Source organism: Drosophila obscura, unplaced genomic scaffold, assembly GCF_018151105.1.
Source record: "Drosophila obscura isolate BZ-5 IFL unplaced genomic scaffold, ASM1815110v1 contig_73, whole genome shotgun sequence".
NCBI lineage: Eukaryota > Metazoa > Arthropoda > Insecta > Diptera > Drosophilidae > Drosophila > Drosophila obscura.
Window position 1 is genome coordinate 5199447 of NW_024542865.1, and position 207228 is coordinate 5406674.

General features: G+C 46.3%; 29 protein-coding genes and 7 non-coding genes across 39 annotated transcripts; 24 read left to right on the forward strand and 12 right to left on the reverse strand.

Annotated features, from left to right (window-relative positions):
• The first annotated feature begins 10813 nt into the window (after nt 1-10813).
• On the forward strand, nt 10814-10895 carry Trnas-aga. The gene has a single exon. It is a non-coding gene; the product is annotated as a tRNA-Ser (tRNA).
• Nucleotides 10896-12460: 1565 nt separating this feature from the next.
• On the forward strand, nt 12461-12874 carry LOC111065397 (sperm flagellar protein 1-like). The gene has a single exon (XM_022353541.2). It carries the CDS (start codon nt 12461-12463, stop codon nt 12872-12874), a length of 414 nt encoding a protein of 137 aa, XP_022209233.1.
• Nucleotides 12875-26241: 13367 nt separating this feature from the next.
• LOC111065395 lies at nt 26242-26664 on the reverse strand. The gene has a single exon (XM_022353540.2). It carries the CDS (start codon nt 26662-26664, stop codon nt 26242-26244), a length of 423 nt encoding a protein of 140 aa, XP_022209232.2.
• An 11232-nt stretch (nt 26665-37896) lies between these two features.
• Nucleotides 37897-37978, forward strand: Trnas-aga. Its single transcript has one exon. It is a non-coding gene; the product is annotated as a tRNA-Ser (tRNA).
• Nucleotides 37979-51776: 13798 nt separating this feature from the next.
• Nucleotides 51777-51858, reverse strand: Trnas-cga. Its single transcript has one exon. It is a non-coding gene; the product is annotated as a tRNA-Ser (tRNA).
• Nucleotides 51859-52445: 587 nt separating this feature from the next.
• Trnas-cga lies at nt 52446-52527 on the reverse strand. The gene has a single exon. It is a non-coding gene; the product is annotated as a tRNA-Ser (tRNA).
• A 388-nt stretch (nt 52528-52915) lies between these two features.
• On the reverse strand, nt 52916-52988 carry Trnar-ucg. The gene has a single exon. It is a non-coding gene; the product is annotated as a tRNA-Arg (tRNA).
• Nucleotides 52989-53996: 1008 nt separating this feature from the next.
• On the forward strand, nt 53997-54078 carry Trnas-aga. Its single transcript has one exon. It is a non-coding gene; the product is annotated as a tRNA-Ser (tRNA).
• A 5054-nt stretch (nt 54079-59132) lies between these two features.
• On the reverse strand, nt 59133-59214 carry Trnas-aga. The gene has a single exon. It is a non-coding gene; the product is annotated as a tRNA-Ser (tRNA).
• Nucleotides 59215-66964: 7750 nt separating this feature from the next.
• Nucleotides 66965-67972, reverse strand: LOC111065337. Its single transcript, XM_022353455.2, has 2 exons — nt 67455-67972; nt 66965-67380 (listed from the first exon to the last, which is right to left on the reverse strand). Exon 1 carries the CDS (start codon nt 67864-67866, stop codon nt 67468-67470), a length of 399 nt encoding a protein of 132 aa, XP_022209147.1. The 5' UTR covers nt 67867-67972; the 3' UTR covers nt 66965-67380; nt 67455-67467.
• Nucleotides 67973-88152: 20180 nt separating this feature from the next.
• LOC111065327 lies at nt 88153-88967 on the forward strand. Its single transcript, XM_022353437.2, has 2 exons — nt 88153-88783; nt 88832-88967. The coding sequence occupies exon 1, from the start codon at nt 88292-88294 to the stop codon at nt 88703-88705; it is 414 nt and encodes a 137-aa protein (XP_022209129.2). The 5' UTR covers nt 88153-88291; the 3' UTR covers nt 88706-88783; nt 88832-88967.
• Nucleotides 88968-91061: 2094 nt separating this feature from the next.
• LOC111065336 (transcription elongation factor A protein 1-like) lies at nt 91062-92535 on the forward strand. Of its 2 annotated transcripts, none has more exons than XM_022353454.2 (4): nt 91062-91341; nt 91438-91561; nt 91626-91783; nt 91850-92535. In XM_022353454.2, exons 1-4 carry the CDS (start codon nt 91213-91215, stop codon nt 92315-92317), a joined length of 879 nt encoding a protein of 292 aa, XP_022209146.2. In that variant the 5' UTR covers nt 91062-91212; the 3' UTR covers nt 92318-92535. The 2 variants fall into 2 exon arrangements, with proteins under 2 accessions (XP_022209146.2, XP_022209145.2); XM_022353453.2 differs by having other exon boundaries at nt 91063-91341; nt 91414-91561.
• Nucleotides 92536-106016: 13481 nt separating this feature from the next.
• On the reverse strand, nt 106017-106556 carry LOC111065381 (MICOS complex subunit Mic10). Its single transcript, XM_022353516.2, has one exon. The coding sequence runs from the start codon at nt 106449-106451 to the stop codon at nt 106182-106184; it is 270 nt and encodes an 89-aa protein (XP_022209208.1). The 5' UTR covers nt 106452-106556; the 3' UTR covers nt 106017-106181.
• A 12514-nt stretch (nt 106557-119070) lies between these two features.
• Nucleotides 119071-122297, forward strand: LOC111065349 (fibrous sheath CABYR-binding protein). The gene is made up of 3 exons (XM_041595502.1): nt 119071-119136; nt 119725-121404; nt 122271-122297. The coding sequence occupies exons 1-3, from the start codon at nt 119071-119073 to the stop codon at nt 122295-122297; spliced, it is 1773 nt and encodes a 590-aa protein (XP_041451436.1).
• Nucleotides 122298-123487: 1190 nt separating this feature from the next.
• Nucleotides 123488-124389, forward strand: LOC111065320 (cuticle protein 16.5). The gene is made up of 2 exons (XM_022353430.2): nt 123488-123553; nt 123698-124389. Exons 1-2 carry the CDS (start codon nt 123551-123553, stop codon nt 124274-124276), a joined length of 582 nt encoding a protein of 193 aa, XP_022209122.2. The 5' UTR covers nt 123488-123550; the 3' UTR covers nt 124277-124389.
• An 809-nt stretch (nt 124390-125198) lies between these two features.
• Nucleotides 125199-126465, forward strand: LOC111065394 (proline-rich protein 2). The gene is made up of 2 exons (XM_022353539.2): nt 125199-125225; nt 125296-126465. Exons 1-2 carry the CDS (start codon nt 125199-125201, stop codon nt 126463-126465), a joined length of 1197 nt encoding a protein of 398 aa, XP_022209231.2.
• Nucleotides 126466-130821: 4356 nt separating this feature from the next.
• LOC111065346 (skin secretory protein xP2) lies at nt 130822-133079 on the forward strand. The gene is given in 5 exon segments (XM_041595577.1): nt 130822-130865; nt 131002-131952; nt 131990-132027; nt 132029-132464; nt 132507-133079. Coding segments are annotated over 5 exon segments (1863 nt in total). The 5' UTR covers nt 130822-130862; the 3' UTR covers nt 132942-133079.
• Nucleotides 133080-134085: 1006 nt separating this feature from the next.
• On the forward strand, nt 134086-134448 carry LOC111065393. Its single transcript, XM_022353538.2, has one exon. It carries the CDS (start codon nt 134086-134088, stop codon nt 134446-134448), a length of 363 nt encoding a protein of 120 aa, XP_022209230.1.
• Nucleotides 134449-135147: 699 nt separating this feature from the next.
• LOC111065406 (cuticle protein 16.5) lies at nt 135148-136397 on the forward strand. Its single transcript, XM_022353551.2, has 2 exons — nt 135148-135257; nt 135337-136397. The coding sequence occupies exons 1-2, from the start codon at nt 135255-135257 to the stop codon at nt 136318-136320; spliced, it is 987 nt and encodes a 328-aa protein (XP_022209243.1). The 5' UTR covers nt 135148-135254; the 3' UTR covers nt 136321-136397.
• A 1245-nt stretch (nt 136398-137642) lies between these two features.
• Nucleotides 137643-138469, forward strand: LOC111065407. The gene has a single exon (XM_022353552.2). The coding sequence runs from the start codon at nt 137995-137997 to the stop codon at nt 138373-138375; it is 381 nt and encodes a 126-aa protein (XP_022209244.1). The 5' UTR covers nt 137643-137994; the 3' UTR covers nt 138376-138469.
• A 3692-nt stretch (nt 138470-142161) lies between these two features.
• LOC121405004 (cuticle protein 16.5) lies at nt 142162-143892 on the forward strand. The gene is made up of 2 exons (XM_041595504.1): nt 142162-142257; nt 143074-143892. The coding sequence occupies exons 1-2, from the start codon at nt 142162-142164 to the stop codon at nt 143890-143892; spliced, it is 915 nt and encodes a 304-aa protein (XP_041451438.1).
• A 2196-nt stretch (nt 143893-146088) lies between these two features.
• LOC121405005 lies at nt 146089-148189 on the reverse strand. Its single transcript, XM_041595505.1, has 5 exons — nt 147990-148189; nt 147834-147920; nt 147176-147451; nt 146896-147109; nt 146089-146252 (listed from the first exon to the last, which is right to left on the reverse strand). The coding sequence occupies exons 1-5, from the start codon at nt 148182-148184 to the stop codon at nt 146089-146091; spliced, it is 936 nt and encodes a 311-aa protein (XP_041451439.1). The 5' UTR covers nt 148185-148189.
• A 4261-nt stretch (nt 148190-152450) lies between these two features.
• LOC111065329 (transcription elongation factor S-II-like) lies at nt 152451-153609 on the forward strand. The gene has a single exon (XM_022353440.2). The coding sequence runs from the start codon at nt 152591-152593 to the stop codon at nt 153446-153448; it is 858 nt and encodes a 285-aa protein (XP_022209132.2). The 5' UTR covers nt 152451-152590; the 3' UTR covers nt 153449-153609.
• Nucleotides 153610-154242: 633 nt separating this feature from the next.
• On the reverse strand, nt 154243-154811 carry LOC111065362 (prisilkin-39). The gene is made up of 2 exons (XM_022353487.2): nt 154709-154811; nt 154243-154639 (listed from the first exon to the last, which is right to left on the reverse strand). Exons 1-2 carry the CDS (start codon nt 154709-154711, stop codon nt 154253-154255), a joined length of 390 nt encoding a protein of 129 aa, XP_022209179.2. The 5' UTR covers nt 154712-154811; the 3' UTR covers nt 154243-154252.
• An 883-nt stretch (nt 154812-155694) lies between these two features.
• Nucleotides 155695-156740, forward strand: LOC111065345. The gene has a single exon (XM_022353466.2). It carries the CDS (start codon nt 155750-155752, stop codon nt 156719-156721), a length of 972 nt encoding a protein of 323 aa, XP_022209158.2. The 5' UTR covers nt 155695-155749; the 3' UTR covers nt 156722-156740.
• Nucleotides 156741-156895: 155 nt separating this feature from the next.
• Nucleotides 156896-163684, forward strand: LOC111065344 (putative vitellogenin receptor). 3 transcript variants are annotated; one of them, XM_022353464.2, is made up of 6 exons: nt 156896-157469; nt 157584-157997; nt 158090-160720; nt 160786-162922; nt 162981-163223; nt 163284-163684. In XM_022353464.2, the coding sequence occupies exons 1-6, from the start codon at nt 157055-157057 to the stop codon at nt 163456-163458; spliced, it is 6015 nt and encodes a 2004-aa protein (XP_022209156.2). In that variant the 5' UTR covers nt 156896-157054; the 3' UTR covers nt 163459-163684. The 3 variants fall into 3 exon arrangements, with proteins under 3 accessions (XP_022209156.2, XP_022209157.2, XP_022209155.2); XM_022353465.2 differs by having other exon boundaries at nt 160786-162916; XM_022353463.2 differs by having other exon boundaries at nt 156901-157469; nt 160786-163223.
• Nucleotides 163685-164778: 1094 nt separating this feature from the next.
• On the reverse strand, nt 164779-165807 carry LOC111065328 (transcription elongation factor S-II-like). The gene has a single exon (XM_022353438.2). The coding sequence runs from the start codon at nt 165645-165647 to the stop codon at nt 164790-164792; it is 858 nt and encodes a 285-aa protein (XP_022209130.2). The 5' UTR covers nt 165648-165807; the 3' UTR covers nt 164779-164789.
• Nucleotides 165808-166169: 362 nt separating this feature from the next.
• On the reverse strand, nt 166170-166810 carry LOC121405019. Its single transcript, XM_041595548.1, has 3 exons — nt 166678-166810; nt 166435-166613; nt 166170-166371 (listed from the first exon to the last, which is right to left on the reverse strand). The coding sequence occupies exons 1-3, from the start codon at nt 166793-166795 to the stop codon at nt 166261-166263; spliced, it is 408 nt and encodes a 135-aa protein (XP_041451482.1). The 5' UTR covers nt 166796-166810; the 3' UTR covers nt 166170-166260.
• A 1755-nt stretch (nt 166811-168565) lies between these two features.
• LOC111065417 (alanine--glyoxylate aminotransferase 2-like) lies at nt 168566-176802 on the forward strand. The gene is made up of 4 exons (XM_022353596.2): nt 168566-168953; nt 169963-170081; nt 175000-175234; nt 175334-176802. Exons 1-4 carry the CDS (start codon nt 168856-168858, stop codon nt 176376-176378), a joined length of 1497 nt encoding a protein of 498 aa, XP_022209288.1. The 5' UTR covers nt 168566-168855; the 3' UTR covers nt 176379-176802.
• A 960-nt stretch (nt 176803-177762) lies between these two features.
• LOC111065419 (uncharacterized protein C1orf131) lies at nt 177763-178491 on the forward strand. The gene has a single exon (XM_022353597.2). It carries the CDS (start codon nt 177887-177889, stop codon nt 178451-178453), a length of 567 nt encoding a protein of 188 aa, XP_022209289.2. The 5' UTR covers nt 177763-177886; the 3' UTR covers nt 178454-178491.
• A 91-nt stretch (nt 178492-178582) lies between these two features.
• Nucleotides 178583-179077, forward strand: LOC111065420. Its single transcript, XM_022353598.2, has one exon. It carries the CDS (start codon nt 178676-178678, stop codon nt 178973-178975), a length of 300 nt encoding a protein of 99 aa, XP_022209290.1. The 5' UTR covers nt 178583-178675; the 3' UTR covers nt 178976-179077.
• A 175-nt stretch (nt 179078-179252) lies between these two features.
• Nucleotides 179253-184435, forward strand: LOC111065416. Its single transcript, XM_022353595.2, is given in 3 exon segments — nt 179253-179910; nt 180298-180722; nt 180725-184435. Coding segments are annotated over 2 exon segments (3138 nt in total). The 5' UTR covers nt 179253-179910; nt 180298-180311; the 3' UTR covers nt 183452-184435.
• A 1575-nt stretch (nt 184436-186010) lies between these two features.
• LOC111065240 (segment polarity protein dishevelled) lies at nt 186011-188028 on the forward strand. Its single transcript, XM_022353297.2, has one exon. The coding sequence runs from the start codon at nt 186056-186058 to the stop codon at nt 187934-187936; it is 1881 nt and encodes a 626-aa protein (XP_022208989.2). The 5' UTR covers nt 186011-186055; the 3' UTR covers nt 187937-188028.
• A 1044-nt stretch (nt 188029-189072) lies between these two features.
• On the forward strand, nt 189073-190521 carry LOC111065307. Its single transcript, XM_022353414.2, has 2 exons — nt 189073-189722; nt 189785-190521. Exons 1-2 carry the CDS (start codon nt 189517-189519, stop codon nt 189942-189944), a joined length of 366 nt encoding a protein of 121 aa, XP_022209106.1. The 5' UTR covers nt 189073-189516; the 3' UTR covers nt 189945-190521.
• A 734-nt stretch (nt 190522-191255) lies between these two features.
• Nucleotides 191256-200301, reverse strand: LOC111065319 (tyrosine-protein kinase hopscotch). The gene is made up of 9 exons (XM_022353429.2): nt 198952-200301; nt 196837-196997; nt 196543-196749; nt 195406-195725; nt 194862-195327; nt 193660-194009; nt 192962-193568; nt 192710-192871; nt 191256-192169 (listed from the first exon to the last, which is right to left on the reverse strand). The coding sequence occupies exons 1-9, from the start codon at nt 200029-200031 to the stop codon at nt 191989-191991; spliced, it is 3534 nt and encodes a 1177-aa protein (XP_022209121.1). The 5' UTR covers nt 200032-200301; the 3' UTR covers nt 191256-191988.
• A 1345-nt stretch (nt 200302-201646) lies between these two features.
• Nucleotides 201647-202577, forward strand: LOC111065281 (mitochondrial import inner membrane translocase subunit Tim8). Its single transcript, XM_022353384.2, has 2 exons — nt 201647-201884; nt 201948-202577. Exons 1-2 carry the CDS (start codon nt 201792-201794, stop codon nt 202122-202124), a joined length of 270 nt encoding a protein of 89 aa, XP_022209076.1. The 5' UTR covers nt 201647-201791; the 3' UTR covers nt 202125-202577.
• The last annotated feature ends 4651 nt before the right edge of the window (nt 202578-207228 follow it).

Below are 207228 nucleotides of genomic sequence, written 5' to 3' on the forward strand. Positions count from 1 at the left end.
AAAAAAGATGGCGGCGTGGCAAACAAGTAAAAATCGCATGCAATTTGAAGAAAAATATGCGAGAAGTAAACTTTTGAAACGACGCATTTTTTGTATGCCCCCCCGCCCAACTACTACCCAACCCCTACTACCCCCTTGGCCGCGGCTCACTCTGTGGCAATCCATCCCCTGTGAGCCCTGGTGGGAGGGTGGCGACCACCCCCACCCCACCCCCACCCCTCTGCTCATCATAGCCATGAAATGTGCAAGTGCGTTAGCCCCAAAACCAATTTTCAGTAATGACTGCATTTTGCCGTCGTCTCAGCTCTCTGGGCACACACACACACACACACACACATACATACACACAGACAGATCCCGTTGTCGGTTTAAATGCACAAAAGCGCGCCAAAGGACATGCCAAGGACAAACGTTAGTTGAACTGAGACGACGAGCAGCAGAAGGGAGCCAGCACTAGGACCAGGATGTGAAGTACAAGCACGAAGACGACGACGACGACTACGGCGACTACGACGCCTTGCCTTGCGTAATTTGCTGCGGCAATGGCGGCAAAACACATCGCAAAATGGCGACAGATCCAAAGCGAGAGGAGTCCCAACCCTCCACACCCACACCCACACCCACACCCACAGCCAACCCCTCTCTCCAGCACCCACTCTCCTTCTCGCTTTTGCGGGTTTTACAATTTTAAGATTTATTTACGTGCTTCAGGGACGTTTTTCCCCTCGCTTTTGGGCGGATAAATGCATGCGTTTGTTGGCCGAGACGCGCCAAAAAGTTTCCGCCCCCACCACCCACAGCCGCCGCCACCCCCCTTTAGCCGTACGCCAGCTGCATACTAAATGGTTAGGGCAACCCCCTCCTGCCTGCTGCCTGATGCCGCCTGCTTGCTGGCTGCCAGGGTTTGCATGTGCGTGTGTGCATGACTGCAAAAGTCAGCCTGTGACCTGTTTGTCCTCTAAAGTGAAATATTTTGCAGCAGGCGAAATGCAATTTTCTATGCGTTCTCCACACACACACACAAACACACACACACAGAGGGAGAGAGAGAGAGAGAGTTACCAGCTGCAGAGACAGCAGAAAAAATCTTAAAAGGGCAACTCTGGTGCTGCGTGACACGAGAAGTCAAAAACTATCGAATCTGTATCGGATCTGCTATGAAGCAGCTGCAACTCACTCGAAGTGGTAGAAAATAAAGCACAAAAATATTTTATTTTTTTTTAAAGTTAAAAACTGCTTTTTGCTGACCTTGCGTACTTTCTTAGCTTTGCACAGGAAATTTTCAGAATACCAAAAAAGCAAGTTAAATAGAGAATTGTACGATCTTTCACGGGGTTTTTTTATACGCGTTGATGGAATTTATAGCCCTGAAGATAAAGCGCCGCAAAGTGCAAGTTAGCTAAAAGTGTTGCTTAAAACATTTTTGTTTTCTAGTTTTAGCCGTTGGTTTTTTGGTGGAATTAATATTCAATTTGTAGAGCGACTAATCATTAAAATAGTCCCAAGATTGATTTAGTAAATTAATCCACAGAATTAAATAAAACAGAAATTCCTACATTCGCCTGGCATATAAAAATTCCCTCTATATGTGGCTTCTAATCTGCCATCCCTAGTAGTGCTAACTGCTGGAACTATCGGCTATTCGACCATTGCGTAAGATGTCGCTGGGGCGTCATTTAATGCGCCGCCAGTTGTCTTAGCAGGCGGAGCAGCAGAAGGAGCAGGAGCAGGCAGCAGCAGCAGCAAACAGGACGCACATTGGGGGCCAAAAATGTAGAATGGCAATGGGCAATGGGCGATGGAGACGTCGCTGGCATATTTCATTTTCCAGCTACTTTTTTGCCGCTTCATTTGACAGGGAATGCGATGGGGGAGCCAGAGCCGGAGCCGTAGCCGGAGCCGGAGCCGAAGCCGAAGCCAGTGGCAGGCAGTGCAAAGGGATCTCCATCATAATCTTGCCATGTCGCATTGCCTCTGTGTACTGTGTCTGTCTCTGTGTCTCTGTGTCTCTGTGTGTGTGTCCTGGTTGCAGCAGCTCCGCCTGCCTGCCCTGGCTGGTCTCTTCCTGCTCTAAAAACGCAGAATGTATTTGAAATGTTTCAGCATTGATAAATAGTTCTGCGCTGTCCTGCGGGGATGCAGTCAGAGCTCTGTGGCATAACACCCACCACCCCCATTGCCGCACCACCCTGCGCGTGTGTGTGTGGGTGGGTTGGCTTTCGAAATTAGGAAAATTAATGTGGGAAAATGCTTTGCCCCAAAGTGAAGCGAACGAGGCAACAAACGCATTTCATATATCAAACCGAAAAATGGCATTGCTCAAGAGGGGTTCGGGGGGGGGGGGATGGCATGGCAGGGGGGCAGGACGTTGGCCTGTGCAAAAATAGGGAATAGGAATATATATATATCTGGCATTGATTTTCCACTGAAATATTCCTTTCACTGCGGATTGGCGGATGTGGCGGATACACAATAAAATCATAAAGTTTTTTTCCGCATGCCGAATATTTATGGATTTGTTTTGTATTTGCATTTGCATTTACTTCGTTGTCAGTTTGGCATTTAAACAGAATATTGCATGGGGAATTGTCTGTCGCGGAATGTTTACTGCTGGGGCGAAAATTGAGCTGGAAGAATCGGAGAAATAACTGAAGAGAATATCACTTGCCCCCTGAAAATAGTGAGAAATAATCATCTCTAGCTGGGGTAATAATTTGAAGCACTATTCGACCTCCTTGAATATCAATTAAAAAGCTCAAACTGAGAACTTAATTCCAAAGAGCTGACAGCCCCCAACCCAGGGGAGTGGTGCATGGAAATGCTGGAATTTCCTGCATGTTCTGATGCCAGAACGTGCCTCGATCTACGCTCTGAATGTAAATCATTATTCTCTCCCTTAATTATGCAAATAAATATAATATTTTTTTCCTTCAATTTTTTTTTTGTGTACTTCAAAATGATCATCAAAAGGATGCCCCCCCCTCTGTGGTTTTTTTTGACAGGTTCCGGTGCTGTTCTGTTGTGCCTGTCAAATGCAATAATCACTCGCACCTCAACACTTAAAGGCAATACAAAAAAACAGCGCGCCAGTAAGAAATAAAGAAAAAAAGATCTGGCAAAAATGTACAGCAGAAACTTTTTGCAGTTTACTTGTTTTGGGGCGCAAAGAAAAAAAAATTGTAAGCAATTTGCACGCAAGGCGATAAAAATCATCTTAAACGCGCGATTAATGTCAATTTTATCAATAAAATTATAAATAAAGACATGAAAACGAGCCGCAGAGTGGCAGAGTGGCAGAGCGGCAGAGCGGCGCGAGGCAAAGTCGAAGGCGAAGTCGTAGCCGAGATAAGCGGCGAATGCGAGTCACAACAGGGGCTGGGGCAGGGGCAGGGGCAGGGGGTAAGAGGAGATCAGAGAGTAACATTCGCACAGCAAACGAACAAGCAGAGCAGAGCAGCGGGCAAATTATTGAGTGTGGCACACAGCTCACGTTGCATGTGGCAAGGGGCAACAGCAACAGCACAGCAGAAGTTAAAACGCAGCTGGGCCGGCTGCGGCTGCGGCTGCTAGCCTTAATCCTGGGGGGAGGGAGAGAGAGAGGCAGAGAGAGAGAGAGAGATAGAGATTAATCCAATGGATGACGGCAGGCAGTGGAGTGGAGTGGAGTGGAGTCGAGTCGAGTGTGGAGTTGATGCAAATGCGCAGCTGCCACATGCTCTGTCTGCCAGAAGCCGTTGCCATTGTAGCATGTGCGGGTGCTAAGCGTGAGAGAGAGAGAGAGCGAGAGAGAGGTGCTGTGATGGGGCAGGGAGTGGAGAGAGTGCCAAAAGTGGCAATTCGGCTAAAAATGTATTTCATTTCATTCAACATGCTTAGCACGCTGCGCTGCACTGTGGCACCAAAACAGTGCCACGACTGGATTCAGCTTCATTGTGAGTGGCAAGGATTTGGGCATTTTATTTGACAGATTTATGCACACTTTTAGCTATGGAATCTGAGAAAATTTGCGTTCAATAACATGTAAAATAAATAAAAAAAAATAAAATATATTAAAAACAAAACAGAAATTTATAAAAAGAAAATATCAATTTAAGTTAAATACACGCAATTTAATTAAATTATAAATGTATGTAATATAATATAATAATATATGATATGTATGTATGTATATATATAATAGATATGTATATGTATGTATATATAATATATGTATATATATATGTTAAAAAGTTTTTAGTATCATTCTTATTATGTACAGGATTAAAATAATGAAATTTCAATAGAAAAAAATAATACTAAAATAAATAGAAAATAATAATAATAATAAGTAATAAAAAAAAAATAACTATTGCTTGTCGCACTTGGATCGAAGTTTAAATAAATAAATACACAAAAAATAAATAAATAATTGAATAATAAATTCGAACTTTTTGGCACACTTTTGGTTACATTTCTGAATTTTTCTTTCATTTACTTTTATGGCTTTTCAATCAAAGATGTTTTCTTAGCTTTTCTGAAAGTTTTTACTTTTGTCTTTGTTTGTAATTTCTGCAACAATATTTTACGCTGGAGATGTATGGAAAAAATAATAAATAAATAAATAAATAATAAATAATAAAAAAATAAAGTATCTACAAAAATTAAGTATACGCCGCAGAGAAGTAAATGATAATATGTATATTACATATGTATATATGGAGTAACTAGTTATGAATGGTTCCCCAAATTAACTGTATTTATTACATGGCATTTTGATGCCTAGCATCCGCCCACTGTGCCGCGTCTTGGGGTGTTCGCATTTCCCACGCCAACTGTCAAGTGGGCGACGGTTCAAACCGTTTTGTGCCCGCCAACATTTCGCTTCCAATTACACAAAAGATTTGCTGAGAACTCACAAAAAAAAAAGCGAACCAGCGCTAAGGAGGCAGGCCACACCAGCGGCAAGGCAAGGCTGCAAAAAAAAAAACAGAACAGAATCCGAATACGAATCCGAATATTTGAATCTGAGACTCTCTCTCGACAAAGTCGCACCGGACCGGACTATTTTTTTTTTCCAATGAAATGTGCAAACGTTTCAGTTGAATGACAAAAACAAAATAAACATAAAAATTGCAACATAAATGGGAAACAACGAGAAACTTTTGAATATCAGAGCAATGACGTCACTGGCATAAAGCTGGTGGTGGTGGTGGTGGTGGTGGTGCGGTGCCAGGTAGTAGCTCTGCTGCTTGCCTTGCCACTTGTTGCCAATTGAAAATTACACTCGCATGCCAAAATGCCTTTTTCCGATTCGCAATTTTCGCTTTTGCTGATTTGCATAAACTGTGTGCGATTTTGGCCTCAAATTATGCCTACCTGGATAGGCCAGGCCAAGTCATGCCACTCTCCTCTCCTCTCGCGCCTTTGTCGGCATTGGCTTTGGCTCTGGCTCTGGCGTTTGTCGTCGTCGAAGCGCGCAAAATTTTCTTAATGAGCTACAAACAATGCTCGTAAGGAAAAGCTGAGCAGCCGAAAGCCAAGCGCTGCACAGCCAAATTAATCGCCGCCGAGCATGCGATGCTAATTTGTTATTGTTATAGTTATGGGCTGTAACTAGTTTGTCCAGCGATGGGGCTCAGTTTCGGAGTCCCATAGTTCCACTAGGCTTAAGGTACTGCCACTGCCACTGCCACTGGGCTAAAGTGTTGATGGAATTTATAGAGTGGCTCAGATAGGGAATGGATGGATGGATCCTGCATACGATGGTGTGAAATTGATGAGTGACGAGAGAATTTTGGGCAATTTCCGAATAAATAAATACTGAAAATTGCACCCAGGATGTGTTCTTGGCTTCCAGGGTAGCAATTAATTTACGTAGCTAATTATTCCCATTCAAATACAATAAATACTCATCTATTTATCCATAGATATTCCAGCAGACATAGTCCAAGTACTCCCTCCAGCTCTCTTTTCCATTGCACAGTCACGTCGTTCCGTCTGGAAATTGGGTTGCTGGCTGCAGCTTCTCCCTCTCTCGACTGTAATTACAGTTTACTAAATCAAAGCGAGTGGTTGGGTTGGGTTGGGGGGGACGGTAGCCCGAAAAACACCCTCAGATCAAGTTGACAATTGAAAATAAACTAAAAAGAATAAAAAAAGAGGCGGCGTAGAAGGGGCATGATCAATGACGGAAAAGCCGACACAGCGGCAATGGCAGTGGCAGTGGCAGTGGCACAGAGAGGCTGACGATGAGCGAGAGGATGGGATTGGGAATGAGAATGAGGCCTAGGTGCGATCCCCCAAACTAGTGGCAACGTCAACTGCACTCAAGTGAACTGCCACAAGGAAATTGCAACTGGCACTGGCACCATGCAACGTGCAACGTGCAACTGGGGACAGACGAGACGTGTGCGGCTAAAGCGCAGCAGCAAATTAAAAGCGGAGCAGGCAGGCAGGCAGGCAGGCAGGCAGGAGTCCTGCAATTGGCAGAAGCTCAGAGACAGAAGCCAGAAGGAGGCTGGCATATTGAAATAAGATCAATATCGGCTGGCTGGCTGGCTGGCTGGCTGGCTGTGTGCAGCGCGTAGTTGCGTTTAAAAATATAACTACGATTGTTCATGCCACAAGGCAAACTGCCACCACACCAACAGGAGCCACACATCCGTAAGCCAAGCCAAGCCAAGCCAAGTCGAGCAACAACAACTGTCAAACAAGCAACAAGACATATTACGGGCGCGGGCAGAACTCCGCTCCGCTCCGCTCCGCTCCGCTCCAGCCAGACGACTACGACGACGACCCTTGAGACTCATTTACAACTGACCGAATGAAAGCCTCTCCGTCCCCGTACCCATTCCCGTACCCATCACCATCCTGAGAGTATCTCTGAGTTGGCCACTACGAGAGTATCTAAGTATCTGCACATCTATCTGCTGGCCGTGTATCTGTGTGCCTGTGTGTGTGTGTGTGTCCAACACTTTGCGCCAAATCGATTGTCCTGCCCTAAACAGATGTTGAGCATGGGATCTTCTGAAGGTGTTCCTTCCGCCCAATTGCCAATGATGCGGCCACTCCACACTCCACACTTTTGGCTGCAAAAAGGCTAAATAAGCGTAGAAGCAACTGGCAATAAATCGGGTAAGTATAAAAATAATACGGCGTAGCCCGAAGAAGAATAAAGTTAAGGTTTACTATTGAAATAAATTATTAAATATAAGTTGATCAATTTCATGCCCAGTCTTCTTCACAGTTGCTGTAAATGTAAGCTCAAAAGATAAAACATTTGTTTTATTTTATTGTTTTTATTGAGTATAAACTATAAATGTACATAGCTGGATGCCTTTTTACTTCACTAAATATATTAAATTAAATAAAAATATAAATTAAATATATTATATTAATAATATACAATATAATAATAATATAGTATATTAATAATATATAATATAAAAATAATATAATATATTAAATGAAATACAAATATAATTTAAATATAGTATATTAATAATATATAATATAATATAATAATAATAAAATATAGTAAGTTGAATATAAATTTAAATTAATTATAATATATTAAATGAAATATAAATATAAATTAAATATAATATATTAAATTAAATATAAATTAAATATATTAAATGAAATATAAATTAAATATTATATATTAAATATGTATATTAAATATTAGCTTGTCCTGCATCTATTAGATTGTCTTTATTGGCATGCATTTGTATTTTCTGCATGTATTTATAAAGCAACTGAAACCCGCCAGATGCTCAATCCACTCCGCACTTTCTTTCAGCGGTTTTCTTCGCTTTTGGCTCGGCTCTGACTTGGCTACGGTTTGCTGTTCCTTTTGGGTTCCTGTATATATATATTTTTTGTTTTGTTTTGTTTTTTTTTTTTTTATATCTGTTGTTGGGTTTGTGTTCTGCTGCCGCTTCAGAGGCACCGCCGCCAACGCTGGCTGCTTGCTGCCTACCATAAAAACAATTGTTGTTGCCACGGCCCTGTACTTGATGTTGTTGTTGTTATTGTTGCTGTAGTTTTTTTTTTCCTCCTTTAGTTGTTGTTGCTGTTGTTGTTGTACGCAATTTAAATGGAATTTCTGCTACTGGGCCCACGAACATTGATCGCCATAAATAATCGCACAGTTGCTGCCGCTGCTGCTGCTGCTGTTGCTGCTGTTCCTGCCCCAGCTCCATCTCCATCTCCGTTTGCAGCTCTGGCTGTGGCTGTGGCTCCATCTGCAGCGGCCCAGCCGAGTGCTGCTGCTGCTGCTGCTGCATCAATGGTGGCGGTGTCGGCGGCGACAACAACTGCAACAACCACATGAACAACGAGAAACTGCAACGGCGACCGCATCTCAGATCGGCGCGATAAGGTAATTGGACTATTATGTCAAAAAGTATTTGGCGTTTAAGAAATATGGCCTGGCATTTGACATTTCGGCAGCCAGTAGTCGTTGTACCTCTGTACACCCCATTCCCTGCTCCCTGTGCCCCCCCACCCGCAGCACACCATATGCCTCCCTGCTCCTCTTGGTACAATTCGAGTTGCAAGTTTTCAGTTGCAATTGCCACAGAACAAAAGGTGCACATTAAAAACTGCAGCAGCAGCAGCAGCAGCAGCTTTGGGGCTGGGGAGCTCGGTTATCGATATCGCGATTGCATTGATCGGAGTGGGCAAAGGTGCAGGGTGGCAGGGGGCAGTGTGGCAGGGCCCAGGGGGTGGGCTATCTGCAACGCATTGTCACCAAAGTCGGCTCTGGTTGAAAGTGTTTTTGTTTATATTTTTTTTTCTTCTGTTTTTTTTTTTTCTGATATTTTTTTTTTCGAATAACCAAATGATCAAAGCCAATGTGCGTGGTCATGTAATTGATTACGCTCTGATCGGAGTTCGTTGTTCGGCTTGAATGGGAATTGGCCATCGGAATGGGATAATGGATATGGGCAGTGGACAGTGGACAGTGGGCATGGACCGGGGCACTGGTTAGCTGCTGGCTGGCTGGCTGCTGGCTGCTGGCTGCTTGCCGCTGTTGCGATCAGATCTACCCAGAGATTAATCATTGAATCTATAAAATGGTTAAGATGATGAATGGCGTTCGATCAGTGCGAATTGTTGCAGGCTTAATGGCTGCCTGGAGAGAGTGTTGATTGCGGATAAGACGTGCAAACAATGTAGATAAGTGCATGGATGAATGCATAGACATAAAGCTAATTAATTGCCTAGACTTGCACCAAATAGACTTATTTGTGGGCAAGCAGATCAATGGAAAGACACAGAAAGCAGTGCAGCTTAAGCGCTGAAGCGCGCCCTACGCTAAAGCTCCGCAAAAGCTCTGCCTCGGCCTCGGCCTCGGCCACTGCCTGTGCAGAGCGAAGCAGCGGCAGCCAGCAATAAGTCGATCCAAATGCGTATCGATATCCAGTTGACTTTTGCTGATTCCAACTCTCTCTGTGTGTGGCAGTTGAGTATTCAAAAGTAAACAAGAAGAAGGCCACAAATTGCTGAATCTTCCACAGATCGTCACCATCCAAAGCAAAAAAAAAAAAATAGCCCTGCGATCGTTTCAGCTTTGATTGGCTTTACTTCAATTAAAAAACGCACAACATGTATGTAAGGTATATATGTATGTATGTATGCATGTATGCATGTGCTGTGTGTTTGTATATATGCATTTGAGCTTTTATAATAAGTATTTTGCAGCCATTAGAGCGAATTGTTCAGTGCTGCTGACATAATTGGACATGCCACACGCTGGATTCGCTGGACCTCTTGCATCCTCCCAAAGCCTTGAATAAACCAATTAAATATCAACCAAAAACCCAGCCATAATTTAAACATATGTACACACATATGTACGCTGTAATTATGTGTGTGTTGCATCCATGGAATAAAGGATAATTTTGGCCACGACTTGTGAGTACATAAATCGATTTATATATGCATTAACTAATATGTGTAGGTATGGGAGGGATTTGCCTTAGTTCGAAATGTTCGATTATAGTTAATTAGCCCTGTGAATATTCCTTGGAGCATTGCATTTGTCGGAGTCTATTGGATGCATCCAATTTTCGTTTTATTTTTTTTGATAGTTTGCTTAGCCAGCTGCTCTTTTTTTTTTACTTTTGTATGCCCTGCCTTAGGCGATCCTTTAAGGAAGAACTGCTGGGATCTCAGCTTTCACATAGAAGTATTCCGAATTGCAATTTTATTTGGGGATTTTCAGTCAACGCAACAGCTTGGTACAGCTTGGTACAGCTTGGCACAGTTTGGTACAGCTTGGTACAGCTTGGCACAGTTTGGCACAGTTTGGCACAGCTTGATACTGCTTGGTACACAACAATGTGGCGCACAGAGTGCGTTGTTGAGGCGGCAATTCTCAGTAGCTAGGAGCGAATATTATCTAAACAGGTACGAGATATATACCAATAAAAGCAGGCTTTATTTGTTTACACAATTTGATATGTACAGAAGTTTTCTATGAGAAAAATTACTGTCAATAAAAGCAAAGAAGTTCTGGAACTGCAAATGCTAGTCGCTGGGGGAATTATGGTGCTTGGCACAGGCCGGAGAACAGATATATCTGTGAGCTGCGATTATGGAGAATTCTTTCGCTTATCAATAATACTTTAACTGAAACCGAAACCAAAATTCCTGCACTCGAACTTATCTTTAAGTGGAAGATTGCTCAGAGACAATCGTCTATGCAGTCTGCCATGACTATTGAGAACATTTGCCTAAATTATTAATGATCTATTTATAGACGGATCGTGTAACTAGAGGCAGGCATTTGCCCATCGATGGGTTGGGGGAGTGGAGTGTCAGCGCAGCAGTCGTGGCCGAGCGGTTAAGGCGTCTGACTAGAAATCAGATTCCCTCTGGGAGCGTAGGTTCGAATCCTACCGACTGCGTTGTCTGCTCCTCTTTTTGCTTGAAATATTTATATGAAAATATCAAAAGCATTAAAATGCCTCAGCGCTGGCCATTTAATTAGCCGCAGGCCACCGGCTCGCTCGCTCGCTCGGAAACTGAACACCGCCAAGGGGTGGTGGGCGGGGATGGCAGTGGGGATGGGGTTCGGCAAAGCGGCACTGGGGAACTGCGACTGCGAGAGACTGGGAGAGACAGCGAACTGTGGTACCCCCCCCTTTGGAGGGTCCAGGCCATCATGCCACACATGGCTTTCAACACGTTTTTGGCCATTTCTTGCAGCCTTTAGCTGCAGTTTGCTGCGTGACGACTGCGACTGCGACTGGGACGAATGATGGCTTAATTCATTTGCTCGCCCAAAATGCATTTTTAATTTAATTTCATTTTCGAACACAGAGAACCAAACTCCGCAGAAGTAAAATAAATTGAATTATTTACTCTGCGAGGGGAGGTGAGCATTAAAACGATGTTCAGGGCCTCGACAACGAAACCATTAAAATTACTTTCAATATGGCTGGATGGATGGATGGATGGATGGATGGATGGATGGATGGATGGAGGCTTTCGATTTGGATTAAGTGTGGGACGGGGTTCGGGGATCGGTGTATCAGTTCCCGCTCTGCCGCTCCACAGATCCAGCCACTACTACCTGGCACATCCCCTACACTCCATTTTAATTGCCACCTCAATTATGATAAATAAAAGTTGGTTCTTCTGGGGGAAAGACTAGACTCCATCTCTCCCCCCTCTCTCTCACACTTTTTGCATAATTTGCCAGCGCGGATTATTCTACGCAAATCGTCATTGTTGGGGGCCACAGCTAATTTTCATATTTTTTTTGTTTTGTTTCCTCCCCCCCCACCCTTTACCATCGGGTGTTTTGTATTTTTTCGTTCGCTTCTCGTTTTCATGCATTTAATTGGAGTCTGCACGGAGTTGGAGTCTTTTAACCGACTGCGATTACATTCTAATTATGAAAAATTCTTAATAGCCAAATGATACAAGGCGGAATGAACAAGAAGAATGCAAGAGGGAAATGGCCAGGGATAGGGCTTGGGACAGGGAGAGGGCTAGGGATAGGAGATAGGGACAGGGACAGGGCCAGGGACAGGGACAGGGCCAGGTCTAGGGACAGGGCCGGGGCTAGGGACAGGGACAGGGCTGGAGACAGGGACAGGGCTAGGGCCAGGGACAGGGCCAGGCATGGCTGGTAAATTCTTTCTCTGATGAGCCGCAAATTATGGTGGCAGGGTTCTTGGTCGTGGGCCAACTAACAGAAAAACCAGAAAAATCAACTGCTCAAAAATCTTTCAATCTAATGGAAACCTTTTTTTTCCCCAGGACAAGAAAAACAACAACAACAATTCCTGGATCATTGCATGAACATCGAGAATAAATCAAAGATTATTTCAAGTGTTCGTTTGCTCAAATGTCACAAGTCTGCCCTGTCTGACACTTCTCGACACACATTTGAAACCGAAACTCATTTGCCTTTGTAGCTTGTAGAAATTTTGTGTATAATTTCAAATAATTTTTTGGTAGCAAAATGGATGAAGCGAACCTGTCACGCCTCTCAAAATTGAACGATATGGAGCATGTGATGCTGAACCATTGGCTGGAGACGCACGACATCAAGCTGGATCGTCACACACGAAATCAGTTTCGCGATGCCCTGGCCATTGCCCGGGTCTTTGAGAAGATCCATCCCGAAGTGGTTGATCTGCACAGCTACACGCCACGCAGCAGCGTGGCCCGAATGGTCGAGAACTGGAAGATATTCAATGTACGTGTGCTGAACAAACTCAATATGGACATCACACAGACGGATATGCAGCAGCTGGCAACGGGCGCCGAGGGTGCCGTTGAGTCGCTGCTCTACGATCTAATGGTCGCCGACTACAGCCTTCTGATGCGTGGGGATGCGCAGAAGCAGTTCAATCAGCCCCACAGTGTCGATTAGTGTCGATTTCGTACAGCATTAATATTTATGTGTGAATTAGCTCGATTTAAAAACTAAAAATTACATTTGTAAACACATAATAAATGTGCAAAAGATGCGCTAACTCTTTTGTGTGCCACAGCAGCAGCAAAAGTATCAGGCTGCCATGACATAGATCCTATAAACAATTATTTGCGGGTTGCTGCTGGAGTTAATAAGCTAATTTAAAATATATTTATGGCACAATAAATACGCAGGAAACGCCTGGCAGTTCTTCTACGCACAAAACTTGCAGTTTGACTTTGATTTAAGTGTCCGTGAGACCCATGCTAAATATGTTAAATATGTATGCATATATTTATTAAATATATTTATTAAATATGTATGCATATATTTATGTATGCCAACAATTGTTTGACATCTCCTGCTAATTGTGTAATTTTTGTTGTGCACATTTTTTGGCTTTGCTGCAGAAACCATCCACAATCGACGAGTAGTCCAGTCAGTCAGTCAGCCAGTCAGTCAGTCAGTCAGTCAGTCAGTCGTTGTGCTTGTTTGCATACGCCAAGAAATTGTTTTGGCCATTTATGAACTCAACCACATTTCTATATATATACTTTACTTTTTGTTTGTTTGTTTTTTTTTTGGTCAGGTTGACGTGTTGTTGCCCAAATGCGCATATCAACCATCAAAATGCGCAACATTTCAACGTCTTCAACTTGGGTTTTAGCCACAGTTGAGAGCCAGTTGAGAGCCGCAGATGCAGCAGCCTGCCTCGTGCTTGTCGTTTGGGGCAGTGTGTCAGTTTGGGGCTGCCAAGGATTTGAATATCGCCGCTGCATTTGTGTCATAGAGAATGAAATGATTTTTTTTTTTTTTTTGCTGCTTTTTTTTTTTCCTTTCTGCCTGCCCCTGCGAATGGTGCAACTGAATGTTGCGGCAACATGTTGCCGAACGGCGATCGCTTGTCAAATGTTTTGTCAGCCGCTCGGCCTGGCTCAGGCCACAAGGCAACATTTTAGTTTCACTCCAAACGCTGAAATCTGAATACTCTAGCGTGAAGTGCAGAGTGCCAAGTGGGTAACATTAATGCAGCATTTTTTGTGCATAAACCACCAAAAATAGTTCTTCTAGATTTATCACATATTTTTGGAGCTGCTTTTGGGAGCATTTGCGGTGCCGGAACACGCATACCCACGCGCTTTCCCTCGAGCATAGGGTATGCACGACTATTGGCCAATTGCACCATTTGACAGGCAGACAAAAAACTGGAGAATTTGGACAATGGGGAGACGGCAGCGGCAGACATTGGCAGCAGTGGACAACGCTGTGCGTGCAACCTCCTCCTGGCCAGCAAAGACTCCACGAAAACAAACTGCTCGCTCAACGAATACGTATGCTGTGCTGTGCTGGGACTTAATTGAATGAATGTCAATTTGAAAACGCACAAAGTGCGTTGCACAATCGCAACAATCGCAACAACAGCAGCAACAGAAAAAAGGAAGCAAACAAATACTGCAGTAACAATTATGATAAACTGCAGAGGGAATAGCTAGAAAATAACAATAAAATATATTAAATTTATAACAAATAAAAATACTGAAGAGCTGAAGAACTGGAAATATATAATATATAAAAATAATATATATGTACATATATAAAAATTAATATAAAAATAAAATATTGAAAATAAATAAATAAATTGAATGAAAATTAAAACATTAAATTACATTTAATATTAAAAATATTGGTTACACTTTTATCCACAACATCGCCATAATTGCAATGAAATTTCAACAAAAATCTTGAGCAACAAAAAAACATTCTACAACACAACAAAAAAGTTATGCAGCGACTTCTTTAAATATTTACTACAAAAATAAAAATACAAAACCAACAACTGCCTGAAAAAAGCAAATTACAACGACAAAAACTACTACAATAATATTTTGACAAATTTCTAAAAAATCAACTGCAGATGCACAAAACATAAATAAAATAATAATGTATTCATTTTATGTACACAAGAATTATGTATTTATTTTGTATGTATATTTAATTAATTTATTTATTTACGACAAGTAACGCCAACACCAACAATAACTATAAAATGTTCAACAACACAACTTCAACAACAACTACAACAACAACAGAACAGCAACAACAAACGAGGCGACGAAACGTTCGGCGGTCTCCAAATAAATTTCAACCAAATTGCGAACGTCAGCAACGCTATCAGCGGCATTTATCAGTGGGTCTGCTGCCTGCCCCCACTCTGTGTGCCCCATTCTGTGTGCCTCACCTGTGCATGCGTGTGCTGCTGCACTGTGGAGAGGCTGTATATAGGCTGCATGCTTTATCGCAATATTTAATTGGCAAAATATGCGTCTAAACGCACATAAATTGCATTGCTAACGCGTTTGTTGCGTCTCCCTGAGACTCACCTCACCGTGCCTCAGCGCTCACCGCTCACCGCTCAGCGCTCTCTTTGCATCTCTCTGCTTGTCAGACATCATCTTCTTCCTCTGCTTCTCCTGTGGCCACCGCACGCCAATTACCCTCAGCAGCAACAGCAGCAACAGCAGCAGCAGCAGAGGCAAGATCCACACACGCAATGTCAAGGCATTTCACTCAACTGTTGTTGCTGTTTCACGTACCCTGTAATCGTGGCGAGAACAAGAATATATGACACAATAATTCCTGATTTTTTTAACATTTGTTTCTCATAGAAGAGCCTTAAATGCTCGCATTTAATTCTCGTATAAATAAGGAAAAAAACATTTATTTAAGCAGCGTTCCGTTGACTAACTTCATGGCTGGCCTCTGTACGTTTCATATGATTAAATTTAGAATTAATAGAGGTCAGGCACACAATTTGCAGCCATCAAATCGGAAGGCGGCTGGGGGTATCCTCTACTTCGTATATCGAACAGTTTGCTTGTACTTTTTATTGCTGCTGCTGCTGTTATTTGCTGCATCTGCTGCTGCCGCTGCGGCAATTGCTGTGCGGTTTGTACATGGACATCACATCGGTTTGTATTGCCCCGAAGATGGAGATGGAGAATCCAATGGTGGCGGTGGCGTTCAGACTGGAGAATTGCTAACTTGCCGCAATATCTGCGCTCAGACACAGTTCCAAGCGACGTTTACACTGTCAGAAGCAGCGACAAACGCAGGCAGCATCTGCGGGAATGAGCCACATCGAAGAGCATCCGTGCTAGTGTTGGCTAATGCCCTGAACTCCAGCGCAGCAGTGTTGCAATTCACCTGCTTAAATTTGGAGAGATTTTAAAATTATAGAAAGTACTTTTCAGAGGGCAAAGGAACCAACTGGCGGTCTCGCCTCAGGACAACTCCTCTTGTGGTACAGTGTAAACGTGGCTTAAGCCGTTTACCATTTGAAGCCGATTGGCAGTGTCTTCTTCTTCGTTTGGCTCTGGCTCTGGCTCTGGCTCTAGCTTTGGCTTTGGCCTTTGCGGCTTTTGGGGGCTTGTTAAATTGTCGCAAAGTTATGACTCGAAGAGGAAACGACTTTTGTGGTCAATTCCAATCGATGGTGCCCCCCTCCTCGTTGCCGCTCTCTGGGGGACGAATCGGATTGACAAGTGCCTGCGAGTGCCTGGTTAAATATGTATGCATGTGTTGGCCAGCTAGAAGCGCACTTTAAGTTGACTTTAACCGTTGCATAACCTTGAAAATGTTGCAAATATTCTTTTGTTAAGCATGAGAGGGTGTGAGAGATGTGAGGCAGTGGCAGCCCCGCTCAAAAGTCTCTGGCATAATAATTGAACTTGTCCCGAAAAACTTTTACTAGCACAACGACCTTCGGTTAAAGTTGTCGAAAAACCTTTCTACCAACCAGCTCACTCTCTCATTCCATCTCACTTTTGCTCTTTCTGTGTGTGTATGTGTGTGTGTGTGTGGGGGAAAACTTTGTCTTAAAGTTCAAACTGGAGCAAAAACTATTTGCCCCAAATGCGGTGGCCACAATGCATTCCAAGCTGCTCTTTGCACACAGCACACAACACACACACACACACATCTCTCTCTCTCTCCCTCTCTGCACGAGTATGTGTATCTAGATATTATATATATATATATATATGTATATATATAGTGGCATATGATACATATATACACCCGTAAAGCATGCTCTTGTGAGTGCGCGTCTCCAGTCTACCAGTCTGAGTGTGTATATAACTCTTTTTTATTTGAATGCCAGCGCATTGCCAGACATTGCACAGTGCTGCGGCAGCACATTGTAAGGCAAATGAAAATGTTTAGCATAAATATTGAATATAAAACATACATATAAGTGCACTGCCGCAAGAGGTGGCTGCGATCTGTTGAAGAGCTGGCTAAAGATCTCCGCTCTGAGCAAACTGATGACAGTGGCCAGGGTCTGGGAACCTTGCTACAAATGTGCGTAAGTAAAAGCTTAAACACAGGCACATATTTAATACCCCTAACAGTCTTTAAATAAATTATATTCCATTTGTGGTTTTACTTTTCTAACAGTATTCAAATTTAAACCTTTTCGGTGGCCATTTCGATGGCTTATAAATTCTACTAAATAATTTGCTTGAAAATCAAATATTCTCTTTGAGTTTAGAATTAATTTATTTAATTTAATTTATTTATTTATTTAATTTAATTTATTTATTAATTTATTAACTATAAAAATATTCGCTGCATATTTGTTGCACTCAAAGAAATGTCAATTGAAATTCCCCAATTAATCAAGAAATTCGTAAAATATAAAAATTAAATTTGTTCTGCATTGCTGCTCAATGGACTTGGCACCACTGTGCCAGCAACGACGTCGCAGCTGTTTTCGCGAGCAACTTGAGCAACGTCCTTGGCCATTCTCCTGCTCGCACTTAAGCCTTTCTCCAGCAGCAGCTCAACCTACATTCCCGCCCGCATCCCTGACCCCCTGCCAGCCCATCCCTGTACCCCTTTCCATCAGCAAAGACCTCCTGCTGCTGGTGCTGCTGGTGCTGGCGATGCTGCTGCTGCAGTTGTTGTTGCTTTTGTTGGTGGCGTTGGTTGTCTGGCGTTGTCTGCAAAGTTTTCCATATTTTTAGTGCCAGCGGGAAGGAGGATGAGCGAGTGGGTGGGTGGATGGGCGGTGGGGTATGGGTGGCTGGGTTCAGTGAGAGAAAGAGACAGACATTTAGAGTTTTCCAGTTTCCCACTTTGCAATAAGTTTCAAACTTAAATAAGGATAATAAAATGCTGTCGACTGCAGTTGTACCCCCCCATCCCATCCCATCCTCCCTCTCTTTCTCTCTCTCGCTCGTAGCATCCTGGGATGCTTTCTCTCTCTCTGTGTGTGTGTGTCTCATTTGTTCGCTCAGAACCCAGACTTAGGTACCTATACCCCCACCGCTCACCCCTTTTTGCTCCCGTCTGACGTCCTTGGGTTCTGTCTGCTCGCTGTCTGCTGCTGCTGCAACAACAACTGAAAGAAGAACAACGACTTTGCCTGCAACCTTGCCATGCCATACCCTACCCCCACCCCTACCCCTACCCCACCCCCCTTCTTCTGAAGCATGATTCACTCTTGAACAACTTTTTAACATAATGAAATCAAATAAAATGTAGGTAGCTGCTGCAAGCGGATGGGATGCAGCTTAAGCTCGCTCCTCGGCGACACCCTCTACATACAGACATGTGTACATGTGTATCTGTGTGTGTGTGTGTGTGAAGGAATAATAAAATATATATATATATATATGTATGTATGCCACTTGTCTGCGGTTTCGCTGCCCCACCACAACCACCACCACCACCACCACCACCACCACTCCACTGGAACACTTTCGCTTTCGCTTTCAGCCAAGAGCTGCGAAAGAATGCAGCCGCAGTTACTGCACAGTGCACAGATTGAGATACTTTCCGAGCAGCTAATGTGCCGCATGAATGTAGATTATTGTTCCGTGGATACATCTATGCAACAGACTGATTTCTGACTGATTTCCATTGGACATTTACCAAGTTTTCGCTTGCTTTAAGTTACTTCTATTGACTCGTTTTAGATCAGCAATAGTTGGGAGTCCAAAGTAGTCACTTCTACTTCAGCCACGTTGCATGCCAGTTGTGGCTTTTGTTTCTGTTTTTTATTTGGGCATAAAATATATTTTTAGCAGCAAAAATCTCCCATTATAATTTCCTTTTATTTAGCATTCAATATTATTTTTATTTCCACAAATTCATATTTGGTTTTCTTTGTATCCTCTGATTCAAAGAAATTCCATACCTGTGGGACTTTACCTTACCTTAATTGTATGTTTTTTTATCTCTTTTATTTTAATTTTTTAGCTACTAAATTCTCTAATTCTCTACAAAATATAGTACACAATTTTTCTCATAAAATGTTTATATTTTTATTTATATAATTTTCCAAGTTACATATTTGAGTGGGCAATGATTTTATTTGACTGGAATTAGCGATACTTTTCTTAGCTCAAAGCTATGCTAATTGGTTATCTTGAGTGTCTGCAAATATCTGCAAAAATAATAAGTCCTGCAACCGTTTTAAAGCAGAAAGCAGAACACTTTTTGTAGCTTGTATTATTTTTATTTAGAAGTAAAGTAAAGTAAAGAACTATTCCCCATTTGACCTGCATTTGCTTTACCTATAAAATGAAGTGCAGAATAAATTCTGCAGCCATTGCCTGAATTAAATGGTTGCTTGTTGCCTGAAAAGGCCATCAGCATTGTAGCATTTATTTTTGTACAAAAATATATATACTTATTCTGCCCAGCATGGCTTATGCATAGTCAAAAGCATTTAGATATCGACTTACACCGTAGCATCACATCTTTTTGTGCATCTTTGTGAGGTTAAACTTGGGAAAATATTTGTCAGATGCTTGAGGATTTTTTCTTTTCTTTTGAAGCTGCTGCTGCTGCAGCTGCAGCTACTCTTGCAACTGCGCTGGAATATTGCCACAGTTTCTCCATTGTGGATTCTATTTTGTATGCTAGCAGATATTTTCCCCAGTAAATGTTTTCTTATTCTAATAATGGCTATAAATGCACATACTGGTCTGTGTATTGCCTTAGCCATACACTCTTTATTCGATTTTGTATGGTTTCCTTTGGCTTTTGCTTTAGCTTTAGCTGGGAAATTATTTTTAAAATACTTTCAGCTCTTTTGCCTTGAACCTTAACATATTTGTGCTCTTTGGGTGCCCAGCATTGTTCAGCCACAGTACAAATTAGAGCCCTGCTCCAAGTGATTAGCAAAATCACAAGGACGCAGACAAAATGAGAATCGATGCACGAAAATCTTTGTTATTCGAACACAAAAGTTGGCTGCTGTCCATCAGGGGAGTAGTGGCATTTATATCTGCATATATATCCCCCCCTTACATACTTTTGGCCAGCGCTTGTCCTGCTGCCTGACTCCAATTGAGCCCCAGAAAACAAAAGGGACGCTGCTCGGGGCCAGACCGATTACTTCCTTATTTTTCCTCCTCTTTTTTTGGTTTTTCTTTCGTTCAGACAACAATTTAAATATTTTCTAACCAAACTGCAAGTCGGTAGACGGTTGTGTGGGTGGGGAGGGGAGGAAGGCTGCTCATTTTGGCAGACGGCACACTGCAAACTGCACCCCTTTGGTGATGACTGCTGTCATCATTTGGGGCTGTGGATGGGATGCGACAGCAAGACAATTGCAGTGCAACTGCTACAGCTCCACAGACAACATGCCACCATGCCACCATGCCACCATGCCACCAATGTGCGCCTCCGTTGACAGCCTCATTTGTGGGCTGCATCTCCTAATGAACTCGTTCGCGTACCAAAATTCAAACCAAATTTAAGGCTGGCAAATCATTTGCAAGCTGCGCACTGTGTGTGTGGCAATTGACTTGGCTGCAAGCTCTCCAATTCCCCTGCACCGAGGGCTGGGGCTGCCAGTGTCTGCGGTCTTTGCTGCCACAAGATATCCTCAAGTTTCGCCGTTACCAAAGTGATTCCGGCAAGTCTTAGCTTTCTCCTATCTCTCAATACTTCAATGCAATACGCAAACTGCAGCACAGGGTACTGATTAAGTGTTGCATTTTAAACGGCTAAAAGTACTTGCAACGAATGGCAACAGCAACAAATTCCCTTGCTAAAATATCACACAATTGCTCGGCTATTCATTTAATAAAATTTAAAACTATTTTTAAATATTTGCAAGCATTTTGAGTCTGCTGAGCAATGTCCAAATATTTATTGTACGCAGAGGCAAGCGAGACGCTGGACAATTGACTCCAGAAGTGGCACATCAAACTGGACTAGCGCAGCTGCGGGATGCACTGCTCGTGGACAAGTAATACGAGTATTTGGTGGATGCTGAACTGCTGAAAACTATTCCAAAATTCACGTATGGAATGCTAATGGGGCTATGCGATATGCGGCAGGGATCTGAAACTGGAACATTTGCATGTGGGCGCCCATGGAGCAATTGTACAGCCAGAGTTAATGCCCGGCGTTGAGGGTTTTGTTGATGCCCAATAACAATTTATTTAAAGCAAAATTACTAGCAGGAATTTTTGGAGGGGAATTTTATTTGACAGACTTTTTGGTATGTTACGTCAAAGCCTGTTCGATGCAACTAGGATTAGCCGCTGGTGCAATCCTGGCAACTGGGGGAATATACATATATTCCCTCTCTTTTTTTCCCCCCTTCCACATCTTCTTTCTTCTTTGTGTGTGTGTGTGTGTGTGTGTGTCGCTGTTTCAGCTTCCGTTTGGGTGCGTCTTGTTTTAAGCTTGACTTCCCTGTGTCCATTCTACTGTGCCAGCATGTCCTTTGGCAGGCCACTCCTACTCCCCTGACCCCTGGGTTTTGCTTTGGCTTTGGCTTCTCCTCCTTCTGTGCGGAGCTCATCCTGCGCTTCATTTCGTGCGCTGTCGTCCATCAGTGAAATAAAAATGTCACTCCCATTGCAATCCATCACGTGACAAATGTCTCTTGCCTGGACCCTGGAACCTGGACCCTGCCACTGGCACTGCTCCTCCTCTAGCTCTTTCTCTCTGACTCTCTCTTTCTCTCACTCTTTCTCTCACTCACTCACTCACTATCTCTTTCTCTCTATGAACTCCTAGTGTGTGTGTGTTTTGGGCGTAAATGTGCCGAAAAAAAAGGAGCTGTAGGACCTGAAGCAGGAGGCGGCCCAAGCCCAAGCCAAAGCCAAGCCCAACGAATGAAGTGACATGGCAAAAACTTTTAGTTTTCCCCACAACACGCAGTGGGCGGAGGCGGGAGGCAGGAGGCGTGCCACATGTGTGTGTCGTGTCGTGTCGTGTGTGCCTGTGTGCAACGCTGCATTGTTTTCTTGTTGTTGCTGTTGCTTTTTTTTCTATATATTTCCCTTCAGTTTTTGGCCATTTTATATATATATATTTTTTGTTGTTGTTTTGTCTGCTATTTTTATGTGCCTTAGTCTGAGTTTGTCTTTCGCTCTCTCTTGCTGGAGATTGCATCCAAAATTTATGCTGTGCGCGGGCGGAGAAAAGTCAGGGGAGGCAGCAGCCAGCAGCAGGGTGGAGAAGGAAGTACGAGCCTTGGCCAAAATGGCCGCTCGAGTCGATTATTTATAAGCACTGACAGCGTCGCGTCAACTTGATGATAAACTATGTTTGCCGCGGCGCCCTAATTGAAAATAATGTTAGTCTGCCCCCCCGCCAAAACCCGCCACCCCCCTGCCGGCACTCCGTTGGCCAGGTTTGGTCCATGCTCCCAAAATGGAAGGGGCTAAAAAGTTTCCAGCAGCCAAAGGAGCCAAAAACTGTAGGCGCACTGGACGTATACGCAATGTCACGTAGCCGAAGGGTGTGCAACCCCCCGGAAAAAAGAAGGAACGGAGACACAGACAGGGCACAGGGCACAGTAGTTGGTTGCTGGATGAGGAGGCTGCTGCAGAGTCGAAAGTGGCTCAGGGCGGGCTGGAAGGTTGAGTGGGTTTTGTGGGGTGGGCGGTAGGCGGTAGGCGGGTGAGCGGTGGGGTGACTCTAAAAAAAATGGCGCAGCCCCCGAAAAATTGCAATCAACTGCAAAATTGCCGACGTAAACGATGGCCAAAAAAAACGAGAACAAAAAAACATTTTATATAGGAGAAAAAGAGTAGAAGAGAGGCGCAGAGGCGCAGGGGGCAGGGGGCAGGCACGGAAAATGGCAGGCAAAGACTGAGGCAAGTAAAACGAAGGGTGGTCGAGAGGGAGCAGAGGGAGAGGGAGAGGGAGAAGTAGGAGTAGATGGTCGCGAAGGAAAACTGCAGCCAGCAGCTGCCAGGACACGTACAACGACGCGTCGGAGACGCTGACGCTGATGGAGTCAGGAGCCAAAAACGATGTTTGCCACTCCACCCCCAAAAACCCAGGGACAAAACCGCCACCGCCACCTCCTCCTCCTACTCCACAGCACTGAGTTTTTACTTCCTTTTCAGCCTTTCCTTTTTCGCCTGTGTATGTGTGTGTGTGTGTGTGTGTGTGTTGTTTTTTGCGCCAACCTCGTCGTAAAAACAAACTGAACTGAAAAGCAGCCCAAGGAAGCAGCAACCGAAAAGAGCCCCAAAAGCAGCTGCAGCTGCAGCAGCAGCAGCAGCGAGGAGCCCGACACATCTCAGGGGAAAATGGATTGGGGCAGAGGTGCACCATATAGATGGCTGGGGGAGGGCGGTAGGGGGTAGCAGGCCCAAGGAGCTCAAGCAAAAGGCCAAGGAAACGAGCAAATCAAGTGGCAGCAATGGAGACTCGCTGTATGCCCTAGAAAAGAGCAAAAGCAGTGGGAAGAAATGATGCAAATGGAAGAACTAACAGCGTAATGGAACTATATAAACAAAGAGAATTCTCAAGGCATAATGGAAATGAAGAAAATTGCAAGGAAAGCATGAAAATGAAGATAATCAAAGCGGATATCATATGAGCAGGAAATGGAACTGGGAAGAACAATTTAAAAGCAAAGGATAAATAAGAATGGAGCCAGAAACGTGCAAGATCGGAGGGAGTAACGGCCAAGGAACTAGGCCTGAATCAAATGGATGAAATAAGTGAATAAAAAAACTTTTTGGTTATTGAAAAATATAACTAACAAAAGCGAAAATAATGCCAAGGGAAGTATAAAAAAATAATGCAATGGAAAACCATTTGTAAATCGAGAAAACTCGCAAAGAAAAGCGAATAAATTGAATGCCTATGGCAGATGCGTTCCTTGCTTCATGCTAAAATTCCAAAAACTGTTTGTAAAAATCTGCCCAGCAATGAACAAACATTTTGTGTACCCAGAGAAACGCGAGACGCTGGACAAGTGGCCAGAGAAGTGGCACTGCCCGTGGCCAGACTCGTGGACAAGACATACGAGCATCTGGTGGATCCCAGCATTTACAAGCCCAGCAGCAGCGTGCTGAAAACTATTCCAAAATTCCCGTGGTGAGTGCACTGAACAGGGGACAGATCCGATATGGATCTGGTGCTGCTGGCCGTGGGCACCCATGGAGCAATTGATCCACTTCGCTTTTGTCTCATGTGCAGGCCATAGATCTTGCATTCCAAACTATTTTATTTTTTTATTTCAAGTCGCTCGTTTTGTGTCGCTGCCAACGTTTGCGGCTGTTCGAGGCTACCCAGCCATTGGTCTGCGTGGATTTTAGGGTACTGCAAAAACAGGCAGAAATTCCATTAATTTTTGTCCTTCTTATCGCTCTCGGTGGCTCAGTGGGTCGGTCGTTGATGGTGGGTGGTGGCTGGTGGCTTGTGGGTGGTGGGTGGTGCGGATGGGGTCGTGGCTGTTGGCTGATGTCTGGGGAGGAGCACTCTATTCCCAATGCCCCGCTTTGCCCACTTCATTCCGCCTGCAATCTTTCGTTTTCAGGGTTCCCTGCGTGCCGTTGTGTGGCAGCTTTGGCTTAGCAGCGTCACGTGCTGCAGCGCAAACTTAACGCATTTCCGTGCCAAAGGAGACCAAGTAGGTGGACCCCTCCCCCACCCCCACCACCAATTCAGCCACCCATCGCTCTTCCAACCACCCAACAACCGAACGTGGGGGAGCTGCGTGCACAAGGACCTTATTGATGGCTGCAGCGACATGGCTACGAAAATTTATTGAAGCGTTAAGTTGCTGCCTTCGGAGACTTGGTTTAGTTTGCACTCGACTCTCCCACCAGCCAACCCCCTAGCAACCCCCTGGCACCAACCCCCTTCCCCCATGCAGCAGCATCCAGCATTTTCCAGCTTTACCCGCAGGTATGCGCTGCTGCTCTTTTGCATGAAGCCCAGACCCAGACCCAGACCAGCGTTCTGACAGTCTGTCTCACTGCATGTCCTGTGCTGTGCTGTGCTGTCCCTACTGGAACCTCTCTCTGTCCCTCCCCAGCGAGTGGTTTTCACTGTATGCTTGTCCAGCTGTTGGTCAATACACGAAAAATGCATTACCACTGTGTAATTTCATTTAATTAGTTGTTTGACAAAGCCATTCAACGGCCAGCAACAGACAACAGACAGCAGACAGCAGCCAGCCCCCAAAGGGGCCGAGCAGAGCATTCTATTCAGATGGGAGGCGCGTCCTGGCGTCCTGCAAGTTGGCAAATAGCTCCTCAACAATGAAAAGCATTTAATTTAAGCAGCAGAAATATATATGCTACGACTCTCACGTGGAGAGGGAACAGTATTTACAGTACAGTATTTATTTGTTCGAATTTTGGAATTTTGAATGCCAAAGCAATTGGGGGACCAAGAGATTCACAGATGGAATTGACTTGACTCGACCGCTGATTGAACATATCCATCCATTAATACTCGTATATATTTATCTGGCACCATCCAACTCGACTGAAAAACAGCAAATACTTTGCATAGACAATTAGTTTGATTATTTAATTTCTTTAACTAATATTTCTGCACAATTTATTTGCTGAATATTTATTTTCCTTTGGTTCAGCCATCTCTTGTAAGATTTATTCTGTAATTAAAATAAATGTTTGCATAAGCGCAATATTCATTCTAAAGTAAGAAATATTTCACCTGTATCCAAGGTATGTGAGCAATTCTTGGCAGGAATAAATATATTTTCCTTCACACTGCCATTTAACCTTTATTGAATTTGCCTTCAAAACTTTCATCCAGCAGCCAGATGTCGGGGGAAAAGAAGAACCTTTGCCAGGCAATTGCAATGTCGTGAATATTTTTTAGGGCTTTCCTTTTTGCTTGGCCACCGTTCCAGCAAATTTACATATTTTGTGATTAAACCGTGTCGCATCGGGAATGGGCAATTCAGCAGCTCTGCTGGCAGCAGCACAAACAACCCACAGCAAGTAAGACGAAATCATCCACTTAACCATAATCTTGTTAGCATCGTGTACTTCCCACAGCAGATTGCCCATTGCCATGCCCATTTATGTTTCACTTTTAATATTCTTTTTGGTTTTGGGCGCAGTGTTGCCGGGGAAGACATCCTCTTGCCCGACCTTCACGCACTCAACAGCAGTCATCATCAGCTGGTAGAGGAGCGCATCCTGGATCCACTCCACGCCCCTGGCCAACTTATCCTCATCGGCTTGCGTCAGGCCCATGTTCATTTTCCTCAGTACTCTGGCATTGAAAATACGCCAGTTGATTGTCTTCAGCGCCACGCTGTTCCTGGACACATATCGGCTCAGGTTCACGCGTCCGGGATGCACCTTATTGAAGAGTCTCGCCACTGGCAGAACGTCACTGAACTCGTGACGTGTCCGATGGTTCAGCAGCACGCCGTAGGTCTGCAGCCACAGATCCAGCGTTTGGCATTGCTGGTAGTTTAATTGCCAAAACGAAGACATATCGCGGTGTATAATATATTTGGGAACTTGTAAATTTTGAACGAACTCGAAATGGGAAATTAGAAATAAAATTTAAAGATTCTGCCTAACCGAGTCTAATAATTCTACTTTCTGACAGCATATGCTGACATTTATTCTTGACTAGAGTAAGGGCTGTAGCAAGTAGCCATAAATAATAGTTCGATCGCTTGCATTCATAATTCCGACTTATATTTGGGGCATTTATTTTGTGTATATTTTGCATAGGTTTTCAGCTATTTGTTTTTTCCTTCTTTCCATTATACGAATACAATGTTTCTGCCCATCTATTATCCAATGTAAACCTATTCAACAAGCATTTAATGAAGGGAGTTCGCTTTATGCAATTGAAGAGTGAAATAATTGGCAAAAATAAATGAATGAATGGGGCGAATAATAGGAGCAATATCCCGCTTGCTGCCCCCCACCCCTCCAGTCACCACCCACCCCCACCCACGTAAGCCGACAACAACAATCGATGTTTGGAATTTTTCCATAAATTATTTATCTAGAATTTGTATATAAATAGTAAGCGGTACTTCATACCCTGCTGCCATTGGATCCGCCACTGCCATTGTATTCCCCCGGTTGTAGAGTGTGTGTTCTGTGTGCAACGTGCCACATGCCAAGAAGGGGGGGGTTTGTGGGGGAGTGGGTAGCCAAAATGTGTTTATTTGCCGACTCTTCATGTCGATTAAGGCAAATTAATAGTTTATTTATTTTTTCGCCGGTCTGACATCAAAATAATTCGACAGTCAACATGGCAGGTGGAGTGGCAGGAGCTGCAGCAGGGATTGGGGTGGCTTGGAGCTTCCTAGGGGCTCGGTGGGGGTGTGTGTGTGTGTGGGGGGGGGGGTGACAGCAATTTGGCAGAGCACAAAAAGTTGGAAAAAAAAAGAAAATACCACTCGAAAGTAAATAAGAAATTTCCCAAATTGTTGTGCCATTAAAAAATGAATTAAAGAAAAGCTTCGTGCACAGTGCACGTTCGGTGGGTGGTTCGGGGGGACCGCTTAAGAGGGGACTAAACTGTTGTTTTTGACTGATGGGCGCCATTTTGTTTTGTTAAAGTGTGACGGTGGGTGGGTGGGTGAAGGGGAGTGGGGGGTTGTATGAGGACTCCTGCATTATCGATGAGGCGCCAAATTGATTCCAAGTGCCGTTACGTGCATGTAATTTGACTGCCACAAGGGTTGCCTCCAGAGGTGGCACTAATGGGAGTAGGGTAGTGGCAGGGGTGGGGGTGGGGGTAGGGTTAGGGGGTGAGAAGTTGTTTCTAGCAACTTGAAAAAAAACGCATAAACACAACAAAGGAGAATGAGACAGCAAGCGAGATAGAGAGAGGACGAATGTGGGCACATGGCAACACTTGCAACATTTCGTGTTGCAGCAGTAGCAGCAGCAGCAGCAGCAAAGAGCAGCAAACTGCAGCAAAAGCTCAAGAGAGCGCGCACTGCCAAAGAGAAGGAGAGATAGAGAGAGAGAGAGAGAGCGCAACTGCTGCAACTGAAGTTTCACTCAAGCCTAGCCGCGCAGTCAGCGTCAGCGCAAGCGGCAGCAGCGGCAGTGGCAGCACAATGCAAAGCCCAAAGAGAGCCCTCAAGCAGCATTCAAATGCACAGGAAGGCGCCCAAAGAGAGTCACGAAAAGGAGCACAACAGCAATCAAGCCCAAAGAGAGTATCACCCAAGCAAGCAGTAGAGGGCGAGAGAGAGAGAGAGAGAGAGAGAGAGTTAGTCGCACCGAACGTGACGTGACGTGAGCGCGTGCAGTTCGAGTCGAGTCGAGTCGAGTCAAGTGCCGTTGCTCGAGCGCAAAAACTTTTTGCAATGCTGACCAGCTGTTAGGCGTAAGAGAGCCAGACCGAATGCGAGAGAGAGAGAGCGACAGTACGACGACGACAGTAAGTGGGCAGGTGGGGAGGGGAGGGGAGGGGAGGATTCGACAACGTTTGACTGCACTGCTTTTGGGGCGCCCTTGCCTCTGCATGCCCTGCACTCTGTCTGACTGTCTTTCACCATGTGTGTGTGTGTGTGTGTGGTGTGTGTGTGTGTGTCCATTCCCTTGCCCTTACACCTTCATTCCAGAGTGCCGCCGCCACAGACCTTCGGCCTGCGCCTCTGCACGCACCGTCGCTGGCGTTGTATGATAGCCGCAGCCGCAGTTGGGCCGACTGGCCACGCCTACGCCTGCAACACACCCACGCAAAAGAGGCGCTAGTTAGGATTGGTTCAAACGGCTGGACACGACATGCATGAAGCCAGGGCTAGGGACACGACACGACACCGACACCGGCACCCGTCCCACCCCCTCACTCGTTGCTCTTCCTCTCTGTGTTGCTCTGTTGCTGTTTTTCTGCTGCTGCTGCTGCTCCTGCTGCTGCTGCTTCTTTGGACTGCTTCTCGTCTCTGCTTCGGACATGCCGCGTAAAAAGCCGCTGCTGCTGCTGCTGCTGCTGCTGCCGACGCCAGCGTCGACCTTTCCTGTAAAAATTTTTGGGGATTATTGATGGGCGGCATTGTGGAGTGTTGGGGCCGTAGGGGGTGGGACTGTGTGTGTGTTAGTGCACCTACTGCACGTCGTCATCCCCTCTAAAGTTTTTGTTTTTGCTTTCCTTTCTTTTTTGTTGTTGTTGTTGTTGTTGTTGCGTTTTTGTGTGCAAAAAGCAAAGGATATTGATGAAGCACATTTGTAAGAGAGAAACAGAGCGAGAGAGAGATAGAGTGCAAGAGAGAGTGAAGGAGAGAAAGCAATAGAGAGTGTGTGTGCGTAAGGGATTACGTATGTGTGTGTGTGTGTGTGTGTTGGATGGGCTGGCGCGGAGGGGGTGGAACATAACTGCATAAATGAGGCTTTAAGCTTGTTAACAGCCAACTGACGCAGCATCGACGTCGACGTCAACGCGAACATAGACGCGACGTCGCTGCCAGAGAGCACTGTCCGGCGCTTCGTTTGGTAAAATGTTTTTCCTTGTTTTTTTTTCCTTGTTTTTTTTTTGGTATTAGAGCTGCGATGAGAGGCTGGCGGCAAACTTATCGTGTGTGTGCGTGTGTGTGTGTGTGTGTGTTTGGGGCCTAGAGCGGTAAGGAGAATGGGGGGGGGGGGGATCCTGGTTAATATGTTTCACGTACTTTTTGTGTGGTGGACACACGGCCACCGCAGTCGCCTCTCTGTCCATATTTTTCGGGTTAATTACGCAGAATTTTGTGCATAAATGTTAGCGGCATTATAGATAAATGGGGATTACCACAGGAGGGCTATATTCTATACTCGTATGTAGAATATATGTATAAAGATTTGGTACCAAAAGCCAAGGAAGTAATTCAAATAGCAGACATAGCCAGTAAGGGGTAATGGAAGTGTAGATCTGTGTAGAGATCAGGGAAGAATGCAAACTGCAGAGCGGAATGGAAATGTACAGAAAAATACAGGATGTGAAAGGAGACACTAGAAAGAGGTTTAGAGGGGGGCATTGGCTGGATACTTACGACATTCAACTTTGATCTATTTGCACGAGTATAAAAATGGCAGATGGGATCATATAGAGAGAGAGAGAGACTGGTGGGGCATTTCCTAGGAATATATGAAACAGCTTTAAATGATACACCAAAATATGCTTTAAGTTCTACACAAACTTCTGATGCCAGAACTTTCTTGGAATTAAATCTAAAATTAGGAATTACGATGATAATTCTGGAAGGAAACTGGAAACATTTTAGCAGTAATTTCAAGCAATAAATTTTGCATTTTGCATTTTGCATTTTTCATTTCGTGATGTTTTCCGCATTAGGGAATCTTCTATCCAAAAAAGAAAGCCCACACAGAGGCCACTTCCATTTCCCTTTCACGCAACTATTGAGAATATGAATCAATATACAAATATGTACATACATAGGTACACATCCAGGCAAGCCACGCGAACGAGTCACAGGATGTGGTACGTAGGTAGGTACAACGTCCAGTGCTAGCCAGCCGATTGCCAAAACTAACCTGAACGGGCACAACTGTACCTTTGCGGTGTGTGTGTGTGTGTGTGTGTGTGTGTTGTCTCGAATCGAATTCATTTGCAAATACATCGCGACATGGCAATCGCTCTAAACAAACACAAAATGCAATAAATTCAGCAGACCCCCGAAACCTGAACCCGCAAAAATCGAATCGAGTGTTGGGAGGGCTTGGGAACGGGAACGGGAACGGGCCATCGATTATGGGCCCAAAAAAACACATAGCCATAGCCATAGCCATAGCCATAGACGACAGTCGACAGTCGACTGTGCGACGAGGGACAAAAGGACCCAAAAAAGCAGAACGCTTTGCATGTGTAGCAGCAACCCCACCTCCAGCCCACTCCCCCCACACCACACCACAAAGTACATAACCAATAGATACGCATTGATATAGTTCTCCTCGGAAGAGGATAACCGGATAACCAGACAGAGAGAGAGAGAGAGAGCAAGAGAGGGAGAGAAAGGACAGTGCCAGCCAGTCATAGACATAAACGAACCGGCAAACGAAAAATCACACACACACACACACACACACACACACAAACACACACAGGAGAAACAAACGGAAAAAAACCGAATCCGTAACTGAACCGAACCGAACCGGTAACGGTGTACCTTGTGTAACGGTGTACCGGGGGTACCCGGGCACTGGTCCTTGTACTGGTCCCCGGGTGCTCCCTCTGACCATTCCCTATACGTTTTTTCCTTTTGTTAATTAAGTTTCGTTTGTTTTGCGAGCGCCCCTCAGACCGCATCGTTGTCGTATTTGAACTCTGGCCAGGACATGCCTGAGCCAGCCAGCCAGCCAGCCAGCCACCCACCACAAGCCAGCCACCCTCACAAGCTCCACGCTCCAAGCTCCACGCTCCAAGCTCCACGCTGGTAGTGGCTGAGAGGCTGAGAGCCAGCCAGGGGACGGATACATGGGACGACAGGTGAATGAGATTTTATTTTATTTTATTTTCAATGCGACATGCGACAAGCGACATGAGACATGCGGGCGGTCACTCCACACAGTTCGGTTCGGTTCGGTTCAAATCAGTTCAGCTCTGTGCTCGCCCCTTTGGCTGGGCTGTTCCGGTTCATTGTGCCTGGTCTGGCACGAGAATAAAATATATTACGAAGCTTTCTGGATCATCTTCCATGCGATCCGCATTGCCTGGCCGCATTGTGGAAGCCCCCTGCGGGCCTTGCCAGCCAGAATGGGAACGCCGAACACCGAACACCGAAATAGATTGATTTTGTGCCGATAAAAAGTCATGGGGTGGGGAAGGGGGTTTGGGGGCGGGACTTATGGCCAACTTACTTTAATTAATAACTTGTCAGTGTGCAAATGACATGGGAAGGAAGCTACCAAGTTAACGCCCTTGGGCAAAGCAATTTTCAGCTAGCTGGCCGCCGTTTTGGCCCAACATCTTCGTGTTTGGCTTTGAGTGGTGGTTGCAAAGTGTGCAAAAAGAGACAGGTGTGGGGCAGCGGTGAGGGGTGAGCGGTGAGCGGTGTTTGGTATACAGTTCAGTTGCGAATTTTATTGTGCAATAATCTAAAGAATATCCTTATGTGGTCGCTTATTTTCCCTGTTTTTTTTTTCTATTTTATTTAGCTTTGTTTTTAATGGCATTTAATTTAAGATCTTTCCACTGCTTGATGGACTCTTTGCTGCTGTCACAAAGCAGCTGTTGAGATCAATAACTTCAGGGCAACGTAACTGTGGCGCAATATCTGGTTTTCGATTAGTTTTAGTAATGAATATTACGCATTGCCACGTGCGAGTGGCGACCCACGTGGCGAATGCTTGCTGCCTGAATTCTAATGAGCAGCTTGCAAGTAGCGGACATATGTAGATCACTGCTTGCCGATACAGCTTTACAGCGACTGCTCCACTGCTTGCATAGGATTGCCATTGCCCCCTGCTTGACTGCACTGCACACACAACACACAACACACCACACACCACTGCAGGGCAACATTGTGGGAACTTCACTCCAAAGGTCAAGCAGTTGAAATGGAATAAAATAGAATAAATAAAAGTTCAAGACATAGACCCCATGCACCACACTCCCTTTACCCTTACCCATTCCCCCTTACCACCCTGCCCCCCTGGTTGACACCCGCACTTGGCCATCAACATCTCCATTTTGGCCAGCATGCAGCCATGTTGACCCAATTTGTTAGCCCCACTGTCGTTTGGCGTTTGCTTGTCTGTTTGTTTGTGCAAAATGGGTTAAAAGTTTTCTATATATGTGTGTGTGTGTGTGTGTGTGTGTTGGGGGGTTGGCTGGCTGACTGGCTGACTGGCTGGCTGGCTGGAGGTTAAGTTAAGTAAGGCAAACTTAAACAGCCACACGACTCCTCTTGCATCTCTGCAGGCTCCTATCCGCTACCCCCCACCCCATGTGGCCACCGCGCGAAATGTCACACAATGACGCAGCGCTTAAATGGCGTTAGCTGGAAATACAAAAAGGGGAGCTAACTGAGCGAGAGAGCGAGAGAGAGAGAGAGAGAGAGGGGGTGCAAAGAGGAAGCTGCAAGAATGTCAGTGTCCTTCAAGGATACTCTGACTTTGCTGCCGTGACAAATGCATTGGGGTCCAGGGTGCAATTTAATAGAAAAAGTTAAATTAAACGCACTGACATGGGTTTTTCGTTGGCCAGGCCAGGCCAGGCCAGGCAGGGGGCTAGCATTGGGGACTGCGGACTGGGGCATTGGGGGCGAGTGCTGCAGCCAAGGCTGGGGTGCAAAAATAGCTTATTAAACGCATATAAATTGACCGTGAATAAGCGCACCACTTGCGATATATCGTAATGGAGAATAAACAGAGCAGGTTTATCTTAAGTATTGCTTATGGTTAGCTTAGTCCTCGATGTTCCATCTCCCACCAGGTCCTACGATATGCTGCAATCCTTGCTGCACCTTCCACTGCCTCGGAGTTCTCTCCATAACTTCTGCGCAGTTTTCTGTGACACTTTTAGCGTGTGCTCTGTCTCAGTTTTGGCAAGCCATTTGTTAGCTGATTGGTTAGATGATCTTGTCCGTTGATTCTTGCGTAGCTTTCATCGCCTCATTGTCGGCTCCATTCAATCTCCAGCCATGGCCATGCACCATGCCCAACCCCATGCCAGAACAGCAGAGTGCCAGCCCTCGCCATACCCTCGCCATACCATCCCACCATCAGCCGCATCATAATCGCGATTAAATTGCAATTTTTCTCACTTAAAGAACGTAATTCGCTTCGAGCCAACAATAATGACGGCCAAGTTAATGTTTTGCTTACCACATTCATTTGAGCTCGCACCGAACTTTGGACACGGACACCGACACGGACACGGACACGGACACGGACATGGACATGGGCTGCAGAAGAAAGGAGAAACGAAATGAAAACAGAAATGAATAGAGAACACACAGAGCACAGAGCACAGAACACCGAACACAGAGCGGGGAGTGGGGAATGGGGAGTGGGGAGTGGGGACCTACCTATTGCTGTTTGTAGCTGTGCCACGCAAAGGGGAGGTTGAGGATTCCAGCAGGCAAAATGTGGCAGAGTACGGAACATAATTAATAACTCAATCCAAGCGGAAACCTTAAGACAGGCATTCAGCTCAGTTCAGTTCAGTTCACTGGAGTTTGTCTTGACTTGAGTGGAGTGGCGAGGAGTGGAGAGGCGAGGAGAGGCGAGGAGTGGCGAGGAGTGGCGAGGAGAGGAGTATTGCAGTTGCAGTTGGGTGTGGGGAGTTGGGATTTGGTTTGTTGGGGTGTTCTGCCATTTGTTAAGACAATTCGCAAATACGCAGCGATTGTTTGCACTCTGCTGATGATGATGATGATGATGACTGCTGATGATGATGATGAAGTGCGTGAAACGATTGACTACATATCCGGATAGGTGTGGCAGCGTGTTGCCATTTTCCCTGCCTTTCGTGCATTGATTTCTCTGCGAGTGTTGAGCCAGCAGTACGGATCATCCATAGAGCTATTTATGTTGCCAAGTGCATTTATAGCTGCGTATATTTATTTGCTGCTTTCCATTTGTGCCCACGCAGCCCAGGCGGCAATTAAAGCTGCGGCTGCGGCTGCGGTTGCGGCTGCGGCCGCGCATGCGCAATGGCAAGGCGGAAGCGTCTCCACTTCTGACGACGCACTGCTGCTTGCTGCAACCGGCGATTAAGTTAATGAATGGACTGCCAGACGCACCTACGTGTGCCGCACTCCATGTGCCGAGCGTCGCTGCTCTGTAATTAGCAGCAGAGTGCGTCTAACGGCCTCGCACTGGCACTGTGGATACTGAGCAGATACTCGTATTATGCATTGTCCGACCTCCTAGTGGGGTGTGGGGCTGAAGCGAGCGGATGGCCCACAGGCCGTGGGCGTATTGGGGAGGTGTGTTTGATTGTTCAATCATAAACGGCAGGACTAATGACAGTGCTACGTGGAATGGAGTGGCATGGCTTGGAGTGGCTTGGAGTGGCTTGGAGTGGCTTGGAGTGGCTTGGAGTCCGCGCTGTTTGCTTTCGCAATTAGTTAGCAGCATTCTACGCGCTCCATTTAGAAGGGGCAGGGCGTTGGGGTGGGGGGTTGCTCTCTCCATTAAGTGGTTCTATTTGGCGGGGGCTGATCTTGATAAACGGCGAACGAATGGTTTTATAATGGATTTCTCCCCAAGCGATTGCATCACAAAGTGCTCTGGCCGAGGGTTTGCATCCAAATGAATGCAAGGAAATGCAACGAAATTATTTATTCAATTTCTGATCGGTTTTTAATCGTTTGCTGCAGATCGAATTGGAAATGGAAGTAAGTAAGCGCCGCCAGCAGGGCAGCAATTCACATCGCAAATTTCACTTTCACGCATTCTCCGCTGGGCAGTAGGCAGGCGTGGGCAGGGGGGGCAGAGGGAGAAGGCAGCAGGCAGCAGGAGAGCCAAGTAGAGCGATGATCCACTCTATTTCAGGCAGCAGCTGCTGTCAGCATGCAATCGGTGCAGCCGAGTCGAGTCGAGTCGAGTCGATTGATTGAGTCGCCAAGAGAGTCGCGCGCAGAGTCGCCTCAAATTATATCGGTATATTTAAATGCCAGCCTGCTGCACTGCACAAAGAAATGCTACATATTTATGTATGTACATATGTACGTTTGTATGTGGTACATTTTTGCATACGCTCGTACGAAGTGTTTTGTAGAGAGGGGCATTTAACGCGCCGCTTGCATGTGAAACGAACAAGTTGCTGCAGTGGGACGGGGAGACCGGACCTACAGGAGGCTACACAGCTACACAGCCACAGCTACAGCTACAGCTGCAGCACCTGCAATGCATTTAATTGCAGTTAGAACTTGGCTTAAAGCCACAGCCATAACGGGGCATATCTTAGCCGCCACAGCAGCAGCAGCAGCAGCAGCAGCTCTCAGCATTCAGCTCTCAGCTCTACTCAGTTCTGCTCTGCTCTGGTCAGCGATGATGATGAATTGCATTTTGCACACTTTAATTGGACGAATGTGTAATTAAGTTGTGTGCCAGTTCATAAATTGAATGCAGCTCCTCCAACTTTCAGCTGCAGCAACAGCAACAGCAACGGCTACCACTTCAGTGCCGCCACCTCCGCCGCTCCACTGCATGTCCGCAACAGTCTGCGCTGGAGTTTGGGTGCTGCCAGAAATTTCCATGAAATCTTCAAATCAAACAAGACACATGCGTTGCGCATGCGCATTGTCCGCTCCATCTGACCATTGCCACGCAAGAGTCCTTCCTTCGACTGCAACAGAAGACAGACAGCAAGACAGCAAGACAGTCAGACAGTCAGACACAGCCAGAGAGTCATCCACCAGCTTTTGGGGGCCACCTTGCTGGCAAGGCCTGGCCCGGCCTGGCCTGGGCTGCTGCTCACTGAGCCGTCGTCATCGTCATCGTCGTTCCACTTCGTGTTCATTAACGCTTTGCCCATTAAACCTGAAAATGAGGACTGGTTCCCGGGTGTAGCCTCTGCCCTGACTTCTGTCTCCTGTCTGCTGTCTCCTTTCTGCTGTCTGCTGCAGCCATCCTTTGGGCCAGGCTGATTTCGGAAAGCGTTTAATCGCATTTACATAGATTAGGCAGAATTTGTGTGAAATTGAAACTGAGAGCAACAAAAAACAACTGAGAAAATCAACAACAAGGAGAGAGAGAGGCGAAAGCCAACGCAAGACGAATTTCGCATACCCTGGCAAATGGATGCAGCATCGAGGATAAACCTCGTAGGTATTTCTGATAGATGTGGAGGATTTATGTGCTGCATAGATTGATAGGTGATTACTTATGGCAACAATTAAAATTAATTATAAATTAAATTCTCTGAAGTTCGCTCAAAATTTGATTAGTTTCCGTGATGTGTGCTTTTCGGCCATTGAATTATTCGCAGCATCTGACATTGGACCTGTGGCTGGAGACCTACGGTGCCACGAATTCAGTAACGATTTGCCAGTGGGGGAAACTCTTTAACAAGATGCAACCAGGACGAGTGAACCAGAGCGGGCTATACATGCCGCAGCAGTGTGACTTTGACAGCCAATAACTGGCGCATTTTCAGTAAGCGTGTGCTGGAAAATATGGAGCATGGCCCTGACCACAAAGCAGCAGCAGGAACAGTTGGCCTCCGGCGAGGATGGGCTGCTCGAGGCGTTGCTCCACGAGCTGATGATCAGGAAACTCTGCTTAAAAAATCACATAATAAAGAGCGCATTAATTATGCTGAAAAAATACATTAAAAATATTAGCTGTATGCTAACAACAAAGCCAAAAGGTGGAACGGGCTCCGATAAATCTTGGGGCATCTTGACCCTGTCTCCCGTTTCAGGAGACAAACAAAAAACTCAGTTAAGTGGCAGGACAGTTGCCATGGCAGGTGACAGCGGATCTACGCGAAAGTCAACCACTCAAAGGTGTTCCATGCCATCGAGAACTGAACATCTCTTGCCTTGAATCATAACAAAATAGTCTGAATAATAATCTTATCTAACTGCAAGTTCTGCCCTGTCATATCTCTTCTGATTAAGGTATATTGATGGGTTTAATTTGAAATAAATTAATCAGCCAATTCGATAATCGAAGTTCACTTTGAGCTCTGCCGGAACCACTTTCATATGTCATATCTCAAGCCCCATTAATCTATAAGTAGTTTGTGCTGTGATTGATTTTATGGCAACGCTATGATTGAAGCTAGACTGACTGACATACCATCAAGCAGTCGTGGCCGAGCGGTTAAGGCGTCTGACTAGAAATCAGATTCCCTCTGGGAGCGTAGGTTCGAATCCTACCGACTGCGATTCGTGTGCACAAGAGCTGAATGAAGAGCATTGAACATGCATTTGTTTTTGCTTAATTTCAGCCAGAATTAGCAGCTAAAGTTTGTCCACTTTTTTTTGCTTGCTTGGCAACGGGCATGTCCCCTGCACTGCCCCCAGCCCAAGTCTTTCCAATCATATCCCAGACATACAGACACATGCACTTACTTACATATAGTTGGTACATATAAAATGTTGTGCCACTTTTCGTTTGTCTAACTACTGAAGCTCTACGAGTATCAGAAGCCATTTGGCTGCCTCAGTCCACTATTGAGGCGCCTCACTCACCCCACGCCCACAGCACACACCCCACACCTCACACCCAGCCCCAACCCAGTCACTGTCTCAGCCAATCTTTAGTGCATATTTTCTCGATGCTCACTTTCTTGTTCATTTCGTTCTGGCATTCTTTTATTTCTGTTTATGGTACCAGGTACCTGCCGCATGCCGCAGGGTATGCTGCTGCAGAGAGAAGCCTTTTCAATGCCATTAAATATATGAATTATAATTATAATTGATTGGCTCTACTATATATTATATATACTATATACTTTGAGGAATCCAGGCGCACATTTTTTGTGGTTAAGTCTTTGAAATAATTCACAGAAATCGAGTGAATACTCGCACAGCCAAAGCCTCTCTATTTACTCTACCTGCCAAAAACTATTTTAATTGTTGATCCACTGCCAATAACTCAACCATTATTTAACGGGTAGTATCGGCGCAGGGGTATGGCCATAGTCGTAAGGTGGCAAACCTTCCATCGTTGCTGCCTTGCTCGTCTGCCATTTTTTATACCAACCCAAATTTCTTCATCAATTAAGAACATCAACTCGTTGTCGTTGCAGCAGACCGGGCAAGGGGGCAGCAGGCCCAGCACAAGAACAAAGACGATGCAGAAGCAGAAGGAGCACAAAAAAAAAACCCACCAAGAAAAGGCTCAGGGAACGAGTGGGCTGGGGTGGGCTAGGGGTGGTCTGGGGTGGGTGGCAAATGGCGTCGACTGCTCCGCTCCGCTCCTCTCCGCTCCGCTCTGACTATGCCTTGTCCATACTTGTTATTATCCTTCGAGTCGAGGACGCTGACACTTTTTCGTCATTACTGTTAAAAGCGTTAAGGGAAAACGGGACGAAGCGGACGAACCAACAAACAACAAAATGAAAAGAGTTTTATCAGCCCGAGAAAATAAAGAACGAAAAAAGAACAGAAAAGTAAAGAAAAAAAACCCAAAGAGCAAAATAAGCACAAAAAAAAAAAAAGAGAGCAGAAAAACTAAAGCAAAGGAAAAGAAAAGAAAACTGCAAGGAGCTGGGCATAAAATCTGTGTAGTAGGATCGACTGGTGTGTGGCAGAGCGGGGGAGGGGTGGCAGGATGTTTGTTGGCCAGGGTGCCAAAAATTGAGGTTATCGCTGAGCAACGGCAACGATGGGGGCTGGCGGCCGAGGGAGAGCTGGTGGCTGGTGGAGGAGCAGTGGCATACAGGACGAAAAATGCCAAGGCGCGTGGGTCGGCATGTCCTTCATCAGGCTCATCAGCACGGACAGAGCGGACAGAACGGACGAAGGCGGAGGCAGCTGCAGCTGCAGCAGGATTCTTGTCGTCGTCTTCATCGTCTTCGTTGTAGTCTTCGTCTTCGTCTACGTCGTCCTCGTCGTAGTCCTGCGTGCTGCACGCGTCGTTGCGCTTAAATGCCAAAATGTATTTCTCTCTCTCCCCCCCCTGCCGTTAGCCCTGCTCTCCGCCACCTTGCCCCCTGATTGCCGTTTTTCCCCCACTACACCCCACTCCTTGGGTTGCCCTCCCCCGCCCCACCAGCCACCCCCTCGACCAGGCACACATCTTATAACCATTCCGAATGACATTACGAGAGGGTACGACCAGAGCATATGCTGTTTATGCTCCCTTCGATGGAGAGTATTTTTTTTTTTTTTTTTTTTTTTTTTTTTTATTAATGGAGTAGATCCTCTAAGACTATGGCTATATGTGCTGAGCGTGGGATGTCTTTTCACTTGTTTTGCTCAGACATTCCATTGAGCAAAGGGCTTTCCCTGATCCCCTGATCCCTGCCTTCATACGCGTACTTATCTCACTCACTATGTCTCGTAGTAAAGAGAACTCATTGCCTTGTGGAGCCAAAAGAACGTCGCAAGTTCTTCATATCGATGCTTGCTACATTTCCAAAATGAAATGGAATGTAATTTTCGGTTGATAAACCATGAGAACGATCGACAGCGAACACAACTATATACCTATGGGATAATGGGATGTGGGATGTGGGATGTGGGGTACCCACAAAGCAGCCTAAAATACTGAAAATATATATGTATAAATGTATAAAATAATATGTATGAATATGCATAAAAGCCATATAAAAGCCATTCCTTTGGGGGCCATAGTTAAAGAGGGATTCAGGAAAGAGGGATACATTTTTACTCCATTTGCAGTCACGTGTAAAATAACAAGGAAGTGTCCTTGCTTCCTATGCTGCCATAAAAGCTGTAGTCTCTATAATATTACGTATTTAATGAATTTTTTTAGTTTATTTTTTTTAATTTTTTTACTTTATAATTTGCACAAGTAAACGGAACAGGGACGCGGACAGCCAATACAACCCAACTTTACAAATCGCAAAAATCGCGAAATCTTTTAACTATTTTTCTCAAGTAATTTTAAAAGCAATTAATAATTAATTTCAACTGATGCTGCCCGTATTAAATCTGCATATTTATGGGGCAGCAGCTAGTTGCGAGCATCCCTTTTTTACGCTTCCTTTGCGTTGCACTTTCCTGCCATGCTTTTTTGTTATGCCTTTTGTTGGTTGGCTAGTGTGAGGGGGGAGGAGGAAGTTTTTCACAAGTTTTTGGCAGAGATTGATGAATTTTGATGATGTTTACGCGCAAAAGGAGAATTTTTCTTCAGCTGCATTTGTAGGTCTTTGCCTGCCCCCGCACCGCCACCCCTCGTTACGCGCTCCCTCTCCCTCTGTTACGCGCTCCCTTTACGGTGTGTGTGTGTGTGTGTGTGTGTGTGTGTGTGTGGGTTGGGAGGAGGGAAATTTGTGGCAACAGCAGCGGCATCCTTGAAATAACCTTAATCCCCCGGCACGAGGGGCGAAATGAATGATGTTCTATGGAGGGAGACGCAGGATGCGGCAAGGCAGCTGCAAGGCTCCTGCTTACCCCAAGTCCTTTTGCGGGGCTTTAGTTCTTGTTCTGGTTCGTGTTGTTGTTGTTGTTGCTGGTGTCAGCGGCCTGCATTCCTTGAGTTTGCACCCACCCCTACCCACCCACTCACCCCTGCTGGCATCCTGGAGCCTGCCTTGGTTTTATGTTTCAAGGATATCGTCTCATTTTTTACCCCACTTTTTTTTTTTGTATTTTTTGTTTGTGGTGCGTCGTCGTCGTCTCCCCCTCGTCGTCGTTAGATTTTCATTTTCATTGCAATTTCATTTGCTTGCCACACGACGAAACGAAACGAAACGCAAAAGTGGCCAGGACCCTTTGCAGTTATGCCCCAAATCCCTCTTTTCCCTGTTCCTGCCGCACCACCCGCCCCACTCGCCCCGCGCTGCCCCTAGTTGCACCCCTGTGTCCTTTGGTGCGTGTGGCAAGCAAGGACGCATATTAATATCCTTACTTAGCTGCATGAAATGTGCTTAGCACGTTTCCACACTTTCCACCCGCCCAACCACATCCCCACCCCTGCCCCCAGACACCAGCCCCAGCCCCCCCCCCACCCACAGCCCAGCCCTCTGAAGCATCTTAGCAGCTGCACAGGAATTTTCCTGCCCCTGTCTTATCTCTCTCTCCTTTCTTTCTTTTTTTTTTTTTTTTGTTTTTTGTGTGCAAAGAGCCTTGGAAGTTTCTGCACTTTAAAATTCTTGCAGCGGATGCCCTTTCAGATTTCAGTGGCACATCCTGCCCCTTAATGGGGCAGTGGGTGGGGAGGGGCACGCAATTAGTTGCATTATAATTTGCTTTGCAGCAGCGCTGCCCCATGCCCACATATGGACGTGGAGCAGCAGGCTGATGGACTGATGGACTGATGGACCGATGCCAATGCCAATCGATGGCGGAGGCTGCACAAAAGGGGGCACGCCACCAAAGGGGGCGGCAACAACACACACACACACACACACACACGGAGGCTGCTCCGCTGCTCCACGTGCAACAAGGACAACACAAAGACTACGTTTATGCAACAGTCATTCGCTGGCAATGACAGGCAATAGCGGGTCCAGAGAGAAAGCGACAACAACAACAAAAATGCTCAAAGGAAATACACAAAAAAGAAAGAAACGAAACGAAACGAAAATGTGCAAATGGAATGAAAATGAAAACCTACCAGGAGGCTGCAACTGGCTGAGTGGCTCAGAGTGTGTGTCTGTGTGTGTGTGTGTGTGCTGCACTTTGATGCTCTTATTGCGTTTGCCACACACACACATACAGAGAGACACAGAGAGAGAGAGACAACAAGGAGAACGCAAATCAAATGAAACACCAAAAAAAAATTCAGAGCAGAGCAGAGCAGAGGGCATGCAGGAGATGGAAGAAATTGAGTGCCGCCCATGCAATTTGCAGTTATTGCCCCAAAAGGCATCGCAATACAGGCAGGCATCGCCACCCACCCACCCATCCACCCATCCACACTAGCCAACCACCCACCCAGCAATCCGCCCCCCCCCCCCCCCACACAGCCGTGTGTCCCTGCCGTTCTGCTGGCAACAGGCCGAGGCTTTCATTTCGTCAGGATGAAAATTTCATTTTTGTTTCGCTTGTTTTCCCATTTTGCCGGGCGCTCTTTGCCTGCCGCGTTGTGTGTGTGGGGGGGGGGGGGGGATGGCAAAAAGCATCTACAGCATTGCCAAAAAATTTCCAACCGGACGCAGTTGGTCAGTTGGCCCTGCCACTGCCACACACACATAGTCATAGCCATAGTCATAGCCATAGCCAGGGCTTCACCTACGCTTCGGACAGAAGTCTGCGCACAAATGTATGCAACGGTCCGGGCAGCAGGCAGCAGGCGGCAGGCGGCAGTGGAAGAGCTCGGGCAAAGTAACAGGGCACAGGAATGCGGAAAAGTGCAAAAGAAAATGTAAATGAAAAGAGCGTGTGCTGCACAGTGAAAGCGCAAAAACAAGAACAAGAAAGAAGCACTGGCACTGGCACTGGCAGAAGGGAAACACACACAAAAAAGAAAAACTAATTCGATTAATCATCAGGCCAAAAGGCAGTAGCAATAGCAGCAGAAAGGGCAGGAGTGGGGTGGTGGGGAGTGGGCTGTGGAGAGTGGGGGGCAGAAGCCGTAGCAGGAGGAAGTGGCAGTGGCAGTGGCAGTGGCAGGCACCGGGAAAAAGGGCATCCTGGCTGGCAGACAGGCAGCACAACAGCAGCAGCAGCAGCAGCGGCAGCGGCAGCTATTGCTACTACAGAGGGCGCAAAACCAAAAGGAAAACTACGCTGAAAAGGACCCGGCACCCATTACACACACACACAACATACACACACACACTTGGACGCATGCAGCATGCTGCAGCTGAAGGATTGTTGCTGTTGTTGCCAACGTTGATGACTGCCCCACACACAAAAAAAAAACAAAGAAAAAAATGAACTATGGGGCAGGGGCGGAGGCGGAGGCGGAGGCAGGGGCAACAGCTTATCGAGGATATCAACTGAGAACTGCGAATACACTTTCAGCGGAGATTTCCTTAGTAGGAATATGCACATAAATGTACATGGTATGTACATAGTGCTTGTGGGCGGGTGGATAGAACTGCAGATGTACATATGTACACAGGATTCGATGCCAACGATGAGTCGATGAAGCATTAAAAGTCGGCCTGCGATCATTATAGTTCAGTGTATATTTTCTCGTTTTTTTTGGGGGGGCGTTTTGGTTGGTATTTAGATTTTCCTACAAGCCTAAGGCTGTCCGCAAGCCGTGTGGATCGTCAGTGCGCTGTCAGAGAGCGCTAACAGTGAGCTGTGCTGTCAACGGAGAGCGGTAGCAGAGCTCTGTTAGTGCAGAGCGGCAGCAGAGCTCTGTTAGTGGAAACCGCTAAAAGTCAGCTGTTAATGGAGAGCATTAACAGAGCTTGAACGGAGAGCGCTAACAGGCTATGCTTTGAATCTGGAGTGTTAACGGCGCTGAACACACACATATGCAAATATGTAAGTATGTAGAAACGAATGAATAAATTGGATAATTATTTAAGAAGAATTTATTTAATAACTTGAATTCCATGTGCTGATTTAAATTGTATTTCCATGTGCACCAATCCCCACACAGTTCTGTTAGATCTTCAAGCAACTTCATTGCTAATTCCCCCATGAAATGGAAACTAAAGATCAAGCAAAGCACAAGCAACAAGCTGCATGTGGGAATCACGTAACCCTGCTTCATGCGAGTAGTTACCCTTTGCCGCTCTCACACTCCCACACTGCCACACGCTCTCACGCCCGAAAAGGAGTGTTTGGGCCCCATTGTGGGTGTGGGTGTGGGTGTCCGGGTTGATGCGAAGGCGTTGCTACTGACGCTGCTGGCCCCTTACCCTTGCCACTGCCACTGCTGTTATTGCTGCTATTGCTGCTGCTGCTGCTGCTGCTACTGGTGTGTTGCACCACTGGGTGGCCTGGCCTAAGCTGCCCCCGTGCCTCAGAGGAGTACTGCGACGACGACAACGACAACGACGATGACGACGCATGCACAGAGCCATCAAGCGAGTGTGGCATGTGGCATGTGGCATGGGAATTGGGTTCGCACAGCGGATGTCAGTTTGAACTGACCAATCTGCAGGCATATATTGCAATAGGCGCATGCTGCAGGGTGCACGGGTGCACAGTGCGTATGCGCAATGCCCGCAATTCAGGTGGAAGCCCCCCCCCCCCCTCGCACCCCACTCACACTACACACACACACGCACACAAAAGCAAGCAGGAAAACAACGGAAATATCAAATGGATGAAACTGGAGCACAAGTGGGAGCTGCTGAAAAAGGAGTTGGAGAGTGGGGAGGGGTAGGTGAGGGGGCAGGGAGGGGTTGGAGACTGGGGACTGGACTGTGGGCTGGGGCCATGCAATTAGTCTAATTGCTAAGCATGCTGGAGGCCATTTCCATTTGCATTTGGCTGCCGTCCACCCAAATCCGAATCTACCGGCAAGCCAGATCGAAGTGGGAGCCAGAGAGTGCCACAGAGAGTGCCACAGAGTGCCACAGAGTGCCAGCCATTGAGAGCAGAGAGGAGCTGCCTCCACTTGGCGCTAATCGTTCAAACGAAATCAGCAACAATTCATTTGCACAACAAGCGCCCAACCCCCAGCTCCAGCTTCAGCTTCAGCTCCAGCTCCAAGTGCAGCTTCGATTCCAAGACCCAGACCCAGAACCAAGACCCAGAACCAACTCCAAGTCCAAGTGCAAGTTGAAGCCGTTGCTGTTGCTGTTGTTGTTGTTGTTGTGCTGCTCCTACTACAGATTATCTTAATTCACGTTGTGGGAGACTAATGAGTGCAAACCAAACCCTGGGCTGCAGCCAAAACCAACCAAAACAAAAATGAAACCTCGCATCGCAACGTGAGGCCTTTCTCTCAACGCTGTTACCATCCAGTGTCCCCGCAGCCAGCAGCCCCACAGCCAGCAGCCCAGCCCCCTTTGGACAGACGCCTCTCATTTGGTTGCCTTCTTGTGCCTCACATTGTGGCAGCGCTTTTCGGACGTTCATCCATCGTGCCATTCAACATGCGTGCGTTGTCTTGGCCTCGTCTTTAATTGAATTAGTGGGACCAGTCAGCCAACAACCCAGGCTCAGGCACAGGCCACAGACACACAGGCCACAGTCACAGTCACAGGCCACCAAACGGAGCCTCAATCTTTGTGCACTGAGCGAATTATCTGATCAAGAAAAAAATAACATTTCGCAGCCCAAATGGCAGTGGCAGAAGGATAGCCATATAGTTGGATGAGCAGATCTTAAATGTGGAAGAAGCAAAAGGCAGATCTATGCAAGTCAGGCTGGCAAATAAGCAGCAGGCAATCACTGGGAATCACTGGGACTAGGGCAGGTTCAATGGGAAGGCCACACAGTAAGTGAGGCAAGTGAAAGGAGTAAGTGAGGCAACAGGCCCACCAGCAGGCAGCTAATTGATAAAGAAATTCCCCAAATATACACAAATAATTCAGAGCATATACTCGAATCATAGAGGCATAAAAACAGAACAAAACTGCCTGTCACCAGTGCCCCTAGCCAACTTTAATAGTTTCCCCATCTGCCTCCTTCGTTGCTTCCTCCTCCCCACACCCATTTCTCACAGTGCAGTGCCTGCGCTCAGTGCTGCTGCGGCGACTGCTCAGTCCCGGTGCGATCTGTGCGTTTCAAAATCGCATTAATTGTGCGCGAGCCCCGAAACCCAAACGAACACTCGAAGACGATGCTCAAAGTCTCGCCTCTGGAGTGCTGCTGCCAGCGATCCCAGCAGCACAGAAAGAGAGAGAGAGAGGCAGAGAGAGAGCGAGCTCTATGGAGAGCCTGCTTGTAGCCTGCTTGCAGCCTGCTTGTAGCCTGCTTGCAGCCTGCTTGCAGCCTGCCTGGAGCCTGCTTGCAGCCTGCTTTATCTGGCTGAACGCGTTGTGCGTTGCTTGTGTCGCCTTGTGTCGCTTTTAATTAAGCATAAATTTCATCACATAAGATACGAGATGGAGCTGAACTGCACGGGGCACGCATCTTCTGTCTGCTGCGACTGTTGCTGTTGCTGTTGCTGTGGCTGCCTCTTATTGATGTTGCAGCAACATGCAGTGTGCAGTGTGCAGTGCAGAGCTAAGCAGAGGCTTTTATTTTGTTTTTATTGTGCTGGGAGGGAGGGAGAGTGGGTGCTGGCAGACTGCATTATGACAGCAGCCTAATTGATTGAGCCATTTCCATTGTTGGCCGGGGTTAGCCGCACTCCAAGACAGAGACTCAACGACGGCGAGCAGCAGCCCCAAAGGGAACTACTTTGCATGTCTGCAGCGTTTCTTTCAGGTCTCTCGTTTGTCACCCTGCTCCCTGGCAACAGCTGCTGATGCTGGCCAAGACAAATGAATTGCCATTAGAAATGGCTAAGCACGCAGCTCGTCGTGGCTCCAAGAAGTTTTGCGGCTTTGGCAAGCTGCTGCCAGTGGGAGTTGTAGCTGAACTTTGAAGCAAATGCCCCCAAGGACCGATTAACAATTGCATCTATCTGTTTGCGATGCAACGTCAAAGAATGGGGCACATAAAGGGGCACAGCCATAGGCATGCCCAGGCTCAGCCTGTGCCCCAGCCTCTTGCATATTCCCATTCCCATTCGCATTCCCATTTAATATTTTTATTACATTTTTAGGGGCCTGTTTATCGGGCAGAGCCAATAGCCGTGTGGCCGGACATCCGTGTCCCTGTGCATCATAAAATTCCATTCAATGGCTAACTCTTTAAGCGCCTCCCCTACCCCCATGCCCCCCGCTCCAGCGCCTAGCCTCATGTCCTTAGCAAGTGGCTAAACTTCGGTCAATGACTTGGCCAAAAGCTTTTGTTTGGTTATTGCTTTTGTTATTACAGAGCCCTCATATGGCCACGGGCCACGGCCCACAGACCATGGGCCATGGGCCACTTTTCCTTCTGCCCAGTCTTATTTTGTTGTCGTTGTTGTTGTTGTTGTGATAAGAGTAGCAGACGAGCCCCGCAACCCACACCACAGACGCTGACAAACACCTGTCTGGCGCTGGCGCTGGCTCTGGCTCTGACTCCTGCCCCTTGGCTCTTTTGCTGGCTCCTGGCTTTGGCTCCTGCGGCTACCTGGCCTGGCTCCGGCTCTGAGTCTGAGCCTGTTCTGTTCTGATTTTTTGTCATCATCGTTTGAAATTGTATCGCATTTTTTTAAAGGATATTGTTTCAAATAATTCAAACTGTAGTCCGGACTGGACTCGACTGGCTGTCCCCCTGTCTCTCCCTCCCCCCCTTTAATGTTTTGCGCCAATATTTTGCGGGCAGGTGGCATTTGGCATGTGGCATGGTGCGGTCTGGGCCTGGGCCTGGGTCTGGTAAACGTCAGGAGGCGCCTCCATCAGGCGTCGCCATCGTCGTTGTCGTCGTCAGTGTGTCCACTGAAGCGTGATGTCGTCTGACATTTACGGATATGTATATGTACATGGACACCCGATTACTCACATAGGGAGACCTCCGTCCGTTCGTCTATCCACCGATCTGGGCAGCATGGGCGGGTGGGAGGCCAGAAGGAGGCGCGAATGCGGACATTTGCTTTGCTTTTGGCCCCTGTCCCCGGCCCTGTCCCCGGCCCTTTCTGCGGCGCTCTCGTTTTATGTATTCCCGTATTTGCGTTTCACTTTTTTTTTTTGCTGTGACTATGCGGCTCCTCCTTGGCTCTGCCGCCCAACCAAAAATATAGAGAAGAAAATAAAACAAAACCAAAAAAACAAAAAAAAAACACTGAAAACTTTGCAAAAATTTTGTTAACGTAAAAAAGTCTCTTTGTTGCGCGACAAGCTGCAGGGGGGATAGGCTGGGGGTAGGCTGTGGGTTGGGTGGCATATATTCCATAAAAATATGCTAGCCGTGTGCTTGCTCTTTTGCCTGCTCCTCAGCTGCCTGACAGAGACTGACAGAGTGGATCGACTATGTGCTGGGGTTCGATGGGGCTACCAGTGCCAAATAAATAATGGCTAAATGTGCGGAGGCAGCTCAGAGGCAGACTCTTCATAGAGCTTTTTCATTCGCCATTAGAGTATTTTGCAGTTCGTTGTGAGCACCGGCTCTGCTGCTGCTGGCTCTGGCGGCCCTTGAGTAGTTCCACACATTTCAGTTTTTTTTTTCCACTCCTTTTCATTCCCCTTTTTTTTTTTGTCGCAGACAAGCAGACGGGGCTGCCGGCTGCCGGCTGCTAACTCCATCTCCGGCTCTTGATCCGTCTCTGATGTATCGTCAATATTTTGTACCTTTATCAAAATTAAATTCCGGCCAAGAACGTGTGTGTGCCTACGTGTACGTGGATGGATGGATGGATGGATGGATGCCGCATTCCTATGCGGGAGATTTTTTTGTTTGTTTTTGTTTTTGTATTTTGAATTTGAATTTTGCATGTCTGATGTCTGGCCTGTGCCCCGTCTGTGCCTCGCTTGTACCTTTAATTGTGTTTCCAAATGGATTCATTAAATGCTCTAAAAATGGTCAGCGTCTCGCTGATTCGACTGCTGTTCGGTTGCACATTTGTTGGGCCTATCCGGAGGCTTCGCAGCTGGCAGGGTGGCAGGGTGGCAGGGTGGCTGCGACACTCTGGGCGCGCTAAGGGTAAAGTGCAGCCCCCATTTTGTGTGCACTGCAGTTTGTGCACAAGGGCGGCGGCTCCCTCAGCGTTTGATGAATGTCGGTTTTTGTGGCACTGCCGCTGTCCCTGTGTCCCTGTGTCCCCTGTGTCCCCTGTGTCCCCTGTGTCCCCTGTGTCGCTGTGCCGCGTCCTGTCGCTGTCGCTTGCATGGGTGTGCTGTTCGCCTGACCCGTTTTGGGGGTGGGCCTCATCGATATGGCCAAAAGCCGCAACCAATCGCAGGGCGAATGCAGTGCTGCAAAAAAACGCAGCAACAGCAGCCACAGCCCACAGCAGCTGGGGCAGCCGTGGCAGCAGGACACGCTGACCAAACGGTGACGCCCATGTGCGCCCTGCGCTGCGATTTGCATGCGTCCGCATCCTGCCACAGCCACCCACCCAAGCCGCGAGGTGGTGGCTGCTGCTGCTGCTGCATGGCACGGAACGGCGGAGGGGGTGGGGCAGTTCGACGGCAGGGGGTTGCTTATGTGCCGCGTGTGCACGTTAATTACTCCGCACTGTTCTCGCTCGCTCTCTCTTCCACGCTACCTTTCTCACTCTATCTGCATGTGTGTGTGTGTGTGTGTGTGTGTGTGTGTGTTGTGTTCATCAATTTGCCATAGATTGCAAAAAAGTGAAGTCTCAATCAGCGGCAACAGCAACAGCAGCAGCAGCACCCAAAGCAGCAGCTAAAAACGAAAATCAACAATGATCGATGTGGGCAATACCCTGGGCAAAAGCAGAGCAATATTCTACATTTATTTGGGAACAAATCAATTAAGGCGAATCTCAGCAGCTGCAAAATAAAACTGCCCACAGTTGCAGGGCATATAAATCTATGCCAATGGAATAAATACTAATAAATAATATTTTTAGCTGGGCCATACCTACAGTGACAGTGGTGTCCATTTGAATATAATATATTCATGTGCAAATATCGACTAGCTGACAGTGAAATGTGCTGTCCCCGTGCCAGCCCATTCACTTTGCCGCTTATGCCCCGCTTGCCCCGATATTCCCTGAGCAAAAAAAACTACACAGAGCAGAACGTGGGGAAGCGCTATACTAGTGGGCGGGGTGGTTACTGGGTTGGCGTAGTGAGAGGGAGAGCCAACCAATATGCTTCACATGCACCCAATGTCGTGGGCATTTATGTACTTCCCATTTTCTTTTTTCATTTCTTTTTTTTATTTTTACGTATCAAACGAACTTAGTCTCCTCCTGACCAGCCCTGCCGCCTCCCACCCCAGCCAATCCCACCATCAACCATTTCTATCCATAATAATTGAATTGGAAAATGGCAGAGCGTGGGGGTTGGGGCTGGAGGCACCGGGGGCGCGGACTGGGACTGGGACTGGGACTGCTGGTACTGGTCCTAGTACTGTGGCTGGTTTTAACGCTACGCGACCACAGGAAAATCGTAATTAAACAGGATATGATGTTGGTAAAGGTCCAAGCCAAGCCATCTATATATGAACAGTGCACACACACACATATGTATGTAAATGGGTGTGGGTGTGAGTGCGGTTGTGTATATACAGCTCCATGTGATGGCTGAATAAACTTGTTGTCTCCTAATTGGGAAACCGCTGGGGAAAAAGCACGAGCAAAAAAAAACAAAAAAGAAACATATGCATAAGCCAAAGAATTACACCACCCACCCCCCCACCGCCTCAGTCCTTTTTTCGCAAAACTGAACTTAAATTTGACTTCAAATTAAATTGGATAAATATGGCAGCTGAAGCAGAATTGAGCACGCCAGAGATGCCCAAGAAAAAGGGCCCACAAGAATCCATGCGGGTGGGCAGGGAAACCCCACCGCCAAGGGAAGGAAGCTAACCTTTTTGTAGCAATTTTAGGTTCGTTTCCATTGCCATATCTCAACAGTTACTTGTTTCAAATTCAGTTCCCAAATCTGCTTAGCCGTTTCAAATATTAAGTATACGACGCAGACATTTCCACAGAAACTGATTCCATAGACGATTAATATAACAATTAATAATATAATATTAATAATAAAACAAATTACAAGTTTGGTGAGCAAACTAGGCATAGAGCACAGAGTTTGATGCCTGCGCAGGATGTTTAGGGATAATTCAATCTTTGCCAATTGTTTTTTATTTCCACGCTGATTTATACGTATGCGGATTAGTTCTATGCAATCATTCGCATATTTTGAGATTTTTAATTTCAGTACAAGTGTTAAGCTCCGTGTGAAACACGCGCCTTTATTTAGACAAATTAATAGCAATAAATATTAAGAAAACTCCAAAAAGTGCACACAAGTTTTTGTTTTAAATTAAAATTTATGGCACTGCGCACAGGTACAGATGAATGTATGAATTTTTCTGCGTAAATTGTCAAAACTTGTATAAACTTTGAAATAAAAAATGGCAAAAAGTAATTGTTGGGAGTCTCTGTCTAACCAAACCCGACTCCAACACGAGCGCAGCCGGTAGGACTCGAACCTACGCTCCCAGAGGGAATCTGATTTCGAGTCAGACGCCTTAACCACTCGGCCACGACTGCTTATGGTAAGCTGCAGTAATAATCTACCATAATCTATGGGCAGGGGTTAAAGGATCAGAAAAGATAAACCCCCATTAAGGATGGGACGGATGCAAAATGTCCAAAAATAGCTACAAATTTACATAATGGCAGGACATGCATACACCTGCTGTATTTTAAACTTTAATTTATATTATTGTCATTCTTAGCATTCATTACAATAATGCAAAACTCATTTCAAAATTGTAAATGAAATGGAAATCCGCCTGAAAGCAAGCAGCAGCAGCAGCATTTCGTGCAGAAACCTTCCATAGGACACAATAATCTCGCGATATGAGATTGAGAACGTATGGAGCTTTTATTTCTATGCATCTTTGATGGAAGTACTAAAATTTATATCTGCTATGTGATACAGACATATCTGATACATGATAAAACACTTTCGACGGGCAGGAAATGTATTTTATATGTTTCACTTATTTATTGAATTTTATCCATAAAAAAATAGCATGAAATTACAAAGATGTTGTAGTCTTCTTCTTAATAATTTTCTTTTAATAAAAATGGAAAAATATGTGACGGAAAAAACTAATTATTTCGTACTGATGCGCAGCCGGTAGGACTCGAACCTACGCTCCCAGAGGGAATCTGATTTCGAGTCAGACGCCTTAACCACTCGGCCACGACTGCCATACAGATCTCGATGTCTCGGGATAGACATTAAAAGCTACGGCAAGGAGAAAATATATGCACTAAAGTGGCCTTTCTTCCTTTGGCGGAAAACAAATCAGTTCAACCCTAGAGAAGGGGCAACCTGGCATATGGTGGCACAAATGAAGGCAATAACAAATATATTCAATGCAGTTTTGTGCGCATTTGTGTTATGGAAGAGGAGGGTGGAGCGTGAGAGAATCACATTCATATCCTTTATCCTGTTCCCTTATCCGATTTCGTTAGCTATAAAATATTGCCAGCCACATGCCATGAATAAACATAAATAAAAAGTAAACAAAACAAAAAAAAAGAACGAGCTGTAATTATGCGAATTCCGTCCTATCCTTTCGCAAAAACGAATCGACGACCGTGACAGGATTCGAACCTGCAATCTTCGGATCCGAAGTCCGACGCCTTATCCGTTAGGCCACACGGTCAGTTGAGCTACTCGGGCTTGGGCCGTCACTTAAGGGATGGGCCTGGATCAGCGCCTTCCAGGAACAAAGCCAGGCTCCAGGAAAACCCAGGCCAGAGGCTCTTCCTGCCAATAAGTTCCTCAAGGTTTCCCAAACTTCGATGGGGCTAAAAGGTTCAACTGCAAAAGCCCTCGCTCTGGAATGATGAACATACGCACACACATGACGCAATGCGTCCCACTCGCACCGAGTGCGTCGCTGCACGAAAAAGAGCGAGAGGAGAATAGTAATCATTGGGAATTAGAGGGGGAGGGCGCCAAAGTTATTTGTGTCATTGCGTACATACGTATGTATGTATGTGTATAGATGCAGAGATCTATGTACGATGGAAACAACAGACTTATTGGGAGTACAAGCCGAAAGACTAATCACGTGTGGATCGCGTTGCAAATAAAGCCAGCGAGTGGAACGTAAGTAAAGAAAGAGTGGGAGAGAGAGAGAGAGCAAGAGGAACCCAAATGGCAGATTACCAATAAATAGTCAATATTTACAGAAGTTGTATTAAATTAAATATGTATTAAATATGTACATACGTACATATGTATGTACTTGTATGTGTGTGTATTTATTACTCGTATCTTAAATACATTCATAGGCTCAGGCCAGGCTTTAAAGCTGATATCCAATTTTATGATATCAAGTATAATACATACAAACATACATATGATGTACGCATACATACATGCACACTTTATCTTCCGACATCAGCTGTCAATGCATGAAAAAGAGCGAGCAGGCTTGAGAGAGCGCTGTGTAGATATCATTTAATTACGTAATCAGCTAAAACACACCTACATATGTACACACACATGCACATATTCCAGCACACATTTGCGTATTTATATTTATTAATCCTAAGACCAGGACTTACAGGGATTACGTATTTGAATCCTTGCCAGTCTATAAATAGATCCAACAAATATCTGCATATATCTGCATTCATATTGGAAAGCCTCCCAAACGCATCAGGCAGTCGTGGCCGAGCGGTTAAGGCGTCTGACTAGAAATCAGATTCCCTCTGGGAGCGTAGGTTCGAATCCTACCGACTGCGTTGCAGCTTAGCTTTTTTGCTGCCATATTTTATTTGAAAGTTCATAAAATTTGCAAAAATTTACGCAGAAACATTGATACATTCATCTGTAGCTGTGCGCAGTGCCATAAATTTATTCTCATATGTAGATATTCTGCCCAAATCAAGATTCCAGCCCGTACTTTCGTTTCGTCTCGTCTCGTCCAGGGCCAAAACATGCCCCAAGCCCTACGGTTAACAGCCACAACGCAGCACAAAGGCTAAATCAAAGACACCCACAAAACGTGGCCCAGCAGAGGTCAGGTGTCGGTGTGGCTGTGGGTGTGGCTGTGGGTGCCAAAGGGGGGCAGACAGCGAGACAGACAGATGGCCAGGGACGTGGACGAGGACGTTGGCGGAGGGAGCGAAACATGAACGTGAATCCACGTGAAAATCCAACGAGAGCGAGCCCCGGAGACAGAGACAGTTTATTTCATATTTGGGCGAATACATATTTCGGGCTTAATAATTAATTTTCGGAGAGCGCCTTCAGCGCCGTGTCCTTTTTGCCGGAGCAAGCCAGGGACATCCGTTTCAGATTTGAATCTCCTTCTACAGTTCCTGCCCTGCCCTGCCCTGCACTCCATCCCGCATTCCCCACCATTGCTACTTGTACTATCTTTTCTTTTTCTTTTTCTTTTCTTTTTGTTTTATTTTTGTTTATTTTTTTTGGTTGTGTTGGCAGTTGATTAGCCGCACTTAGTGGAACGGCATTAGGCCACTTGACGAAATTAATGGTATACGCCAGCGTGGGTGGGGTGGGTCGGGGCGGGACAAAGCGGACTCAAGGGTGCAGAGGTCTCTCCTGGTTGCTGGCTCCTGGCTCCACCAGGGCGGTCGTGTGTAACGGCGACAGCTGCTAAGACGTGCAAATAAACAGAAAATTCCTGCCGAAAATATAATCCGGAAGCAGGCCACATAATGACAAACGCCCGCCCAGCCAGTGCGAGCGAGAGAGCCGGAGAGCGACCCGGAAGAGGTGGTGGTGGACGGGGAATGGGCGAAACAGACAAAATGCCTCCTCCATTCCCGTCGAACCGAAAAGAGGAAAAGGATTATAAAATACGACAGAACCAACAAAATAAATGCTACAGAAAAAAAAAAAATAAGGCAAGTAGGAAATGCCACGCAGTTATTTCGACTAGGGGATGCCCTGCAAATGCTATGGAAAATTATGCAAAAAAGCCTGCAAAATATTAATTAAAATAACAAAAAAATTATAGCTATTCTATTAAAATAAATAATACAAAATATCACTAGCTAGATTTGAATTAAATGATATTTGCTAGATGGGTAAGCTGGTAAGCCTTTTTCCCTTGCCTGGAATGGCCTTTCGCCGTTTACCATATGGAGGATTCCATGGGCTCTACGGGGTATCAAAACTTTGACTCAGTGTCGCGACAACACATCGACAGCGGCGTCATTTGGCGTGCATAGGAACCGTTAGTCCGGGCCCTCGGCAAATACAAGTAAATATATCCCCGAAAAAAAGAGCCCCACCAGAACAGACAAACACAACAAATAACACAAGAGAGGGAGAAGAGGGAGAAGAGGGAGCAGAGGAGCAGAGAGCTTGAGGCGGAGATAGTGGAGCGGAGAGAGAGTGCAGAATGTTTGTACTTTAAATGACATTCCGCAGTAAATTTCACGTTTATAGCCCAACATACAACAAATAAATATCAAGCGTAGAACGTTCCCTGCCGGCTGGGGCCGTCGCTGGCAGGGGCTGGCAGAACAGAACAATTGAAAGTGGACGAAAAACGAAAAAAACAAAAAAAAAACAAAGATATATATGTATATATAAGAACGGATGAAGGAACTGTTGTGTTCGTTAAGGGCCAACGCCAGGATCAACTTGCCCAGCAAAACAATAAAAAATTATTGCACAAAATAATAAAATACTCGTCGTACCTCGGTGCAAGTGCAAGCGGAGATGGGGAGGAGGGAATGGACTGAGGCAGTGGCCAGGGCCAGAGCCAGAGCTAGAGCCCGAGCTAGAGCACTGAGCCCTGAGGCTGCGGAAACGTTTCTTGGTGAGATTCTCTCATAAATCGAAATGAGTGAGAGGCCATCATCAAAGGATGTAAGCAATTCAAAGCTCATGCTCAAAGCGGCCATAAATCCACGAGATGTGCATCTGCTCGTATCCCTGTGCCTGGACGATTATCCAACCAGCTTTTCGGGGGCAGTCAGAGAAGCCAAGGAAGTGTTCGTTCACCTCAAGAAATAGTTATGGCCATAAAATGTAATGGAGTAAATTCAGCAAATACTCGCATATATTTTGGCAACAAAGCAGCGAAAGTTACCCCAAAATTTCCTACAAATTTTCATTTTTCTTTTAAACCAAAAATCACCTGCCACGCAAGACGCAACCAGCAAATCAAATCAGCACTGAGCGAGTGTCCTTAATGTCCGCCCTCACATAGTGGCGACTTCATTTGGCTGAGGATTGACAAATAGCAGCTTCATTTCACAGGGACTTTCATGGGCATATATTGAGCTCTTTCTTCATTTTTATATCTCTTGCGATTTTATTACGAGTTCTGGTTGAGTTGCACAACATTTTTGTGCGCTGTTTTCTGGTGTGATAATTACTCCAAATTAATTGTAAATATTCTGCCCAGAAGGATGTCCCCTGATGGCTGGATGGATGCATCCAACTGCAAGGGCGTGCACAGAGCGCACCGCAAATAATATTCATTGCCATATGCCCCATTCAGCAAAGTATTAAAAGCTATTCGAAAATTCTCGTATTAATTCTGTTTGCTTGGAAATTCTTTTCTTTTCCTTCCTTTTCTTTTCTTTTCTTTTCTTTTCCTTCCTTTTCTTTTCTCACTTGCAGACATCAACTTTGAGGCAACTTTCGCTGCTGGTGCGAGGGCATGGCCCACCAGAGACCAATATTCCCAGGGCAGGGCAATCAGCAGGCCCTCAGACTGAAACGGAGTTCGAAATCGCAGTCGAAGTCGAAGTTGAAGTTGAAGTTGTTGTTGCAGTTGGAGTCTGCGGGCCCGAGATGGACATATCAGCGGCACTTCATCTTGATTGACATGCGCATTCAGAGCGTTGACATAATGATGGACAGACCTTGGTGGCCAGGGCCAAAGCCAGGGCCAAGGCAACGTCAGTGGAGCTGCGTTGCTTGATCTGACCGCTGGGGCGGGCACTGGGCACTGGGGACATGCACTGGGAACCTGGTCGGCGCTTGGAGTTAAAATTGTATTCCATATGCGTAATGAGAGGAGTTGCTTGATAGCGGTGATTGCGGCCTTTAAGATTTCCCTCAATATCAATTTTCATTGTTTCGCGGCCCGGCGAGATCCGCCCTGGTCCTGGATTGGATTCTACATGCCTGCTGAATGGAGTCAGGAGTCAGTACCACTACGGGGGTGTGTGTGTGTCTTGTGTGTGTGTGTGTGTGTGTTGTGTCGTGGCAGCTTTTGGTTTGTCACTCACGATCTCCTGTGGCCGATCGGTGCGATCTGCCGCTATCTGCGATGACATAAATAGACGCCAATTAAATGGCCCTTTGATGGGCCACGTTTTTTTTTTTTGCACTTGCCCGCCGTAGCCCCCTCGCCACAGCTCATCCTTGCCCACACTTCTGCCTCCCTCGGCTTATTTTTTCGGCTGTTTTTTGTTTTTGTTTTGTTTTGTGGCTTTTTGGGCAGGCAACCGGCCACAAAGTAACAGCAAAACGGAAATAATTTTACAATAAATTATATCAAAACGAATCGCGCACACAGGCACACACACAGGCACACACACAGTCACAGACACACACACAAATATGACATAGAAAGTTCTGGCCTCGAGCGAGCAAGAGAGGGCGTGAGTGAGAGAGCGGCTGAGGGAGTGAGAGAGTGTGGGAGAGAGCTGCTGAGGAAGTGAGTGAGTGAGGGAGTGAGCGTGGGTGAGAGGCGGAGCGCGACGGAACCGGTTTCTTGAAACTTTTGCGAGACATAACGGCGGCGCCTGCCAAAAAGGAAACGAAGCAGAGAAGAGCCTCGCGCCTCGAGCAGCAAAAAAACAACAACAGCAACAAAAAGTAACAGAAACAATAACAACAACAACAACTATTGGGGTAACGTACAGCTGATATAGCCGACCATGGGTATACCCTTTTGGGAGGAAGGATACTTGAGGATATTTGTGCCTTTGGCTTGCCTCTTGCTGCCCACTGCTAAAGCAGATCGTTGCTTACCCCATTGGCACGACTAAAATATACCCTGGGGTGCACTGGCCATGGAGCGGCAATAGCCAGAGGCCACTGGTGTGGAAGGAAGGGTGGCAGGAAGACTGCCAGGCAGCAGCAGACCCTCCAGAACTTTTGTGGCGACAATTTCACTGGCTTTTTATGCCACCCATCCGCACACCCACCCACCCAACCACCCAACCACCCAACCACCCATCCACCCACACTGACTGTGGGATGTTGACTGCTGACTGTTGCCTCGGCGGCGGCCTGAAATGCTGAGACCTGTCGAAACTTTTGCATTGACTTTTGGGCGGCGACGGGGGGCTGTGGGAAAAGTTTTGTTGCTTATCGCCCAAGTGGCAGGAAATTTTATTTTATTTATTTACAGCGCGACTTTTGCTTCAGGAAGAATCTGGCGATGGCAAGGAATACAGAAGGGATTCAATCCACGGAGAACACGAGCGAGAAGGAATAAGGGAAGGGAAGGGAATGAGCCAGGAGGAAGTCTCATGGCGCATAATCAGAGTGGGATGCGGAGTGTGCAGGGCTGGTGTCCCCCTCCCTTTTTGAGCTCTTCATTTCTGTGATGAATTAGAAAGAGACATAATCGTATGATCCATAAATAAAACACTGAGATTAGAAACAAAAGCAACAACCAACAGCTGTCGAGACGAAACACTTGGCACGGCTGGAGAGAACTCTGCCACCCAACCCACAGGCGGCCACGGGCAGGGCACAACATCAAATGTTTATCAATAAATTGTGTCACTAAATATTATATTTTACACTGCAACAAAAAAGAGGGGAACTTCGTTGAGTATCCCCGCGTACTTATATGCGCAGTCGGTAGGATTCGAACCTACGCTCCCAGAGGGAATCTGATTTCTAGTCAGACGCCTTAACCGCTCGGCCACGACTGCCTTGTGCTATGATCTTTTTATGATCAGTTTTTCAGCTATCAAAGCTATCAAATGGCTGCGCTCCCTGGCGCTCTTTATAGATATTTTCGGGGGTTTATCTTTGATCTGAATATTTCCCATACAACGCTCTATGTGTGCTCCAGTTGCTGCAGTTCCTAGACAGTTCCCCAGACAGCCAGAGAGTGGGTTTAGTTGTTGTTGCATTTCCTCATGGACCGAATCTATTTAATGATTTTTATAGCCCCATCCTCGTGCCATTTTCATGCCGCTCTGAGGCCTCAGCTCAGCTGGCGTTTTGTCAGATTTTCTTATTGCGTGCACTTAATGACACGGCTCCAATTAAAGCGGCGCACATTGTCAAAACAGCCGCACCGCCAGCGAATTGAAATCAGAAGAGTGGCAGTGGCAGGGGCGTGGGGGGGGGAGGGCATGCAACAAGAGCAACAACAGACAGCAACAAGTTGAAAGCTTCAATTTACCACCCATTGTGCTTTATGGCAACTCTGTGGACAGGAGGGACAGCAGCGCCGACAGCGCGGACTGACTGCAGGAAGGCGCATGCGCCCCGATACCGTACCAATTCCCCCCCACTCCCCCCTTGTACCATATACCGTATCATTCCACCATGCCCGCCAGCCCATTTCCATTTCCATTCCATTCCCGCAGCATTTTTGATATGCAAAGAGCGCGCATGCGGCGTTGTGTGCGCCGCGCCACCTGTTCAGGGCAAATGGAAGGCAGATCGGGGATCGCGGATCGCGGATCGCAGATCGGTTTAGGGTTAGCGCATTGCAAGAGGGTGGTGGGGGGGTGCCCGGGGACCCTCACAGATGATGGCGCGTGGGTTAAGCAAATTTCTTGATTTACGTTTTGTTGTTGCCGGTTGACAGGCAACCGAAACCGAACCGAAACCGAAACCGAACCGAAAACCGCAACTCAAATCGAACCCCAAAAACCGCTACAAAAATTACTCTTTGCGGTGCCCCTTGATCTGGATATGGATATGGGTATGGGTATATTTGGGTATTTCGGCATGGGGTGCCCTCCCTTGTTACACATTTTACAGCTAAGCAAATCGTTGGAATTAATTGCACTGCGATAAGCAGCTGCCCCTTGGTGCCCCAAAGCAACGCCAACAACATTCAATTAAGTTGTTGCCCGACAACTACTCATAAGGAGCTTACACCGATGCCATGTCCATGCCGTACCCATGCCCATGCCTGCTCTGCTCTGCTTGCCCACTGCTTGCAGCTGCTGCTTGCTGGAGAGATGTGGCGTGCCGGTGACCCCGCGCTGAGGTGCGAAATCCTCGGCGCACGGCAGCCAAAAAAATGCCAATCACTTGCGTGGACCGGGACCCCAAAGGAGTGCAAGTATGGGGCAGCACACCACACAGCACACCACACAGCACACACACATCCCCCCCATCAATCGTGAACTGAACCCTTCTGGCTGCTGCTCGTTGCCCCATCTGTGGCACCTGCCACTGAGGTAGCAGCGCCTCGGGGCCACGCAATTTATGGCTAATGGGGGAGTGGGGGAACTTGCTGGAATGCCTTGCATTTGGCTTAATCTATCAGGAGGATGGAGGGCCTATTAGCATTCTTCGAATATGGTCGGGTATATGATACCCCGATACCCCTCGCACCACGCACCGCGCAACTCATTTCACGCGTCTCGTTCATTCCTCAAATAATTTTGGTTGCATGTTTCTGGGTTTCATTTACATGCCTGTGTATTTTGCCTTTATTATATTATTATTAATAAATTAAACACAATTAATTAATTATTTAATATTAATTATATATTATTATATTATATTATTATTAATATATTAAACACAATTAATTAATTATTTAATATTAATTATATATTATTATATTATTCAACTATTATTGACTGTTTTAATATTATTTATTAACCATTATTTACTTTAATATTTGCTGACTATTAAATTATATTTATGGAATATTTTTTAAGTACTTTTTTCTTACATTTTTCCTGCTTGCAGTGCAGTGACATTTCTTTTGTTACATTTTGCATTTATTTCTAGCTGAACATAGCTTATCTTTAATCCCATTTCTTAGCACTCTATTTAGTTAGTCACTTTAGCTAAGCATTTAATTGAGGCACCCGCTGGGGCAGCTCTACCATCTACCATTTCCCATCGCCCATCTTTTATGTGCCAGATCCATTGATGTTTTCCTCATTGTTTTATGCGATTTTTCTGCGCTGCTTTGCGCTTTGTATGAATTCTACAGAATCTCAATCATTTAATTGCTGGACAGGACTTACTGGCAGTCGAATGCCTTCTGTTGATTGCCTGTAAATAATTAAAAACTGCATCTATCGATTGGGAGACTGCCTCCTCTGCTGCCATTCCCCTGCTACTGCTGCTTAATATTCCCAAACATTATCTTATCTCTCTTATCTAATCTTGGAGCACAAATTTGTGCTCCATTTTGATCAGCATTCTGGTGGGGCAGCCAGGGGAAGCAGCCAATCGCCCACAGGCCTCGTCAGCATTTCCATCTTGTAAGCCTACCCACTCCGCTCCGCTCCGCTCCACACTCCGCTCCGCTCCACACTCCACTCCACTCCTGTCCACACGTCTCTCCTAGCGACTCTGCGCTAGTGCCCCATGCTGCATGCTCCATGCTCCATGCCACAATGTCAAATGCACGCAACACCAGCCAAATGCCATTAGCTTCTCGTTCAGCCTCTGCTGCAAGTATTTCGCCCACTTTCCGCTGCTCCAAAGCTCCGTTTGGGGGCCTTTCTCTTTCCCTGTCGCTGTCTCTGTCGCTGTCTCTGTCGCCGTTGCTGTCGCTGTCTCCAGCCAGCTCCTCTCTGTGGCTCCTCATCTCTCTGGCTGCGCTGCATGCCCCATTACGCTGTCCATTTGAGTGGTCATTATAGTAAATTTGATTTGGACTTGCGTTGCGTTGCGTTGCTCAACGCAAGCAGATCGCAAGCAGCCGGAATGGAATGGAACACTTGGGCCTGGTCCCGGTCCCGGGCCCGGGCCACATCATCAATACCAAAGTGACACAGCTGGAGGTGGGCAGCAGAGGAGTGGCAGGGGGGTAGCACAGGAAGAGCAGCGGCTGGGGGTGGGGATGGGGATGGGGGAGCTGAAATATCGAACACGTAGTTAATCAATCCATTGGTGGTCCGAAAACACGACGCGCCAGCAATTACTGTTAACTGGATTGTTGCCGTTCCTCGTGGCCCGTGGCCCGTGGTCCGTGGCCCGTGCCACATGCCACATGCCGCCTCCTCCCCACCCTGCCTGCCTGTACGCACTTTTCGGCTGTGGCAACTGCAACTGCAACTGGAACGCTGCTCAGAGGAGCGGCAACCCTCCAACGTGGGCGGCAACATCCTCTCACAGTTGGCCAACATTCTATTTTGTATTTTCACCATTCCCCCCCCCCCCTACCATTTCGCATCCAGTGTTTCTGCTCCTCTCACGCTCTGAACTGCAATTAAAACGGTTCCTGGGCCACATTTCATTGGGCTGCGCGGCAAAACGTTTTCGCGCAAAGTAATTATGTTGTCATTAGACGGGCCAAAAGGCCTGCGAAACAATTGCTGCTCCCCCCTGTGGGAGGGTGGATATGCGAGCCATGGCCTGGCTTATGGTTAATAAATAAATCTGCACAAAATGTTTAATCAACGCACCAAAAGTTTAGACAGACACCAAAAAGTTAACTCTAAGGTGGGTTAATTTTTTCACAGCATTTTTCAAACATTTTTGGCCGTCTTTCCAGCATCGCTGCAAAGGTTAATCATTTAATTAACTATTATTTATTTATTTTATTTATTTATTATTAATTATTTATTTATTTTATTTATTATTATTTATTTATTATTATTTATTATTATATATTTATTATTATTTATTATTATTATTAATTAATTATTTATTTATTATTAATCTATATTATAATTATTTATTTTAGTATTTGATTTATTTATTATTTTTTATTATTAATTATTTATTTATTTTATTTATTTATTATTATTTAATGTTAATTATTTATTTATTTTACTTTTTTTTATTTATTATTATTTATTTGTTATTAATTATTTATTTATTATTATTTATTATTAATTTTTTATTTATTTAATGAGCCAACAATTAAACTGCTAAATATGCATTTAAATATTTGTACAGCTTCGCATAATTTTGGAAGGGCAAATTAAATGACTTAAATAGCAAACGCAATTAATTAAACACCCAGGCATGAGCCGAAGGCCTCGCTGCTGGCGCGTCGCCTAATCAATTTGAATGCCATGTTCAAGTGACTCAAAGTAACTTTTAATCATACAGAAAAGCACCTAGAAGCACCTATGTAGAGCTGCCTTAATTCCTTGGGTTCCCAGCGGCTCACACACTGCTCGCACTGCCACACGAGAGAGAGAGAGAGAGAGAGAGAGAGTCAGCAATCATTGATTGAGGCACCAGCGGCGATTATATTATATTATGATTATACGACGGGGGCTGGCAGGGGCTTCCTGGGATTAGATTAGTTCCGCTTGCCTGACCCGCCTAACTCCCTCTTAATGCGCAGATTCTGCTGCAGTTCCAGCTGCAAATCCAGCGGCTTGCCGGGCGGCAGCTTGAAAAAGGAAAGTGGGCGTTTTGGCCCAGGGTTCGCGGCTTGCACACCTTAATTGGCCAGGCCAAAGCGGGCAGAGGGGAGCTACTACTCTGGGGGGGGGGAACACTACTTTGCATACACATGCTCCAGCTCCAGCTCCAGCTGCAGCTGAAACTCGCAGCACGGCATTCATTGGATCTTTGGGCGCGGAATCTTTTTGTTGTCGCGTTTCGCATAATTACGCGCAAAACATAATTCTAGTGTTAATTAAAATTATTAATAAATGGTGCATCTGTGGGTGCTGCTGCGGAGGGTAGCGGGGAGGGGGGCTCCATTCCATTCCATTCCATTTCAAACGCAAAATGCGTTCAGGCGGCCGTAACTAATAATCCCGTGCATGCAAAGCAGCAGCGGCAGCAGCGGCAGGCCCTCGAGGGTTTTCGATTCATCCCTTTTGGCTATTGGCCAAGAGGCTACCAGGGCATACCAGCTGATTGCAGGCGATGGCAGCGTGAGCTTCTTGTCTTATTCTTATTCTTCAAGCATCAAATGGGAGTCTTGTGAGTGTCGTGAGTCTTTCGAGGGCTTTGCTGGGCCGCCTCTTGTTCCTATATAGTATATGGAGTGGAATGCTCAAGACTGCTGCTCATCTCTAGGCTGCCTTTAGGCCTTCTTCTGCTGCTGGCTGCTGGCTTCTAGCCACTTGCTGCTGCTGCTGCTGCTGTGGCACTTGCAACCGGCAATCAGCACGCAATTGCGAAATGTTGTGGCCTAATAGAATTTCATGCGCGCATCGCATCGCCTCGACTCCACTCCACTCCACTCGACTCGCATGCAAATCGAGCACAATTATAAAGTAAGCAAGAGCAAAGTGGAAAGAGGAACAGCAGCAGCAGCAAAAAAGAAGGCGCACAGCGGAGCAAAGAGAAATATTTTTATATAGAGAAAATGTTTTTGCAAAATTTTCATATTTGTGCAGGCAGCCCGAACCAACAAAACGCAGAAAAAAAGTTTCCGCTCTTACATTTTTTTTTTTTTGTATATATATTTTTTAATAGAAATAATTGCAGTTGAAGCTGTTGGCAGGGGGGGCTGAGGGGGCTGCCTCTCTCGCAGCGCCTCCTCATCCCCGTGATGATGATGATGATGCCCTCCCCGCACTGGGGGGATGTTCGCACTTCGTAATTTGTTGCAACATCGTTGCAGTGTCGCCCCATAAATTTGATGCCCAATTATTGAAATTGCATTAGAAGTGCGTAATTGCAACAAGGCAACAGCATGTTGCAAGCAGCAACATTCAACATTCACTCGCACCTGGACACATGGAGACCCGGCCACACTGCGCCGTGTGAGTGTGGCATGTTCAATTAACACTTATGTATGTCATCGAAAGGTAGTCGGAGGCAACAGGCTCCCTGCTCGCAGGCTCCCAGGATGAAAGTGGTTCGGCTTGGCGTTTTTTATTTACAGCCCCGTTGATTGCCCCACATGGCAGTGGCTGTGGCTGTGGCTGTGGCTGTGGGCGTGGCCAGCTCGAAATTAAGCCTAAAAAATGTTCAAGAATGGAATGCCAAGGAATGGAATGGTAGCAGCGTTTTGGCTGCCCAAGCTCCATTTTAATGGGCAGCTTCAATGGAAGGAGTCTGGAGGGAGCTACACCCCGCACCATTCGGCAATTTGTTCTTCAATATTACCCAGGGGAAGGGCAAGAACTCTGCCTCAGTCGCTCTCTGCCATAGCCAGAAATATGTGCAGCAGGGCTAATTACTTATTAAGTTTGAATTATTGTAAGCCACAGCCACAGCTCTCAGGGTGTGTGCTCAGAGGCTGCACTTATCAGCACTGACAGTCGCCAGCCAACCCGTAGAGCATCTGCTAGTCGTTGCGCTAGTTCCCACTGTTCGCTCTCATTCATTTGTGGGCTCTCTTGTGGGCTTGTTTATTCATTAGGTTCTGCGGAAAAACGTGTTTAATTTGTGACAAAACGAAACGAAATCTTTGCTCGTCGTCGTCGCCGTCGCCGTCGCCGTCTGCCTGGTGGGGCTGGGCTACTGTCCCGATGGCTCATCTGGCTGCTGCTGCTGCTGCTGTTGCCTACCAACTCATATCAGTGGAATCTCGGCCTGTGCCTCCAACCTCAGCCTCGAGTCGGAGTCGGAGTCTAAGGCTGAGTCTCAGGCTCTGGCAGAGCTGAAGCTGCAGCCTGATTCTCAGTCAAAGTCTTCTCAGTGAGGCAATAAAAATTTATGAAGCCAGCCAAGTCAACAGAGAGAAAGAGCGAGGGAGAGGGAGAGAGAGAGAGGCTACACAGGGTTCAAGCCATGCAGATGGAGAGATCCCCACGAGATGTGCGTACACAGTGGACGATGACTGCGTCAACTGTTCTGCCAAATTAATAAGAATCGGGCACATGCATGTGGCCTGTGGCATGTGGCATGGGGGGGGGGGGAACTCGTTTCTCAACTATGCACCCACTAGGCAGCCCACCCCCTCCCCCTCCCTGGCAACCCCGGCGCACCATTCGCCTGAGCCTGAGCCTCAGCCTGAGCCTTGGCAGATGTCACGACGCGCATTGTCAAACAAGCCCGAAAAAAAATCAAAACAAACAAAAAAAAAACCATAGCGAAACTGCAACAGCCGAATGCTGTGATACCCTTACAAAATGCAGCATTAAATATGGGCAGCTAAATTTAATTTATATATATTTAAATGATAGATCTCCCATGGCTTTGGCTGCGCTAAATAATTCTGTAAAAATTCCAAAAATCATTGCAAAATATTCGACACCCTCTGCAAGGGTATACACAGCATGGCGGGTGCAGGGGGTAGTGGGGGTATGGCAACAACAAAAGCAAAAGCAAACGCAAAGTTGGCAACATTTTTTCGCTTGGCAGCCACCAAATTGTAACATAAATAGACTGGCAAAAGTTAGCTGGAGTACAGAGATGAGGAGGAGAGCCAACGAGGAAGAGCGGAGCGTCAGCAGGATGCCGGGGGGGGGGGAGCTGAGGTGACCAGGAGGTCTGCTACAAATGATGCTGCACATGCGCACTAACAAAGCAACAGCAGCAGCAGCAGCAGAACCGGCAAGAAAAGTTCAACATGGCTTGGAGTCGGTTGGCGGTTGGCGGTTGTCGGTTGTCGGTTGTCGGTCTTGTGGCGACCATGAAAAACGTGACATTTTTATGTTGCAAACTTTAAATCTTTCATATCAGAAAATGAAATGTTGCAATGCAATTGACTGCAACAACAGCCACAGCCACAGCAACAGCAACAACACGCGCACTGATGACATTTTCAGCAGCAGCAGCAACAGCAGCAACATCCATCCACCATTCCCAATCATGTGGCACATGTTCTGCACTCTCCTTGGATTGTCTTTGCTGGGAGACTTGCTGTGCTGCCTTTGCTGCGAATTGAGTTGGCCAAGGGGCCAATCGCGTGTGCACTTTCCATCTCATTTTGCCAGTTTTTCAGATTAAAACGATTTAAATATTTCTATTAATTTTCAAAGCCGAAAGAAACATTTTACCAATGTGAATTAATTTTCGCAGCAATTCTGTAAGCCAAAATGAAGTTAATTTAACATTAAAATAGATTTAAAAATGAGAATTAGAAATGTTTTCCATGTACCTGTCGCTCTCCTTTAGTCGGCTATGTCGCCACTCTGTGCCGCCTCCTGTCCGCCCTCGGCTCGCGTTGCCACATCATCGGTTTTCATCAGCTTGTAGAGCAGCGTCTCGAGGGCCCAGCCATTGCCGCGTGCCAGCCCAAGCAGCTCCCGTTGGCTGAGGCCCATATTCATGGGCTTCAATGTCCGCAAATTGAATATATGCCAATTAAGTTTCTTCAGCGCCAGGCTGCTGCGCGACACATAGCCCCTGAAGTCGATGAGGCCGGGATGCACCTGCTCGAAGAGCTTCGCCACCGCGAAAGCGTCGCTCAGCTGGGTGCGTGTGCGATGGTCCAGCGCCACCTGATATTTCTGCAGCCATTGCTGCAGGGTCTGACGCTGCTCGTAGTTCAATTCGCGAATGGCGGGCATATCCAAATTATAATTTTCTTTAATTTAATTTTATTGTTGTTATTTTTTGTTGCTTTTTGTGTGTGCTGCCAATGAAGCCGAGAGTGTGTTCTGAACTAAACTGAGATTTGTGTGTGCAAATGACAGCAGGCAGGCAGGCAGGCAGGCAGCCAGAGCTTACTTGATTGATTTATTTTTTATTTTTTTTAAATTGATTTCTTTATAGATTTTTGTATGGATTTATTTTGTACCTTTGGCTTCTGCGAATATTTGTTAAATATCTTTGCTGCCTGGCAAAGTTAATCCTTCAATCAGAATAAGATTTAGCAGCTAATTGGCGTGGAAATATGGGCACTAAAAGCGGGGCGTGGCGGTTGGGGGGGGTCTTAGGAATTTTTAACGAGGCAGCGGATCAGGCAGGGCTGCAGAGAAGCTGCCAATGGCTCTGCCCCCGCTGCATTGATTAGCGACTATGCGAGAGGGGGAGAGAGAACGCTCCTCTGTGTAGGGTCAGTGGGTGGCAGGTGGGTGGCAGGTGGGTGGCTTGTGGGTGGTGTGGCTGTGTCGCTGCCTTGGCTTTTGCTTCGTTTCAGTTTTTTGCGTTTCTGTCGCAGACGTTTTTAATTTATGTTCGGATATTTTTTTGTTTATTGCGGTACACATAAGGAAGACTGCACCGCCCTGCCCCCCCTCCCCACTCCGTTGACTTCTATTGCGCCGCTCTTTCCGCTGCATTCTGGGTGCTACATATTTTTTGGGCTATATGGCCAGAGCTCTCGACTCTCGACTCTGTTCGATTTTGGTTGGTCAGCATCGCATCGATAGGCGACTCGCACACACACACACACACACACAGAGAGAGAGAGAGAGAGAGAGAGCAAGAGCCACGCATCCATATCCATATCCATATGCATATGCATTGGGTTCCACCCAGTATCCAGCCATGCACCCTCATACACCTCCCTTCTGGCAGGACATCTGCCTGCTTCTTCTCCATTGCTTCTCCTTTGCTTTTTTTTTTTTCTTTTCTTTCTTTTTTCTTTTTTCTTTTGATATTTTTCTTTTTAATTACAAAGCAAGAAAAGAGGAAGCACTTCTCGTATTTTTTTTGCAACGAGTCTCCATCCATCTCTCTCTCTGCTGCTCCACATGTGTGTGTGTGTGTGTGTGTAAGAAGAGAGGGAGAGAGCGAGCGAGAGAGCAGGACAACTGCAGTGGGTTAGAAGGGGTTGCCATGTGGGTGGTGGGGCGGTCAGTGTGGGGTTAGTGGGTGGCAGGGGGGCACATGGGCTGCAGCTCCTCTGCAGTGGCAATAATTCGATTAGTGTTCGTGTCTATTTTCAGCCTCCTCTTCTGCACAATTTTTTGTTTCCCTATCTTTACTCCTTGCACCCCCACCCCTCTACCCGTGTGCGTGTGTGTGTGTGTGTGTTGCTGCGCCCAACAGTTTTTCCAGTTTTCTGCTTGTTTTGCCATTTTTACCCGGCGAGCGATATTTTCCATTCCTTTTTTCCCTTTCCTTTATTCATTCACTTTTTGCTGCTGCTGTTGCTGCTGCTGTTGTTGCTGCTGTTGTTGCTGCTGTTGCTGTTGTGTGCTGTGAATGTTGCATGCTGCGCTGCGCTGCGGCGCCTTCACGTGGTTGGTGTGGGTGGAGGACTGGGCCGCGCACAGGACTCTATCGGCGTGGACACCCGCGCCTGGACATTGGTCATCATTCATCAAAGTGAAATGTTGATTTAGTGCTGCGAGCTTTGGGGCTGCTTGCCTGCCACCCATCCACCCAACCACCCAACCAGCAGCAGCAGCAACAGCAGCAGCATTGGGTTGCACTTTTTGTTGTCTTGTTGGTGGGGTGGGTGGGGCTGTTGGCTGTTGGCTGTTGGGTGTTTGGTGTGTGCTGCCATCTAAGGATTGGGTGTGCGCTATATATCCACGGCTACGGCTACGGCCACGGCTCCGGCTCCGGCTTGGGCTCTGTCCTCGTTCTGGGCCTGGTGGCGCCATTTTGTTGCTGTTGTTGCATGTGTGATGAATTGATGCTGTTTATTCGACTGCAAACATAACCAGGATGTGGCTGTGGATGTGGCTGTGGCAGTGGCAGTGCAGAGTGCCGCAGGGTGTCTCTGGCACAGATATATGTATATAGCTATTCGCCTGGTGCCACCCCCATATATGGGGGGGGGCCAGCCATCGGGTTGGTGCTGCCTTCTGCCTTCTTCCTGTTATGCTTTTTGATTAGCAACAAAAAGAAGACAAAAAAAAAAAAAAATACAAAAGTGAAGCCGAAGCCGAAGCAGCTGAAGAAAGAAGAATTAAAAAATGTCCATTTCGGTGTGTGATGGAGAGCAAAAAAAAAAAAAAAGAAGAGGAAAAAAGCAAAGTGCAAGCAATATGCAAAAATTGAAGGAATGACAGAGTTAGCACAGTTTTCCACACAACTAGAAAATGCTCTTCATATTTAAATTTATATTTCTATTTATGCATTTATCGATATCGTAAACTGAATCCATAGATGCATTTATGGATCGATAAAGGGGCACATAAATTAATAAATTTAAATTAATGTTTATTATGCATATAATTTCTCCACACACGGGACTCAATTCTTTTCCTTGAAAGTAGCTGCCAGAATGAAGAATAACTTTTGTTTATTTATTTATTTCAATTAATTAACAATTATCTGCTGACTATGAACTATAATAGGAATATATGTACATACTTAAAGAAAAATATAATAGGATAATAATAATAATTATAAAAAATATGAGAAAGGTTTAAAAAATTGGCTAGGTTAAGGTGTTACGTACAACCATATCAAGCGAAATTTCGGGGCATATGTTATTGTATTAGGAATATTGTAATTATTGCAAAGAACACGGAATGTTTCGCCTATGCCAACAAATTCAAACGAAATCTTTGACTTTGTTTTTTTTTATATTTCACACTTCTTCAGTGGAATATTTTGTATAATTTTGTATGCCCAAAAATATTTCCTTCCTGCACTGCATCAGCAATAATTTATAAATTTATATTTTAATTATTTTATTGCTCATTTAGCTGCAGCCTTCCGCTGAATAGTCCATGGACCCAACCCGCTTTTTATAGGGCATACAGCTGGAACTTTTTTTTTGCAGTGCAAAAACGAATAATTGTTTTCCTTCATTTTCTTTTATTTTCTTTATTATTTTTTTGTTATTCCTTTGGTGTTTTTGTTGTTGTTTTTTTTTTCGCTTTTTGTGTGGGCGCTGCTCCGTTGGCCAATCAAATTGGTGGAGGCGTTAACATGCATGGGCGTGGCATGGCCGGGCCGATATGTATGGGCGACAAAAATCGAGCTATAGGTGCAGGATATAGCTATATAGCTGCTGGATATTGGGCACAGTCGGTTGGGTTTTACATATGGGCGATGGCGATGGCGATGCTGGTCACATGCACATAGCCGGAAAAGCAAAAGCAAAAGGGGAGAGGATAGGGTAAAGGAAGCGGACTTTGACAAGCTCTGGATGGATATTGATTGAATGGCAGGCACCCGCATGCAGCTAACACCGCAAAAGGGGGGGGGCGTTGTGTGTGTGCTTGTCCCATCCCCCTCCCCACCCCCCCCATTTTACAGGTGTATTTGCATCGGGTATTTCCTTTGTCCGGTGGTACGTTTTTCGCCATGTTCCTTTTTAATTAACGCTAATTCCAATTATATATTTCGTTGCTTCTGCTGTCAGAGATTGCAGATATCCAACGTCGCGTAGCAGCCACACACACACACACATACACGTGCATACATACATATGTATGTATGTATGTATGTGTGCAGGTATTAATCGTACATTGATTATTGTCGTAGGTCGAGCAGGGCTTAAGAAGTCATGCAATGCGGTTTAATGGCAGTCGATAGTCGGATTAAATGCCACTCAGAGAGCTGCTGCTCGAAGCTGCTTTACTGTTCCGGAAACATATGTCCTTAGGCAGGATTACTCCATTGGGGCACCCTCTGCGAGAATATAATAATACAACAGGCTGCCACATTATTATGACTGATCGAAAGATATTTCTTGAATGGCCAAAAAACATTAAATCCGAATTAAAACACACAAATCCTCATAATTTTGTGCCCACAATTTGCTCCTTATGAGTTTATTTATGGGTAAAAAAAATGTCATTAGCCTTAACGTGAAAACCGTTTTTAACTCAGCATCAAGGTAACTTTTTTTATTTCTCCTTTTTTATTCACCTTTTTTATGGCCATTTTTTGCTTTATTTTTATCAGCTATAAGCAAAATGTTTCTTGCTGCAGGTTTAGCCACAAAAAGTCTCTAATATATTGAACTATTTATTGCACAAAGAAAATACCAGAAAATTGTCCAATATATTAATTTATTTATTATTTATATTCCGGAATCTGGTAACGTACGTCAGATGTGATGCCTACGCGAATTGATAGCAAGAAAACAGAAAAGATATTTACATTTAATAACTTGACAAATGAATGCTAAATATTTCACTAATTACTAATTACTAATTACTCTGACTATGAATCTTTCCGTAGCCTTTGCCGTAACTATTTTCATATGTTTTCCTTTGACTCTAGTACCACTAAGCTCAAATCCTTGTTAACGAATAATCTAATTCAATTTATTCTTAACTTTATACGCTATCGGTTATTTTTCTGACCACAACTTGGCTGTCAGTTGGACCATGGCGGCTGCTTGAGCCATCGGGTCAGGGTAATAGCCATAGTCAATGCTCTCTTATGCATGTAATTTTTGTTCTTTCCTTAGTTTAACTGCCCCTAGTTGAGCCTTAGACAATAAATATATAAAAAATAAATAAATAAATAAAAAATAGATATGCAGCAAAAATTGTGTGTAGATAAGTGCTACCCAATTGGCAGGGTTTTTGTCAATTTTGTAGCCCAACCTCAGGTCATAGAGGTAGCCATCTAATTAAAATTCGAATAGAAAAATTTCCCATTTAAAGCGTAATTTGAGCATGGAATTGCCAGCCATATATGGCTGGATGGATGGATACAAATCGCACTTTTAGATATTAATTTTTGGAAGCTAAATAGAAGCGTAAACATTCATTTGCTGAGGGACTGAGAGTGGTATGTACCTATGTAAGAGTACGCGGAGTACTATGTGCAGTTCTAATGCCATTTGGCACAGCTCTTCTGCTGATTAGCATAACCATAACCATATGATATCATGGTACGAGTAGTAACCCAAAAACCCATTGCATCCTCAGCGAGGTTGGGGATATTGCATTCAATTTTCTGTTTACATTTTTGCCTTCTCCTCCTGCTACTCCTGCTCCTCCTGCTCCTCCTGCTCCACCTTCTTCTTCTTCTGCTTCTTCTTATTTTTCTGTATTTTTTCGCTGCAAGTTGCGGGCGCCATAAACTTGCGATCGTTTGCTGGGGAGATCTGCGAGCGGAAAAGCGAGCATTGCGAATGACATTCGCTGCACTATTTGCCCGCTCCCTCACCCACTCTCCCTCTCTCTCTTTCTCTCTCTCTCTCTCGCGTATATCCCTTTCTATCGCTGGCTGGCTGCTGCTGCTCTTCTTTTTTGCCTCACGTTGCCTCTTGTATTTGTGCTGTGTGTGTGTGTGTTTCTTATGCATTCCAATGGGCAATGTGGATCGTCGAAAAATGCGCAGATTTTCGTAGCGATTCCTCTGCCCTGATGGGCGGTGGGGGTGGGGGGGAGGCAGGAGAGCGCTTAGGCGCAGGGTAGTGGGAGGGCACAGACAAAAAGCGCAGGCGGGTGGGCGCCGTTGGCCCCATCGCGAGAGCCAAGAACGTAAAGCATAATAAAAAGTCGTGCCTTACGTGCAGCAGTACGGGGCCCCAGTCCCAGTCCCAGCTCCAGTCCCTCGCTCTGTGCACCCCCCTCCCACCCAGCACGCCGCACTGCATTACCCTCCCACCACACCCTCCCTCCGCCACGCTCACTGCGCCAATAGCGACCTCAGTTCAAAGCATTTGCTTAGCAGGGTACAATGGGCATGCTCGCATTCGTTTGACAGCAAATCAAATTATCAAAAATAAAATTAAAATAAAAATACTAAGTAAAAAAATAGTGCAAAAATCTTGGAGTAATATCCACCTACTGCCAAACCTTTACGCAGCTCCAAGAAAATAGTTAGGATAGTTGACACATACAGAAATAATTATTAATTAAATAATAATACAAATAAAATAAAATAAATGAATAAAATTAATTATTATTTATTTAAACCTAACTGGAGAACACTTGACGTAATCCTCTGCCCATGGGTGTGCCCTCAGCCTGCATCTTCCTGGCATTCAACTAAGTAAATCCACTTCGATGCTTTTCTTTTTTTTTTCGGTTGCCTAAGCAAAACATTTTTAGTGGTTCTGGGCAGGCTAAGTTCTGCACTCCCCCTCCCGCCCCACGCCCTGCCCCACTGTTCCCACTCTGTTCACCCATTTTGCCATTTGCCATTTCGCCCGTTTGCTGTTTTGCCGTTTTTTATGAGCGTCTTAAGGGCACGCACGATTTTTTGTGATTTTTGCGTGGCGCGTTTCACTTCAGTCGGCAACAGAATTTGCAGAGTTTTGGGTTCGGTGGGGTTTTTGGACTTAGATCTGGGCCTAGGACTAGTACTCCACTCTCAGCACTCAGCTGCAGCCGCTGCAGCCGCCGCTGCTGCTGCCCCACCGCTGAGTGCGTTATGTGGCACTGATTACCGTTGGCTCTGTGTGGCTCTGTGTGGCTCTGTGTAGCAGAGAGGTCAGCACCAGAGTTGAGCCATGAAAATGTTTCCTGGGCATTGGCAGAATGCTTCGAAAATTGAATTTAATTTATTTTGAGCTGGCAGCACTCTGATCATTATTATGGCAGAAGGCCAACAACCTTAATTAACCGAATTGCTTCATAACATACAGCAGTGCCTTTTCCTGTTTTGGGGGCTTTCATTTGGGGTTCTAAAATGTTGCGGCCGGCATGGGACTTATGCGACAATTTGCATGCAAAAATTGGCGTTGCATTGGGTCAGTTTTTAGCCAGTTTTTGGCACTTTTTCTTTGGCTTTTCACAATGCCACTCCCTGTGGAGTCGATGGCGAGGAATGGGCATGGGCATGGGCATGGGCATGGGACGGAGGTGTGTAACATTTGCTTGTTATTTTAAACAAAATCGAGAGCAGCAGCACAAAAGTATAGCCAAAGGAATGGAAACACAAAACACACACACACAATCGCAGACCGATAAAGCAGATGCACTAACGATGAAGAAAACAAATATATTTACATGGAAATAACAGCAATGGATATTGATTGCAGGTGGTATAATATTAATAATAATTATAATATAGTTTTGTGTAATTAAACCCAACTTTAATGCACTTGAAAATAATATTAAAATGAATTAAGCGAACTCCTAGGCATCGAGTGGAATTATTTATTTATTACAAGCCTGAAAAACAAAATGGAAATTTTCGTAAGTAGAAGAATAATTTAAGAGACATTAAATGTACATTTAAGAGATTTAAAATTTAATCTATTGCACAATGTATAAAAAAAAAAAATAAAAATTTTAAAAAAATATAAATTTAAATTAAAGATTAAAAATATAATTTTAAATTAAAAATTTAAAATATAAAATTAAAAACTAAAAAAAAAAAAAAATTCTATTATTTTTGCATAAATACGAGCATGTATGGACGGCTACCAAATGCCACTCAGTGGAAGCAGAAGACCATCAGCTGCGAGGTCTTGCAGCTCTTTCCCGCTGCAAGACTCAGTGGGAACTTGCAGAGGCCTCAGCCATGGCGCTGGGTCGCATATACCCCTCGAATAGGGCAGCAGAGTTGCCCAATGTGTAAAGATGTTGAGAATGTTTGGCTCTTTGTTTTTTCTAGGGTTTTCGGCAAGGTAACAGCTAGGGGGGGCATGTGTGACTGTGTGTATGGATGGGCCGTTCCAGTGCCTGGCAGTATCTATCTGGGGGCTGGCTACACCGACAGTAACAGCAAATGTGAATTTAGTTGCCACCAAAAACTGCAGCAAGCAGCAGCAAGCAGCAGCACGCTGAGAGGGCCCCCCATTGCAGTGTTGCGAGTATTCTGAAGCAAGGATGTGCTTGCCACATCACAGCACCCCCACACCGCCCACTCGCTCTATAAAGCCAGGCATTGTTGGTCCTTCGAGCATTCTTGTAATCCTGTCAGAGAGCCACGTGTGTGTGTGTGTGTGTGTGTGGGAAGGAGAGGGGGGAAGTGAGGGTGGCGAGTCCTTGCATTTTATTTTCGTTTATCATTTATTTACTACTCAATTTTTCTACTACTTTAGTCGCGCTTCCGCTGCCGCCCCTGCCCCCAGCCACACACACACACACAAACACACACACACACATACGCCTGCTCCAGGCTCCACAACGGTAGAGTGGGGCGGGGGGTGGTAGCATGCAACTATAAGGGGGGCCTGGCCTGGCTTGGCTTGGCTTGGTCTGGTGTGGCGTGGCGTGGTGTGGCAGGTTTATTTCGTATGCCAAGTAACGGCAGCTCAGTGCAGCTGCTGCTGCTGCTGTTGCTGCACTGCACGCGACTTTATCCTTCAAATGTCCTTGCGTGCGTTGCAAACGCCGACGACCATTTTACGTGCTGCTACTCCCTCCAGCTCCAGCTCCAGCTCCTGCTCCACCTCCTGCTCCTGCAGCTACTCCTGCCGGTCCTGGCCAAGTGCAGAGGCAGCTGTGGATTTTAATGGCTGCAGCAGCCCTGGGACGAGTCCCCACAGTGTGCCGCCATGTACCCTTATCCTCATCCTCACATTCCCCACAATCTCCACATCCTTGCATTCGTGATGCGGCCTGTCCACCGTTGGGTCTGCCCCTCCTCCTGGTTTGATGCTGCTGCTGCTGCTGCTGCTGCTGCTCCTGACGTGCCTCGTCGCCATTTTAATTTTGCCTGCTGCACAACGTCGAATTTTCTAATCTTGTGCGGACTACGGCTCCCCAGTTGCTGCCTCGTGCTGCCTCCTGCCTCTGTTGCTTGTTTGTTGCTGGTTAGGGGTCGCAGCATTTTGGCGCCAGAGGTCGTTTAAAGGACTTTTGCCGCAGGCCTTCTGCTCTCTCTCTCTCTCTCTCACTCTCTGCCTGTCCCTGCCCCTGCCCCTCCCCCACCCACAACGCTGTGTGCGTTGTGCACTCCTGCCTGCACTTTCCAGCTCCCAGCTCCCAGTTCCCAGGCCCCTGCCCAAGATGGATGACGTGTCAGCGGGAATTGATGATGCCGGGGCTGCTGGCCAGAAAACAAAAATGGCGACTTCCGCAGCAGCACCGCCCCCGCACAGCCACAGCCACAGCACATGGCCCCTCGTCGGGCCACAAGGCGTATGAGTGATGCAAGCCCAACAGACTGCCAGCACTGCTCAGCGCCTTTATTCGTTATCCCTTTATTCCTTTATCCCTTATTGACTGCCCAAAAAGCCTCGCAAAATAAGAGAAACAGTTCAGGGCCAAGTGGCAAGTGGCAACACGTTGTGGCGGCTGCAGCATGAAAAGATGAAAATATCGCCGGAATAAGCCAGCAAAGATTTTCTTTGGGACTGCAGACCAAGTCCGATATGGCTCGAACAGGCGCAAAGAAAATCGTTATGGAATCAAATATATAGCCGCTCTATAGAGCTCTCTCTGCAGCTCTCTCTGCAGCTCTCTCTGCAGCTCTCTCTATCCCTCTTGAGCTCTGAGTGAAGTGCGCACTGGCATCCAAATAGAGTTCCCTTTCGGTAAGCGATGACAGGTCCCAGGTACGTCCAAAACAAAACCAACTTTATGGCCATTCTGTGTCGTATGGCGAAACAATTTGATGATCGTTGCAGGGCTGGGCAGGGCAGGGCAAGGCAGGGCCGGGGTTCTTTTCTCAGTCAACAGTTTGCCACAAAATCCAATCACAAATTGCCAACGTCGCGTCGCGTCGCGTTGCATCGTTCAATGTTGTTCGTGGCTCTCTGTGGCAGCGTTGTCGTGGTCATGGGCAGCAACAACAGCAACAGCGACAACATGCCGCAAGATTTTGCCCAAAAGCTTTTGACCAGCGTCGTCATCTTCATGGTCCGATTTCCTACTCAGACCAGAGCCCGCCTGTTGTTAAGTCCACCACGACGACGACGACGACGACTACGACGACTTTTGTGGCTGTTGTGGCAGTTGTAGCCGCTGTTGTTGCACTCGACATGGTGCCTCTTTTTGTGTGTGTTTGCTCCGGGACAAAACTGTGACTCCCCAACTCTGGCACTGGCACTGGCACTGAGGCTGTAGCTGTAGCTGTGGTTGGGGCTGGGGCTGGGTCGGAGGCTTGGAGGCTTGGAGGCTGAGGCTGACTTTTGGGCTCATGTTGCGCGCGCGTTTCCACTCACCTGGCGAGATTTGTGCCAGCAGACAAGTGCGACATGATGTTATGTGTCAACAGCTTAATTCGCAGCGAGACGAGAGACGACGACGACGACGAGAGGCCAGAACAGAGAACGGAGAACAGAGAACGGAGAACAGAGAACGGAGAACAGAGAACTGAGAACGAGGAAGCGAATTGAATGCGAATCGGGAACGCGCCGCCGTCGTGGTTGTACCATTCCGTTGTCCGATCCCAATCTGTATGCCGTCGCAGAGTACCCTGGAAAAGCGACACAAAACAAGAAAAGAGAAAAAGGAAACCCCAAAGCCAAAGCCACACTCTGCCACACTCTGCCACACTCTGCCACACTCTGCCACATACGAATGTCTCAATGGCAAAGCAAAAACACGCACAACTTTGCTGCACAATTATTTATTATTCAGTGCTGGCACTTCACCTGATCCTGAGCCTGATCCTGCAGAGCTGACGAACTGCAGACCGACTGACCAGCGCGCTGCTCATTGCAGCCTGACACTTTCTACAGCCAGAGAGGAGACAGAGAGAGAGAAGCATTCGAGACAGCGACATGGACATGGACATGGACTGAGTGAACGACTACATGGGGAACTATCTCTCTCTCTCTCTCTCTCTATCTGTCTTTATCGGAGCAGCTGACAGTCAAAGATTGGGCGATTAGTTGGAACTGCAGATATCTGAGGAGTCCCTTTAAATCATTTGGGGAAAACTAAATGAAACCCCAGAAGAGAGAGAGAAAGAGAGAGAGAAATTAGCTGCAGTGCAGGTTCCATCTGCAAATCTTCTTCAACAATTCAAATGAAAGGTTTGCCTTAAGGGAACTTTCATGACCTGCGGCTGCCTATTCTGCACTTTTCTCTCTCTTTCTCCCCTTTTTTAGCTGCTTTAAAGATTGCAAAATCTGCAAAGTATTTTCTATAAATTATTGACGACAGACTTCTGCAATTGTTCAGAGACCACAAACAGAAAGAGCCCACCAAATGCTGCCAAAAACTAACTCAGTATTTGCTGGCTTAATACATAATAATTAATATTAATATTAATAATAATAATAATAAATTATATTATATTAATATATTAATAGTATTATTAAGGCTAAACTTAGCCCATATTTTCATGCTATTCTTTTTACTCCAAGCCCATTGATCATACTCATATTATGGCCACACCTGAGCCCGCAACCTGCCTCAATATATTCGAAATTATGCCCTGCACTTGGCGGCAACACCCAAAGCCACATAAGTCGATTGATACACGGCTGCTGCTTCCCTGTCTCCTGCTGCCTTTTGCTGCCTCCTGCTGCTGTGGCTCCTTGTCAATTGCCTAATTAGTTGGCAACATTTTTCCCACGCCCACGCAACTGAGCCAAGTCGAGTCGCACTTGTCTGCCAGCCGCAGCGATCGAAGGGCTCCCAATGATCTATGGCCAGAGACAGAGACAGACAAGGAGACAGACAGACAGACAGACAGACAGACAGACAGACAGAGAGACGTAGAGGGGGCAGAGAAACATGGAGCTTGGTCAAAGACCAAATTTGGCAGCAGAAGGAAAAAAGGAAAAGCAAAAAGGAGAGAGAAGAAGGAAAGACATCAACATCACGGGGCCAAGTGCATGGGGGAAATCAAAGCACGCTACTTGTGCCCCAAAAATAAAACAAAAACAAAAACGAAAACAAAACCATTGAACAGCGCCAGAGCTGGGGAGGATCAGAGGAGAATCAGTCGCTCAGAGCTGCACCAGAGAGCAGCAGAGAGCACCAGCACCAGCAACAGAGGAGAGTCAACAATAAAACTCATAAATCAAATAAGACAAAAGACTCGGGGCGAACGCAGGACACGAAAAACGAAAGCTGGCGTGCGTTGTTCCCCCCCATGCTGCTGCCCCCTGCACACCAAAAAACCCAAGAACCCACCCAGAGGGTGGGTGACTGAGAGAGGGGGGGGGGGGGGGAAGCCATACGACGACGCAATATTGAGCCACGAACTGCGAACAATGGGAGCAAATAACTGGCAGGCATTTGGAATAAGCCTCAGCTCTCGCAGTCTCCCGTCTCCGTCTGTGTCCAAGTCCAAGTCCAAGTCGGAGACAACATAGACATAGATGGCTGGTCTCTAGATGAGTCTCCCAAGCGATGAAACACGAAGCAGCAGCAGCAGCAGCAGCAGCAGCGACGACCCCAGAAGGAAGTCGCAGCCGGGGCCCAGCGAAAACATCGACCACCGTAGCAGTTTGCTCTCTGAGTAGTCAGCGATTTTCAAGGTAAGACAAAACACTCTGCCAGGCGCAGGCGCAGGCGCAGGCACAGGCACAGGCAAAGGGAGACGAGCCTCGATCAATCGAACATCACGAACTGGGAATACACTTGGAGCAGGGAATATGCCATGGCATGGCATGGCATGGCATGGCATGGAATGGGAAGCTGCGCTGGGCGGCTGCCCCACAAAACCACCAATGAAGAGCATTTATCCTATTTTATGGAACTTCCACGCTAAGCTTTCCACGCAGAAAGTGCCACAAATTTTCCGGGAATTTCATTCAACAAAATAATGCAAATAATGCAATTAAAAATTGTATTATTTATTGGAGTTTTTCAGCAAGTAGAAATTTCAAAATAAATATTTATCTCAATTAATATTGAGTGGGGAATTTACGGGCAGCCAATTCCATTGACCCTGCGTAATTGTTAGAGCAAAAGTCACCAAAATGATGCACAAGTGTCGCCCCAGAAACAGAACAGAACCACAGCAGATCGGAGGGCAGAGAGCGCATCATGGGAATGGCAGTGGAAGAGGCAGAGTGCAGAGGGAAGGAGACACAAACAGAATCTATGTAGGGATTCTGGTTCAGTTCAGTGCACACATCCAAGTGCAAGTCCAAGTCCAGTTCAGGGCATCGGCACTGGCACTGGCACCGGCTATGAATGCGGCACCGGCACCGGCTCTGGCCTGGCACTGGCCTGGCTCTGGCCCGGCTCTGGCCTGGCACTGGCCTGGCACTGGGCAGCAACAAGATGAATTTCCAGCGTATTTTGCTTTGTTATTTTGTTGGTTTCATTTTGGTCATGAGATCCTCGTCCCCCCTCTGCCCTGTCCTACACAGCCTGCCCAAATCTTTAACTATCCAACTAGATATATATATATATATATATATATATAGTAAATATATATAGAAAGATTTTTTTGGGCGCTTCGTTACACAAAATCACGAAGCGAATCGTGCACGACTATTTTGCGTGAGCTGAGAGCATGATCAGCACTCGACTTGAGTCCACTCCAGAGGCCCCCAGAGGCCCCAGAGCAGAGCCTTCTGCCCGACGATGCCACATGCAGCTGCGACCTGTTTTTGCCGCACAGCCCTCTCCTTCTCCACCACCAACCACCAACAGCAACCGGCACCGCCACCGCCACCGCCACCGTCACCGCCTCCTGCTCTTCACACCACGGCTCAGGGGCAGGGAGCTCTGGGCCTGGCACCTCTTGGGATTTTTGTTTTGTTTTTGACAGTTTAAACAGCAGAAAAAAGAAAAACAAACCGAAAACGATAGCGCCCAAATTGGTTTTGTAATATGAACTGTTTTTGGGCAGTTTGGAGGCACGGCACACGTCCCACAAATATTCTGATGCCAGGCCATGGAGTGCCACTGAAGCGGCCCAAATGGAAGTAGAAATATGCGGACTAAACAGGTGGAAACGGCAGCCACAAATTGAATTAATTTCAATTAATTAATCGCAGGTAAATATTACAAATGTGTACAGGAAAGGTACATTAAAAAATATCATTCAGGACTATCTGCCCAACTGAGTTCTGATTTATTTATTGCATCAACACAAGTACCACAGCTGTCTCCTTAGTACTGCACAGAATACAATGATTGTGGCATTGAAATAATTAAAATTAATTGAAATATGGAAGCACACAAGAGTGGCAGAGCAGAGAGCTCTTCTTTATATTTTTATTTCTTTAACGACAAACCAAAACAGCGCCAAGGCAACAAACTGAGTTTCTTCTTCCATTCCAACTGTTGGTGTGATTTTTGTGTCCTTCCTTCTGTCCTTCCTTTTCTCTCCTTCCTTCGCATATCTCTTGGCATAAACTGATTTATAATTTGATTACACATTTGAATGGCACTTGCCACTGGCAGTTTCTTCTGGGCTGGTGTCTGCTTTTGTTTCTGCTTCTATTGCGATTGGCTCTCAGGATTCTCTGCCGCTGCTAATCGAACCAGAAGTGCAGACACTTCAATGATCTTGGCATATGTCTCAAAAGCATTTGCATCCACGCCCTCCAGCTGCGCGTTCAGCATTTCTATTTGATCCATTCGTTTTTTAATGACAATAAAGAACTTCAGCCCGGAACTCTACTCGTAATAACTCCCGTCCAGAATGGTCAATAATACTCCCAAGTTGCGCCAGTTTCAACCTACAAGTGAGCAATTTTTCGTTGTGGTTGTTGTTGTTTTTGTTATGAATTTACTCACCCACTTTGGGCGCTTTGTTTTATTTCTCACGCCTTGAACTTGACTAACAACTTTGACCTTTCGGGTTGGCTGTTGGTTGGCCGCAACAAGCGAGAGCCATGCTGTGTGTCAGGCTAATAAAAATAGCATCATGTTGCTGAAAGTCCGTGGTGCCTGCAGCAGTCCCAGTGCTGGCTGTGCGCCTGGAGCTGGGGCTTGCAACATGTCCAACAACTGCGACTCAATGGCACAAGTGTGTCTCCAGGCGGCAGCGGGCAGCGACGGGGGGGGGGCAGAGAGTTAATGAACAGTGGAAATTCGTTTACATTTTTTTTTATTTGTGCGAATTAGAGACAATGACAATGCAGTCAGTGTACTGCTCTGCTCTGCTCTGCACTTTTATTACTGCAAAGCAAAAAAAAAACAGCGAAAGCAACACAAACTTGGCCAACACATACGCTTGTCAGCGGCATTTCAGTAGCCAAACTTTTTCTTCTCAGCCTTAAGAACTTCTTGAGCCCAGAAATGGCAGATGAGCAAATCGATTAATTGGACTAATGGTTTGCTTTAATATTTAGCCCGTAAAGTCTTATTTTTAGAAGAAAGACACAGCCCAGAAATTATTACATTATTTTTAGCAGCCCTTCCATCATGCAAACCTGCGCCACAAAATAATACACATAATGCTGGAAGCCAACACATTTGCTATATATTAAAAGTCTCTACACAAATGGCAGAAAATAAAAAAAAATGTATTATTGCACAAAATCCCACAAAAATAAAATAAATAAATAATGAAAAAATAAAGAAATAAAGCGGAAAAAGGTGTGTGAACTCTGCTTAGAAAACTATAAAAATCGTAACCGAAAAAGAAACCAATTCAAATAGTTTTCAGTATCAACAATCATTGGGGGAGCCACTCCCCACGAAAACTGGCAATTAATTCGAAGAATAATTCACCACAAATATGGAAACTTCAGCCAAGAACTTCAGCCAGAAACAAGTGCATTTCCGCTTCGGTCCAGGCCCATCAGCATCGAATCAGTTTCAGTTGTTTCCCCCACAACTATATATATATAGATATGCGAGTAAGTAGTAGCAGCCGTACATCGATATATCCATGTACTTGCAACAAGGCAAGTAGAAAACTTTGCGCCTGCCTGCCCGCCCGCCCGCCTGCAAAATGCTGACTGAGGCAGAAGAACAAAGGCGAGAATTTGCCAGGAGATGTCAGCAGGTGCTGCTTGCCTGCCTGCCTGGGCAGGTAGGGGAACGGATGGGAGGACGGAGAGTGCCATGTGAATGGGATATCGTTTGGTCTGTGAGTAGTCTCCTGTGAGAGCCCGAGAGACAGGCGGAGGCAGGCTCTGTGTGCGAGTATGTGCAAGTGTTTTCCAGTTGATGTAACATTACTTTGAAATCTCTTGCCCGGCACAGGGCAGCCAAATGAAAAGCAAAGAGAAGATGCTTTCCCCCATGAAAGGAAAGAAAAACCCCATGGTCGATGGCAGGGGATGGGATGGGATGGGATGGGACGGGCCGGGCCGGGCCGGCAGTTGAGACAACGGATATGGATACTCGGCTTAATTTCTCCAGCGGTCCTCTGTTGGTCAACTGGCCAAACAAAGTTCACTTTTTTTCTTCCACCATTTTTCCCCATTTTATGGTGGGTGGGGGGGGAGGGCAGAGTCTCTGAGTTGCTGCTGGTTTGGGGTGATGCACGCGAAACGCTTCGCTGGACAATGAACAAGCGAAATTAGAGAATGTAAACAGCGGATTTTATCCTGTTCGTTGCCTTGCCAACACCAGAAGCACCAAACACAGGCCCCACCACAGCCAGAGCCCATATAGAAAATGTACATACATATGTATACAAAAGCAATTCCCGACTATGGAAATACTCAGCACCAGAATCTTGCACAAGGATTACGAAATTCTGTGATGGTGGCTGCAGCATCTGCTACGTACTCACCCAGTCATACAGCAGATCCTTGTACTCCACAAATATCCCACAGGGTACACCCCAATAGCAGCAGCAGCAACAACAAAAAGCAAGAAAATCCCCCAATGAAACGTGGACCATTTTTCTTTGTCTTTGGTTCCGTGTCTGGGACCTGTCGCCTCGTAGAGGATACCGGAGATGAGAGCACACAGCACAGCGAGGGAGAGAGTGAGAGCAAGCAGTGGGGAGTGGTGGAGTGGTGGTGCGGGAACACCAAACAGCAACAACGGCGCCAGTTGACACGTCTTTTTCCTTTGACAAACATTTAAACAGGCGCGCTTCGGACAACGTCAGCAGCATCAGCATCAGCAGCAGCATCAGCGTCAGCGCCAAACAAGAACAATTACAAGCAATTCCCAGTTTCCAGTTCCCACCTTAACCTTCGACTTAACCTCACCTCAGCAGAGAGCGCGACACAAACGAAAACACAAACATGCTGCCTGCTTGCTGCTTCTTCTGCTGCTTGCTCCCTGCTTGCTGTCTGCTTGCTGCCTGCTTGCTGCTTGCTTGCCTGCTGATGTCATAACAGTAAATTAGCAGCGACAAGCCAAGCAGTGTGTAGTTCAGTGTGTGGGAGGGAGTTGTAAGCAGTCGAGTGGAGCAGAAAATCACACACATTGCAAATGAAATGGAATTTTTGAATGGACATAGGTACATAGGTACTGATATAGGTACATATGTACATATACAAATGTATGTATGTATAAAGCAATTAATAGCAAAAGAATGTCTATGATTATTGGTTAGCCAGATCCATAGATACCGTACCCCAGCTAGCAGCACACATTGAATTTATTAATGCACTCAAAAAAAAAAAAAAAAAGAGTTCTGTGTGATGTGTTGTTGTTGGCCCATCCTTTGCGTATTGTATCTGCAGGAATAAACTTTAGAAGCTTCAGGATTTGACAAGCCATTTGTGGCATTTAACTTACGAGTAGAAGAGAGTTTATTTAATTTGGATGCCCTCGTGCCGGAGGCCTTGTCAGCATGGATGGCCATGGGGTGTAGCTGCATGCGGCCAAATGTGGTCTCTAGTCATCAACCAGATAGGAGAGCAGCTTCTGCAGATAAGCCTTGATCTGAGCAGCTTCAGCAATGATCTTAACGTAGGTATTGTCATCAGCGTTCTGCAATTGTTCCTCCATTTGTTGGGTTTTAATAGCCACTAGCTTAACAACATCCTCCACCGCCTGATGGCTAATGTTAAGCGCCATTTTGCACAGAAGAACTAACGCGTAAAGTCTCACAAGCAAACTATATTTTACTTATAGCAGATAACCCAGATTACCCTCTCACGTTTACTGTTTGAATAAAGTTTAATATATCGGAGAGACTTTTCCCCAGAAACAATTTCTCGTTGCTTGCTTTGCTCTTTGATTTTTGAATTTGGTACATGATTTTCTGCTACACTGTAATTTGCACGAGACAAGATGTAGGCTGTGGGCCGAGATGAGTAGATCACTTCCTCATGCCTAGAATTTGCAATACACCCTCAAAATCTTTTTTTTTTTGTTAAAAAAAACCTCAATTTGGTGACTGCTTGCACTCTCATATTTTTTACTCCAAACCTGCAGCGCAGATAACCACAAAAAGTAATAGGCTGACAACAAAATTGTATTACCTTTTACAGGAATTTTGATTCGAGGTGATAGCATGAATATATCCGAGGATATAGCGCCTCAAAGTTGGAGCTTGCTAACATTTTTAATGTTGCTTCAACTTTGGCATTTGGCATTTTTTTTGTATGTAATGGTATCAATTTTAGTCATGAACTTTCTAATGTCATCTATTCGTAACAAAATAAGCTACTATTAAATAAAATTTTGTACGATTTTTGCAGTAATTGTAACCCATTTTATATTGCACTAAAACCTTAAAGTTTTGTCTCGTGCAAAGTACATTCAAAAGTCTCTCACTTGTCGCACAGTGCTATCAACTGTCAGCTCTATGTAATAAATGGTCTGCATTCATATCCAGCACTCAATCTGAAATGCTCTTATTTGGCGCCTCAAATACTGCAGTATCGATGACTATGAGGGCGGGGTCCATAGCGAAATTGGAATACTTTTGGCTGCCACTTTGACAAATTCTCGGATTCCATGTACCAGGAAAGCTGGCAAATCATTTAGCAGAGTCCCCCCCAGACGATCATCCCTCTCTCTAATATTATTGCTAACCAAGGCAGAGTTTTTCCTTATTTTATTAACTCATTTATTTATTGCTAGCTCTGACCATTTTCGCTGTGACATTCAGCTTCAGCTTTGTCGCTAAAAAATCTGCTATTATATTATTTTGGGCAATTGCTGAATATATATCTGCCGATTTGATAGTTATTCTGCTGCCTAAAACTTATTTGGAAATTACTTTAAGCTCTAAAGTTGAACCAGCTGAAAATGTAAAACAAAAACTTGGACGCTCGTGTATGAGTGGTTATGGAGGGGTGGGGCTGGGGGGGCAGGCTGCCACTTGACTCTAGACAGACAGGCAGTGTGTACGAGTACATCCCTACGACTATATATGTATAGGGAGATATGTAGATACATATATGGAGATACATATACATATACATATGTACGGGCATATCGGACTGCGTAAATGGGGGCGGGGTGGCATGAGGGGGGCCACACACAAGCTGCAGAGACTGCAGAGCGAGAAGGAGGAGAAGGAGGAGCAGGAGAAGCAGCAGCAGGAGAAGCAGTAGCAGGAGGATGCGAGTGAATATCTATCAATGTGCTTTCGGTTATTCATCAACGAAAATGTCTAAATTATTCAAATGGAAATGTGGAAATGTCGCCCGCGTTCGTCTGCCGCCCGCTGCCATTCCCACAGTTGATGTTTTGTTTCTGTTCGGTTGCTCATGGTCGGACCTGGACCTGGACCTGGATCTGGATCTGCCTGCACTTGGACATGGACATGGACTGAATTGATGAAGCGGCAGCAGACCGACAAACCGTTAGACGTATTACGTACACAAGGACTGAAAGAGAGGAAGGCGGGGCAGGCGGGGAGACAGGAGAGACTGAGACTGAGGCTGAGGCGGAGGCGGAGGCGGAGGCTGTGGAGTGTAACCGCTAACAATGGCCTCGTCCTTCATCCTTCAGCCCCATGTGCCCGAACTGGCTTTGGGTTTATTTTGGCCCTGCCTGTCACTCGCCCTGGCCTTGCCTGGCCTGGCCTGGCCTGGTCTGGCCTGGCTTTGGGCCTTCACTATATAAATGCCACGTTGGATTTATGTCTAGTCAGGGATTTCAATATGTACACACACACACACATACACACACATGCACACATACGTGTGTATATGTATATGAGGAGTTCATTTAACTTCTGGCATTTCGTTTGACACGTTTCCCTGGGATTGTTTGTGGCTAGAGAGGTTCTTCCCACCAGAGCTCCGATGTAAAATTAATTAAAGAATATTCTCCTACACGCAGCTATTTATTTTATATTAAAGCCCGCCCCATTGGCTTTTCATCAGCAGTCACACACGACACACAAATTCCACACAGAAATTAATTTTAATTCCAAAAAAAATTCCAAATTTTCGGCTACAATCTGAATTCGCAGCAATCCAAAACTAAAACCCCAGTGGACATGTCCTGTTTCCGTGTATTGGACGAGGAGGATCGCCTGATGTTAACTTCGTGGCTCAAGGAGCACAACATCCAACTGAATCATCGCACCAGAAACGAGCTGCGCGATGCCTTTCCGGTGGCGAAAATCTTCAAGAAAATCCATCCCGAATTGGTGGATCTGCAGGTGTACACGCCCAGGTGCAGCATGAAGCTAATGCTGAACAATTGGCAGATATTCAACGACAGGGTCCTGCGGAAACTCAATCTCAGTCTGTCCCTGGCGGAGCTCAAGGAGCTGGCAGTGGGGCAGGCGTGCGCCATAGAGGCGGTGCTCTATAAGCTGATGACCACCGAGTTCTCCTTGAAGCGGGGAGGGGGCAGGGGCAGGCTTAATCTCGCCAAGCAAAATCGCCACACAGACATCGAGCCATAGGCAGCTCAATGGGCGATGTGCTCCAAGTAATATATTCCCCTTGGTTCTGGCTAGTGCTGGAGCGATGGTAAATCTCTGGTAAGTGCATCGAACAACTTTATGCACAGAAACTAATTTATATTTTAGTTTTAGGCAGCAAAAGAAGGACTTGAGCATATTCCATGGGGATTGTAACAGAAAGAAATTGACAGGGCAACTTTCCTTTCAAGGCAACAGCCTGAGCAGCAGGCTCGAATTCTATCCACAGAAAATTGCCAACAAAAATTGCTCGTTTTCCTTTTTTTTTGCACTCTAAATTAACTGAAAGCTACCAAATTTAAACACAGAATTTGAGCTTAAATAAATAAATAAATGAATTACATTTGTGGCAAATAAATTCAAACGCGCTTAAAGAAGTGCTTTAAACAATTAAAATTGATTATGCATACATATAATAATATCATATTATATTATTATTATTTTAATTATTATTATTATTATTATTATTATTATTATTATTATTATTAATTATTATTATAAATATAATTATTATATATTATTATTATTATTATTATTATTATTATTATTATTATTATTATTACTATTATTATTATTATTATTTTAATTATTATTATTATTATTATATTACATTATTATTATACAAATTAAGCAAAATTCCTTTTGGGGCTTTATGCTTAAATTTTTGCATCACTTTTGACTTTTTATTTGTTTTTCTGCTGATGAATTTATGAGACATTTAACAGCGGAAAATGTACAATGTACATTGTACATACATATGTATACATAAATGAGTATGTAAGCAGCAGCACTGGAAGGTGTGTGTGTGGTGTGTGGAGTGGTGTGTGGTGTGGTGTGGTGTGGTGTGTCATGATGGAATTAGTTGTGTTGCGGTTGGAGTCAAGTGCTGTGCGCAGGGGCTTGTAATGAGGCAGGGCTAATTAATTTGTATAATGTGCTGACTGAGAGACGACGACTGATAAGTGGCCGTAAACACACAAAGGCATCGTAAACCATATGCCCAGAGCCCAATCCAAGCATAGCTACCCATAGCCATGGCAAACCTCACTCACAGTGGCCGGCGGCCAATCAATTAGAGGACCTAAACACTTGAGAGCGAGCCCCCCTCGAACTGGTGCCCCTCAGCCTGCCTGCCTGGCAGCCTGCCTGCGCAGACTGGTGCGAAGTTTAAAACGTTTATAGTGCGTGTAATCAGCTCTTAACTATAATTTATAAAACAGCGTTTCTTGCAGCCAGCACCGCGGTCTGTGGGTCTCTGTCTGTGCCTGTTGGTTCGCAGCTTAACGCGCTCGCTCTTGGACTCACTTGGGGCCTGGCCTCTGGAGCTGCGGCAAAAGTAACGCATCGGCACGACGGAAGCAATAAACTTCTGTATAATTAAATAAAATAAAATTAAAAATGTTAATGAGCACCAAGAGAGAGAGAGAGAGAGAGAGAGAGAGAGAGAGGTAGAAAGAGTGAGCGGGAGAGAGGAACTCACCTCACTCATCTACTATAATCATGGGTGAGTCTCGAGTCTGGGTGTCTGGAGGCCCTGAGCCCTGAGCCTCCGCCACCGTCAACGCCCCCTGCCCGCCCCAGCCCCATCGGCTTGTAAACAATTTAGCGTGTCTCTTCATATTATATCATTAAAATTAATACGAGTTTAGCGTGCCGCAAGTTATTCACTTTGGAGCAGCCCTCGCCCCACCCCCCACCCCTCCGTTAAAGTGCGTCTACAAATGCAATTTTCCACCTTGCCAGGCGAGGCTTAGGCCTGAGTCCATGCCCAGGCCCAGGCCCATGCCCAGGCCCAGGCCCATGCCCAGGCCCAGGCCCAGGCTTTTCCATTACTTAGAAACCTATCTGCCTTCTCCTCCTCCTACTGCTGCTTCTGCCTGTCGGTTAACTAATGAGACAGACTGTAACTAAATTTGTTGATTGTGTCAGACAAGTTTCAGATTAACGCAGCAATTTTTCCACCAAACCAAATCGTAGAATGGAGTCTCAACTGCAGTCCCTATGGCCGTGTCGAAGCCTTTTAGTTGAGACTTTGAAACAGCAAAGATAAACCAGTTTTATATATTAATAAGCTTACACATTAAACATGATTAAACAAAAGGCAATAATCGAAAAACTACCATACATGCCACATGCCACAAAGCACAAATATTCTTTTCTCTACACAAACTTTAAACTTTAAACATAATTAAGTAAATAAAAGACAGCTGCTTGAACAGTGTTACCTTTGCTTAATGTAAAATGCATCATGTTCGCTGGTCACACTGGCCAAGTAATCAAACGGTTTCCTATCAGATTGATCTGAAACAGTTGCAGCGATCAAGCTTCGTTTTGTTTTGTGTCGTTTCAGTCGATGTAAACAACAATTCTCCAGTAGTATACATTTCTGTACAGCCACAGCAACAGCACTAGCAGCGATAGTTATTTAGCTATCGATAGTTAAGGGCCCAATTGCGGTACTATAATAAATATATTTTTAAATCTTTCAAATGGACTCATCCGACGATGCATCGAATGGCTTACTCGACTCCACTGCCGAACAACAGGACGACACGGAATATGATGCAGAGTCCATGGTCAACATGTTCGATGAGCTGAAATTCTTGGAAGCGATGCAGGTAAGGCCAAGAACTTCCCGGCAATTGGTTAATTCATTTAAACGAGTTACTTGTGTGCCTGGGTGTGCTCAGAAGTATTTATTGCAAAATGCACAGCATCAAGTGTCGTTCGTTAATAACCTGACTGAGGTGTGGGATTTCGATCCGAGAATGCGCCAAGCTTTCGCCTCATTCGAGGCACTCGTCCAGGCAAACCCAACTGTTGACAACTGCTTGAATCGTAAGTCCAATGGCAAATTCTTGTCGGTTTAATTCCATATCCATTCCAATCCTCAATGCTGCAGCGCGCCATGAGGCACTCGTGAAGCTGGCCAACTCCATGGCCAAGGCCGCAGCGACGAGACAGCGTAAATCCAAGCGTAAACTTGCCACAGCGATACGCAACAACCTCATCAAAGCAGTTCTATTCGTTGACCTGAGAGCCGAATATCTCCAGGAGCAGGTACATAGGTGTCCCGTCGGTTTAAAAGCTTCGATATATTCCCCCCATAAAACGTTCCACTTGCAGCTGAGGATGCCCACGCACATGCTGAGTCCGGAGAAGGCTTTGGAGTTGCTCGGCATCTTGCCCAAGGAGAGCTCCGACTCCACAATCTCCAGCTGCTCGAGCTCCCGCAGCAGCTCCTCCAGCTATGAGCTGCTGGATGCTGGCAACAGTAGCAGCTGCCGCAGCTCCATGACGGCTGACATGTCGGATGCCGTGCGCTTCAAGTGCTACAAAATGCTGTGCAACGCCCTGAAGATCGGCGCATTGGCCGATGGTTGTGCCGAGTGCGAGCCAAAGGCCGTCGAGCTGGAGGCAGCCATCTACGCGGAGTTCAACAAAGCGGACAAAAATTACAAGCAGCGCATTCGATCGCGTGTGTCCAGTCTGAAGGATCCGCTGAATCCGGGACTGTGCAGCAGCTTCTTGTGCGGCGCCATCTCGGTCGAGCAGCTGGCCGGCGAGCCCCAGGAGGGACAGCAACTGGGTTGAGACGACAAGCAGCTATCGTTGCAAGTTCACACTGCAACACACACACACACACACACACACACAGTCCCAAACTTCGCACCAGGCGCTGAGTAGGCAAAGAACACACAAAAAAAAAAAAAAAAAACACCCACGTATCCAAATAGCAGCCACACCAACACATAATCCATTATTACATTGTAAAGACTAGACTTGAAGTTTCAATAAAGCAACCAAAAAAATACACAAAAATTACTGCAGTAATTATTAAATATTAAATTATTAAATTATTAATTATTAAATATATCAAATTAAATAAATCTTTAAAGATAAAGGATATTTTTTGTTATTATTTTGTTGCCGTTTTAAGCTTGAAAATCTTTGCTTTCCTGCTCTTCTGCTCCCCTGCTCTCTCCCACTGCTAAGCCGCCGCCTGGGGCTTGCGCAGACTTTGCTCTGACGATGATCGCCAGCCAGATGCAATATGCAAATAAGATGTTGCCGCTTGCAGCTTGCAGCTTGCCGCCTGCCTCTGCCACCGTTCGGATCGACTTCTGCCAGCTGGCGGGCATTGTTGTGTTGGCCTAACACGACACTGACAAATGTTAATCCATTAAGGCCCTGTCAATGGGCAAATCTGTCACAACAGAGCCAGAGCCAGAGCGGCAGGCGACAGGCGGCGGAGCGGCACGTAAGACGTGTAGAGGGTATTAGTTGTGCGACCTTAGAGCGAAACTTAATTGGTGCTGATGCTGATGCTGATGCTGCTGCTGCTGCTGCTGGTGCTGCTGGTGCAAGGTGCATTGCTCTTCGCGAGCAGAGCCGAGCCTGGGATTTACAGAGACAAATGCGAATGCTAAACTTGGCTAACAACAAATTGGCAATCAGGCACAGGCCCTGGCCCAGGTCCGTTCGCTTTGCCCACTGGGCAGGTGTTGGACAACTTAATGCCAAGTGCAGTCCAGCCAGGGCCAGGGCCCAGCAGCCGAAGTCTGCTGGAGCGCTGCGTAGAGCGCGTGCCGTGTAAAATGTTTTAAGTGCCTGCTCATTAATCGTAATCGTCTCTGGCTGTAACTTATGCCGCTCCATCTGCCACAGCCACTGCCACAGCCACTGCCACAGCCACTGCCACAGTTGGCTGCAATACCCTGTGCGACACGTATTCGTTTTTGGCAGCCAGAACGATCCACTGGCATTTTTTTGTATGGTTTTCTCTAGTCCGCCTTTGGCTGTTAGTTGACAGGAGGATCGTTTCGTTTCGTTTCGGTTCGGTTCGGTTCGGGTGGTGGCACTCCTTCGAGCGAGCTTCACTCGTTTGTCTAATTGAGAACTGGATAAACACCAAAACCAAGCGCCTGCCTGCCTCAGCCTGCCTCTGCCTGCCTGTGGGGTTACGACAGCGGCGGCGGCGGCTGCGGCGGCGGCTCAGAGGCCCCAACGCCTCTTTGTCATTTGTCAGAGTTCGTTTTTAGGTGTAAATATGTTAATGAGTGTGAATAGTTTCCCAGAATTTCCCATCTACACTCGCACACACCACTCACCCGATATATGCCGATAGTCTGCGAGCCGGGAGTCGGGGCTGAGTTCTCTCTCTCTGCTCTCCAGTCTTAATTGGAATTGCCAGGGCATGCTCGTCGTACCTGGGCTGGGTGCAGTTGGGGCATGCCGCATGACGTATGCCGACGATTAATTTCGCTCTGTGCGTAATCAAGTCAAAAATTTATTGAAGTTGCAATAAATGCGCCCATGGCAGCAGCCAGGCAGCCAGGCAGCAGCCAGGCAGCAGCAGCATTGGCAGTTTGTGGCGCTCATTAGAAAAGCTTCAAATGCTTTCGCCTGCGTGCGTTTGATTGGAGGCCGTAGACGCTGGGAGTTTCGATAAAGCCGCCTCGGCTGCTGAAAATACACAGCGAGAAAGGAGAACCAAGATTCCCCCTGCAATGCATACATATATTTATGCGTGACACTGTACGTTTATTGGCCACAAAATGCCACATGGCCAATTGGCTTATGATTCAGCAGCAAAAAAATAATAAAAATCAAACGACAAACGGCAAACAGCAAAACGTTTAACGCAGAAAGCAGAAAGCAACAGCTGATGCGTGAACAGCTGTTCCAGTTGGTTGGCTTTAGTAGGGGTATGCCTGAAAACGATTTGGACTTGATTTATATTAAAAAACAGCAACAAGAAGAGCAGATAAAAAAAAATTTAAAAAAAGGCAGATATAAGAGCAAGAAATTTATAATTAATTTAATATTTATTTCAATAATTATTTTTGTATATGTTCCATGCCCCAATCGCTGCTAACACACTTTCGCTGCTCAGTGCATAATGTGAGAGAGAGAGAGAGAGAGAGTTAGTCTCTTAGTCCATGGCATCCTGGACCATTTGGGAGCCTCCATTCACCGCCCCTTGGCTTGCGGTTAGCCTCGTATCAAGCGGTATCAAGCGGCAGCTGCTGGGGTTTGGGTATGGATGCGTTTTGGGTTTCACGTTTCATGCATGAATTGTGGCATAACTTTTGTTGTTCTTGTGCAGCGGAGTCACCAGCGACGCGCAGCTATAATATGCCCACCGACCTCTGCTCTGGGCTTAGGCTGCTCAATCCGAGCCGGCAAAAGGCCGCCCGATACGCACACAATTCCACTTTGAAACCCAGAAACCTCTCTCTTAAAGTTAAGCAATCAATAATTAATATTGCTGCCGCGTGGAAGCTTTAAACTGACATTGAATGAAAGACTTAAAGGTGCAAGTCGCCGGATAAAACAATTAAATAATTAAAATATTCTTCGAGTGCCAAAGATGACAGATAAAAGCTAAAGCACATCCTTGCATAATTCCGCAGCAGAAATTAAGAAAAAAAAAAAACAAAAAGAAAAATGAAGTATTTAAAATCAAAGAAATAAAATAAAATAAATACAAAATAAAATAAAAAGAAATAAAAGAAATAAACGCTAAATTAATTGTTATTTGAAACTTCATTGGGATGGGAAGGAAATAGTTTGAATATTTTTGTGTGATCTGTTTACAAATTGGAACGAAATTTTAAATTTTGTGCCGCGCAACGTTCGGGATCGAGGGGAAAAAAACACAGACTGAAACAAAGAAAGGAACCCACAAAATTCCAGGTTTATCTTTGCCCGCTCTCTTCCAGATCTTTCTTCCAGCTCTCTCCCCCTGCTCTCTCTCCCTGCTCACCCCCTGCTCTCCCCCTGCTCTCTCCCCCTGCTCTCTCTCCCTGCTCTCCCCCTGCTCTCTCTCTCTCTCTCTGGTTCCCTATTACCTTTTCTGCCGCCTCTTACCTGGGTCAGTGAGGCATTGCCAATGGCCTGGGGGCTGGCAGTTCGCCTGGACGTACGGACGGACACCTTCTGCTTCTGCCCGCCCTTTCGCACCCCTAACCACAAAGCGTCCAAGCCAGGCATTAAATTTATTACTTAACAGAAATTAAGGCACTCTGCGCAGGTCGCAACAAGTCATATACTGAAATTTGGAAGACAATTCTAAAGTTTTAGCTTGGATCCATTTTTGGGGAATATTTCACTGGTTGTTCGCCCACTGCCAAACGTTCAAAAAGTGCCAAAGTACCCCTAATGCAGTGAGGGCATGCAAAGGTGACCCACCAGAAAGAAAACCCTTTGTAGGGGGGGGGGGGTTCGGGGTTCGGTTTGCCGTAAAAGAAGTCGAAAAAATTAAAGCAATTGCATGCTTTGCATAATTTCTGTAAACAAAGTGGCGGCTGGCTGTTGGCTGGCTGTTGGCTGGCTGTTGGCCCAAAGTGCTTCTCTTCCAGCTGTCAGGGGTATTCCCGCTGGGCGTGTGGGGGTACTCCAGCGGCAGGGGAAGTGGGTGGGTGCGGGTGCGGGTGCGGTGGCTCTTCTTAAGCTGCCAAGAAACGCGCGAAAATGCGAATTAATCCCATGGCCGCCTGACTTTTGCCGCTTTTTGTTTTTAAGCTTCGCTGATTTGGATTTTGGATTTTGGATTTTCGCCCCGCTCTCTCGCAATATTCCATATGCCACAGTGCCGGAGAGCCGCAGCCGGAGGCTATCGATTTACCAAATCGGAACACCGCTACCCCCCCGCGTGTGCCCAGCCAGCAATGAAACTCCAAGAGACCCTCTCTCTCCCTCTCCCTCTCTCTCTCACTCGCTCCCTTGACTCTGTCAGTTATTCAATTTTTTGCCATTTTATCGCTTCAACATGGAAAACCTTTTAAAATCAGTCAGCGCAGAGGGGGGGCGGGCTTTAGAGAGAGATGGAGAGAGAGGGAGGCTCACATATGGCCTGTCAGTGGGTGGGTGGGCTGCCTGCTTATCAATTCTTATCGGAAAGAAGGCTGCCAAAGGGGAGACCTGAAAACTCATGCGAAATTGTTGCAACAAGAGCTGCCTCCTGCCTCCTGCCTTCTGCCACACACACACTTACACAACACACACACTTACACACACACACACACTATTGAACACATTGACAACTATAATTGGCTATAAAACATTTTGGAGGGCCCTTGACGGACATTTCAATAGACTGAGCGAACACTGGCTGCCACGGGCTACAAAGCCCACCGACAGAATCCAAACAAAAAAAAAAAAAAACAACAAAAAAAAAAACGAAAACAGGCAAAGAAAATAGTTGCACAGCCTGCAGACAGATAAAGCGGCAGATAGATGGCATAGATACGGCGAGAAAGAGACAGCCAAAGGCTGCCAAACAGAGACAGAAACAGAGACAGAGCCTAGTACTTCGCTTTGAAAATAAACGCAAAATAAAAGCAGCAAAAACCCTGCGGAAATCAGCTTAAAGTGCACAAAATTGTACGGATATTATTTGGGTAATTATTCGCTTGGTTTTTAAAAGAAAATATTTGTGGAAAAATCTTTGTGTAGAGAACGGAAGTTCCTGCTAAGTTCCAGCTTCAAAAAATGCCACAGAATGTAGCTTATATTTTTCGGTGATAATTTGAAGCCTTAATAGAGCACCCTCCCCACCCTTAGCTGCCCACAAACTGCTGCTGCCATGTCCTGCCCTGCCCCCTTCCAGCTCCGCCCTCTCAATTCGCTTTGATGCCACCCTTTCCACCCATTCCCTTTCTGCTGTTGTTTAAACTTTTCAATTAAATGTTAATTATGTGAAATTGACATTGAATATTATGACAGGTTTGGGGAAGCAACTGGCCCAGTACCCCTGTGCCCCTGTGCCCCCTCCCCCCCTGTGCCCCCGCCCGCCCGGAGGTACGCTGCACGGCCTGAACTCCGCCTTGGACACTTGCAACTGCAAATTTAATTTAATTGCATTTCATACGCCCATTTGGCTGGCACTTTGTGGCCGTGCTGCCGTTGGTGTTGTCGGTGCAACACTTGACTTATTTAGGCAGAGAGAAGCCACCAGAAAGACAGACAGGGATAGAGGGAGAGGCAGTAAGAGAGAGATGGCATGGCAGCAGAGGAGCAGAAAAGTAGAGGCCGGCCCCTGTTTGGTGCAAAATTTTAATTGCCTTGAAAACGGGCAACTTGCAACGCGTTCGGCCCAAATTTGGGTAGCAAGGCAGGGGCTCTGACGTTGCGCTACGCTACGCTGAGCAGAGAAAAGAAATATACAGAAGAAGAGAGAGAAAGAGAGAGAGAGATAGAGAGAAAGAGAGAGAGAAGATGAAGCAGACCGATGAACGGGGGGGAAGAACCAAGAAAATAATAAGAAAGGCAGCTACAAAGAAAGCAGCAAAGGAATTAGAAGTGCACAGGAAACAGCTGGCGAGGAAACGAATTAAAATAAAAGAAAGCGGCGATAAATAGGCAAAGAAAGTGGAAAAGGAACCAGCAGAATTAAGCAAGAAATGGGTGAGAGTGCCACGAAAAGAATTGAATTTATTTTTGATCCTTTTTGGTGGAAATCACCCAAAGAATTAAAGAGGAAAATGAGCCGAAAAGCAGAGCATGGGAAAAGTTGAATATAATATAATATAATATAATATAATATAATATAATATAATATAATATAATATAATATAATATAATATAATATAATATAATATAATATAATATAATATAATATAATATAATTTAATATAATTAAAGATTGGCCAGATCTAAAGTGCCATATATGTAAATAAATATAAAAAAAATATAAAAAAAAGGAATGAAAAATAACTAAATGAGCGGTGGAAATGGAGAGGCAGAGACAGAAACAGATCAGACATCACTCACCCACTCTCTCTTTGCCGAAACTGCGACAAGTGGAACTGAAACGATGGCAGCTCAAGGACCAGGGGGGTACCGGCACCTCGAGGGGGCGCCACGGCGGCACACGACGAGGCCAGCGGCCCTTGGCCAAAACGAGAGGAGCTGCTGCCCCCCCAATAGGCCTGAAGCCCGAACTGAATTCAAGCCAAAAATAAAATTGCAACGCTGCAAAACGCAACTGAAACGATCGGAAATCGAAACGAATTCAAACACTATAAAAGGGGCGACAATTTGGACGTTATCCGCGTCACTTCCCCTTGGTCCAGTGACCAATTAAAGAGGAGTAAGCCTACTGCCACAGCACTGCCTTTGGCTCCAGCTGATGCGATCCTCCTCTTCCAGTTCGCTGGCTTCTTCTCGTACGTATTGTCCATTCCCCAATTCCATTCCCCATTTCCATTTCCACTGCCAGTTCCAGTCCCAGTCCCAATTCCCATTCACATTCGCCTTTTGCCTTTTGCCTTCGCGTTTTGGGGGCCACACTCCTCGCACCGCACCGCCCCGCCGTTCACATTTAACCCGATTGTCACTTGTTGCAATAAATTGAAATTGACCAACAGCGTGCGGCAATGTGCAGCGTGCAACGTGCAACGTGCGACGCGTATCTTGTTGCAAGTGCTGGGACTGGGGGGGAATTCCGTTTCGGTTTCGGTTTCTGTTTCTTTTTTTGGGGCTTGGCTTGACAATAAATGTCAACACTTTGCGGCCGCTAATTTATTTGCGCGCTTTCAATGCGTTTTTCACCTCTCTCTCTCTCGCTGTCTCTCTCCCCAAAACAAGGAATCGAGTGAGGGATCTCCACAAATAAGATGGGGCCTGCTGGGGCCTGGGAAGGTGCGGTCTACTGGTAGAAATGAATGGACAGAGCTTGAGAAGGGGAATTTGAGTTCGGATATTTCCCGAAAATACTCCACCGAAAATAGGCCACAAAATAAATAAACAGAACTTTGTAAATATTTTAAATATTTTATATATATATTTTTAACTGAAATATTCTACATAAAATAAAAATATAATATTAAAATATTATTAAATTTTGATTAATAATTAATTGATATTATTAATAATAATATATGTTAATAGTTTTAGTATTCTATATCTATATTTTTTAATTGAAATATTCTACATAAAATAAAAATATAATATTAAAATATTATTAAATTTTATTAATAATTAATTGATATTATTAATAATAATATATGTTAATATATTTAATATTCTATATATATATTTTTTAATTGAAATATTCTACATAAAATAAAAATATAATATTAAAATATTATTAAATTTTGATTAATAATTAATTGATATTATTAATAATAATATAGTTAATAGATTTAATATTCTATTCTATATTTTAATTGAAATATCTACATAAAATAAAAATATAATATTAAAATATAAAATAATAATAATAATAAATAATAATATAGTAATATTAATAAAATAATAAAAAAAAAAAAAAAAAAATATTATAAATTGATTAATAATTAATTGATATATAATAATAATATATAATAATTAATATTAATCTATATTTTTAATTGAAATATTCTACATAAAATAAAAATATAATAATTAATGTATTAATATTAATATTTTATTTATAATTAATTATTAATAATAATATATGTTAATATTTTTAATATTTTATATAAATATGTATATATTTTTGTAACTGAAATATTCTACATAAAATAAAAATATAAAAAATATCAATAATTATTGTATGGCGGCTGGTTGCTGTCTGCCCTGTGTAAATTCTCTCCCCTAAGTTTTTGTTTGTTGCTGCTGTTGCTGCTGCTGATTTGTTCAGGAAGTTGCAACCAGCAGCAGCAACCAACCATCTTCGTAGCACACACACACAGAAAGACAGACACGCACTTGAACACACAGACACATACACACACATGTGTCCGACATTATGGCCAAGAGCAGAGCCCAAAATGCTTGAACAAAGTGCCACCCCCTTCGCTTGCTGGCTCTCCCACCGCTCCGCTCTCTCTCTCTCCCTGCTCTGTGGCCTCTTCTTACCTTTATGATGAAGGCCAAACAAGTTGAGGTAGGTTAATTTTATTGGCCAAATAAGTGGGTATCAAATTTAATGGCCAACAGCGCGAAGGCAGACAAAGACGGCAAAAAGAAAGAAGAGACAGCAAAACAGCAAAACAGAAAGCAACACACACACACACAGAGAAGAGGGTCGTTGGGGGGGAATGGGGTGGAATCACCCATCACCAGAGGGCCAAACAGAGGGCAATGTGATGTTAGGTAGGGGCAGGGCGGAGCAGGGCAGGGCAGGGCAGGACGGGTGCCAGTGCATAAAGCGTAAAAATGAGCCAAAATAAATAAGGAAAGCCGCAGACGGGCAGACGGGCTGGGCCGGGCCGGGCCGGGCCAGGCCAGAAGACACTGCAAGTGGAAGTGGAAGACAAAAGACGATGAAGCTGACGGCCCTTTGATTGATTGGCTGGCAGCGGAAGCGTGACGTCACAAACAGCCAACAGCCAGCAGCAGCAGCGGTAAAGCTGCGGCAGCAGCAACTGAAAAAAAAAGATTTCACCGAGGCGGTGTCGAGGCAATACATTTGACAAGATATTTAGCGGAGATCCCATCCAGCGGAGTAAAGCAAAAGATCATCGAAAATCGAATTTCAGAAATTCCCTAAGAAATGCAAGCCAGCAATAAAAACAAATAAAACTTGAAGCAAGAAAAGCAAGAAAAAGAGGAAACTATAAAAAGAGTCAAGATATGCACGAGGTAACACTCTAAAATTAGCACACAAAGTTTACATTTACAGGCCATTAAATTTGATATATAAATATTTATAGAAAAAAATTAAGATAAATATTTATGAATGTTTATAATAAATATTTAAATATAAATTTAAAAAAAAATACAAACTAAATTAAAACAAATAAGTAAAGTCCTTTAAGCTAACACACAAAAAAAAAGTAAGTAAAATATATTGCTAGATTTCACTGGAAACTTTTTCTATTTTTTTTGTCTTAATTTTAATAATAAATATTTAAATAATAATAATTTTATTTTATTATTTAATAATAATAGTTTTAATAAAAAATATATTTAAATTTTTATAAAAACAAAAAAAATAAAAACCCAATTAAAACAAATAAGTGAAGTCCTTTAAGTTAACATACAAAAAAAGTAAGTATAATATATTGCTAGATTTCAGTGGAAACTTTTTCTATTGCTCTTAATTTTAATAATAAATAACTTAATTTTTGCACTGCCTTAAGACAGTTTCTGAATTAAGAGAAAAATTGTAAGTTTCAATATCATTTTCTGGCAAGATTTATAGCACTTACCCAATGCACCTTCCCGCATACAAAAAGACAAAATTATATCGAAATATAAAACAATTTTCAGCAGTTTCTTCTTACATTTAAATATAGTGGAAAAGCGCAGGAAAATTTTTGTGTGTGTTTTGTTTTTAGGGGGGAATTACCCCCTAACCCACTTACCACTTCCCATTGCTCCTATTCGCCCACTCACACCCCCTGCTCTCACGCTCTCAACCCCTCACTGATTGCTGCCCAATTGGCTGTGGCTGCGGCTGCGGCTGTGGCTGTAACTGTGGACTTGGCTCCAATGTTGGTTTACTTTAGTTTAGTCGGGAGTTTGCTTTGCTTTGGTTTGGTTTGGGTTTGGGTTTTCCTTACTTACTTCTTGCACTTCCACTAACAAGCCGCCGCACGAAATTCTTCCGCAATTTTCACATAACTCAGCAATGGGGTGGGTGGGTATCCGGGGCATGGGTAGGTGGCAGGGTTCACTTCACTCTCTGTGGCAGTGGGCAATTTTCACGCTGATTTCTTGCTGGTTTTGGTTTTGGTTTTGCTTTTGGTTCCTCTCTGCGTATCAGCATCGTGTGATCTGCCCCCCACATCCCTCTCTGACCTGACGCATGATCACGTTGGGCTTCTTACGCATCATTTAATGGGTTCGTGAAGCAAGGCTGCAGCTTGCAGCTTGCAACTGGCAACTCCAAAGTTGTTGATGGAAAATGCAACAGGCCATGATCAGAGGAGAGCAGCAGCAGCAGCAGCAGCAGCAGCAGCAGGTTGGCAGCGGAGAAGGCACCCACCAACTGGGCATACGACTTTATCACTTGCCCACAAAATATCTTCAATTGGTTCCATTAAACTTAAGCTGCGATCCATGAGCACGTTTCTCGAGCCTCCACCACAGAGTAGCACTGGAAATAGAAGTAGAAGTAGAAGTAGAAGTGGGGGAGCAGCAGGAGCAGCAGCAGCAAGAGGAATGAGCAGTGAGTACCTTTCTGCCTTCGTGCGTTGCCATCATCATCGTCATCGTCATCCACATGGGCTACATGGGCTGGCTGGTCGTGCCCAAAATTAACCTGACCAGGGCATGATCATGACGAGGCAACGCAGAACGCAGTCAGAAGAGCAAGAGAGAGAGAGCGAGAGCGAGTCGCTATAAATTCTATTGGCGTATCTATCTACACTATTTCTAATTTAGAACTGCACTCCCCACCCCACCACCCATCCGCTGCCCAGCCGTACGGGGCAACTGGTGGCATCTCTGGGTACGAGTAGATCAGCAGCGTAGAGCTCAGCCTCGCAGCCTCTTCTCAGCCTCTTCTCAGCCTCTTCTCAGCTTACCATGTTCCGAATGTTCGGCCGAGAGTCGTCGCTTTGGCCAATTTAAGTTTAAGTGCTTTGGTAACAGTTTCGCGCTTTCGAAACTTGAGTCGTGATTTATTTTTCTTTGCCCACTCTTCCTTCTCCTTCTCCTGCTGCTGCTGCGAGTCTTCTCTTCTGGGTCTGTTTTTTTTGTTTTTTGTTGTAGTATTTTTTGCGGTTAAGGAATTTTTTCGTACCCCCCCACCAACCGTTTTTCAAGTGCCGTTTTTCACGCCACGACACGCAATCGCTGAAGCTCAAGTAAATTAGGAAAATTGATCTAAATTTTCTTGGGAACCTTTCCCATTTCGTGGCTGCTTTTGGCATGCACTCTGTGCGGAGTAAGGGTAAGGGTAAGGGTAAGGGTTGGGGCTGGGGCTTGCCCATCAGGCACATGTTGGCTTAAAGGTTTAAGCTTTTCGTTGGGTTCAAAGTTGACACCCAAGGCAGTGTGAGTCGCAGCTTCGAACTTCGAACACACATCCTTCAACGGCCAATTAAAATTCAATAAAAATTCAAGCAATTCCAACGAAAATGAGCTCTGCGAGAACTGTAGCCTGCAGCCTGTAGCCTGCAGCCTGCAGCCTGTTGCCTGCAGCTGATGCTGCGGAGCTTATCACCAAATTGAAAATCTCCAAATCGGGGGCATGACTAGAAGCAATCAGTACAAGTTCCATGTAAACAGTATCAGCATCGTAGACCCCGCAGACCCCGCAGAGGCCGCAGCGAGCAGCCAGAAAGGCAACAAGTTGAAGTTAAAAATCTTTGCGCGGGTCAGCGACAAAGTCAAGTGCAAGTCCAAGTCCGGTCTCCGCGCCATTCTCTCAGCGCGGTAGCCAAGCGGCAGCCGTGGCATGCAACTAGTTGCAAGCACCCAGCGCACAGTGCGCAGTCCTTTGCCGCTCGTTCGGTCGTCACATAATCTGCTCCAAATCAAAATTGCTTATTAAACGTGGAGACCGAGAGAGCTTCGAGTGGCAATGCCACGGACAGGACGGGACAGGACGGGACGGGCCGGGCCGGGCCGGGTCTAGGCCTCGGTGTCTCTACGAGGGGCACTCGTATGCCTCTGTGTTTGTGTGTGCCTGAAGCCTGAACAATTGGCCATGGCTAGTGCTGGGCAAATGCAGCTTAACTACTGGAACTACTGGAACAGCATTCGTCGAGCAGAAAAGAACAGGCGAACGATAACGAGCGTGTGCGTGTGAGCATGTCGCAATTGCCGAAATCCCAATCACAAGAGGGAGAGACGAATGCAATGAACAGGGATATTTGGCATAATTGACACTCTCAGAGCAACGCCTTAAACTTCTACACTTCCATGCAGCTCCAACATTTTTAAGTGATGTAAAATAAGTTCCAAATTTCAAGTGCACGTTCCACTGACTCCAACAGTTGCGAATCCAATCCGAATGGCAGCTTACTTTTGCTCATCTCTAGCCTGTTGGCTGCGTAGCTGCCCAAAACGAATCTGTCGCCGCATCGGATATCGTGTATGCCTAGGCCCCACTGCTAAAATGGCAAAAAAAAAAAACAAACAAAAACAAAAAAAGTAAAACAAAAACGAAAAGAAGAAAAATTGCTGCCGAATTCTGGGGCCCCAATGGAATGGTAGCCAATGGCTGGAGTTCGAGTCGATCACGATTGCCGTTCGAAACGAGAGGGGGCAGAGCCAGAGCCAGACCAGGGCAGGCTCCATATCTTGATAGGCATGGGTTGCGGCGCTACAGGCTGAGCATTGATCGACGATGACGATGACGACGATGTCGACGATGAAGACGAGGTTGTGGACGAGGACGATGGACAACGTGCAAAGCTGCCAATGAACCAAATCCAGCCTCTAGCTGCACCTCCCTCACGTCTCTCGCTCTCCTTGTCTCTCACTCTGTCCAGATCTATCTCAATTTCTACATTTGACCTGTGAACCGTAATGGATTTTGTATATATTATAATTGCTGACCGTGCTACACAATCTACAGCCGCAGCTTGGACTCTTACTCCGTGGTTGTGGCGGTGGCACTGGCCACTGGCCAATGGCTCCGGCTCGGGCTCGAGCTCTGGCTCTCCTTGCTCAAGAGTCGATGGAGAGAGGCAGATTATGTAGCGTTGCCTCGGAAGCGAACTGAATTCGATGCGATGCGATGCGATGCGCCGCTGCCTTCGACTTCATATCACTGCCAATGCATCGAAATATTCGCTGGCTCTGCCTCTGATGCTGCTGCTGCCTCTGCTGCCTTTCCAAGAAGCTGGTTTTGGGCTTATTTTTTGTGGACTTGTCGCATTAGCACCAGACCTGCCAACGGTATTAGGCGGAGATGGCGATTGCATTTATGCGGCCTCCAGCTCAGGCTCAGGCTCAGACTCAGACTCAGAGCCCTTGAACGGTGCAGCGATTGGCGCGGAGAGTGGAGTGCCGCTCCGATCCGATCCGATCCGATCGGTGAACATAAAAGACCGACTGTGGAAATGAGTTTTGTGTGCAAAATAGGTGTCGATACCAGCGATTCGATTAAATATATTGCTGATTACTGATCGCACTCTGGCACTGGATTTTAAGCGGCGAATACAACAATTTAGGGCTTGGTTTTTTTCTATTTTTTTTTTTTTTGTATATTTACTTAGCTGGATTGCTGCAGCATTTATTGTTAGCAGGCTTAGGCGATCAGCCGCGGAGCACTGCTCTGATTATTTTACATTATGTGGATCATAATTGACTCAATTAATCTGCAATAATTGCAGCCCCTTGACAGCTGATCAATCATCGCTGGCTTCCCCCCGAAAACCATTTAAAAAATCAAAGAAAACTTTGTAATTTGTTGGCTTTATTTGAAGCAGCTTTAGCCGTGTGACGGCACCCCCTTCTCGACCTGCAACCACAGCCAACGCCGCAAGCCTCCTGCAAGGCTTTGCCGAGGTGGACTATGGAATTGGCGGAGCAGAGAGCATTGCAGTCTGGTGGCGGGACTGCTGCTGCTTCACTTCAACTTCAACTTCACTTCCTTCAGGTCCTTCAAGCAGTTACGATAGGCCAGTCCAATGCCATATCCTGCCCCAATCCAGATCGGCCAGCGACGACGCCGCAGGAACAGCAGGGAGACGCTGGCACCAATGGCCATGCCACCGGCTGCCTTAACAAGGCCATCGGAAATGCAACGATTCACATTTTCACGATAGCCAACAATGTCGGTGGAGGCGGAGGGGCAGGCGGAGGTGGATGTGGAGGTGGAGGTGGTGGAAGAAGACATCTTACTGCCAGCACAAAGTAAGTTTATGTTGGATGAATTTTGTCTCAATTTATTTCAATTGTGGAGCAAAGTTGCGAGAGATTTTGAATAGTTTTTCGAATTGAAGAATTCAACATAAACCTAAGGGAATACTTGGATAAATATACGTAGGGTTTTTCGGCTGCAGTTTGCTTCCACTTAGCCTCGAATCGATCACGATCGATTGCTGCCAAAATAGATAATAATCGATACACAAGCAGCCAGCGCTTCAGCCTGCCGCCTACCGCCTGCCGCCTGCCACTCCCACTGCCTCTCCCTCTGTGGCACAATCTTGTGTGCAATCTTATCGATCTATATGGGCATTGAACATGCGAGTAGCTGATCAGACCAGACCAGACCAGATCAGAGACCCAAGCTACCAGCTCGCAGCTCTTTCAGCTCTTGCAGCTACAATCAGCGGAAAACATTCGACAGCGGCAGCTCCACAGCGGCAGCTGGTAAGCTGTGGGTAATCATGTCAGTATAAGGAAAATAGCCCAACATTGTTTTTTATCGATATGCCAGAGCAGAGCCAGAGCCAGAACCAGACACCAGAACTCCAGCAGGCCGCAAGGAACAGCTGAACAGAGGAAGTGTGTGAAGCCTGCCATTGGGATGGGCTTTGGGTTTGGCATTGGCAGAGTGTTAGCTTTTCCTTCTCATTTTTGTTTCTAATATAAAACAATTATATTTGGCATTATTTTTAAATATTTTTAAATAATTTTCTCCATAAAATATTTAAGTTTTCCTTGGGGTTTGATCTGCTCTTTGTGTCTACCTCCTGCATAGAGAGAGAGCAACCCAGCGTCGTTTTTGCCTTAATCAAATCTGCCCCACTACCGCCTCCCCCCCCTTCTGCTGCCCCTGTTTGGCTTTTCCTTTTGGGCTTGGGAAAACAGCGCCAGCGACCGTGTTGACGTGTTAAGTGCTTTAGCCAGGAGATGGCCCCAAAAATACAAAAAAAAAATAATAAAACAAGAAAAAACAAAAAAAAAGAACCTTCGTCTGTCTGTCTGTGTGTCTGTCTGTCTGCCTCTTCCACTTGCTTGAGCTTAGGCTATAATTTCAGCTCACCGCCCACCACATTTTTGTTTGTTGCCCCGACCCGCCCCGCCCTCGCCATCGCCACGTTATGGGGGGCGCAACCGAGGCCTAACTCGAAAATTGCAAATTCGGGTGTTCAATCGAGTCAAATCCTTTTCTATTACCAACTCAAGCCAACGCGGCCCGACTACACCAACCAGCGCCAAAACTCTGTGTTTAAAGAAATTGTCGGCCGCCACATGAGCAATTTAATGCCTGATTTGCCTTCGTCTGCCTCGACTTTCAGCTCATTGTTTTTGGCTCTGGTTCTGGCTCTGTGGCTCTGCCTCTCGTTTGTGCCTTGGTGTCTGCCTGTCTGCCTGTCTATCTGGCTGCCCCTTTGCCCCCTGTACTGTAGGTGTCGAGCCTCCAGTCGGGCCTCCAGTTGGGTGTGTTGGCACAGTTATTTTGCCTGCAGTTGTGGCTGGAGCAGAGCTGCTTGGTGACCCACAGAATGGCCGATTAGATCAGGATCAATTGTGCTGCTGCTCGGGCTAGACAATTCCATGATTATTTCTGACAGTAATCAAGGGATGCCAGCGTGCAAAAAAGCTGCACAAATAATTATGAAATTAATATAGTCAGCTAGGGAGAACTGGAGATACCATAGCTATAGCTGCAGCTCCAGCTTTAGTTCTAGCTGCAGCTCCAGCTTTAGTTCTAGCTCCGGCTATAGCGCTGAGTGATCCATAGCTTCGATTTGCTGGCCCTAGTCCCAGAGCAGCTGTCCCTGCCCTGGCTTTTGTCAGTTGCTTGTCTACAAATTGGCCTAAACTACTCAGGATCATAATAAAGACATTTATGGAGCCGCGACCGGGCCATTGCATTCAATTGTGCGGCATTCAACAATTTTTGCAATCAGTGCAGGGAGTGCGGTGAGGGGAAAGGGTACCAGAGACCAGGGACATGGACTTGGACTCCAACTCCAACTACGACTACGACTAAGAACTGGAATAATGCGATCCACTTGGCTGAGGGCCCTGGGCAATGCGTTCGTGTGTTGGGTGGGTGTCCCTATAGCCTGTTCGTGCCGGGGTCTGGGCCCGTACGGGGGGGAGTGTGGGGGGTGGCAGAAGTACAACTCAATGAGGCACATGCAAGTCAAAACTTTGGCCCGTCCCATCCTGTAGCTGTGCCTGTGCCTGTACCTGAACCTGCGCCCGTTGGCCATATGGTCTTCTGCTCTCATCAATTCCGTCTTGGGGCCTGGCCGCACTGCCTTTGCCTGGGCTTGCCCTGGTCGAGCCTCTGCCTGGGCCTGTCTCTGGCTCATTATAGATGCAGCGCCGATTTGTTTTGTTGTCCCCCCATTTGACTTTGAATTGATAGCATCAGGAGGCAGCGGCCAAGCGGCCAAGCGGCCAAGCGGCATCCAATAGTCCAAGTCCAAGTCGCACTCCGTCTATGCCGTTGGCTGCCGCAGTGCAGCAGCGCCCAGTTTTCTACCCTCTCCCTCTGGGTGCTGCTGCTGCTGCTTTTCCCTGCACTTTTGCCTGCATTTAAGATATATTTTATATATACGAGTATATAAATGTATTTGAACAATTGAGTTTGCTGCGCATGCGCATGCCCAGTGCAAATATTTTAGATTCGCATAAACTTTGCATAGTTTTCGGCCAGGTTTTACACCAGGACCAGTGCCAGTGCCAGTACCACTACCAGACCCAGCCCCCTGCCCACTCACCCACCAAGCCCCTGCCGCACAGTGGGTCAGCATGCAGTCATAAAGCTTGCAAATATTTCAAATAAAAGCATGCAAATTATGAACTGTTTGCTATGCCTGTCGTATATGAATGAACCACAAGGAAAATGCCATTCACGAATATTCTGCTGGCACTCAGTTTTTTCTACTAAATTTAGAACAAATACTTTTAGTTCTGGGAGATAATTTAGGCAAGTTAAAACATTAGTAGAAAAATTGGAATAAAAAATAAATAAATAAATAAATATTAATTATTATTTATTTATAAATAATAAATAATTTAATAATAATTGATTTTTAATAGTAACATATATATATAGATTATAATTATATTATTAATAATCTAATAATAATAATTTAATAATAATTGAATAAATATATTAATAGATATTAATTATTATATATTTATTTTAATAATCTAATAATAATAATTTAATAATAATTGAATAAATATATTAATAGATATTAATTATTATTTATTTATTAATTAAATAATTAATAAAATAAAATGAGTAAAACGTTCCCTGAGGTTTACTGCTCAGAGTTTCAGCTATCTTTATGCTAATAATTACTGGCTTAATTTTCGTAATATCCTTAAGGACTTATAATCAAGAATTCTGTGGTATTTAATTTACAAAAATTGTGGCAATTTGTGGGAGTTTTACAGGAAATCTGTGCATAGAGTAATATGTATATAGTATGATATATATGTATGATTCCATGACAATACATTAGGATGCATAAATTTAATTATTTCTCAGATTATTTCTCACCCCGAAGGTGGCTCCCAAAGTTGCCTCAATTGTGTCCCACTGTTCGTGTGGTGTGTGTGTCCCCCTGCGTGCATCTGTACATGCTCAGTGCTCATGTGGTGTCCACGCACTCGTCGCAGTCACTGTGGTTGCTGGTTCTTCTGCTGCTGCTGCTGCTGTTGCTGCTGCTCTGTTGCTGTTCCTGGTCGGCGGTGCCTTGGGCTGTTTAGCTGCGCATTTTTATTTAACATATCATTTAAAATTCATGTAAAACACATGTAGCTGGGGCTTGGACTGTGCCTTGTGCCGTGGCCGGACTGCTTTGCATACCGTAGGCATAAAGTCCTGGGAGGGGCAGCAAGAGAGAGCAGCAGAGAGCAGCAGACAGTGGGACGGACACATCACACCCAAGCGCCAGGAGCAGCAGGCCCAGGAGGAGCTTGGTGGGACGGGGGAATGGAGTGTGTAGAGTCTCCATCGCATTCATAAGCAGCCGAGCAGCAGAGCAGCCCATCCTGTATCTGTAGTCGCATATCTACCAGCGGACAGCGGACAGCGGAGACAGACAGACAGAGGATGCCCATGGACAGTCTTTGGGTCTCTCTCTGTCTCTCTGCCTCCCTGTCTCCCTGTGCATCTGTGGATGTGGATGAAGATGTCGCTTGTTGCATGCTGCATTTAATTTGTAAACAAAGTCTTTAGTTTATGACTTGGAGTTTTATTTTAGCATATCTAGGCCTGCCATTCCAACTGTGTGTCTCTCTGTTGCTCTGCGCCCCCCTCTCTATCGGTTGCTCCTGGCCCGCCTAGCCGTTTTGTAGGAAATTTGTAAACAATTCCAAATTCCAGAACGCATCGCATCATTTCCAAACACACACAATTTGCATATGCAGCGGGGGGAGCAGCAGCAGCAGCAGCAGCTGGAGCTGGAGCTGGAGCAGGAGGATCCGATCTGATCTGCAACTAGTGGGAGGGGGCAGGGAGGCAGGCAGGGCAGAGGCAGGGGACCATAGACAGAAGCCATTGTTAATGCCTTGAGGTTGACCTTTTGCCTGGAGCCCGTCCGTTACCCTGTGGCAGCCATAACAAATCAGCAATGACGTGCCCCGACACTAAATGCAATTTATAACACTTTTTTTTCTTGGTTCTTGGCTCCCCTGCTGTTGGCTGCTCCCTGGCTGCCTGGGAAGATTGTCAAGCAACTTGACTTAAAGGAAAGTTAACGAGCAGAGCAGCCCATACCCCTAGCCGGGCTCAGGGCCCAGGCCGTAGCTCCTGGTTTCATCATTTGCGATGAACGACAACTTCATCATGACGGGCCGGGCCCCGCACGTCAACGAAGATGTCTCTCTCTCTCTCTCTCTCGTCTTCTGCTGTCATCAGCATCAACACACGACGGACAGGCGGACGTTTGGGCAGGGACCCCAAAAAAGCCATCAAAAGCGTTCAGCCAGCGAACGTAAAATGCAACAAGAATGGTGGTTCAGTGGGTGTGGGGAGGGAGCAAAGAAAGAGGCTTTCACTTGGTGGCTATTACTCAATGGGAGACCTGAGAATACTCTAACAGCTTCAGCAATACGAAGGGAGAGACTTACGAACGAATTTGGAGGAAGATCCTCGCATAGAAACTGCTAGAGAAATTAACAATTAATTCGTTATTTATTTGAAGGTTTTTCTAAACTCTTAAATAGTTACACTTTTAAGTCTCTCCAAGATAAAAGGTAAAATAAAAAAAAAAAAAAAAAAAATAAAATAAATAAAGAAAAAAGTTAAAATAAAAAAATAAAATAAAATAAAAAATAACAATAAATAAATAAAAATAAAAATAAATTAAAATCAAATAAGAACTCAAATTTAGTCATAGCTACTTACATTTATTAATTAACATACATTAATTTAATGCAATTTATATTTATTTATTTATTTTAATTTTTATTTACTACTTAATGTAGAATGGCGTTAAGGCTGCTTACTGGTATTCAGATATTGGATTCTTTACTAACAAAAGATTTGCGATTAAATAGGAATTCCAGAGGCTGTTCATGATGCCAACAAAATTTGTTCTTAGTGGTTGCAACATTTATAAAAATATATAAACATATTTAATATATGTATAATATAATATATAAATTATATGGAAACTGTGATGGAAATTTCCTAAGCGTAAAATGCCCAAAGGCAGTGCCCTTTGTGAGGCGTCTGATCTGTTGTCTGTCACTTGATCATGCTGCAAAGAGTTCCCCTTGCCTTTGGTGGTATATAAAAATATCATTCGAGTGTACGATCCAGACGATCCAATAACCGTAGAAAACTGCAACAAAACAAGCTGCAAACTTGTGTGCTTCCACGAGTGACTTTCCTCACTATGCAGTCAAGCGATATTAACCGATTATTGCTCAATTATAGGGTATAGACCCCCTCCTGCCTCCTGCCACCTACGACGGCAAACTGCACTTGTCTGGGGATTGGTTTTTATGAACGCTTGGGCTTTAAAATAAAACTACCGCGGCGCTCTCGCCCCTGTCCCCTGTGCACATGAATAATGCAAATGCCACCGAGCAGAAGAGTGCAGAAAATCACCCAAAATACAAAAAAAGAAGAGGGAAGAAAGGCGCACACACACACACACACACACACACACACAGAGAGCGACACACACCTACATGTATGTATGTATGTGTGCATGGGCAGCTTTCTCTCTCTCCCAGAGCAGCCGCAGCTGAGCTTAATGTGCCATAACTCACCAACAGCAACACCAACAGCAATACAAACACACCCACACCCACACCCACACACCCCCACCCACACTGACACATCGCATCGTCATCTAATATGACCGCCCGTCACTCATTAAGCCGACGCCGACAACGGCTACGGCGACGCTGTCGTCCGCTCTTTATTGTCCGCTTATATTTTTGCTATATAGAAAATGTTTTCTTTTCTTTCTTTTTTTTTATGTAGCCGGCGGTTATCAGTGGAGCTCAGGAAATTGCGATTTTTCATTTCAGTATTTTGTTTTTCTATTTATTTTTTGTTATTTTTTGTTTTGTTTTTAGGGCGTGCAGAGAGCGGCGTCGGCGGCGGCGGCGGCGGCATCGCATCAAATTTTGTCAAAAATTTTGTCGTTGTTGTTGCATTATTTTAGCAAAATAATTAACACGAACCCATCCATCCAGCCAGCCAGCCAGCCAGCAATCCATCAAGCCATCAATCAGTGAGGCAGTGCTGCTGCTTGCTGCCTGCTGCTGCTGCTGATCCTGGTGCTGGTCCGTGTCCGTGTCCGGATTCTTGTGCCTTGAGGCATTTTATGGTCCCTTGCTAAGCAGCCGCATTATATGCAACATTTTGTCGCCTTGTGATTATTTTTCGGCTTTCTCTAAAAGGTGGGGTGGCTGTGGGGTGTATGGGTAATGCACCTCATTTTACTTGATTGCTTTGGGCTTGAGGCCTTGCCAAGTTGAATACTTTTTTTTATTTGTGGCTGTTTGTCGTTGTTACCGCTGTCCCATCATCATCCTCGTCATCGTCGTCATCTTCATTGCTGTCTTGTCATCGGGTGGGTGGGGGGGTTGGCTTGTGTCACATGTGCACATAATATTTTAGTGTCCTTTTACTTATGCAGCAACCCACAGCCACAACAACCTCATGCTTGCCATTCTGTCAGCCAGCCAGCCAGCAGATAGTTTATTTGTTTGATATTTTCTTAATTTTTAATGGTCCCTCCTGTAAGTAGGCAACAATATTCTTATTTTACTACCTCAGCTACTTGGCCAAATTGGAACGGGGTCCAGGGGCTAGCAGGGCTAGCAGCTAAGAAATGAGAGAACATCCATTTCTCATGGTGCACTAATAGACAGCAGAAACCATGCCTTGCAGACATCGAAAGATGATGCCTACGTTTGGGCTGCAACGGTAAGGTCCGATGCAAGAGGAAAAAACTGTTGCCTGCTTTTGGGGCGAGCTAGAAAATTAAACATTCAAATTAAAATCTAAAATAAATAAATATATTTAAGCAAATTCTTATAATATTTTGAAACTCTATTTTTTTACATTTATTTGTAATTATTTATTTTTGCCCCAGTGGCAGGCTACTCGTAATTCTCCTTCTACGCTGCTCCCAGCAGAAAAACATTTTTCCTAGAATTTCTTTAAAGCTTTGCGCAGGCATAAAAATAATAATACCACAAAATCGATGAACAGCAGACAAAAAGTATTTAATTATAGCCAAAATTATGCTAATCACAGGCAAGAAGATGCACCACGGCGGCTACGTCAATGGGATTCCCCCGCTTCCCAGCGACTGACCAACTCAGGCGCCTCAGCCTCACTTCATAAATCATAATAATAAATACCCAAAACAAAAAACCAGAATAAATCAAAAAAAGAAACTGCTCAAGTGTGTGAACAAAAAGTGTTGGGGCGAAAAAAAACGGCGCACCCAGCGAAGAATGAATACTCTATGGAGCAAATCTGCGCTGAAACAATGCAAAATAATATGCAGAAATATATATAATTTTTGAAACAGGCTAAGTGGAAAAATACAAGTATTTTATTTTAAATTTATTTATTTAATTTCATTAACCAACTACACGTAAATGCTCATATATTATTTCCCCATTAAAAAATAGCATAAATTAAGCAAAAACCAAACTCTTCGAATTTCCAACAACCAACTCAGAACGATGAAAGAATAAAAGATTGTCTCAATTGAAAGTTTAAGCCACCTTAAGCTGCACTTAGTGGCGGTTGGGCGTTGATGTTGTTTGACTACAGCATCGATTGGTCTCACCCAGTTGTGCCCATCATTTTGTGCTGCTCGATCGTAAAATCAATTGACAAATTGTATGACATTTCGCGGCACAATCAGCGATGACAGCCACAAATGCCACTAATTATGCCAATCAGAGTGGGATCCCGCATCGATCTTCATGCCTGCCGCCTGCCAGCCGAACAAGTGTCGTCGCAGTAATCGAAACTACCATCTGTGGCAGGGGAAAAACTTGATTTTGTAATTGCTGAGCAAATTACGCGATCAGCAAAAAAAAAAAAAAAAAAAAAAAGTTGTTTTACCCCGCGTCCATCAGCTACTTGGCTTCGGCTTGGGTTGGGCTGGGCATGGACTGGGCTGAGTTCATCAAACTAGTTTTCGAGCCGAGATTTCCACTCCCCCTTTCCCCACCGCACAAGCGATACAATTTACGGCAGATGTCATTGGAGATGATGGCATTATTATGCGCCAAGTGGACAAAGATTTAGTGCACGGGCTAAAAGAATCTTTCTTTGTTTGTGAAAATCTATTGCACGATATTGTACTAATTTTCAGCAGTTACTTGTAGTTCCATCTAGCAGCTATTAGCCGGCTGAAATGAATTTTTGCAACGCAGCATAAGCCCATGGTGCGACTTCCTTCCATTGGCCTTCACTTTCATGGATAATGCGGCTGTAAAACAATGTTTAAAATTTAATTACATTTCGACCCGCACTTTGGCACGTTTCGCTCTTCATCGCGGAAGGTCAGGGTCCGGTGTGGACTGGATCCATGCCATTTTGCACTCGTGTTGAACGCAAATTTCGAGCATATTGCCGCGTAATCGCATGGTACCCCCAAAAACAGCTCACAGACAGCCGCACACTGAGAGCATCCAGCACTCGTACACAGCAATCCGATCAGTGGACCTTCGCCTAGATTGATTTTCTTGTCGTTTTTGACGAATTAACAATAATGATGGAAACAAAAAAAAAAGAAAAGAAATCCCCGACCCCTGACTTTCGGTTTCAATACGTGTATTTGGCTACAATAATTGAAACACACTGATTTATTGGCCAACACGGAGGGCTCTCTTTAAGGGCTGCATATTCCGGAATAGTTTTTGAATCGGGAAAATTTGGATCGCAGAAAAATGCCTTTCCATGCGCTTCGCCTGATGTTTATCTGAACAATTAAGCCGTGCATTTTTTGTGTTTGCCCTTTGGCAACTCTCAGGCAAAATTTGCATTACCAATATGCATACTCGATACTCGATACGTAGCTGAAGGTAGTTTCGCATTCATGCTGATCTAGCATTGAGAGCCGAGCATATATTTGCCATATGTCAGCGATGATCTTGACTGGGGGCCAGACAAATATCGGGCATTGGGAGCACACAATGATAGAGAATATAAGTAATGTCGATTTTATATTAAAATATTAAAATAAGAAAATATTAAAATAAATATTAAAATAAGTTATTAAAGAACGAAACAAAATTAAAATACTAAAACATTAAAATAAATATTCAAATTAATTATTAAAGAAAGAAACAAAATTCTATAATCGAATGAAGCTGCATTTTGGGTTAAATATCGGATTTTGATTTGAAGTTGAATCAGCCAGGTTTTGTTTTGGGCGAACAGTCAGCACTGATTGTGGTGGCATGGACTTACCAGATGTAAATCTAATATTTATTTTATGAGCTAATCCATTCAATGAAGAAGTGCTTTATGGATGCAATCAATCGCTGTAAACAAGTGTGTAAACCTGCTCGTAGTTCGTTATCCGACTGTCCACACCCAGCAAGGCAAGACAAGGCAAGGCAGCGTCGCAGCCCGGCGGGGCAGTTGCAAAACACAGCCACAACGTCAGCCTGTGTACATCACTTTTGAAATAGTTTGTTTATCTGTTTGTTTGTTTTTTTTTTTTGGTTTGCAAAATGTTAAACACTGCACTACTGCAATTTGACAAATGTTATTTAAGAGCTCATCGCCGGCACTTGTCTTATTTATCTTTTTGAACGTTCGCTGCCGGCTGGGGCACACAATCAGCGGTGGTTCGGTACGGCTTTGGTTTGGTTTCAGGCCAAGACGTGGCAAAAATATTTGGCAAATACTCGTAGCGGTCCATTGCATACCAACATGCACTGTGTGTATACACTGGGGCCCTCCCCCCCGGTGGGGTAGGTAGCCAGCACAAAGCCAGCCTCTAAGACACATCATTTTGCACATGGCTCTGGCGGAGCCAGGCTCTGTAGCCTGTTGTTGGCCCAAACAATTTGTCGCGTTTGTCGCCTTGTTCCGCAATTGTTTTATGGTCACTGCCTGCCTCCGAGGCCCATCTGAGGCGAACTCAAGGCGAACATTTGCACCTGTCAAATAGACAACAAAAAGAGCAAATGTGGATACAGGTACAGAGAATGACAAGCTCTAGAAAGCGAACAGCAGAATGAACGCAGAATTATTCTATTAAAAAAAAAGAGTAAAAGTTTTGTCAAAATATTCAGCCTCTGATGCATTTGTATATAATTTATTTGGCGCATATTTTGTGCCGAATCATCAATGCACAGCCAAAAGAAGTTATCAAAGATTAGCTCAAAATAATTGTAGCAACTATCAAATTATATTCGCACAGTAAGCAAATATAATTGAAAGAATCCCTGCCTAAATTCAGTTCCTGAATTCCGCTGCCAGCAGCAACAAGTTTGACTGACGAATTGTATATTCAATATATGACTATGCGAGTATATAGTATATATATAAACTTGATCTATTGTTTGACAATAACAGCGGACAGGCAAACCCCATACCCACATACCTACCACATATATTTATATATATTTATTACTGATCGCACTATAATTATAAATCTTTTGTGGTCCAACCTGATTTGTTGGCAAAGTCTTAAATTTATTTTACATAAAGCTAATCAATTCGACATATTCCTAAAACACACACACACAGAAACTGGAAGTGGCTTCATGAATTTGTTGCCTGAATTCTATTTGATTGTGTATTCTTTTTTCTTGGCTTTTTTTTTTTTTTAATTACACAACCTAAAGCATAAATTTTCATAATGTAATTAAGGCCTGAGACACGATCACATTAGCACTCTGATATATATTTTGTATGTTGTTGTTTTATTTTTGGAGGCAGACAGGCCCAAAAGTTCATCACTCGGAAACCAGTTTTTGGTTATCCCAAGCCCAAAGCCTCTGAAGAATCGCTGCCACTCACAGTGATTCAGACTGTGACTGAAATCTCTCTGTCCCCACCCAAAAAAAAAAACCACAAAAAAACTGTTTCTAGAACCATGGATTATTTGCATGCGAATGTTGATTGGGGGGTTTAAGCACCGCAAATTGCATATTTATGAGGTAATAGTGGAGCCTGACGTCATGGAGAGAGGATGGATGGAACACTGAGCAAAACATAAACACAAATAATATCATATGAATGGAATAATTACGGAAATATAATCAAAAAGAAATGGGTAACAAAATTACCAGTTGAATAAATGTTGGGTAACTTTTTGATATTTATCTGCAAATATCCGAGAGAATATTGAATTTACATGAATTTAGTTTATGCAAATAAAAATATAGCGAATTTATCTGCTATTATATTTATATTTAATACTAATTAATCAATATTAATAATATTAATAATGCCTCAAATTAATATTATACAAATTTATTTTTACATAATTAAAATATAAAACCCAATTTTAATGATTGAATCTGAAGAGCAAAACAAATCAATAAAAAATATTCAAAACAGTTTTTTGGTGCATAAACGAGTTTTCAACGATGCCGCCGCCGCCCAGTTCAACGATCGTTAATTATGCTAGACAACGAATATCTAGCCGAGAATATTGGATATTAAAACAACTATCAGAATACCCCGTAAGATGGCAGGGTATTAAAAATTGCACTCGTTGAGGGTGCATGCAAAAGGGGGAGAAATATGTAGGAGTCTACTTTTGGTCTACTTATCAGGAGCCTTAAGCTGAGAGCTACTTTTAGCTTTACTTTTTATATATATAATATTATTCTCTACAAATATTCAAACAGGGTAGCACACAAGTTCATTCTGCACGCACCATTAAATGCCCAATAAGAGAGTTAAATAAATACAGAATACAGAAAATATACAGAAATAAATACAGAAATACATACAGAAATAAATGCATACATATGTACATATGTACGTGTATAAATCATATTTTGATTGAGCAGTCGCCTAATAGCCAACATTCAATGTGCGTTTAAGTATCCATCGATTGATGTCTTGGGGCCCAATTAGCGGACAGACAATGGACGGACGTGTGGGGCGAATGCGTGGCGTGGAGTGGAGTGGCGTGGAGTGGAACTGGTTGCCAGTCGATGCAAGCCGATTATGACACCCGGCTGAACTTGCCAGGCGCTAATCAGTGACTCCATTTAGCGACTTATTAGAGAGCTATCAATAGATGGCAACCGAGAGGGGGAGACAGACCAATGTTTAATTGATGGAAAGGCCAAACGCAGCTGGCGAGGTTCTAATCAAGTCGAGTTGAATACGACTGGATCGAACGGATAAGATCACAGCTCTGCTCACATATCTGCTCACACATCTCTGGCTCATCTCATCTCAACTCATCTTTTGTTATGTTAGCTATGCAAATTTAAATTAAAAAACAAAAATTTAATAAAAAATCAAGCAAGAAACTAAAATATGGGAAGACTGAAAGAAGACTGAAAAAATGATTCGTACGGAAACCAAAACAGAAACTCCAATTAGCATAGGCCCTAATCCTCTTTTGTGCGGGGTATAAAAACCTGAAACGCCCCTCTCAACATTAACAGATTCAGACCAAACATGGTAAGTTTCGGTTCTACAATGGGGGAACCACCGGCCGACTCTCCCTTCCACTCCAATTTCAATTCCACTTCCAATTCCTGCTCATTTTCCTCTCGCTTTCTTTCAGCAAATCTCGTACGTCATTGCTCTGGCTTTTGTGGCCCACGTGGCGGCTGATGTCAGTCACCTCAAGCTGGGTCTCGCCGCAGATGGCGGCTATGGACTGACCTCCTCCTCATCATCCTCCTCCACATCGTACTCGGCCGCTTCGGTGGTGCCGGGTGGCGATTCGAGCAGCTATCAGCCTGAAGAGCTGATCCCAGCCCACCTGAAGGTCGCCTCCATTGAGACTCAATCCGCCGAAGTGGTTCCTGGCGGCGACTCCAGCTCCTACCAGCCCGCGGAATATACTCCAGCAAACCTCAGAGTAGCCTCCGTTCAGACCCAATCCGCCGAAGTGGTTCCTGGCGGCGACTCCAGCTCCTACCAGCCCGCGGAATATACTCCAGCAAACCTCAGAGTAGCCTCCGTTCAGACCCAATCCGCCGAAGTGGTTCCTGGCGGCGACTCCAGCTCCTACCAGCCCGCGGAATATACTCCAGCAAACCTCAGAGTAGCCTCCGTTCAGACCCAATCCGCCGAAGTGGTTCCTGGGGGCGACTCCAGCTCCTACCAGCCCGCTCAACAAATCCTTGGCGGCGACTCCAGCAGCTATACCCCCGCTCATTTGCGGTCCGCTGAGCAAGTCGATGCCGAGGCTGTTCCACACAGCATCGGAGCGGACAGCTATACGCCCGAGCAGTTCATTCCAGAGGCTGATCGCGAGGCTCACTACAAGTATGTCCAGGAGCAGCAGCAGCAGCAGCAGGCAGCGGAAGAGCAGACCAGCACCATTCCCGGTGGCGATTCGAGCTCCTACCAGCCTGCCGAATATACGCCCGCACATCTGAAAGTAGCCACCGCTCAGGTGGCATCTTCTAGTGCCGCTGAGGTGGCAGCGCCTGGCAGTGATGAGAGCTCCTACCAGCCTGCTGAGTACACTCCCGCTCAGCTGAAGCTTACTTCAGCTCAGGCGGAGGTGGAGTCCTCTGTGGCCCAGGCTGTGCCCAGCATCGGTGGGGACAGCTATACGCCCGAGCAGTTCATCCCAGAGGCTGTTCGTCAGGCACACTATCAGTATGGCCAGGCCCAGCAGCAGCAGCAGCAGCAGCAGGAGACCATCATTCCAGGTGGAGATTCAAGCTCTTACCAGCCCGCCGAATACACTCCCGCTCAGCTGAAGGTGGCTCTGGTGGCGCCGCTGGCTGCTGAAGCTGCGCCCGGCAGTGATGAGAGCTCCTACACGCCTGCTGAGTACCAGACAGCTGCTGTCCAGTCTGCTCCCGCTGTCCAGTACAGCTACACCCGGACACTGGCAACGGCGGTGCAGGCCCCTGCTGCAGTCGGCTCCTCCGTGGCTGCCACGTCGGCCGGCAGCTATCAGCCAGCCGATCTGATTCCCGCCTACGTTCAAGGTCAGACTGTGATCAGCAAGCAGCTGGTGGCGCCACTTCGTGAGTCCGTCGTGTATGCCAATGCCCAGGGTCAGGCTGTCAGCAGCACGCAGCTGGTGGCTCCGTTCCGGGCGGAGTCCCTCAATGTCTATGGCCAGGCAGCGGCCACTGTCAGCGAGCTAGCACCTGCCCAGCTGTACCAGGAGCCCGAATCGAACGGCATCGAGGAGTTCAATGCCGAGACCCATGTGCCCGTGGCCATTGGTGGCAACACAGTCACGCCCGCTCACCTGCTGGAGGCCAGCTACACATCCGTTGCCCCCTCCTCCTCCTCCTCCTCCTCCTCCTCCTCCTCCTCCTCCTCGTCGTCCTCCTCGTCGTCCTCCTCCTCCTCCTCTTCCTCCTCCTCCTCCTCGTCTGGTTCTGATACTCGGTATGCAACCAACGGCGGTTATGTCTACTAAGTTTTTAATTTTTTTTTCCAAAATAAATATATATAAATAAATAATGGGTATATTTACAAACATACTCGTATATTATTCTCAGTGTATTTCGATCTTTTTGTTACTTGGAATTGTTCTCAGTGTAATTAACACTGTTGGCTTTTTTGCACGTTCTTGCATGTCTCAGCTGCCCGACTTACAGTTGTTCCTGTCGTATGTGTAATGTGTGAGAGCGAGCGAGAGAGCGCGTGTGTAATGAGCGACTCGCTCAGAGAGGATCACAGGAGCGAGATAGTAAGAGCGCACGTCGAGTGTGTGTTCCTCTGCAGTGAGTGAGTGTGTGTGTTAGAAAGAGAAAGCTACAAATGCTAATTGCGTCGCAGCTAATAATTGTGAGAGAGCGAAGCTCTGGCTTGCAATGCTGAGAGCGGGCAGTTACCTTTACGTGTTGAGTGCCCTGCAACGCGGATTAATTACGCAACGCTTAAAGTAAATAGACTAAACGAATCTCTGGTGGAGATTTAATTTACTCGCATAATGTCTCAAGCTGCTTGCAAATGCCAAATGTAAAACACAATCCCTAATCCCTTTCTAGCCAGAAGCTCTCTCACTTGTTCGAGACATTAAAATGATTTGTTCGTGATCGCTAAACAGGATCGCAGCCATGATATTTCTGTTACGAAATCTTTTAATATTTCACATAGAACACAGTTACTCCCCGTATCCCTCTCTCCCAGCCCCCCAGTCCCCTGTGGGCCGTGTGATCTCATCATTAACCTGATCATCGTGATTCTACAGTTACCGCTTAGCAGCAGCTCTCACGCACCAGAAACTCAACATGCAACATGCTGTCATGCCACCCCCCGCACCACATTCATACCATGCCACTGGAGTGCCAGTTCCATTTCAAGTTCATGGGCATCTGCGCTGGCGCTGGCGCTGGCGGTGGCGGTGGCGGTGGCCAAAGTAAAAGTTGATCTGCCCGACTGCCCTGGCTGGGCTGGCTGCCCGACTGCCCCCGACTGGAGTCATACATATGTACATACATACCGGTATTGCTCATGATTATTATGTAAAGCTCGCCATGCCGCTCGTAACTCTAAGGCATTCTCAAGGCCATGCCATCCACGGATCGGTTGGGAGCGTCTTCTTGATGGCTTTTTAGAAAGTGCTCGGCTCCGGCCTCTCGTTCTGGGGATGCAATCAATCTGGCTGTCAGGCAAGGCCATTTGGATGAATCTTTCCGCTGTGGGTTCACGCTGGCTTCGCCGTAGCCCCATTTCTGCGGTCAACCCCAAAGGTTGGGGGCTTTCATATACATATGTACATGTGTGCCCATAAAGTGTTAAATTGAATGTTAATTAGCGGAACCCACAACCGAGACAACACACACACATACAAACAAACAAAACAACAAAACCAAATAAAAAAAAAAAAACCCATGCGCGGGGGGCGGTGGTCGTTCCCGTTCCCTCCTGCTAATCGGCTTGATTGAAGACCCATACCACTGCCCTACCCTATCCAAAAGGTGTCCCAAAGTAGCCCCGTTACCCCATGCTTGATGCCCCGTTGCCTGGTTGCCCTGATGATGCCCCATGCCCATTGCCCGTGCCGAAACCCGTTGCGGAAAAATATTGTAAATGAGTTAAACTTGTTTACGAGTTTGTGATTTTGGTGTTTTTTCTTCTTTTTCTTAATTTGGTTTATGTTAAATTAAATTTATATTTCACTTTTGTTTGTTGCTATTTTTCCTTCATCTCTTTACTGACAGTTGCTGTTCGCCTTTAAAATTTATATGTAGCAGCGCGACTTCTGCTGCTGCCGCTTCGCTTCTTTGGCTGCTGCTGCGACTGCTGCCTCCGCTGCAAGTCTACCACTGGGCTCTGGGGGGGATTTTCTTTGACTCTTCTGCCTATAAATTGGCAGTCAGCTCTAGGGACCGGCATCAGTCTCAGCCTCCAGCTCGTCCAGCACAGTCGCCCCCGTCAGTTCAGTCACTATCAGCCATAATCCCAACATGGTCAGTGCCTGCTCTTAGCCCACCAATAAAAAACTATTTGGGGGAATTTTTTTTTTTTTTACCATTATTTTTAGTATTCTTTTTTGTTTTTGTTTTTGCTCAAGTGCTTTTTGTAATGTGTTTTTTGTGTGCTTTGTGTTGCAGAAATTCCTCATTGTGTTCGCCCTGTTCGCCTGCGCGGCCGCCGATGTGAGCCACCTGAGCCAGTACCTGCCACCCACCAACGAGTATCTGCCACCTGTTCAGAACTCGTACGCGGCGCCATCGGTGAGCTACTCCGCCCCGGCCATCCAGCAGACCTACTCGGCTCCGGCTTACCAACAGCAGACGTACTCCGCGCCAGCCATCCAGCAGCAGACGTACTCCGCGCCAGCCATCCAGCAGAGCTATGTTGCCCCCAGCAATGAGTATCTGCCACCCGTGCAGCAGCAGACCTACTCCGTTCCAGCTGTCCAGAGGACCTACTCGGCTCCGTCCGTGAGCTACTCGGCCCCATCCGTGAGCTACTCGGCTCCGTCTGTCCAGCAGACTTATGCCGCTCCATCGGTCAGCTACTCTGCCCCATCCGTTAGCTACTCCCGTCCGGCTGTCCAGCAGTCGTACTCCGCCCCGGCCTACCAGCAGTCGTACTCCGCCCCGTCTGTGAGCTACTCGGCTCCCTCGGCCAGCGTGGATGTGGGCACCCAGTATGCCTCCAACGGTGGCTATGTCTACAGGAAGTAGGAAGCTGAGCAAAAACTGATCCAATGTAAATAACTCTTTTTCTTTGTGTGCATTTCTGTTTTTACATTTTACATTTTTTTTTTTTTCGTGTAACAAATTAAACGAAAAAGTTTTAAAAACAAAAAGTAAATGATTGAAGAGTTTTGTGTTGGGTTTTGGTTGGGTTACAAACGGCGCTTACACGTGAGCTTTTATGCTGTTAAGCTTTGCAGAGCTTTTGTGCTTTGGCAGGCCAGCTTTCGAGGGTTGTTTGTAAGTCTGGTTGTTCAGCATAAAAGCTTTGCTTGCAAGAAGGGTAAAAAGCGAGCTTTGTGCAAAAAGTTGATTTGGTTTTTTTTATTGGAGGTTCCAAAATAAAAACGAATATGTAATATATTTAGTGTAATATTTGTTGGAGCTTTAGCTAGTTGAAGCGTTCAGCAACTGTACTCGTAAAGCTCTAAAGCTCTCTATTCGTAGCGTTGTTTGTTCCTTAAAGGAGACTTTCGAATGCTTGCATTCTGCTCTCTTCCAGCTGCTCTTAAACAATTTTTAATTGCATTTATCCTTGCTGAAATTAAATTAATATTCCCAGGGAGCTTTTGTCATTCCCTCTGCCACAAAATCCAGCCACCATTTGCCTTTCTTTGAACTCCATAGAAATGATTTCTTTTGCTTGCCAGCGATTTATTCAAAAATTATTTTGGACATTCATTGGCTGCATATTATTTGATTTTCGGTTATTTTTTCGTAAAGTCTGCCTGCCTAATTAATTTTTATGGTTTAGTCCATACCCCGAGCCCCACCCCAGGGGGGGCGAGACTATTTATGGAACCTTTTTTTTTTTTGTATTGTGATGCAAAGCAATTTCCGTTCGCGAAATGGAAAGTGAAATGAACCCAAAACCCAAAGCCAAAGCCAAAGCCATAGCCAAAGCCCGTAGATGAAGTCGGAACGGAGGGCAGTTTATGTAAGCGCCCCAAGCGGCCAGTGGAATAAAAGTCTTATAAGTGGCCACGGCGCGGGCCGAGGCCGCACAGTTCCCGTCGAAGCCCCCGAAGATGCAACTGTGGCCACTAATCCTGGCTCTGCCGCTGCTGCCGCTGCTCGGCAGATGCGATGTCAGCCACCTGCCCAAGGACTACATACCGCCCGCGCCAGAGGAGGAGCTGCCTCCACCGTCCGTCGATCATCAGGAGTTGCCCCTCGAACGCGATGCGGAGGGACATTCGAATGACGCTGCCAATGGCTTCTATCCGAGCGTGGGTCTGCCTCTGCCGCCGGGCTATGCGGTGCCCACGGGCAACAATGTGCCGCCGCCGCCCGCACAGCCGCCCAACTTCCCGCTGCCCATCTATCCGCCGTACTTTGGCTTTGGCGGAGCCCAAAGCGGTCCACCGAATGCGGCCATACAACAGCCGCCACAAGGGGCCGGAGGACCCCCCTTCCCACAGGCTGGTCCGTTCCCTAGTGGCGGTCAGGGTGGCGGCCCATTCCCCTTTCCCGGACAGGGCCCCACGTTCCAACCGCAGGGAGCTCCATTTCTAGGACAGGGCGGTCAATTCCCTCCACAAGGCGGTCCATTTCCAGGACAGGGAGGTCCATTTCCCGGACAGGGAGGACCTTTCCCTGGTCAGGGAGGTGCATTCCCAGGACAGGGAGGACCCTTCCCAGGGCAAGGAGGACCTTTTCCAGGACAGGGAGGACCTTTTCCAGGACAGGGAGGACCTTTCCCAGGACAGGAAGGACCATTCCCCGGGCAAGGAGGCCAGCCCTTCCCAGGACAAGGAGGCTCACCATTCCCCGGACAGGGAGGTCCTTTTCCGACACAAAATGGCCCCTTCCCCGGGCAGGGCGGCCCCTTCCCGCCCGATTACCTGACGAGCCAAGGCCTGCCCATACCTGGCTCGCAGTCGCCCTTCCAGCAAAATTACGCGGGCTTTAATGTGCCCAACGGCTTTGGGGGACCACCGCCACAGGGCGCTAATCCATTTCAGCAGTTCGGACCCGGCTTTGGAGGGCCCGGACCACAGCAGCCATACGCTGACGAGCCGGAGAAAAACATGGATGAGGTGGAGGAGCAGGAGCAGCAGCAGCAAGCAGAGCCGCAGAAGGAGAAGGAGGAGGAGCAGCCAAGCACAGAGACGCCTCAAAGCGGCGACACCATCTACGGCACGAATGGCGGCTATGTCTATCAGCGGGCCAAGTGAGTAACGAGGGTTTTATAGGCCCCCCCATTCGAATGGCCCGAGTAGAGCAGAGACGAGCAGAGACGAGCAGCGACGAGGCTGTCGACGAGGCTGTCGACGAGGCTGTCGACGAGGCAGTCGACAAGTTCATTATAAATTATTAACAATTTTTTGTGTATCAACAGCAACAAGTTTTTGTTTTGTTTTTTTTTTTGTTATTTGGTTTATGGGCATAAACGCGAGACAGACAACATGGTTTGTCTTTATGCTAATGGAGGGCTGACAAAGAGCTGACAGATGTCCATAAACGAGAGAGACACTATGTCGCTGCTTTGCTTGTTTGCAGTCATCAAATAAGTCAATTGAATACATAGTTTATTGGCTCTGGGGCGATAAAAGTTGTGCCAAAAGGAGATTAGTAGGTGGTAGGTAGCAGGTGGCAGGTGCTCGCTTACACGCGTCGCTGTCTGCTTCTAGGATCGCGAAACTATATTTTTTGGCATCAGCATTGACAAAGAGAAGACGAGACCAGACGGCCCATAGCATAGTCTTTTGTGCAAAGAAGTGACGTGAATAGCTGGGAATAGCCATGGCTGGGCTAAACATTTACATATGCTAATTGGTCGGCTATTGGGACATTTCTATAATGATAATTGAAGAAATTTCCAAGACAGAACTTTGCTAGTGGAAATATACTGAACATTGGCGCAGCTTTTTATTTAGTATTTTATATTTTTAATCAAAGACCAGTTTGGGCACCCAACTGCAAAAGAGTCAAATCTAATAATAAATTTGTATGAAATAAATCAACTGAGAAGTGGACAAGTAATTTATTTTATTTTATTTATAGTAAATACATTTTAATATGGAAAGAAATTGTATTTAATTTGAGTGATAAGAGTGAAATAAACATTCAATCTTTAATGGAGAAAGTCGATCAATCTATTGCGGCCTATTGCGGCTGCATTTGTATCATAGATTTCTGTAAGTAAAACAAATACATATAATCATATATTTTTTTAAGCGACTATCTGTGGATCCATAGCGCTATTCAATGTGCTACCCCATGACAATATTTGTTGGGATGTAATGGAATTTATTCAGACTGAAATTTGGTCCCAATTTAGTCGAAATGTTCTGAATCACTGTATCACAGCTTTGTCTGAATTTTTCACTAGTTAAACTCCAAATGATTTATCGCTCTGATTAATAAATTATTAAATTTGCATATTTGATTTTATTTTATTTATTTATCATTTATTTATTATTTATTTATTTTTTATTTATTTATTTTTAATATTTATTTTTTATTTATTTTATAATTTCCTTACAATTTCATTTTTGGAGCAGCTTTCGCACCAGCACCTTTCGCCCGTTCGTTGTACCCTTCTGCAGCTTAAATTACACTCAACGCGATCATTATAGATTTTTAGTTCTTAATAATAATAATCTGCAAGATACCCTTTACTCAAAAATATCCCTTAAAATACCCCAGATAATAAATATAAATTTTCCCGTCTTCTAATTTGTAATTATAATGATTAAAATTAAAAGAATTCATAATTATCATTGTTCTTCTCTTTTACTAATTATTATTGTTGTTTTTAATTTTAATTATTTTCTCTGCCATATTAGTATAAACTTGTTAATTTAAAATAAATAAATTAATAAATAATAAATAAATTGCATAGGTACTTGGGGGTAAAAGGCTTTTTCAATTCGATTCGTGCGAGTATTCAGTACGACTCGTACTGTACGAGTATTTGAAATGTATTCATATTGCCCTTTATGCGCTGGCTATCCCATTCAAAGATCGTATAAATTGTAATCAAAAGATTCGTTTTAGGCACAAACAATGACTTTGTTAATTCGTATTCATCTTTTTTTTCTTTCTTGATGTCCCCACTGAATTATTTATTTATTTGTTGGTTCGATTTTTGGTTTGTTTTTTTTTGTTTGTTTTTGTGCAAGATTTTTACTTAGTTTTATAGCTGCCATTTTTATGGATTTACAAGGGACTATGAAGTAAGGGAGGGGCAAATATGTTTATCTGCGTAGCTGCTTAGAGGCCTTCCCTTCCCACCCACTCCCACTGCCATCTCTGGCGATTCTCCAGTCTGAGTTTTGGGTCTCGTTGATCGTTTTGCAGCTTTAAACCTTTTTTGGCCATTTGTTTTATGCAAATCATTTTGCTTGTTGCCACTTCTCCACAGTTCCATTGTTCAAGTTATTCAATTCAATTCATAAGATTGTTGCAATTTTTTTTTCGTTTCTTCTTGTGCCTCTCCTTTTTGAATATTTATGCAGCTTGATTTTAATTTGTACGCAAAAGAGTTACTATGCCAGCCGGCGTGATGTAGATGTAGATGTGGATGAAGATGGAGCTGCCGTTGAATATGAAGTTGGAGGCTGTTCGCACAACCATTAGTCATAATTAAGACAAACTGTGCCCGGGGTGGGCAGGGGGCCCGGGCCCTTCAACTTGACATTTTCTATTTCTATTTTGGCTTTGTTTCTAATTTTTTTTTAAACTCAATTTTCGTGGCTGATTGTGAGGTGAGGCGCGTGTCTGTCCATCCGCCTCGGATATCTCCTTCGATTATCGCCCAATAGACTATTATCAACACAATGATTCAATTTTTTTGGGCTCTTCGCATTTATAAGCCACCGCATAATCGATGTATTTATCTATGAAACACGCCTGCGAAACGCATGCATAAATTATAATTATCGGTATCAAGATCCACCGTGAACAATCGCAGGGGGCCCCCAAATCATGCGTAACTTATGGGCCGTGGCAAATGTCCGAAGGTTGGGCATGGCACAGGCCTGCCACTGCATGGGGCAACTTTACTGCCATTACTTAAATGTTAATCACTGAAGACAAATGTGGGAAATATTTCAAGCAGTGGAGTAATTCAAATATGCCTACCTATAATTATAATTAATACATTATTATTTAATTCCAATAAATAAATACAGAAAGTCTTTATCCTAATTAAAATACTTCTACTTTTTTAATTCTTCGTCTCATTGTTCTAGTTTTAATGCTAATTGTTCCAATACATATTTACATAAATTTAGTTTACGGATATATACTCTGCTATGCCACCATAAATACCACCATTATCTATGCTAATAATAACTAACTTAATAACTTTTTGTAGTGTTATATGTTTGCTTATTTAATTTTTATCAGTGAGTATTAATTGTGGTAATTATTATTATATTATTATTATTATAATTATTATTATAATTTATTATTATTTTTTTTTTTTATATTAAGTTACTTTCAACCGTGATTAGTTGAAAGATTTATTTGGCCACCAGGACTTTTTCTTAACTTTTTAATCCCATCCTCTGTCCTCAACCTATCACAGCATTGTCATGCCAAAGACAATATAAATAGTAAGATTCCTAAAGCCGAACGATCTTAACAAAAATTTAAGATCCACCCTCAAAAAATCGTGTACCCAAAAAAAATGTATGGGCGATGCTTCGCCTACTATTTAAACCAGCTTCCGCTTATCCCTGCTATATATTTCCCTGTTATACATTTATATATTTATTTAATTTAATTCTGTATTCTATCTATAATCCCATATTTAATTTACACTCAAATACTTTGCTTTGGCTATGCTCGAATTGCATTCTCTTACACTCAATATTTATTTATTTATTTATTTAGATCTTGTAGATCTTTTCTGCATTTTCTAGCCCACTCTCCCGCAATCTACGCAACCCAACAGTCAATCGATGCAACACCCACCAATGCGCTTCTCCCATGCAGTTTCAAGTCAATGCACTTAGCTCGCTACGCATCCAGCCACCCCACCCAGCCACCCATCCAGCCAACCAGCCATCCAACGTAAGTGTCAATTGCCCAGTTGGTCCAGTTAGTGCCCCATGCAACCCATGCCGGCCGAATGACTGATAAATATTTATACAATTTTTGCACAGTTTCTGCCAGTTGTTTTCCGCCTGTTCGCTTTTTGCTCCGGTTGTGTTATCAGGTTGAGATTTAAGGCTCCTCTCTATGGCTGTTAGTTGGGGCTGCTTGGGGCATTGTGCCATTGTTGGCATGGGCCCGAGCATCGTGCGTTTTGGTCATTTATTAATCAGCACCCAAAATGAAATGTGTTTTGCATGATTTTATTATTGGTCGTCTGCATTAGCATGCCGCGTGTGTCCCCCCCTTGACCTTACTGCGATGGCAGCAGCTGTCATCTTCCATCCACCATCCACCATCTGCCATCTGCCACCATTTGCATGAGCGGCGGACCAAGCCAATTAAGCGGCTAAATCTCGCTGTAAACTATAAATGCTCGACGGAGCTCTTAGCTGGGCATCAGTTTATTCGTCTCGTTCGTTTGGTGTAGTACCTCCTCCTCGTCGAGCCTTTTGTGACCTAAGTGAAGATGGTAAGTCGCCATCCAGCAGCCACCATCCACCATCCCCTTCCCACTGTGTTCAAAAAATTTTTTCTTGATTTTTTTTTCTTGTGAAAAGTGTTAATTTTTTTTTTTTGTCTCGTTGGTTTCCTCTCGCTCTCTGTAGAAACCTTTTGCATTTCTCGTTCTGGCTGCCTGCTGCTGCAGTGTGGCCCTCGTTCAGGCCCGTCCGGATGTGAGTCATCTGCTGCAATCGAACCGCAACTACCTGCCCCCGCTGCCACAGAAGGAGCTCTCTGCCAGCCAGAATTACCAGCAGATCGCCCAGAGCCAGATCCAGACCCAATACCAGAATCAGAATCAGATCCAGGTGCAATCATACCCCCAGGTGGAGTCCATTCAGGCATCCATCCCATTGGCCAGCTTCTCCATTCAGTCGGGCGGACAATATCAGTCTGCCGCTCCCGCTCCCGTTCCAGCTCCAGTCCAGGTCTCTATCCCAGCCCCTGCACCCGCTCCTGCTCCAGTTCAAATCTCTCTGCCGGCTCCGGCTCCTGTTCAAGTGCAGGCCCCTGCCCCAGCTCCAGCTCCCCAAGTTATCTATGAGTCACCCAAGCCAATTGTTGCCACCCAAACGGCGGTGCAAAATGCTTATCTGCCACCAGCGACACCTGTCCAGCAGCAGTTCGTGCCCGCTCCCGAACCAATTGTGGAGACAACGGTGCAGCAGCAGCAAACCACATACAATGCCCCAGAGCCTGTAGTTGCTGCTCCTGCTCCTGTGGTTCAGCAAAGCTACTCTGCTCCTGCTCCTGTGGTTCAGCAAAGCTACTCTGCTCCTGCTCCGGCTGTGGTTCAGCAAAGCTACTCTGCTCCTGCGCCTGTGGTGCAGGAACAAGCCTATGCGTATCCCGCTCCTGCTCCTGTGCAGCAACAGACCTTCTCGGCAGCCCCAGTCATCCAACAGACTTACTCTGCCCCCGCTCCCGTGCAGCAACAGACGACGTACAGCGCTCCTGCGCCTGTGGTGCAACAGACTTACACTGCTCCTGCGCCAGTGATTCAGGAACAGACGTACTCTGCTCCTGCTCCTGTCCTGCTGTGGTACAAACCTATCGTATCCCTCCGCTCCTGCGCCTGTGATTCGGCACCAGTCATCCAACTCTGCTCCTGCGCCTGTGGTTCAGGAACAAAGACTATGCGTATCCCTCTCCTGCTCCTTGGTGCAGCAACAGACCTTCTCGCAGCCCCAGTCATCCAGAACAGACTTACTCTGCCCCCGCGCCTGTGCAGCAACAGACGTACTCTGCTCCTGCTCCTGCGCCTGTGGTGCAACAGACTTACTCTGCTCCAGCTCCTGTGATTCAGGAACAGACGTACTCCGCTCCTGCGCCTGTGATTCAGGAACAGACGTACTCTGCTCCTGCGCCTGTGGTGCAACAGACCTACGCTGCTCCTGCTCCTGTGGTGCAGCAGTCTTACTCCGCTCCTGCGCCTGTGATTCAGGAACAAACCTACACTGCTCCTGCTCCTGCTCCTGTTGCCGCGCCTGTTGCCCAGCAAACTTACACCGCTCCCGTTGCCATTGCACAGCCTTCGATCTCGTTGCCAGAGCCAGTTCAGCAGACTGTCAGCATCAGTGCGGCAGCTGCAGCTCCAGCCCCAGTCCAGATACAGCAGCAATACAGTGGCTATAGCTACCAGGCGCCAATTGCTGCACCAGCACCCGCTCCCATTGTACAGCAGACAACTTACTCGGCTCCAGTTGCAGCCGCAGCTCCAGCTCCAGCTCCGGTTCAGTTCCAGCAATCGTTTGTGCCCGCTCCACCAGCTCCAGCGCCTGCACCCATCCAGATTCAGTCACAGGTCCAGGTCCAGGCCCAGGCTCAGCCAATCGTTCAGTATGCGCCACAAGTGTCCACGTACAACAATTACGCTCCTGCCGCTCCCGTGCAGCAGCAACAGCAGCAGCAGCAGGTGTCCTTTGCACCAGCAGCCATCGTTCAACAGGCTGAGACCAGTGTGGCCCAGGTGGCACCACAGATCACGAACCAGATCGGCACTGAATACGCCGCCAATGGCGGCTATGTGTACGAGAAGCACTAAGCACTAAGAGAAGCTGTGTGAACGGGGACCCCAGCAGATGTCCGAACTCGCATCGAGTTGTGGATCGTCGTGGATCCTGTTGGGCGAACGTTGGAACGCTGATCGTTTCATCGCACATCTCACTTACTGTTACTTAGCCAATTTTCTAGCACCAATTAGTTTTATCATACAGTTACCATTTTTTTTACGTACAAACCTGTTTTCCCATAAAAATAAATACAAAAAAACAAAACAAAAGAAAGACTTTTCAAGCGAAATTCCATTTAAAGCACTGCGCTACGCTAATACTTACCAAATAGAGCTCCAAGTTCCAAATTGGTTGCCATAAACTAGTCTCAAATTGGGAATTTGTGCTTAAAAGACAAAACTATCAGCCATGCAAGACCGGTTGCAAATGAGCTGGCGATTTTTACAAATTAATTGCACATTCAAATACCAATTTGTATGAGCGGGAACAAAATATATGTATGTGTACACATATTTGCTGAGTTTTTATTATTTAATTTGTTTAATTGAAACTTTATTTTCGTATATTCACCTCAAATTTTCACCCACAAACAGATCCGAAAATGTTTTGGCCAGCTAAACATGTGCTTGCGGCCGAGTGTGACCAGAGGTGGTGCAGTACATGTCCTACGGTTACACTGCGCAGACAGCTGCGTTTGTTTTGTTTACTTTGTGTTTACTTTCAAGAAAAGCTAATAAAAAACGAACAAAAGGAGGAAATTGCCCCCAATGCGGTTGGCGGCTCTTGTGGCAGCGGAGTTGCAGGAGAATCAACGAAGATAGCGCCGACAATATTGCGTATCCAAAACAACAACAAATTGCGCAACGGGTTGACAGCTAAAACATCGATATTGATATCGATAGTTGGGCTACAAATGTCGCACGTTCCCTTATTAACGAATTACACCCGCAATGCTGTTAAAATGAATTTAAATCTATCAATTCGCAAAAGAAACCCCAGACTTTTGTAGCAAGTGAAATATCGCCAAGCAATTTGGGAATGAAACACTATCGATAACAAAAAGTTGTCTTCCTCAGCAGGGTTGCATTTGATTCTCAATGAAAAAAAAACCAACTGGGAAAATTTACTCAAAGTCACTCTGCAATTGTGATTGTAAATCGAAAAAAAGGTGAAAATATGGCCAGCATCCGTGACTTGAGCGCTGAGGAGCGCTTCTCCTTGGACGTTTGGCTGCATCGCAAAGGCATCCGGCCGACTTATCGCAACGCCAAGCAGCTGTGCGACGCAGTGCACGTGGCAAGGATGTTCAACAAGATGCGGCCAGGAATCGATGACCTCACCAGCTACTCGCCGTGCTATAGCCTGTCGCTGAACTTCTTGAACTGGCAAATCTTCAATCAGCGTGTCCTGCGCAAACTGGACATGCACGTGTCTCCTGGGGACCTGGAAAAGCTGTCGTCGGGCTGCACGAAAGCCGTCGACTCTTTGCTCTTCACCCTGATGTCCAATGAGGCCCGCTTGAAGCCGAAAGAGGCTTAGAAGGAAGGGCATACGCAGCAGAGACAACACCATTCAATTGGAAAGAGTTTATTAAAGAATCTGCGACTATGAAAATTTGTTGTCTGGCTTTCAATTTTTATTCCTATATGTAGTGAAGGTGTTCGGATACGCTGTGCACTTTGAGAGCCTTCAAAAGATATTGCAACGTAGGTAATTCCCTGAAAATGATAAATTACTCGAGCGTTGAATATTCTGGGCTTTTGCTTTCGTTTTGATGGATGAAGGCACGGATGGAAGGCCCCGGAGATGAGCCCGGTATGACGGGGTATGGGTTTCCGACTTATGAATGGGGGGGACTTGGGACTCTCCAATAACGAGTTATACAATTTCTTCGTCGTTATCCGCCTCCCCTTGCCCGCTGATGAGAAGGCAGAAAGAACCCAGAAGAGAAGCAGCGAAAAGAGGAACAGAATTTTGGAATATTATGGGCGGCTAATGAGCTTGGCCAGTCATCGTCACTGCTGGAGAATGGGAACTTAATTCAGACGAAATGTTTCATTATTATTTCTTTTTTTTTTTTTATTTACGGGCATCGGGTATATAAGCCATGGGACAGGCAGGCAGGCAGATACACACATACGTGCGTATGTATGTATGTTTGGACGACTATAGGCGATATAGTTTATGGTCTTTTGTATTCACAAAACCTCTCGCATTTGTTCTGGTTCTTGGTCCAAGCGCCTTTTGACATTCGTATATCAAGTTGGGGCCAACAAATTTCGCCTATAAATATCTTCAGATCGGTGACATTCAGCTAGTACTCTCCCGTCTTTGGTCCCAGCAACATGGTAAGCCCCCCCTCCCCACAGCAGCGCTCCTCCGCCCCACCACCACGATCCTTTGTGCTAACCGGCGACTCTTCCGCAGCAACTCTTCGCCGTCCTCTCGCTCGCCCTCGTGGCCCTGGCCGCGGCCGATGTCAGCCACCTGAGCAACACCTATCTGCCACCCCGGTCCGGTGCCGCCTCCACCAGCTACGAGTCCTACCAGTCGGCACCCGCCGAGTCCGCCTCCTTTGCCTCGGAGTCGTCCTACTCGGCCCCCGCGGAAGCCGAAGCTGCCACCTACAACAGCGAGTCGTATGTCGCTCCTGCCGCCGCCGCCGCCGCCACCTACAACAGCGAGTCGTATTCGGCACCAGCTGCCGCCGCCACCTACAACAGCGAGTCGTATGCCGCCCCAGCTGCCACCGACAACAGCGAGTCGTATGTGGCTCCTGCCGAGAGCAGCGCTGAGGAGAGCTACGCCCAGCCCGCCGCTGTGGCTGCTGCCTCGTACTCCGCTCCCGTGGTGACCAGGACCTACACTGCCCCCGCTGTGGTGAAGACCTATTCCGCTCCAGCCGTCACTTCCTACACGAACACCTACACTGCCCCCGCTGTCGTCAAGAGCTACTCCGCCCCAGCGGTGACTTCTTACACGAACACCTACACCGCCCCCGCCGTTGTGAAGACTTACTCCGCCCCAGCTGTCAGCTCCTACTCTGCCCCCGCTGTTGTGAAGACCTACTCCGCCCCAGCTGTGACTTCCTACACCGCTCCCGTGGTGACCAAGGCTTACTCCGCTCCCGTGGTGACCAAGACCTACACCGCACCTGCTGTGGTCAAGACCTACTCCGCCCCGGCTGTGACTTCTTACACCAACACCTACACTGCCCCAGCTGTGGTAAGGACCTACTCCGCCCCCGCTGTCAGCTCCTACACCGCCCCCGCTGTGGTAAGGACCTACTCCGCTCCAGCGGTGTCCACCTACTCGGCCCCTGCCGTTTCAACCTACCGCGCTCCAGCCGTGGTAAGCGGATACTCTGGCATCGACACCACCTACGGCACCAACGGTGGCTACGTCTACTAGACGACACCGAATCCCCGAACCCAAGCATAATGCAAGCACATTTTTTTTTTTAAATATATCAAAATCAAATAATTGAACTTTTTCACATAGTTTCTTGGGCAGGGGGGGTACGTGCACAGTTCTCAGTATGTCCCAGGGAAGAATTTGCAAGAGTTGCCTTATCCGGCTGACTTATCGCAACGGCAAGCAGTGCACGTCCAATGGAAGCAGAGCAGCCTGGGCGGTGGGGAAGAAAGTGTCATGTCCATTAAGTTTATTAAACAATATGTGACTGTGTAAACGTTCGTTGTTAGCTACATACATATGTACATATGTACATTAGGGCGGTTCTTTTTTTTCGAAATTTCTGAATTTCAAAGGTCTCAGGGTCTTAAAATGTTTCTTTTGTTATGAAACAATAAAATAAAAAGTTTAAGCCCGATTGGAATACGTTTAGAGGTGCAGACATGAGGTTCAAAAAAATACTATATTTTGACAATGTTTGTATGGAAGCTATACCTTATATCGCTCTGATCGGACTGATTTTTTTATATGATTTAAAATATGAGAATATAACTCTTCTCCAAAAATTTCAACTTAATTGGTTAATATTTAATTTTTAAATTGTTTCTTCCGCTTGGTCAATATTTTTGAAAAAATTTTGGTTCTTCGGGGAAGCCCCTTTTTTGCCATTTTTTTGGCTATTTGGAGTTACCACAGGGTTTTATTATACCACTTCCAAAAAATACCGAATATTAAAGTAATGCAAATTTTGAGTTTTTTTTTTGTTTTTGTATGTTTTTGCTATTAATTTGAAATAAAACCCTAATATATGTACCTCTATGAAAAGGTAATATTACAAGCTCTAATATACCATTTTTCAATTTTTGTTTTTTGTTAGTTTTTTACATTTTATTCGCGTTTGAAGTTGAAAAAAAAAAACAACCGAATATTAATGTTATCCACTGTACATGAAATGTGAGTATGGGTTCCATAATTTTCGTGTTCAATTGATATCCCAAAATAGCTAAAAATATTTCATTCCACTGCGATGCATATTCAATATTCATAGATAAAAGACCTCAAGCTAAAACTAATTATAAATCCATAAGTATAGCAAATAATAAAAACAATAAATAAATTTTCTCAAACATTTATTTGCCATTAGGGAAACTTATTAATTATAAAAATCGAACCGAATAACTCAGCAGAGCAATCAGCCGAAAACATGCGAATATTTTTGTCGTCAGGCAAGTGCCATTCATACATACATACATACATATGTACATAAGTATATGACTGGATATAATAATATATAAAATGTATTTTGCTGTGAATGGAGATATCGCGTGTGCATTATATATGTGTATATACCCACATTCATTTATGTATCAAAAGTATCTCTTAGTGCGAAATCGAAATCGGGTTAATGTCCAAAACTTGTTATGGCCAAAACGGACAATGCAAAAGCCAAGAAATACAATCAAAAACCTGGGGGTAAAAAGCGAAGACCCAGAAAAGCTGAACAAAAGCCAACACAGAGAGGAAGAGAGAGAGAGAGATCTTCCTGGTGCACCAGAATGCCGCCTGCCAACTGGGGGATAAATATAAGAATGCAGCTGACCGAAAACAGAACCGCATTGAGGTATTGCCCGCAGACACAAACACACACGTTGCACATTACATAAACGCAAGATGCACTCCATGGGATTCCTTGTGGCACTCTCCATCTGCCTGCCACTACTGGCCCTGGGCTGGCCACACGCAGCTGCTGAAGCGGAAGCAGGCGCGACTCCAAGCACAGTCAGACCGAAGCTCATCATCGAGGAGGCGGAGGCGGAGCCGGAGTCAGAGCCGATGAGATATCAGCTAATCACCGAACACCGGCCGATGACATTGGGCCAGAACTATTACATCAAGCCCGGCCAGATAGTGGGCAGCATTAACCTGGCGTCGCCCAGCCTGCATGTGCGGCATGGCGAGGAGGAGAAGGTTGGTGGCAAACCCATAGCCAGCAAGCACAACATTCTCTTTGTGGCATATGCCAAGGATGTGCACCAGAAAAGTCTGGCCTAGGAGTAGATCACCGTCCCCAGATATACATGCATACTCGTACATACATAATACATACAGCAAAACGATTTTTTTAAATACACAAATTCCAAGCGAAACTCCCAACTCTTCGGAGTCGATTCTTCCAACCTATCCCATCCACTCACTTTCGCAGCCCCTGGAGAACTGAGCACAAATACCGAAAAGAATTATTCCATTGCGCATAACGAGAGCAAAACATAAATTATAATTTATAATTTATAATAATAATTATTACTGGATGGACAAATTAATACTCTACAGTTTGAATTGGAATATAATTCTATGAGGAATTCGTGACACTTAAGAAACTCCCAAACTAAGTAATAGTCTTTTTTTTATTATTATAATATTTGTCTGTATCCGATGGAACCGCATGATGCCAGAGATGCATCAGCCAGAGTATTTGTGGCTTCGGCACTGCCAACCAGGCAGCTTTCTTTCTTGGCTAATATTTTTATTTGATTGGATTTACTGTTCCCCCTTGGCTTCGCTTTTTGGCCTTTTGTTTTAATTATAGAAGCACACGCAAAAGATTTAATTTAAGAACTGCCCAATGGGAGGAGGAGAAGCCCCCCATTAAGATATACGTATACGTGTCCGAGAGTGTTTATTATAATTAATGTGTAGGATTGTGAGTAATCGTCGCCTTTAGACGCGACCTGTCCAATGTCGGTGCGGGGGGCGGGGGGGTTGGGCCGGATTGGATCGAATCGGATTGGATTACTTGTTTCACGTTCCACGATCTCGGGAATCTCAAAGTCTGCTGCTGCGGCTGCTGCTGCTGCCTTTGGGTATTTTTTCGCTCCCTCGCGAACTCTCGAACTGCCGCGAAGCCAGCCATAAACTTAGAACCGCATCATTAATTACACTTTCGTGGCAGCGGCGTCGGTGACTTCCGAAATGGACAGACATGGTTAAAAATAAACGCTCAGAATAAATAAAGTCTACTTTGTCGTCTCCCAATCGCGCCATTCTTTCATCCACACTGGACAACATAATTTTTGGGGTACAGTGGCCCATCGTGCTCGTGCGTGATATGCCAGTTGCAGCTCTAAAGCAGGACTCGGCAGCGCAGTCGGCGCACGTACAGCGTAAAGACTTCGTGTGGTTTCGTTATTCTGCCCTGCTGAAGTAGCGGCAAAAAAAACTTCTTCCCTGCTGACGTAGCGGCAGAGAAATAAGTAACGTATTTGACTTCGTGTCTGTTGTCTTCGCACACAAACGCACCAAAAAAATGTGTGAGACTGTGTGCGTCTGTGTGAGTCTGCTTTAAAACCAAACTCGACCTATTCAGGGCCGGATCAACCCTCAACAGGGCCCTGGGCAACCATCAATCTGGGGCCCTCCATTTTTTCACGGCAGCTCCTCTTTCTTTTTCATTTGAAATAAAAACTTAAAAATGTTATATTTGTTTGATTATTTTGTATGTTTATCAGTGGCTATTATATTTTTTCAACAAATTTTTCTGTTAGCCCTAGGGGCGGCCCAAGGAAACTGCTAATCCGGCCCTGGACCTATTCCCGTCGTCAGACTTCATATTTTGTTGGTGTACTCTGTCGATCGACTCGACGCGGGCCGAGGCATTGACGAAGCTGAAAGCAGAGGTAAAATTGAACGAGCATTTGCTCCTCATGATACATCTTTGTATTGAAGTCTTTGATAATATATGAGTATATGTAGGTATTGGCCCGGTAGTTGGTGATTTCAAATAAATGGTAGACGTATACGGAAATCTTAAATTGATGGTCGTCACATACCATTAGGTTCTTATTATTATTGCACTGTCCCAGATCTGTGCTTGCTCCCTGGCCAGGTGAATCTGATCTCTCAGCTTTATTTAACGCGGCGGTTCTACAGGAAGGGATTTCATCCACGGTGTGTAATGTGCTTTGTGCAATGCACATATCACGGTAAATCTGGTACATGCGTCAATTACCGCCCCAGAATAAGAAGCTATAGAAAATACATAGCTACCCATCCTGGTACCAATTCGAAAGTATACTAGTCGGGCATACTTTTCCCCTTTGGTGAGGAGCGAAGTGTATCTACCACTTCTTCCGATCTATGGGTCTCGGCACCCAGTTGAGATCGCAACTCCACGTGGATCCTAGCGGCTCTTCCCGCGTAAAATTTGGGCTACCACACCACCACGATGCTCCCACTAGGGGGCCTACCTCAATGAACAGCCTTGGACCGCTGAACAACCCGTGGTACCGATCTTTAGGGCTCAGTGGACCGTCCCCGTTTAGCCCCGACTGGCTCGGATAGGGTACCCTTGAGGGGGTGGCGGACGTCACCTGGCCATTGGAGCGACCAGGGCATCCGCCAGTACAATGCCAGCGCAATACCGCTTACCACCGCTCGGGCACTCTCACCATCGGCGACTGGTTCCTGAGGGAGCCACAGTTGTGCAGGTCCAGGCCCAACTGAGTCGCCGAGCAGAAGCTGCAATATGGGCAGACATATGGCTTTTCTTGCAGCCGGCACACCGCCTCGTGGGCATCCCTCGCCAGGCCCGACTTGTGCATAACCTTGCTGCAGAATGAGCATTGAGTGCCCTTTTTGTGCTTCCGCACAAATCCGGGTGGGGCCCACCATCCTCTCGGAGGACTCCAGATGAGGACCCCACCCTCCTCCCGCACGCAATCCCCAAGCATCCTTGTATCCGGATAGGGGGGCGGGATTCCGTGCGCCTGCACGATCACCTTCATCCGGCCGGGTGGTGCGGGGCCCACCTGGTGGCCTTGCCCCAACCTTCGGGCCCGGTAGGCCTCCCTCCGCCTGGCATTCCGGTCAATCAGCCGCTGTTCTACCGGGTTTGACCGGCGCACAGGCGGGAATGCCGGAGGACGGTTTGCCAGCCGTCTCCTGGGCGTTCTTGGCTGCTCGTCCCTCCTCGGAGTTCTCGGCTCTGGTTCCGCTTCCCGCGCCGCCTCCACCACCATCGCCTCCTGCTGCTCCTGCTGATCCTGCACCTCCTGCTGATCCGCATCCGCTTGCACGCCTCCAGGAGCTGCCACCGCCGGCAACTCCTGCCGCACGCGCCCCTGCTCCGGTTTAGGCTGGGGAGGCTGACAGCCGGCGCGTGCGGCCACCTCGAAGAAGCGCAAATGCGCTTCCGCCTCCCGCACAAGCGAATTAGACACTTGTGCCGATTCGAACCGCCCGGAAAGTGCGGCGACCACCGCAGCCGACGCGCGGACTCCACGCAGCCTCTCCAGCGCCACTTCGACCGGCTGCGGGATCGCCGAATTCATTAAAAATTTAACAATATTTTCTTGGTCCATGGCCGATGGATGCTGTATCGCGAATGGGTACTTTGCTGTTACCACCGTTGAAATTAAAAAAAAAAAAGATTTTCCTGCACTGATCTTCATAATAGTTCTAAATGTTTTAATAAAAACAATGAACAATGAAACTAACAGCCCTTTGCTTACTATTATCTATTATTCTTTATTTGAACAATATATAATATAAAAAAATAAATAAAATAAAGTTAATATAAATTAATTTATATTAACATAAATATTTCTTTGCGCTTTACAACACAGATTTCAGACCCATCGACGTCAACATAACGGCATTTGCTATGACAACAGCTGTCGATGTTGAAAAATTTTATTTACAAGTACATTAATACATTAAGAGCAAACAGCATATTGTGCAGGGAATGATGGATTGTTTATATGCCAAGTGCATATACTGGACGGAGTGACTCTGGACACTTGGGATCGCTGGATAATAGGCCGTTTGGCGGAAGGTCGGCAAATGCATTTGCAGCCAGAGGTGGCCCAAATCACAGAGATAGACGACGACGAGGTAGAGGAGGATCAGACGAGTGACATGAAAATGACGCCCATTCAGGTGGGGAAGAATCAAAAGCGAGTACGCTTCTCCGACTCGGATGTTTCGTTATTCTGCCCTGCTGAAGTAGCGGCAGAGAAACTTCTGCCCTTGTGACGAAGCTCGCCTGCCTCAGCGGCAGAGCAGCATTCGTGTACCCTATGCACAATTGCTCGGCTTCCGCAGCGGCAGAGAAATAAGTTACGCACACAAACGCACCAAAAAATGTTTGAGTCTGTGTGCCGACCCCTGCTCTAAAGGGATTAACAGATTTTGTTTTGATATATTTACTTTGTGTTCTATATGAGTGCTAGCAGATCTACTTGGATATATATTCATATATGAACATCTTCCACATCGTACAAGTATTTCCTCACAAGAATCCAAACCTGTTGCACAGTGTAACTAACTAGCCATCCACTGGGCCAGCCAGCGAAGCTCTAATCATCGGCTCTTGTTGTAGCTAGCAGCAATCCATTCCGTTTTCGTTTTCGATCGTTTCGTTTCGTTCTAATATATTTTTGTTGCCCCTACTTGTACTCGTAATTCGCGTATCTGTCTATCTTTCCATTTATCCATCTTTGCTCACTTGTTTTTTCTATTCACCTCTTTTGTCTGTGCGTCGATTTAAGATTTGTACTCGCACACTCGCACCTTTTGTTCGGTGTCTCTATAAAAGTGTCGGCTCATGCCACCGCTGGCATCAGTTCCAGTTCCGACATCACGGGAAGCACCCAACCAACCCTAGACCATCAGTTGAATCATCATGGTAAATATCCCACACAGCGCCACAGAGATCCATCCATCAGCGACTCAATCCATTTTATTCTTGGACAGCATTCGTTTGTGGCCTGCACCGCTGTGCTCCTGGCCGTGACCTCTGCGGCCATGGCCAGTCCTTTGGGCAGCAGCTACCTGCCGCCGCAGGCCAATGCCCACAGCAGCTACAACACGGCAGCCTCCAGCTCCTCCGCGGGCCACTACGCAGCCCCCTCGGCCACCTATGCGATCCGATCGCACGCGGCGGCAGCGGCTCCATCCAGACAGTACTTGGCTCCGGTCTCCCACAGCAGCAGCTACTCCGCGACTGCCGCCTCTCATGCCAGCTACTCCGCACCTGTGGCCGCTCCATCCAGACAGTACGTGGCGCCAGCTGCCTCCCACAGCAGTAACTCAGCGCCTGCCGCCTCTCATGCCAGCTACTCCGCGCCTGCCGCCTCTCATGCCAGCTACTCCGCACCTGTGGCCGCTCCATCCAGACAGTACTTGGCGCCAGCTGCCTCCCACAGCAGTTACTCAGCGCCTGCCGCCTCTCATGCCAGCTACTCCGCACCTGTGGCCGCTCCATCCAGACAGTACTTGGCTCCAACTGCCTCCCACAGCAGCTACAGCAGCGCTGGATCATCCTACGCCGCTCCGTCCGTGTCTCATCAGAGCTACTCCGCGCCCGCCGTCTCACACGGATCGAGTCGTAGCTATGCCGGACCAGCCGTATCCCATGTCAGCTACTCGTCACCGGCTCGCTATGCAACAGGCTCGGGCCATGGAGCTGGTGGCTACTCCTCGTCTGGCAGCAGCAGCAGCTACGGACATGGCCACTCGGGAGCTACTCGCTATGCCTCCAACGGTGGGTACGAATACCGCCTGAAGCACTAAACGGATCTCAAAATGGAATGGGGAAAAGGTTTAGGCAGCTCCCAGGTATCCATCTGTTGTACGGATTCCAGATACTAACCAAACGATTCTATTCAACTTATTCTCTTTTTTTTTTTTTTTGTAACAATGGAAATAAAGCGATTGATTTAATAAGCCTCTCTGCTGCTACGGCTGCTGCTGCTGCTGCCTTTGGGTATTTTTTCGCTCCCTCGCGAACTCTCGAACTGCCGCGAAGCCAGCCATAAACTTAGAACCGCATCATTAATTACACTTTCGTGGCAGCGGCGTCGGTGACTTCCGAAATGGACAGACATGGTTAAAAATAAACGCTCAGAATAAATAAAGTCTACTTTGTCGTCTCCCAATCGCGCCATTCTTTCATCCACACTGGACAACATAATTTTTGGGGTACAGTGGCCCATCGTGCTCGTGCGATGAGTATGCCAGTTGCAGCTCTAAAGCAGGACTCGGCAGCGCAGTCGGCGCACGTACAGCGTAAAGACTTCGTGTGGTTTCGTTATTCTGCCCTGCTGAAGTAGCGGCAAAAAAAACTTCTTCCCTGCTGACGTAGCGGCAGAGAAATAAGTAACGTATTTGACTTCGTGTCTGTTGTCTTTGCAAACAAACGCACCAAAAAAATGTGTGAGACTGTGTGCGTCTGTGTGAGTCTGCTTTAAAACCAAACTCGACCTATTCAGGGCCGGATCAACCCTCAACAGGGCCCTGGGCAACCATCAATCTGGGGCCCTCCATTTTTTCACGGCAGCTCCCTTCTTTTTTCATTTGAAATAAAAACTTAAAAATGTTATATTTGTTTGATTGATTTGTATGTTTATCAGTGGCTATTATATTTTTTATTCATTATTTGGAGTTTTTTTTTTCAACAAATTTTTCTGTTAGCCCTAGGGGCGGCCCTAGGAAACTGCTAATCCGGCCCTGGACCTATTCCCGTCGTCAGACTTCATATTTTGTTGGTGTACTCTGTCGATCGACTCGACGCGGGCCGAGGCATTGACGAAGCTGAAAGCAGAGGTAAAATTGAACGAGCATTTGCTCCTCATGATACATCTTTGTATTGAAGTCTTTGATAATATATGAGTATATTTAGGTATTGGCCCGGTAGTTGGTGATTTCAAATAAATGGTAGACGTATACGGAAATCTTAAATTGGTGGTCGTCACATACCATTAGGTTCTTATTATTATTGCACTGTCCCAGATCTGTGCGTGCTCCCTGGCCAGATGAATCTGATCTCTCAGCTTTATTTAACGCGGCGGTTCTACAGGAAGGGATTTCATCCACGGTGTGTAATGTGCTTTTTGCAATGCACATATCACCGTAAATCTGGTACATGCGTCAATTACCGCCACAGAATAAGAAGCTATAGAAAATACATAGCTACCCATCCTGGTACCAATTCGAAAGTATACTAGTCGGGCATACTTTTCCCCTTTGGTGAGGAGCGAAGTGTATCTACCACTTCTTCCGATCTATGGGTCTCGGCACCCAGTTGAGCTCGCAACTCCACGTGGAGCCTAGCGGCTCTTCCCGCGTAAAATTTGGGCTACCACACCACCACGATGCTCCCACTAGGGGGCCTACCTCAATGAACAGCCTTGGACCGCTGAACAACCCGTGGTACCGATCTTTAGGGCTCAGTGGACCGTCCCCGTTTAGCCCCGACTGGCTCGGATAGGGTGGCGGACGTCACCTGGCCATTGGAGCGACCAGGGCATCCGCCAGTACAATGCCAGCGCAATACCGCTTACCACCGCTCGGGCACTCTCACCATCGGCGACTGGTTCCTGAGGGAGCCACAGTTGTGCAGGTCCAGGCCCAACTGAGTCGCCGAGCAGAAGCTGCAATATGGGCAGACATATGGCTTTTCTTGCAGCCGGCACACCGCCTCGTGGGCATCCCTCGCCAGGCCCGACTTGTGCATAACCTTGCTGCAGAATGAGCATTGAGTGCCCTTTTTGTGCTTCGGCACAAATCCGGGTGGGGCCCACCATCCTCTCGGAGGACTCCAGATGAGGACCCCACTCTCCTCCCGCACGACCCCCAGCATCCGGGTATCCGGTAGGGGGCGGGTTCCGTGCTCACGATCACCTTCATCCGGCGGGTGGTGCGGCGCCCACCTGGTGGCCTTGCCCCAACCTTCGGGCCCGGTAGGCCTCCCTCCGCCTGGCATTCCGGTCAATCAGCCGCTGTTCTACCGGGTTTGACCGGCGCACAGGCGGGAATGCCGGAGGCCGGTTTGCCAGCCGTCTCCTGGGCGTTCTTGGCTGCTCGTCCCTCCTCGGCTCCGGCTCCGCTTCCCGCGCCGCCTCCACCACCATCGCCTCCCACTGATCCTGCTCCTCCCGCATAATATATGTAATGGCTTTTAATAAAGGTGTTGTACAGTATGTGTTTGATTGGAATAGTAAGTGTTTTTATTGATAAGAAAAATGAGGGGTAAATTGCAGTTCAGCTGCAGTAAATTCGTGTTCAAAAACTAAATCCAGCCACCTCTATCGCCGTTTTTGGGCGAAATAGCGACGAGACATATCTATCTTAGCATGCTGATACTTTATACACCCCTTGTAGGCGCTTATATGCTGTCCTTGGCAGTTAGCACAGGTGGCGGGGATATTCCTTGGTTACCTACAAGTTGAGGTGCAGTGCGGTCCAGCACATTTCATGCATACATACGGGCGGCTACAGTATGCATGTGTGTGACCAAACACCTGGCACCGGTGGCACTGAACAGGGATGAGAGACCTGCGATGCTTGGTAACAAGATTTTCCTGCCGTCAAACCGTGACATTCCTAGGATTTCCCGTTGGTGGCGTTTTGACTCCAGTGGCAGTACTACCTCAAATGTTTTTATCGGATGTGAGTCAATCTGGTCAAACATTGAGGTCAAACGTCGCTGAATATGACGGTATGGTTTTCCTTTGCGAATCCCCTCCGGATCCAGTCATTGTTGACTTCAGTCATGGAGTCTTTTGTGCAAATGACCTGGACCATCGCTCTTTACGCCGTTGAGCCGGAGCTTCCCCAAGGGATGAAACGTAAAAAATCTTTTTAACAGCCGTTTCATTTGGTCCAGCTCCTGCCCTAGCACATCCGAATGAGGATTTTCGTTTTCCTCGAAGACATTAAGACAGGCAGCTATATTCCGCTGATACGTGTCCGCCGTAAACTCGACGTATTCGTATAAGTTGTAGAGCGGCTGAAAGGAAGAGAAAGGTTTGCTATATGCTATGGTTGTGCATACAATTTATATTAGACATATTACCGTCGCCAGATATCCACGATGGACCATGTCGGCACGCAAGTGCGTTATGTCCCAAACGCAGGGGTAACCCTTAGACACCGCAAACTGCACCGACATATCGTTCACTTTGTTATAGTCTGAAACGATGGCCAGAAAATGCTTCAGGACTGCCGGAACTTGCGTTTCCATATACTCCAAAATCAGGGCGAGGCCGTCGTACACTCTCCTCTTGCTTATTTTAAGCTCGTCTTCGCCTTCGCTGTCTTCCTCCGTTTCTTGTATCGTCTCGTTAGGGACCTGTTTAATTTATATGATTAATAGCCTTTTTACACTGGGCGCGTCTGCTATCGATATCGGAATACGCAGAAAAGGCGTTTACATTGGCAAATGTGCGTCTTGAATTTTGATTTGGGTGCTTGATGACAAGGAAAGTAAACAAATTTTGAGAAATCAAATCTAAAATTTTTTGTTGTTATTAGTCGTGATAGTTGCGCTGATAGGCACAGAAGTGCAAAAATGTGCAGTTAAGCGCAAAATCAATCGAATATATCGAATAGATAGGGCCATATGCTTAACCCATGTAAAAGAAACTGCGTCTTCGCCAAAACGCAAAGAAGCATGAGGCAGTCCCAATGTGGACAGCCTAGAAAATATTTTTAAAAAAATTTGATTTCCTTACCAAATATAAATACAGCGTTCTGTAGAAACTCCCATCGATGCAGCGCGCAGCTTTCACCAACATTTTCCAATTTGGAATACAACAAATCTGTAGAGATGTATATGTATATATGAAAATAGTCTCATTTATTTTTACTTAGTGTAGGGCAATATTTACCGTTTCGTGCACAAACCACTCGTCCATTATTAGGCAAAATGGGCTATTTATTTCTTTCAGCGCTGAGAACTCCTTCATATTATGCTGTATGATCCTTTTGTCCTCTCCGTGGACATAGCTGACAGCTTTAGCTATTTCAGCCGGCTCAAAAGAGGTATACTTTTCAAAGAAAATTTGCTGTTCTGACCGCTGCATGATAATAGTTCTTCGGGACTAACTTGCGCGCATAACAGCACGGCGTAGGCGTAACAGAGAACTGATCACTGATTTTCAATTACACAACACTTGTCACCTGTCATTGATCTGCGCATGTCAATATCGTGTGTAATATACAGTTTTCGGTTTTTAGTACACTATGGCAAAAATCAATTAGCATAAACAATACTTATGTGTATGGAAAGACATTAAAGTAAGCTTAGGTTATTGCCTATTAATTATGTGCATACATAATATATATATATGTGTATATATATGTAAGTTCGATTAATGTAAATCCTGAAATAATGAATAGTAGCAAGCAAAACCTAAGCGACTTAATTATGAAGTAATATATGAAATGCAATAACATATAAAATACAAAACCAAAAACGCAAACTTCGATGAAGAAAATACCCCCCAATTGGGCAAACAACAAAAACAATGAAGTCCATGTGCAAGTTGTTGTCTTCGTCGTCCTCGAACTCCAGTGGTGGGATTTTCGATGGCTTTTCGGCCTTCTTCAGCATCTGCGTTATGTTGAGATAGGTCATGGGTCATGACAATCCATAGAGATTGGCCGAGGTGGCAGCGGTTGCCAGAGCATGGCTCAAACACTGGCACCTAAACGAAAGGAAATTGCAGACATTAGTATTGGATGAGTGCTCCTATTCGGCTATTCTTCATTGAGTGACTCACCTTAACGTTCTTCACCAGCTCAGCAACGGACGGCGGTAGCGCACCTGATCGAAGCCATTGACCTCTGCACGCTGGTTGGCTGCCACACAGATGAAATCCAAGTGCAAGGGATCGTTGATGTCAAAGTTCATCGTTGATGCCGGGGCAGCGCTTGGGTCCGGACCAAAAGGACTGGTCACTGGGTGGAAAGTCAAAGAGAAGCTATTTGATTTGATTCGCGTACTGGTGGTCCTCAGTAAATGCGAGCGAGCCACTTCACACAATCATGGAAGCTCTTTTGCGTATCATCAATGAGTGCGGCGGGTTCGCAGAGGCGAACGGGGGCAGAGATAAGGTGGCTTGACGGACGGCACCTGGCCATTGGAGCGACCAGGGCATCCGCCAGTGCAATGCCAGCGCAATACCCCTACCCCCGCTCGGGCACTCTCACCATCGGCGACTGGTTCCTGAGGGAGCCACAGTTGTGCAGGTCCAGGCCCAACTGAGTCGCCGAGCAGAAGCTGCAATATGGGCAGACATATGGCTTTTCTTGCAGCCGGCACACCGCCTCGTGGGCATCCCTCACCCGGCCCGCCTTGTGCATCACTTTGCTGCAGTAAGAGCACTGCGAGCCCTTTTTGTGTTTGGGCACAAATCCGGGTGGGGCCCACCATCCTCTCGGAGGACTCCATATGAGGACCCCACCCTCCTCCCACACGCACTCCCCAAGCATCCGGGTGTCCGGATAGCGGGGCGGGATTCCGTGCGCCTGCACGACCACCTGCATCCTGCCGGGTGGCGCCGCGCCCACCTGGTAGCCTTCCTGCATCCTTCGGGCCCGGTAGGCCTCCCTCCGCCTGGTATTCCGGTCAATCTGCCGCTGTTCTAGCGGATTGACCGGCGCACAGGCGCGAATGCCGGAGGCCGGTTTGCCAGCCGTCTCCTGGGCGTCCTCGGCTGCTCCTCCCTCCTCGGAGTCCTCGGCTCCGGCTCCGCTTCCCGCGCCGCCTCCACAACCATCGCCTCCCACTGATCCTGCTCCTCCTCCTCCTGCCGATCCTGCTGATCCTGCTCCTCCTCCAGCTCTTCCTCCGCATCCGCTGGCACTGGCCCGCGTCCTGGAGCTGCCACCGCCGGCAACTCCTGCCGCACGCGCCCCTGCTCCGGTTTAGGCTGGGGAGGCTGACAGTCGGCGCGTGCGGCCACCTCGAAGAAGCGCAAATGCGCTTCCGCCTCCCGCACAAGCGAATTAGACACTTGTGCCGATTCGAACCGCCCGGAAAGTGCGGCGACCACCGCAGCCGACGCGCGGACTCCCCCACTTCGACCGGCTGCGGGATCGCCGAATTGAGCAAAAATTTAAAAATATTTTCTTTGTCCATGGCCGATGGTAGCTATATCGCGTATGGAGACTTTGATGACACAACCGTTGAAATTAAAAAAAAAAAAAAATTTTCCTGCACTGATCTTCATAATAGTTATAAATTTACTAATTAAAATTAAACCAATGAACAATGAAACTAACAGCCCTTTGTTTACTATTATCTATTATTCTTTGTTTGGACAATATATTATACAATAAAATACAAAAATAAATACAATAAAATTAATATAAATTAATTTATATTAACATAAATATTTCTTTGCGCTTTACAACACAGATTTCAGACCCATCGATCTCCACATAACGGCATTTGCTATGACAACAGCTGTCGATGTTGAAGAATTGTATGTACATAAAGAGCAAACAGGGAATGATGGATTGTGACCAACGGATGAAGGCTATGTGGAGGATATCAAGGGCAAACTTAATACCGGTGATTTGCCAAATCTCTACCAGTTGGAGGACAAGGCAGCCATCATGGAGAACATGGCGAATGTTGCCAAGCAACTGGTGAGAGCAGAATTCATTCTGTGACCGCCCAGGAGCATGGGGATGGGGAAACGGATACCGAACGAGAGTGGTAAATACATTTCAGGCTATATCCATGCTTCTGGCTCTCCCTCTGCTGGTATCCATTTTCCATCCCCAAGTTTAAGTGTTAAATAAACCAAAAATTTAACTCAACTCCCCTTTTTTAGGGCCGTAATCTGAACACACTGCCCAGCGAGGTGTATGCCTACTATATCGACCGTATACGGGAGCAGCTGCACATTGCCTTGGCCTTTTCGCCCATCGGTGATTGTGATTCCTTCAAGGAGCGCATTCGGGTGTATAGCTGAATCGGCCCCATGACGAGCCCGAGCAGGCAGGGCAGGCACAGCCACCGCGTGTCTCCGATGAGTCCGCTCAGAGCGGAGAGGCGCATCGTGAGAGTGTCGAAGAGGAACGAGAGATGACGAAGCTGGAGAACGACCTGGTCGACTGTGTCATGTTCTTCCATAAGTCGGTGGTGGATGATGCCAGCGAGAAGTGCTACCTGGAGCTGGGACGCCGCAACTATGTGACGTCCTCCGCCTATTTGGAGCTGCTCAAAGCCTCGTTGAGCAAATGCAGCGACGAATGGATTTTTATTCAAGGCACACACTTCACAGAAGGAGGACAAAGTTTCGCTTCTTTTGCCCAAATAGCCTTAAACACTCGCAGAATGGCATTCAAGGTGCGTCTTGTGGCTGATGTAACCCACTGCTCTCGGGGCTAGGTAACAGCAGTCCATTAATCCCGCACAATACTCGTTTCTAATCATTTTCCTGCCCGCAGTTGGTTGCGCTCGGCGGTCGGTGGCGGCGGCGGTGGCCCCACGGCCTTCTGCAGCAGCAGCTACGGACATGGCCACTCGGGAGCTACTCGCTATGCCTCCAACGGTGGGTACGAATACCGCCTGAAGCACTAAACGGATCTCAAAATGGAATGGGGAAAAGGTTTAGGCAGCTCCCAGGTATCCATCTGTTGTACGGATTCCAGATACTAACCAAACGATTCTATCCAACTTATTCTCTTCTTTTTTTTTTTGGAACAATGGAAATAAAGCGATGGATTTAATAAGCGTGTCCGCCATTCATTTCAAGGTTCGCAATTCTGTCTTAAGAGTTTTGACGGGCTGCCCAATCTGCCATCGGGAAAGAATTATTATTACTATTATTATTTCTTGTTTATTTTAAGTAACCTTGCTAGAAGTTGGGCGATGGCAGCAATGAGCCATCAATGGCATGGGCTGCCACGCACACCAGTGTCTAGGAGCCCCTTTGGATGTGAGAGCAGAACTCGCTGGTGGCCGCCTAGCCTCGCCTGTTTCCTCTCGCTAATCCTACTCGTTCTCTCATGAAAGCGGTGACCTAGTCTGCTTGCTCCCGCCAGTAATTCTCGTTCTTCAATGGAGGCTGACAAGCAACAATCCATCTCGCCACAGAGGAGCAATACTCTTCGCTATCATTTACCATTTATGATCAAACACTCCCCATGTGGGGGTCACCCCCAATAAAAGCAGTCCATGCCCCCTCCCATCCCGCAATTGCCTATTATTGTTAATAAATGAATTATTTCTAAAAGGAAAACACAGCTGATTTAACAGTGTAACCGTTCATTGGCTTACAATGAATATCGATCGATGGATGGTCACACTGGCAGAGTAATCAATCAAAATCTTTTATTCAATCTGACATTTGGAACAGATACGGAGTAAATTCAGTTGCTGATTTTTAATTGTGGGAACCAACTGCACCCAGCGACGGTCCACAGTTAACCTAAGCTACTTACGTCTCCGCTGTTGCAGTTCCTGACGGCCAACATGGGCTTGGAGCATGAAGTCTTGCTGATTCAGAAGACGCTGATCCAGATATCAGCGTCGAGCGACGGTTCCCGAACGGAAGAGGCCTTGGATCTGCTGGAGGCCCTGCAGAGGCTGGACATCGACCTGGATATGCTGGTCAAAACGCGCATCGGCAGGACGGTCAACGAGCTGCGCCGGAGCGGCCAGGACCACAACGTGATTACCCTGTCCAAGATCCTGTTGAAGAAATGGAAACGCTTCCTGTCCAGCCCGTCCCCAGCGGACCCAGCCACAGCCTCAGCCTCGGACCCAGCCAACTGCACAGCCGCCGCCAATGAGAGCTCGAACACATCGCAGTCCTCGAGTTCCAGCTACGAGAAGTCTGGCTGTAGCAGCAGCAGCAGTTCCTCCTCAGGGGTCAAGTGCGAGGAGAAGATTCCCGTCCACTTGGGCGGCATGACGGATGCCGTGCGCTTGAAGTGCCGCGAAATGCTGACCGCAGCGCTGAAGGTCGGTCCAGTGGCCGAAGGTTGCGCCGAGCCCGAGCAAAAGGCCGCCGAGCTGGAGGAGGTCATCTACTCGGAGTTCAATAAGACGGACACAAGGTACAAGAATCGCATTCGATCGCGTGTGTCCAATCTGAAGGATCCGAAGAATCCTGGACTGAGCAGCCATTTCCTGTGCGGCGCCATCTCTGCCGGGCAGCTGGCCAAAATGACGCCCGAGGAGATGGCCAGTGAGGAGCTGAAGAAGCTGCGCGAGAAGTTCGTCCGGGAGGCCATCAACGCTGCCCAGCTAGCCATCGTGCAGGAAACCACTGCAGATGTCTTCGATTGCGACAATTGCGACAATTGCGAGCAGCCGTCGAGCCCCTGAGCACTGCGGCAACATGCGGCGCAAGCGGCTCAAAGTTCACACTGTAACACGGTAACCCACGTATCCATGTATCCAAATAGCAACCCCCTCCCCACACACATTCCATTATTGCATTGTAATGACAGCCAGAGAGGAAATGTCAATAAACATTAACTGCTGATAGCCCAAAACTTTGCCCTTTTTCGCTTGAAAGGAAGCAAATTGGAATCAAATTCTTGATGAGATTCATTATCGTCTGCCCAATTAAATTAATTCATTATAAAGGAAACGTGGAGGAGTTACCTGAACCAGAATTGCAGCAATGGCAATGGCAGTGACTCCCAGACCCATCGGAGCGGATCGGATGGACTGCAATCAGCAATCCAAGCTTGGTGCAGCAAATGCTTTGATTGTAAGTAAATATTGTAATTTCTAGCTGATTTAATTCTGCGGCTGTCGACTACTTATCACGGCGGCTATTGGCACATTTCGTAGTCAGAACTCGTCGGATTCTGGTAGATTCCAACCGGAAATGTCGCTGCACTCGCTGTTGTCCCCTTGTCTCCAGAATGATTCATTCGCTGAACTGAGCACAACGAGAGGCTGGACATATGCGCCAGGATCTGATCTGTAGCAAATGATTGGATCCCAAAGGTAATTATAATATTTATAAATAAATAAATTTAAATATATATTTTCATGAATGAACTTTATTTTTTTATTGCACAAAAAAAATAGCTTAAAAAAAGGGAATAGATTAATATGCCTTTGCCGAGTGGCTGCCTGGCTGGGTGCCTGGCTGGCCAAGTCCCAGTCCCAGTCCGACTAGTAGACGTAGCCACCGTTGCTGGCGTATTTGGTGTCCAGGCCATTGTAGCCGGAGTAGCCAGTGTCCGCCGGCAGATAGGTGCTCGAGGGCGCTGCATAGCCGGCTGTATACTGTGGCACCACATAGCTCCTGTAGCTGGACGAGATGAGCGGTGAAGCATAGCTTGAGCCGGCGCCGGCGCCAGAGTAGTAGCCGCCGCCGTTCGAGTACCTTGGATATGCGGAGTAGCCGCCCGAGTTGTAGCCCGTGTAGCCCCCACTGTATCCGCCATTGTAGCCGATGCTCTGCGGCGGCAAGTAGCTGCGCGACAAGTGGGAGACATCGCCAGCGCACATTGCCACCAGGCAGGAGGCAGCCACAATGGCGAGCAAAGTGATGGAGTTCTGTAAGTGTGTAAATAAAATATTTATTGAGCACGCTGCCAAGCGAAGAATGTCCTGGCCTGTACTTGCCATTGTATTGCCTTTGAGTGGGGGAATTTCTCGGGTAGGATTCAGATTTGTATGCACCGATTGGATGTCGACGAACAACTGTTGGCCATACTGCTGGCGTCTCTACTTTTTATACGCTTCTAAGAGTGAATTATATTGTGCACCCAAAAATTATTGTCTTTTCTTTTTCTTTATTTTTACAACTAATTTTAACGCCTTGCCACGGCATGTCAACGGACATGGCCCATTACTCAACAGGCAGTCAGACAGTCAGGCGGGCGGGAAGACACCAAAATGCTTAGAAATGTTCATCGTGTTTTTTTTTTTTTTTTGGTATCCCACGACACACAAAACTCATCCGTCCCCAAATTGGATAGCCATGGAAAAACCACGTCTGCTCTGCACTGCTCTGCTCTGCTCTGCCATATGGAGTGTTTGCTGGGCTTGTTTCGTTTCGTTTTGTTTTATTTTTTATTGCTGCGGCACGCCCCCTACGGCGTGTGAAACGCTGCCAGCTGGAAGCTTGTCGCGCTTGCGCTTGCGCCTGGGGGGCGGCGGCTCTCTTACCTTAATTATACTCGTACTATTCAGATATATAAATTGCTTTAAATGCTCTCTTCTGGTTTTTGGTTTTTGGTTTTATGACATTTTGCGGTCGCGTCGGCTCAAATGCTTTGGTCTTGTTTATATGTCGTCGCTCATAAATCCACAAAGTTTGGCCCCCAGAGGTACCTGGGTGTCCGTGTCCGTGTCCGACCGTTATTAATTACTGCAATGGGTCATTGAGTTGGGGTTTCGGTTTCAGTTTCGCATTGCAATCGCCAGCGCTGTGGATGATGACATCACATCAGCCGCAATGATTAATTGTTGCTTGTTAGCTGCTGCAATTCAAACCCTTTCAATTTGAATTTGAATTTAAATCAAGATCGGCGCTGCCATGCTGGCGCTGCCACACCAGGCGAATCAGATCAGCTGATCGTGCCATACGGTGTGTGCACACTGTTTATCCAATTGGCAAACACAAATAAAATAACTTCAAATTGCAAATCGCAATGCCATAAAATGCCATGGAAGAGCATATATAATCGATCAGAATGGCTGCGAGAAATGGCCGAACGGGCACCACTCAACTTAAAGAAAGAGCCACAGGAAGAAGTGCAAAACGAAATGGAAAATGTGATCCGCGTAAAAAAGAAATCGTCGGCAGTGGCAAAGCGAATTAAAAAGGAGCCAACAGATATAAAAAAGGAGGCAGTTCCAAAAACTAGAAAAAGAAAGGCCACAGAAAAGAATGCAGCGGCAGCGGCAGCAGTTTCAAAAAACATAAAAAAGGAGCCTGCGCAGACAGTTTTAAAAACTAGAGTAAGGAACGCAGCGGCGAAAGCCGAGCCCCCCGATGAGGCGCCAAAACAAGAGACACAGTCGAGCATCTCGAGTCCAAGGCGAAAGAGGAATCGGAACACCCGCAACCAGGAAAACTGGATACCCAATTCGCGCGCCTTCTCCGCGGGCGTGGTGGATGATATTATGTCCAGGCTACATAATAATCTGAATGATCTGACGCGCACCGAGCTCAGGTCACTGAAGCAGGTGCAGGCGCTTTGGGAGCAGAAATTCAATGTGGAGGAACGAAAGCCCGAGTCCAATCGAACATCGTCGCCACCGCCGAAACGCAAATACAAACCGACGCAAAAGAAGACACCCAAGGGCAAGAAGGTCTGGAAGCCGGCCAAAGAGCGGGGCAGCCTCTATGAAGATGTGGAAAGGGGTGTCAACTACTGGCATTGGGATGATCTGGAAGACAATGAAATCGTTGAGAATCGTATTTGCGTACCGCCCCTGAAGAACAAGTTTGGCTGCCGTCGGTTCGATATTATGATGCCAGCGTTTGCCATGAAGCGGAATTTGGTCCAGCCGCTGTTCAATATGGAGCTGCTGGAGAGGATTATGTCGCCGCCACTGGAGGAGGGCACGAAACTATTGCAGCAAGTCGTCGATGAGATGCTCCTTCAGTATCAGCAGGGACTAACATAGTCCCATTGTTAATTTCCTTTGTTTAATATTTTTGTATTTTGTAACCTTTCGATTATGTAAAAACGCCGTACGAAACGCGTTTAGTATTTACGCCAACAGCGGTCACACTATTCTAACGGATCCGTTCCAAGCTTATATATATACATATATATATATGGCGTGATCTCTGGCTGGTTTTCCAGACTTTGAAATTCCAAAGAATTTTCTCGTTCAATTCGCTTTCGGCTCTTCAAGCTGCAAGCCATCATTTCTGTTCATATCTCGTTTTTTTTTTGTTTGTTATTTCACGTGAATTAAAGTATCATAAGTAAATCGTTATAGTTTGTGTGTTGTATGTGCGTAGGCACCTGTTTGCACCCCCCCAGCGGAGTGAAATACGCGTATATGGCCGTGGGGCGCACCATGAGAATGCTCGACCTAACCTCTCGCACAAGAACCGTATGCAACGGGAACGGTAACTGTAACGGGAGCACCAGCACCAGCACCGCAACTACAACTACAACAGCTTCCAATTGCAAAAATGTGCGAAGGAAATGTCAGCCGCAGTTGTCCTGCCGTCCAATTTGGTGGTGCCGTCTGGCAATGTTGCTGCTCATTTTCAGTGCGCTTGCTGCCGCCGCGCCGGGACCAGCGAACACGCGGTGCGATGAAGAACAATTCCAGTGCAGGGACGGTAGCTGCATCTTACAGGCGAAGATGTGTGACGGACGAAGCGACTGCACCGATGCCACAGATGAATTGGATTGCGGTAGGGGCGACGCGACGCCATTTTTCCCCATACCCCATACCCCACCTCACCCCACCCCTCTCCACACTATACCGTTGGCCAAAGCTCTCCAACCTAACCTCACTTTCGTTTCAGACTACAAGCTGTGCCGGGAACCGCATTGGTTCCCGTGCGCCCAGCCACATGGTGCCTGCCTGGCAGCAGAACTAAAATGCAACGGCATCGACAACTGCCCCGGCGGTGAGGATGAGCTCAATTGTCCAGTGTCCACGCGCTTCGGCAGCATCTACCGCAAGCAGCTGCCTGCGCGTAATTGCAGCTCCAGCCAGTACATGTGCCAGCGGGATCGCAGCTGTATACCCATCGAGTTCCAGTGCGACGGCAAGTCAGACTGTGCGGACAGCTCGGACGAGCTGGCCGGCTGCAGCTCACAATCGGTGGCCAGTTGCAGGGGTCATCTCTGTCCCAATGGTCGCTGCCTGCAGCGTAAGCAGTGGCTCTGCGACGGCGTCGATGACTGTGGCGATGGCAGCGATGAGCATGGTTGCGGTAAGATGATAACAGTGGACTCCACTCCTGTGCCGGTGCCTGTGCCTGTGCCTGTACCCACATATCTATCTGTTTCTATTGTTGCCTTCTAGTGGATCTCTGCCAGCCGCAGATGGGAAAGTTCATGTGCCGCAACAGGGAGCATTGCCTGCCGCTGGCCAAAGTGTGTGACGGCCACAGCGACTGTTCGGACGACAGCGATGAGTTCGAAGCGTGTCACAGCAAGCCGGATTGCAGCACCAAGACGTGCCCGCCCGGCGCCACCTGCCACATGATGCCCGTCGACGGTGCGCAGTGCTTTTGTCCGGCGGGCTTTCGGCTGGCCAAGCTCCGGAACAAGTGCGAGGACATTGACGAGTGCCAGGAGAACGAGCCGGAGCTGTGCAGCCAGAGCTGTGAGAACACCTCCGGTGGCTATCGTTGCCTCTGCGATCCTGGCTACCAGCTGGCCCGCGACAATCGCACTTGTCGCGCAACGGACACGAATGGCAGCGAATCAGCCCATCCCCTGCTGCTGTACACCACCCAGATGAACGTCATGGGCATGCAGCTGGGCAGCGGAAGGGCGGGTAGCCGCTGGAACAGGCCGCACGTCTACCAGGTGGCCGGGAATCTGAGCAAAGTGATTGGCGTGGCGTACGACGGCAGCCACATCTACTGGACGAACATTCAGAACGAGGCCGAGAGCATTGTCAAGGCCAATTCGGATGGCAGCCATGCCGAGATTCTGCTCACCTCTGGCCTCGACGCACCCGAGGATCTGGCCGTGGACTGGCTCACGCAGAACATTTACTTTTCGGATAATGTGATGCGACACATTGCCGTCTGCTCGCACGATGCCCACAACTGTGTGGTGCTCGTCTCGGAGGATGTGCACCAGCCCCGTGGCCTGGCCCTGTGGCCGCAGCGCGGCCAAATGTTCTGGACCGATTGGGGCATAAAGCCGATGATTGTGCGCGCCTCCATGGACGGGGCGCGCTCCACGCCGATTGTCAGCGACAACATACACTGGCCGAACGGCATCGCCTTGGATATGCACCAGGAGAGGATCTACTGGGTGGACGCGAAGCTGGGCAGTGTCCAGACGGTCCGACCCGATGGCACCGGCCGTCGCACCGTGCTCGATGGCATGCTGAAGCATCCGTACGGCCTGGCCGTGTACGAGGATCAGCTGTACTGGTCGGACTGGGGCACCAAGAGCATCCATGCCTGTCACAAGCACTCCGGCAAGCAGCACCGTGTCCTGGCCAAAGATCGCACCATCTATGCGGTGCACATCTATCATCCGGCCAAGCAGCCGCAGACGCCCAATGCCTGTGCCACCGCCCGATGCTCGCACCTGTGCCTGCTGGCCGAGCCGGCGGCGGGCGGCCACAGCTGTGCCTGTCCGGATGGCATGCTACTGGCGCCCGATCAGCAGCGCTGCATGCAGACGGTGAAGCGCCAGCGACTGTTTGTGGGCGTGGGCCAGTACCTGCTGGAGATCGAGCACACGGCCTTTGGCCGGCATGTGGTGAGTGCCAGCCACGCCCTGGACTGTGTCATCAGCGAGATGGTGTACAACAGCGTCAATGGCACCCTGATCATAGCCGACAATGAGCGGCACATCATTGTGGAGTATCAACCGGGACAGGGCCAGGGCCAGGGCCACAGCCAACCACTGAGGACTTTAATCCATTCGAATCTGGGCAATGTGAGTGCCTTGGCCTTCGATCATCTCAGCCAGAATCTGTACTGGTCGGATGCCGAGCGACGTGTCGTGGAGCTGTACTCCTTTACCACGCGACACCGGGCCCTCATCCGTTTCTTTGCCGGCCAAGAGTCGCCCATTGGCCTGAGTGTGATGCCCGCGGAGGGATATCTGTATGTGGCGCTCAAGGGGCGCAGGCAGACCATCATCGATAGGCTGCCGCTGAGCGGCATGGGCACACCGACGCATGTCTTCGAGGATGAGCTGGGCGATGACGACATTAAGATGGCCGCCGACTATGAGCAGCATACGCTGTACTGGTCGGACAGCGATATGGGAACGATCAGGTACACGGACTACCACCAGACGCAGGCGATGATGTTCCGCGGCAAGCTGCGGCGCCCCTACAGCCTGGCCCTGGTGCATCAGGATCTGTTCTGGAGTGAACTGGGCTCCGCCTCCATTTACTGGGCCCACAAGAGCAACATGGGGCCACGCAAGCGGATCGATGTGGTGCCAACAGGTGGCAGCGACGGCGACGGCGACACCCACGGCCAGTATCCCCTGTCCATGGGGGTGCCACCCTGGCGTCTCGCCCTGGCGGCCAGCGTGAGCATCGGGGAGGAGCAGCTGCAGCAGCAGCGCCAGCATCCCTGTCAGCATCAGAACGGCGGCTGTTCGCACATTTGTGTGGGCGTGGGACAACTGGCAGCCACCTGCCTCTGTCCCGTGGGCTTTGTGTATCGCGATGCCAGCAATCGCTCCTGCCTGGAGGCGCTCGACTGTGAGTTCCGTTGCCGCAGCAGCGGCGAGTGCCTGACCCTGGCCCATCGCTGCAATGGCCGACAGGATTGTGTGGACCGTTCCGATGAGCAGGACTGCGACGAGGGGCACAAGCCCAGGCCGAAGGTCATGTGCGGTGCCCGCCAGTTTGCCTGCCACAATGCCGAAGACTGTGTGGACAAGGACAGGCGTTGCGATGGCCACAAGGATTGCCCCGACAATTCCGATGAGCTGCATTGTTCGCAGTTTGGTAAATCCCCAATCCTCAATCCCCAATCCGAATGATTCTTTGATTATTTCTCTCTCTCGTCTCAGATAAAACCAAAAGCTGCCACGCCCATCAGATGGCCTGCGACAATGGCAAGTGTGTGGACCAGAGCCTCATGTGCGATGGCAAAAACGATTGCGGCGACAACACGGACGAGGCTGCGGCCAAATGCGACTCACCGGCCAGCTGTGACGCGGGCATGTTCCAGTGCAGCAACGGCGCCTGCATAGCCGGCAGCTGGGAATGCGATGGCCGGATCGATTGCAGCGATGCCTCCGATGAGCATGACAAGTGCGGACAGCGTCAGTGTCCGGCGGATATGCACCGCTGCCTGTTGGGCCAGTGCCTGGACAGGCGACTCGTCTGCGATGGCCACAACGACTGCGGGGATCTCTCGGACGAGCTGAACTGCGGCGAGCATGGCCAGTCGCAGGCGAACATCTCCTGTGGCGCCCAGCTCTATCAGTGTGCCAGCAATCTGAAGCTTTGCCTGGATCCCGCAGTGCGCTGCAACGGCACCGCCGAATGCCCGCGCGGCGAGGATGAGGCCGACTGTGGGGACATGTGCAGCATCAATGAGTTCCAGTGCCGCAGCGGCAAGCAGTGCATACGCAAGGAGTTCCGCTGCGATCGGGCCAAGGACTGTCTCGATGGCAGCGACGAGGAGGCCTGCGACAAGATCCACAATCAGACACTGAGCCAACCCTGGACGACGGCGCGGCGCGCCTGCCGGCCCCATCTGTTCGACTGCCAGGATGGTGAGTGCGTGGACATGTCGCGGGTGTGCAACAGCTTCCCCGACTGCCAGAATGGCAATGACGAGGGGCCGCAGTGTGCGACAGCCTGCCGGGCCAGCACCGCCTCTGGCGGCGGGCGTCCGGTGTGCCAGCACAAGTGCCGGGCCACGCCAGCGGGTGCCGTGTGCTCCTGCTTCGATGGCTATCGCCTGGACACGGATCAGCGCAGCTGTGTGGATGTGAACGAGTGCCTGGACGGCCAGCCATGCGCCCAGATATGTGAGAACACCCTCGGTGGGTATCAGTGCCAGTGCCATGCGGACTTTATGCTGCGCCAGGATCGGGTCAGCTGCAAGAGCCTCCAGGCGGGCGCCACGCTGCTCTTCAGCAGCTACAACGAGGTGCGCAATCTCAGCGAGCAGCCGATGATGCTGCAGCTGGCCTGGTCGGCCAATGACTCGCGCATCGATGGCTTCGATGTGGACATGGAACGACAGATGGGCTACTTCTCCAGCGAGGAGCAGGGTGTCGTCTATCAAGTGGATCTGCGTCGCCGTCTCGTTGTGCGTGCCCTGGCGGTGCCATCGCCCACCAAGCTGGCCGTCGACTGGGCCACCGGCAACGTGTATGTCCTGGCCGGTGGCAGTGCCTCGCAGGAGATCTACGCCTGCAGCTTCCCCGCCCGCATGTGCGGCCGCATTCTCCAGGTGAAGACGCACATGCACCTGCGGCACTTGGCCATCGATGGCTACCATGGGCGACTGTTCTACATTGCCATGCGACTGGAGAGCTTTGGCCATGCCAGCGCCGAGCTGCATGTGGCCCGTCTGGACGGCAGCCACAAGGAGCTGATGCTGCACAAAAAGGACAGCTATATGACGGCCCTGGCCCTCGATCCGCATCAGCAGCAGCTCTACTACCTGGACATGCACAGCCGCACCCTCGAGCGGATCAGCTATAGGTCACGGTCCGGCACGGGGCCGCATCGCAGGCCGGAGCTAATGCTGCAGAAGTCCCATGCCCTGAAGCAGCCCTCGGGGCTGAGCATCTACGAGAATCACGCGTACATTGTCAATCTGGGCTCCAAGGAGGCGGTGCGGTGTCGCCTATACGGCGAGCGGATCTGCAAGTCGATCAATCTGAATGTGCTGAATGCCCAGGACATAGTGGTGGCCGGCAGATCGAGGCAGCCGATGCCAGCGACCAATCCGTGCCACCACTCGCACTGCCACGGCATGTGCATCCTGGCCGACTACGGATACGAGTGCATGTGCGGCAGCCAGGTGGTGGCCGAGGGCGAACAGTGTCCCCATGGCACCTTCAACGAGCTGGAAGTGGGCGCCAGCAGGCAGGATAGACCCCAGTCCAGTGGCTCCTCAATACACAAGTGGCTGCTGGCCCTACTGGTGCTGGTGGTGGGCTCGCTGGCAGCCGGACTTGGGTACATGTACTATCAGTGGCGGCAGCGCGGCCACAGGGATCTCAACATTAACCTCCATTTCCAGAATCCGCTGTCGACGATCGACGGCAAAGCGTTCATCGATCATGAAAGGACTGAGGCCAGCGTCGGCATCAACGGTATGGAGGGGATGGAGGGGATGGCGTCAAGCCACAGCAGCAATGAGACGGGCACCACCAGCGCCTCGTCCTCCTTTGGCATGCCGAATGTTTTCCAGAGATTGCTACGACCAAAACAGACGTCCAGCGGCTCACAGATGGCTACCGAGATGCTACTCGAAAACTCCAGAGTGAGTCGAGCTGCTCCCAAGACTTTTAATGCCCAACTGATCCCACTTTTTCGTCCGCAGGCAAGCGAACTATACACGATGGACATTGGACGGAAAGCAGCAGGAGCAGGAGGAGGCGGCAGGCAGGTGCCGGACATCCTGGTGGCAGACATTGACGATGATACCCCCACAGGCGGACAATTCGGGGGAGACTACGCAGGCGATGATGCGAATGCACGACTTGTGCCGTAAATAGTCTATAGATAGCTCCTCCACCCAGCTCCAGAGTATTTCCTACACGTTCCGTATTTATTCATTATAGTTTATTTTAATGTTAAGCTCAATGTTAATGTTTTGCTGTGTGCCTCCATTTCAATGTTAAATGTAATAATAAGTATTTATCAAGTATCTGCTCATAGCTATGTACATTCCCAGTGAATAAAACCACACAGAAGAAGGAGTATAGTATGCCACTCGTTATACATGCGTGTGTTCTGTATGCCTTAAAGGGAGGAGTGTAACCGCCACTCGCCAATTGTTGCACCACCACAGTTGGACTGCTTCATTTACCTGACACTTTTCAGTGTTCAGTTTGCTGTTTCCATCGCTGCTCTGGCAGATCATAATGGCATCATAACCCCATAATTGTATTGTGAATATTTATTTACTTTTAGTTGAGTTACTACATCACCTATCACCTGTAATTATGTTTTGTTTGCCGAAGGCCGTATAAATAGTAAATGTCCAAAGAAGACTCCCAAGAAAAATATGTCGAGTGCGACTATACATATACATAATTCCAATTTATTTACATCGCGAGTTATAGCGTAATTAATTTCCATCCTACGTGCCAGCTGGAGACAACTTTCCCAGCGCTCACAGAGCGTCGTAACAGCGAGCGTTCAGGCACAACGGCAACAGTCTGTTAACATGAGGTCCATGTTAACATGAGCCCCGCTGCTCTGCTACCGAACAGGTAGAAAGCACTCAACTAGAACCAATGTAAAACCATGTGTTTTTGTGTGTGGATTGTATTAGGCGTATCCTAACTTATGGTTTAGGGCAAACCGGAATGAATAGGTGGGCCTAACTGTTCGCTGCTGTGAATTCATAAGTAATTTGTGGCAAGCTAAGTTAAGTCAAGTCTCAGGTGAAAAGCAGTAGAGTTAAGCTGCGCCCGTGGCAGCTGGCGACAACTCGTAAAACTCTATTTAGTTGTGGGAAAACAGAGACAAAGATTCTGGACCCGAAATAAAACAAAACCAAAAAGAATTCACCCTAAGAGTACGGAAAAATAGGTGAAGTAAGCGAAAGTTATGGCCAATCTACGGAGTATGCAGTCCAACATTAATTTATCGTAATACAGAATTACAACATATTTTGTCCATTAATGTATGCGTAAGCTATGCGTAATAATTGAAGAGCACCATCGAGTTTTGGGCTATCAGCAGTTAATGTTTATTGACATTTACTCTCTGGCTGTCATTACAATGCAATAATGGAATGTGTGTGGGGAGGGGGTTGCTATTTGGATACATGGATACGTGGGTTACAGTGTGAACTTTGAGCTGCATGTTGCCGCAGTGCTCAGGGGCTCGACGGCTGCTCGCAATTGTCGCAATTGTCGCAATCGAAGACATCTGCAGTGGTGTCCTGCACGATGGCCAGCTGGGCAGCGTTAATGGCCTCCCGGACGAACTTCTCGCGCAGCTTCTTCAGCTCCTCACTGGCCATCTCCTCGGGCGTCATTTTGGCCAGCTGCCCGGCAGAGATGGCGCCGCACAGGAAATGGCTGCTCAGTCCAGGATTCTTCGGATCCTTCAGATTGGACACACGCGATCGAATGCGATTCTTGTACCTTGTGTCCGTCTTATTGAACTCCGAGTAGATGACATCCTCCAGCTCGGCGGCCTTTTGCTCGGGCTCGGCGCAACCTTCGGCCACTGGACCGACCTTCAGCGCTGCGGTCAGCATTTCGCGGCACTTCAAGCGCACGGCATCCGTCATGCCGCCCAAGTGGACGGGAATCTTCTCCTCGCACTTGACCCCTGAGGAGGAACTGCTGCTGCTGCTACAGCCAGACTTCTCGTAGCTGGAACTCGAGGACTGCGATGTGTTCGAGCTCTCATTGGCGGCGGCTGTGCAGTTGGCTGGGTCCGAGGCTGAGGCTGTGGCTGGGTCCGCTGGGGACGGGCTGGACAGGAAGCGTTTCCATTTCTTCAACAGGATCTTGGACAGGGTAATCACGTTGTGGTCCTGGCCGCTCCTGCGCAGCTCGTTGACCGTCCTGCCGATGCGCGTTTTGACCAGCATATCCAGGTCGATGTCCAGCCTCTGCAGGGCCTCCAGCAGATCCAAGGCCTCTTCCGTTCGTGAACCATCGCTCGACGCTGATATCTGGATCAGCGTCTTCTGAATCAGAAAGACTTCATCCTCCAAGCCCATGTTGGCCGTCAGGAACTGCAACAGCGGAGACGTAAGTAGCTTAGGTTAACTGTGGACCGTCGCTGGCTGCAGTTGGTTCCCACAATTAAAAATCAGCAACTGAATTTACTCCGTATCTGTTCCAAATGTCAGATTGAATAAAAGATTTTGATTTTTTACTCTGCCAGTGTGACCATCCATCGATCGATATTCATTGTAAGCCAATGAACGGTTACACTGTTAAATCAGCTGTGTTTTCCCTTTAGAAATAATTCATTTGTGAACAATAAGGAGGGGACATGGACTGCTTTTATTGGGGATGCTTCCCACATTGGGAGTGTGTGGGCATAAATGGGAAATGATAGCGAAGAGCATAGCTTCTCTGTGGCGAGATGGATTGTTGCTTGTCAGCTTCCATTGAAGAGCGAGAATGACTGGCGGGAGGAAGTAGACTACTAAAGGGAAGGGCATGTGGCATAGCTTTAAGCTCTAGCTGCCACACTTCCTTCACGTTATATCTAAAGATATGTACATAGATTTGAAGATTTGTTCACAGCTTTATTCCACACTTAAATAACTTAAATCTTGGGAGGTTTCTATTGTCAAAAGGAACTGCCAATTGGTGTATTTTCTGTCATGGCAGTTCAGCCGATTCACCATTCGATTCCTTTATAATCATGTTCTGCAGACAAACGTACTCCTCCAGGCTGCGAGTTTCCTCCAGAATATCAGCCTTCAAAGCATTCTGAATAGCAAAACAAGATGGATCAGATGGAGAAAACAGGATTGAGATGTATTTTCGGCTTACCCAGTCGTTGCTCAGTTCCGACGTTAAGTGGCGGAATTCTTGGACCTTGCCTCGCAATATATCCATATCCATATTTAGTTTGGATCGGCTTTCCCGCACCCTCTCTCCGGCAAGGGGATCACGCGTATCTTCCATACTTTGATTAGCAACAGTCTTGGCCTCCATTTCCCTTATGCATGCTATATCAGAGTTAAAAAGGGAGTAATACGGAATTTAATTACTTATTTAAAGAAATTCTCGTACCGAAAGACAAAGTTTTGTCGTCTGTGCCAGCATGCGACGCGTCAGGTAGCAGCGATAGTTTTTTATTGTTGCCAATAGATATCGCCAGCGATGGCAGTGGGACGACCAATTTGCGCATTCGCTGTACAAACAAAACAACTCTGTGGCAGCCACTCCAATTGTATTATTTTAGATTCCTAAGTCTAGCATTCAGAGCTACAAAATATTTTGCTGGACTGGCAAAATGATTGAATTCTGCATGCAGGTGGCACAGGTGGCATAACCTGTTCACAGGTTAATTCGAATAAAGAAAAATGCCTTTTATTTCATTTCAGATGAGCAAAAATCGAGAAGGTCACTTCCATTGCCACGGCGAGTGGAAAGGCTTTCCACCGGTACCCGCTTTCATGAGAGAACGAGTACGATTAGCGAGAGGAAACAGACGAGGCGTTGCGGCCACCAGCGAGTCTTTGGCCCATCTAAAAGGGCTCCATAACCTCGAATGTAGTTCCACTCAATCTATGTTTACTTGGCGGGTTTATTTTTTACAAAACAAAAGAAAAATAAAAACGCAATGATTTCCATTTCAGTGAATTCAATTACAGGAACAAGCAGCGCTTCCAGCCTTTTTTGCCTTGGTTGCTGGGATTTGGGTTTTCCTCGCCTTCACTTTCGCTGTCCATGTTCTGGTTCTGAACTGACTGCAACGAATTGGACGTGGACATCTGATCTCCATCTGATCCCAGAGTTTCGGGCAGCTCCTCACGCAACCGCTTCATCTCCTTGGGCCCATCCCCTTCGGTATTGGTGGAGTCTCCTGCCCCTTCGTGTGGACGTTTGATGCCCACATTGCAGCTGACCGCCGAAGCGAAGCTGCTGGTGTTGATGCAGTTGAGTTCCGAATAGGAGCTGCTATCGCTGCTGCTTTCCATTTCGTTCATTTTCAATTTGCCAAAAAGGAATAATGAAAATTAAGCTAAAACACCAAGTCCTACGCGTCAGTCCGTTAGAGATGGAAGATTAACGATATGTCGAGTATATGCTTGAAGTGTCACTATCGATGGTGCGCCCCTTACATAAATAACTGTGTAATTTCAAATTAGACAAGTTAGCCAAGTCGAATGCAAACTTTTTTTCAATTACATATTTATGCATAGCTTATACATCTATCTGCTCATCATAATCATATAATTATTATCATTCAAGTGAAACTTTTTGAAATAAAAAAAGCTGAAGCTTAGCTTCTTGACTAGCATCTACGAGCACGAGCATCCTCCGGCAATGGCTTCACCTTGTGTAAATGCACCTTGCTCTGGCCCTATGCACGTTCGTTGCGCCAAATTCCTATCTGTGTGATTTGGTGCTATCACAGAGGAACGCTCACACACACGCGCCCATGCACCAAGCGAAGAGATTACGCGTGTGATTGAGAGAGGGAGCGTGTGATTGGTGGAGAGAGGGATAGTGATATAGTAGCAGAACGGTCGAGTCACGTGCATGCTGTCGTGCGATACATTTACAGCAACACACACACACAACACGTACACAGGTCCAAGGTTCATTTAATAGAGGGTAAGGAAGTTCCAGTATCAGTGGACTCTTTGGTATTGGGCGGCTTACCTTTCACCTAATATACTTTGGCCGCGCACACACTCTCACTCAAATGCTCGCACACACACACACGGGCAGAGAGAGAGAGAGAGAGAGAGAGTAGCAGCAGCAATAGTAACAGTGGCAATTCTAACAGCAACAGCAGTGTCAGCAGTGCAGCGATAACCGACTGCTAACAGGCAGACAACAACAACAGTACAGTGCCTACCATAAGCAGCCGGCTGCAGCAACAGCAGCGCGACAGCAACAACAGCGCTCGACAGTGAGTGGCCCTGTTATAAAAATGCTACACTCTCGCATAGAATTTGTCATTCGGCGACAATTTCCAAGCACCCAAAGACGTGAAGGCGTCCCGTGCCTTTAGCCAGCGATAATCATCCCAACACAATCAGTGCCACATATCCTTTTGCCGGGATAACAACAGCCTAACAGTTGCCCACTTGCATCTACAGTTACAGTTGCAGCTTGCAGTTTGCAGTTAGCAGTTGGCGATTTGCTACTCAAGCTTACTCCAAGCAAAAGTGCGCGAAATTCCGAAACTTAATTTAAATCAAATCCAATCAAATCCAAAAATCATTATTTTCAAAAATGCCTTTCGCACAAGAGCAATCAAAGTCGGTGGCGGTGGTGGCCAGCGAACAGCTGTCCAAGACGGAGACCATCAAGCTGCGAAACAAACATATAGGGTAAGTGGCCCCCCCAAACAGCTCTCCCTGCCCCACTGGGTGGGTAGTCATATAACACGTGCATGCACGCATACTCGTGTATCCTTTGAGACAAGCAGCGCAGCATCCTTCTTATTAGCCTGCACATCCTGCCCCATTGTTGTGCTGGCCGACCTTCCCTTGAGTTCCGTTTGGCTGTCAAGGTCAAGCGGGCGGCATGGCATCCCCATCCCCCAAACCGACACTCATCGCGTCGCCGTCTGCTCTTCGGGCTCGTCGCTGCTTTGCTCTCCTTTGCTCTGCTCTGCTCTGCTCTGTTGCTCTCCCTTTCGGTTGCCACGTGCAACAGCAGCAACAACAAAAGTTGAAAACTTTTTTGGCCGAAAGTAGACGCCACGCCACGCCACGACACGCCGCATTCATTTATTTTTGGCTCTTTGGCTATTGATTATTTTTCAACGCTTGGCAACAAAAGCAGCAGCATCCGAGCAGCACCCATATTGATGGAAGCAATTTGAGAATTTCAATCAAAGTTTTCCCCTAGAAAGTGGCAAACAAACTGCCCACAAAGAACAATATTAAAATGCATATTCAAAGCAGCAAAGAAGTACTTAAAATGATTGTTTAATCGGTTATAGATCGTGTTTATTATTGCTTTGTTTGCCTCAAGTACAGTACCCACTCCACACCACACACCACACACCCCACTCGACTCGTAAAATGTTTATCAAACATTGCAAGCCAAACAGTTGCAGATCGCCCTGCGGGAATGTATTTGTTCGCTTAACACAAACACGATAATCGCAGTGGCAGTGGGAAAAATATCACACAGGTACGAGTGAGTTGTACGTGGGCTCTGGATCCTAGGCCCCACCTGCCCATACAGAGAGTACAGTCTCAGCGTTAGCTACGTCATTTAATTTTATTACCCACACACTTTGTAATTGGAGGGCAAGTGGCCTAGTTTTGCGTATCTTTCCAAGCACTTATTCCCTTTATTCTTTATTCGCCTGGCCGTGTTTTTTTCCAGGCAAGCCTGCCAGCTCTTCTATCGCTCTGATCCACTGAAAATCGTGCGCGGACAGGGTCAGTATATGTTCGATGAGGAAGGCACACGCTATCTGGATTGCATTAACAATGTGGCACACGGTAAGTAAATCTAATTAAACTGAAATATAATATTTAGCTGGCAAACGGGGCCCAAGCCCAAGCCCCAGCCCAATCATGCATCCAGAATTTCGAATGATACGACTAGAGGTAGAGAGAGAGAGAGAGGGAGAGATTACTTCACTGTTTATGCCGCAGATTAGTGGCGCACGCCCTGCGCTTTTTTTTTGTTGGATGCAAAGTGCACGCCAAAGAGGGGCAGAGAGAGAGAGAGAGCGAGAGAGGACGAGTGTATTTGGCAGCCAAGTTCAAGGTTGCCAGCTACATCCAGAGTAGAGTACAAAAGGCCCAGACATCAGAGGCATGTTCAGGCCCCGGCCCCGATTGAGTTTCGTTCCTCTGTTGTGTGTGCTGTGTCCCCTCTCATAACGAATGCGACGGCAACGGCAGCGGCAACGGCGACGGCAGCGACGACGGCGTACTGAGTCAGCCTTATCAAAGTCAATTGCCAAGTGTGCTGCTTACTGGTGTGTGTCTGATTTTAGATGCTGTTGTGGGTCTGGGTCTGGGACCGGGACCAGGCACCCCCCGGTCATAATGATATTTTCGGGCCCCGACACAGGCAGCCGCCGCCGCCGCGTACGCCTGAGATCTGGATCCGGGGCCCATCGCGACCTGCTCTCAGGCGGATTTCGGGCCCCGATACAGTGGCTTAACGCACAGTAGGCGGCGGGTCCCCGCCCCTCCCGTAGCACGTAGCAATAACTGATGATTAAGAGAAAAGCAATAACATGCCAAAAATCGAGCAAAATATACATACATACATATATGCAATGCACATTTTCGTATGGCATATGGCATATGGCATATGGCAGCGGTGTCCGGTCAAATCCGATGCAGTCCGGTGGGTACAAGCACAACACGGTACATGCATATGTACATATGTACATATGTATGTATGTATGTAGATTGACGTCTGCTGTGCGGACAAATTTGCCGCAATTTGACATTTGACGCAATAACGACCGACGCTGTAAAGCCGTACAAAATCCGTACAACCCAACCTGTTTGTTTACGGAAATTTTCCATTGAATTTTACAAATTTTACAATCCACCCCCAGAAATGAGCGCCAGGAATGGGCCCAGTACCTGCCTGCTAGATACTATTTATGTCGAACAGATATTGGTAGCAGCAACAGGTGTGCTCTGGCAGAAAGGTTTTTGTTTTTCCAAAGCACTTTTCATATGTTCGATTGATGTTGTTTTTGTTTTTTTGTTTTTTTGTTTTTTCGATTTATGCTGTCATCGTTGATAAGAGCTGGGGGGGCGGGGTGGTTTACGCGAAACGGGCACAAGCGGGCGGGGGACGTCCAGCGGACGTTGGCATTGCGAACTGGGCTGGGCATGGGGGGGGGGGAGAAGTGATAAGACCATCCCTCCCCCCACCCCACCATTCCCACTGTACTATTTATAGAGCAACAAGCGTTTGGACAATGCACCAAATCGGCCCCAACATGCTATAACTTTTGGTGCTGATAATACTGAAATGCTGAGCAAATTAATTGCATTTTTTTTTTCTGATTTTTTTTTTTTTTTTACTGTTTTTAGCTGATTTTTGTGATAGAGCATTTGGCTATAAATAGTTTTGAGATTTATACGTGTGATAACTTGAAACAAAAAGGCACCTAGCTTGCAGTTTGCACAGTTAATGCTCCCAAACTCTCGCCCACATCCCCAGCAAATACAATCGTTAGGTTTCGCTTTGATCGGTGAAAGTTCTCCAAGATCGATTGACCCATTTGCTATATGCACGCCTACACCTGCGTAGAAGAGCTTTATGTAACCTGTGCAACGTGGAAACAAAATTCTCATGGCCCAACAAGCTACGGCACAACAATAACAGAAACTAGAACTACTCTATACACGATGAAGGTGCTGCACACGTGTTGGCCGCCCAGCACCCAGCCACCCATATACCCCCCTCCAACCATCGCTCCAACCATCCATTGAAGTGAGAACAACAACTCGAGGCGAAGCTTGTTTATTGCTATTATGAAACTTGAGTGAGACGACGACTGGCCGGACGTACGTACGTACGTACGCACGCTTTGTGATCGGCCACGTTCTTTGTAATCTCGTGCTACTTTTCCGACTCCACTGGCTGGCTACTGGGCTACTGGCTGCTGGCTGCTGGCACTATTGGACAGGGCCAAGCCGTATTGGAACGGGCCCGTCCTCCGGCGTTATCATCCGCGGGGCGTCGAGCAACATGTGAACGTCTCGTGCCGAATGGAAATGTACTTGAGATAGCCGGCCAGCCCATAAGCAAACAATCAGCTAAACTAAAGCCAATGCATGCATTTGTCCCATAGTGCGTACAGTCTCAGTCTCAGTCTCAGACCCATTCCACATCCCCATTCCACATCCGTCTGCGCCCGTCTAGTGTGTGTGCCGCCCCCCCCTCCCTAGTCTAGTTTAAATATTTGTTGTATTTGTAGCATGTAGTGGGCTGTGGGCTGTGGGCTGTGGGCTGTAGGCTGCCGCCCCTCCATGCAATCAGCTGATGGTCCGGCTCTGGCTCTGTACATACATCCATTGCGAGTGGAAAATTCTGTATAGATAATCAGAAAAACACATCTATCTCTCTCTCTCTCTCTCTCTCTCTCTCTCTCTCTCTCTCTGTCTCGCTGTCATCTTCATGCACGTTCCCCCCTCCCTATATGCATACAGATTTTTACTGTGTACAAATAATGATGATGTTGCGAAAAGAGCAAAGAAAATTTCGATACATTGTACACCGCATTCACACACGGAAAATGATGTGCGAAGGAACTCAAATCTAGGAGATTATTTCTGGAAATACTTTGGGTACTTTCTTTGGCTGCATTTTCCGCCATAGAGCTAATCTCTTGAGATATTTTAGATCATTTTTGAACTATGAGCCATGAGCCTCTGTTTTTTAATTCCAAAAAAAATCTTTGAATTTACTGCAGAAACTTCCTTTGAGCGGGAAAGCTGCAAGGCTCTGCTGCAAAAAATTCACTTAAGGTCTTTAAGGAAAATCCCCAAGCAAGTTAACAGCTCAATCGAAGCAGAAACTTTTGGCCTGGGCAAATGCAAAATCCCAAAAATAATTACCCAGAGCCTATCATTTAAAGTGGCTGTAGATTAGCGCCAAAAACCTCGCTAATAGATCGCTTAACTATGGCCCGTTGGATGGTGTCACCGTCACCATTCGTGTAAATGCCTAAAAATAAATTGAATAATACACGTGAACACGGTGGACGACCCACGTCCGACAACCCACAACCCCCACAACACCTTGGGGGCGTTATCGCATCGTTTGCGCATCGATGCTGGCGATTGTGTGACACCGAAAATACATTTTTTGTTTTTGTTTTTGTTTGGTTCTTTTTTCGAGTGCCACTAATGTGAGGTGGCAGACAGGCCCGGGTCCAAGTAGAGCGCGTCAGGCCCCGGCAGCCGATCCGATCCGATCCGATCCGACAGCTACGGATCGACAACGATAAGCCACTTGGGGGACTGACTGGCCACTGGCCACTGGCCACTGAGTCGATGTCGGATTGTCGTTTGTCCGGTCCGGTCCACTACCCGGCTGTTGACTGATTACGTAGTTTTTGGGGGTCAACAAATGTACATATATTTATGTATGCCTCATCATGAGTAGCCCCCAACTTGGCTCTCGCGCCCTCACATTCTGCCTTTGCCTCCGCCACTGTATTTGTACTTTTGTGATTGTGATTGTGTGGTTCCAATTTGGATTTGGATTCGCCAGCAGCGATAAGACAGCTCGTTGTGGTAGCCCCATGATACCCGAGTATCACGTGAAGCGCACGCGATTCCTACACGTTTTACTCTGTGTGTTTCGCTGGCTGCCCCTTGCCTCGCTGCCTGCCTCCCTGCCTGCCTTCTACTCGTACTCCTACTCATAGTCTAGTTGATAGTGGGGGAGACCAAGTGGATTTTCTGTTCTGTTTTCTATCTTTGGTTGCGCTGATTACGCACTTCAGTTTAGTTTCACTCGAGTTTGACCATGGGGCAGGCGGCGAGGAGAGTCTTGGACTGAATGGAATTCGCTCGTTGGGGGCTAGTGGCAAAAGTACAGTTGATCTCTGTGGCCTAAATGGCACTGCAATTGGTGATAGGAGAGCATGGGGCAATGAAACTTGAGCTAAGGATTGACTGTAATTTAAGCAAGTCTTTTCGCTTAAATAATAATATGATGAAAATATTTGATAACAATATTTTTCATATTTAAATTTAATTTTTGATTTGGAAACAAAGATATTTGCAGTTTAAATACATATATTTTTATACTCGTACTCAAAAAGAGTTAAGGCGTATATTGTATTTGTGGTAAAAGTGGATGTCTGTCCGTCTGTCGCCTGTCTGTCTTGATGAGTGCCTAGATCTCAGAGAGTATAAGAGCTAGGGCAACCAAATTTTGTATCCAGACTGCTGTCATATCACACTGTTACAAGTGTATTTAAAAATTTAATTTATTTTAAAATTATATACGGACTGAGTATGGGTATAAGTAGAGTCGCGTCCCCAGAAGCGACTCACACGTTCCTTCTCGTTTATATTTAAATTAATTATATTTCATATACAAATCAATTGAATATTTTCTTATTTAAATCAAATATTTTTCTTACAAATTTATTATATTTATTTTAAAGTATTAAATAAAAATATGAAAATATTGAAATTAAATATATTTCTTACAAATTTCATAAATTATATTTCTTTTTAAGTGTTTTTTTTTTTGTGTAGATTAAAAATACTTTTTAATGCATATTTATTTAAAACAAAGTGAATTCTGTTCAATTTCATTAACTAAATATACTGTTTAATTTTTTAATTATTTTTAAATTAATTTTTGTATTTTTTCGAAAACTAATTCCATTTTATTTGTGCTTTCTGTGTGTGTTTTTTTTAGTGGGTCACTGCCATCCAGAGGTGGTGCGTGCCGGCGCCCTGCAGATGGCCACCATATCGACAAACAATCGCTTCCTGCACGACGAGCTGGTGCAGTGCGCCCAGACGCTGACCAGCAAGATGCCGGAGCCACTGTCCGTGTGCTTTTTCGTCAACTCCGGCTCGGAGGCCAATGACTTGGCACTGCGGCTGGCCCGTAACTTCACCAAGCGCCAGGATGTGATCACCCTGGACCAGTAAGTCGATCAAAGAATTGCCCCACAGCCTTCGATTCGGGGATGATGCTTACCCTCTCTCTCTCTCTCTCTCTCTCTCTCTCTCTGTCTCTGTTTTAGTGCCTACCATGGACACCTGCAGGCGGTGATGGAGGTGTCGCCGTACAAGTTCAACCAGCCGGGCGGCGAGAAGAAGCCCGACTATGTGCACGTGGCCCCCTGCCCGGACACCTATGGCGGCCAGTTCACCGACAAGATGTACCCCAATGCGGATCTGGGCGCTCTCTACGCCCAGCCCATCGAGGAGATATGCCAGCGCCAGTTGGCCAAGGGCCAGGGCGTGGCCGCCTTCATAGCCGAGAGCCTGCAGAGCTGCGGCGGCCAGATACTGCCACCGGCCGGCTACTTTCGGGCCGTTTACGATGCCGTACGCTCCGCGGGCGGCCTCTGCATCGCCGACGAGGTGCAGGTGGGCTTCGGTCGCGTGGGCACCCACTACTGGGCGTTCGAGACGCAGGGCGTCGTGCCGGACATTGTGTGCGTGGCCAAGCCGATGGGCAACGGGCATCCCGTGGGCGCTGTGGTCACCACCCAGGAGATAGCGCAGGCCTTCCATGCCACCGGAGTGGCCTACTTCAATACGTATGGCGGCAATCCGGTGTCCTGTGCGATCGCCAATGCCGTGATGCGGGTCATCGACCAGGAGGGACTGCAGCAGAATGCCCTCCAGATGGGCGACTACCTGCTGCGGGAGTGCAGCCACCTCAAGCAGGAGTTCGAGTGCATCGGCGATGTGCGCGGCGTGGGACTGTTTGTGGGCATTGAGCTGGTGAAGGAGCGTGAGGGCCGCACACCCGACACCAAGTCCGCCCGCTGGCTGGTCAATCGGATGAAGCAGCTGCACCAGGTGCTGGTCAGCTCGGACGGGCCCAATGACAATGTGATCAAGCTAAAGCCGCCCATGTGCTTCAGTCGCGAGAATGCCGACGAGTTTCTGCTGGCCTTCCGCGAGTGCCTCGCCACCCTCACCCAGGACAAGCTGGCCACGGAGGCGGCGACAGCCGCTGCCAGCAGCACCCATGGGGTCATTGCCACCGCTGCGGAGACGCTGGCGAATAAGACGAAGCTCTTTGAGCGACAGGATCGCCTCATAAAGTCGGTCTGAGGGGGCGCCTCCTCCCTGTCGACGCTGCTCCAAGGCACAAATTAGCTTTAGCCCTTACACCCGAGGATATTTATATTTATATTCCATGGTCCCCCAAATCACATGCCCCATGCCCCATGCCCCACAGTCCCCTGTCCCTACATGGATATATATGTGTTTTTTTTTTTTTTTTATTAGTTTTAGTGCCATTGCTTTAGCTTTTAGAACAAATCTAGGCGTATATAATCCTAATCAATCCAACCGATATCTACGCGTATGCCAACCTTACATATACATATGTACATATATATGTACATATGTATGTATGTATAAATAACCATTATCTTTTGAGTCGATTATCAATTTATCTTCTAGTATCTAGAAACTTAGGGAGCTCATTACGAATTTCGTTCTTTTATTTTTAATTTTTGATTTTTGTTTTTTTTTGTTAGCTTTAAGTACAAAATGTGTAAAAAATGTTTTTGAATATTAATTATATTTTTTTTAACCACAAAGCTGAGACTTGACTTGTGTTTTTGTTGTTGGACACACTCTACACATAGCTAAAGATTCTCCGAATCTCTCCATGCCTCAGGTTGAACGGCATAATTCTGTTGCTGGGCCATTAGAACTGATGCAGCACCTTTTTCAGGGCGTGACAAATCACCCCACAGGGCTTCCCCAACCGGCTGGGGCTGGGGCGAGTGGCAATCGTCCATGATCAGATAAAACGGCTGCTTGTAGTCCTCCAGGGACCTGTTCACATCACTCCTTCTTTCTCGGAATATGTTCAGATTCATAAAGAGCGTCCTCAGAGTGCTGAGCTCCATGTTGACTTCACCTGTCCTGTCTTTCACTGATTTCCTCAACTATTTTAATCCTCTACATCCCGTAAGAACCGTAATAATATACTAATACATATTTGTGCTCGTTGCTTAATTTTATTTTGCCAAATCCGTTACTTTGTCTAGGTAAAAAATTATCCTACTTTGGACTGTGCAGAAACGTACACATTTCCTCGCTAGAGGTCTCTGTCGAATTTTACATAAATATGTAGTTCATTTGTAGCAAATGTGTAGTTATCATGTAGTTACCATGTAAGACATTAATTTTGCCAGCAAAAGACCATTTCTTTATTTGATTAAAACTTATTTTACGAATAATCAAATGGAATCGAGTAATAAAAATAACCACATCTTTTAGGAAATTAATCAATTTATAGTATAAAATTATATCATCATTGCTGAGGGCTCCAGTAATTAGTAAATACAAATCCGAATATCAAAATCGGGGAAATGGAAATTTGATTAACGATAGGGATAAGCCCATATTCTTCGGTATTTTTAAGGTATATTATGAAAATGAAAAGGTGTATTTCGGTATATTTCTGAGGGTCTGACGGTATATTTTAACGTTAAGTCCGCGGACACACTGTTCGCATGGCATGCTGACTACCAAAAATATTTTGGTTTGAGTTTATTTACTTTTTGGACTGAACGAATTGTATTGGATTGGCTTCGGTGTTCACCATGAACATCAGCGAAGATTTCAAGCCCGTGCCAACACGGGCTGCACTTGCGGCTCAGAAGAAGCAGGCCAGCTGCGAGTTCAAGGCATTGGTGTTCCAGGAGCCGCAATACCAGTCGAAGTCAACCAAGTCGATGCCAGACAAACAGCAAGAAACATCTGAAGCTGGACAAAGGAGACCCCGCAAGGACTCTGCTGCTGCTGACACTAACCCGGAGTTCGACATCAAAAAGGCCCGACATGAGGTGCTCAACTTTGCCATGAGCAATCAGCGTGTGACCAAGAACAAGCGCAAAATGGAGATTTTCCAACTGATCAAGCTCGGCGCCAAGCCGCCAAAGAAAGCGGCCAGAAACTACAAGGAACTGAAGGACGAACGCCAGCGACTGAAGAACATACGGGAGGAGCGAAAGAAGTTTCATCAACTGGGAAAAAATCAAGCTGGTGCGGCTAGTGTCAAGTGTCGAAGCAAAAACAACGAGGAACGCAAGCAGAAGAAACGCGCGCCCGTTTCCAACATCGACCAGCACTACGGCAAGGCGCAGCCTAAACTCAAGAAAAGAAAATAGCCATATAATGTCCAGAATAAACCTAATTTAGTAATATATTTCCAGTTTGTTTTGAAATATCAGTGCGCCCTTTAGTGTGGCCAGACCAGTGTGGTTGGCAGTGTTGGTCACTTCTCCTTGGCCTTGCCGAGCACTGGTGGGTTCCTTACATAACATTGTTGTTGATTTTGATACGATTACGTGAATATTTTGGTTAAAAGTTTCGTCAGGTTGTGGCCAAAAATGTTTTCACGCTCACGAACTGTCGGGCCGGTGATGTGCCGTTGCTACACCCAAATCAAGGGCGGCTCCAATCCAGCAGGACGCAGCAGTGGAGCAGGCGCTCCCCAGCCCAGCACCAAGGTGACGGGCCTCAGCAGCAACTGCGTCAAACCGACATCGGCTCCAGTGGGTCCAGGTGCTTCAGCATCCGGCGGCTACAAAGTTCCCGAATACTTCTCCTTCAACCGTTTCAGCTTCGCCGAAGCGGAGGTGGAAATGTCCAAGTTCCGCTGCCCCCAGCCATCTGCGTTGACGAAGTAATGGAGTGGAGTGGAGGACATTGCGAAGGACATTGCGAAACCAAATGAAGTAAATGTATAATAAACGGAACCCAGCCTCAAGATCAGGCTAAGCCTGTTCAAATTAAGTGTATTTGAATTTAGCATTTAATGTTATGTCTGGAGGGGGTAGGAAGAGGGGGATTAAATAGTGTGACCGCTTTGACCGCAGCTTATCGTTTACCACCACTGCCAGTAACCTAGCCTCGACCTGCAACACTGCATTTCCGTCCTCTCTTCTCTCTTTTCATTTCGTTCTGTGCTTTGCTCTCTCTCACACTCATCAGATCGGAGCATTCAACTGTATTGCTGTAGATTTTTTGTTCCCCTCCGAGTGAAAAAATTAAAGCGCGAAAATTGACAATGCGAGTAAATCGGTAAAATATAAAAAGCAAGTGCTAAATTGTTTTTATTGCAATCGCTTTTCGCGGTTAATTAAAAAAAAACGAATTAGCTGCTCAAACAGCCAACCGCAACAACAACAACGGGGTGCGTGTGTGTGAGTGGTACAGTTGGGTAGAAAAACATCGCCATTGTCGTCACTCTCTTTCGGGGCTGCCACTACGTTGCCACCACTGCGATAAACGCCACTATTGCTCTCTATTGCGTTCAGTTGCAGCGCAGTTACCAGCTACAGTTGCACTAAATCGGGACGAGGCAATAATAAAAACAAAAAGCAAAAAAAAAAAGAAAATACTGAAAACCCATTTACCACACGCAAGCGTTAAGAATACAAAAAATAAATAAAAAAAAAAGCGGACAGACATTAGTGCTGAACAGGGACGTATTTATCCCACGCAATCGAAAATTCTGCTCCAGCTCGCTCTCTGTGTAGTGAAAGTGCGACCGAAAGAGACTAGAGAAGAAAAATAAGCGTTAAGCGAAAAACAAAACTTGAAAAAATGTAAAGCCATTCCTGTAAGTATACAAAATAACATTCAATTCATTATTATTTACTATTTAAATTACATTAATATATATGTGCGTGTGTGTGTATGTATGTCTAAAACTGGCGCGCGAAAAAAATCAACGTAAATTCCCTTAATGCGTGAGGAGAGGAGAGCGCAGCAGAGCCACCAAAAAGTGACGAAAATAGGCGCCAGAGTTGCCAGAGCTGAAATACCCGTAAGCAACAGAGAAGAGCAGCCGTTGCGTTGCCTATTGCCTACTGCCTAAAGACACATCACACACACGTACATATGCATATATGCATATCCGTAGAATATTAGAACATTTAAAACAAAAAAATAAAAGAATATTTGCGAACCGATCTCTCTCTCTCTCTCTATGTGCATTGCATTGCAGGGACCCCATGAAAGATGCCAGCTGGAAAAAAGACGGATGCTGAGACAGGAAAGACTCGTACCTGCATTGTATACGTAAAGAATCTGAGGGAAGGTTATCAACCATCGGTTGCCGCCACTGGAGCAGCAGGAGGAGCCGTTAAATCGAATAAAGCTCGAACCATACCACAACGAACCGTCGCCATTGCCGCCCTACCAAGCGCCGACAGCCCACGACGCGCGACGCGCACCTCTCAACGGGCTACGACCATTTCGACAGAGATCGTTGTTGGCAGCAAAGCGCGTCAGCGGGCTGCCGTAGAAAAGGACAAGCTGTCACCTCCAGCAGCTGTGGTTGCCGCCAGGCGGTTGCGGCAATCCAAGGGGGACTCGGTGGTCGGCACACCCACCCCACACGGAGGCCACCACCATCAGCGGCATTGGCATCACCATCGCCGCCAAAATCATCAACAATACAGCCCGCCAAAAGGTTGACGGGACCGGGCCTGGCCGCCAAGCGACGCAATTCGGCAGTACCACCGGCAGCCGCCACACCAGCGGCCAAGCATCTCAGTCCGCTGGCTACCCCCACAATACGCCGGACCCTAACCGGTCGCAGGGCGACACAGACGCAGGAGATCCTCAGCCCCAAAACACCGAAAATGTACAAACAAACAAAGGTTTCGCAGTTGGTGTCGGCCTCACCGCCACCGACGATTGCCGCCAGCCGTTCGCGTCGCTCCATCAAGCCGAATCCCAAGTATGCCAGCGAGGACCTGGTCACACCAAAGTACCTGGCCACCCTGGCCAGCGGCGACACACCCTCGTCGCGCCAGCAGCGCGGCAGCTCCAATTCGAAGGTCTATCCCACCACCACCACCAAATACCACGATATGCATGACCTGCTCGATCTGGACGAGGACAACGATGATGAGCTGAACGATGTGGCCTACAATCCGCAGATGCACAAATCCGATGACGATGATGATGACGATATGAGCGAGGATGAGTACCAGGAGGAGATACGTCACGAGAAATTACCGACGCCCGTGCAGCCCGTGAAGCGTGGACGTGGACGTCCACCCAAATCGGCAAATGCAACGGCTGCCAGCGCCGCCGCCTCCCCTGCCGCCAGTGCGGCCCAGTCCAAGCTCACGTCGAGTGCCGGACGGAACACGACCAATCTGCAGCAATTGCGCCGCACCATGTCAGTGTCCATGGCCAATCGCAGCAGTCTGACCACGGGATCGGAGGGGGTCGCCAAGCGTAAGCTGGAGGATGCCACGGACAGTCCGGTGGCACGCAAGCGCATGGTTCTGTCAGCAGGCGGAGCCAATCGCAGTCTACCAGTGATCAACGGCGGCGGCAGCGGCAGCAGCAGCAAGTCCACAACTGCTGCTCCTGTGGGCAGAGCCAAGACACTCGTTGGCGGCAGTACCAGCAGCAACAGTGGTGTGCGCACGGGACCCACATCGGCGACGGCCGGGGGACTGATCAACAAACAGCGGCCGACAGCCGCGACGACCATTAAGTTGAATAGCAGCAGCACAGCAGGAACGGCGGCGTCCAGAAATACCAGCGCCAAGGTGGTGGCTGCCGCTGCGGCTGCGGCGGAGAGAGACGGCGGCGGCGGCAGCAGCAGCAGCAGCAAGATGATCGAGGATGTGCCCACATTCACGATTGTGAATATCAATGACATTATCAACCAGGATGATGTGCTCATCAGTCGCACAAATAATGCCACGTCGAGCACTTTGAATGCCGCCAGCAAAAAATTGTCGGTGGGTCGTCCCAGGACGCGGAACATACTCGTCGGCGATAGAGCTACCACGGGTTCGGGATCAGCAGCAATGCCCACCTCCGCAACGAGTCCCACAAGTAACAATAACTCACCGCAGGGCGGCTTCAGTCCGCCCAAACGGGTCAAGGCATCGGCCACGTACAACAGGAAGCAGCAGCAATCGCAAACGCAGCAGTCCGTCAGCCAGAATCAGAATCAGAACCAGAACCAGGCCAAGCCGCGTCCCCGTATACTCAATGCGGAGATGGGCAAAAAGGCAAAGCCCATCAAGCCGCTACTGAGTATGGGCAAGGAGCTGTATCCCACTGACGTGGACACTGAGGAAGATGATGATGCCGATATCGATCTAGATCTCGATGAGAGTGAGGGTGACCTATCCCTATCACCGTCACCGCCAGTTGCAGCACGCCGTGTGGTGCCAGCAGCTGCTGCTGCTGCTGTTGCTACAGCAACTGCTGCACCCAATCGAGGAGGCCAGGCGGCCGCGGCAACAGCCACAGCGAAATATACGGCACGTCGTCCCATACTCTCATCGAATGCCACCACAAATAGTAGTCGAAACTATGCCACGGGAGATCGCAAGTTGTCCAAACTGCTGGGTGAGGGCAATGAGGAGAGCTTCAAGAAGCCGCCCATCAATGCGAATGCTTCAGCGCAGCAGCAGCAGCAGCGTTACAGCAAAGAGAACAAGGCTACCGCTGCCGCTGCCGTCAAAGATCAGGACACCGATGCCGATGAGGCCGATGACCATGACGAGGATGAAGACGAGGTGGAGAATGAGAATGAGAACGAGAACAAGGTGAAGAAGAAGCCAAAATACTTTCCGCCAGAGACAACCACAGTGCGGGAGGAGGACGGCCGCGTTATCAAGAAAATCACCTGCTACGAGACATGGCATGTGATCAGCAAGCCCCGTGAGGTGCCCGAAAAGACGCGTCACCAGCGTACGCTGCTGGAGCTGCCGCTGGTCAAGCTGGCAAATGTGGCGGCACGCATCAAGATGCCGTCGGTGAAGTGGAGCAGCAAGGTGACGCTATATAAGGTGTCGCCGACGCTTATGCAGCGCCAGACAATGACCATATTCACGGGCGATCTGAAGGTGTACAATATACCCGAAGAGGATCGCCACAAGTATCAGCCATCGTGTGTGCTCTTCCGTCGCTTGGTGGTCGATCGTAGCAAGTGCCGGGTGCCATACGATCGGGCCATTATATTCAAGAATCGATGCTTCTATGCGAACATCGATGGCAAGCATGTCAATCTGATGGGCGCCCCCGAGACGGTGGCCTGCATGAAGGATGTCGAAATATTGCTGGACATTGTGGACACGCTCGATCTGAACAGCCAATTGGTGGAGATGGTCAACTCAAAGTAGGACCAAGGGCAGCGACCAGAGCGAGCGCGGCGAACCAGCAGAGCATACAGATGGAGAGATGGAATCAAATGTACTATAAAAACGGAAGGCAGAAGGAAAGTGGAGATCGTCCCAGAGAAGGCAAGAAGCGCTGGAACATATATCCCCCGGTATAAAAGAATGTAGAATTATGATGTTTTTTTTTTTTGTATGTCGAGATCGGATTACATTAGTTTTTAATAGTTGCTTTAGCATAATTATTAGCTGGTTGGTGTTTTTGCCACACACACAAACACTCTCCCCCCACACACACACACATTACACATACTTTTATCAGATATTTAGATATATAAGTATATATACAAACCAAGCATATTTCTAGATTTAAAAGAAGAAAAATCAGAAGACGATGCAGAAACACACACAGAAGACGTGATGAAGAATCGTTCCGGGTGTGTTCAGGGTACTTGCAACAAGTGTGGGGAAGGAAACGAATGAGGAGAAGACGAACGAACGAGAACGATGGCGCGATAACGATAGCGATTATAATTTTAGCAATCCCTGGTTCCGGACAATGCATGATTACATACTGAAATATGTATCATTTTAATATTAAATAATAATTACTTGCTATATAAGATATGTAAACACCTCCACCCCGCCCCCGCCCACGCCCCTCCACACCCACAGCCACACATACACATATATTTTTTCTCTAAGAGTTGTTTGAGAGCCCGACACATTTTTTGGCCCCTCATCCACCATAGAGTGTGAATCCTTTTGACTTAGAATATTATGTAAAATGTATTTTTGGCGATAATTTAAATAACAAAAAGAAGAAGAATTATTTCAATTGTTTTTTTTTTAATCAATTTTAATTAAGACAAAATAAAATTCTATAAATCATTCTTTTGAATGGAATTTAGTTGTGTAAATCGTATGTAACCCGTATATATTAGCATCTGTCTACATCTACACTGGAATAGAAAGAAGAGTGTAATTTAATTAATTGTACATTTAATTGGAGAACGAACCCCATCCCCCCCATAATACCAATAAATAAACAGAAATCACATTACAATGTTATCGTATTCAATCCGGTTGGGTGGAAGCAGAGATTTTATTTCATTTTGTAGATTCTGGAAATTTAAAATCTCAAAATTATTTCTCAAAATAAATATCTAATTTATGGACATTCGATGTCATATAAATAACAAAAAAATTAAGGTAATAATATTAAAGAAAAAACATGGTAAAATCGTAGGCTTGCGGACCCGTGGAATACCCATAAATAATTAATTAAAATAGTTTAATCCGATGTAGTAATAAATTTTCTAACATACAAATATTTTATGCAACAAATTTTAAAGAGTAGTTTTATTAATTATGAGTTACTACTATTTTTTTTAAAATAGTTGCATGCAAAGAACTAAAAAAAAATTCGAACATATATTAATTGTATTTGTCCGATAATATCAATTTCTATAAGATTGTCAAATTTTGAAAAGAATAGTCCTATTGGATTAATTTAATTTTTAAATTCTAAAATTTATATTTTTGTCAAGACACAAATCGATTACAGACATCCTCCTGTTCGATATGTTGCCAAAGGGGTTGATAGCGTAACGCGATGTATCCATTAGCTAGTCTAGTAACCATAATTGGTCTAGAATATCAAAATTGTGGAATATGATTTTCATCGGTATATTTACGGTATATTTTGAAAATGGGCAGATCCATTTTGGTATATTTCTGAGAGTCGTATTCATCAATTTGATTAAAATTCAATACAAAACAAATGTAATATGTCAATTAAAATTACTTTGTTCATTTCTTGATAAACCTTGGCCAATGAAAACCTTGTTCATACAAGGCCTTCAGTTTTGTGACGCCGTTGGTGCAAAAAATCACCGGCGTAGGAGTCTTGGTGCCGTGCTATCGATATGAGAGACATCGGTTGGAGATGAGACTTATAAAGCGATGCTTTTTTTTTACATCCCTACAAAACTACGACAAAAAGTGAATTTCGAGCTGTTTTTTTGTTATTCGGTTAATCTTTTGTTGCTAACCGCCCCCCGAATTGTGAGCCATCAATGAAAAGCGAAAAAAATTAAACTCAAATACGCTACCTTGCCAATTGCTGAGGCCGAAGCTGTTGTGCTTTTTATTCAAATGGAGGAGGAGCTGCAGTTCCATTGACACCCAACCCAAAAAGCAAGCAGAGGCGGAAGCAGAGAGGCAGAGGGCAGCAACAGCAGCAGCAGCAGCAGCAGCAGTGAGTGGAGTGTGGAGTTTTGGAGTTGTGGAGTGTGTTGGGAGGAGTGGAGTTGGAGTAGAGTGCCGTGCCGTGCCGAGCCGACGCACACATGAAAAAGTATACAAATTTGTGTAAAGGGAAAAGAGTGTGTTTAAGGCATAAATAAATATCATCGGGCAGCAGAAGCAGCAGAATCATCGCTGCAAAAAACGGCAAAATAAATCGCACGAATTTATTAAGTGAGAGAAAGAGAGAGAGAGACAATAGACCCGATTAGAGCCAGGCAGGCTGCAGTGCAGTAACAACAACAGCATCAACAGCAGCAGAAGCAGCAGCAGCAGCAGCAGCAGCAACAACAGGCAGGCGCGATGGATACAGATAGACCAAATGGACAAGAGACGAAAGTCATTTATCATATTGACGATGAGACCACCCCCTATTTGGTGAAAATACCCATACCCTCGTCGCAGGTAACCCTCAAGGACTTCAAGCTGGTGCTCAATAAACAGAACAACAACTACAAGTATTTCTTCAAGTCAATGGACGCCGACTTTGGTGTCGTCAAGGAGGAGATCGCCGACGATGCCACCATCTTGCCTTGCTTCAATGGCCGCGTCGTCTCCTGGCTGGTCTCGGCCGACGGCACCAATCAGTCGGATAACTGCTCAGAGCTGCCCACCAGCGAATGCGAAATGGTTGGCCTCGGTCGGGCCAATGTCCGCACGCATCTTGCCCTGCAACAGCAGCAACAGCAGCAGCAGCATCAACAGCACCAGCAGCAACAGCAGCAGCAGCAGCATCAGCAGCACCTGCAGCAGCAGCAGCAACAGAAGCTGTCCGGCGGCGGTCTAATCAACAATCAGATGCTACAGCCGCCACCGCTCACATATCAATCGGCATCGGTGCTATCGAGCGATCTCGACTCGACCAGCCTCTTTGGCACCGAATCGGAGCTGACGCTCGACCGTGACATGACCGACTACAGCAGCGTGCAGCGGCTGCAGGTGCGCAAGAAGCCGCAGCGACGCAAAAAGCGAGCGCCCAGCATGTCGCGTACCTCCTCATACAGCTCGATAACCGACTCGACCATGTCCCTGAACATCATCACCGTCTCGATCAACATGGAGGCCGTCAACTTTCTGGGCATCTCGATTGTTGGCCAGTCGAATCGTGGCGGCGACGGTGGCATCTATGTGGGCAGCATCATGAAGGGCGGGGCCGTTGCACTGGATGGCCGCATCGAGCCGGGCGACATGATACTCCAGGTGAACGATGTGAATTTCGAGAATATGACCAACGATGAGGCGGTGCGTGTGCTGCGTGAGGTCGTACAGAAGCCGGGACCCATTAAGCTGGTGGTGGCCAAGTGCTGGGACCCAAATCCCAAGGGTTACTTTACCATACCGCGCACGGAGCCGGTGCGGCCGATAGATCCCGGTGCCTGGGTGGCGCACACCCAGGCGCTAACCTCGCACGACAGTATTATTGCCGATATACCGGAGCCAATTAAGGAGCGGCTCGACCAGAACAATCTCGAGGAGATAGTCAAGGCCATGACGAAGCCGGACAGCGGCCTGGAGATCCGTGATCGCATGTGGCTAAAGATAACCATACCGAATGCGTTCATTGGCGCCGATGCTGTCAATTGGGTGCTGGAGAATGTCGAGGATGTGCAGGATCGAAGGGAGGCGCGACGCATTGTGTCGGCGATGCTGCGCAACAATTACATCAAGCATACGGTCAATAAGCTGACCTTCTCCGAGCAGTGCTATTATGTGGTGAACGATGAGCGCAATCCCAATCTGCGCTCACTCAATCCCCATCAGCAGCAGCAGCAGCAACAGCAGCAGCATCCGCATACGCACGGCCAGCATGCGCTCAGTCATGCGGACACGGAGAGCATCACCAGCGATATTGGGCCGCTGCCGAATCCCCCCATATATATGCCATACTCGGCCACGTACAATCCCAGTCACGGCTATCAGCCGATACAGTACGGCATCACCGAGCGCCACATCTCGTCCGGCTCGAGCAGTTCGGATGTGCTCACCAGCAAGGATATATCTGCATCGCAAAGCGACATCACATCGGTTATACATCAGACCAATCAGCTGACCATTGCCGCACATGGCTCGAATAAATCATCAGGATCTTCGAATCGTGGCGGTGGTGGTGGTGGCGGCGGCGGCGGGGGTGGGGGTGGCAATACCAACGATCAGGATGTATCCGTATTTAATTACGTATTGTAGAAATTCTTTCTTGCAATCAAATTGTGTGTTTTTAATTATTATGGATTTATTATTAATGAATATGTATAATTATTCTTTTTTATATACGAGTATACAAAAACAAAACAAAAACAAACAAAAACAAAAACAACAAAAACAAACAAACAAAAAACAACAACCAACCAACAACAACAACAACCAACAGCAACAACAATATTAATAATACTTATGTATATGTATGTATCTGTAAGCTATATAGAACGAAAAGTGCAAGATGCAAGCTGTAAGAGAGAGCGAGCGAGCGAGAGAGAACGAACGAAAGAAAGAACGTGAGTGAGAGAGAGAGAGAGAGAGTGGATGTATCCGGTAATCGTAATCGGTTGTGGATATATATACACACACCTCTGGGATCCCTCCAGATCCAGGATATCAGTTGGATATATGAGATAGAGCGAGAGAGAGAGAGAGAGCGCGTGAGGACAACGTGGAGATGGGAGATGAATGCATGCGTGGGGGGGTAAAGATTTTGAATAAAGTTCTAAGAATTTAGTAATCACAAAAGTAAATAAATAAAAGTAAAACCAAAATATTCCCCGCTTTCAATTGATTGTGCCACACATGGCCGTGTCATGTTCGGGGCAATTCTTATCTGTGGGTCGGGCTACGCTACGCTTTGAGCAACATGAGTTTTTGTTTAAGCTTGAAATTTCACTGGGCATGGCAATGGGAAGTGAAGTCCATTGGGAACTATATCTTTTATCTTTCCATAGTTTGCCTTATGCCTGGCCCGTCTTTTGTTTATTGGAGAAATATTAAAGCGACCGACAAATAGCAGCTTTTGTTGACAGCTTAGCAACGTTTTTTTGTGCCCGCTTTAAGTTTTAATACTCTGCGAATTAATCTACTCGACGGATACATATTCATTCTGATATTCCGTCTTTCCTTCTGCCATTCCAAGCACTTCTGTGCATCGATTCCAAAATGTGTTTTTGTTTGAGTGTAAAAACGAATTCCATTTCAAATAGCGCGCTTCAGACATCATTTTGGCCTGCAGGCCGGCACCACTGACGCAGAGTTGATTCTGAAAGCTATCGACACGAGCGGTGTGCGGTGGTACCCAAGCAAAAGGCAGAATAATAAATTGAAAATTAAAATGGCAAAAGAACCAGCAATTACAAAAGCCCGAAACGCCGAGGAACTGGAGATATACTATCAAATGCTCGGGGCTGGTAATATACTAGAGTTGAAGTGGCAATGCCCTGGCCGGCAGGCACCCGACCACTCGCCGGGCGACAATTCTGCTGAAAGAACGCCGCTCATGGAGAGGAATGCTGAGGCAAATAGCAAAGAGCGGGAGCAGCAGCCCAACGGTGCCGTTAAACGGCAGTAGAAGCAGCAGCACACCACACCACATGGAATGATCCCTTCAAACAACGCGCTCGCTTACATGCGTGGCTTCGACCGGTTTCCAGCACTTGCGCAGAGATGCTTCGGGAGGCTATCGAATCCAGCGTGCGCGTAAATAAACACAAGAAGAATATAACACCCCCAAGCCAAGCGTAGGGCAGACAGGAATAGGAAGTAGGAAACATAATTTAACAATGGCAACCGACGTAGAGCCAGCCACAACGGCAGACAAGTTCTCAGCAAATGCCGAGGAATTGGAGAGCTACTATCTAATGCTCGAGGCGGGTAATATACCGGAGTTACAGTGGCAATTCCCCGGCCGGCGGGCACCCTCGCCGGACGCCAGCTCTGGGGGGAATAGCAAAGAGCTGGAGCAGGCCACCGATGCCATTGAGCAGGAGTAAGTACAAGCCCCACAGTCGTTGGCACTTCCACAGATAACAACATCGTTTACTTCCACAGACCGCAGAAGGCGAATGACTTTGATTTCAGCGACGATGTGGCGCCCACGCAGATGCGGGTACGCAGCCAGACATCCACACCGAAATCGGCCAAAAAGAAGACGGCCGACTTTGCTGGGGTCATGGAGACGCTCAAGAAGAAGAATGCCGAAAGCTCCTAGCATACGGGGAGGCGTAGTTTCAGCCATAAGCCATTCTTCTGATACGACTACGGGGAGCCTGGGGAACCTGACTCTGGATTTTAATTCGAGGATCGACAAGGTAATATTTTCGTATTTAAGCTACTCCGTTCATCTGTTTTAACCCTAGACTATTGTCTTATTCACATTGTATTTGAATGTTTTAAGCTTAGTAATTAACTTAAAATTCACCTCAAAATGTAACTAACTAAATTCAAGCCTCGATTATGTTCAAAATGATTGACCAACAAAAGACTTAAGGTACACAGATCAAGACAAATAGATTAGATATAAATAGCATTATATGAAATTAATCTTAGAAATATATAGGGTCATCCTGTGCCCGAGATATGATGCAGGAATTAAATACATATTTTTTGGGCAACTTTTTAGAGAATAAATTCTTCTAGCTCAGGCATCCAAGTCCTTTAAAGTTTGATGCTCGAATTTGGAATTTCGTATAAAACATATTCATTGATTATACTGGCTATTTCATGCTGCTATTATACACATTTTATATGTAATATTTAAGCGAAAATTGTATATGTAATATTTAAGCAAAGATTGTATATACAAATCGAAAAAACAAATAAAAAAAAATATATATTCCTCTATTTCCATAATGTACTACGTAATTGGTGGATAATGTTTAGTCTTTTTGCTTATAGCATTTATAACTAATATCTAATAATTGCAGAAAAAAGGGGACAATAGAAACTCTCAATAGAATAAGTGAGAGCGACGAGTGCAATCAGATGTTGCGCTCTCTTTCAGTCTTGTGCGTAAGGGCCAAAAGCATTCTTCAAGATCTATTTTTAATTATCCAAATAGTCTTTGAGCTTAGATTAGAAGAGAAGGTCTTGCTGCTCTTGCTTTAGTTCCTGAAATAATAATAAAAAAAAGTTAGATCCAAAGACAAACATTCCGGGCATTTAAACACGTACGAAAATTTGATTTATTTAAAAAATATCCGTTTAGTTAACATCAATAATAAGTTATTGTGCCAGTGGGTGTGGTGGTGCATATACCCTGCTTGTATATTGATCAGAATATGCAGTATAGTTTTTGTTGTTTGTTTTTTTTTTTTTTGTAAATATAGTACAATAGTTTACATACAATTCTGTATTATTTTATTCGTTTTCTGTTGCCTTGTGTATTGTGTGTGTGTGTGTTTTCTTTTGAAATTGACTTAAAATGGCATTTGGATCAACATTAATTGACAATAACACCCCTTAGAAACTATATGTGCACATTGTTTTTATTTTTATTTCTATTTTTATTTATGCCTGTCGCATTCGCATCCGTATTATTGTGTAAAACAATTAAAAGTCTGTACATTAATAGTGGGACAGACCTACAGTACAGACGACACAAGCACACAGACGACACAGGCATAACATACACAATTATCAAATTATTATTATATTATAATATTATTTATGTATAGGATTTGCACATGTTTAAAGCTTAGACTCAATTGAATAGCATAGGTACTTATGTACAAGCCTACATTTAGTCAATAAAACACTATTCAATTAATTAAAAAAAAATATAATATATATATTACTATTATTATTATTATTATTATTATTTTATGACGCACAAGCTTAACAATATTTAACAAAGTTAGCTAAAATATAACACAATGTATTGAGAATTTGTTTAGTAATATTCTGAGGGGGGGCGGTGTCGGTTATAAAACCTAAAAGTTGTGTAGAATAAACTGGACAGAGGGGGGCGGGGGGCTCCGACATTAAACATTTAAAAATTACATTTTAAAAAAACCTTCAGAGGCTTTGTCAAGTGTGTGGAGGGGCTTTGATTTGTGTTGTTTTTAAAAACGTACACATTTAAATGCTAATAGCTTAATAAAACTTTTAGATCTCTAAATATATCGATTAGCATATAAAACATTTAGTGTTCAGAACACTTTCGGTTTCGACTCTCATTCAACAGCTCCTGTGGCTGCTGCTGCTGCTGCTGCTGTAGATCATGCGCCCCCAGTGATGTGCGATGTGCTTCTTGATTATGTTTCGGATGCCGTTGTTGCACTGCCCTTACTTGTGCCCGCAGCAATATTACCTATTTCGGCATTGATAATCTCTATAATTCGACTAAATGTGGGCCGGGCACGCGGAATGGTATTCCAGCAGGCCAGCATCAGTTCGTTGTATACAAAATCCGTACAGCCCGGCGGCTGTCGTAATCTATAGCCATACAACAAAATATAACAAAAACGCATTAAAAGGTCAGAAACTTTTTCTCAATAAAAATGTCAATTTAGCAATATATATTTTCAAAAATAAATTTATATATATATATGTATATGTATATGGGTAGTTCGCGGTCCCCTAAGATAAAACCCTTCAATGAGGTAACAAACATTGCTATATTTCATTGACTTTCAGATTCTTTTGGTATTTGTATTTCGCTACTTCCTGGAGTCTCGTGTCTAACTATAAATCCTAACTTCGCGTGGTCCCTCTTCGGTTGGTCCCGCCGTAGTTCCCCCTCAAAGATTTAGTTATCCCCCAATACATCCCCTGCCTGCCCAACCCAACCACCTGTTTAGTACCCTTGGTCCTTTGGCTATATCTAAAACCTACGCTCGTTATTTCCACTTTTCTGGTGAATATGGGTAACCAAATTTATAAGGGTACTTTTGCCTTTGCGTCAGTAACGTAACGCCAATAGGACTCCCATATTTCATATATATATTTTCAAAAATAAATTTCTTTTGAACTGACCTTTCACCATTGTTAAGGCGGAAGATGAATTCATCATTGTTATGCTGTGGCGGCGTTAGATTGGGCACCTCGCCGTGTGTGAACATCTCATAGAGCGTTACGCCATAGCTCCAGACATCCGAATACGATGAGAATTTCGAATTGATGGCCTCCGGTGAATACCTATGTACATATATGCGAAACGAAAGTGTGTGAGCAGAGGGCAGACAGGGCGGATGGATTTCTGAGGGGGGGATTGGATTGCCCAATTACCATTTGATGGGTATATCCCGTTCACTAATGCCAATGTAGTAGCCCTCAGAGTTGGCAAACTGTGCCAGACCAAAGTCCGAGATCTTGAGTAAGTCCAAATCGATGTGACTCTTTCGATCCACCAGTATATTGCGTGCAGCCAAATCCCGATGTATCAGACCCTTTTCGGATAAGTAATTCATGCCCTGGGCTATCTGAACGGCAAAGCGTAGCAGTCGATTTGTGTTCAAATCGGGTGCTTTATAGCGTAGATAGACATCAAAGGAGCTGTCCAGATACTCCATTATGATGCTATATGTGTTGTTGTCCCAATATTTGAATTTAACAACATTCAGATGCTCCAGATTGCGCATGATGACAATCTCACGCTGAAAGTCCGCCGTTACCTGCATGGTGTTTAGCTTCTTGATGGCCACATTCTCGGACGGACGGCTCCGGTCATCATAGTCGATGGTGCCCCTGAAAACGATGCCATAGTGGCCCTTGCCAATAATATTCTGTGGACTATAAATCACACGACAGTCACTTAGCATCAGGACCTGCGGCATATTCTGTACATCCAACACATGCACACAATCATGATTGTAATTTGGCACATCTGCACCATCTACAACAACAACAAAAGGAAGAAGAGGAAGAAAGCATTATAAATGGATATTTGAATGGCAGTTGCCCGGCAGAGCAGAGCAGAAACTCACTTGGTATGGATTCAGGCACCGCCGCATAGTTGTGCTGTGTATCCAATTTAATGGAATTGAGACGCGAAAAGATATCGTGATGGCTGAAACGCTTCTCCGCATTATCGCTCCAACCATCCATAATGGTTTCGCATATTTGCTTGGGGCACAGATCCGCTTCGAGTGATGGCAAAATGTTGCAGTCGTTGCGGCGATTTTGTAGCAGCTCCTCCTGCCTAACCGTTCGCAGATCGCGCTTGCAGCGCGAGAATATCTCATAGATGGTGGTGGCAAAAGCCCACAGTTGTGTGCCCAGATCCTGTTTGGCCGCCTGCAGATTCTTGTAGTATTTGACGGGTATCCAGGGCGAACTGTGGGCAACAGAGCGAATGGATGGTTGGTTGGTTGGTTGGTTTCAATTGATGACAGTGCATTACAGTGTTTGAACAGCTTACAGTGGGATGTAGGAAAAGTTAAGTGAGCAGCAGCAAGCAAGCAACGAAAGGTGATCACATGTTTGATGCCCCCCTACCTTGCCACCTAATTTTTAATATAAGCATTTCGCACAATAACTCCCATTCTGCCTGCAGTGTGCGCCCTCCAGCGTTGGAGATGTGGATGATAGATGTAGCAACAAAAAAAGGTTAGCAGATAAAATATTTAGATACTCTACAGACATCATAAGCTCACACAATATACTGACTGAGTGTGGGTATAAGTAGAGTCGCGTCCCCAGAAGCGACTCACACGTTCCTTCTCGTTTAGCTAAGGGAAATATACCAAAAAGAAACTTCATTGGAAGTCGCGCTATTGGGCATTGGGCATGCGTATGTATGAGTGCCAGGGTATTGATAAATAAATTCGGAACACTTCAAAGCACATTTACAAGATATCTTTCGCTTTCGCTTTCGTTTCTAGTTGTTGCTATCTGATCTGTTGCTGTTGTTGCTGCTGCTGCTGCTGCGACTACTGAGCCCGAAAAAAAAAAATTCCACTGTCTGTGGGTTCATTCATAACTATTCGTTTCTTTACTGTTTGCTGCTGTCTGCTGCTGTGACTTGCAGTGACAGCAGCCTGCAGCCTGCAGTGCAATGAGAATTTAATTGTAAATATATTTCAAACACTGACAGAATGAGCGAATGGTTGGATTGGTTGGTTGGTTGGTTGGTTGGTTGGATTTTGGGTGGCTGGTAGAGCTCCGTTTTTGCGATTTCGTGACTCACTCAGATTCTTTGTAGGGTCGCGGATAGCCGGGATCACTGATCTTGGCATCGAGCCTGGAACTCTCTGGATCAAATTTGGTCACATACAAATTACTGCAGCGTATATAGCTGTGTATGATTTTGTTATCCTCCAGATAGTGTATGCCACGCACCAGGCCATGCATCAGATCGAGCAGACAGTGGAGCGTCACCGCATCGCGCTTCTCCAGCAGGAACTTGTTGAGTGGCCCATACCGTGAGTATTCCATCACCATGGTGTATGGATCGGAGAGTGTTAGGCCGTACAGCTTGATGAACTGCGGCGACTGGATCAGGCTCCACGATTGGGCTAGTTTGAAAAACTCCATGAAATTGCCATCGTTCTTCAGCATCTTCATGGTCACGGAGACATCCTTCACCAGACTCTGCTGTATCCAATCGCCGCGCATTGTGAACATCATGCCATCCTCGCTGAGCGTTATCGAGTCTGCGCCACATGAAAAAGCAATTTGATTTTGATTTTAAAGCTCTCTCTCTACTCTCTCGTCTCGACCCCTCTTCTCACCTGGATACCATTGCAGATCCGTTTTGGGATTGAAGATCTGCGGATTGCGGCTCAGCAGCTCCGCTTCGTTCAGCTCCATGTCAGTCTTTTTGGCTTTCAGATTTTTTGGCAAGCACAACAGCAACAGCGGCGGCTTGTCGTACTTGGAGGCGGGCACACGCAAGCGGTCCGGACCGTTGGCCGGTATAAACTGGGCCAGCTCCAGCAGATCGAGAAACGTGTGCTGGCCCTCATTGTAGTAGAGCACCCACTGTCCGTCCTTGCGCAGAATCTTCAAGGTTTCCGTTTTGCAGCGTTCATGGTCGGTGTTACGGCCCGTGCTAAAAAAAAACAATTACAGTTTAATTTTGGGATCTATTTAAGCCACAAAAATACATTGAAATTGTAGCCTAAGGGCCGGGCCCACTGGGCCAACAGCTCCTAAACAATGTGTGTACAGAGAAACCATAACAAAATACATGTCGTGTGCATGAAGCGGCATTTGAATTGCTTTGGAATTTTATGCCGTGTGCACTTTGCTCATGGTAAAGGGATTCAAGTGGGAGAGGGGCTTAATTCAATGAAGTTTTCTAATCCAGCAACAGATCGAGTGAAGAAACAGATCGTGTGAATTTTATTTCCCATGTGTACATGCTAGGGGGATCCTCTTCTACAAAAGATTATGTGCATTTCTTACATTCAGTGGCGTTTCATTTGCCAGCTAACTAAACGCCAGTTAAAGTACCTTATCGTCGTTTAGGGTCATTCAAATAAGTCTCTGATATGCAGTAGAAGTAACTCAAATTCTATATATAATTCAGCAGAAACAGAAATAAAAAGGAGAGAGATAAAAACCCTAACCGATATACTCAAATGTGCAAAATAAATAAATAAAGGTGGTTGTTGTTTTTTTTTGTTTCGCCCGAAAATCAATTTAAAAAATAATCCACATAATTATCACATATTTCAACTGAAGATTCCGATCTGTTCGGAATGCTGAGAAGGTCTAAAGCAAACACCGCCCGTCTTGGGTTTCAAAGAAAAGCGCTCGAGTACAGCAGGATAAAGCTGGACGGGGTCTGAGCTGTGGGTGGGTGGGGGGTGGGCCCTATATAAATACGAAAATACAAGATAACGAGGGCTGCAAAACCAACATACATTCTCGTGTTGATGTCAATGTAGTAGGTATTGTACTCTCGATCACATTGCCGCACGATATAGTTGCCACACTTGTCGCCATTCTCGTGCAGTTTCATCAGCGAATAATTGCCACCAATGGGGCCATGGCAGCACAGATTGCCCAGCTCCTCCAGCGATGGTGTGCGATACGTATGGCACAGATCCTGCATCCATTTAACAGTCAATCTATCGTATAAAAATAAACGAATATTCCAATGGCAATGCAATTATTATGATGAACAGCGGCGGGTTGGTTGGTTGGCTGGCACTCACCTTATGTAGATACCCAAATAAGAGATGAACGATTTCATTTCCTTTTCGGTATGAAAATGCATCACATAGCCTTTGGGCAGGCCGACAATTTCCAGACGTACATCGGTATCATTGATTTTTGAGATCATAAATATACCTTCAACGCCGCCCACCAGAATCCACTGCAAAACAACAACAACAACAACAACAAAAACACACAATAAAAACAAGAGGAAAAAAATAATGGCAACAAGTGCCATGAGCGGTTTCAATTTTTTTTTTTTTATTATTATAACTTCCACTTCTCTTTTCTCGCGGTAATGATAAGAAGGGCGGGCAGGCTCTTGTGTGGCATTTATTTATATTTGTATTTCCGTTTCTACACCCGCCGCCATAGGAGCGGGAGATTACAAGTTCTCAGTTGGCATCGGAAATTGCGTGTGCCTTACAGTTGGATTTTGCACAAAGATTCTTGATTAGAATTAGGTTCAGGCTTAAGAGTAGGGCACGTGGCAGTTTTGACTGTTGATATAGTACTCTATATAGGGAATAAGCAGAGCAAAAAAGTTATATTGCTTTGGCAGTCTGGGCGGCCCTTTTTTACTTCTTTGTTTCTTTAAGAATCGGCTGACATAAAGTTCATTGTGTGGCAATAAATCGGGGAATATATAGTCTGCGTTAGGGAACACAGAGCATTCACTTTGCTGCTCGAACTGAGCATGGAAATACCTATATCAGGATTTAAGGGATATTTCTACTGCTCTGTTCATCCATCGTCCATGGGGTGATATAAAGAACGAACATTCTGTGACGGGTTCTTTCCCTATTTCATTGCAGAATCTTGTGACATATAAAGGCCTGCCTTAGGGGGTCATTATTCTGCTCAAATTCGAGTCACGAAACCCACGGCAGAATCTCTCGACTCTACTTCCTTTTGCTATCTCTCCTGTCCCCTTTTTTTTTTTGGGTATGCTCTATCTGTTGTTAGAAAAAACAAGCTTAAAGAAAGGGTCAAAATGCAATTTAAAAAAACAACATGCATTGCACGTGCCTGACGAAACGATTGGGGATTGCCTGCCTTTCCTTTGACTTTGATTGACTCTCTTTCTAAGACCTATTCCGGCAAGTCTTCTATATTCTTCTTGCAACCGGAGTGCGGGTTTTTTCAATCCTCAATATCTCCACTTTTTGTTTGTTTAAGGAATGCTAGTAAAACCGAAGTCTATCGATTGGGTTTTTTTTTTATTGCTGACGTATGTTTCTAAAACTCTTATATTTCCGCTTAGCGCTTTATCGTTTCTTAATGTTTCTGTAGAATCATCCAATTTTTGTTAAAAATGAGTCCCAAAAGTAATTTTGTCAATAATTACAACAAAAAATATTGTTTAACTGAAAAAAAAATACACTAAATATATTTAAAAGAAAAAAAATGCTGTCCAGCTCAAGGTTTGGAACGAAATGCATGAATTTTGAGTGGCCAGAAAATCCTTGAAAACTTTTGAAAATTATAATGCAATGCATATGCCAAAAATGCATGAATTTTGCGTGTTTTGAAAATCCCTGAAGAATGTGTAAATTAAAAAATCTATTTGGGCTGGAGCGCACACTAGCTGAAAGCGGAGCTAAATAAGCCTGCTGATAAAAACAAATTTGCTTAATCAATGAGCTTACAGCTCAGCTAAGCCAGCAATGTGCGAACTTGCTCCGCTTTCAGCTAGTGTGTGCTCGAGCCCCAATAGATTTTTTTGGCCGTAAATCAAGAATAAATTATAAGGGCATATATTTAAGAAATCTTCAAAAAAAAAAAAAATTCAGTAGTTTAGTAGCGTCAGGTCTGAAATGGATACAGATTCCATGCTGTGGGGGGGCCTAAGTATTCAATACGATTTTTGTATTCAATTTAAATTGCCACAAAATTGGAAATAATTTTGGATTAATGGATTAATTCATAAGTGAAGATTCTTTTCTGTTTTTGTGTGGGGTGGTGGGGTGGGGTGGGGTGAGGTTATCACGTTCGCATGTTAATTATCTCGCAAATATTTCAAATAGCCAGACACAAATGCTAATTGAAGCAGCAACGAGAGAACGGGCGTGGTGGGGGGACGGTAAGGAAGATGTTTTTTTTTTTGTTCGTACCTTAAGCGTGGCCTCTGATGTGACACGCGCCACCTTTAATCCCGGTTCGGGTGAATCGTGTGGCCACAATCGCACATAGACAGCAATGCCGGAGCTTTGGCCACCGCGCGATTTGCTGCGCTTTCCGTTGCTCCTGGCCGTATGAACGTTGTTGTTGGTGGCCAAGGTGGAGAGTGTGTTGGTGCTGGAACTGCAGCCGGCGGTCAGTGTGGTGGTGGCTGTGCAGGTGGAGCTGGCCATGCTGGCACCACTATTGCTGCCGCCAGCGATCATGCCGGTGCCGCCCATGCCACTGGGTGGATCCTCGTTGGGCAAATGTTCGACTACGGCCGTAAACTGTTCGGTCATGTAGGTGGGGGCCAGGTGGCAGATCTGATGGATGTAGTGCCACTTCAGCTGTGCCGGCGTACTGCTGGAGTTTTCGCTGAGCTTGCGGAAATACTCGCAGATCTTGGGACCCACGAAAAAGAAGTGCGCATTCCACAGACTCTTTGGCAGGTACTGCCGCACCGCACCCTCGATGGCGCGGGCCGACAATTGCTGCTCCTTCAGGTCGATCAGCATGTCCATGACGGCCAGCCCCGTCACCTTTTCCTTGTGCTCCGGATACCGGATCTCGGCGATGTGCTCGTGCAGATTATCGAAGCGCATCTGCCAGTAGAGATACTCGTGACCGTGCGCATCAATCCTGTCCAGCTGGCTGTCCAGCTCGGGCACACGGAAACGCATGCGAAAGCAGTACCGGACATGGCAGCTCAGCTTCTCGCCCGGCAGCACCCAACTGTGCCCGTAGCTGAGCAGCTGGGCCCGCGACGAGCGACGCGTGCCGAGATGCTCCCGAATGCCGAAGAGTAGCTGGGCCGTGGGCAGGATTTCCAGTTTGCGGCACATGGCCGTGCAGATCTCCTCGCAGAGCATGAGCGGCGAGAAGCGATCGAGCTCTTTGCTCTTGTAGTTGTAGACGTGAATGAAGCCATCGTCCTGATGGATGCTCTGGCTGGAGGTGCCGCTGTTCAGCGAGTTGTTCGTCAAACTGGCGTTGTCCCCCAGCGATGTACGCCCACTGCTGCTGTCATCCATGGTCCCGTCCCCTACACTGCTGTCCCTGTCCCTGTCCCTGGCTCTGGTCACCCTCACCGTCCCCGTCGTCGTCGTCGGTGGCACTCGGTGCACTATTTTGCATCCAAAATGGGAACCGTCCCCCGGTCGCTGTTGCCCGCCTTTGCGCGCAGCGTCAGCAGTTGGTATACGCGCGCGGCCCCAGAATAGAAACGGGCCAGCAGCACAACTTAACTTTAACTTTAACTTCAACTCTGCAGCTACAACAAAAAACAAAAACCGAAATCGAAATCGAAACCGAAATAGAAGCGCAACAAATTAAAGCTTAAACTAAAAAAAAAAATATACGTTCGATTCGATGCGTTGATGCCGTTCCTTTATTTACTTTGCCCGATTGCAGGGTTTTATTATTTTTATTGCATCGCCTATGAGCGCGCAGGAGGCAGAGGCAGTGGAGGCATCATCATCCGCGAGCCAAAAAAAAAGCACGAACGAAAACACGAATGCAGCAAATCACACACAAATATTTTTTTAATGTTTTTAATAGAGATGTCAAACCAAAGAGCACTATCGATAGTTTTCGATATTTTGCTGCTAGCCTCTACTATAGATTGTTTTGAGACTATCATGATAGTATCGAGCTACAGTCGTTGCGCTTTTGATATGTTTGGATTGGCTGCTATAAAATACGAAGACAAATTTGTAAACAAATCGACATTAATATTTACAATGGACAAGTTCGTAAAAGGTTTCAATGGTTTTTTAATAATTATTTGAACCCGATACTATTACGATAGTATCGATTGTTTTTTTCTAAACATTCAAAGTTGATATTCCTCGATTTTGATATTCCGTTTAATATTACTAGCTAATTGGCCCTCTCAGCGCTAAACAAATAATTTTATCCGATAGATGCATAAATCTTCTACAAGATTGGTAAGTTTTCAAAAGTCCTTATTATTGCATTATTTTCATAAAAAGGTTCAAACAAAACCGGCCAAAGCATAAAACGTAAATATTGCTGGTCAACAAAGTTTCTTCTATGCGTATGGACTTTTGCATACCTTACTTCTTTTAATTGATGTTAATTGTTTTTTTTCAAGCTGCTATGAAACATTAATTTGATTTTGTCCTAGATTGACATGTTTTTACCTAATAATGAAAATGTTTTGGGTATTATACATACATTTATCCCGGTTCTGATACCCATTATTGGTACCCGTGATCTGCAAACTTTCGTTAATACCTTGAAAACAGAGACTGAGTAGTTTCTGCATTAATTGGAGCCTGAAATTACAAACAATATCTCAAGCCCATAATATCCATTTTCCCAAGGTATGCAGATTGTTGCTCATTCCGTGCCAAAGTTGCACAGCAATGTTGCAATGTTGCAATGTTTCCCATGTTGCTGAAAAATCTTTTTTGAGTCTTTTTGAGATATTATTCTCTTCGTATTTTAGTATTTATAATAAAATCTTATCATTTGAAAAAAAATTCATATTAATTATTTAATATAATAATATAGCCTTAATATTTCATTATATGATAATCCATCTCCAGATTAAATATACTTTATATGCTGTTCGTTACAGCATTTTACAGCACTAACATAGCAGCCCTGGCACTTGCCATCGGCGAACTGTGTGGCAACACTACAACTACAGCCATACCGACAGCATTTATATAACCTTAAAACCACAAATTAAAATTCAATTATTGTGACACTCTGATTTTTGTTAACTGAAAGCTAAACGTGAAGCGCCCACAACAACCAGGCCAAGATGTCAGATTTCGAGACCGACTTGACCAGCAACGACAAGGAGCTGCAGGAGTTCCTGATGATGGAAAAACAGAAGGCACAGGTCAACGCACAGGTATGTTGGAGGAGCGCGCGCCCCAATCTGATCAAGCATCTAATGCCAATGCCAATCCCACAGATACACGAGTTCAACGAGATCTGCTGGGAGAAGTGCATTGGAAAGCCCAGCGCCAAGCTGGACAGTGCCACAGAGACGTGTCTGAGCAATTGCGTGGACCGCTTCATCGACACATCGCTCCTTATCACACAGCGCTTCGCCCAGATTCTGCAGAAGCATGGTGCGAACGACATGTAAGGCCGGAGAGGAAGCTTCCATTTTGGCAGCCGTCAGCGGACCAAAAGGACAGGACACTCTCTTCGCTTCCCTGCTCTGTCTTGCGGCTGCCTGCACCCAATGTCCTACTGTTAAAACTATTTTTAAAAAATTATCATGTAAGAATATTTTTTTGATGTGTCTGCGGTTGAACGGACCCGCGCACACACAAGACACACCCCCCCCGTTCGATTGTGCAAACTTCCACAAATTGGACATGCCTCTCAATGGCCCAAGACAATTGCCGGTGCTCAATTTTACCCCTCTGCCAGCCGCCGTGCCATGTCTGTGGGCCATTTGGAGGAGGGACGACGACACGACCCCCAAAAGCCACCAGTACAACTTCAGTGTTCTAGTCCCGTGTATATAATAATAATATATACGTAAATATATGATCCTGTTGTTGGCTTGAAGCTATTTGCAACGAAACCAAAATAAATGCAATCTTTAAACATGGGGTGCGGTAATACATAAATTTCCATTTAGAGTTGGTTTTTTTTTTATTAGTTACAGTGAATGCTGTCCTTGGGCGTAGGAATTACACGAATTTGTACATTATATGCGTGCCAATCTATCTTAATAGTCGATATTCTAGTACATTCTCCTATCCTCTTAAGGGGTTTAAATGTGTAAATAAAATAAAATAATACTTTCGAATTGACCACCGCCAATTTATTACTATTTTCAAAATAACACGCCGATGAGTTTCGCTTATCGCACAAACATACCGATATTTACCAACTCTGCGCATCGATAAGTAGACTCAAAAGTTGGCGGTATATCTGGTGCCGATTTTCTCGATTTTTGTTGCATCGTTGCTCCGCCTTACGTTGCGGCAACATCTGCATGAACTTAAAACATCACAGCTGACGAATGAAATTGGCAACATTTGTTTTCCAGTCTAACAAATATCGCCATATATCGATATATTGAATATCCCTATTAAACTGCCTTGCCGCCCAGTAGTGAAAGTGGGGACAACAACAGAAAACAGAAATAATGTCGGAGTTTTCCCAAATTTAGAAAATTCCGTTGATATATGCCAAAAATAACGATTTTGATATTTTTGCCGAAAAAAATATCACCTACAAATATATTATCAAAAGAAGGAGGATATATATGCATATATCAATATTATTCGATAACAACCAACGCATGTCCTTTTTTGCCTGTGAGTGTGTCTGCAAATAGAAATAGTGCCTGTGCCCGTCTAGCAGTGCCAAAGCGCTCTCGTGTCCTGTAATCGAATGCTGGGCGCAGGGGAAATACGGAAAATCAGTAAAATTCAAAAGGTCGGTCTCCCCCGCCTTTATACACGCGCTCCACCGTTTCGAGTCGTCCGCCCAGGATAATATGTAGAGACCAACACCAACACACACACGTAGTACCGTTTTTGGAGTTCAGTGCGTGGTTTTTTTGTTGGTTTTTTTTTTTTAAATATGTAATACATATACATATGTACATTGTGTGCGTGTGTGTGTATGCAATGTCCATGTGGGTTGTTGTAATTGTAAGGGATGTTGTTCCTGTGCGGCAGCGCAAATATATTCTCGTGTATAAAAAAAAGAACCAGGAAAATCAAATAATTACATGCACATGTATCTGTATCTGTATCTGTGTGTGTGTGTGTGAAGAGAGGTGACAGTTACACTGCACTGCACATCAGCCGCCGCAAGCCATTTAACGGCAAAACTAGCGCAGTGTTCGTGTTCATGTTGTGTATGTGTGCTTTTTTTTTGCACGTGTATGAGTGTGATTTATGTGAAATTTAGTATTTAAACTGCAATTGCACGCACACATCGGTATTCATGTTGTGCTGCTGCTGCAGCAGTGTCAGTGGAGCGTTTATAATTCAAACGGACTTGACAGCATCAGCAGCGTGGTGGAGAGTGAGCGGTTTTTTTTTTTTGAGTGTATGTGTGGGTGAGAGGAGCAGAGACAGATCATTCATCAGTATGCGTGTCGGAGCAGAGCAGAGCAGAGCATAGCCAAATATTTGTATTAATAATTTTACAATAAAACAAGAGCAAAGCGGCTCTCATTATCCCTCCCTCTCTCTCTCTGTCTTGTTCTGTTTTGCATACATAAGTATGTACATAGTATGTATTATTCAGTTTCATCTTTTTTTGTGGCCTGGTCTATAAATAACACTAATACTAAGTAATGTAGCGTTCTGCCGTGCGCGTGGTACGGGACTGCAAAGGCATAATTATGCTCGCTCCGTCTGTCTGTCTCTCTTCTGGCCCTCTGCTCTCTTCAATAATTAATTACGTTTATCTGAGGCAAAGGCTTACTTACGTACACACATCGCTTACGGTTACGGTTACGGTTCGACCCAATTTCGGGTTTTAACGAAACTGTCGGATGGACGGACAGTGGCAACACCACCACCGCCACCACCACAGATAAAAAGACCAAGCCACCAAGCCACGCGACATGTCAAGGTCAGGAGGCGCCCAGGCGAACATCAATCCGTGTAACGGAAAATAGATATGTGTGTGTGTGTGTGTCGTGTGTTTGAATATTTATTGCATATGGGGCTGCTGCTGTCCTGTAAGTGTGAAGCATACTTTTCTGCGTTCGCACCTGCATCTCCTGCAGCGCACGTGTGTTTTTTTTTTGTGGGTCTGTATGCGTGCACCATAAAAATAGGCAATACACACAGACACACACAAGCACACATCACACGGACACATTTAATTATACGTCCTGATGTCTAAATAAAAGAGCTCCCAAAACACATTAAAAATAGCAAACAAATGACGCACATACTCTAGTACATAATGTATGGAAATTTACATACATATATATTCGTGTATATGTACATACGTATGTACACAATGAAACGGTAGTTCATTTATGATTTATAGCATTGCCGGAGGATAATAATAATAATAACCGTAATAACCGGTACGTAATGCCTCAAAAGGTGATTGAACTTTACCGTTGCCATCGTCGTTACCGTTGCTTCTACTTCTTCTTCTTCTTCTGATTCCTCTTGTTCTTATTCTTGTTATTGCACGCTGTCCCGTTCCCCCATTCATGCCCAATAGGCTGCTCTCTTTGGACTGCTCTCTCTCTCTCTCGCTGTCTCTCGCTGGCTGGGCACTTGATAGACACAGTGCCTGCCATGTGTATATTGACCCCACTGGCAATTCGATTGTTTTAAGTAATATGCGTCACAATATTAATCAAAGTTTGTCCCTGTCGGGGATTGCGTGCTAGTGTGTGTGTGTCTGTGTGTGTGTGTTGCCGTTAGTGCTTTTTCGAGTGGTTGAGTGAGCCAGCTAATAATGAAGCTAAAATACATTAGCCAAGGCAAGGTTGCCCTCCCTACCCCCCCTCAAGCTGTCTTGTCCATCAACTCGAATACAGGAGGAGCAGCAGGCATGACATCCATTAAACTCACACACAGACGGCAACGCACACATGCAACGCTAATTTAAATGCCCGTATGACACTCACCTAGAACCTTATTCAGAGTGAGAACAACAAATAAACTTAGTCGCGAAATTATTTCCACGCTGAGGCATAGGAATTATCTAGCCATCAATGCTAGATGCGTCAGTGGATCTTAAATCTTTTGAAATCAAATATTTCAGCTACTATTCCATTACTTAATTTGCTCTGCAAAAGAGAACTTATAGTCAATAGTTTCATAGCCTTTATCCGTTCGGTCAATAATGTTTCAGCAAGTGTCATACAGGCATTGGGCAAGCAAACGACGACTGAGAATAACCGTTCGTCGGCTCGCTCTCTCGTGAGAGAGACAAAGAGAGCGGAATGAAGCAGCTGAGCAGCAGCGGCAGCGGCAGCAGAAGCTAGAGCAAAGCACCGTTGCCTCAGTCATTTTTTTTCGGTGAGGGGGTGAGGGTGTGTGTGTGATGAGCTTTGAGCATTGAACTGAGCATTTGTGGAGCGTGTGCCAAGGAGCGGTGTCTGTCTAAGACGTGTGATTGCACCTGTGCATGTAACAAGTAACGAACGGTGCGGTGCCCATCAAATGTGCTGTGCTTGTGACACGTTGAACTTTCTGCCAATGCGTGAACAGGACAATTTGAACTATCCGGCCCAAAAGAATGTGCAATTTTGAATTTTCCTCTGGTGTATGAAAACGAGTGAAATAGATTATTTAGAGCAGCCAAAACACACACAAACACACACACACATGCATACAATACGTATACGTATTTTCAGAGCAAAACGAAAATAATAAAACATAAGAAAAACCAAGCAAAACGAAACGCAAAATAAAATAAAAGAAAAACCCAAAGCCAAAAACAAAACCAAGCAAAACGAATTAAAATAAAAGCCAAAAGCACAACAATAGCCCGCCGCCGTGAAAAGATCTCGACTCGGACAAACAAAATATTTTGTTCGGGACCGACCGAGAATTTCGACATCGACGCGACATTCTCTCAAAATATGAGTGCTCCCTGCTGCCCAACCCCAACCCCAACCCCCCTCTGTTTCTTCTCTGTCTAAATAAATACAAAATACAGTTTTCGCTGTTGCCACCAGCGTCAGCGTCGTTGTCGTCGAGACAAATGCAATCGGAAGCGCATTAAATTGCATTTGTGTTGGTGTCCCACTGCCAACGCCACTGTGTGTGTGTGTGTGTGTGTGTCAGAAATTGCAATTTTTTTTGTATATTTTTTTTTTGTATGATTATACAATCGCCGGTGTGTTCCCCAAAATCTCAAACGAAAAAAAAAACAGCACAGAAAACGACTTGAAAACTAATTGAAATTTGTTTGTTGATTGCAAATAAGACTCAGAAACAATCACAAAATCAAATGGAATCTGTTTAGATTTCAAGCACTACTAAAAGCATTTTTTAATGTACCGCAAAACCTTGAAAAATTCGTTGGTTCTAAAACATTGAAATTGTTTTCATTGGAACTAAATGTTTCTCTTGCGATACATTTTAAAATATTTGTAGTTTATGCTGTCTAAACATTTTTTTTTCATTTCTTTGATACAATTTGTGGAGCAGAATGAAGCTTGTCTCAGATAAAACATTTGCCTAGGGAAATCTTTATTTGTTAGTCATCAAAACGTTGGACGAGAACTTTAAGATCTCATT

Bases quoted from the DNA above. Each gene is read 5' to 3' on its own strand.
- LOC111065397 (XM_022353541.2), top strand. From the start codon at position 12,461: ATGGATGAAGCGAACCTGTCACGCCTCTCAAAATTGAACGATATGGAG.
- LOC111065395 (XM_022353540.2), bottom strand. From the start codon at position 26,664: ATGTCTTCGTTTTGGCAATTAAACTACCAGCAATGCCAAACGCTGGAT.
- LOC111065337 (XM_022353455.2), bottom strand. From the start codon at position 67,866: ATGCCCGCCATTCGCGAATTGAACTACGAGCAGCGTCAGACCCTGCAG.
- LOC111065327 (XM_022353437.2), top strand. From the start codon at position 88,292: ATGTCCTGTTTCCGTGTATTGGACGAGGAGGATCGCCTGATGTTAACT.
- LOC111065336 (XM_022353453.2), top strand. From the start codon at position 91,213: ATGGACTCATCCGACGATGCATCGAATGGCTTACTCGACTCCACTGCC. The intron at 91,342-91,413 runs GTAAGGCCAAGA...GGGTGTGCTCAG, and splicing joins AATTCTTGGAAGCGATGCAG to AAGTATTTATTGCAAAATGC. The intron at 91,784-91,849 runs GTACATAGGTGT...TTCCACTTGCAG, and splicing joins CCGAATATCTCCAGGAGCAG to CTGAGGATGCCCACGCACAT.
- LOC111065381 (XM_022353516.2), bottom strand. From the start codon at position 106,451: ATGTCTTCTTCCACCACCTCCACCTCCACATCCACCTCCGCCTGCCCC.
- LOC111065349 (XM_041595502.1), top strand. From the start codon at position 119,071: ATGGACGGACGTGTGGGGCGAATGCGTGGCGTGGAGTGGAGTGGCGTG. The intron at 119,137-119,724 runs GTCGATGCAAGC...GCTTTCTTTCAG, and splicing joins TGGAGTGGAACTGGTTGCCA to CAAATCTCGTACGTCATTGC. The intron at 121,405-122,270 runs GTTGCCCCCTCC...CCTCTCTCCCAG, and splicing joins TGGAGGCCAGCTACACATCC to CCCCCCAGTCCCCTGTGGGC.
- LOC111065394 (XM_022353539.2), top strand. From the start codon at position 125,199: ATGAAGTCGGAACGGAGGGCAGTTTAT. The intron at 125,226-125,295 runs GTAAGCGCCCCA...GAGGCCGCACAG, and splicing joins CGGAACGGAGGGCAGTTTAT to TTCCCGTCGAAGCCCCCGAA.
- LOC111065393 (XM_022353538.2), top strand. From the start codon at position 134,086: ATGGCCAGCATCCGTGACTTGAGCGCTGAGGAGCGCTTCTCCTTGGAC.
- LOC111065407 (XM_022353552.2), top strand. From the start codon at position 137,995: ATGCACTCCATGGGATTCCTTGTGGCACTCTCCATCTGCCTGCCACTA.
- LOC121405004 (XM_041595504.1), top strand. From the start codon at position 142,162: ATGCATTTGCAGCCAGAGGTGGCCCAAATCACAGAGATAGACGACGAC. The intron at 142,258-143,073 runs GTGGGGAAGAAT...ATTCTTGGACAG, and splicing joins TGAAAATGACGCCCATTCAG to CATTCGTTTGTGGCCTGCAC.
- LOC121405005 (XM_041595505.1), bottom strand. From the start codon at position 148,184: ATGCAGCGGTCAGAACAGCAAATTTTCTTTGAAAAGTATACCTCTTTT. The intron at 147,452-147,833 runs GTAAGGAAATCA...TAAATTAAACAG, and splicing joins GAACGCTGTATTTATATTTG to GTCCCTAACGAGACGATACA. The intron at 147,110-147,175 runs GTAATATGTCTA...TCTTCCTTTCAG, and splicing joins ATCGTGGATATCTGGCGACG to CCGCTCTACAACTTATACGA.
- LOC111065329 (XM_022353440.2), top strand. From the start codon at position 152,591: ATGGGCTTGGAGCATGAAGTCTTGCTGATTCAGAAGACGCTGATCCAG.
- LOC111065345 (XM_022353466.2), top strand. From the start codon at position 155,750: ATGCCATGGAAGAGCATATATAATCGATCAGAATGGCTGCGAGAAATG.
- LOC111065344 (XM_022353463.2), top strand. From the start codon at position 157,055: ATGTGCGTAGGCACCTGTTTGCACCCCCCCAGCGGAGTGAAATACGCG. The intron at 160,721-160,785 runs GTAAATCCCCAA...CTCTCGTCTCAG, and splicing joins GCTGCATTGTTCGCAGTTTG to ATAAAACCAAAAGCTGCCAC. The intron at 163,224-163,283 runs GTGAGTCGAGCT...TTTCGTCCGCAG, and splicing joins TGCTACTCGAAAACTCCAGA to GCAAGCGAACTATACACGAT.
- LOC111065328 (XM_022353438.2), bottom strand. From the start codon at position 165,647: ATGGGCTTGGAGGATGAAGTCTTTCTGATTCAGAAGACGCTGATCCAG.
- LOC121405019 (XM_041595548.1), bottom strand. From the start codon at position 166,795: ATGCGCAAATTGGTCGTCCCACTGCCATCGCTGGCGATATCTATTGGC. The intron at 166,614-166,677 runs GTACGAGAATTT...ACTCTGATATAG, and splicing joins CGACAAAACTTTGTCTTTCG to CATGCATAAGGGAAATGGAG. The intron at 166,372-166,434 runs GTAAGCCGAAAA...TTTGCTATTCAG, and splicing joins CGGAACTGAGCAACGACTGG to AATGCTTTGAAGGCTGATAT.
- LOC111065417 (XM_022353596.2), top strand. From the start codon at position 168,856: ATGCCTTTCGCACAAGAGCAATCAAAGTCGGTGGCGGTGGTGGCCAGC. The intron at 168,954-169,962 runs GTAAGTGGCCCC...GTTTTTTTCCAG, and splicing joins CTGCGAAACAAACATATAGG to GCAAGCCTGCCAGCTCTTCT. The intron at 175,235-175,333 runs GTAAGTCGATCA...TCTCTGTTTTAG, and splicing joins GATGTGATCACCCTGGACCA to TGCCTACCATGGACACCTGC.
- LOC111065419 (XM_022353597.2), top strand. From the start codon at position 177,887: ATGAACATCAGCGAAGATTTCAAGCCCGTGCCAACACGGGCTGCACTT.
- LOC111065420 (XM_022353598.2), top strand. From the start codon at position 178,676: ATGTTTTCACGCTCACGAACTGTCGGGCCGGTGATGTGCCGTTGCTAC.
- LOC111065240 (XM_022353297.2), top strand. From the start codon at position 186,056: ATGGATACAGATAGACCAAATGGACAAGAGACGAAAGTCATTTATCAT.
- LOC111065307 (XM_022353414.2), top strand. From the start codon at position 189,517: ATGGCAACCGACGTAGAGCCAGCCACAACGGCAGACAAGTTCTCAGCA. The intron at 189,723-189,784 runs GTAAGTACAAGC...TTACTTCCACAG, and splicing joins ACCGATGCCATTGAGCAGGA to ACCGCAGAAGGCGAATGACT.
- LOC111065319 (XM_022353429.2), bottom strand. From the start codon at position 200,031: ATGGATGACAGCAGCAGTGGGCGTACATCGCTGGGGGACAACGCCAGT. The intron at 195,726-196,542 runs GTATGTTGGTTT...GTTTTTTTTTAG, and splicing joins ATTGACATCAACACGAGAAT to CACGGGCCGTAACACCGACC. The intron at 193,569-193,659 runs GTGAGTTTCTGC...TTGTTGTTGTAG, and splicing joins GGTGCCTGAATCCATACCAA to ATGGTGCAGATGTGCCAAAT.
- LOC111065281 (XM_022353384.2), top strand. From the start codon at position 201,792: ATGTCAGATTTCGAGACCGACTTGACCAGCAACGACAAGGAGCTGCAG. The intron at 201,885-201,947 runs GTATGTTGGAGG...CCAATCCCACAG, and splicing joins AGGCACAGGTCAACGCACAG to ATACACGAGTTCAACGAGAT.